Source organism: Cyclopterus lumpus, chromosome 12 (genome assembly GCF_009769545.1).
Source record: "Cyclopterus lumpus isolate fCycLum1 chromosome 12, fCycLum1.pri, whole genome shotgun sequence".
Classification (NCBI taxonomy): domain Eukaryota; kingdom Metazoa; phylum Chordata; class Actinopteri; order Perciformes; family Cyclopteridae; genus Cyclopterus; species Cyclopterus lumpus.
The window spans coordinates 18,306,763-18,549,622 of NC_046977.1; the positions used below are offsets into that span (position 1 = coordinate 18,306,763).

The window sequence follows — 242,860 nt, forward strand, 5'->3', positions numbered from 1 at the left end:
CTACCAGAGCTGTATAAGGTATCACGCCTCAGCATTCCAATTATGGTAATGTCCGTTCATTCAATTCAATTCAATTCAGTTTATTTTATACAGCCCAATATCACAAATTACAAATTTGCCTCAGAGGGCAATCTGTACACATACGACATCCCTGTCCCAGGACCTCACATCGGATCAGGAAAAACTCTTGGCAAAAAAGAGAAGATTGCGACGGCAAAATCACAGACCTCAAGGCTTCAAATTGGCAGTCCATAAATCAATGGGTGACGTCACCATGACTACCGCTTGTCTATGAGTACCCTGCTAGCATTGCTTTTGAACTTCACAGGAAGTTAGGTTTGGGTAACAAACCCCATTCGTTAGTCTGTCAACCACGCTCTAAACCTAACAACTCACGTTGCTACTGAGTGACAAGCCTTGTGACTAGTGAGTCACATGACTAACGGCTGACGGGATGAAATGTTATTGCCTACTTTGGCATGGGACACAAACGCCGATGCCCTGGACGAAAGTCCTGTCTTGGTTTGACCCACTCATGTGTAGACTATCTCCCATGTCAGTTGATCTGACCGTCTAATAATGACACGGGTGGTTTCACATTGGAGTTAGGTGGAAGCGCATCAGTCGCACTTCCGGCTGGTATTTGACAAGCCGGAAGTGCGACTGGGTTTCCGAACCGCATGTTAATGCCAGTTGCAAGAGACCTGAATGTGGATTTGTAAAAGTGCGGTACTTGTAATGTCACAAACGTGCATCTTGGGAAACCTGTAGTTGTTCTCAGCCAGAACGCCCTTGAGGCGCGACAGCTCATCAATGAGCATGCGATACACAACGAAGGCCGAGAACCTGCCGACTTTAGGCTTCGCGGCTACTCAATACGTAGATTGTGGAGATGGAACACATGTTCATCTTTCTACTGACTTGAATGAGCACTCTGTGGAAGCAGTCGTGCGTGTGTGTGTGTGTGTGAGAGGGAAAGAGAAAGAGAAAGGAAGCCTGTAGTGTGGTTGTGTGTTTGTCCATTAACAGCTAATAGCAGCTCCGTTTCCCCATTATCACTAATGGATGGAACTCTCTGGACACACACACACAGTCTGCCGGGACCATTACTTACTCTATCATTCCCATGCTGTCAAAATTAGCCATACAACATAAAAAACTACACACCCGCACACAGCTCTCTAAACGTCTCAGTGGACAGGAAGTGAGGGCGTTAGGGCAAACAAGGAAGTGTTTCCCGCGGCAACCAAAGAGCTTCGTGTCTGGCCCGCTCGTCTCACTTCGCCTGTAAACTGTGTTTGTGTGTGTGTGTGTGTGTGTGTGTGTGTGTGTGTGTGTGTGTGTGTGTGTGTGTGTAATGATGATATGATATGCAGTCGGGGGAATCCAAAGTGCCTGTTGACTGTTTTAATTGTCTTCTCACCTCCCTTCCCTCCGTCACCCATCCATCCATCCTTTCCTTTCTCTGGCTCTATTTTCTTTGCTCTTTGTCTTCTTTCATCTCCTTTCCTTCATCTCTCATTTTTTACTTCCCTTCTTTCCTTCCCCACGCTCGTCTTTCACATCGCTACCTTCTCCATCAAGCCTTTCCTTTCCTTGCTGTTGCTCCCTTTCTATTCATTTTCTCAATTGTTTTAGTTTTATTTGATCTAAGACTGTAATGTCAAGACTACAACAAATAGGAATAAGCAGGGGGATTTTTAATAAACAGTTTTAAACACAGTCCATGTTTGTTCACTAGAGTATGGACTTTTATATAGATAGATATAGAAAAGGGCATAACGATCAAAATGTCTTCAGCCGTTTTATCAAGGTTTCAGTTAAGCTAAACTCATTAACTAATGACTAATCAGCATTGGAAAGGGAAAATTGTGTGAACATTAGTTTGGTAACTCTTGTGACGGAAAATTTGATCTTACCCTCCTCTGTTGAGTATTTTGAAATAAAGAATATCGAAAAACAGAACTTGTCTATGAAATTATTTCTTCTTGCAAGAAGAATTGTCAATTTGTAATTTGGGATTTTGGGCTATAAATGTAACCGTTACACAGAGTCGCAATGAGTCTGCCATGGATGCACTGAAGATTCTATCATTTACACAGACGTATATAACAGTAGGAAGAGGCTCCAAAGGAACATACTGCTTCAGGCTGTGGCAAAAACAACAGGAATACTAGATAAGTGTAGGGAATCGAAGCAGTTGAATCCCACATGCAGTTTGAGATGCAGGAAGCCACAGCAACAAGCGGCTCGCTAAAGCAAACACCCAGCGCTTCTCTGTACTCATCTGACTGGTCTGACTGGGCCTCCACCTCACAACTTCAGACCTGTAAGGGTTGTGTGGGGCATAAAAATCCAAAATAAATATTATTTTGCAGAAGCCTGGGAAATATATTATGAGAACTAGTTGATGGTATTGAAAAACAATAACAATTGTATTCTTGAGACTATTACATATTCAGACAAAATTTTCTACACAGGTGTCGTGTCCCTTTTTGCCGTTTTGGCCTTCAGTTTCATTAAGTGGCATCAAAAAGTATTTTTAAATCTAACTCGCTGAAAACTGCCGATACACAGCAGTGTGTGTGTCAGGTCCTCTGGTCAAATGCAGCTTTTCTCTCTGACACGAGATCATGAATGACATTTATCACACGATTTTGTTGGTACAGGGACCTTTTGTCAGTCCTCGTCTCAAACCTCCATGTGTTTGTCTCACGCGCCTCCTCTAACCCAAACCAGACACACACACACATACACATGCACGCACACACACACACACACACATAGTTCTTCCAGTCCGCTGCTCCTCTCTGTCCAATCAATGCCTTATTAATGAGCCACAGCCCTGCTGGCTACACTGGGAACTGTGTGTGTGTGTAACCAACAATATTTGTATATATTTCATACACGTCCCTGTTTATGCATACGTGTGTGTGTGTGTGTGTGTGTGTGTGTGTGTGTGTGTGTGTGTGTGTGTGATCTGTGCCTCATCTGTGTATTTTTGTGCATGTGTTTGTGCGAGAACCTATGTTTAAGTGTGTGTGTTCCCCCCAGCTAAAAAACAGGCCTGAGGCTAAAGCTCTGTTAGTGTCAAGGTCACACACACACACCCACACACGCACACACACTTTTCCCCCTGTGTCATCTGGACTGGTGTCCTCTAAGCTCCATGTGACCAAGCTTCCAGGCTTGTAAATACACAGCTGTCATAGGTGAACATTTCAAACAGCACATTGATCAAGAAACTTTGCACAAAAACATGAAAGGTGATGCAGCAAAGCAATGTGTGTAATTGATGTGTATAATGCATTTTCCCCCAATAATCTGAACCAAAGTATGCAAAACTTAACAGTTTTTTTTGCTCTAGTACTTTCCTGTGCTCTTGGAGATTTCTCTAAATCAATATTGTAACTCCATTAAGTCCTATTGAGCTCAATATTAGCAAATGTATCAACTCTTAGAATGTTTAAACTACACTCTAAGCTCAACTCTATTAGTTCACTAACAAAGACCACGCCAATAGCGATATGAGTTTACGGATAGTTTATTGCGAGATACAACGAGAGGGTTGGATTAAGAAATCGGAAAGGGGTCAAGGGATAAAGGGATGAGGGGATGTAGGGGAACAGGAATCAGAAGGGTTGAGGGGGTCGTGGAAAGAAGGTTGGAGAGGTACGATCAGAGACTGCTGTCGTCCTGTGGCTAGAGGGAACGGCGGGGTGGAGACTCGTGAGTGTGGGCCGTCTCTTCAGAAGCTCTAGCGGTGCAGAGTCCCCAAAGATAGCTTGCGGGAAAACTCTTTTCTTACCATAGGCCGACATTTTTGAGAGCTAACACCTAACTCACGTCTCCCGTAACATCAGTTCACCAACAAGTTGTAGTGACGCTGCTGCTCGCCCACATTAACCAACGTACTAACGTAACAGCTGTATCCCATGCATGATGTATACTTGTTTACGTTTTATTCCTAATTTTCCATTGACCTCCCACGGGCCGATCGGCAACAGCCAACCCGGGTGCCCTCAATGCCCATATAGTATAGTATGTCGAAAAAAGTCATTGTATCGAAAAGAATATTAATTTAGTATGTAAAAAAAAGTTAAAAGAAAAGTCATGCTCAAGACAAGAGCAGCCTGTGAAAAGCCCAAAAGATAATAAAAGACTAAATCCACCATAGCCACAGCATGTTCACCTGCTGGCGTCTGGAAAGAGATACAATAGTATCAACTGCCAAAGCACCAGACTTCAGAGAAGCTTCTTTTCTCTGTCTGTGAGACTCCATTCTATGTAAGCCCATTTCTGACACTGTGATGCAAAAATGAAGATCCTGTAAGTCATAATTAGAATCTCATAATTTTGTCTCTCGCAGTGTCTCTGTATGTTTTACGCTGGTTAAGCTAGCAGCAACTCACATCTCATAATAATGAGAAAGGTTTTTATAGGCATTTGTGTTGTTTGCTCATATCCGCCAAAGCAACAGAATCAAGTGGATGAGACCATGCTTACCAGAACCAAATGGATACCATCATTGAAGACGACTTTAGACGTGGATTCACAAATCAGGAAATTCGAGTGGTTTTGAAGTACGCTGTTCCATTTATACTTTTTTCAGAATTCCACAGAAATGTTTAATTAGGCAAATTTGTTTTCATTTTTGACATGCGCATGCGCAAGTGTTGCATTTGATTGAGCGCCAATCTAGTTATTAATAAAATACGGAATAAATACATTTTTCAAAACATTGTCAATAAAAGAACATCTCACAGTACTGGCTACATAAAGTTGGCATATACAGTGTCACGGTCTCTTGATTCCTGTTTTATTTTGAAGCCCTTGTCTCTTGTGTCCTCTGTTTTCCTGCACTTCCTGCCCCTGTGATTGTCTGCCCTGTCCCTGATTGTTTCCTCCTGTGTCTAATCACCTGCGCCTTCCCTGTGTCCCCTGATCATCCCTCATTCCCTTCACATGGTCCTCACGACCGTTTCACCTGTTGCCCATTCCCTCATTAGTCCCTCACCACTTAGGTTCCCTCACTTCCACTTGTCCTCTGCCAGATTATCTTGTGTGTTAGTGCCAAACTCTCCAGCGTACCTTTGTCCCATGATCTCCCTGTTCGGACCCCGGTTAGTCTGTCCCGTCGACCCTGGATTTTGCCTGCCCCTTCTCGGATTTGTTTGCCTGTTTGGACTGACCTCCCGGTTTTGACCCTGCCTGAAACAAAATAAAGGTGTTTCGCTTGTCCATCTGCCTGAGTCGTGCTTGTAAGTTCCAGTACCTGTAACCCTTCCAGTACAATCTGGGCAACATGAACTCAGCCGACTCTGCACATCATGAGACGGAACCTCTGACTCCGGCCAACAGGATACCACGCAACGAGGAGCAGCTTACCTTCCTGACCGAAGCAGTGCAGGCGAGCGTCACGATCGCAGCATGGACCCAGCCTACCAAGAGTATATTGAACTTTTTGTTGGGGACCGCCTGGCTTATGTTGGGCCTCGTAGCCTCAGGGGCAAGGTTTGCGCCTCCCTGGCTCCTGACCCGTTCGAGGGAACCTGCCTGGCTTATGGTGGGCCTCGTAGCCTCAGGGGCAAGGTTCGCACCTCCCCAGCCCCGGAGCTGGGGGCCTGAACCTCCGGAATGCGTCGGGTTCCAGCTGCCGCTTCCAGGTGGCGTTAGATGGGCAGGAAAAGAGGAGGGAAGGAAAAGTGTGGGCAGGACAAGGAGGTCATGGTAGAAGACTGTGAGGTTGAAATGGAGGAGGGTGAGGAGAAGCTTCATCCTCTGAAGAGGAAGGCCATGGAAGACGAGGAAAGCTCGCAGGAAAAAAAGGGAGCTTTGGGAAAAGGGATGAGTCTGAGTCCAGTATGGACGAGGACTCTGTGATAGAGAGTGGTTCCTCTGATGAAAGTGACTGTCCAAGAGAATATTGTCTAGCTAGGCTGAAGTGGTTTCTCCAGGACACAAAGAATAAGAAGTGTGTAGTAGAGAAACATTTCTCTGATATGCCGAAACTCATAAAATCTATTCGGTTCCACATGAAGAACAAAACCAAGAAAGGTTTTACACGTCAGGAGATTTACAGACTGAAGAAGATCGGGATGATAATTAATAAAGGGCTGAAGGAGGAGGCTGAAAGCCAAGCACAGGAGGCCGGAGATCTGGAGGAGCGACCCGGAGGAGCGACCCAGCCCGGTGAAGCGACCCTGAGGAGTGACCCAGCCCGGAGGAGCGACCCAGAGGAGTATGATACTGGGAGGCGGTGGCTTCCCTGCTCGGAGGATGAAGACGAGGATGAGACGCTGCAGGAGGAGAAACTTTACCGGAGCTATAACATTGAAACGGGGTCTCAGGACCACCAGCGGACAGAAGCTTTGAGTTTGTTGTTTTAGTTGTATTTGTTGTTTGGTTTTGTTTTGATGTGATTACAATGTTCTGTTTGTTGGTTTTTTTAATGTAACATAAAGGGTTTCTAAAAATCTAAATAAATATCTCTCTCTCTTTCTCTCTGAGCTTCCAGCCTTCTGCCCAGGCTCCGAGCGCATCGATCTGTCCACTCTCACCAATCTTCCGCCTTAACCAGTCAATGCTCCTGCGGGTCACATCCTGCTTGCCGCCGCCCCTCCCGTTCGTCCTTTCGGCTGTAATAGACCAGAGGAATCTGGCCTGGAGGCGATTTACCTCTGTCAGGTGACAACCCTGCCTCTCCTGCTGGAGAAGGGGGTTTGGTATTTGTCATTTTGTTGTTGGTTTTGCTGTCTGTTACTTGCGCTCGCTCTGAGGTGAAATTACAGACGGATGTGAGTGTGTTTCCAGACGTGGTTGGCATAGCAGAATTGACATTTATCATTTAGCAGAGTGAAAATGATTCCTCCACTCGACTGTGTCGAAGGATTTTCAATTTCAGAGGCATAATAAGGCCTGCATCATGGTGCTTCTCCCCGAAAGTGTCAAATAGGGCTTTTCCTTCAGTTTGAATCAATCAAAACGTGCCTGTGTAGAGCAGGTTTAAGTGTGAAAAGCTCTTTAATAGCCCTCATCCAGCTTTATAGGACTTGACTGGTGAGGTTTTTAGTCTTGGAAACATTGAGAGTTCTATGGGAGTTTGACATTTTGGCGATTCAGAGATACCAATACTGTTATCAGATGTGTCCAGTACCGACTCAAATAGACGGATTTGGTACCGGATAACATTATTCTAATAAATAAAAATTTATTTATTTGTTTTACAAAGTTGGGAAAGCAATGTTTAAGTCCAACCTGACGTTGTCTTACACTTAAAGAATGATTCAAGTAACTTCCACACAGGGAGATGTTACAGGTCTCAGATTGACAGAGTCTGATAACAGACTTGTGCCTGAGAAAACAGGAATAAATGAGACAGGCAACTGTTCGGCTTCTCCATTCAGCGTCTTCTCAAGTTATTTTATGAAACAATCATCTCTCCAATGATCGTCCATTTCTACATGACCAAACAATCAATTACATTGCTATGTATAGTCAACACATTTGTTGTAACCTGGGGTTTAAACCCTTCTTCATTGCACCTTGGCAATGCGCCCAGTCACTGTGGCGCACGTGACGAAGACTTTACTGATGATGGCGGCGTTGCATCACTAGTACAGCGAACCGTTAACAAATACTAATAAACATTTACAACACATATACAAATTTCAGTCACATTAATTAACATATGTAGTCTGAATTGACCTACCAGAACATCAAGAATGCATTCAGTTAATTATTAAGAAACAAAGTAAAGTGTATAGGAGCCAGATAAAACACGGGAGGTTGCACAGGGCTAATCTCCGCCTAGCTAGCATTTGACAGTAAATCTTCTAAAACAGCGTAGCTACCAAACAAAACACAACGTAATCTTCTAACAATCTTTACTAAACATTGATACACAATTCACAGGTTATATTTGGGTTTACTTTACAAGTTTACTGACCTGAGAAAACAGGAATGAATGAGACAGGCAACTGTTCGGCTTCTCCATTCAGCGTCTTCTCAAGTTATGAGACGCCGCTGCTCGCGCACATACATGTCGAAACCACAGCGCTGCACTCTCACCTACTGGGCACAGTTGGTAGTACACATCACATAAATGTGTTCATTCAAATCTTCAATAAATAAACAACAATGTGACCATACATTTTGTGTGCGTCACAGTACATATTTTATATATTATGAAGCATATTAAATCAAACACCGCTACCGGATTGGTTCTCGGTATTGACTGATACCCAAAGCCCAGGTATCGATATTGCTATAGGGACTGAAAAAGTCGGGTTGGTGCATCCCTTATTTTGGCAAGTAAATTTAACAACATGAAGATGAAAGAATTTCATTATAATTTAAGGGTTGGATCCACCTTCAGAACCTGATAAAGACAAACTGAAACAAGACATACAACCGAAGCTACCGTATTTTCCATTTATGGATCACAGGTTAAAGACAGCCAGCTGTCAATCATCCAAGGCCTGATTATTGGCAGTGGCTCCCGACATACAGAGCAGTGCCTCGCCACTAAAACCAAATTCATCTCCCATCAGCCGCTCATAAACAATCCATCAATATCCTCAATGAGATCCAGAATGTGTTCACAACATTGTTGCGGAGTCATTTATCGACACGTGCAGGGGTGAAATATTATTTCTCATCGAGCAGTTCTTGGTTTTGGAAACGTGATCAATCGTTTTGCCCTCCGGTGTTCAAATTACGGCAGTTAAGAGTGGAATTGTAATGATTCTTGTTCAAGACGTCCAAACACAGAACAAATTGATCTCGTTCTCCAAACCGAGCTTGAAACCCGTGGGAACACAGAGATATGAAATGTGAAAATAACTAAAAACCTGAAAATAATGAGTATTTATAAAATGCTTGATTGTTTCCTGTGCTTATTTCTCTCCACCCAAGCAGGTCAGAGGTCAGGTTAGTGTGTTTGCTCAGAAGTTCTTCCAATAATATAAAGACACTAACAGGCGCTTCATTCTCCCCCTAAATGTGAATTCAATATCAGCTTCCTGTGACATCATAGTTAGGATATTTATTGTGTTGTACACATACAGGTGCCCAGCCTACAGGGACTTCTTACCTTTAACAAAACCAACAAAGCACTTGGTCTTCAATCTCAAGCTCTACTAACAAAGTCTCTCATAAAATAGGCAGACCCTCAACGCTCTGTTTCCCTGAGTCCCTTGAAATTGTCATGGTCCCCTATTTATCTGTGTCTGCCTGGGCATGGCCTTTTTTTCCCCCTCCTGCTGCCAATCAACCCACACACATGAAATCCATTCCCTCATCAAGCTCCCCACTATATCTGCCTCAGTTCTCCCTCAACTCCTTGCCTGATCGGCCTCTCTGTTGAGTACCTATAAATTCTAGTTGCTAACTTGTGCTTTTCCAGCTACAGCGCCTCTGCTTCCCCGGAATCCCCCTGAAGAACAGCCTAGCCACTAGGGATGGGTGGATGAAGCATTGAAGCATTGAGGCTTTCCTCCTATTTGTACCGAAAATGATTCAAAGCTTCGGGGCTTTTCTTTGAAGAACAAATACATCTGGTGGCAGACTGAAATTAAAGCAGTCGTTTAACAGTGCATCGAAGCACTAGCACAACACCTCAATATTTCAATCTCACATTTCTGCAGTAAAAATCAATTAAAGCTGCGTGTTCATTCACAGATTTGATGTTATATGTAACCGTTATCGATGTTGTTTTTTACATTGCAATACAACTAAATGCTGGTCAATCATACAAATCAATATATGGTTCGTGATGGGATTCGATCCAGCCCTCTCAGAATGGAAAAGTTTAACATGCGTATGTGTTACCCACTAGACTAGAGAGGAACACTTGCAATATGGACCTTTTTTTGTATATTATCAAGGCCTTAAAGGTTTATGCCAACAGATACTAGTGAATGCAGTTTTCCTCCAATACTCGCCATAACTCACAATTCTCTCTATCAATCTCCTCTCTCAAACCCCACATTGTTGATTGACACTCAGTATGGAGCAGAGTTATATTCGCAACGCTTTTGGTGTGAACGCATCATTAGGCACCAAAACGTTCAAACTCTCCAACGTGTCAAATCAATGAAACGCTTCGTGAAGCACCAGTGACGTTCGAAGCTTCGGACATCATCAGTCACGTGACCGCTGTCATTTGATACAAGCTCCGACACTTGGAGTCGACACACGGCGGTTTAGTAGACTGACTCAAGCTTCGGAGCTCTGGTATTGTTTGCCCATCTCTACTAGCCACCCAACCAGCCACCAGCCTGCAGCGGACGCCAGCGCGAGTTCCACACCTCTCTCTGGCCTTCGAAATAAATATTATTTGTGTTTAACTCCAGCTCTGTGTTCTTGCTTTTGGGTCCAACCCTGCACAATCATGACAGAACGATCTGGCCATGTGGACCCAGCAGAACCGGAGCAGGAGCCCACCACCTCTAGGGCGCTTTCCAGCCAAGGAGCCTTACTCGGACAACATCAACAGTATCTCCAGAGCCTATTCGACAACGACCGAAAAATGGAAGACCAAATCGCGGAATTAACAAGGCAAGTGTCGCTGTTAACCTCTCGGTTGCTTCCATCAGCCAGTCCTGCACAGCCCGGCTTCCAGCCCTCTCTGGCTCCGCTCCCTGTGCCCACTCCGGTTAGAGAGTCCTATGTTCCGGACCCTGAACCCTTCTCCAGAGACCTGGGTAGGTGCCGTGGGTTTCTTCTTCAGTGCTCTCTGGTCTTTAGCCAGCGGTCGTTGACCTTCCCTTCCGATGTTTCCAAGGGACGTTATATTTTGGGACTGTTGAGAGGAAGGGCTTTAGCCTGTGCAGAAGCTGTTAATTCCAATCTGGATGCAACTACCCTTTCCTATGAAGACTTTGTTTGCAGGATGAAGGGGTTTTTCGACCACCCGGACCACGTGGGTAATGCGGCTATACACTTGATTAACCTCTGCCAGGACCCCAGAATTGCGGCTTATTACTCTGTGGAGTTCAGAACACTCGCGGCGGATTCCAGATGGAACGATGAGGCATTGCATTTTTGAATGGGCTCAGCGAACAGCTGAAGGATGAACTGGCTTCTCGTGATGAACCTGTTGACTTTGATTCCCTGGTTTCCCTTGCTATCCGGCTCGATAACCGCAAGCGTGAGCGACGCAAGGAGAGGGCCGGCCGCCCCAGTCAGTTTGCAGCTCCCACTTGTCACCACCTCAAGCTAAATGGGGGGTACAACCACCCCCATGCAGGTTCATTATCCCATGCAGGCTCGTCCCTCCACGCCTCCAGCCCTTGCTCCTCCCGGTGAGGAGCCCATGCAGTTGGGTCGGGCTCATCTTTCACCTGCTGAACGGCATAGACGACATACGCTCCTCATTTACTAATCCATCTTCTATAACTACACCTGCAGTAACTTCATCTTCTTCCCCCTCGTTTTCCTCTTTTATCCCCCTGTCTCCCACTCAAGTTCTTAAATTGGTAACCTCTGCCCGCCCAACCACCTGCCCCCTTGACCCCATCCCGTCTCATATTCTCCAGTCTATTGCTCCTGACCTTCTTCCCTTTCTCACCCATCTTATAAACACCTCCCTCTCAACCGGCTGTTTCCCTAACTCTCTGAAGGAGGCGAGAGTCAACCCTCTCCTGAAGAAACCCACTCTCGACCCATCTGAAGTCAACAACTACAGACCTGTCTCTCTCCCCCCCTTCCTTTTCAAAACTCTAGAGCGAGCTATCTTTAACCAAGTCTCCTCCTATCTCCACAGTAACAACCTTCTAGACCCCCACCAGTCTGGATTCAAGGCAGGCCACTCAACAGAGACTACCTTCCTTGCTGTCTCTGAGCAGCTTCACACTGCTAGAGCAGGCTCTCTCTCCTCTGTCCTTATCCTTCTAGACCTTTCCGCTGCCTTTGACACAGTGACCCACCAGATCCTTATGTCCTCCCTCCAGGACCTGGGTATCTCAGGCACCGCGCTCTCACTCTTCTCATCCTACCTCACCGACCACACTTACCGGGTAAACTGGAGAGGATCTGTGTCTGAGCCTTGTCCTCTGACTACTGGGGTCCCTCAGGGCTCAGTCCTTGGTCCTCTTCTCTTCTCTCTGTACACCAACTCTCTCGGCTCTGTCATTCGCTCGCATGGCTTCATCTGCCACAGCTATGCTGACGACACCCAATTGATCCTCTCGTTTCCCCAATCTGAAACACAGGTAGCAGCACGAATCTCTGCCTGTCTGACTGACATCTCTCAGTGGATGTCCGAAAATACGTCTGAAAATTAACCCGGACAAGACTGAACTTCCCTGAATTCCTACATTACCGCAATAACACGCTCCTGTAGGTACATGCTATACCACATCAGAAGAATACGACCTATTCTCACTCAGAAGGCGGCACAGGTTCTGGTCCAGGCCCTCGTCATCTCACGGCTAGACTACTGTAACTCCCTCCTGCCAGGTCTACCTGCTAATGCTATTCGACCTCTACAGCTCATCCAGAATGCAGCTGCTCGACTGGTCTTCAACCTCCCGAAGTTTACCCACACTACTCCGCTCCTCCGCGACCTTCACTGGTTACCGGTGGCTGCCCGCATCCGCTTCAAATCATTGGTACTTGCGTACCATGCTGCGAACAGATCGGGTCCGGTCTACATCCAGGACCTGGTCAAACCGTACACCCCACCTCGTTCACTTCGCTCAGCTTCTGCCAATCGGCTTGTAGCTCCGTCACTGCGAGCTAAACACTCAACAAAGTCACGACTGTTTGCTGTGCTGGCTCCTCATTGGTGGAACAAGCTCCCCATTGACATCAGGACAGCAGAAAGTCTCTACATCTTCCGTCGCAAACTAAAAACACATCTTTTTCGACTATACCTTGAATAGGGAAGGTAGCGCCGTATTAGGACTTTGGTAGCACTTAAATGTTTCTTACTGATAGCACTTTGTAGTTTAACTTTATTGAAGAAATTGTACTTGCTTGATTCTTGTTGTTCTGAGTTTTGGACTCATAGTTTAATGCACTTATTGTAAGTCGCTTTCGATAAAAGCGTCAGCTAAATGACATGTAATGTAATGTAATGTAATGAACGGCAGCGCAGGATGAGGGTGGGAGTGCCTTTACTGTGGCCAGTCCGGTCACTGCCTTGCTCTCTGTCCAGTCTGCCCAAAAGACAGGGCTCGCCAGTATTAGTAGGGGTTCTGGCGAGCCAACCCGGTTCCCCGAGCCAGGCACTCCCACCTAGGTTGCTGATTCAGGCCACTCTTTGTCACAAACAACTCTCCTTGCCCCTCCTTGCCCTGGTCGACTCTGGAGCTGAGGACAGTTTCTTAGACAGAGAAGTGGCCCTCCAGGCTGGTTTTCCCTTAGAACAATTACAGTCCCCCCTCACGGCAACTGCCTTGGATGGCAAGCCTTTTGCTAAAGTTACCCATCGTACAGCCCCTTTGTCCCTAGTCTTGTCTGGTAACCATCGTGAGACCATTCAGCTCAACATAATTTCTTCCCCTAACTCCCCGTTAGTCCTGGGCCATCCCTGGTTAAAGCTGCACAATCCGCACATCGACTGGTCAGCAGGGCGAGTCCTTAGCTGGAGCCCTTTTTGTCTCGCCGCCTGCTTGCAGTCAGCACTGCCCCCTGCTGAGGTCACCACATCACCACCAAGCCCTCAGCCCCCTGACCTGTCCGCCGTCCCAGCTGAGTCACACGACCTTGGGACGGTGTTCAGTAAAGACTTAGCCCTCTCATTGCCTCCTCACCGCCCATATGACTGTGCCATAGACCCTCTCCCAGGTGCACCTCTCCCGTCTAGCCGGCTTTATAACCTGTCCCGTCATGAGAGGGAGGCCATGGATAAATACATCAAGGAGTCGTTGGCAGCCGGCATAGACAGACCATCCTCGTCGCCTGTTGGAGCTGGATTCTTTTTTGTTTCCAAGAAGGACCACTCTCTGCGACTCTGTATTGATTTTCGGGGATTAAACAATATTACCATAAAGAACAAGTACCCCCTACCCATAATAAACTCTGATTTTGAGCCTCTCCAGGGAGCTACGGTTTTCACGAAGCTGGACCTCCGGAACGCCTACCATCTGAACACCCCTTCTCGGACATTTTGAATATCTTGTAATGCCGTTCGGCCTCACTAACGCTCCCGCTGTTTTTCAAGCCTTGGTTAACGACGTGCTGAGGGACTTTCTTCATCGATTTTTCTTTGTTTACCTGGACGACATCCTTATTTTCTCCCAGAACATGTCCGACCATGCCTCTCATGTCTGTCAGGTCCTCCAGAGACTGTTGGAGAACCGTCTCTTCGTCAAAGCAGAGAAGTGCGAGTTCCACGCTGGTTCAGTCGGCTTTCTGGGCTACATCATTGAGAGTGGGCGGGTAAGAGCCGACCCCGAGAAGATCAAGGCTGTGACAGAGTGGCCCCTCCGATCGAAAGCAACTACAGCGCTTCTTAGGCTTCGCAAATTTCAATCGCCGGTTCATCAGAGACTACAGCAGGGTTGCAGCTCCCCTAACCAGACTCACGTCCACCTCCATTCCCTTCGCTTTGACCCCTTAGGCTGAGTCTGCCTTCTCCGACCTAAAGGGCAGATTCACCTCAGCCCCCATCCTGACTCAGCCCAATTCCTCTCGTCAGTTAATTGTGGAAGTGGATGCTTCGGACAGTGGAGTGGGGGCAGTCCTTTCACAACGCTCAACCGCCGACCAGAAACTCCATCCCTGTGCCTTTTTCTCCCATCGCCTCTCCCCAGCCGAACGTAACTACAACGTTGGCAACAGAGAGTTACTCGCAGTCAAGCTTGCGTTGGAGGAGTGGAGGCACTGGCTGGAGGGGGTTGAACAACCTTTTGTTATTTGGCATATATCCAGTCGGCCAAGCGCCTCAACTCTCGTCAAGCCCGCTGGGCATTGTTTTTTGGCCGCTTTAATTTTACCCTCACCTATCGGCCTGGCTCTAGGAATACAAAGCCTGACGCCCTCTCTCACCTTTATGTCTCGGTGGATTCTGCACCCAGTCAAGACTCCATCCTTCCACCTATCCGTGTGGTAGCAGCAGTTACTTGGGAGATCAAATCCATGGTCAGGGAGGCCCAGCAGACACAGCCCGACCCAGGTAACGGTTCCCCAAACTGTTTATTTGTCCCTAACTCTGTCCGGTCTCAGGTTCTCCAGTGGGTGCACACTTCCCGTTTTGCCTGCCATCCAGGGATGAACCGTACCCTGTCCCTCCTGAAACGACATTTCTGGTGGTCATCCATGGAAACAGACACCCGGGCCTATGTTGCTGCGTACATGGTCTGTGCACGAGGGAAGACTCCCCATTGTCCACCGGCTGGGTTGCTACGTCCACTTCCCGTTCCGAGCCGTCCCTGGTCCCACATAGCTCTGGACTTTGTAACTCGTCTACCCCCATCTCAAGGTAACACAGTCATACTCACCATCGTTGACCGTTATTCTAAAGCTGTTCATTTTGTGGCCCTCCCTAAGCTGCCCACTGCCCGTGAGACCACCAACGTGTTAGTGAGCCATGTTTTCCGCCTCCATGGCATTCCACTGAACATAGTCTCTGACTGAGGACCCCAGTTCATCTCACAGGTATGGAAGTTATTCTGCCGTGCTCTTGGCGCAACGGTCAGTCTCTCTTCCGACTTTCACCCGCAAATCAATGGCCAGTCAGGACCTTGAGGCTGCTCTACGGTGTGTAACCGCCACCAATTCCACTACCTGGAGCTCACAACTGGCATGGGTGGAGTATGCCCACAACTCTATGACCAATGCAGCCACAGGTCTTTCACCGTTCGAATCCTCTCTGGGCTATCAGTCACCTCTGTTTCCCTCCCAGAAGTGCGAATTGGCGGTCCCACCAGTGCAAATGCACCTTCGCGGCTGCGGAGGGTCTGGAGAGACACCCGCACCGCCTTGCTCAGCCGACAGCAACCGGCGCTTTGCTAACCGCCGCGGACCCCAGCCCCAGCATACAAACCAGGTCAGAGTGTTTGGCTCTAGGAAACTGTCACCCCGTTTCATTGGTCCTTTTGTCATTGAACGGATAATCAACCCAACTGCCCTCGGACTAAAACTACCTCGCACTATGAGGATCCACCCCATCTTTCATGCCTCGCAATTAAAACCAGTGTCTTCCAGCCCTCTTTGCCCTCCTTCCGATCCCCCGCCTCCCGCCCGGATGGTCGACAACCACCCAGCCTTCTCTGTTCGACGGATTTTGGACGTACCTTGTCGTGGCAGAGGGTACCAGTACCTGGTGGACTGGGAGGGATACGGCCCAGAGGAGCGGTCTTGGCTGCCTCGGTCCTTCATCCTGGATCCCGAGTTCATTAGGGAGTTCCACCGGACTCTGAGTACCTATAAATTCTAGTTGCTAACTTGTGCTTTTCCAGCTACAGCCCCTCTGCTTCCCCAGAATCCCCCTGAAGAAAGGCCTAGCCACCCAACCAGCCACCAGCCTGCAGCGGACGCCAACGCGAGTTCCACACCTCTCTCTGGCCTTTGAAATAAATATTATTTGTGTTTAACTCCAGCTCTGTGTTCTTGCTTTTGGGTCCAACCCTGCACAATCATGACAGAAATCACCTATTTACAGTTAAAAGTCTACTGATATCATATAAATATATACTGCAGAGTCGTTTTCACATGAAAATGACATCAAGTGGAGGCCATGATCAGGATTATGGCTTTTTTCCCCTCCCATATTTGAAAAACGTTAAAAAAAACAAACATTTGGCCAGTATTTTCTTTTTTGTCATTTTTGTTGTTCTAATACTCATTTTAGCCACAAGAGGCAGAAATGTACCACTACCACATTGTCTAATTAGGACGGCAGATTTTTACTGATTAAAATACATTTATATGCAAAAGAAAGACAACATTTTAAATGTAGATATTCAAGCTCACCTGGAAGAAAACATGAATGATTTTAATCTTAGATCTTTTTTTCCACCTGTTCTCACGTTATTCACAGAAGAGAAAAAACACTTAAGTCTTTTTCTTACTCGCCTCTCAGGGCTTCAGTATATTTACTCACTTTGTGTGTCAGAAAAGCGCTGTATATCAATATCTGTTGCTCTGGACAGATCTTTCCCAGGGTGCACCTGGTAGCACTCTGGCTATTTTGTTGGTTTAGGGATTAAACCTGTGATCTGACCGGACAGTTAAACTGCTCGATCGGCCCTTTAAAGCACCACGCTGTTGATTTTGTACATTTTAGACGTGCAAGTCGGCTGAGGAGCAGAGCTGCGCCCTTCTTCCTCCTCCTCTTCCTCTCTCTGCTCTCCCGCTCACCAACCTCAACAACAAACTCTAAGCTTGTCGGGGCTAAACACACATATTGTCTTGTTTTTGATCTCCTTCTCGCTCTGCACTTAACTTCGACTTCCCTTCGTATTTCCCTTAAATGCCGAAGCCGGAGTATTTTGTCCCACGTTTTGGTATGCGTGGATACTTTCTCAGGATTAGTGGGGAACTTAGCAGGTTGAAAGCTCTGATGTTGAAATGTGCTGTCAGCAGGCCCAGAGAGATGTGGGCGGATAAGTGGACGACTTAAAACTGTTTGTAAGGATAAAGATCAGCAACGTTTGAAACCCAAAATCTGAATTCAAATCACAATGTGAAATAAAGTGTTTAATTTTTTCTTTGTTCAAATGAAAAGTCTGTACACTCTTTAACAGTAGTGTCTTCCCTTCTCTCAGTGTATAATGATGAGTGATTGAATCAAAACTCTTTTTCTATTAGAAAGGATCCTAGTATTGTAGCTCCAACACAATGTCATTTCAATTTCTCAGTTTGTTATTATAATCATAAACACATTTCTTGACAAACAACTCATAATAATTAGCTATTAATTCATATATATATAAATTCTAAGTTAGTATGTGAGGAATGAGTGAGTCAGACCACTGGGAAGTATGTGAACTTTTCTTTCATATTCATGACAAAAAGTTATATTATATTGTGTTAACACAATTTCGAGCAGAGATTGTTATCAGAACAATGATGCGTTCAACACCTGGTGGTTTAAGACTGGGTGGTTTTCTCTGCTCTTTTTTCAGACTTGGGTTAGGGTTTCGGTACCCTTGTGTCAGTGAGGGACCTCACAGGGATAGAAACAAACATATGTGTGTCCTACAGGGGACAGATGGGTTCTCCTCCCTCCCGACACCCCTACAAGCACACAGAGGTGAAACTGAGATGAGCAGAGCAGGGGTCAGAGGTCACAACCCCCAGAGGGTCAGAAGACACATGCAGAGGCAGGATGGACTAAATGGACAGCAATCTGTGTGTGTGTGTGTGTGTGTGTGTGTGTGTGTGTGTGTGTGTGTACACAGCATCATGAATTTCAGATAAGCTTTGTCAGAAATCTTTTAAAGTGAGTTTATTTGTAAAGTACAACAAAATATTTTAGGCTTTACTAGACGGCCGAAAATGTGCACAAGAGCTAACCACTTCTTGTGCAGCAGTAACAAAGTGTGAAACATCTGAACAGGAGAAAAGTAAGAGCACGAGCGGCAAAATGAAAGCAGAGCAGCCGATTAACTTTTCTTTGGTTTCCTTAGGATAAATAATGAGGTCACTCCTCAGTCGGCATTAAGATTTTTAAAAAGTGCCTCGGCTTCTCCTCGAAAGGTTCAGGCTTCGCTCGATGGATAAAAGCCTTCACACCGACTGATGAAAGGAATTATAGGGAATCAGAGCGAAAGAACGCAGCCTAAATTAGCTGAATAAGTAATTTTTGATCAATATGTAACATAAGAAAGTTTGTTCTTTGAGGCTCTTATACGTTTCATCATGAGAAAAGAGGAGTTCATCAATGTACAGGAGTTCATCAATGTACGGGGCAAGAACACTGCAAAAAGTGTTGAGGTACAAAAGGGATGGTGTGATCCTTTATTGGTGAAAGTGAATATTATAGTTAAGTTACTAGTTACTTTGCACATTCACATCTTTTACTTGTAATGGAGTATTTTACATCGGGGTATATAGGTACTTTTACTTATGTATCGCTTGTTTATGTCTTTTGAAATCTACAGTTTAGTTGGCAAAACTAAAGTCCCCCCATGTAACACTTATAAGCAGTTATAAACACAACATAAATGGTTTATAACGCACTATAATGTAGTTGTAAGCAGATATTAGTGTTTATTAAAGTATTTGTTAATAACTCGGGCTCTAAGGGAGTGCTCAGTGCGGTGTGTCTAAGGTCAGGACAGACAAGCGGGCTGGAAGTCGCAGAGACAGGTTAGCAGAAAGCGGTGAATGTAACAGCAAATGTCCAGAATGAGCAACAGTGTGTCAGAAAAAAAGGTTATTGCCCTCCGAGAACCAAGCAAAGTGTTCTGAAATAAGTAGGTTATAGGTGATAAAGGTCAGATTGGGAGCATTTTGCCTCTCAACGCCTCTCAACATGGCGACAGCTGAGCCGGCTGCTCGCAGCTAATGGTGCCAACAGCGCTAACAGTGCAAGCAATGGCAAAATGGATGGCAGAGCTAACAGTGTGTATATATATACACCCAGAACACCTCCGTTCATGTCCTGTATGAAACCAAAAGTCACCGTTTGGACATTCGTAGGGGAATAACAAAAAAAACGAACCGTTGTAAGACGAAGTTTTAATAATGCTTTGTTACTACTGTTGGTTGAAGCTAATTAGCTGGACATGCTAACGATTGCAGCTCACAGTAGGTTGGAGCAGTTTGAGAAGCTCTGCTCCAACGACTGTAATTACAATCCGGTTTTGGTCGACCGGTCCGCCAAAACACAGAAACTCACAAGCAATTCACAATACTTCTTCAAGTGTAGTCAGGTGATATTAATGTAGCTGCACCGCTCGTCTCTGATCTCCTCAACTCGTTAAAACACCAAACACACATCGTTCCCACTCCAATTCCCAGAAACCCCTGTGTCTTAACAGCCGTTAGTAACCTTAAGCCGGCCCTAAGCTTTGGCGAGGCTCGACACTGTATTGATAATTGAAAAGTAAAGCGGCAGCGATTCATTTTTGACAGCGTTGCGGTTTTAAGGACGGCGGCCCCTCTTTGAGCTGCGGGCCCCAGAACCACTGCGGTTGATGTGAGAAATCCCGCTGAATCAAAGCTGCGGCTGGGCTCTCGAGGGTTTCTATCCCTCCGTCTCTCCATCCTCCCATCCCTCCTTTCGCTCGGCCGGGTTTTAATGCCTACCTGAGGGACCGAAGGGGGTGGGAGGCGAGGGGGAGGCGAGGTTCTCTGACTCTACGTCGATACTTTCTCTCTCCAGTTGAGCGGAATCACAACCTCTCTGCTCTTAACTAATCGAAGGCTAACCCCCCTCCTCTCTCTGCTCTCCTCCTCAACAACTTTAACAACCAACTCTAAGCTTGTCGGGGCTAAACACACATATTGTCTTGATTTTGATCTCCTTCTCGCTCTGCACTTAACATCGACTTCCCTTCGTATTTCCATTAAACGCAGATGCCGGAGTACTTTGTCCCACGTTTAGGTATGCATGGATACTTTCTCTGGATTAGTGGGGAACTTAGCAGGTTGAAGGCTCTGATGTTGAAATGTGCTGTCAGGAGGCCCAGAGAGATGTGGGTGGATAAGTGGATGACTTAAAACTGTTTGTAGGGATAAAGATCAGCGAGTAGACTGCGGTGAGACGTTTGAAACCTGAAATCTGAATTCAGAACACCAACTTGAGGAATGACAATTCGGGACCAAAGGACTTAACCAGTGTTTCTTTTATGTTTTTTGCAAATGTGAATTTAGGTCTTGTAAATACAAAAAAAAGTTACTTCAGTAATCTGTTTTCCGATTGATTTTCGTTGTCACAAAGCCCTCTAGCTGCTGCAGTATGGACATGTTTTTAACCACATAATTATAGTTAAAAAATGTAAGAAATTACATGTATTGAAATGAAATCTACTAACCAGCCAGGTAAACTGTTGAAACAATAAGTCTGGGTCGTATCAAACAGTTTGACTGTTAAAAAATGAAGCATCAGCCCCCAAAAAAGCTCTCTCCCATCCAGCTGTGAGATTGTATCGATTAGAAACAACCGCAGATCTTTTGATAATCTTTTCATCTTGAGAGAAGGAAAAACAAACACCCAGACACACAGCTGCAGCTTATTCGCAGGAACTTTTTTTCAATAATGGATAAATACACAACACGACTTTTCTGATCTCGACAAAACTTTCACATCCAATGACACACAGCGGTTTGATTCCAAAATTAGTTTGAGAAAAACACCTCTGACGGGTAGAAGAGTCCTGGGAAGAAAAATCAAATAATCCGTTATCTTTTTAAAGTAAAAATCCTTGAAACTTGTACAAACTTAAGTGTAGGAGCAAGTTTAGGAGAAAAAAGTTGATTCATTTGTTGTGGAAGGAAGGAAGATAGACACGGGGTTAGTGGGTTGGTAGAAGAAATAGAGAGAAGAGAAAGGCTAGCTGGCTTGCTCAGTCGATCAATAACATAATCTGAGAGCGCAGAGACTGAACCTCCTGCTGCTTTTTAGACTTTTCCTTTGTTCCACGATGACCCCTTCAAGGAGGTATGCAGACAAACAAACACACTTGTTGCCCTGTGAAAAATACAATACGATAAAAAGGAAGATTCAGAGTAAACAAACACAAACTATACAGACCTTCTGGCGAACAGCTGGCAAAGCTCTCCTCAACCTCCTCTCTGTGGTACCTGCTCCATGTCTCCAGGAACACGTGTCGCCATGATGACACACACACACACACACACACACACACACACACACACACACACACACACACACAAGGTCGAGCTAATCCTGCAGTCTGACTTAATTAAACTGGTTCTCTCCCTCGCAAAACCAGGCCAAACTATTACACTGAAACTCCTCACTTAGATCTGCTGTCAGAAAATAGTCCTTGAACATATTGCGTATATGTCTTCTCTGAAAGTGGCAGATTATGACGTCCGATATTTAGGTTCGCCAAGACCTTTTACACAGATCTTAAAGAGCTTGTAGTACCATATTGCCCCACTAGAGAGCTGCGCTCACTAAATGTGAGGCTACTCGTGGTTCCTAGAGTCTTAAAAATTAGGATGGGAGCCAGAGCCTTCAGTTATCAAGCTTCTCTTTTATGGAACCAGCTTTCACTTCCTGTCCGGGAGGCAGACACAGTCACCACATTTAAGAATAGACTTAAGACGTTCCTCTTTAATAGTGTTTATAGTTGGGGCTGAATCAGGTTTGCCCTGGTCCAGCCCCTAGATATGCTGCTATAAGCTTATAGGCTGCTGGGAGACGTTTTAGGATACACTGAGCACCTATCTCCTCTTCTCTCTACTTATGGATGAATTTACATCTCTCCATCGCACATTACCAACTCTGCTTCCTCCCCGGAGTCTTTGTGACTTCACGTCTCATAGGGTTCATTGAACCTGACTGTGTCTGATGCCTCTTGCCTGGTGGGCCGGCCTCTTGCCATGGCCCTGCTGATACGCCCCGCCCACTCCTTCTGTTTCATGGATTGTGGATGTCTGGATCGTGGTCCATGCCTACTACTCATTATTCATACATTCTGTCACATTCATTAAATGTGTTGTAACTCTGTAACGCTGTTCATCTGTACACATGACATTTATTGCTTCTGTCCATCCGGGGAGAGGGATCCTGCTCTGTTGCTCTCCTGAAGGTTTCTTCCCTTTTTTCCCTGTGAAAGGTTTTTTTCTATTTCTTGGGAGTTTTTCCTGATCCGATGTGAGGTCCTAGATATTGGGCTTAAGAAAATAAACTGAATTGAATTAGTTCTGTGGAAGAGAAAGGTCTTGAGTTGAAGTAAAATGGGAAGCTCCTAAAATCCTTCCGCATAAACAGGCTCACGTGTCAGATCTTCTTCTGGAATAAGAAGTGGACTTCCGTTGTGTCGTCACATATTGGTTTGTGGTATACGGTTTTGAAGCCTCGAGTTCGGCATTTTGGACATGGCCATTTTGTTTTTTTGCCACCAATGAATAGAAGTGACCATTGGACTGCGAGGGGACTGATATAGTATAGGGAGGTTCTGGTGAAAGACTACCTACCCAGTTAAAACACAGAGTATAGAATAGCTGTTATTATATAGCTGTAGATGTTTTAAGAAGTGTTATGAATATTATAATATATAATATAATATTACATTTTACCAAGATGCTGATTGCTTCAATCCCTGTTTTTGATTTATTTACAGTCAACATTTTGTTCAGACATGCAATGTGTTTATATTACAAGACTTTTTAAAATTTGTATGCTTTATTAAAGTGATGGTAGAAGAATAAATTGGATTTGGGGGTGACCGGATTCACACCTCCAAGAGATCAGATCTCAGTTGCTCGTGGCTTGAAGGAACTTATTGACTTCTTCTTTATGGGCCTTTTTAACAGCAGACATTCTAAGGCATCTTAGCAACATGCAACATGTCTACGGCAAAATATCGGCGATATGCCTCGCTTACTGGCTAACCTGGCTGGTGCAAAGCTCATTAAGTTATATGACGTCATTCCAGGCTCTGACTTTCCGAGATAAATGGAACACAGCATAACACAATGTAGCATTTTCACAAAGCATTTAGCATTACCACATAATTGCCACCAGTGGCCGCTGTTCCGCTAAGAGTATCTGTACACGCGCGTGTGTGTGTGTGTGTTCGTCGAACATAATAAGAACCGTCCATCCAACCTACTTCTCACTCGGCAGGAGTTTTGCTGGGGACCAAAGGACGAGGATCAAAGATGGTGCAATTTAGAAACAGGAGTTAATTTTCCATCTTTATTGAACAAAGTCAACGACAACACATTTTAACACAACACGTGTTGTTTATATGTAGATTCAACCTGCTCTGTGGTACATCAAGGGAAGCTCATATACATGCACTACATCACACGCACAAACACACGTTCTAATATCGAGATTGAGTTTACTGTATGAATAATAAATAACATAAATCAAAATGAATGAGGAAAATACTCTCAAAACTGAACCGAAAATTCTGAGCTGAATGTTTAACACTAAGTCCAGCGGACACTTTACTCTTTAGAACACAGACTGGTCATTGCACATTAGACATGTTTTAAACTGAGGTAAATCCTTTGTTATTGAGAATAAACTAATTAGAGAAACAAGAGGGACCAAAAACAATATCGGAATGCTCCTGTCATATTTATATTCAAGTCACAGAACCACAACCACTTGTTAAGGATCAATATAACGAATACATTTGCAGTTTTTGGAGACATTTTCAATAACTGCACCACATGTCTTATTTCTGTTCCATGTTACTGTATTTGTAGAAAAAACAGACCTTTTTTCTGGGTGGATGCCCTGATCTTCCTCACTTGTTACTTCCTCGCTGCCTTCTTTATTTTTCTCACCTTTCCTCCCCAGGGAAGCTGCCAAAAACATATTTTCTCAAACTGTTAAGAGTGGCAGAGAAAAACAAAGATTAAGATCTCAAAGCTGTCTAGACTTCATGTCCAGTGTGTGTATGTGTGTGTGTATGTTTTTAGCACACTGTCTGACGAGCTGCAGGATTATTATTTTTTTTTTATTAAAGAGAAAAAGAACTTGTGAAAAGCTTTGACACGCTCGGGTTTACAGGTGTGTAACGGTGTTAGAAGCTTTCTGACAGCACTAATGAAACTGACAGGAGATAGAGGAAAGACAGGAGGGAGGACAGATATGAGGAGGAGAGGAGAAGGGGTGTAAAATATAGAATTAAAGCTGATAAAGTGTCTGGCAAAAATCATGTACCAAGAGTCGCAGAAATCTAAATTTCAATTTAGTCGGATTCTGACATTAAATGTTAACTCTATAAATATCATGTCTGTATTTGTATATATTTATCTTTCTATAGAAAACTCTGAGTACCAACAGCTTCACACTCCTGACTTGTCACACACCAGGGCTTGGTCAGTAGCCCTAAGCTTCAAACTATGATGCTCTATGTTTTTGCATTCCTTATAAGAAGCGATAGATATGGATAAAGAGTTCCTTGTCTCCTGCTACTAATCAGTAATGTAAGCAACATTTAAGATAACAGATGCAGCTTTCTTTAAAAAAATAAAATAAGAATTATTAAACTGTAAACGTGACCCAATAATAACCTACTGTTACTCCCAATAAAAGACCCGATCTTCAAAGATGTAAATGGAATACTACTATATATATATATATATATACACATATATATATATATACATATATATACACATACATACATATACATATATATATATACATATACATACATATATATGCACATATACATACATATATATATATATATATGCACATATACATACATATACATATATATATACACATATATATATATATATATATACACATATACATACATATACATATATATATATACACATATATATATACACACATATATATACATATATATATACACATATATATATGTATATATATACATATAATATATATATACACATATATTTTCTAAATATATAGTTTTCATATCGACTTAAACAGGAGATTCACTCATTTGAAGAACTTGTCAGTGCCAGGCAGACGGTCAAACACAACAAACAAATACAGCAAACAAGATCTACATTCACTGTACAAGATTACAGACTATATTACGCAGCAGTTCTGATATATATATATACTGTGTGTACACATTGAGAGCAGGATGAATTAAAGAAGGAAAGCTGCAAAAGACGAAGGAAATGCCATCTTGTATATCAGGGAGAAATAAAGCATGGTCATCTGCAAACAAACGCACAATCACCCCAACAAGTACAGGGAGATAAAAGGAAGCAAGAAAGGAGGAAGCTGCTGCTATACGTTTGAACCACCATCATAGTTTTTACAATGTGAGAGGGGCAATCCAAGGACGCCAGAGGGAAGTGAGTGGCATGACCCACAATCATTGGAGAAAAAGAAAGAAAAAGAAAAGGTTTACATAGAAACTTGGACCAACATGTAGACAAAGGGAACCATGGAAACGGGCTGTTAATGAGTAACACAAAGGGAGGTTAAAGACACCAGGTCTTACCTCCTTCACACTTTACATTACAATGTATTTTAGGTGAGCCGATTGCAACCGGATAGGGCTCGACCACACAAGTACAGGTGTAAATACACATTGTGATCCGATTAGCACACAACACAAGTGTAAATGTGTGTTTATCAAACCACAAACAATAACTACGCAAGTTGGAATAGGTCATTGTGTGCGACTGCTCCAAACTAGCGAGGAAGCAGCCATTAGACATGTACTACGAGAAATAAAGCTTGTCAAAATAGAGGCAAACTATTGTTTTTTAATGCAATTAAAATGGTATAAGAGGATGAACAAAGTTGATGTGTTCAAACTCAAGGCAAGTGAAAACAAGGAAAGAATTATTTAAGAAACTGAACCTGGATAAATAATTGACAAAATATATTAGCATGGTACCAAGTACGAAGGAGTACTAAACTCAAAACTTTAACTGATTTCGGACCTGTACAGTGCTATTCTTTTTGTCCTTCTTTTATGTCTGAAGTGAGTAATGCTGCACCTCCAGTATCCAAACGTTTATTTTGATCCTGCTTTTAGAAAGAGCAGTCTGAAGTGAGAATGTGTGTTCGTGAAAATACACTTGGGTGTAAACACATACACACATTTCTGCGTGAAGCTCGGAGAGGATGAAAAGGATTTAAAGGTGTCACAAAAGTAAAAAAGCAAATGCCAAAGATCTCTCACACACACAAGCAAACGTTCAGTCTGAAATGTGGGTACTTGTCTGAAAGAGGTCGGAGTACCAAAGCATTCTAGAGAGCACTGGAGAATTTCTTTTACATATTTCCAACAGTCTACTACAAATAATTAATTCTAGGTTGTTTTAGTGTGCGATTACTAAACAAAGTTTTACATAAAGAACAGAAAATGGAGAGAAGATTGATTAATAGTATATCAAAACAATGTTCCAGTCAGTGTTTCTGCAGAGTGAATATTCCAAACATTTATTAATAAAGTGATTTTATTTAGCACTAAAATAAACAAAGAATCAAGGGGCGGAAAGAAATGGCAGCGAGTTGAAGGCTAATTTTAAATAAAGAGTAAGTTGGGACCCAAAACGCAACAAAAGAGATCAGTGACATCCGGCAAAAACAGCAAATAAATAGGAATGACAAAAAGGTGTTAACTAAAATATACCTAATGTAAACAAGCCTTCCATCACAGCTTTTCAATAAATTACAGAGTGAGTTTCCTAACAAGGATTCAAACCCAGACCTGAGCTTTACGATCATCCCCGCTTTTTTTCCGATTATCAATTGTTGGACTCTGCAGCTAAGGGTACATATTTGAAGCTAAAACTAAAGTGAATCCATGCTACAACATTTCAGACTCTGCCTTGGAGCAAAAAAACCCTATTAACCGACACACCGCCGAGGGCCCAGCTGGAGATACAGATGTGGTTTAGACCATGAAGCGGTGCTCCTTGCCGTCGTGGGCCATTAGGATGACGTTGCGGTTGGAGGTCCAGATGAGGCGGGCGAGCTTTAGGTGGTTCTGGGAGCCCGGGGATGCTGGCTGCACCGGAGGGACCTGGTAGGTCTTAATGCAGCGGAGCTGAGGGGCTGAGTTCAACATCCCGATGCTGCCCAGAAGACTGGTATTCATCTGAAAAGGAAAGGGAACACGCCAAGCTACAGATAACACTTATATACATTACCAAATCAATTAATAAACACTTCTTCTGGTTTAACATTTTGCCTGTAAAAGGTCAAACACACATTTACCGGTCAAAAGTTTCCATACACCGTACACACATCCACAGGAGCAATTTGGGGTTAAGTGTCTTGCCAAAGGACACATCGACAAGCGGAGCTTGGGATTGAGCTGCTGATCCTCTGATTGAAGGACGTCCCTGCTTCCCACTGAGCCACAGTTGCCCCATATCAGCTCTGGATGAATCCAGTAACTCTTCTGACACGTTTTGTTCATAACTGCGAATTATTCTTAATTTGCTACAGATCAGAATGGACTGGTTTCTTCTCCAAAGCAAATGCAGCTCAAGTATATGGTTATTGTCGTATTTAGAGCTATCCACCATACCAAACTGTCAGAAAGAAAGTGTCATCTGAAAACAGGTCGAAATAATTCAAACTGGTTACATCATATGGTGAGATTACCCAGGAGATGGTGGGAAGCATTGAGGCATGAAAACTCACACACTAAAGACCCTCTCTGACAAGTCACTTGCGATGGAGAGGTATTTCTTTTTTACACACCGTCCTCATCTTCTTAACTAACCGATGGGGAAACTAGCGGTGGCGTATTCATTTCCGCTTGCATTCATATCATCTGGGACACTATGAGAAAATTATTCGGCTCATGTTACCAGCTTTTTTAACATGCCTCTAAGGGTTGCTGCCATCTTCTGAAGCTTGCACACCTCTCCCTCTCAACTGCGTGCTGGGGGAGCTCTGGGTAGTTGTGGCAGTTCTGTACCATCATTGCCCAAGTAAGAGAAAGCTTTTTTTAAACACCATGGATTCTAATTAATTTATCAAATCAATTCATCGCCCAGTTCTAATGGTGTGGCTGGACACAACCTGGACAGAGCACGACCACAAGGCCCCAAATTAATTAATTTAGTGATCATTAGTTGGTAGTCATTACATTAATTGATGATGTGACAAAGTGGGTGAGAACACCCACTTTGTCCCTATTTCAATCATTACTCTCATACTCACCAGGTGCTCAGGATAAAAGAAGGAAGCACCCAGCCACTTCCCCCTTATATACCCTGAGTGACGTCGTTAGTGATGTCACTGGACTAAACCAAAAAAGGGGGAGGCTGATTCCATATGACTTATTTTGTGAAGTATTGCCAGGATAATTGTGACTAATTGTCGGGACATGGGCTGTAATCATGTGTTTAAGTGGAGTGTTAGGAATTCAAAGGAACATTTTCACTATAAACACTTGTCTGTTTTCAGAGAGTGGCCAGTGGTCACTGTGGGAATAGTTCAGCCTGCTGCAGAGTGACTCCGGGTAATTGAGGAGTGTATAAAAGCAGTTGCTTTGGGCTGGTAGGGGGAGGCAAGGATCTCTGTGTAGATGTGAGCACAGGATGTTATGGTATTTTCGAAGCTAGTTTGGACCTTGTGTGAAGCAAAGAGTATTCAGTTAAGCCAGGTTCACTGTTTGTTTTGTATATATCTTTTGGGGTGGCACTGTAAATAAATGATCACTTTTAGACACTGGACCATGTTTCCCGAGTCTGCCTCCTACAATTTAAGCCACTTTGGTCTCACTTCGTAACAGATGAACATACTGTAACTGAAATGTTAAGGGCCTTACGGTGTCTCCTGCATTTGGACTAAATATTGAGGTTTTGTGTTTGATACGACTTTTCCCTAAACAAATTTAAACATCATATCATTCCTTCTACCCCGTTGAAAGTGCTGAACCCTCTAAGGAAACATTGAGTTTAACCCGTGGTGTGTGTGTGTGTGAGAGAGAGAGCGAGAGAATGTGTGTAGGAAAAACACAGCACGGAGAAACTCTATCTTTTCCTGAGACGACACCGCCCGTCTCTCGCTCACACACACTCTCTCAGACACAGACACACACAGACACACCGACAGAGCGTCTGCCAGCTCATTACCACAGCAGACGTCTTGCTGGCGCGCTAGCAGCGGTTTATGCTTACAGTAATGCCATTAGTGTGTGTCTGCAGACAGTGTCAGAGGTTGTAAAGACCTTTCATTCAAAAATAACAGTTCTGGGAAGAAGCTGTCTGAAGTGTGGGTGTGTGTGTGTTTATCATGTACGTGTCATTGTTTATTTAGATGTTGTTCATATTTTGTTTGTGCACTGGAACTTTTATTTGCAATTATTTACAGTTTTTTGAATGTATAGCATATGAATAACATGAACAAAATAAATAACTTATCTTCACTTTGTTCAAACTTGATAAACAAAAATGTGGGATTTATCTTAACACCAACATCCCAGAGTTCATGAGGTGAATTTAAAGTTTTACTGATTTTTTGTCCTACTCTGACTTACAGCCATACAGCAATCGCCTACACTGTTACCCATATTTGCATATACACTCTGGACCATATAATCAGTTATGGGTTGTCCCTTTCACTCATGTACCACGCAGCACAAACGTTTGGTTGAGGCCACGGCTGGCACCTACGTGAAAAGGGCACGACATGAACAAAAACACCGCGGTCAGGTCAGCCAGGTCGCAAAACTTGGCCATATACAACCGACACTGTTCCTCGAATTCATCTGACAATTGTCCCTCAATCGATAGAAGTCCCAGAATCTTGCTATCTCTCCAGTAGGACAGTTACATCGGTCTCTTCGCGTAAAAAGGCCCTTCTTCTCACCGTCAAGGTGTTGGTATTCTTCTGGCTTTGTGCCAGTGGTATGATAGAGACGTCATCAACGGCGACTCACTCACCAGAAACACCCTATGAATTCTTCAGACAGTGAGCAGCTCTATAAGATCACGCAGAACATTTTTCGGGGGTGTGTGTCTTCTCGCGGACAAGAGGCTTGTGCAAACATGTATGGCTGAGCTGCAACGCTAGCTAGCTCGGTGATGCTAGGCGAGCTTGCGATAACAAGTATAGATGCACGCTTCGTTCGGCGCAGTGTAGTTGCTCACGGTTTATCTTGAGTAACCGGGTCATGATTTATGGGAAGAGACATTGCCGTTGAGATTTTTCAAATGTATTTCTTCTGGCGCTTTGAGCACCACAAGCAGAGGGACATCTAGTCCCATTATATTAGAGAGAAGACAGACATCTCTACTGCCAATATCTCCAAAACAACTCACACCAAAACCATCTAGAAAGATAAAAAACACTACCGGTAGGAGGAACGATATACGGGTGAACTGCCCCTTTAAGCCCTGTAGACCTAACCATCAGCATGTATCTGTAGTTGTGTGCGGGTGTCATTCACCTGCCAGAAGGAGATGTGGCTGTCAGCATTGGAGTACGTTGCCAGGTATCGGCCATCAGGTGCAAATGACACCGCTGTGATCGGACCCTTATGACCGTGGATGTTCTAGGAAGACGAAGAAAGAAAGTGAGATACACTCATTAAACCAAATGCACTTTTTTACAGCACTTTCACATTCATGTGTCTGTAATACAAATTTGGCTCTCTGCCAAATACAGAGTGGTCAAACAAAACTCCCAAAGTTAATCATGTAATCGCAGGTTCTAAAAGGGATTTGTATGAAAATAAAAAAATCTGACAAATCTGATCTCTACTGTGCCTAATGAAAATGTCATTAGCTGTACTTACTAAAAGCCAAAGAGCTCCACTGTGTAAATGTTCAGTATATAAAGGAGTGCTGAGCTTTGTGTGTGTGTGTGTGTGTGTGTGTTTTGGGGGTGGGTGGGTAGTGTTATCGAGGGATAGGGTATATTTTCAGGAGCTTTAATGATCAGCCTGTCCCCACAGAAACTAAGATTCAAGTCATCACATCCCAGTTAACACAGGTGCACATACCTCAGTCAGGAAAAACATCTACAACCAGATGAACCTTCCTCCAACTCTTTCACTCTCTTTTAAAAAACACCTAAAGAGATCGGCTCCCGTAGACCCAAATCAGTCTGCAGCAGATTCTAAGCCGCAGGAGCAACAAACCTAAAAGCCCTTTTTCACTTTTTTATGGACTGGCACTTGCATGGGCTCAAGATTGTACTCTAGTTTTAACAGTTTATAAAGTGTAATGCAGGTTTAATAGAACAATGAAAAGCAGACTGGAACAAAGAGACACTTCAACCCTCAACCGTATCTCAAAAAACTCCACATCGTTCCTCATCACCCATGCTAGCTAAGGGCGATCCCTCTTGCTGATAAATCCAAATTGCAGCTGTGGCAGCCTCAGATTTGAACCCAATAAATTCTGCTTTGTAAAAAAAGACGAGATGAAACACAAATTTTGGCCCCCGTTTTAATCAATGCGTCTCAGGAAAAACTTGTTTCTCCACCGTGCCGCCCAGATTCTCCCTGACAGTAAGTGTTTGGTTTGGACGAGATAATTCCATCAGATGATGGGGCAGCTTCTGGTCCAACAGATGCTGCCAATCACCTCCAGAACTCAGGGGACGAAATAAAGCGACGCCGCTGCCGTGCGTAACACAATACACTGTCCCACCAGATGCAGTGTGTGTAACGTAATAAACGCCACTCGTCCCCAGGATTCCCGCCCCGCCTCTGTCTGCGACTGGGATTACAAACTCTCACCTCCAGATGAGATTAAGATGCATTGCCTCAGGATTCCAGACCATGAAATAATAACCCGTCCATGGCGATTAAAGCAGAAAAGAAAATAACGCAATGAAATTAAAATCTCATCTTTTTAATTCGTTCTCTACCTCCTGCTTTTAGGGGAAATCCTATTAGATTTCAGAGTGCTGGCTGTGAAAAAAGGTGAATTATTTTTTATTTATTTCCAGCTTTCATCCCTGTCTCATACCTCCATATCTTCTCTCCCTCTCCTACCTAGTCTCAATTCCCTCTTTCCATCCTTCTCTTCGGCGAGGTCCCATCAAAAACGGTCAAAAGGCCAACAAAGTGGACGCAGTTTGTCGCAAAATGTTGATCAGTTAAAATTCAAGAGGCCGTCGAGAATTAAATACAACACCAACATCCAGTTTTTAGGATCCAGGTAACTGAACTTTAGCATCTGGGGTTTAGTGTCCTGCTCAAGGACAATTCTACAAGCTGTCGATCAACTTACCTGTTCTACCACCTGAGCTACAGCTGTGAGGCTGATCTACAGGTGGCACTTCACCTTATTGGCTTGTATTCCACTACTCATGAACCACTAGAAGTGTCCGAGACCCAACATGCCTTCAAGTGCTGGGCCCTATTTCTTGTACTTGGCTTAACTAAGTCAATCAAATGTCCTATTAGCCAGCTTAAATTAACACGATGATTGAAAGCAGACTATCCCGGTTTCTCAAAGGTTGATCCACGCTCAAACTATTGCGTTAATTTGAAACAGACGTCAGTTCACAGGATAATTGCGTGTGCCCGTCCTATTTCAAAAGGGGGAAGCATCACAGAAACCATGATTTTCTAACAGCACAAAGGCAAATAAACTGAAAGGAAGAGCCTCTTTTTTCTCCGCTGAGGAGCAGGAGATGATCATGAACATATATGAGGAAGCCAGACCATAATCATGGCAAAATCTAACACCGCCGCGAGGGCTAGACAAGAAGCATGGCAACATATCAGACAAGTTAAATGAGTAATGCTGTGTTCACACGAATATTCAAAACACCCGAATTTTTGTGGTTTATTCATTCAATTCACTCACGCTGGAGAGGGGGCGTGGCTTATCAGTTATAACTTCTGCCATCCATCATGGAAGAAATAACCACTATTTTTGCTTTATACTTGTTGTGGAATTCCCACAAACGTCAGAACATCTAATGCCCTTGTGTTTGGGTTCATAACATTAATATCATATATATATATTTTTTTATACATAACATCACCCGCCGACTCACACAGCTCGGTAACTTTCAGCGACTACATCTAGATAAATGGATGAAAATGTGCTTTATTCGCATCCATTCGTCTGTGCATTCACTTTCATGAAATCTACTCGCAACGCTTTTGGTGAATGCAGCATATGTGTTGGGAAAATGTATCGGCTAATTTTAAGTGCCTCATTCTTTAAATGTGCCTGCTGGCAGTCGGCTTAATGGCATGCATCATCCAATGAGATCTAAAATAACTATGTCAACTCTTTCAGAACAAGTAGATAATATATATGTGTATATTCATGTATGTGGAGGTGACCATATAGAACTTGTATTGCATTTACACGGACATGGCCAGGGAACGTAATGAACACATCCATGAATCTCTTAAGCGCTAAATACACTTTACGAACAGCACGGCATGCAGCGGCTTTCCCGATGTTCTGCATCGCCGACACTGTAGAACAATGTACCACAATGTACAACAATGTACCACACTGTACAACAATGTACCACAATGTACCACACTGTACAACAATGTACGGCAAGGCTCTGCATACAGTCTGTGAGACAGTCAATGCCCGGCTGCGGTGTTTCGTGTTCAATGTATGGCTCGAGGAGGTCTTTAATAAAGTATTCCTTGTGGGCAGAATCGATTGTGCTTGTATAGGAAGTCATCATCACGTGATAACGGATCATGGCGATCTCGAAGAACTCTCTCCCTATAAAATGTTAATCTTACTAATATCGCTCCTTCATCAATGAGGAAGGGAGCTGCCATTTTCTTCAGGGGGAGTGGCCAGTTTATCCAGCTAGACTGAATTAGCTTGCGCTGGAGCAGGTTCAAATTTATGGATGTGTTGCTATGGTGATTTTGCCAAACTTGCTTCGAGGAACCGAAAACCCTGACTTGTGTAATCTCATCCGGAAAATGATCCCGCCAACTACGTTAGCCAGGTATGAGAAATAGAGCCCAGGTTGTCTTGATTAAATCAGTGAAGATTCAGATTCTTCAGGTGAACAGCTGCTTTGAAGCAGTGAAATTACTGGTCAGAGTCTGTGGCTCTTGTGTTGTGTAGCTGGCTGCTGTCTGGCTCAGTGGGACCGTCAGATAGATAGAACACGGTTACCGCTTGATGCAAGATTTGATTTGAAAAGAAAGGCCTCCATCTTCATAGACTGATATCGCACGCACACAATTCCTTAACACATGCACGTTTTGAGAGCGAATATCTATTAATTAACTAGTTATTTATATCAATTTTCACATTTCGATGTACTGCATTTGACTGTATTTATAACATTGAAGAATATGTCTTCAACGGTTTCTACATCTAAACCGTCTACCTGTCTCTTGGTCCCCATCCCGATGAGGCTGCTTAAAGACATTTTGCCTTTAATGTCAATGTGTCTTTGTTAACAGGCCATGTACCACATTCCTTCTAAGTAGCTGTAATTAAATCTCTCCTGAAGAAGCCCACTCTTGATCCCGAGGTGTTGGCTAACTACAGACCAATCTCTAACCTTCCCTTCCTCTGTAAGATCCTTGAGAAAGTAGTCGCAAATCTGTTGTGTTACTTTCTACATCATAATAGTTTATTTGAGGAGTTTCGGTCAGGTGAAAATTACAAATGACCTCCTAATTGCATCAGATAAAGGACTCATCTCTGTACTTGTTTTGTTAGACCTTAGTGCTGCGTTCAACACCATTGACCATCATATCCTATTACAGAGACTGGATCAGTCGATTGGCATTTAAGTTACCGCACTAAATTGGTTTAAATCCTATTTATCAGATCAATCTCAATTTGTATTTGTTAACGATGAAGCCTCGATGACCACCAACGTTAAACTCAGACAAAAAAATTATTTTACTCGGCCCAGAACACCTCAGAGATCAATCATCTGGTGATGTGGTTTCTGTAGATGGCATTGCCCTGGCATCCAACACCACTGTAAAGAATCTTGGTGTTATCATTGATCGGGACTTGTCCTTTAACTCCCATGTGAAGCAAATCTCAAGGACTGCATTTTTTCATCTAGGTAAAAAAATCTCGTCTCAAAGCGATGCAGAAAAACTGGTTCACGCGTTTGTTACTTCTAGACTAGATTACTGCAATTCCTTATTATCAGGCTGCTCTAATAAGTCTCTTAAGTCCCTCCAGTTAATCCAGAATGCTGCAGGTAGTGTACTCCCAAAACCTAAGAAAAGAGCTCACGTTTTAGGATACACTGAGCTCCTATCTCTTCTTCTCTCTCTCCTTATGGATGAATTTACATCTCTAAATTGCACATTACTAACTCTACTTCTTCCCGAAGTCTTTGTGCCTTCTTGCCTCATAGGGTCTATTGGCCCTACCTCCTTCTTTGTGCCTCATGCCTCAAGGGCCTGGCCTCATTGGTCCAGCCTCTTTCGCGATGCCTTCTGCCTCTGTGGCCCTGCTTCCTGCCATTGACCTGCTGATGCCCCAACCCTCCTCTCTTCCTCCTTCTGTTTCATGGATTGTGGAGGTCTGGATCATGGATCTCTAACGCTGTTCATCTGTACACACATTACATATATTGCTTCTGTCCATCCGGGGAGAGGGATCCTCCTCTGTTGCTCTCCTGAAGGTTTTTTCAATAAGTTTTTCCTGATCCAATGTGAGGTCCTGGAACAGGGATGTCGTATGTGTACAGATTCTGAAGCCCTCAGAGGCAAATTTGTAATTGTAAAGACAAACTCGTGAAAAAAACAAATGAACAGGAAAAAAAACGTGTATGAACAGAGAGAGAAACCGGTTGCAGAGTAGAACTGTTTAATGTGTATCAAATATTGATGCTTTCAGATATATTTTGATCAGTGAGTGTGTGTGTGCGTGCGTATGTGTGTGACGGTGGACTGCCTACCAAATCAATCATCAAAGAGCAGTGAAGCACACTGAAACCATTTACAGCACTCTGTACACCTGATGCCGGAGGGACTGAACTGTGTGTGTGTGTGTGTGTGTGTGTGCGTGTAAGTGTCATACAGAAGGCTCATCCCGTCTTATTTCCATCCCCTGTGACTAACACTGACAGCTCTTAAACCCCGCCTCCTCTTAGAATGAGACTAATTTGAACCAATAGAAGGATGTTTTTACTGAAGGTTGCATCATTCACAGATTTGTGTGTGACATGTTCCATAAGGGAAAGCTCCCAAACTGCACATTGCATATTCGATTACGTTCTATCGATGTGTTTGTTGCATCGAACTGCGTCATGTAGTATGGGTCACATGGGCCAAGGCTGAAGCAGGTGCTGGCCCATGCTTCCCAAGCTTAAAATCCCCTGCGTAGCCGCTAGTCAGCCTCATACTCCCCAAAGGCTATGCCAGGACCCCAATGACACACAGGGGGATCCCGACCAAGCTAATGGTCGAGCCCTGTAACGTATCACACGGTTAACAAAGAGCGCTACCAAAGTAAAGTCGTTTCAATAAGGGAATGCTAACAATGCTAAGAGTGGTTATTGGTGGGTAACTAACCATGCTAATAACTGGCTGCAAATAGTACTAGAGTTGTGGCGAACCAGATATGCTGGCCTCAAAAGGTAAACGCTAACAATGCTAATAAATGGGTATAGATATAGCACTACAGTTGCATTCAGGAACAGGCTGCTTTTAAATAGCTATTTCCAGACTGCGGGGGCTAAAATGCTCGAGAAGCCTGATTCTCCTTTGCAATACTTCCCGACGTGTTTACAACCAGGAAGGCAAACTCAATGACATATTTCATCTGAAGTTCCTATTGATAGCTCCAACAACAGTGCCAATTTCACCGTGGACGCTGTAGATATTCTTGTCCACCATGCTGCTTTTCTTTTGTGGGGCTGCTACTACAAACATGGTGTCCTGCTGTAGCTAATTCTGGCCTTGTTAGACCAGCTAGCAAACCAGAGCCGGCCCCTGGACCCCCTCGAAGCTGGCTGCTTTTTCCCCCACTGGCTGGGTTGCTCCTCATGGAAACCAACAAATGTGTTGGTTTTGAAATTAGGACAGAGCAGCTAAACAAGTGTGTGTAAGCGATGCTAAACAATTGGGTAAAGATAGCACTACAGTTGCAGCTAACTTGATTTGTTAGCTGAAACTATGGTCTAGTTGAAGCCAACAAACAGATTGCTGGCTTCAGTAGGAATCCAACTATAAAGCAAGGAATCTCTGTCTTTATGTATGTACTGCTTATCAGATCTACTTCACACTTGGCAGTTGAATTGCTGGAGACTCGAGGACGTGCAGTATTGCAGTTGGTGTAATTACGACACAAGATACATCTAATGTTAACAAACTTTGAATAAACAAGCGATAGTAGTAGCATCTAGGCTCTGTGGATTTAGTTGAGCCTGTCTTCCAGAAAGTGAGAAAACATCTGATGAAAAAAAAAACAATACTTCAGGTACATTGTTTGAACTGTAATTGTATTATTAAGCACTCATATCGGTACTCAATATTGGCAAGAACTCAAGTTTAAGTATTTGTACTGGTACATGGTCTGGGGAAAAAGTCAGATTGTTTCTTTGTGTTCAATTAGTAGACTCAGTAAAGTCTGTTAAAGAGGCAGAGCAGGCAGCTGGACACACACACACACACACACACACACACACACAGTAATGCAGCTGACAAAGGGCTGTTCACAGAGGCTGATCAAAGCTGTGGCAGATGGTCATGCAGGGACTAGCTAGCTACAGTTGGACGCATACACACACACCTTCACACACACACGATTATGAACAAAAACTCTCCTTCTTATTCTTCTTTGATTACTTCCATCCGCCTTTCTCCCCTCCTCTATCTCCTCTTTTCCTTCATTCAACCCATCTTCAACACCATCTCTGGCTTTTCTCCTTCTTTCTTTGAATCAGTGTTTCACTGGACAATAAATCTGCCTCATTATTAATACAGATTTTGCACTGACTGTTTATGTTACGAAGATTGAAAACTGGTTTATATTGGAATAATTTTCTACCGTCATAGACTGCTGCTGACAGTACAGAATAAATCCCCCAGAAGTCAGGTGGGTTTTAACGCATGAATATCATGAATGCCTGTGCAACTTTTTATGGCCATCTGTAGTTTTTGAGATATTTCAATCTGGACCAAAGCAGTGGACCGACCAGCTGACAATGCCTTACAAAAAGCCATATCACTAGCTTTAGTAAGTTTGCCGGTGTCATAGGACCAGACTGTCATAATGTCTGTTGTTGGAAGAATACCTGGTCGCCACTTATGACAACATTTTATGGGAGCAAAATCTGCAAAAAAAGTTGCTTCCAACAAACTTTGGTTGTGCACACACACATGCGCACATGTTTCCACGATGCCACCCTCTATTAAATGTTAATTATTGCAAATAACATTCAAAGGAAACGCGTCTCCTATCTTTGCACTGTGCACACAAACACAAAACACCCACACACCCACACACACACACACACTAAATGTTGGGTGAACAGAGGCCAGTGCTGTTATCAGATATAAATGAGACCCTCCACCAGACTAGACTGCTCAGGTTACTGCAAATCAATACGGTGCAAATTATCAACACACACACGCTAGCACAGAAATACACACAAACACAAAAGCCAAGTAGCACACACAAACACACACATTGCAATCTCACACACAATCAAACATAAATGTGTGCAAAGACAAAGACGTGATTAGGAGAGTCATTGCTTCCTCATTAATCAATTACTGAGAGAAAAAAAAGGAAGTTGAGGAAACAGAACTCCTCTCGTGGTTCTTCTCATTTCCCTTTCTATACATCCATTGTTACTGCTCTCCTCAGCTCTTCCTCTACTAACCTGTCGTTAAAGGTAATACCTCATGGATGGACAGAAGAATTCAAAGGATGGACAGAAGAATTCAAAGGTAGGCAGGAACAAGTTGGACAGATCAATCACATGATGGACGTTTGATGATTTATGGAAATAAATGGTTAAAAACACATGGGGCTGGATAGAATGATGGAGAAATGGATGGATTAATAAAGTAGTAGATCAGTTCAGTGATTGGTGGATGGATGGATGTGTGGTTGGATGGACGGATAAATAATGAATGAATGAATGTAACGCTGTTCATCTGTAAACATGACATCTATTGCTTCTGTCCATCTGGGGAGAGGGATCCTCCTCCGTTGCGCTCCTGAAGGTTTCTTCACTAAGTTTTTCCTGATCCAATGTGAGGTCCTGGGACAGGGATGTCGTATGTGTACAGATTGTAACTTGTGATCTTGGGCTTTATAAAATAAACTGAATTGAATGAATAATAAGCCAAAATATGGACAGAGATGAATGTATAAAAAGAACAAAGGTAAAAAAGGGCGGATGTATGATGATGGAGGGATGAATAGATAAAACTGGCAAGCAGGCGAAAGCTTCACTTCGGTGTCAATCAGCAACTAATTTGCTTCTTGAGCTTTTCTTCCCTGTTACACTCAAAGAACAGAACTACTGTGAGGAGGGTTGTATAGCTTTTAAAGTACCTGGCATTTTCCAGTACGAACATCATACAGGGCCACTGAACCCTGGCGAGCTCCAACAGCGATGCGGTTACTACGGTCACAGTAAGCAACCATGTAGAACCTGAAACAGTGGTAAACAAACATACATTAACACTTCACCATTTAAGTGGGCATCATCTAGCAGTTTAGCAAAGAAGGCAGGAGGATTTCAAAAGACAAAGAATGAAAAATCAAGCTGTGTTACCATTTGTTCTCATGAAACTAAGCCAGGAGAAACAACTGAACTACAGCACATCTGTTAGCCACTGGTGGATAACAGACTGCACTGGGCTACTCCGACATCATCTTAAAATTTTCATTCACATACAAACCCCTATTGTGCATTCTCACAAGGAAAAGACACAGTTGATTTTGAATTGGTTGCAAAATTCCACAATGCATGGAAAATGTACAAACTTACCCCGCGAAAAATGTTTTGATTGTGGTAGACAAACTAAAGTAAAGACAACTAGTCAACGGAATTGGCCTAATTGAATTTTGCACATCAGTTCCCAGATACTGCCTTGCTTTACCGGTGCAATTCTTACTACTGGCACCCTTTAAGCCAACAGAAGTGCTTGTCGGATGGTGGAACGCGGTTTGGAACCCCCTAAACCCAAACCTTTCTAATGTGGGAATTGAAAAGAGTGCGTCTGACTGTCCTGAGCACCTTAGGGGTTAACCTTTTGGCTGATGTGCCTTTCTGACTGTATTCCAAGCAGACGGCCCAGTGGGGCAGGCCTTCACTTTGGGCTCTGAATTGGGCTATCTTGGAATTTAATTTGATTGAACACTGGCATGTTGAAAATATCAGGTTGGGTTTTCAAGTGATTAGCAATCAGGTGTGCAGCAAAGAGCTGGTCACAAACAAGGAGGCCTTAATTCACACATCCACATGTCCTGATTCCTTAGCACAAGGCTGGCTTGTTGCCAGCCTTTCAACTATCTCGACAAACTAGTGCTGCTGCTAAAGAGTGATCACTTTAGACATTGTTATGTTTAGTTTCTTGAAAATGTCAATTTGGTTTTGTTACAATCATCAGACCTGCACAACGTGACAGCGGGCAGCACCAGGACTATATTCCACATTGATATTCCACCTAATGGGTTTGCCTAGCTATGTGTTCATCGGCCAAGAAGAGTCAGAAAAGAAATATCAATATACAGATTGAGCTGTATCAGCCACATGTCAACCCCCCACCCCCTACTGACCTTGTAAAGGAAACATGTGGGGCTTTGTAAACACATTCATACACAGATACACAAACACTTACTTGCAAATAGCAGGGAAACACTCCTGCAGTCCTTTCTTCTTCACCAGAGACCCTTCAATACAGTACATGATGATATCCATCACCTGAAGAAGAGGAGGTGGAAAAGGAGATGAGTACATGTAGGAGAAGGGAGGGGAAGGAGATGACATTCTACATTAGATTATTATTAGATTATTTTTTTAACTGTTTGTTTTAAATTGTTTGTCTTTCCTGTTAATGTGGAGAATGCACTCTCCATGTGATGTATAATAACATTTACCTCGACCAGTAGATCCACAACATCTCCGGGCATTTTCTCGATCAGAATGTCAATCACTCGCAGTATCTCAGTCTTGGCTCTGGCCAGAGTGGTGGTGTGAACGTTCTGCTGCGACTGAGAGTTCGCCTGAGCTGCGTTGTACCGATGAACCTGGAAAACAAAAAAAGGCATATGGATACATACTGTATCTGTTACTGACTGGAGGAGGACTATATGAAAGACATGAAGATTAGGGAGACACACTGCATTTGAGACTATATAATGACGAATTTAGCTCCTCCATTGGGGATGCATGCTTGAGCCAGGTACAGTATGTTGTTTGAAATTGTTCAAATACTGCCACAAAAAAAAATCGACACCATGATGGCCATTGCAGATAAAAAAGAAAAACTGACGGAGCTGGAGGGAGGGGAGTGTTATTTAGAGAAAAAACAGTGAACTTCTGAGATTAAAGAAAAATATTTTCTGCGACTATAAAGTCAGTAAATGTAGCTGCTATTTTAACGTACATTTGTAAGTTTATATCTCAAAGGCATTTCAATTTATTTATTTAGTATATGAATTTACTGCTTTAATCTCAGAGAGTTCTTTTCCCAGTAAAGTCTTATAAAGTCTCAGAATATTATCAACCTCCCCCGGCTCCGTAATAACATAAATGTACAATATACCACAGTAGAAACCAGAGTTTTTTTTTTTTTCAATTCCTTAGAAATATACAATGTTTTTCCACAAAACTGTTTTAAAAACGCTGTATTAAAAACTGTGGTTAGAGCAGTGGTTCTCAAACTGTGGGGCGCGCCCCCTAGTGGGGCGCCAAGGTATTACAGGTGGGGCACGAGTGGCAGTGCGGAGAACTTCACATATTACAAAAGTACGTGTACATGTTTACGTTACGGCGTTCACAGGTTTCGCTTGTGCATGCGCAATCGTGACTTCCAAGATCCTTTGCGACTCACGTGTAGCTTAGTAGTGTTCTTAGTAGAATTTTAAATAATACTGATACAACTTGATGGCTCACACATATCTGCATTAAGTTTGTTTTGCACCGGTTGCACGTTATTGTTTTGAAAAGATATTTAGTGTAAAACTCTTTATTGCCAAATATTTGAACTTGTTTTATTTAGTTTTTCACAGGTTGCACCGAATTGTTATTATCTTGTAAAGATGTTCAGTGTAAAACATGTTAATTGCTGCCACAATAAGCTATTTGCCAAATTTGCATTGTTCTAACAAAGTGATTGCACTTTTTATTTGTTTTTGTCTGATGGAGCAATCTGGTTTACTTGAAAGTGATTGCAATTTTCTTTATTCTATTATTTGAAAAAGCACATATGGAGGAGTCACAAAAAACATTTTGTTACAATTTTGTTAGGGCGGTGGGGCACGAACATTTTTCTTCCTCCGAAGTGGGGCGCGACAGAAAAAGTTTGAGAACCACTGAGTTAGAGCAACACGTAAACGTCAGCTGAAGACATTTTTGAAGCTGCTGTTCGGTCGTCTGAACAGTTCAGTCTCACCTCTCTTGCAATGGTGGTGATGAAGGCCGGTGGTCGAGCAGTGGCGATGAGAGAGAGGGCATGGCGGGCCGAGCGAGCGGAGTCAGCTGGCGGGTTGAGAGGCAAACCCATGGTAACACTGTGGAATGAAAGAGAGAGGGAGAGAGAGGGGGGGGGGGGGATTCATTAAAAATAATGTATATTAATATATTCCCATTGGTTCATACTAAACTACCAACTGAAAATTTCACTCCTTGCGCAACCTGATTTTGCAAATTTTTTTGAATAATCTTTGGTTTGGGAAGTCACTCCTACTGAAACGGCTAAAGTCCAGGCGTAGTTACGGATCACAGAATAGCTGGTGTTCAAATTAAAGTTCAAGTTTAGAACTCTGATAAATAGTGTATTTGTTTGGGGATTATTTTCAGCAGCGGATTAATACAAATTTGGTGCTCTGGTAAGTTTTTGGGGCAGCAGGACAGTGTTGTAGGATTGAGTTGAGCTTAGTTGCCTCAAAATAAACATTTTCAATCAGAAAATAGTGTGTTCATGTTAAAGAACATCATTACTGTTTTTTATTAGTTTAGGAGCTTTACGGCACAGAGAAAGGAGATAAATCAGGCTCCGGTACACACACAATACTTACTATTATAATAAGTAGAAATATTCACTGTTGGTTTTGGTCCTTTCATGGGATTTGTTGACAGAAAGAAAAAAAGAACTATAGAATATCATGAGCTTATCCTTTCAGGAGAGATTCTATGATGATGTAAAGAGGGGGAGACACATTTAAATGTACAATTGCACGGAGAGAGGAAGAAAATGAGATTAAACGGAGAGCGGCAAAAAGATCGAGCCTTACTAATGTATGGAGTGAAGAGATTAACGGGCAGCTTATAATGTCAGGGCCGAGTCAATGGGAGCCATTCACCAGACGACGGCATAATGGACTCCCACAATGCAACAGGAATTAACAGCTGGCCACACACTCCCCTCTGAGTGTGCGTGTGTGCGTGTGTGCGTGTGTGTGTGTGTGTGTGTGTGTGTGTGTGTGTGTGTGTGTGTATGTATGAGAGAGGGGGGGGGGGGAGGGGGGTTGCGGGTGAGCAAGGCCACCTTGTTAAGAAATGCCTCTGGGGAGAGAGGGAGGGAGTGATGGCCCAATTCATCTCCTCTGATTACGGATCACAGCCACAGCGCCTGTAATTAATACTGGTAATATATTGGCAATATATCAGCGATATTGAAATGTTTAATTTCATTTCGAGGGCCGGCTGTAATTGGGAGCAGTCACGGTATTGATATAGGGCAGCGGGAGGGCCGGCAGCTAATTGTAGATGATAAATGGACCTGTACTTGTATAGCGCTTTTCTAGTCTTCCGACCACTCAAAGTGCTTTAACACTACATGACATCATTCACCCATTCACATCCATTCATACCCTGATGGGAGGGGCTAAGGTTCCACCTGCCCATAAGGACTAACTAACATTCACACACATTTACACACCGTAGGCACAGCTACGGGAGCAATTTTGGGGGTAAATGTCTTGGCCATGGGCTAGCGGAATCGGGGATCGAACCGCAGATCCTCTGATTGAAGGACGACCATGCTCACCACTGAGCCACAGTCATGGTCTAATTGTACCATTGGGGTTAATGGCCGATGCTCAGAACATGTAATGAAATAATCCAGATTATTAGCAAGTCAATATAGAGTCACACACATACGATTGAAAGTATTGATTTTTTTTTTGTGTTAGGGAGGAGTGAATAGCTTCGATCACGTGATGAGAGTCACTGCTGCAGGAAGCCGAGACTGTGTGTGTGTGTGTGTGACTGACCGGCTGTTGACTGACTGATCTGCACAATGAGTTGCAGACGAGTGGGAACTAACTTAGTATGCGAGTATACAGACTTGAGTGTTTTATTTATACGGCATATGTACGTATGATGTGGGTCCACTCAACCGATTAATTTAGGTCAACGGCCACCCCTTCATAGAGTGTTATACAATCAGACTTATTTTAGTAACTGGAGGAGTCGCCCCCTGCTGCTCAGGAGAGAGAATGCAGGTTTTAAGACACTTCCGCATTGTCTTCACTCGGTAGAACCAGAGGTTGACGCCTGGTTTAAAATCTGGATGATGGTATCAATAACTTTTCGAATAGGAATACAAAAGCCAATGAGTAAGCCAAGTTGGTGCAGCCGACAGTGTTGTTAAGCATCGTAAATCATTCTAGCCCTTAAGGCTAACGTTTGACAAACTGAAATCCGACCTCCATTTCTTGCTGAAAATTAGACAACACGTGTTGACCAGGTTTCCCAAACCATGTTCATTGGTGTTGGCTTGTTGCTGCTTCTTGTCGTTGTTTAGGGTAAAACGCCCATTATTAACAACTTAGACTAGTGACATAAAGGTATATTCCTTTATTAATTGGAAGTGCTAATAAACACTAATATTTCATTTTCTTTTTTTGTGATCACATTTTCTTTTTTCTTTTATAGATATGAAAAGGCAACTAAATCATACAAAATTAAACATTAAATCAAATACATAAATATAAAATATGGGTAAACATGCCAATACCTACATACATATTAATATATATATATTGGGTTTTGCCTAAAGCCGAGGACTGGAAGCCTTGATTGGTGAAGCACCATAATATCTTAAGGAGCTTGTAGTACAATATTGCCCCACTAGAGAGCTGTGCTCACTAAATGCGGGGCTACTTGTGGTTCCTAGAGTCCTAAAAAGTAGGATTATTAAGCTCCTCTTTTATGGAACCAGCTTCCACTTTCAGTCCGGGGGGCAGGAACAGTCACCACATTTAAGAGTAGACTTAAGACTTTCCTCTTTAATAGCGCTTATAGTTAGGGCTGAATCAGGTTTGCCCTGGTCCAGCCCCTAGATATGCTGCTATATGCTGCTATAGGCTTATAGTCTGCTGGGGGATGTTTTAGGATACACTGAGCTCCTCTCTCCTCTTCTCTCTCTCTTTATGGATGAATTTACATCTCTCCATTGCACATTACTAACTCTACTTCTCGCCTCATAGGGTCCATTGGACCTGGCTGTGTCTGAAGCTGGTCCTGGGTCCTGGGTCCTTGCCCCTGCTTCCTGCATTCAGCCTCTGGCCTAGACCTGGCCTCCTTCCCAATGGCCCTGCCTCCTGCCTCAAAGGCCTCTTTCACGATGCCTCCTGCCTGGTGGGCTGGCCTCTGTGGCCCTGTCTCCTGCCATGGCCCTGCTGATGCAACCCGCCCCCCGTGAAAGGGTTTTTTCAATTTCTTTGGGGAGTTTTTCCTGATCCGATGTGAGGTCCTGGGACAGGGATGTCGTATGTGTACAGATTGTAAAGCCCTCTGAAATTTGTGATTTTGGGCTGTACAAAATAAACTGAATTTGGGGCGACTGTGGGTCAGTGGTTAGCAGGTCCGTCTTTCAATCAGGGGGTTGGCGGTTCAATCACCCGCCCTAGTCGATGTGTCCTTGAGCAAGACACTTAACCCTGAATTGTTCCCTGTAGCTGTGTCTACAGTGTATGAATGTAACATGATTGTAAGTCGCTTTGGATAAAAGCGTCAGCTAAATGACATGTATTGTATTGTATTATTGAATTGAAATGACCAGGATCTTTAGCACCATGTATTCTAGCTATTGCAAGTTCTCCATGTTCACAACACCAAGATAGCTTGCTAACCACTGGGGTTTCCTGAGAGTATGTGGGGGATTCCAGCGCATTGCTAGCATTTTTTTCCCGGCTGTCAGGCTGGTTAATAAGATGCCATTTTGGATTTGTGATAATTCCAGTGTGGAAAAATCATTTAGAAGCAGCACAGCAGGAGTGCATGGAATTACATAGTTCAAGATCTTTATCAAAAGGAAAGAAACCATTTTACAATAAAGTGTTACATCTTTACAAAACCAAAACATGTGCATGAAAGGTAGATTTGCGTCTTGATTACGCAAACAAACAAAACTTGTTTTGAGAGCAAATTTCTCGTTTGTAAGTAAAAATATATAAACTAAGAATAACGTACGTGTTAGTTTTGCTTATGAAACTAGAATTTTTGGCTGCAAATCAAAAATCTTTCCTCTAAAAAACCCAACTTTGCTCCCCAAAACCCCCCCTTGCTCTCGTAGTGGATACGCTGCTGAATGAGACAGGAGTTTCTATTGGTGGGTCAGGCTTTTCCTCGGTGTATAATAGGTCCGATGTAAAAACCATCTGCTGATGGTTGGGGGTTTTAGAGGTTTCAGTTATAACTTTCCAAATAGAATCTCAGTCCAGCATCATATTCTCTGTCATGTGTTCGAGGTCTTTGGCCCAGTCCTGTTCAATATGTAAGGTTTGTAAGAAGATACAGAAAGAAATGAGTACAGTTTTGATACCAATCCCTTGGTTTGGCCTTGTGTATTCAAAACAGAGTGCAAGTGATGTGATCCCAAAAGATCATTCCATGGTACCCCATATGCTTTAAGTGCTTAGTGGTAGGTACAGAAAAAAGTATGAGCCAGGTATGTCATAGGTAGTACGCATGTCATCAAAAGCCCTCAAACCATTCTCATTCAAGATATCTGCTAGTTTGTGTATCTTTTTGATTGCCCATGACGATGAAGAAACTGGGACCCGCTTATCGACTGACTGTTTTACTCTTAAAAGGTTCAGCGGCTGACAGGTTTCCTCAGTCATTGACTGACTGGAATACTGACCCACGGCTAGTTGACTAACTAAATTAAATAAACTACTGTATTACTGACCAATTCACTGGCTGATTGACAGCAGCTCACAGACATGTAAGTCATTGATATTTATGTGTTCATTACTTAATTGTTTCTGATTGTTAAATGAAACACACCATTGTCTAATAACAACCTGCATTTCAAGCCAAATAAATACACAGATCAAAACACATCGATGCAAATTTTCTTTTCTGGATCATTGTTTTGCAAACATCCCGCTGTGCTCCTGAGTCGGCATCTGCGGTACCTGTCTCCGTAAGACGCGGCGTGCGCAAACTGATCATCCAAAACACTGGTTTACCGCCGGGCGACAAAAGGGCAATCTCTCAAAAGGCAGAACATAAAAACATGTATTTATCCCCGCATGTCAAAGGCACACTCGTTCTCGCAGGCGAACATTATAAATGTGCCTGGTTCTTGTGAATTTGTTGTTGTCATTGTGTTAATTACGTTGATGTGGACTACATGCATTGTCCGTTATTGACGCAGCATCCCATCATGCGCGCATTTATGTATCTGCCCTCTTTTTAGGTGTTGCGCTTCATGTAACATTTTATTTCACTTGTCAAATGTTGCAATGTTATGTGAATATGAGGTGTTTAGACAAAACAAATAATAACCTGTAGCTGTGGCGTCATAATGAGGTTATTAGTTTGTTCAGCTGTAGTAACAGAAGGCCCAGGTAGAAAATGCACAGCGTGACAGTTTTCAGCTGATGTTACTGCAGTACTACTACTACAACTACTCCTACTATAAGTACTAGTAATGCCACAGTGTACAATTAAAATGAGCATTTATTTCTCGATTTTCCATACATTACATGTCATTTAGCTGACGCTTTTATCCAAAGCGACTTACAATAAGTGCATTCAACCATGAGTACAAACTCAGAACAATAAGAATCAAGAAAGCCCAAACTACAAAAATACCATAAGTAAGTGCCATTCAAGTGCCACTGAAGTCCTAATCTGTTTTTATTCAAGGTAGTCGGAAAATATGTGTTTTTAGTTTCCGGCAGAGGATGTAGAGACTTTCTACTGGCCTGATGTCAGTGGGGAGCTCATTCCACCACTGAGGAGCTAGGACAGCAAACAGTCTTGATTTTGTCTAGTGATTAGCTCGCAGTGACGGAGTCACAAGTCGATTGGTACGGGCTGGGGTGTAAGGTTTGACCATATCTTGGATGTAGACGGAATCTGTTCGCAGCACGGTGCGCAAGAACCAATGTTTTGAACCGGATGTGGGCAGCCACTGGTAACCAGTGAAGGGAGCGGAGGAGCGGAGTAGTATGGGTGAATTTAGGGAGGTTGAAGACCAGTCGAGCTGCTGCATTCTGGATGAGCTGCAGAGGTCGGATGGCCTTAGCAGGTAGACCAACCAGGAGGGGGTTACAGTAGTCTACGGTTTAACAGGCGGCCCTGTTAACTGGCGACTTTCGGCCGATGCGTCTGTTGTTGTCGTAGTTACGGCAGCTGTTGAGAATAGCGAGAGAACACATAGCTGTCCTCGCGAATGCCGTGTTGTTTAATTCCTCAATTCAATGTCAAACCTTCTCATATACAGTGTCTGGTCTAAACATACCGTTGTCGAGTCTTTTGAGAGAAAGTCCACTCGAGTTGAAACGTCGCTTGCTGTTTATGTGTTGAAACAGGAAGTTACCAAATTGCTCTTCCTTTGAAATAAAATTGTTACAAATAAAACATAATCAACTTTGGAGCTTGTTTTGTGCAAACCCAAAAATAAAAAAATGTCTGTCGAGCTATTTGTTGTTAAAGATTGTTTGGATGTTAGATTTGTAGAGACGTCTTTGAAATAAAATGGGACTTGTGGAGCTCAAAGTCCACTTCCTTTCGATTCATATTTAGATTTCCTCGTATTTCCTTCATAAACATATATTCAGGTACAGTGCTTATCTGTTTATTTCAGAATGTAAAAATAGATGGGTGTTTTGTGATTGATCAATAACAGCAACTTTTCGAGTTTGTGTGACCGTGGACTCACTTGGTCAGCTGCTTCTCGGCGTCAGCACAGAGCTCCAGCAGCCCCATGAGCACCGCCGACACGTCCATGTACGGCTCCCACACGGTGAAGCCTCGGCCAATCAGATCGATGGCGGTGCGGCGGATGGTGCTGTGGGGAGGCAGCTTGGGACTCGGGGGCTGCAGCAGCAAGAAGGTCAGCGCCTTGCCTGCAAACGGCAGAAGTGGTGGTATCAGAGTGAAGAAGAATAGAGTCGGGGGTGGGGGGTTATCTGAAAGGCAAACCTCCAACAAAGCTACAGCACATTTTATGTGATTTAATCAGTTATCGTTGCATAATGTTGGATCCACGTACCGAGGTCTGGCAAACATTGGTAGAGCAAAGGGAAGAGTGTAGGGAAAACCCAGGTAACAATATAACAGGAACTTTAATTGTGAAAGATTCATGGCAAATTAAACGTGTTAATCCTAGTATTACAGCTGCTTCGGGCTGGTCACATTCAATTCAATTCAATTCAGTTTATTTTGTATAGCCCAATATCACAAATTACAAATTTGCCTCAGAGGGCTTTACAATCTGTACACATACGACATCCCTGTCCCAGGACCTCACATCGGATCAGGAAAAAGTCCCCAAATATAACCTTTCACAGGGAAAAAAGGGAAGAAACCTTCAGGAGAGCAACAGAGGAGGATCCCTCTCCCCGGATGGACAGATGCAATAGATGTCATGTGTACAGAATGAACAGCATTACAAAGTTACATAAACACATTACATGAATATGACAATGTATGAATGGAACTCCAATCCATGAAACAGAAGGAGGTAGAGAGGAGGGGGGGTGGGGCGCATCAGCAGGGCCAACGCGGGAGGCCGCCTCACCAGGCATCAGACACCGCCAGGTCCAATGGACCCTATGAGACGTGAAGTCACAAAGACTCCGGGGAGGAAGCAGAGTTAGTAAGGTTCAATGAAGAGATGTAAATTCATCCATAAGGAGAGAGAGAAGAGGAGATAGGTGCTCAGTGTATCCTAAAACATCCCCCAGCAGCCTATAAGCCTATAGCAGCATATCTAACTATAGCATATCTAACTATAAGCACTATCAAGCAGGAAGGTCTTAAGTCTATTTTTAAATGAGGTGACTGTGTCTGCCTCCCGGACTGAAAGTGGAAGCTGGTTCCATAAAAGAGGAGCTTGATAACTGAAGGCTCTGGCTCCCATCCTACTTTTTAGGACTCTAGGAACCACAAGTAGCCCCGCATTTAGTGAGCGCAGCTCTCTAGTGGGGCAATATGGTACTACAAGCTCCTTAAGATATGATGGTGCATCACCAATCAAGGCTTTGTAGGTGAGGAGAAGAATTTTAAATGTGATTCTTGATTTTACAGGGAGCCAGTGCAGAGCAGCTAATACAGGAGTAATGTGATCTCTTTTCTTAGTTTGTGTGATTACACGAGCTGCAGCATTCTGGATTAATTGGAGGGACTTAAGAGACGTATTAGAGCAGCCTGATAATAAGGAGTTGCAGTAATCTAGTCTGGAAGTAACAAACGCGTGAACCAGCTTTACTGCATCTTTTTGGGACAAGATGTGCCTGATTTTTTTAAATGTTTGGTTGCTGAAAAAAAATGCAGTCCTTGAGATTTGCTTAACGTGGGAGTTAAAGGACAAGTCCCGGTCAAAGATAACGCAGAGATTCTTTACAGTGGTGTTGGATGCCAGGGCAATGCCATCTACAGAAACCACATCACCAGAAGTTGCAAGTCATCCATGTTTTTATGTCTTTAAGACATTCTTGAATTTTAGCGAGCTGGTTGGTCTCTGGTTTGATCGATAGATATAATTGAGTATCATCTGCATAGCAATGAAAGTTTATGGAGTGTTTCCTGATAATGTTGCTCAAAGGAAGCATATATAAGGTAAATAAAATTGGTCCAAGCATAGAACCTTGTGGAACTCCGTGATTAACGTTGGTGGTCATTGAGGCTTCATCGTTCCCAAACACTAACAACCACGCTTAACACTTCGCATTGATTGGTTGTTAGTGTTTGGGCTGAAATAGGACATTCAATCTACACTTGTGTTAAACTCCCTGTAAAGGTCCATATTTAACACCAACAGCAATGTGAATGCACCAGAGTTAGCTATATGGCTAATTTGCAGTCTCATCACTCTGAAGCATTAAAACATTTACCCTGACAGGCCCGCCCACTGCAGCTGAGACATGCAGACAGCAAGCAGGATGGAGGTCGCTTCATAGCTGACATGACATTTGAGCCAGTCTCTGTGGGGACAGGCTGACCATTAAGGCTCCTGAAAATATGCCCTATCCCTCAACACACACGCACGCACGCACGCACGCACGCACGCACGCACGCACGCACGCACGCACGCACTCATTTGCTATGAGTATTTATACCCACCCCTCCCCGAAGACACCCAGACACACACACGCATACGCACACACAGATAAGGCTATGAAAGATATAGCTGGGCAAGACTGCTACATTATATACCAGCAGCGAAAGGTGAATAGCTAACTGCGTTAGCATCCTTGTGCTACATCATTATTGGGGACATAGACTGCAGAAGATTGGACACCCGTGCTATTGTTGTGGCGCTCGGCGAAGAGACAAAGAGTCAAACATGCAGAGCGGGTGTGCGGTCAATGTGCTGTTACTCTGTGATAGGGCGGTGAACTTTGACCCTCAGCTGGCGATCAACGTGACGTGGAAAAACGCCAGCAAGGGTGGGAAACTAAATCAATCATGTTTTTGTTACATTCATCGATATACAAACAGTGGACTATAAATATCAGCAGTCATGTAGGGTTGGATGAACTTTGACCTCCAGCTAGTGATTAGTACAAATAATCAAGACCACCAACAGAAATCAATTCCAGTCAGAGTTATGCTTTTTCTTTAGCCTTTTTCTACTAGGGACGGTGAGAAATACATGTCGGAATGGTCGTGACACAAGGTGGACCTAAAAAGATTAAGCCTGCGATTAAACAGCTCTATGCCAAAATAGTCAATGCAGAGTTCCGTGAGAGTACGCTGTTCAGCGAACAAGAAGCTGGAAGGTGTAACCGTAGCTTTCAGCTGTCAGTTACCGAAGCAGTGGTGGGATTCTACTTCAAACTACAGCAAAAGAGACAAATGCAAAAAAAGGCCTCTGTGTTTTATTTATCGTGACAGCATCACTATTCAAATAATTCTATTTTGGAAAAACAGCCGATTTATAACACTTCATTTACTTTGGGATCAATTAAATTGTATTTTGTAAAATCTAAAAACTTTGCAATTCTTAAACCTGGTAAATAAAATTAAAAAAACAAAGACCGACAAGTTCAAAAGTGCCAAGACGTTGCAATGGTCTTTTAATTTTCAATTTCAATACGAAGAAAACAATAATATATATATATATACACAGAACATCAGCCAGTCAGTTCTGTGTTGTGTTCCTCTGATAGGAAATCAACTCGACAATAGTTTCAAATAAACTGCTAATCATTAAATCAAGGTGACTGTGTGGGAGGGCAGGATGAATCGGCGGAATAATTTTGGGGACATGGGCCAAAAGGTCACCAGTCAGATTCACACCCTTGAAATTGATGATATGCGTGTACGTGCTTTTCCCACAGTCAAGCTGCGCACAAACATCTCTGTTAAAAAGACAGGCCCAGATCCAAATGAACCAAGAGCTATTGACAAAGCATTAGTTGGCCATAATGAGCCTTTCGTTAGAGCAGTAAACACGTCACATAAACATGGACAGGGTGATTAGGGCAGGAGGAGGAGAGAGGAAAGAAGGAAGGAAGCAAGTAGGGTGGAATAAAGGAGAGGGATCTCTCTCTCTCTCTCTTTCTCTCTCTCTCTGTCTCTCTGTCTCTCTGGAGGAAGCTGGTGGTGGTGAGAGCGTGGTAAGACTAAATGTTTGGTGATTTTTCTCAAACTTTTCATAATTTTTCTCTTCTATAGTTCACTGTGTGTTTGAGTAGTTGCATTTTGTCTGTTTGTTGTGTTTTTTTTTGTGTGTTTATTGGGGTTTTTTGTGGAGAGAAAACCGTGTTTCTTGTCCGGGATGGCGTCCCTGTCTTTGAGGTATGGAGTTCGGATTCAGCCCGACCCGGGTGTTCTGGTAGAGGAGGTTCTCCTGGCTGTGGGAGACCGTGTGGGACACGTTAACCTGTCCTACGCCTCCAGGATGAACCGAGGTGTGCTGGTGTTTCTAAAAGAGGAGCGGTTTGTGTCCGCGTTAATAATAAGTGGTGTCACGCTGAACGGCGTTTATCTGCAGGTGTCCCCACTGGCAGTGCCCACCACCCGGGTCACCGTGTCCGGGGTTTCCCCGTTCATCCCCGACCAGGTGTTGGACCGAGAGCTGCAGTGCTTCGGGAAGCTAGCGAGCAGCTTCAGAACTGTCGGGCTGGGTTGTAAGAGTGATAAACTTAAACATGTCCAGTCCTTCAGGAGACAAGTGTTAATGTTCCTTAATAGTCCGTGTCACACACTAGATATCTCCTTCAGGGTGAAACACGGGGACGGGCACTACATGGTGTACGCTACTACAGGTAGCATCAAGTACTTTAAGTGAGGGGGGGGACGGGGCACAAGCGGGACGCTTGTCCTCACAGGCCGGCCGAAGGGCACCCCGAGCCGGGGGACACACCGGCGGAGGAGCGAAGTAGCACCGGGGCTCCGCAGAGTGGCGAGCCGGCCGAGGACCCGCCCACCGTGGCCGAGGAAGGGCTCAGCGGGGAGACTGACCAAAGTCAGGCTGCTGGTCCAGAGGTGAGAGGGGAGGCTTGTGTTGTTGAGGAGGAGATGGAGTATGAGACGGACTCTGACTGTGTCTCTGTCACCGAGTCTCAGGCTTACAGTGGAGATCTGTACAAGCTGGAGGAAATGAATGACTTCCTGGATGAAACGTTTGGCAAATCTGTAACGGTTTTAGAGTTTTTTTCAGATGCAGAAAAGTTTATGAAAAGTGTTTTCCAGAAAGAAGTTGATGACGTTAGATGAGAAGAAGCGTTTCCGTCTTAAAAAAAACGTGACAAGTCTCAGGAAGCTGATGAAGAGGGATAAAGGTTCCAAAAGGATGACAATCTTTAAGTGAGTCTGTTAATCGTTTATGTTACTGTTGGCTGTCTACATCACTGTTCTTTTTCATATTTAAATGCATAAGGTGAGGGTTGGGTCTTTAAACATTAATGGTGGGAGGGACCGAGAGAAGAGAGCGGTCACACAAAACCCAGATAGACTGGGGTTTGTGGTGGAGAGGCCAGTATGTCCTGTCTTATGGGACCAACCTGTCTGCAGGTGTAGCCGTTCTGTTCTCACCTGGGCTGGATGTTAACATCATCTCCTCCACAGAGATAGTGACAGGCAGGGCTCTGGTGGTCATCAGAGCCTCCATACAAAGCATTACACTTGTTTTTTTTAACATCTATGCTCCAAACCAGGGCTCACACAGAACGGACATCTTTTCACCTCACCAACCACCAAGGGTAGCTCTCACTGGCACTTTAATGTTCAGGTGCTTAAGGACAGTGATTTCTGTCAGAAGTTTGAGGCTTTCTGGGAGATCTGGAGGAAAGAAGAGCGATTTTGAGTCCCTGAGGCAGTGGTGGGATGTAGGAAAGGCACACGTACATGTCTTTGTTCAACAGGATACAAGTCACAGTATACAAGTCAAAAGGCTCATTGAGGATCTAGGGAATGAGATCAGGGATTTGGAGCACAGTCTATTCACTCACACCAGGACAGACACTCACAGGCTTCAGCAGAAGAAGCAACAACTAGGTTCTTTTTTACGAGAACGAGCTAAGGGAGCTTTGGTCAGGTCAAGGTTCACCAGTGTTAGGGACATGGATGCTCCAACTTCTAATTTTCTTCAATCTGGAGAAGTCCGTCTCTCGGACCAAACAGATGGTGTCTCTCCGCCTCCCTGATGGTGAGATGACGACTTACCCGGTTGAAATGAGACAACATGCCGTAAGTTTCTACAGTTTCTTCAGGAAGGAGGACAACCACAGAGAGAGTGTTGACGAGCTGCTTCAGGACCTTCCTCAGCTGGGCCCTGAGGACAGAGCTGTCCTGGACGCCAGCATCTCCTTGGAGCAGATGGCTGCTGGGAGAGCTCCTGGACTGGACGGGCTGCCTGCAGACTTCTATAAGCACTTCTGGAAGTGCTGTCAAAGGGGATTTGTCCCTTCTGAAAAACTGGAGACCGGTGGCGTTGTTATGCACAGACTATAAACTTCTTTCCAAGGTGCTCGCTAGCCGGCTTAAGAACTTTCTAGAGAATATAATCCACAGAGACCAGGTCCATCATCGACAACATTTTTCTCATGAGAGACTTTTTGGATCTTTGTAAACTGTATAATATTGATGTTGGTGTTATATCATTAGATCAAGAAAAGGTTGTTTGATCGGGTCGATCATGGTTTTCTTTTTTCCACTTTAAGGGCATTTGGTTTTGGTGAAGGGTTTGTGTCACTGTTAGGTTTGATGTACAAGGAAGCTTCTTGTCTGGTGAAGGTGGGGGGTGCGCTGAGCTGTCCAATTCTGTTCCAGAGAGGCATCAGACAGGGATGTCCTATCTCTGGACAGCTATATTCTATTGCCATTAAACCTCTTCTACACAGGTCGAGATCCCGTCTGTCAGATGAGGGCAAGAGATCATCAATCTTTCCTCTAATAGTTAAAATCTTTTTATTAAAGAAATTCATGAAGTCATTACTACTGAGGTCTATTGGAATACACGGCTCCACAGAGCTGTGACTCTCTGTCAGCCTGGCTACAGTGCTAAAGAGAAACCTGGGGTTGTTCTTATGTTTCTCTATTACTGATGAGTAATAGGCTGCTCTGGCATTACGGAGAGCCTTTTTATATGTTTTAAGACTATCTCGCCAAACTAAGCGTGATTCTTCCAGATTGGTGGAACGCCATATGCTTTCGAGCTTTCGTGAAGTTTGCTTTAGTTTGCGGATCTGAGGGTTATACCAGGGAGCAAACCTCCTTTGCCTCACTGTCTTTTTCTTCAGTGGGGCTATCGAGTCTAGTGTCATTCTCAGTAAGCCTGTAGCACTATCGACAATCTGGGATGGACTAAAGTTAGCACAGAAGTCCTCCATCACATTGAGACGTGGTATTGAATCAAATGCAGAAGGAATCGCTTCTTTAAATGTAGCTACAGCACTGTCAGTTAGACATCTGGTGTAGAAACTTTTGACTAACAGTGTACACTCCGGGAGTATAAACTCAAAACGTATGAGGTAATGGTCTGACAGAAGAGGGTTCTGTGGGAAGACCTCCAAATGCTCAATGTCAATGCTACATGTAAGAACAAGGTTGAGGGTGTGGCCAAAGCAGTGAGTGGGTTTCTGTACTCTGACAGAAACCAATCGAGTCTAATAATGAGATATATACACACACACACATACATATATATAGAAAGTTACGTATGTAACTACGGTTCTATGAATCCTGAATTACCGCCAGAGATTTCGTCCCGGATTCCGTCCCGGTCGTGAAACAGTGGACCAGCTCTTTACCCTCGCAAGATTACTGGAGGGGTCATAGGAGTTTGCCCAACCAGTTTACATGTGCTTTGTAGACCTGGAGAAGGCTTCCCTCGGGGGTTTTTGTGGGGGGTGCTGCGGGAGTATGGGGTGCACGTTGGCACGGGCCATCCGGTCTCTGTACGCCTGCAGTAGGAGCTGTGTTCGTCTCCTCGGTAGTAAGTCAGACACGTTCCCGGTGGGTGTTGGCCTCCGCCAGGGCTGCCCTTTATCACCAGTCCTGTTCGTGACCGTCATGGACAGGATATTTAGGCGCAGCCAGGGGGCGGAGAGGATCCGGTTCAGGAGTCTCGGGATCGCCTCTCTGCTGTTCGCGGATGATGTGGTCCTGTTTGCCTCCTCGGACCGTGACCTCCAGCATTCACTGGGGCGTTTTGCAGCCGAGTGCGAAGCGGCAGGGATGAGAGTTAGCACCTCCAAATCTGAGGCCATGGTGCTCTGCCGGAAACCGGCGGATTGCTCCCTCCAGGTGGGGGCAAACTGCCTACCCCAAGCGAAGGAGCTCAAGTATCTCGGGGTCTTGTTCACGAGTGAGGGTAAGGTGGAGCGGGAGATCGACAGGCGGATCGGTGCGGCTGCAGCAGTAAAACAGGCGCTGTACCGGTCCGTCTTGGTGAAGAGGGAGCTGAGCCGGAAGGCAAAGCTCTCCATTTACTGGTCGGTCTACGTTCCAACCCTCACCTATGGTCACGAACTCTGGGTCGTGACCGAAAGAACGAGATCTCGGATACAAGCGGCCGAAATGAGCTTCCTCCGTAGGGTGGCTGGGCTCAGCCTTAGAGATAGGGTAAGGAGCTCGGACATCAGGGGGGAGCTTGGAGTCGAGTCGCTGCTCCTTCGTGTCGAAAGGAGTCAGCTGAGGTGGTTCGGGCATCTAGTCAGGATGACTCCTGGACGCCTCCCATTAGAGGTTTTCCGGGCACGTCCAACTGGTAGGAGGCCCCGGGGAAGACCGAGGACACGCTGGAGGGATTATATCTCCCGGCTGGCCTTGGAACGCCTCGGGATCCCCCAGAATGAGCTGGAAAGTGTTGCGGGTGAGAGGGAAGCCTGGGTCGGCCTGCTGAACCTGCTGCCACCGCGACCCGACCCCGGATAAGCGGGTGATAATGGATGGATGGATGGATGAATTGAATTGAATTGAATGTATGTATGTATGTATGTATGTATGTATGTATGTATGTATGTATGTATGTATGTATGATATGTATATATATATATATATATATATATATATATATATATATATATATACATACATACATACATACATACATGGAATCCAAAAGCATTAATGTAGCAGCTAACGACTATTAGCTATGTAAAGATTTAGTGGAGGAAAGTCTGAGCAAAGAATAGCGTCACTCTTGCTATATGTGTGTTGTCAGAGTATTTCTGTGCTTTGTTTACGAAGCCGGGACGGCTGTGCGTACATTTTAGTGCATGTATGTGTACGTGAGCGTGACCCCACTGGCTAGCTTATAATTCCATCACGACTGATTTTGCAAACAAAATACCCTGAAAAAAAACAATTTCCAATCGGCTCTCATGAATGTTTTAAAATGTCACCATTCACGGCGTAGGGGCACTCCAGGTATTTTTACATTTACTGGGAGCATTATTGTCCAGAGACGATACACAGATGTACAGTTTGTCTCTTTTATCCTGTCCATGGACATCCCACCTTCCCTCTGTCAACATGTATCCTTCCTTCCTTAAGCTCGATATCCCCCCCCCCCACACTCCATATGAAAACGCCAATCTATACTCTGCTGTATAGACTACTGTACCCTCTCTCTGGGTGGACAGCTCTCATTCATCACACGCACAGCGCTGTATGCCAACAACACGATCCATCTTTCAATTTCATAACAGAGAGAGGAGATGGGGGGAACAACCGAATGGAAAGAGAGAGCTCGCAAAAGAACAGAGTGAAAAGGAAAGGGGGGATAAAATGGACAAAGGGGCAGGAATGAAAGCAGGAGGAGGAGAGGAGGAGGAGAGGGTAGGAGGAGGACGAGGAGAGGAGGAGGACGAGGAGAGGAGGACGAGGAGAGGAAGAGGAGGAGAGGAGAGAAGGAGGAGAGGAAGAGGAGGAGTAGAGATAGGGAAGAAGCAGTTGAGGATACAAAGACAAATGTCAAGGTCTTTAAACAGGTCACTGTCCAGGAGAACATCCTCTATGGAATCTCTTGCCCATCTCTAAAAATGTCACATCCTCTTGACCATCTTATTTTAGTCCTGGACCACTTTGATCAAGCAAGACTTTCTGGCATCTAATGTGTCCCATCCTTCTGTTCCCTCTTCTGATTGACAGTATTGACCGCTGTGAAAATTAAGTTTAAATTTGCTGGGGTTCAACAGAACAGGTAGCAGAGTCTTAAGTTTATGCTGTTTAGCTAAATTGGACTAAATGGCACGAGGATGAGAATACAACAATGTTCTTGCATGATGCCCATTGTTTTATGATTAGAAATAACAATGTATTTGTCCAGAGTTGGGTCTTATGCCATATTTCCACTGCATGATACTGAACCCGACTCTATTTTGGGGTTTTGAATTTGCAAAAGTTATGGGTACATGTTTTAGTACCTACTCTGTCAAGATTCCAGACAAGCTAAATCGATAATGGAAGGTGGATTTAACACCCTGTAGACTACTGATTGGTCAGAGAAAATCATCACCAGCACTGGAATATGCAGTACAAACCCGCCCTTTTTAAATAGGCAAGCGACCGCCAATAGACTTTAATTAATGTAAATCTGCAAAACTTCGCCGTACACTGCAGCGTACAATTGACAATGTGTTGCTTGGAAGCTGATGTCTACCGCGATCAGCTGGGAATCCCACACACCCAGAAAGTACTATCAGTAGTGGAATACCAAATATAGACCTGGTACCAAAAGTCTAGTTGAGCCGACCCAGCCAAAAGGGGTATTTGAAAGGTTTTAATAGGGTGGAGTGAGCTCTACTCAAAGGGATCAATTACATTTGGAGTTGTTCTCAACCGATCTTTTGTGTGTGTGAGCGTGTGTCTGACCGGCTGTTGACTGACTGATGTGCTGTGTCCGTTGAGTCCAAATAGGTGAGCCGACCCATGTCCACAGGGCCGACATCACGCTCCACAGTCTATCAGTGAGAGCACAGGCTCTGTCGCTGGGCGGATGGCCCCAGAGGCATCCAATCAGATATCAGGGGCAGCAGGATGGAAGAGCCGCTCTGCTTAGTGCACGTTTGATGCCCAGCAAGGTCCAACACATCAGGCCCGGCGTGGCCCAGTGAGTGAGTGAGTGAGTGAACCTTCTTTTTTGTGTGTGTCAAGCTCCTTATGATGCCAAGCTTGGTGGGTGAAAATCAATCCTATCTCTCTCCTCACCTAATCCAACACCAAAGTTTCTACTTTGACAGTTATGTAATTCCGAGTTTGGAAAGACTACTGTCCTGGACCAAGACCAAGCATGCCTGGACCAAATTACATTAAAGTCCATCCAACATCTGTTGAACTATTTTACCCCTAAGCCGAAACTGTCAGATGGTGCTGGGGAAAAGGTCAGGTGATCAGAAAAGTCACTAAAATCTCTGGGGAACCAAGAATGACAACCGTCAAACCGACTGAAACAATACAATTTTGCACCTTTTAGAATACAATTACTATTTGTATGGTTTTGCTCGCAGGCAATCACCCCAAGCGTTCTTTGATCTAATGCGCCAAGTGATTGACCCACTACAGCAGCTGCCACAAGCCATACAGTCTGTGGTGTAGTGAGGTCAAGCCCTGGGAGTTGGCCGTTCATTGTGTCAAAATGCCACCAAAACATTGGAAAGTATGGCTACATTACAGGCCTGTGGTTTCTTTAAAAATCAAGTCAGTGGTGTCATTCCATGGACTGACTGCTTCCAATCAGATGGTGGGTATCTAATTAATTAGAAAGGTAAGGGATCAAATGAAGTACTCTATTTTTATCAGAATCACTTTAAGGGGTACTGTTATTGTACTCTTTTAAATGATACCCAACATGCCACGCTGCTAGTGTGGCTAAAAACAAGGGAACGCTTGCTGGCCAAAACCGAAATGTCCAGGCCTTAATTACAGTCTATGGAGAGGAGGCCATGCAAAGGGGGTCAGTGCTAAGAAACCCTAAAGGTGAAAAAGAATGTTTCTGTTTCTGGCAGTGGCAATAATGGAGATACATTATTGCCTCCAATTCTGAACTGCTGCAAAGTCAAGTGACACAGAGACAGCCCGACAACACCAGCAACAATCTAGGAACACACATAAGTGTTGCCCTGGTGCATGCTGGGAATCCTTCCTACATGACCTACCACGGGACGCAAAATACATATGTTGATATGCACGTAAACATGGCAATGAGTGTGTCATCTCTGCACATACATGTGTGTCTGGCCAGTGAGTAGTTGGATGACCCCCCGCTCGTCAGTCCAAAGCCCTCGGGCACCTGTCCGCCGGCTCGAGTCCGTGCCAAACCCTTCGAAGGTTCAATCTCAGCGCCGAACTCAGCCCCAATGACCCCCAGCAGCACGATGGCGGTGGCTTGTTTGCGGCGCTCCTCGTATGAGTTGGAGATCTTCTTGGCATTCGGCGGAAGGTTGGACAGACAGCCTGAGAGAGAGAGAGAGAGAGAGAGGGAGAGAGAGAGAGAGAGACAGACGTTAACACTGGGCTCTTGTGGTGGTTCCAGTGATTTAAAAGTGATCGCTCTGGTCTCAAGACGGGATCTTCCATGCATAGTGTATTATATAGTTTCTTAGTTCACTCCATTTCATTGATTGCTGGGTACAAATTAACGCATTGACCGCGATGAAAATGTTGCTTTTGAAAGGCTTAATGCTAACAAGTATGGATTGAAGCAGAATATTTTGTAAGATGAAACATGATGTGAGTTGATTGCATCTATTGTTTTTCAAGAAAAAAAACCTTTGGAAATAACAAGAAATACAAACAAGTAAAAGCGGTTTAGACACAATAAATAGACATACATTTAAAAAAAAAGAAAAGCATTTGAATATTGATTTGGAACTGTGACTTTCAGATTAAATGATTGTGCATTTCATAGTTAGATAGTTTCAATTAGCATACAAGTTAGGCCCCTACCAATGCACCCCAACATTTGTTTTTTTAAATATGCAGCATATATATAGTAGGGATTGTCTCACAAAAATCAGCTACAGCTACACCCTTACTAAACTTTTATATGAATTTGAGAACCATGCACTTTTATATTTAATTTTAGGGTCAAAGTATAATTTATAAAAATTATTATGAATTTAAAATATATGGAGATTATGTTAGATTAAAAAATAATATCAAACAAATGCATTTTTCATGGAATCACCCACAACTGCATTTGAAGTGACTCGAAACCAAAAGAGTATTATACAATATAATAAAATGCACTACAGTTCCTATATAACATGGATATTTGAGGACCAGCTATATACTGTATTTATACCAACAAAATTCCCAGCATTTTAATTTGCCTCACGTCTCAAATGTGCCTCCTCCAAAGAAATGTCAAAAATAAAAAAGCTCCATCTAATGTGCTTCACATGATAAGAAAACGTTAAGTGCAAACTGCAGGACCTGAAGCACATTTGACCTGTAAAATGCTGATTTCAAGGCACTTTATCGCTTTCTGTGACTTACTAAATTTAGATAGGAACATTGTAGTTCATTATAAAAGGTCTGGAGATACTGTGGCTCTGTTTATTTCCTTCCTCTGACACGTTTGAGAGATGTTATAGCTGAATAGGGTGGGTGGGGGGAGTTCTCATTTCTTTCTTTTTCTTCCTTTTCATGTTTTTTTTTTTTTAAAACAGCAGGCCTGTGAGTCTCCATTGAACCGATAACAACTGAACAGGCACACTTATATTGTCCTGGTATTAACCATTACTTACACACACACCCACACCCACCCACACACGTGCAGGCACACGTCTTTGTCCCGCTGAAAGCCTTTAGTCACAGTCATGTTCACAGACGTCTGGAAGGCTTTTGGACACGTGCAACTGGAATCCCTTTTGGTGTGGGTGTGTGTGTGTGTGGGGGGGGGCGTGTCCATCCATTGTGTTCCCCAAGACGACTCCAAAATAACCTCTTTTGTGTGTGTGCGCGTATTACAGGGTCTACACAGTGGGGAACTGCTACAGCCCTGAGAGGAATACAAGAGTGAGTGAGTGAGTGAGAGTGTGCGTGCGTGCGTGCGTGCGTGCGTGCGTGCGTGCGTGCGTGCGTGCGTGCGTGCGTGCGTGCGTGCGTGCGTGCGTGCGTGCGTGCGTGCGTGCGTGCGTGTGTGTGTGTGTGTGTGTTTGCGTGGGTCTGTGTGTGAGAGAGTAACACAGTGGGAGATGAGAGCTCCTTACACCCCTTGGATCAAAGGCCTAATAAGGACTACATCAAATCTGTGTGCGCGTGTAACAACCACACACACACAATCCCACAGCCTCACCCTCTTTTGTATCTTCTCCCTCGATGTGGATGAGTGAGCACAGCATTGTTATGGATTTGAATTGCAGGGGAACTAGCATGCACACACTCACAAGACACACACACAGACTGTTTGGAGTAAAGGGTTAGCGAGCTGGGTGTGATGAATAGAACGAAGGAGTTGGTCACTGCTGTGTCTACTTCCTGTTGATCATCCCATGTGTTGGACTTGTTAACTTGTCAATGGTGGGGCCTGAGGTGGGACTGATTACTGAAAACTGAAGGATGACGACCACTCAGAATAAAAGGACACGGTTATCTTATTAAATTGTGTCAGCTGGTGAGTTGTTCTTGAAAACAGGTGACACAAAAATTGCATTGTATTGCACCCCAATAAAAAAAATGACATTATGTTCATATTGTTGATGTGGAATTACACAATAACTGTGCATCTTGGACGGATGAGACAGCTATCTGATAGTAGGCATCAATTAGACATTTCCAGATGTCTTTCAGACATTGCATGTGCAGATTTTTAGATGATGCTCACTTTAGTTATACACATATAGAGCAAGAGGTATAAAAATATAGAATAAATAACAAAAAAAGAGACAGAATGAAACAAAAAAGCAAACCATGTATAACTAGGGAGTTATCTTTTCTCTATTGTACATTCAATGATTTATGAAAATAAAATCAGGTCTATGGGATGTATGCAACACATTTTTCCCCAATATGCCACAAACTGTTCCAGTTTGTTGTTGATAGATGCTGTTATCTTCTCCATGTTGTATGTGTCCATTGTAACGTTCATTACATTCACCCTCAAAAATGTTTTGTAGGGCGGTGTACATCCCTCTCTAGTATGTGATAATGGGGCAATCCCAAAAAATTTGATAATGGGTTGCAATTATCCGTATCATCTGCAAGTATCAATAGAAGTCCTGTTTTTGTAGCGAATGTTTTTCTTTAAGAGTTTCAAAACTTAGTTGTGTGCCTCCTTTCATTATGTTGCATATATGCTGTTATTCCTTTAGCTGTCCAATCCCTAAATCTAGTATCCAATGTATTTAGTGTGAAGTCAGAATCATAGGCACACCATTTAAGTGTTACAATATCTCCCTCTAATTTGTGTTCTCTTATAATGGTTTTCCATAGTTCAAGAGTGCCCTTCACCCATGGGTTATCAGTAGTATTTATGTGGCTTTGTAGGTTGTTATCAGCTAGGATTGCCTGTATGGGGATGGGGGTTATTTTCTTTTCAATGTTTTTCTATTGAGCCTTATACGATGGGTTGCACCAGCATCTTCTCCTTCAGCAACACACCCAGACCTTCTGATCGGGGCGGTGGCACAGGTCTACTCATCTCACCCAAATGGAGTTATGCTCTCTACCCGATTCCATTTACCCCACTATCTTTTGAATTGCATGCAGTGATGGTTACTCAGCCGGTTCAACTAACCATTGTTGTTTTCTATCGTCCACCTAGCTCCTTGGGAGACTTCTTGGAAGAACTAGACGTCCTCCTATCAAACTTCCCAGAAAACGGCCCCCCGCTCATCCTTCTGGGTGACTTTAACATCCAGACAGAGAAGTCATCGGACCTGCTACTCTTACTGTCTTCCTTTGCTCTCTCGCTCAGTCCTTCCCCTCCTACTCACAAAGCTGGCAACCACCTTGACTATATTTTCACCAGAAACTGCTCCACATCTAACCTCACTGTAACTCCACTTCATGTCTCTGACCACTTCTTCATCTCGTCCTCTCTCCCACTCTTTGGAACTGAGAACCCTCCCACCACGGACTCTGCACCTGTCCGTCGCAACATCCGCACCCTCTCACCCTCCTCTCTGGCCTCGTCTGTTCTGTCAGCCCTCCCTTCAACCGATTCCTTCTCACTCATGCAGCTTAACTTTGCCGCTGACACTCTCCTCTCTACGCTGTCGTCCTCTCTTGACTCTCTCTGTCCTCTTATGACTCGAAAGGTCCGCAAGTCCTCTCCGGCTCCGTGGCTGTCCGAACCAGTGCAAGAGAGCCACTATGCGAGCATCGGAAAGGAAATGGCGAAAATCCAAACACACCAGCGACCTGCTCGCCTATCAATCTCTTCTCTCCTCCTTCTCTGCGTCCATCTCTGCAGCCAAAAGTCTGTTCTACCAATCCAGAATCAAATCCTCTTTATCTAACCCCAAAAAGCTCTTCTCAATTTTTTCCAACCTCCTTGACCCCCCTGGTCCCTCCCCTCCCTCCACCAAATCACTTTGTTGACTACTTTACAAAAAAGATAGACGACATACACTCCTCATTTACCAATCCATCTTCCATAACTACACCTCCAGTAACTTCATCTTCTTCCCCCTCGTTTTCTTCTTTTATCCCCCTGTCTCCTAATCAAGTTCTTACCTTGGTAACTTCTGCCTGCTCAGAGACTGCCCTCCTTGCTGTCTCTGAGCAGCTTCACACTGCTAGAGCTGCCTCTCTCTCCTCTTCTAGACCTTTTCGCTGCCTTTGACACAGTGAACCACCAGATCCTCATGTCCTCCGTCCAGGACCTGGGTATCTCAGGCACCGCGCTCTCACTCTTCTCATCCTACCTCACCGACAGCTCTTACCAGGTAACCTGGAGAGGATCTGTGTCTGAGCCTTGTCCTCTGACTACTGGGGTCCCTCAGGGCTCAGTCCTTGGTCCTCTTCTCTTCTCTCTGTACACCAACTCTCTCGGCTCTGTCATTCGCTCGCATGGCTTCACCTACCACAGCTATGCTGACGACACCCAACTGATCCTCTCGTTTCCCCAATTTGAAACACAGGTAGCAGCACGAATCTCTGCCTGTCTGACTGTCATCTCTCAGTGGATGTCCGCACACCACCTGAAAATCAACCCGGACAAGACTGAACTTCTCCTTCCAGGAAAAGGCTCTCCCACCCACGACTTGACTATTAACTTCAACAACTCAGTGTTGGCTCCGACTCCGACTGCCATGAACCTCGGTGTGACACTCGACAGTCAACTCTCTCTGACTGCCAACATTACCGCAATAACACGCTCCTGTAGGTACACGCTGTACAACATCAGGAGAATACGACCTCTTCTCACTAAGAAGGTGGCACAGGTTCTGGTCCAGGCTCTGGTCATCTCACGGCTAGACTATTGCAACTCCCTCCTGGCAGGTCTACCTGCTAATGCCATTCGACCTCTACAGCTCATCCAGAATGCAGCTGCTCGACTGGTCTTCAACCTCCCGAAATGTACCCACACTACTCCGCTCCTCTGCGACCTTCACTGGTTACCGGTGGCCGCTCGCATCCGCTTCAAAACATTGGTACTTGCGTACCGTGCTGTGAACAGATCGGGTCCGGTCTACATCCAGGACATGGTCAAACCGTACACCCCAGCTCGTTCACTTCGCTCGGCTTCTGCCAATCGGCTTGTAGCTCCTTCACTTCGAGCTAAACACTCAACAAAATCACGACTGTTTGCTGTGCTGGCTCCTCATTGGTGGAACGAGCTCCCCATTGACATCAGGACAGCAGAAAGTCTCTACATCTTCCGTCGCAAACTAAAAACACATCACTTGAATAGGGAAGAGCCGTAGTAGCACTCTAGTAGCACTTAAATGTCCCTTACCGATAGCACTTTGTGGTTTGGCACTTTAGTAGCACTTAAATGGCACTTACGGATAGTACTCTGTAGTTTGACTTTATTGAAGAAATTGTACTTGCTTGATTCTTGTTGTTCTGAGTTTGGACTCATGGTTTAATGCACTTATTGTAAGTCGCTTTGGATAAAAGCGTCAGCTAAATGACATGTAATGTAATGTAATCTTACAGCTCTCATCTGTGCCGCTAAATAATAATCTCTAAGAGAAGGTAGGCCCCATCCTCCCTTTTCTTTAGGTAGTTGTAAGGTTTTGAGACGGACCCTGGGTCTTTTACCTGTCCAAATATACCTCGATAACATCTAGTCCCATTCATGAAATTGGTTTTGGTTGATATCTGTTGGTAGAGTTTGAAATGGATAAAGTAGTCTGGGCAGTATATTCATGTTAATGGATTCAATGGCATTGGGCTATACAAAATAAAATAAAACTGAATCCTCGCAGTGAAATTTAGGAAAGGAATTAACTTCCATCTTGCTCTGTTTTACTTCATTTTTATTATTAGTGGATCATAGTTATATTCTGCAAGTTTTTAAATATCTTTTGTAATATTGATGCCCAGATATTTGAAGGATGTTGCACATGCAATGGGATATTTATTTTAAATTTCTCTTGGTGTAAGTTATATAAATGCAATTTATGGTGCTGTTGGCTTGCTGTTAAACTGCCCCGTTGATACAGTTGTGTGCGGAGATCGGGAGAGCAAACTGTTTTTTTCCGTGGTGAAAATGTTGCTTTTCAAAGGCTTAATGCCAACACCTATAGTTTGAAGAACAATATTTTGTAAGATAAAGAAATATGAATACAAACAATAAATAGACATTCACAAAAGCTTTTGAATATTGATTTAGAACTGCAATGTCAACGTGTCAACAAGGCTTCCAACTATTGGGTACAAAAGAAAAGGCAGGAAAATAAACAGCTCCAGCCATTTTCAACGCGTACGATCATAAATAAGTTGCACTAAGCAGTCTATCGGAACCCTGATCAGGTCAATTTCTGAATGATCTGGGAGCCTGCAAAGATGCTAGAACTTTTGTCACGCTCGTAATGTGTTACTATATGGATCGCTTGCTTGCTTATCCTGCTACTTGTTATATGAACTGCTGGACGTTTCTGGATAGTTACCAAACAACTTCAGGTGCTTTTCTTTTGGTAGTAATGAACCTGAAGCTGTTGGATATAGAAGAAAATACGACCTCCATCGGCATGAAGCGATGGATCACAATCAGATTTGTTGGGGCCAACGGAGAATTATATATGATGCAAAGTATAACTGAAAGTGTGTTCATATCGCGTCTGTATTTCATTGACGATATGCTTGAAAGTCCAACAAAACATACTGATAAAAGATTATTTGAAATGGGAGCTATGCGTCTTCACAGGCATGCTAAAAACATAGATAATGTGACGAGGCTATGAGCGTCTATTCTGCACCGGGCGTTGCACGTTTGGTGTTTTTTTCTGGTGGCCGAGATTCTAAGAATTTTCAACTTTGGGTGAAATGCTGTACTCGTCAGTGTAACTTCTTTTTAACCAGCCGTCCAAACAAAGTGGAAGAGGGTCGGGACGAATAGCCTGCCACAAAGACGTGATCAAAAGTGTTTTATTATGAGCATGTTGTGGTCTTAGAGTGTATATAATGTTATTGTTTTTTATTGCTTTACTGTAGAAGTTATGTTGGCCTTAGTTCTGGAGCACAAACAAATTAGTTTGAAGACGTGTCCTTGCCTACAAAATCTCACAAACCCACAGCGACGGCAGGTCGGACCTCTCTCCCTACGCGCCTTCAACCTCCCTTTCATCCAGAGCAAGGGCTCAATCAATTACTCTCCATTTTTACTTCCACGGTTAATTTGGTGCAATAGTAACCAGATGCAACCAATGAGTCTCAGAGGAAAAGATGCTGTGCCTCCAAATAGCTTTGGCAGACGCGGCACCTAACTGTATCTTGTGTTCGTTTCTTAGTCCACTTCCAGACCTTAGGAGCCCCCCCCCCCCCATATTTCCATATTATATCGTGGTGTTTTTTTTATAATGAGATTGCTAAGGGCCACCTGTCATTTGGAAAAAGGCCCAATGGCCGGCTCTTATAAATGGATTACAGATGGCATCCATCCCCGGGCCAGACTGGGCCAGTAGATAACAGAATTAGAGATACACTCCCAACCAGAATCACTAAAAAGTTGAGATTTACAGAGAAAAAGTGAAAGTAAAGAGAGGGAGGGAGAGACGGATACTTTGAGTCACATATAAACCTAAACCTTTATACAAGAAGGGAGGGAAGAACAAGGTGCACTCTCAGTAGTCCTTTTCCTTTATTAGCATATTAACAGATGTGGTGTGTGAATGCATATATGCACTGGTGTGTTCACTACCCACAGTCAATAAACAGTAACTTCACAGCTTCTGACTCCTGATTGGATGGGCCCCCATTATTGGTGTTCACTTCTGAAAATGAATAAACGTGTTGTGGTAAAGACAAATTTATATTTAAAAAATGACACAAAAAATCAGTTTCTAAGCTGACAGGAGTAACGGGTTTTGCCTCTGCAGAGCGATATTTGAATTTATATCTTTAACATCTCTGTTGTTGTCAGGTGTTTGACCCCAGAAGGGCAAAGGGTCTAGCACCATCGGACCATATTAGACTGGGCTCCTTTAACAATACCAATTAACTTGAGGCATCAAAATTATGTGTTTTTCAAATCTAGTGTCAAATTCATAATGTCAAGCAAAAATAATACTGTAATAATAATAATTTTCTAAATATTTTGTCCCCGCACTGTTACAGTCTGTTTGATTTTCTCACTAAAATCTCTCTGACTGTCCCGTTGTCATGAATGCTGTCAAAAACCAGATAAAAGAAGAGAGGTGATCAAAACGCTGATGCATTAATCTGTGTTGCCTTCAATTATTACTATGTGCTCACAGCAATAAGATTGATGAGCAGCAGAAAGTGTTTTTCCTGGGTTTAGTTCACCAGGCTATATATGTGGTATGGATACCTGGCAGGACCTGATGGATGGGGCCGGGTTCGACTAGATATTTACAAATGACGTTCATGTTCAGGTCGGGTTCTTTCTATTTGACCTGGTGCTTCTTGTTCTTTTAGCAAATATAGTGTAAAAAATAATGAAGACAATGGATCTACTGTCTTTGTTTGGCTACTTCTTGTTCAGTGATGCTGGGGTTTAGAATTACTGTCAGAACAGTAACAACAATTGCGGGGTTAAACTAAATATAGTTTAAATATAAGTTTATCTGTAAGTTTAGTTGTTGGGTTTTTCTTTTTTTATGTGAAAGAAGCTCTGATTGTGTATCCACCTCTTCTTAGACCAACGTAAAAGGAAATCCTTTATCTAAGTCTAAATATGGGTCACGCTAACCATAGTAACCTCTACAATGCAATCAAAGCCTTTCAAGACAATCTTGTGTCATCTACTTAAAAAAAGTCAAAATGGACACAATTCTAAAACCCAGGTTGAAAATGTCACATCTTTTCTTTCCACAGAAAATAAAGTAACAAAGATGACAACACCTGTCTGCTGAAGTAAACAGCAGAGATAACAACAGAAAGTAAAACTTAAGTGGTTTCTGGTTTCTAGTTTCTAGTCAAATATTTCAAACTGTGTTGGAATGTAGACTCAAACTAAGAAATGTACTTAAAATTCTATGACACACAGGTAATGAGGACTTTTAATGTGACGCAGTGTAAAAAAAACAAAAACCAAGACCGTTTTCAGACTTGCGGAAGGCCTGAACTTAAATCATTTCAGAGAAGTGAGCTTTTCTTGCAGACGTTCATCAGGTAGCTTTGCTACCTGCGGCCTCTTGGCCCTTGTGGACAAACTGATTGACTTTTGAAGCCTATCGATCGGCTTCCTTCACGACCAGCAGATCTATTATAATGACATTGTATCTAAATCCTATTTGTTGGCCAACCTGCTCCCGAACATAACCCAATAAGCTAAAGAGGGACGGACAAGCTCGCCTCAGCTCGGCTAAATCTTCATAAAAACCACCGACGGATCGGGATAAAAAGGCTTTCTGGCTAGAATAACATTATCACTAAAGGAAGGAATCTATAAAAAAAACTGTTTTAAAAAGGCACGATGGAGTAATGCAACAACCTGTGCAGTTCATGCAATCACGGTGAACATATGGATGAAAAAAAACTGAAATATTACTGAGTAGAAGCAGTACAGAACTCTTTTATAAAAAGTTGATATATAGACCCAGGTTAACAACACACATATAATGTAATGTTATGTTAATGTATTTACATTATACTTATATTTTAATGTTTGCAATAGATTTTGTTTTTGACAAAACATAAATCAAGAGTTTGAATGACAGAATAGTGACGTGGTTGTTGGAAACACAAGGAGTGATGGTGTGAGAAAGAGAGGGAAAGGAAGAAATGAAAGAAGCTGATTTCTTTGTTTGAATAACAGTAATCAATAGAGCAACACACACACACACAGACACACAGACACACACACACACACACACGTGCATTAGCATAGTATGAATAACTGAGTATGGCGGGCTGCAATCAAGACTTATTGTAAAGAAGTCTATGAGAAAATAACTTTTAACTTAAATGATTACCTAAAAAAACATTGTAAACGTGAGTTTATTTTCTAAATCGCTATTTTAAGTCCTTTCATAATGAAGGGAGGATTTACTGCAGGGCTGTTGCATAAAGACATTTCCCTGATAATACTACATTGTGAAACACAAATCTGTGTTGAAATCGAGAGCTGGTTACAGTTAGCTGTTAGCAGCAGGTGGGCAGCACAGTTCTGCGTGGCTAATATACAGAGCTAACAGCTAATGTACAGAGGGAGGTTGCATTGAGTTATATTACAATGCGTTCAAGCTCCGTTCAGTAAAAATGTTGTTTTCTAGTAACCCTCCCGAGAAAATCAAACCAACAACCTTCCCAACCCTTCCCCTCTAGATCTGCAGCCCCACCATCTTCCCATGATGCACCTTGACTATGCCTCCATTGGTAATCAATGGGAGACTGGTAAAACCTGATCACCAGGGACTGAGGGAGGGGATCAATAGCAGCAGGATACCGATGTGAGAACGAGAAGGAGGGGATAAAAAAAAGTGAACGACAGGCATTAAAAATGCTGAGAAAAGATCTAGTCAAAAACAAAAAAGGTGAGAACATGAATATTAATAAGAACTCAACAAGCAAGCAGATAAACTGAACGCTGAAGGCAGCCTGAAGCAAAGCCTTTAAATGTCTCTGGATGAAGAAATGGGTCCATGAAACAAAAGAGTTCTGGTGATGTGGGAGGAGAGGAGGGGTGTGTGCGTGCGTGTGTTTGTGTGTGTGTGTGTCCTTACATCAAAATGTCAGGAGACAGAAAATCTGGGGAAATAATTGAAAAACACAATTAAGTTGATAGAGAAAAAAGATTTGGAGTCCCGAAACGGTGGCTGCACTTCCAACCGGCCCGAGTCCATCTGAAGGTTAAGTGTATTTTACTGTCTTAAGACACAGACGGGGGAGCTATCTGTGCTTCACTGGAAACACAGCGCTCCAATTAGATGGTACAGGAGAGAGAGAGGGGGGGAGATACCGCAAACAAACTTGTAAGAAAAGACCGCACAGCATCAAACTGCTAGTTTTTACAAGTCCTTTAACTGCAATTCCCGTTGATTTTATCTCTCTGCTGATGACCCATCAGTTATTGTCGTCATTGTGCAAAACCCCCTGAGACAAACCCTCATATCTAGAACAGAAAAGGCCTACATCATGATCCAATTGACCAAAGCAGCAATACAATGACACCATATTAACATCCAATGCCATGAAACAAGTTTCAAAATGCGACAACGCGGTTTGAAATGAACAGAATAGTGACTAAAGACTTCTGAATTTAACAATTTGGCTATATGTTTGCACATTGAGCCAGTTAGCAGGTAAGTAGCACAACTGACTAGTGCTAGCATGTTCCCAGCTTACTGGCGCGTTAGAGGTTAGCTCGCCAGCTACAGCAGTTTACCAGCTAGACCTACTAGTCACCAAGCTTCTAGAACGACATGCTTTGCTAGGGAGGATGGGGTGGGGGGACTTATTACCACTACGTTTGTGCGCATCCATTTGGCAGCACCTGCCATTGATACAATGCAAACGGCCAGAAACGACCGTTGGCATTATAGTGGGCTATTAATCATGCTTTCTTTTCATTACAATATATCTTGTTAGAATATATCTAAGGGTATTTTGAAAAGGATTCCATATGTTGATGATTACAGTACATGTATCAAAGATCAATACTAAATGAGCAGTATATCATCATTTCCACTGAGCGTCATCATTTTGACTCGTGAGTTTTTCCTCATAATTATTTTACACTTCTGTACAACGAAATCAACCCACATCCAATTACATTAACTCTGCTCCGCTTCACAATTCAGTACTACCGCGTGTGAGCAATAATGAAAGCAAGAGGTCTTATTTTTCTATCATCCGTTTATCAATTATGTGTTTGCTTTGCAGTTTAATTTATGATCTGACAGTTTTTAATATAACCAATGTTTTCGTCACTACGGCTGTCAGATTCGGGCCATTAATGAAGCGGTCTGAAAAATGGCTCTGGATGCAGAGACAGTGCACGACCTCCATCGCACCACTTCTTCATAAAGAAGGAATTGCTTTTATTAAAGCCACCTTAGCTTCGGCGCGCCCACCTCTCGCTCACAGACGAACCAAAGCCGTCTGACAGAATTAGATTTAAACTCCACTAAATAAAAAGCATTACAACTTGAAGAGTGAGAGGGAAGAGAATATGATCTTCCTATCACACAGACAGGTGAGCGGGGGCACTACGGAAGACGATTAGGGACAATGACATCTTGCAGCGCAATTACAATGTTTATAGAAATCCAAGTTATCAGGGGAATGAAAGCGGACAATTATGTCAATTCATCAATGCATTGGTATTGTGTTTTTGTAGTAGCGTTACTAGTGTAAGTGGCAGGTAAAAAAAACAAAAAAACATTTTGGATATCATATTTGGTAGAGCAGAGTGGAACCATTTTTCATTCAAATATTTCCATGAAATATCACTTGAAAAGAAAGGATTGCTGTGAAATAGAGAAGAAATAAGGAAAAATCTGGATGACAGACTCATAGTTTATTGTGTCAGGTCTGAAGTATTGGATTCAATCAAGATGTCGGACAGTTAATTCGACCTTTAAACACAACAAGCTGATCTCTGCGGTGAAAAGGCAGATGATCTGAGAACATTTGAACTCAACATTTTCCCGAACCGAACCACTGCTGACGGTAAAGTGGAGCGAACAGAGAGAAGGCAGAGAATAGGGTGAAGCTGAACGTCATAGACTTCTTCAAGCCGGTGAGGAAGAGACAGAAACATTGATTGAGGTTTGTAGTTTGCTTTGAATAAAAGCAAACTACTACAATTTCAGGTTATTAATTCCCTGCAGCTATCTGAAGGCAGCAGGACACACATATTGAGATGCCATCACCGGCAGTATTTTAGGAAAAGGTTGCTATTTCAGCAGATTTCTTTGTATATTACAGATGATTCAAAACTATAAAGTGGATCATGTTAAAATATTGACATAAATGAAAGTTTAACTAGATCCACTAGATGGAAAACGTATCACTCTGTTGGGAGTTGTTAGGACTACAATAACACTCCGCTCTCCACTTCAGTTCTCCGGTGTTGTTGCATAGTAACGTTTCTCTTACTTCATACACTCCCTTTGGCTGAGAACAGACACTGTCCTGCATAGACCGCACAAACCCAACCATCATATCGGTTGTCAAAATGCATCATCTGGCTTTGTCCATGGCGTCGACAGGGGATTGCGTCACGCAAGACGCACGGTAATGCCAAGTGCAAGCGGGGCCACTGTTTTCAGAACTGGAAGAACACGCAAACATTTACATTATGTGGGTCCGTGTAAATGAGTGGTCCAAATCTCTTATCATCTTGTTTCCATATGAGCCGAGTAGTGTGTGTGTTTTTTTTTGCGTGCTATGTAGTATGCCATGATGTCATAGTCAGCGACGAGATCAGTGTTAACATGTTAACATTCTCCGTCTGTCTGATTGTCTTTAAATTGCCTGTATGTGTTGTGTTGACACTGGTTGTGCTGGTCTGACCTAAATGACTCCATAACTTCCACTGGGACAATACCTGGAAGACAAAAAATTATATTGAGTCGAACCATCATACTGTGAATGGTTTTCTGTGATAGAATTGGGACTGGAAGCTGAGATCAGCCAATCAGCTTGTTTTTAAATCAATTAGCAAAAAACAGTCAGTCAGTTTTGGCCCTTCAGTCACGCAGACAATCAGCATGCCATGATGTCAGTTTGTTATCAAACAACGAATCAGACATTCGGACAGTAACTGGGAAATCCAGTCAGTACACCAGTCATTTCCATCGGTCTCCATGACTCTTTATCTGTGTCTATGCTCTTACACACACACGCACGTACACACACCCCAAGGCTAGCGCTTTATCTTTGTGACACATTCATAAACTTGACACATACATACAATCACACACACTTTGCCCATCCCCCCTTCATGTGCACATTATCACACTGCCCACTCAACCATAAGACAAGTGTGTACCTGTGTGCACCTGTGGTTGTGTGTGTGCATGTGTGAGACAGAGAGACAGAGAGAGAGAGAGAGAGAGAGAGAATGCCATACCAAATCAAACCATACAAAATCAAACACCTTATCAAATCCAACCAGCCATAGCATTCCATACCAAATTAAATAAAATCATACCATACCAAATTAAATCAAGCCATACCATACAAAATAAAATAAAACCCTACCGTACACAATAAAACCATACAAAATAAAATAAAACCATACCACATGAAATTAAACCATATTAAATACAATCAAACCATACCATATGAAATAAAACAATACGAAATAAAACCAAACGAAATATAACCATACAAATTAAAATCAAACCAAATCAAACCATGCAAAATAAAATAAATCATATCAAATCCAACCAGACATAGCATTCCATATAAAAATAAATAAAATCATACCAAATAAAATCATACAAAGTCAAACTAGACCAAATAAAATCAAGCCATACCATACGAAAAAGAAAAAAAGACCCTATCATACAAAATAAAACCATACAAAATAAAACCAATCAATCCAAAATAAAACCATACCATACGAAATCAAACAAGACAAAATAAAATAAAACCAAATCAAACCATGCAAAATAAAATAAAACCATACAAAATAAAATAAAACCAAACGATACAAAATCAAACCATACTAAACCAAATCTTACGATAGCAAATCAAACCAAATCATACCAACACATATCATAGCAAATCAAACAATACCATACTATACCAAACCATATTATACCAAATCAAACTTAATCATACTATACTTAATTATACTATGACAAATCATAGCATACACAATCCAACCATACCGAATCAAATCATACCATCCTATACCAAACCATAGTATACCATACCAAATCACTAACTAATCAACCTAATCACACCATGCTACACTGCATCATAGTGTACACAACATGTTATTCTGCTTTCATACCATCCATCCATCCATCCATCCATCCATCCATTATCACCCGCTTATCCGGGGTCGGGTCGCGGTGGCAGCAGGTTCAGCAGGCCGACCCAGGCCTCCCTCTCACCCGCAACACTTTCCAGCTCATTCTGGGGGATCCCGAGGCGTTCCAAGGCCAGCCGGGAGATATAATCCCTCCAGCGTGTCCTCGGTCTTCCCCGGGGCCTCCTACCAGTTTCATAACATACTGTATTATTCTGTACTACTATCTTAGATATTAGTGTTTCTGTAGAGAGACAACATAAATACATTCCTGTACATTAATAACTTCACTCTGTCTGTTATATAATAATATCCCTGTACACCAGCTAGGTCCATCACTGTGTAAAACAGAAGACACAATCACCAGAAACAATCAAGAGCATTCAGAGTTGCAGCTCGGACCATTTATCTCTCCGTAAATTCAATCTGTTCTGAGGAGAAATGTGATCTGACCCAAACGACCTCCAGGCTCCGACATTAGATTAGCAGGGGAGGCTAGCGTTTCAGCTAACCAAATCACAACCGGGCTAATGACACCGCGAGGTGAGGGTCAGCCCGACCTCTGACCCTTATCTGACTTTCCTTTGTTCCATCCAACAAACAGGATGAGGAATGGATGTCAAATAAACAATACTATTGCAAGTACATATCTCTAGTTTAATTATACGTGTTAGTGGCTAAAAGACATCAGCATATAATGTCTCTGAATTTTGAAGTAGGGCTGCAACGACGAATCGATAAAATCGATAAAAATCGATTATTAAAATAGTTGGCAACGAATTGCATTATCGATTCGTTGTGTCGCGCGATTATTACGCCACCCAATAAGACGCGGAGATGTTTGAGTATAACAAAAAAAAAAGTTGAGTTGAGCGCGGAGCATTACCAGGTGCAGTCTATAGTCCTTAATTTACGGTACCTGTTACCTGTGCATTTTCTGGCACAGTTCTGTTGAATAAAGGGTTGGAAATTAATGCTTTTTTGTTTTTTGATCCGATTCATCGATTAATCGAACAAATAATAGACAGATTAATCGATTATTAAAATAATCGTTAGTTGCAGCCCTATTTTGAAGGAGACACAAATGCCTGCCAGCATAGAGATAATATGTTTGTGTGTGTGGGGGGGGGGGGGGCAATGGGACTGTGTCCGGCATGGACCTTTGACCTCCCTGGTCAACCCCTCCATCAGAGGCAGAGATGAGATACTCTCTCAGTCGTCCTTGTCCTTATTTTCTTGGCCTGAACAATGTCCCAAATGAGATGAGGATAATACAAACAACAATGAGGTATTTAACTGAACGGAGGAAATCTTTACTTTTGAGAAGCTGGAAACAGAGGAGATTTAACATTTTCACTTTGTATGTGAGAGTTTATCAATTATATACTGTTATTTGTCTGTTGATAGACTAACCATCAAATTGTCTCAGCTTCAGTCAGAATACAGCTTTATTTTTGAATGAGAATTGATGTGTTTGAGTGAGAAATTAATCCATTGCCAATTCCAACTGAACACAGAGTTAGTGTTACCAGTTAGTGACGGCCTCACACGGGTGCAGTTCTCCTGTACTAGGAGCATGAATCCGGGAATTATCCACTGCCCAGTATAAACAAGGAAGTATACACTCCCACACCATTCGCTATCATAACCAATGGAAGGACGTCCGGTGTTATAGAGACACTTTACTGTATAAAACAAAAACAAATCGTTGTCCTAATTGGATTTTCCTGGCACATTTCTTACTTTATTATTAGTTTATTATTCTTCCATTCTGTTATTTGTGCACATATTAGTGTTTCTCAGGTTTACACTTCAATTAGTTTTTCGGGATGCTTTAGCAAAATGTCATGCCCATAGAGGTCTGCGTATGTGTGTGGTGTGTGAGAGACACACCGAGAGAAAGAGATGGGGGGGTGGTTTTGAGGAGGAGGGTACTGTGGATCTTAATGACATCCCCTGACACGAGCAGGGACATAATTACCCCCCCCCCCCCCACCTCCCCCTCACACACACACACACACACACACAGGTTTTTCAGCTGTGGCACAGAGCAACAACTGTTGTCACCTGCCCGTCCTGAACTCTCTCTCTGTGTGTGTGCATGTGTGTGTGTGTGTGTATGTGTGTGTGTGTGTGTGTGTGTGTGTGTATGTGTGTGTGTGTGTGTGTGTGTATGTGGGTGTGTGTCGACAGTAGACTGAGGTGATGAGTCTATTGCTGTGGTAACAGCCTTCAGCCAAGTGATTTCGTGGCTCTCTCTTTTTCCTTTGTCTCCTCCTCTTTTGTTTCCTCTCCTCTCCCTCCATGCTTTCCTTTTTTTGGTCCTTTCCTTCTTCTTCTTGGTCCTTTCCTTCTTCTTCTACATTTCCTCCCCTCTACCTTTTTTTCCGTTCTCTCCTTTTTTTTTATCTCTCTTTTCCCTCTTTTTCTCTTCCTCCATTTTACACCCCTCTCCTCTCGTCTTAGCCTCCCCTCTCTTCTCTCAGTAGTGATTTTCCTATACTGTATGCCATATGTATAATATAGAAGACTTGGCATTCAAATGCAGAACCCATAGGCAGAGGGACAAGATTTGAGTATCGGAAATGTTCTGGTTTCTGTTTGTAGTCTGTGTGGAAGACTGTGCTTTGTCTGAATGTGGGTGAACAGTCAAGAGCAAACGAGACGGAACTCATTGACCGAAACACAATCTGGTAACCCAGTGGCTGCCGTCTGATGACGTGTCTCTGTAGCCCCGGACGTCTATCCATTGGTAATGAGCGCCTTTTCTAACTGCTGCAGCCGCAGATTTTGAGTTGCTTACGCTTACTCTCATCACCGCCACTTCACACTCAGCTGCAAATCCCCCCAGTGAATGCTGGAGGTCACGGCCGATGTGGCCAACAGGACCACATCATCTGCGAACAGCAGAGAGGTGATCCCGAGACCCCTGAACCTGACGTTCTCCAACCCCTGACTGCGCCTAGATATCCTGTACGTGAAAGTCACGAACAGGACCGGTGATAAAGAGCAGCCCTTGCAGAGGCCAACACCCACCGGGAACGTGTTTGACTTATTACTGAGAATAAGAGCACAGCTCTTACTACAGGCGTACAGAGACCACATAGCCCATTGCAACGGGTCCGGCACCCCAAACTCCCGCAGCACCCCCCACAAAGAACGCAGAGGGACCCGGTTGAAATCCTTCTCCAAGTCCACAAAGCACATCTAGACTTGTCGGGCAAACTCCCAGGACCCATCCAGTAGTCTTGCGAGGGTAGTACCAGGCTTGGAGGTGCATCAAACGTGAACCTGAACCCATCATCTCTCTCTTCCGGTAAGCGTATTGCCTCACTACCGGTAACTACCTCCTAATTGCATCAGATAAAGGATTTTTCTTTACTTGTTTTGTTAGACCTTAGTGCTGCGTTCGACACCATTGATCTTGACATCCTATTACAGAGACTCGATCAGTCGATTGGCATTTCAGGTACCGCACTAAGTTGATTTAAATCCTATTTATCAGATCGATCTCAATTTGTGTTTGTAAACGATGAAGCCTCGATGAACACCAACGTTAATCACAGAGTTCCATAAGGTTCTGTGCTTGGACCAATTTTATTTACCTTATATATGCTTCCTTTGGGGAATATTATCAGGAAACACTCCATACACTTTCATTGTTATGCAGATGATACTCAATTATATCTATCGATCAAACCAGAGGAGATCAACCAGCTCACTAAAATTCAAGCATGTCTTAAAGACATAAAAACATGGATGACCTGCAACTTCCTAATGTTAAACTCAGACAAAACTGAAGTTATTTTACTCGGCCCTGAACACCTCAGAGATCAATTATCTGGTGATGTGGTTTCTGTAGATGGCATTGCCCTGGCATCCAACACCACCATAAAGAATCTCGGCTTTATCTTTGATCAGGACTTGTCCTTTAACTCCCATGTGAAGCAAATCTCAAGGACTGGTTTGACAAATGGTCGGAGTCTCCTTACCAGCACCCTGGCATTCTAACAATTATGAACCTAATAATTCTAAAAGTATTGACTGACCAATTGTCAAGTATACGGGCAGGTGTCACCTTGCATGGTAGCCCCTGTCAGTGTATTCATTCATCAGTGTATAAATGGGTGTGAATGGGAGAAAAAGTCTTCTCCAGTGTGAAGATGTGAAAAACTGAATATATCTGGGTTTAGAAGACATTTGGAGATGTTGCCTCGCTTTAATTTCTGTACTACAGAAAATAAAGAATAAATGAATAGTTCCATGCAGCCCTGACGCTGTCATAATAACTTCACTTTCATTAGAGTGCAGGAGACTGAAATAAAAAGAAAATCTGGCATTTTCTCTAATATAATATAATATAATATAATATAAATCATTTAACTTTCATTTTTACTGTCTCAACAAATTAAAGACACAAACAGGCAACGTAAAGAGAACGAAGGATAAACGCTGAGGCTTATATCGACGAGATTAAATTGTGCTGGATTACATGCATAATTGCGTGCATAATTGTCCGATACCATGAGAGAAAATTATTGAATGTAAATGTAAATACATCGAATGGATATTGCAGAAAAGGCTGACATCAATACATGAGGTTTTGATTTTCATGAATTACTTTGAGGCCTTCACAACTGCAGCTGTTTGTCCACTAACCAAAACAGAACATCCACAATGTTTTCAAATGGATTCATGAAAAGAGGAGCTCAAAAACTAAAAAGAACAAGGAGCGAAGGAAGGAAGGAAGGAAACAAAAGAAAATAGAACAAAAACTTTTCCCGTCCAAAGCAGAGAAGATTCAGACTCTGCTATGTCTGCTAACGGATTTAATACTGCAGAGACTGAATGGGGAGAAGAAAAAAACACACACATCACTGTCAAAAGGACAGGATGCTGCAGTGCTCCTCAGAATATAAACTTCCTTTAAGACATGTTCATTTTGTTGTTACTCTCACGATCAACTGCTGCTGCAGGAGGACCACTAATCACAAGATCATTATAAAGAAATGTTCCGGCTATTAATACTGTGATCACCAACGGATGAAAAAGTAAACGGGTTGTGTGATCATAGTCACCGGAGAAGATCTACCGGGCATCTGCCCATCAGTGTCTCTCACAATTAAACTTTCAGGGTAATGTGTCAAAAGATAAATGGACTGGAAGAGTGTGCGTTTTCTACCTGTACTGCAGGTGTCAGTCATTTCATGCGTGCGTGCGTGTGTGTGAGAGTGAGAGATATCAGTGTGCTGGGACCTGCATGGTGTCAAAAGCAGTTTGATGTTTGTGTGCACCCGGGTAAAAACCCTAAATTCAGTAGCACAAAATGAAAAATGACCTTTTAATGGGTCCTATAACAAACCAGATGTGGCTCCAGGGGTCACCAGGCAAAAAAAAACAACCTTTCCCCGCAAATGTCCCTGATAATGCGAAAATGTTAACTACAAAATCCATGTTTAAACCGAAAGCATGGGCGCTAGCAATTAGCAGCACGGAACTTTAACATGCTTGATAAAGAATCAAAAAACACGTTACACCTGCTACCCCCCGGCACTAATTAAATTAGCCTTTTTATTCTAGATACCTCGTAATTTATGTCCCTACCTGCGGTGATGTCATCATCCGTGACGTCCATTTCCTCCTCTGAAACCTTTGCTTCTATTGGCTGAGCCTCGGGAGGAGGCGGGGCCGGAGCGGAGGGCTCAGTGGCCGACCCGGCTGAGGGGAGAGAGGGGGAGAGAGAGAAACATTTTAGTTGATTTAGTAGTTAAATATTAGCCTGTATTGTCAAAGGAAAAATAGAGACAAGCAGGGCAGTGTGTGTGTGTGTGTGTATGTGTGTGGGAGAAAACAACGCAATCCGATTTTAGTAGTAGAATAGAAAGTGAAGAGGAGGTGAACAAACATGAAATAGTAAACATAAGGACAAGTCAAAGTTGTGTAAAAAAACATGGTGGTGGAATTTCTTCACCCTTGACACGTGTGATGCCACCTGAAATACTGTAACTGAAATAGTGCTGCGTTCGACACCATTGATCATGACATCCTATTACAGAGATTGGATCAGTCGATTAGCATTTCAGGTACCGCACTAAGTTGGTTTAAATCCTATTTATCAGATCGATCTCAATTTGTATTTGTAAACGGTTAATCCAGAATGCTGCAGCTCGTGTACTCACAAAAACTAAGAAAAGAGATCACATTACTTCTGTATTAGCTGCTCTGCACTGGCTCCCTGTAAAATCAAGAATCACATCTAAAATTCTTCTCCTCACCTACAAATCCTTGATTGGTGATGCACCATCATATCTTAAGGAGCTTGTACTACCATATTGCCCCACTAGAGAGCCACGCTGACTAAATGCGGGGCTACTTGTGGTTCCTAGAGTCCTAAAAAGTAGGATGGGAGCCAGAGCCTTCAGTTATCAAGCTCCTCTTTTATGGAACCAGCTTCCACTTTCAGTCCGGGAGGCAGACACAGTCACCTCATTTAAGAATAGACTTAAGACTTTCCTGTTTGATAGTGCTTATAGTTAGGGCTGAATCAGGTTTGCCCTGGTCGAGCCCCTAGATATACTGCTATAGGCTTATAGGCTGCTGGGGGATGTTTTAGGATACACTGAGCACCTATCTCCTCTTCTCTCTCTCCTTATGGATGAATTTACATCTCTCCATTGCACCTTATTAACTCTCCTTCCTCCCGGAGTCTTTGTGACTTCACGTATCATAGGGTCCATTGGACCTGGCGGTGTCTGATGCCTGGTGAGCCGGCCTCCCGCGTTGGCCCTGCAGATGTGCCCCGCCCCGCCCCCCCTCCTCTCTACCTCCTTCGGTTTCATGGATTGGAGTTCCATTCATACATTGTCATATTCATGTAATGTGTTTATGTAACTTTGTAATGCTGTTCATTCTGTACACATGACATCTATTGCATCTGTCCATCTGGGGAGAGGGATCCTCCTCTGTTGCTCTCCTGAAGGTTTCTTCCCTTTTTGGGTCCGACGGTCCCTCCACCAGGGTTTGACGGTCCCTCCGCCTGGCTCCCTGTCACTCTAGAGAAGGACAAGCTAGTTACCCAGCTAACTAGCCAGTCGTCCGTCTCCAGAACTGCAACCGCTTTCTTACCAGCGGGCTGTGACAACGCTTAATGTGGTGGTTGTCAACATAACAACTAACAATAATCGCCATTTGTACTCGTCAACTCAGTTCAGTTGTGTTTGAGTTGTGAACTCATCCGACCAGGTTTCTGTGTTGATCCTTATTAAAAGGCTAACTGTCCTGGTTAAGAAGCTAATAAAAGGTTTATTGGGCCTTTTTCTTATCTAGAGAATTAATGGAAACACACACACACACACACAGTATATTTAGTGTTTTCATTTAGCCCTTATCTCCCCAATGCCAATTAAGAGTGGCTTTTCATTAGCGGCTGGGTTAATGAATGAAGCGGCTAAAGGTAACAGAGCCTATGCTGGACTAATCTCTGGGAAAACAGCCTAATTAATGAATTACACACACACACACACACACAAACACACAGCAGTGTGCAAGAAAACAACGGCCCAAAAATGCTAATTATAGAAATTACATTATTGAACCGCCCCTCCCCCTCATCTCAAAAGATAACAATAATTCATCACACAGGAGGATACCCTGAGCTCACCAGGAAAAAACACTGTAATTATACACAGTGTAATTACATTGATTAATCCTGGTTAACGTTGTGCATCATGTTCCAATTAACCTGCTCACACACACCACTGACAGCTCAACATAATGACTGTGCAGCTGTATATCACGTGTGCACGCGACACACACACACACACACACACACACACACACACACACACTGGTTGTTGATCCGCCTCAAACATTTAAGTGATACAAACTTAATTGAACTGAATTAAAGCATAACTGATGCTTTGCTGTGATTGGACAAATAGACTGACAACAATGTTTCTACATAAACAGAGCTCCGTCTATCTCAGTTCAGTTAAATTTCAGTTCAAAGACGCTTTGCTGACACGGCCATGGTTCAAAAGAGTCTCCTCAGTGCAGCTGTGCTTTTGCTTCTTCACAAATCCAGCATTGAGCTCATACAACGTTTAGTGAACAGGCTATTGCAGTGGTAGATTTAATTGTGTTGCTGTACTGACAAATAGGTGACCTGACTGAGCAAACCTCTCACCAAAGAATTAGATTTATACAACAGCAAACTCGGGTTGCCTGCATTCGAGTTGGACGAGCTGCACTGTTCACCTTGCTGCTCGAAGGACACGCTGCCTCCTGCATTGGCACTGGAAATAAATCATAAAGGGCAGAATGATCCAATACCATTCCAATGACGAGATGATGTCACTGCAATTACTTCCCCGAGTTATGAACACGTCTCATAATAAAACATTGTGCAGATTTGGCTAATTCTGATCTGCATGTGTTGTTTGTGGTGATTTGACTAGTGTGACACACACACACACACACTAACTTAACTGTCCGAGGAGAGGGAATGGAAAAAAGAGAAACGCAGGATCCGAGGGAGGTGGAGGATGGGTGGATGACAGGTGGGTGATGTTTCGCCCTGCTCCAAGGTCAAGCTTGTCATGTCAGCCATGACACATAGCTCCCAACATGCCTAGTTAACCTCCAGGATCTCGTCCTCCTCTCCCCTGTCTGTTGCTCTCTCTCTCCTCCTCTGCTTAAAATATGTAGTACCTGTCACAGTGGGCTCTAGTCTTCTTTTCTTTTTTTAGCTTTGTTTCCTTTTGCATTTTGACCATTTCTTTCTGTAACTATTGATAAAATTATCGAAAGCACAAAGTTCTTCTTGTTTTTTCTGTAAACTTGAGGCCTTTTACCATTTGTATTATTATTAGTTATATTTAGACTTTAAAGGGGGGGGGGGGGGGGGGATTGAGGAGGGAGGGTGAAATATGTATGAAACAGTAAAAGAAAGAAACAAAACGAAAATGGAGAATGAAAAGCATCCAGGCTCTCTCCTGGGTCCATTTACATTCCCCCCCCCAGAGTTGTAGAGGTGTTGGTTGGCATATCCTTCAAACTTTGGACCGAGGCGAACTGAATTGCTCCTTTAAAGCTGAAACGCTGAGCTAATTGAACACAGCAGCGACGATAAATAAAATGTGTATAGTTCACGTCTCTTCCTCTGAGTGGAGATTAACAACTCCAGCTTGCCCTGTCTTCTTTGTGTTAAAGCCTTTTAAACGTCTCCAAGAGTGCTGAAAGGTCACGGCAACTGCTTAGCCCCCATGCTGCGACGGCAGGACTCTATGGCATTTCCTCTCACTGAAAGCTAATGGATAAATACTGGTGTCTCCTTCAAAACACCAACCACTCTGCTGCTGGAGAGGATGAGCTGAGAGACAGACGGACACACAGAGCGAGGGGGACTTAAGAGGACTACAGAGGGCCTATTTGGTGACAGTGTCAACAGTGTGAAATGGGTCTGATCACTCCATTTATGTTGTACCGCTCGTCCCATGTGAGGGACAACAGAGTGAGTGTGCGAGAGGAAGGTGGTGTACAGCAGGAGGAGGCGACCTGTGGTGTGAGGTAGCTTAACAGATGACACACTAGAATGACTGGGCCAGAGGTCTTTTGGGGAAACATTGGAAATGGCCTCTCCTCCGCATGCCTCCAATTGCTGCCTTCTTCACAGAAGAACAAGATTGGTGTAAGGTTGTAAGGTTATTGATTTCAACTCAGACGTGGCCGTTTTCATAAGGGTGGCCGCCTTCTTGTATATAGTGGCCTAATTAGAATGTCCATTATGTTTCTCAAAAATGCCTATATGGATGGATTACATCCGTTGAAGATTTTAGTTTGCATGTGGTGTCATTATGAAACCCAATGTTGATATGGCACTGATCTACAAGATGGGTCAAGTCTATTTTTCTTTCCTATGGGATGCTTCCTAGATGGGCGTTGTCCCAATTACACAAATTTCATGCTGTCTTTTGTGGCCCTTATGACTTATCTCTAATGATTGAATAAGGCCCTTGAGACTATTTATATGTTTCCTCAGGTGCTGCATCTGAGAACATTGAAGCTGTAAGGAAGGTCAAACAGATGGATGTTTCGGATTCAGCTTATGCAAAACCCAACTTCCAAGGCGAATTCCCGACTTGAAAACAAGCAAAAAAGAGTTTCCATGTTCAGCAGCATTTGCTGTGGACATGGTCATAATGTTGGAGGCACCCGATTTGAGTATTACATAATGGGCAAATATATGTCAGCCTCCTTTTAATACATTAGTGTTTGTTAGCTTGGGTTTGCGCAGATTTTTTTTACGGGAGGGTAACATTTTGGATTTTGAGTTTAAAATGTGTGGAAATTACATTTGTGGTGGTCAACAACAGACAGACCACAGATTTGAAGGACTTCTCCAGAGAATTCGACACATTCCTTGATTTTCCCATTATATTCCAGGACGAGCAGGAGTCATCTTACTCTCTGTTCCAGTCTTGCCGTGCAGCACACAGATAGGATTCAATGACCCTTTAACCTCGCACAATCTCTCAGTCTCCGCCCACTCCATCCTCCCTCCCTCCCTCATCCCTTGAGGTCACAAGCCCATCACTACCCCCCCCCACCCCCTTCCCCCACCTGCGGTACTGCTGTGGTAACACAACACTGACTTGTGCCCGTTTCCATGGCAACTGTTCCCCTGAGAAACACCCAGCATCCTCACCAACCACAAGGCGATTCCCGAACACATACAGCGTTTCAGGAGGAGGCTGTTCCAAGAAAAGAAGGCGGAGATTCACCTTCCTTCCCATCAGAAGGTGTAACTATAGACAGAGAGTGACCAGGAAATCGTGATATGTCTTTAATTAAAGTGAAGAACGTTAAGCTAACTGATTCTACAAACCATTACCACCTTTTACTTGTATAGCGCTTTTCTAGTCTTCCGACCACTCAAAGCGTTTTAACGCTACATGTCATTTACCCATTTATACACTGATGACAGGGATCGAACCACTGACTACTGAGCCACAGGGCTTGAAGAAGGCTTATGACTAGTATTGTCACAATACCAAAATTATGGCTTAGATTCAATACCCTGGTTCAATATCTTCATATCAATACTGAAGACCTCACCATGAGTGTGTGAAAAGAAACTGAGTTGTAAACAAATACTGTTATTTGGTAACATTAACATTAAAAATCAAGGAGATCCAGTGCAACCAAATCCGGATTTCTTTTTCTCAGATATTTAGTAGTGTGAGGTACTTACGGGAGCTGACGGTGTCCACATACTGAGGAAGGTAGGGAGCCCACAGGTCGATGGTGTCCTTACGTCCGGATTGTCCAATCCTCCTTAACTCAGCCAGTAGGAGAGCTTGTGCTGCTTCTCGCACCTAAAACCGCACAGTTATGATTGGAGCTATTCTAATAAATATGTTTCAGTCTTCTACAGAGGGTCTTAGGTTGTTGAGCCATGTTGAAGGTCATGCTGGATTTTTTAAATAAAACAACATGATTCATTTGGTACATGGTAAATAATACGGGAGACAACTAAGATACATAGACAGTTCACATGTTGCAGTTACGTATATTTAGTATGAACATATTGCAACATTGCATGTAAGTAATAATGGCGACAATCCATTTCTATAAAAAAAAATATTTTGATCATTTAGAATAAATAAAAATAATTGTAAGGAAACAGGGTTGGTGCAGGAGGCCTAGCTTGGACATGTGCGTAGTGTGTGTGTGTGTGTTACCTCCAGACAGCGGTCCTGCCATCGTCTCGCCAACATCTCCAGCAGAGGAGGTCTGAACTTGTCCAGGCCAAGGAGGTCAGGGAGCATCACACAGTGCATGGCTGCCAGCTGGCTCCAACCTACACACAGACACATGCACAAAGTAAGAAAAGACTACAGGTAGGGCCAGTGGATAGTTCTCGATTCCAAAGCCTTTCATGTGCTCATATACACGTCTCACTTAATGTCACATAAAAACACTTTTTTCTTTTCGAATTATACGACACAGTTGGGAAATATCTTATTCTTTTTTTTATTAGAGCCTTACTAGTACTGTTTTTCTGATTTTGCTGTGTGTATGAGCAGTTCTCAAGAAAGAACACCAGGGTCCAAGCATTCGGCCCCTTCTGAAAAGGCATGTTATGAATGGCCACTGCACTGGTCTTGTTAATGGACCGAATTGTTAGGAGGAATCACCAGATAATGCAATTATTAAGTGATAGTCAAAAGCTGACTGATCAAACACTATAAATCACACCTTGCACCCTTTATTAAACTTGCACATAAACATCTCAAGTCACACTTGGAAAGACAACACGATAAGGGCATTCCCCATAGTGTTAAACTATTCCTTTAAAATGGAATTTAAATTTTGTATACCCTACAGGCTGAAAAAAATGTTTCCATACGGCAGCAGTAAGTTTCGCGCGCACACACACAAAATTAAAATCACACAAACAGGTAAACACCGAATGGAAATAATGTTGGTCAATTAATATTTGCAGTCTTGGTTAGAGCAAAGCTATTATTTCTGCTAACCATAGCCTGATTATGTATTCCACAGGTAAACAACAGATGTACAGCACTGCAAAGGTGGACTGACATAATCCTCATAACGATACCTTGGCATGATGAACTTGAGTGTGTTTGATTTCATTCAGCATCAAAGTGATCACTACATCATTACAATGTGTGGAGGACTTTACTTGAAACCAGAGGGAAACATTAGAAAACCTTGTAAGTTCACAGGTGTTATACATTACACTTTTTCTCAGTTGCATTTCAGTGAATGAAAAAGAACTAACATTCAAAATGTCTTGGTATCGTTTTAATAGGGCTACAATCCAACTGTATCGGACTGAGTCGAGGTCATGGCATACTGTATATATATTTGACACCAAACACCAGAGAAATGTACACCAGCTTTTACACATCTGTGACAAAAGATGCTCAACATAAACCAATGAACCATAAACCACCTTATTCACATATATTGGTTTAATATATGTTGTCCAAGGAAAATGCATGTGCTGTATGTGAAATGTACCTGAATGGATAGTGAATGGCTTTTAGGCAGGAAAGAAATTTCATCCAAATTTCTTTTCCAGGGGCACCAACTTACCTCCGCCATTGACATACACAAGAAAAACTCAAACTGTTAGGTGTATTACAGACATATGACATTCAGGAATATACCACGTAGAGGTGGACAGATTGATTGTGTCACATGATGCAATAGTTCGTCAACCTCTAGTTGCAACATTTGCATCACTGTCTTGCAGAAACTTAAAATATTAAAACAAAATTAAATTTGAATAATTTTCTAAAATGAGTTCGTAAAATTAGATCTACAAGCCACAGCTGTAAAATTGTTGATATCAATTAGATTTGTACATATATTAGATGTGTTACTGTATGTCACTTTAATGACTTTATTTAACCAATTATGCTATAAATGATTGAAAGCACAAAATGACCAATGTAGCAGATGCCTTTAACTAGAGCTAAAACAACAACTATCACAGCTAACTACTTTTTCTAGGGTGGTTAGCAGAGACTACTACTGCTACAACTACTGTTTGGTGCTACCACTACTGCTGCTATTACTAATACTGATGTTGCTGTGAACAGCAATTACAACTACTTATTTTGCTGTTTATGCACTAAAACTATCCATTTTAGTGCATCCACTTCTACTGGTTCTACTAACTATTACTACTACAGCCTTGAGCATACTTTCCACGGTTCCATTCATACAAAAGTTTAGGGTCTGTGTAAGTCTGACTTTCCACACATGAGAATTTCAACCATCCAAGGCATAGACAAAAAGATATAACTGGTGGTAATGGCGGATCTCCTATCCTGGGCTTCACGCTGACGTCGAGGAAATAAGCTGATGATGACGTTTTTGTCAAAAGGAGCACAGCATACTGTTGAGTTGTAGTGGATTTTATATACACTTGCACATGTAAATAAGAGTCTATGTTTTAAATTAATACATAAAGAAATGTATGATAATTAATTTGGGATGTTATGAGGAATGTATTATAAAGCATAAGAGAGGATCATTGTTTTATTATTGTTAATTAACTGTTAATTCATTGAATCCTGGATTTCCTGTGGCCACGGGACCCGAGTTCTGAACATATCTTTACAATTTCCTTGCATGACGCGAAGACATGGAAATTATGAATTGGCTTTTATACTGTTGCTGCTGGTACAACTTGAACAAGCTGTCAATGATACTGACTACTACTACTGCTAACAAGAAGTATCAAAGCTGCTGCTGCTGCTTTATGATAATACAAATACAAATACAAATACTAATAATAATAATAATAATAATAATAATGTTTTTTGCAAGGCAGTGTTTTGGAAAAAACATGGTATAAAAAACTTGACATCTTCGCTATAGTTTCTGTTTACCCCTACAGCGGTCAAGTTATCCTACTGGAGAGGAATAAGCCTCTGAGTCCATGCTTGCCGTTTTCCCGTACAAAACTAATCTGTTTTGATAGGCACTCGACTTTTGAATAGACACCATAATAATGAAGTAATTGTTCAGGAGGATGGGACAACAGGCCATCATGGTACAAGCCAAACAATGTTTAATAAAAAAAAAAGTGTATGAAAGCTGTTCAATAGAAAACAACTGTATTAACCTCTGAGAGGGACAAATGAGAGACTCAAGCAATAAAGTTAGAATGAACTCTTTGGTTAATTTACAATAATGAATCAAATAAATAATTCAAGAAACATGTTATCATTCAGTCTTCCATTTTAACCTGAAAACATAAAACCTTAAAATATATGCCTCTTCGAAATGTACTCCTGTGTAAGATGTATGTGCAAGTGAAAACAAAGGGATGTATATATGTCAAAACAGGGACATTTCTTGTCATTGGTAACACAGATTTTTATATTTATAGTTTTTTCCCTCAGTGACAATGGAAATAGCAAGCATGCAAACCGTGAGCCTAGAGACACTGAAACATGGGGATACATGGCCACATAGACAGACAGGTAGACTTAGAGACAGAAAACACAGGTCAAAATTACAGAATACTGTCAACTGAAAACCTGCCACACACACAAGGGCATTAGGACTGTGGTCAATGCACTCTCAGTTCCAAACACTAGAAAAGTAACAGTTTGCTGATGACACAGCTCTTTGTCTCACTTACTTTTGCTGCAATATGCTTATGATTTATCAGAAATTATTGAATTGAATTTACAATGCTTCTACAAAATTACAAGGCCATGGAAAACATTGTGAATACACACTTGACAGCAATATGATAGAGATTGACAGTTGTGTTGCTTGTACTACTGTTTTTGTTTAATTATTGGATTATGTAGTAAATAATTTGCCACTATTCTTTGAAAAAATCTTTATTTTAGAAATGTGTAGGGAATAAGCAAATTGGTTAGCTCTTACAAATATCGCAGAACTGGTGTAATTTATCATGACCAAGTCCGACAGATTTCACATCAAAAACACTTGACCAATTCCTATGGCAAATATTTTGCAGCAATTGCATTTGGAGACCAAAAACTATAAATGTCTGACTGGATTGAAAGTGGACTGAACTCAGCCATGGCAGAAAGACAGGTGAAACAGACAGCGCTGTAGCCCAAAATAAGGACAAAGACACTATGAAAAAATGAGAGTGAGAAACCTGAGATAAAAACCTAAACTAACATTCACGGCAGGAAAAATCAAGATTGCTACAAGAAAAGAGGTGACGAGCCAATAAGGAGTACAAACAAGGGGAAACAAGTGTGGAGATGAATAACTGATGTAGTCAAGAGAGGGGAGTTGAAGAATTGTGATGACATGAAGAGAAAGCGAGAGAGTCAAGAGAATAAAGACAAAACTAAAATAAGAATGGAGAGTGGAAAAAAAAATACAAATGTGATGGAGAAAAGGAACAAAAAGGAAGGACAGAAGGAAGTGATGTAGGAAAAAAGATCTAATAAGCAGGAGATCTCCAAAGACAAGTAACTAAAAAGGAGTATGGCTGCGAGACTTTCCCCTACGCGGTACCTATCAGTTCAGTCTGTACCTTCGTTGACTGAGGGGATGTAATGAGAAGCAGGGCTAGGGCTCGGAGAGCCAGGGGGCCTCTGAGAAAGGCCCCCAGGGGCCCCAGCAGTGGTAGCAGTAGTAAATGTGCTGGGTTTGGCTGTGGCAGCTACAGCAGCTTGCAAAGGAAGAGAAGGAGAGAAATAGTCAAGAAGGATAGAACAGGTTAGGAAGTTATAAATATGTTCACTAGCAAAATGGAGAGGAGATTTGCGGTGGGCAGGGAAGAAGAAAAGGTATTTACAACACATATGAACAGCATACAAAAACACAAGTGTAAGGAAAAGAAATAAGGAATCCATTACAAGAAAGGAAGTACTAAGTTAAAAATAAAGAATGCATATAAAATGATCTTTACAAGAATGGCAAGTCTATGCCAAAACAATCTGTGGACCCAAAAAAAAGAACATCGTACCGGATGATCCTGCAAAACCCCAGAATTCATTGAAGATTTTCTAACAAAAAATAAAGTAATACTTTCAATACCTGCATTTGCCAAATAAAAGCATGGTTAAAGAGACCGTTCACCCCAAAATCAAAAATACGTAATTTTTCACTTGTCTGCCTCAACAGCAATGTTGGAAAGGAACAACCTGAAAAGAGACATTGCTGTTGAGTTTTTCAAATGTCTTTTTTTCGGCACTTTTGTGCCTTAAAGTCACATTATATTGGAGATATTCTTCCATAAACAATTGCTCCATAAACTTTGAAAGATTTTGCCTGGGTCTTGGTGCGAGCATGCTGTCTTTGAGTCCCAGTTCAAAGTTTATAATCCTGGAAAAGAAACATCAGGGCACCAGAAACGATTCATAATAATATGTACAATTGTTGAAATTCTAAAGAAATGCATTAACTCTTTATTATCTCTACCAGGCTCAAGCTTATGTGGAGGGATGTGTGTACATGTCGGTCTATCCACGACACACATACTGATTGTGTGCTCAAGGACCTCTCGTGGTTAACGCGATTCACAATTAAAACCTATTCAATTGACTGTTTCATATCATCATTGACTGCTGACACCTGCTTCATTAGAAAAAAAGCATTTCTGGCCACATTTTGGCATTTATGACTAAAAAAATATTTTGAATCGGAGCATCAGCAGATTAATTCAATTCTTACAATATACAAGATTTTGAAATCCCCGTTTTTGTAATCTTCATTGACATCTTGATTGTAAGGGGGAGGGACAAGTGAGTGAGATTCAACTCTTCTTTGTTTTAAGAATTCTCATTACTTATCCTTTTGAAAGAGTGAATATTGAGTGTATCTTCCAGTCTGCAGCTATTTTTACGAGCTTCATTATTGAAGGAGGCTAAACTGGCTTTATCAAAAAGGATGAAAGAAATATTATGTGAATGGTCTACTGCTCTCTGATTTTATTCGATCAAGTTTAGCTTTGGTAAAATTATTTTGTAAGACAATCCTCAGACATATGCAGATCACACTTTAGTATTCATATATAACTAGAGAAATCATGAAGCTGTAACTTCTTGAGGCAAAGTCAGATCATGTTCAGACTAATGCAGATAAATATTTTCCACACTGAAATGCCTGTCAAATATACTTTAGTTTAATTAGGCCTCACAACAACAATAACAAAATGGTGCCAAATGTCACGAATATGGAATCAGCGCAAATATTCACCAAGTTATTCTTATCAAACAATGGTGGTCTATAAAACTTCCGAAAAACGGCTTCCACTTTCTGAAAGCTGAAGGTGACATCTTGCATTTGATTGATTTTGTCTAACTTACAGTCCATAATTCAAAGATATTCAATGTATTTTTACTGAAGACAAAGAAAAACATCTAACTCATTGGCTGAAAAACAAAATAGTGTATTTTCAGTCAATTGACAAAGCTCATTAAGCAATGAATTGCTTCAGCTCAGGTTGAAAGCAACACAGTTGTAAATGGCTGAGTAGGTTGACAATCATTCATGAGCATTTTCAGAATTATCTGTTTTTCTCTGTCCATCCCATGAATATTAAAGGAGAGTTTGGATTGTTTGAAGTGGGTACTTATCCATAGTCAGTGTATTTACAGTAGATGACAGTCGGCACAGCCCTCAATTTGGAGAAACACAGGACCAAAGCAATGTACTGCTGAGGACGGGTGCAGCAGCAACATTATTCTAGATACCCCAAAAAAATACAATCAATATATGTTTGAATGTAAGTTTAAATGTATGTGAAATATTTTCACCGCTTTTACCTTGCTGTCAAACAGCCCTTTCTGACAGGGAAGTGAAATGTATCTCTGCTCATTCTTGCCATACAACACCATAAACAAAAACAGTAGAGACAAGTTTCAGTCAGTTCAGTTTCCCGTTGGAAAATATTCCAAATTATATATTATTTTTTTCTTTCTTAAAATACATTTTACTGCTGCCTCCGTCCACAGCATTGCATTGCCTTGCTCCCATGCTGGTACACTAACTATGGAGAAGTACCAACCCAACTTTAATCATTTGCACTATCCCTTTCAAAGATAATTCCTTTTTTACTGCTACCTTCCCTAATCAAGGTATAGTCGAACAAGATGTGTGTTATTGATAGACAGTGTGTGGTCAAAGGGCCAAAACAGAGAATTTAGTGTGGACATAATTATAAAATAGTAACTGCAAGATGTTTTTAGTTATGTTAAATCATTTGAAGAAACCCTGCTCTCTCTGTTAATCTCAGACTAAATGGCGCAGTATATTAGAGGGGCCTCCTCATTTATTTCCATGTGAAAAGATATGGTGAGCGCTCTCCTGCACAAAGCCTCAACACACAGGCACACACACACACACACACACACACACACACAGGTTGGAGTAGCTAGCTGAGCAGAGGTCACGGCAGAGCGTCCCCCCGTGAATGGTAGTGAATAGGCGTGTGTCGTGAATAAGTCCACACGCTTGTCACACTTGGCCTCCATTAAGGCGTAACAATAGCACTAAAAACACCGCCTCCCTGCGACACTCGAGGGTGCCACCTATGGCATATGCATGTGTTTGTGTGTGCGGTGTCTGCATTCACATCGACTTGATGTAGGTGTGTGTGTATTTGTAGATATTACGCTTGATGTAGTCTGGTAGGTAGCTTGTGTGTGTGTGCGTGTGTGTGTGTGGTAGGCAGATGGTGACGGCTGGTTAAAACATCCCCGACCGCGAACAAGAGCAAGTTTCTCTCTGCAAAGACTCTCTCCCCCCCCCCCCTCCCCATACTAAGTGATATTCTCCTTTCTCTCGATTTCTTCTTCCGTCTTTCATCCATCTATTTTTTTTGTAACAACCAGACTATCTGGATTCTAAAGATGTCCGACCGTGCTCTCGTTCCTGCCATTCATAGTAATATGCTTACAATAATATTTCCAAAAAGTGCTCCACGCTAAAAAGACAAAGAAATTAGTTTCCTAGTGACTTCCAAGACGATTAGTTTTTCTGATCTGCCGATGCTAATGTTTGGTTACTACTTGGTTATGGTTGGAGACCGATTGTGGTCATGGTTAAAACAAACCAACTGTGATTGTTGGAAGGGACCGACCACCCACTCATTCATCCATCCATCCCAAAATAACCTTGGGGAGAAAAAAAACAGAAGAAACCTTCGGAAGAGCAACAGAGTAGGATCCCTCTCCCCGGATGGACAGAAGTGTAATCAATGTCATGTGTACAGACAGACAACAGTTATAATTCCCACAGCTAAGAGCGGTGCCTGTCAGGTTAGCATAAACATTATTATTTTTAGATATTTGAACAAAACACAGCACCGAGTGGATGTGAATCAGCCTCTCACAAAAAAGTTCCATTGAGCCGAGCACAGAAGCCTGTAACCCAATGTGAGTACAGACTGAGGTTAAACTGTATGGCTCCAAGTATCAGTAAATTAACTAATTCAGTGCTCAGTAAGGCTCTCACAGATACAAATAAATAGTGTTGAGAGAGGGGAGATCAGATTCTACGCTGCAGTCAAAAGTCTGTACTGTGGCACTGTAGTCGGGTCAAAAACAGCAGAACATCCTATTAAAGACCTGCTGACTGCGTCAAGCAGCAGCAGCTTCCACCTGTGATTTTTCAGCTTAAAAATAAATACAAATAACTGTGGGTTTTATTGCCGGTGGGCTGCATTATCAAACCCCCGCCTCTCCTCCCTCCGTCCCCCACAGGGCCCCGGGGGGTGTGTGAAGCGAGCTTCCCCCTCCCTTTTTGTAGTTACCTTGTTTGATCTGTGCCTGTAGCGCCGGGTTGGAGGGCTGGGGGGGGGCAGCCAGCGTCCTGCGTGGAGTCTCCGGGGTTCCTCCTGGTCTGGGAGGCCTGGAGGAGGATCACAAAGAGGAGGCATGAAATATTAAAGGAGCAGGGAGGAGAGAGGAGGGCTAACACACACACACACACACACACCCACATACAAAATAAAAAGAAACACACTCGCAAAAACACAAAAAACAAGGAGCTCACACAAACAATGTTTTTATTTCCTGAAACCTACTGCTTGAATCAGAGTGTCTGTCCCTGTGCATGCATGCATGCGTGTGTGCGTGCGTGTGTGCTCGCTCGCTCGCTCTTAGGCTCCAGCCTATTGAATTTGGGGTGGAGGAAACAATCCGGAGTCTGAACTGACTGGAGGCGTCTAACTTTCAGAGACACACAAACACTTCCAATACAACAATCAATGGAGTGATCAATAACAAGTTGTCAGGCAACAAGCACAGCCAGGGAGCTTTACTATATGAAAAATCAACTGTAAGGACTTTTTGAAAAGTGACAAGAGCATGTTACAAAGTGTTAATATGGAGATACATGATTTCAGTTCACTTTATTTTATTTTACATACCCCAAAATCACAAATTACCAATTTGCCTCAGAGGGCTTTACAATCTGTACACATACGACATCCCTGTCCCAGGACCTCACATCGGATCAGGAAAAACTCCCCAAAAAACAGAAAAAACCCTAATTCAAGATTTTTCAGAGATCATTTAGACATTAAAGAAACTGCACGTGGATAAACCTTAAACTTCTGTTGATAACAAACTGTATCAGGCTGAATAGATTCAGTATGTGGCTCGTCAGTGCAGCAGTGTGTAATTGTGTGTAGAAGATTGAAAATCTAAATCCCCCATTTTTGTTGATTCAATTCCAACTGAAGAAAAAAGACTCACTCATTTCGAAATTGTGTTTTAGCGTGCCTCAGGTGTGATTGGACGTTCAGAATCAAAATGGTGAAATGTTATTTTTTTTCCCTCTATAATTCAAACGTAACGCATTAGCAAGGAATAATGGAACATGGACCGGTAGGGTTTGTCAATGAGAAAGTGAAAATCAACCCGGTCAGACGTGTGAAGATTGTGTTTTTATAAGTGTCTGTCTGTCCTACACATTGACGGCTTGTCTTCAATCTAGAAATGTCCTTAGGCACACAGCGTAGCTAATGTAATGCAAACCATGATTTAATGGAGGATGGGAAAGAATGTCGCACAAACTATTCAGATGAACTCTCTCCACACCTGATCAAGAGGAAAACAACTGAACCTCCCCCAAAACAGAGCCAGATCCATGTGGACATACTCTTCGTATTGTAACAATATCAGAGATGGGCGACTAGAAAAGCATATTCTACCACTACTTGTCACCCTCATCTTTCTCTATGCTTATTTCTGTCCTGCTCAGTTTCTCAACATCGGGAGTTCAAGGACTTGTTCTGAGGACGAGCTCACACCCTCGAGCCAGAGTTGGTGGAGGGAGTGCTGTTTTGGTTGTGTTGTGATGTGATGAAATACTAAAAACACTAAGAGTTCAGGAGCACATCTTTTCAAACTCCAGCACAAAGGTAAGAAGCTTTCCTGCTGTCATAAATGTAAGATGAAAAAGCCCAAAACCCAAACACGTTAAAATATTCACAACTGCTAGTTTGGAGTGTCGAACTGGAGACGGCCAGAGAGAAGACCTTGGTTTGAGTTTTATGAAGAAGTCTTCAGCTTCCATCTGTAGCTGCACAATCAGCCGCTCTGCCCTCTTACTGTGATGCTCTTTGTTTCTCAAGTTTCTAACCGGCACTTGCTGTTTATCGGCTCTGTTTGCCTCGGGCCTATCAAGCTTTGATTAAGTTGCAGCACGTAGTTTTCTCATCATTTCTGATGCGAAAGCTGAAAGATCCACCGACAGTGGTGTTTTTATTGTTGGTTTGAAAACAGGACGAAATTATGAAATTATGTGTTGGTGGTACAGCGGCAGGACCTCGACTTCCGTGTTAAATCTTTCATGGAGCAATGAGAGCTCAGATCAACCACATGCATGTGCACACGCGCGCGTGTGTGTTTTGAATTTAGTTTTGATTCTGTTTGTTTTGGGTGTTATTTTAGTTTTTCAGCTAGATTCACTGACGATAGATCAGCGGTGTGTTTTGCCTGCTTAGTGAATATCTATATCTACCAGGGTTCTAGCTGATACAGTTATTCATTGTTTTGTCCCCAGCTATTAGAATCTAACTTTTGAGTTGAATCCCAAACCTTTGCAACAAGTTGGCAAGCAACACACATTGCAAAGCAATTTCACATTATTTAATAAATCTGTCTGCAATTTACAATCGTATTGATCTCTCACACGCGATGTGCGAGTGGACAGCACTCGCACATCGCAACCTCTTCAAAAAAAACAACCGCCCTCTGAGAATAACAAATAATTAGCAATGGATGATGAACAAAGAGCAAAATTAACTCCTGAGATTTCGATATTTACTGTGCTTTAATATGGAACAGATGTTTGTTTGGGCTTTAAGCCACTTGAGCTCCACAACAAAGCTTATTAACAAACTCCCTGGGACATATCATCACTTTTAAAGCTCTTATGGCTGCCATATTAGCAAACAGTTGCAGAGCAACATTGTCATTCTGTTGGAGTCGTGTTTTGGTCTTCACCAACTCTTTCTTAAAAAGACCTCTTCTACTCAGTAAAACTAATCGGTTGAATTAAAAAAAGATAGAAAAGCATGTTCAAATATTGTACATTTCTGCGTGTTTGTTTGTTTGTTACCTGACTGGCGCTTTCTTCATGTGCTCTCCGACGAAGGTAGCGTTGGTCATGCCCATCAGGGTGTTGGCCAGTGAAATTATAGACAGCAGGTGCTGTGTGGTGACTGCCCTCGAAACGCCGTACGTCCCTTTCCCCACGATGTCTGTCAGGGTCAGCTTCAGACCAGTCGCCAGGGACAACTGCCGCAGCAAAGACTCCTGGGAAACAGAGGCGGTCGAATGAACCAGGGAACCCCTGAAAGTACTGTTGTGTGTTTCAAACAGATCAACATAAGTGAGCTGTCCTGTGTTATTTTTAAACAGGGTATTTGATAAGTTTGCCATTTGCAGGTGTTCAGTTGTGTTCATTAACTGATTATCATACGTGCACCATAAATGTGCCACAGAAATGTTAATCTCTCATTGATACTGTTATTACTGCAATGTTTGATGTTGTCCTGTGATCATTCGAAAAAGGAAGTGTAACCAGGTAGATCATTTGAGTACTTAATCATTTTATTTAAGGATTATTTTCTAATTTTTATGTAACAGACTGTTAATTTAAGTTTTAAAGTCATTCTAATCTAAATATATTTCCGGATGTTAAACAAACTGTCAATGACAGCAGTTTTACCCAGAGGTGTTCTCATTGGTGATTTCGGAAACTGCAGACTCCTGATTGGAGAAAGGAAAATAAGTCCCACCCTCCTAGCAGGAAGATGAATTGACGTTACGGAGGAGGAAATATGCGAGTGAGCGGGCACTTATTGTTTTCACTAGTTTCATTAGTTCAGCCGAGAGAAGTAAAACTGTTAGTGACGCATTGTCTGCGTTATAAGACTGCACATGCGACGGGAGAGAGGTGATTCAGAGGAGACCTTTACGTCAGGAGTTCACAACTTTTGGCAGCGTCTTGGCTAGGTTTTTTGAGGGTCCCTGGATACCTTGTGATTCTGGATGTTGGATGTTGAACTCTCCCTGATGAGGGAGATGGCGAGCCACCCCTGAAATTTGAATATCCTGCTGACACTAAGCGGGTTACAGAAGCAGAAGCCAATTCTTTTATTTTATTTTACTTCAATAATGTTGGACTACTGTTTTATTAATTGTATTTTTTAAGAATTTAAAGTTAAACACTTTGTGTTGGAAACAAGGGGCTACATCCAGGTCTGAAAAATGAAGCCAATGTGAAAGTGTCTTAAAAATGTTGTTTTATGGACCATCAGGGGGCAACCTCTGGTTGTAAAGATAAGTCGGATTCTATAGAAGTGTGAAATGTGAAAATGACTCTACTTCTCTCTTGATTTATTCCCTCAGTAAACATTTTAAACATGAGTTTATGGTCTCAATCTCTAGTTTCAAGTCTTCTTCAATACAGCATGATGTTCTTTTAATAAATGACGGCCCATTTAGAGTCAAATAGACCATACATCAGAGTGTGCTTTAGGGCGGGGCTACAAGGTGATTGACAAATTGCTACCACGGCTATGGTCAGCATTCAAAAGAGTTGGAGGTTCATTTTTTTCCACTAACTACATGTAGTTTTATTAGGCCAGTTTTCCACTAGCCAAAATTAACATCACAATTAATATCACAGTTAATATGAATAACATATGTACCTTGATCACTAAGCTAGCTATGTAGCACTAGCATTAGCTGAACAGTACTTGAGCCCCCGTAGACTTGCTCTTCCCCAGATCCACCCATGTATATATGGTCACTTCTGGCTCCAAAATACCCCCCAAAATGGCGACAGACAAAAATGCCAAACACCAGGCTTCAAAACATCAGTCCACAAACCAAAAAGTGACATCACGATGAGTACGTACACGTATTATATGATGGTTGGATCCCATCATTTATGTTATTAGGTACTAGTTTGGAATTAAGAACCTGGTGGCATTTAGTATTTAGGACACATATTATTGATTCAGTTAGTCTACTGACTATCTTTTCACTGAAGCAAACAATGATAGACTGAATAAAATAGTTAGTTGGTCAAAAATAAACAAAGATCACATTGAAAAAAAAATCAATGTCACGTCATGTCAACGTGATCAATCATAAAAATTGGCACTGATTAATTTCTCTCAAACTGTTAATCATTTGTATTTATACTTAGTAATGATTTGTCAGGGGTCAGAGGGCTGTATCAGGTGGCGCCAGACAGACAAGTGAGTACCTTGAAGGTGGGCAGCATGAGGGACATGTGACCTCCTCTGGAGATCAGGCCGAAGGAGATGGGGCAGTGCGGCCTGAGCATGCCCAGTCGTTCCATACAGATGCCGTCCAGCTGTTCGTTGAGGCCCCAGGCGTGCAGGCAGGACATGAAGAGTTTGGCCGTGTCCATCGTCAGGTTGTACTCTAGCAGACTCAGAGACTTGGACTTCTCCTCCCGCCTCCTCATCTCCTCCTCTTCTTCCTCGTCTTCGTCCAACAGGTGCTCCTTAATGGTCTCCTTCATCGTCTCCTTCACCTGGTTTAGACAGGAGACAAGTACATTAAGTATAAGAACAGCCCAAGATGAATACCATCCTGAAAATATTAAGACAAAATACATCATAATACGCTGACTTTGCTTGTTTGGTAGCAACATATTTCACTTTCTTTCCCCTCCTTTGCTTACTGACCTGTTTGAAGATCTTGTTGGCTAGGAAGGACCCCCCCTTGTCAGCCCCAGCCTGGCTCTTCTGCAGTGTCTCTGGAGACACCAGGATGGGGTTTGGTCTCTGGGCTTCCTCCGTCAGCAGCTGAATGATCACCGCCTCGACGTCAAAGAACAGCACGTGCATGTCGGGGTCCTTCAGGTTGGTCTTCATCGCCTGGACCACTAGGGCATTGTGGGAGTATTTCGGCAGGTTGCCCTGGGAGGATGGAAGAGGAAGAGAGAGAAAAAAAACTGATTAGTGGAAATGATCCCTATAAAAAATACAACATTGTTTCCACTTCAGAGAATAATGATTTAAATCAGTCATCCCTGTCATTCAGACACACACAAACGCACAACCCATTAGCCGTAAGTGCCAGCAATACTACAACATTGCTCGATTTTGTTATTGTATGAGCCGAGACACCTGCGTTTGTTGACATGGTAATGACCTGAGACGGCAATCAGACAGTGGTTCGAAGGAGGAGTGATTAAGGGAAATTAAAAGAAGAAACTGTCGTGAGCTTCTTTTTGATGTTACTGCAGTAGTATTTTATATGCTGTGGCTCAATGCATAACATCAGTATATGCAGCAGCGGTGAACTGCAGTCCCGCTGCGGACGACATACTTGACTCAGTCTCCAAAGCATAGAAGCCCTGCCCCCTGCACAGAGCGCTGTTTGCTTGTTTATGCAATGCATCAAACTGGGACACCGCACATCCTCGGGTCCCCAAAAATGCACCTAAGTGGGAAGTAGGCCGGATGAGAGGGATGCTTTTCCTCCAGCACAGAGTTTATTTATTTATTTATGTATTTATTAATTTAACGGTTGATTCTAGCACAAACCTTTGCCACAAAGACTTCCTGGAGAGCACTGTGCGTGCACTGGCAAGGTAAATGGGTAATAATAAAGTTAGTGAAAGCTTGCTGACATTTTAGTTTTGAACATTGCAGTTAACACTCAGGGAACATGTTTGTTTGAATTCTTGGATTTCTTTTGTATCTGGGAAAAGCCAAGATATCTGAGCCTCATTCCCATGTTTCAGTGTGTGCGTGTGTATATTTGAGTGCGTTATTTTGGTGGATGAACACTGCCATCTAAAGGCAATCAGCCACATGTGTTGTTGTCTGAGGTGGAGATACAGAAGCTGGCACTCACTATGTTTTGGTTTCTGACTCAAATACGGACACCATTTTTTTTAAAGTGTCTCTTGAGATCTCCTCGTCTTTGAAAAAGAAACAACTGACATTTAATTTAAATTTATAGTAGGCCTAAAGGTCATTGTCCTGCAGGGCCCTTCTAGAAAACACCACTGGAGTCTCACACACACACACACACACACACAATCTTGAAAGCACGATTTTTTATCACGATCATTCATTGATTTTAAGGACAAAAGCACTGCTTGCGCTTCCTTGCTCTGCATTTCTGCTAACGCACAAATCTTTTTATCAAAATCAGATTGAAAATAAAATAGTTTGGCACCGGTTTGGTTTTCAAAATGAGTAACATACAAGCAGGCAATATTTATCTTTTACTAGGTCGGTACGTTCTTCACAGGTTGCCGCTGTGGCGTGTGCAGTGGTGCATGAAACCTCCACAAAATAAGTGAAGCCAAAACCTCTGGATCGCCCACTTTGTGTGTGGCTAGTAGTTTTTGGCACTTGATTTTGATATGTGGCGGAATTTTCTATGAGCGGAGCATGTGGACTGCGATTAATACTATGGCTCTGCTCGGCAATGAACATGATCACGATGATCACTGTTGCTTGGCCATTTAAATCATGTTATTTATTTTTTATCTTCAAAAAAAAACCTTGAAGCTCTTACGCATGTTTTTATTTCATGTGGGTCAAGACTGTTGCCTCCTTGAGAGTGGTCTGACCCTGGGAACACATCAAGTTTGTGGGACCCAGGCGGTCAGGTAGCAGTGGAGAACATGGGATTGTGAGTAGCTGACGAATGATAGGTAGGTGTAGCTCTAAGTATTGCTCATTGTTTTACTCATTGCTCCATCACTGAGCTCCATTGTTGCTATGAACTATGAAAAACACATCAGTGAGCCACAGTGCTGCACGGGGTGACATATTCCTTTAGTACCATGAACGCACATTGTTATCTGTCCCGCACACGCCGTCCTGCTGCCACAAACACTCACTCGAGCAACCAAATGTGGATTAATCCGCCACTGAAAATAGTCCACAGCGAAGGCTTGTTTTCCTCGTGTTTGAGTAGCGCTTGATTAAAAACTACAGTGACCAGCTGTTTGAGGAAGTCTTTTGCTCAAATTAAACTATAAATTCAGGAGCCTCTAAATAACCAACAGGTTTGGGATGAGAGCCTCAGATGGGAGAAGTTAAACTAACGCTTTCACTTCACTTTGGCCTTTAATGAAGAAGGCTTTGGTGGAGAAATAAGACTTTAGACCAGGGGTGGGCAAACTTTTTGGCTCAGGGGCCACATTGACTTTAAAATTTCGGGTCGGGCCAGTATCAGATGGATGGAGAGCAGGGGCGTTTGTAGGATTCCAAGAAAGGGGTGCTAAGCCTCAAGGGGAGTGTCACTCTTGTTAATGTGTGCGCACATTTTTCTTGGGGCCCCTGATATCCATTGTTTCTGATAGTTCATAGATGATTCAATCAAAAATAGTGTGATTTTGCTCTGTAGTTTTGCTTGCATTCAGTATATGATAACACAAGAGACAGAATTTCAGGGTCATAGTGATATTTTATCCTCATTTGGACACTATCACTGAGATAAAGATGAACTAGTTCAGTGTCAAATATACCATTCAATGGAAAAAAATATTATAATAATCTACATTAATGCAAAGAATAGAGAGATGTCGATAGTTATTTCTTGTATTTCGAATTCGCTTGTTCACACTCGCTCAATGGAGACCGTTTCTAACTTCCCTTTCATTTGCCTCAAGTAAATCTGAATGTAAGCAGGTAGCACTCGTTAACAGCCACATTCTGTAACTACCTGGACTTACAGGTAAACCTGAATGTAAGCAGGTAACACTCGTTAACAACTACTGACAGCCACATTCTGTAACTACCTGGACTTACAGGTAAACCTGAATTTAAGCAGGTAACACTCGTTAACAACTACCGATACCCCCCTAAAATAGGCCTAATGAAGCCCCTGATGGAGAGTGTTTGTGTGAACCAATATGAATTACAAGTAAAAGCCAATAACTAAAAAGTAAAGAAACGGTTTCAGTGGAACAGTGTTGTTGGTCCGGGGCGGTGCAGTCCCGTGGGTTTGATGTGCGTTTGTTATGCCAAGAAAAAATACTCTGGATGCAGCTGTTCATTTTACAACTCTAAAACTTAAAAGAAAGTGACATGCTAAATTCAAATTAACGGAACTCTTCGAAAGTTAATGCTTTACGACGTAATTCCAAAGGAAGCAGCGCTTTCCAGCGGTATGCAGTACATTACGGTAATCTCTTTCCAGCGGTATGCGGTACGTTACGGTGAGCTTGCCTGTGAGGGGAGGGGTGGGGGTGAGCAGCGAGCAGCAGGCTGGACTCGCTGCCTGCAGCAGAAAGCGTGACGGCACTCTTTAACCTGCCGTGTTCTGCTGCAGGAGCGCGCACTCGCAGCCCTGAGGGTACAAAGCGTTACAGCGGTCTTTACTATAATTTATTATTCATAATACTCGGCGGGCCGGATCAAAACGCCCAACGGGCCGGACCCGGCCCGCGGGCCGTAGTTTGCCCACCCTTGCTTTAGACACACTTGTCGTGCCATGAATTCCTGTAGCAGGTTTCACAACAATCCAGTCAGTAGTAACAAAATATCATTTTGATATCAGCACAGACTTTTATAGCTGGAGTGAAAATGTTAAGATACTCAGCCGAGTCCTGATGTTGGAGGGGTGTTTATGTGAAGCTTTTTGTCAATGTTTTTGTCAAAGCACTGGCTTTACCTACTTTTGCTGTTTGCTATTTATTAAAGCCATACTTCTGCTAAATGCTGTTCAGATTTTACACACTAGAAATGATCCAATACAATTTTTAATTTCCGCGATATCTGTTCTGATACCTGAACTTGCGCTTTGGCCGACAAAGAGTACCAATTCGATCCTGTGTGTTAAAACCAACATTTCCTCTCTAAAATCTATTATATTTTGCTGTTAAAAAAAGTCCTTCAAACACCTACAGTATATTTATTTAAATTTCCCACCAAAAGTAAAACAATTTACAAGATTATACTGCAATAAGACTTTATAATAAATCACCTCTGGCCAGATCCTCCTCAGATTGAACAACATCAATAAACCTTGCACCGCTCTGTTATTTAGACTTGATAGTCTGACATTACAGGGTCATTATCTGCCATTACACGCAGTAGGGGAGCTCACACAGCAGGGAGAGTGGATGGTTTTGACCCATAATTTGAGTAGATATGAGCGAGAAATGCCACAGAGGCGGGAGGCAGAAAAGAGAAGGGGGTCGGGGTTGTGTTGCCCTTTTCAGAAAGGTGCTGTGATTATGAGCAGTTATGGCAGGAAAAACCCGGGGAGACAACTACAATAAAAACCGACACACGGAGGGAAAAAAGAAACAACACACAAAGGTTATCTGGTGAAAGGGAAGAGGAGAGAATCGACGAAGCTACACAACAGCAGGAGGATGACGAGGACGAGGAGGATGGAGGAGGAGGAGGCTAAATGGATTCCAAGTCAGACTATAAAAGTCAAACTGCACAAGCGGCTGAACTAAATAAATAATTCATGGCATTTGTTTTCTGAGCTGGGAGGCCCAGATGGGCGGGGCTTACTGCATCAGTGCAAATCAGATTATCCATGTCTGACAAGTGAGCCTCTGATCCTCGGAGGGGGTCGCCGCAGACAATCTGTAGTTTGAATGGCGATTTGTAAGAAGGGTTACATATTGAAAACAAATCGGCGTGGCTTACTGTCCTGGTGCCGGGAAGTCCGGCAACTTTCTTCTCTTTTTTTTTTTACTGCTTTCAAATGCAGCACACTTGGATGAAATGTGACATGTAAAAGCTATTAATCCTAACTCGTACATACAACTAAGAATAGACCTGATGTATCAGCTGGTATTCAAAATGAAGTCTTAATACTGTCTCCAAAAGCCCTGTTTTCAGTAACGTTGTTCCTGTGCTGCTGTACAAACCAGCATGAATATTTGAAATAATTGATTTGAGCCGATCCTTTTACATTAGAGGAAGAATTATCTATTCTTCACTCATCAGTGCATTCACGGACATGCCCCCCAATACCTAAAAGAACTACTCACCCTCCAGACCTCCTCATTCACCCTCCGTTCTGCAACCAAAAACACCCTCCAAGTCCCCAGAACCAAGCTCCGCACTATGGGCGATCGGGCCTTTTCCTTTGCAGCTCCGAGGCTGTGGAACACCCTCCCCGACCATCTGAGGGCCCCACAGACTGCAGAGGCTTTTAAACGTGACCTGAAAACTCACCTTTTTAAGAAAGCTTACTGCTAAAATATCCTTTATAGGCTCTGCTTTTAAATTTATTTTAAATTTATCTTAAAAATGTTCTTGTTTTATTTTCCTGCTCTGTAGCACTTTGAGATTGTTAAAATATAAAGTGCAATACAAATAAAATAGATTATTATTATTAATGCTGGACAATGGACACAATCTTTGATTTGACAAGATTTGGATTTTGTTTGATGAAATATACTGCAGCTAGTTTTAAAATGTTCAAAAGAGATTTGAACAGTTTTTTACCTTTTTGACATTTAAGATAGCTCATCCTTCACTCGGAGACAGCAGTGGTGTCACACACACACAGTCACACACAAACACATACACACGCTGTAGTGTTGACCTTTGGTTCGTGCCCACCAGAGTTTTAATTGGTCTGACTTGAGCCAGCTATCTGACCGAGCTGTCCAGGCTCTGTGTGTGTGTGCTTTAACGGTATTGTCTGGTTTCTGATGAATCAAATAGAAAGAGACATAAGGAGAAAGGAGCCTTCTGTTATGAATCCATTCATGCTGGCTGGACATTCTTAATTGTCGATCTGGAAATTGTCAAAGAATAGTGAAGAACGTCCGTCAGTTTTGTGGATTCAGAATGTCGTCTTCAAAAGGATTGTTTTGTCCAGACACCATTTATAATCACGCAAAAAGCAACAAATCTTTATATTTGAGAACTAGAGAAAATTTCATGACTGATTAGGAAATTTCTTACAAAATGTAACCCTCCCTCCACCCCCTGCTGTGGTGGGACAGTTTCGTACCTTGTCGGCGTTGTCTGCAGCCAGCAGGTTGGTGGCGAGCGTCTGCAGTTTGTGCTGGGCCATGTTCTTCAGCGCCGCGAGGCTGCGGCGGGTCATCGCCTGCTTCAGGTTGACGGCCGAGTGGCTCAGGGCATCCACGGTGGCCGGGGCCAGCTCGTCACAGGCGTTCAAGATCTCTACCGCGGTTATGCCCATCACGCAGCGGTCCAGGGCTCCTGAAAACACAGGATGGAGTCAACAAGCCTGTCCCTCAAAACCGTTGGGGGTAGTTACTGGTCGGATTGTATCTTTGCATCTCATTTCGATTCAATTCAGTTTATTTTGTATAGCCCAATATCACAAATTACAAATTTGCCTCAGAAGGCTTTACAATCTGTACACATACGCATCTCCTGTTCAAACGATTGTTTCCCAGAGATGCTCCTAGTCCCAAGGGGATAAATCCTTTGGTGACCCCCTGAACTTTTTCTCCGGTGCCTCATTTAGGAAATATTTAATTAAGTTAGACATAAGAAATGGCAGCAATATTTTAGAACACAAAACAAAAGCAATAGTGTACACTATTTCAGAATATTTTGGATCATAACCTCATATCCATGCGATGCCACAAGAAAGGAGCTTCGGGCAAAGGGGACGGGGAGTCTGAGTCTAGTATGGAGGACTCACATTCCTGGATTCATTCCAAGGATCCAGGAATGTGGATCCTCTGAGGGCAGTGATTCCCCAAGACGGTACAGTCTTGGCAGAGTAAAGTGGTTTCTCCATGATAAGGACCCGGAAGGGAGTGAGGACAGAGGAACACTTTTCCGATATATTGAAGCTATCTTGCTCTATTCAGCGCCACATGGCCGGTAAAGGCAGGAAGGCTTTACACCTAAGGAGCGCCTCGGACTGAAAAAGGTAGTGCAGAAAATTGAGGAAGAGATAAAAGGAGGGTGGTGTAGGTGAAGCACACAAGGCCGGAGACCCAGTGGAGCGACCCTGAGGAGACTGATGGAGGTAGCCAGTCCTGGACTGGGAGGCGTGTCGGCGGTGGCTTCCCTGCTCCGGAGGACGAGGACGAGATGCTGCAGGAGAGTGAAGGAAGAGCAATGTCCCGACTCTGCAGAGACTTGAAACTGAATGGGGTCTCAGGACTGCAGCCTGGCAGCTGGTCGGCCACGGCGCGGATGAACAAAGCCGTGGTCATTTTTCTGGAGAGCGCGAGTAAGGCTAACACGGTGGTGGAGAACGGGATCCTGGTGTACGTACCCGTTCTTCCTCTGTGCACGCTGGCGGTTAGAGTGACGGTGTCAAACGTCCCGTAGGATGGGAGCCTATTTTTGAAACTTTTTTTTTATTACTGCCACCGATGTTTTCTGAAGAAGTCTGACTAATGAAGATGTCTGTGCAATTCTTAATGTGTTTTCTGATAATATTTGTCATTGACGACTCTCTAACCGGTGGGAGCGGGACTGATACTGGCTTATGGCACATTTCTCTATCATCATCACAAGCCTTGTGTCACTAAACACCACAATGGGCTGATATACCCGTTTTATGGGCTGCTCAGACTAAACTTTTTTTCCCTACAAAATCATGAAAAAAAGACAATTGTGTCCACCCAAAAAGTCAGCCCACCAGGTAAATGCCCGGTGTGTCCGATGGCCGGTCCAGCTAATTGCGGCTTGTTTAACGTCCACCTACAACCAAGGTTGGGTTTTGTCTTCAAACAGACACGGTGGAAGAGGTGGTTCACCCGGCTCTCACCTGTATCCATCTGCCAGACGTAGACTGAGCCATCGGAGCAGCCCACCACCAGGTAGTCGTCCGCCGGCCGCCACTTAATGACCTGGATGGGGAAGAGGTGTCGCGACGCCAGCATGATGCACTTCCTCTCCCTGAGGCTGAGCAGGCCGACGGAGTGGTCGCTGGCCACGGAGCAGACGCAGTGCTGCACCCGGGTCTGCAGAGGAAACACAGCAGGTGACGGTGACTCATTTAGTGCAGAACCAGATAGAAATTAATACCCTCATTGAATCCGAATGCGGGATAATCTTGCATCAATCTCCAACAATGACAATGACATCACCACCCCCCCCCCCCCCCCCTTACCATTTTAACTAATTTTAGCAACACAACATGCTTCTCCCTTTCAGAACATTCATCCCACACAGACGAACAGCAAACAGAGAAAAACGAGGGAGGAAACGAGCCAAAGACAGAGGAACCAACATGCATGCAGCTAAATGTCTTGAGATCTTACGCTGCAGTTCTCGGGCGGGACAATGAGCTGGGTGATCTCTCCCCCGTGGACGCAGAAAATGTGTTTCATCTCTCCGGTGAAAATGTCCCAGACGATGACGGAGAAGTCCACCCCTCCGGACACCAGCGAGCGCTGGTCATAGCGCGGGGAGATCTGGTACGGGTACAGGACGCACGTCACCTTGTTCCTGTGTCCCCGCAGGGTCCGATGGGGCGGCCAGCCTGCGGCAGGACGGATGGACACAGAAGGGAAGGCGTGACATGCGACGGATAGATGACGGGACTGATACACAATGTTGCTCGTGCAAATAAACAAGACATTTAAATGTATTAATCTTTGTTTTTGTGACCTTTATTGTGCTTCTGGTTTATTAGGGTCCTCGTGACTACTTCGTCGTAGAGGAACCTATTGTTTTTCAAGGAATTATTATTATTAGGGTCCTCGTGATGACTTCGTCGTAGAGGAACCTATTGTTTTTCGTGGAATTATTTTTTTTCTTTTCTAGCAATGAAATGGTTTTTGGGACCTTTATCATATCCGAAAAGTTGTTAAATTTGACATGCATATCAGGAGTGGTGAAAAATTTGATATTTTAGAGGTCTCGCATTTGGGTATAAAATACATTCTCTATAGCGCCCCCTTGAGTTGGAATAGCCCACGCTTTTTACACCCAATGACCGATTGACTTGAAATTTGGTACACATGTCTACTTGGGACCTGTTTTACAAAAGTCAATGGTGACCATAAAATGCGCCTACTTACATTTCCCGCCATTTTGAATTTTGTAAAAAATAAATTGTAATACGAAAATTTCTGTGATTCATTATTGGTTCAATGTCATTAAAGGTTATCAAAAGCTTGTTGATAACTCATTGGGTTTCGAAGATATGGGCCAATGAACCTCTAAGGGGTGTGGCCTAATATTTAAAGACACATAACTTCCAAATGACTTGGCCTATCCATACCAAATTGCTAGCCTATGTCCTTATGGCATCCCTAAATCTACCCTAATTTTTTCATAATATTTGAACATTAGGGGGTGCTGCAGTCAATCGCTCAATATCTGCATTTTTAGCCTTTTTTTCAAGTTTTTGGGAGTTGTAAAACAGCGAACTCCTCCTAGAGATTAAACCCGATTCATTCCAAAATCGGGCAGTGTGATCTAGAGACCTTAGCAATGAAAAGATATTAAAAGATTTTAAAAATATAAACTATGTGCGTAGGGTTCTATTTCAAAGAAACGCCATTCGCCATGAAAATTTAAGTTTTAAATCTGCCATACATGATCTAATATGCTCCATATTTCTCATGTCTTGACATACTGACCCTGAAGACATCCATATGATCATTTTTTAATTCTAGTCATAGCGCAACCTAGTGGCACATTTTTAGCCTTTTCTTCACATTTTGGGGAGTTGTAAAATAGCGAACTCCTCCTAGAGATTCAAGCTGATTCATTCCAAAGTCGGGCAGTGTGATCTTGAGACCTTAGTAGTGAAAAATGATCAAAGGATTTAAAAAATATAAAACTATGTGCGTAGGGCGCAACGGCAAAGAACACCATTCGCCATGAAAATGGGAGTTTTTTTTTACTTGGCCATACATTATGTAATCTGCTCCATATTTCTCATATGTCATGACATACTGACCCTGAAGACATCCATATGATAATTTTGCATTCTAGTCATAGCGCCACCTAGTGGCAACATTAAGTTACATGTTTTCTACTGTTATACCCTTCTCACAGATTAATCAGATCTCTCTCAAAATGTGTCAGAATAGACTTAAGACCTTGATAATGCTTCACCGTGATGATTGTATGGATTCGTGGAAGGGCGGCGAGTTGGAGCATCGGCGAAGTTTGATCCTTCGCCGTGACCGTATAGACCAATGTAACATGCTCGAAACTTAACTTAACACACACATTTTAAGTCAAAGACGTAGTTACCTGATATGATTGTAATGCTGCAGAATGGCAATATGGCTCCTACAAATATTAATTTAAGCAGCCCCAGTGCTACGTTTCACCTACATTTATGAAACTTGGTAGGCATATGTAAAACATGTAAACTGAAAAGAAAGTCTCCTGGGACCATGCTCTAAACGGTTACCGGAAGTCAGCCATTTTGAATTTTGTGTGATTTTTCCATTAATTCTTGTGTATTTCTTACCACTATACATTACTGAACTCCTGATGAAGGGAATTTATCAGATCCCCTTCAGATGTATTATGTTAATGCATGTTGTCTCGTGCCATACAGTGGATACAGCAAGTGGTGGACTGTTTGCAGTATAGTATAATTTCCAGCATCACTCCATGCAGGAAAAAAACGCTAACTCATAGGTGCTTACTCCGACGGTCGCAGACATTCTCGACCGCGTGAGCCGGCGTCCAGCCAGTACCCCCGACGACGTGCGAGGAGGAACGAGGACCCGCACATCGCTGCTTGCAGCTTTAATTAATTTTTATCATCTTATTTCTGTTGATCTATTGATCGGCTGATTCTGGTTAATTTCCTCTTTTGTAATGTATAACTTAGACAATTAGTCTGTTTTCATTATTTCAGCTTCTATTTTCCCCTGCTTCCCTCCCTCCCTCACCTCGCCGTAGCATGTGTTCCCCCTGCAACAGCTGGACAATGGCGGTCTGAGTGGCAGGAACCAGGATGATGCTGCCGTCTTCTCTCCCGCACACAAGGCGGCCCTGAGAGGGGATGTAGACGCTGGCTGTCACCTAAAGGGATCAGAGGAACATGTCATTCAACTCTCTTAACTTCAGCAATCTGCAATAAGAAGCCAAATACATTGCAATGTGATACACCTCCAGATGTATTGATCTTTATTGATCTACAACACCTATTCCACCTGTATGACTTTCTAACACTAAACTTAACAAAAACATATTTTTTACAGGATGGTAGTGATTAGGGTTTCAAAATTCCGGGAATATTCAAAGTTGGAAACTTTCCACGGGAATTAATGGGAATATACGGGAATTAACAGGAATAAACTGGGAATTTTGGGGTAATTTAACTGTATGTACCTTATCATAAGCAGACGTGCATGCAAACATTTACAAAACAACTTTTAAAAATGACATTTTTGACATTTTGTGAGTAGAACTTTATTCTTTCATCGAACAACAAAAACATGAACGTTGAATAAAAAAGGTGTATTCCCTATGATCACCCCAACCCAAATTGTTTTTGGGGTGTTTTTCCCTGAATCCTTTCAGGTCTAAATGCTTTCTTCCTGGACCTCATCAACGTCCTCCTCACTGCTGTAAAAAGTTAGTCTACTGTATACAAATAAACTTGGTATTAAAATGAACATGGCTTCAGTTTACCAAGTAATCAATATGCTAGGTAATGACAAACAGTGTTGGGAAAGTTCACTTTCTACATGAACTAGTTCAGTTCATAGTTCACACATTTTAAAATGAACTAGTTCAGTTCATAGTTCATAATACAAAATGTTGAACTATGCTCCAAAAAATGAACTAGTTCAGTTATTTTTTTCAATATGTTGCAAGCTTTAATTGAAATCTCTATCTGTCTGCATTACCGCTCTTGGCCTCTACGCAACTTGGCGCTCTCACACTTCCAAGGCATAGGGCTGAAACGTTCAGATGCAACACTGATGACAAAGACTTAAAAAACAACAGAACGTTTTATGTTTACGTTTATGTTTCTGGCAGACAATGTTCCCAACCAGCTGCATTCAGGGTTCAGCTGAGCTAGGCGTGCATAGTCTTCTTCTCAACTACATTTAAGTTCCCTGTTATATGCTCTTGCAAAAAAACTTAGGCACATTTTTTTTTTTTCAAAATTCCCAAAATTCCCAAGCCAAAATTCACGTGGAAACTTTCCGGAAATTTACCGGAAACTTTCCGCCCCTTTGCAACCCTAGTAGTGATAATATACATTCTTATATATTGTCATAATGTTATGCTTTTGTCAGGTTACTCAAGTTCAGAATAACACATAGAAGGTGAAATTTGTGTCTGGGAATGTCGCGCCTTAGATCACAACACACCCATATGTTATTAACTAGACTAATCAAAAAGTGGCTTGGCCTTGCAGGGCTCAGTCCTGTGAGACGGAATTATACCCCTCCTTGATTGTTCAGCACCAATTAGAAGTCAGGGATGATGCTTACGAACCTGTGACGAAATCTGTGTATGTAAGGGCCGAACTTCCGGTTCTAAGAGAGAGTCGTTCCCTGGCATTGCAATCTCAGCGCTTGTACTTTGCTTGTGATCAGGGAAATAAATCTACCAGCATGAGAGAAGTTGTTGGCTGAATTCTTCCAAAGGCTCTTACCAGGCAGACAATTTTGATCCAACGCTTACAGTAGAGCCTTTATTTAACAAACTTTTAGTGCATTATTCAAAAATATTTTAATTTGGGTGGAGAACTAAAAATGACCAGTGTTACATTGTGTGAGTCCAAACCTTGATGGGTCCTTCTTTTCCAGGCAGAGCGCTGAGCTGGTCAATGATCCCTGCAGACACGGGGGTCAGCTTGTCGAACGCTTCCTGGAGACTGACTGTGGACGACACCTGCAGCTCTGCACCGAGACACAGAGAGGCAAGTTAAATAGGTTTTAATCAATGAAGACACTATACTGTCACTATATAATTCTTTAATTTCACGTGTTATCGTACACAGACATACACACAGTTTGTGAGAGATATAAGGCCGACCATGGGTCAGGCCCCCTGGGCAGGTTTGGGGGGTTCGGAGCCTTGCTCGGGTGGCACCTCTCCAGCTACCGGTTCACACTCCGCTCTACTACTCTACTTGGAACATACGGGGATTTAAACCAACCACAAAGTCCCCCGCAATCTGAGCTACTACCGCCCCAAAAATAGGAGAGAAGCAATTTTCACGCAGAAAATGCCATATTTACAGGTATGCCACTATTATTGAGGCCATCGTCTACGAACTAGTGATGTGAGATAGACAAAGATCTGGGTGGCTTCTCACATCAACAATTTCCTGGGGTGAACCCTGGGTTTAAAAAAAAGAAGATGGCAAATGTATTATTGTACCATTATGCATATTGGGAGCTTGTAACATTTATCTTTTGAAAAACCTGCATTGACAAACACTCTTTGTCTGTAAAGTAATATTTTAATAATTAAATGTATATCCAATATTGGTCTTTCATTTTTCCAACATTAAATTAATATTCTTTAAACCAGGAGCTCTTTAAGAAACAAAATATATATCAATATGATGTTGACTGTGAGTCAACAGCTCCATGACACATTTTGGCCACTAGATGTCCCTCTGTGTGCTGAGAGATTACTTCTCCACCGACACACTTAACAAAAGCTCATCTAAAGAATCTGAAGACCATTTATTAACTATGTGGAGCAAATGGAATTCATTGATAATGAAGAGAAATGTATGTTGTATAAACCATGCAACATAACTTAATTTATTCTATTTTTATGTTGAAATGTATTATATAAAAAAGGTACATATCAGCACCCGTGGTTATTATAATAATAATTACTAAGAGGGATTATTAGTGGTCAAAGTGATTTGGTCTTTTTTCCTCTTGAACAAATACCAGTTTATCTTTACCTGCGGCGGTGTACAGTGGCTGCAGAGGCGAGGTATCCGGGATACCCCACAGGGACAGCCTGCCCGCTGAGTCTCCCTGGATCAACAGCTTGTGGAAGGGCTCCCGTCGGCCAAAGAAGAACCGAGTCACAGGAGGACAGATCAGGAGCTGGAGGACAGGGGGATGAGATACGTCAACATCTCACAACTAACACCTGGAAACCTAGTACTCGTCGGAGCACATTCTTCTTCACAATTGGATTTTCCCCTTATAAGACTATTTGTTTTGGTTTAACATGCCACGTCAGTTTTAGCAGTAGTTTGACAACGTGCAGCTGGTGTAATGTTTGGTTTCACTCTCTGGTTGATAAGACACAGCAAACTGAAGGGAAAACAGAGCAACACAGATGAGATTCAGCAGAATATCTGACTCCTCTACAGGCTGAATAAATAAATACAAATGTGTGTGGTAACTATTGGCTGATTCTAGCATGCTGCTTGGGTTTAACTGGGGCTTTCATTCCGGTTAGGGGCTGACGGGGTCAGGGGTGCGTGTAAATGTTAGCAGCTAACCAAGTGGAGGCACTAAGTCAGTCAAATGATCACGCCCAAACTGATGCGGCACACAGAATGGGTGGGGATGACGCCACAGGTACAAACAGGATGAGGGCCATGTGACTGAAGCTAACCAAAGCAAGCAGCTTTCTTCCCAGGGCGCTCGTATAGACAACCCCTAAACTGAGCCATGTCGGACCGAATGTTTGAACTATTTCCAGCCCTTGAACCCTCAGCGGGTTCGCAGGTTTAAACTCCCCTTTCTTTACAGGCTTATGTGGTACAACACATGTTTTTAATTTGACGAAAAACACCATCAGGAGTCTACAGCCATGCTGAGTCACTCTGAGCTAAATGTTAACATCGGCATGCTAACACACTGATCATTAGCAGGGATAACGTTACCATCTTTTTTCAGCATGCTAACATTTGCCAAATGTATTTTTTGTGTTCGATTAAGAATTTAAATGTTTGACCCAACAACGGCACCACAGGAAATGTTATGTGATCATGAAATCGAGCCAACAGGTGTTGAGATATTTTGGTTGGTACCACAGTGGTGGACCGTCCGACCATTATGAGTATTAGACTAAAAGAGCGACGCACTTGAAGGTTGGCTGGAACAAACCCTATAATGTCCAGTCCCACCTTTTATATAAAAATCAAGTTCGGGAAGTGAAACTAGAATCATCACATCCTGGTTTTAAACCTCCACCAACCAGTCAAGTTGCAGTTTACATCCATATCTGTCCAAAATTCTGCACATGAATTTGTGAGTGGTGGCCAACAATGTGGTTTGTGAGGATCTCAGGGACCTTTGACCACAAAGTTCTACTCAGTTCATCCTTGAATGCAAGCGGATGTTTGTGCCAGATGTAATAAATTCCCTCAAGGCTTTCGACCGACAACTTGTCTGCATGAAGCGGGACAACCTGTTTGCTGTTTTGTTTTTTTCTTCTCAAAGTTCAGGATGGGGGAAGCCCCAATTTACAGGTCCTTAATTCCTGCAGTGGAAAAAGTGAGTTTTGACCAAAACTGGCCACTTAGCTTAAACATTACAACCCGGCAGTTCTGGATAACAAACAGCGGCTGGAGCTGACTGTTATTCTGACAGCGCTGTCCAGGTTATGACACGTCGATATCGTAACGTGAGTGAAAAAGGTTACGGGCAAACGGGAGAATTAGAAAATGGATTGCTAAACGAATCTATTTTGATAGTGGTCATTCTGAATAAGGTCATTTCTACATTGTGATGATAATGAATGCTTGTGGAGGATGGGCTGCCGTCATCACGGCAACTACAACATTTAAAAGTGGTAAGAAAGGCAGGGAATGGCTGAGGTGTCTGGTGTGTACCACAATCTGTTAGTTCTGAACGTTGAAGAGGATCAAATGAAGTGCCAACAAATGTTGTTTTTTAAAAACACACAGTAACTCGTACACACAGACAAAAAAAAAAAGCCACATCTTGAGATATAAGATGCAAATCGATAAATCCAACATCCGTGAGCAGACGGCACTACAGAGGCAGTGAAAGAGAGAGAAAGAGAATATCCACCTATTGTTTTTGTTTGTTTCAACTGGCTCTGTGCTGTAGATGGGTACGGTTTCTAACCAATCATCTTCAACTTAAATGGGTGTCAAACTAAGTGGATGAATTCCAACACTGATGTTGATTTAGGATAAGGAGATTTTTCCACAGCATTTTAGTTTTCATTCACTACTTACTGCCTACCAGTATAGGGGACAGATGTCTTTTGAGCCTCTGGGTTGTTTTTAATGTGAAACATCTGCACAAGAAGTCTTTCAGAGAAGGAAAGAAGGATCTAGAATTTAGCAGAAGCAATTGAAAATAGTATATTTTCGTTTGAGAGAACTAACAGATGCAGACGGGTGAGTATGAAACAACTCTGCTGTTGTTCTGAATCAGTCTGACTGTTCCAGATGTTCCCATATTACGGACACAAACATGGAGCAAGTCTTTAGTTTGTAGAAATCAATAGTGAATATTACAAATCCCGATGACTAAAACATGAACAAATATACTTATCAACCGGCCTTCTCCATTCACCTCAATTGCAAAGATAACTAGGCCCCTGTAATAAACTTTACCATTTGGATAAAGATGTTTATTGTAATCATAAAAAGATACAATGTTTATTGTAATCATAAAAAGATACAACGAAATTAAGTTGGCGACTCAGTCAGTTCAGCAGCAACAAGGTATTTAAAACAAGCAATTCAATAAATATAAGAGAGAGGTTTCTGGGAGTTAACATAAATTATTCTAAACTGTTGTTCATCCAGAAGGACATTTTTGTGACTGGGAAAGTGTTGGTTAAATACAGATACAGTAGTTCAGACACCCACCTATGATTTACAGACAGAGGAAACCAACACAGTCCCATCTGTACCCGATACTGTATTAAATACAGTACAAATGTTCCAACTTTGGTGTCTCTTATGTCTGGTATGCATCATGAGTGTTTCTCCTTTGTGTTTGACGCTCACAGACAAACATGTCATCTAAATGTCTTCCCATCGTGTTGGGCTTGTCGTGAACTTGGGGACTCAGCGGGTCCTTGTTTCTTTGTTAAAAAAGCTGGGGGAGGGGGGGACTATGCAAGCTTCTTCATCAGTATGAAGACAGATGAGTGATTGTGCTTTTGGAGGAGTTTTGTTTTTAGTCAGTTTTTAGTGGGAAGAGAGCATGAAATCAAGTGAACCAGAATGAGTTTAGTCCTTGAGTCAGTGAGGCAGGAAGAAAACCCAAGAGAGGAGCAAACAAAACAGAATTCACTTTCAGTATCATCGAGTCAGCGGCTCACGCTTCTATTCCGACACTTTGAAAACGAGTCCGAAGGTTACGGAGTAAATCCAAAAACATCTCCATGGCCATTTTTGCCCGCTGTTATTAGTCAGTCGGGTCATATAGAAGCAATATGTTCCTTTTGTATCAGGGATTCCCGCAGCATTTTATAAAGGAGGCGGCCCGCCACGCCTCAAATAAAGGGCACCTCATTAACGTCATGACATTATTAGATGTTTTTTATTTAATCTAATATTTGGTTTATTTAGCACCAGTGAACATGAACAATGGTGGTACATCATACAGGAAGGTCATTTTTGACGAGTGAGATGATTTATAAAACCTTCCTTGAGTAGCTACATTGATAAGGTGACTGCACTGTGGATAAAAAAAGATGTCAGCAGTTGGACTCACAGAGGTTTAAAGTTAAGCTTGACCAGCTAATGATAACTGACGATAACGTTCGGATATTCTGTTTTTCTCAATTGCGTTTTAGGTTTGAGGCCCAATGTGGAATATGACAACTTCTGACCATAATCTTATTTTTTTGTCCTTTGTTTAGTTTTTTTTGGTCCGTTGTCGGAATCATTAAAGCCTTTTAAAAGATAATAAAGTGAGCGAAAGGGCCAACCCTTTGTTTTTTATCTTCATACCTTTATCACCAATACAAATATAATCCCTTTTGTCTATATACCTCTTAATAAAATAAACTCTGTATACTTTTTCAACTGCCATTTGTTGTGCTTCTGAGGATTTCTTTTTTCTCTATCATATTTTTCCAAAGCAGGAATGTACTGAATGTGAGCCTCTGAGTGGATGTCTGCTTTGTCGCTGCTGTTCTCACAGTTTGCTCCTCTCGTCTCTGCTCAAGCTTTCTGGCTGAGCTGCGAACACAAGAAACATATCTCGAAAACCAAAATGATTTCAAATCAGTCAGCCTTTTCATCTCTAAAGTCCATTTTGGACCTCCTGCTTATCCCTTACACCCGACTATCTGACACAAACTGGGTCTTTAAAAAAAAAAGGACCATACCACACCACATTTTCTTCCCACAGATTTGACCATTGGTTGAAATTAATTTCTCTGAACATCCATCACAGTAAACATTCACTTAACAAAGTCACTTTTATTTTGTAATGAAAACAATGAGATGATTAATCAATCACTTGACTGGTAGCAAATGTATCGCCAACAATTCTGATAATCGATTAATGATGAAGTCAACTGAAAAGCACGTCTGGTTCCAGCTTCTCCTGTGGGAGGAGGTGTTGCTTTTCTATCTTTGTTAACTTATTATATTTGAGATGGAGCCCTTAAGCTTTAGGAAGGTACACAACTGTCTGACATTTTTTAAACTGAGCAATTCGACCCTTAAGTCATAAAAATGTTATTTAATAGCTACTGAAAATGACTATTTAGAGAATATTTTGTAAATGTTGTAAACTGTAGTAATTGTGCAGAGCGAAAAAGAAAAAAGGTACATTTAAGTATACTCTGAGTTCTGGGCTTCATTTCACAAATACCCCAACACTTTAGGTCATATTCAACTACTGTATATTCAGCAGTAATATAAAAAGTAAAAAATGCGTTGTCAATGGGCCGAAACATGCCAAATCATTGGTATGGTCCTTTGTAAATATAAAAACACTATATTTCCAATTGATGGTGCAAATTGAACTTTGACCATTTTGCATAGCCACATGTAAACATGTTGCTTGGTTTTGTTGAAGACATACACAATGGCATGATTTGGGAAATCACCACTCTTTGATTTGAAAATATGCTAAATGCTAATAGTCTCCATTTTAGCTTTTGCAGCTCAACCGAGAAGGTGAACCTTTATAGAGCCAAATCCAGGCCAATAGTTTTGTTTGAAAAAAAAAAAAAAAGATTTGAACCTGAAAATTCAAGTTTTGGTCTTGAACTTTGAAAAATTCAACAATGTATTCAAAATAAAAATAAGTGTATGCAAAGTTTTGTCGGGTTAAATATATTTTTGATTCAGTTCTGGGTTTTTTTTCTCTATGATAAAATATATATTTTTTAATTTTTCACTAGCAGATTTTATATTTTCAACTTCTTTTTTTCACTTTCAGATAATTTTTTCCCACTTGGACTTTTGGCCAGGATCTGGCGTGGGGGACGTGGTTTCAACTGCAGGGGCGTGGTATCATGAGTGACAGCATAACAGAAGGCAGAGGACCTGCATAACTACGTTGCCTTCAGAAAGCGTAGGTACCGCGAGAATTATGTCTCAATACTTTATATACGCCAGATTCACGGGATTGGCAGTAAACAAAATTGACGCTAGTGACTAACTTATGTTTAACAAGCAGTTTTAAACCATACTTGGTATGAATCGCAGTAGAAGAGCCATAAACTATGCAGGTTGTGCCGTTCACAAACCACACTATGCAAAAGACACAGTTTGAAACTGTGTCTTCTGAACTACCACAAAGCCACAGAGGGAAGAAGATTGTGTCATGAAGATGGATAACTTTTTTTGATAATGCTGTTGAAATCCTAAACGAATGCTCCAGCAAGCCGCTCCATCGTAATGTTTCAATCCTGTGTAGTGATTCACTGAAGGTCCTTATAACAATATGAGAGTTAAGTCATGTTTAATCTCGATGAATGTGTGCTGACACGCTAGAATATCTCTATGATGATAGAGATGAAAGTCCGTAGTCTTTAATATAAAACGTTACATATTGAAACAGCAGTGTTGTATCACACGTTAATCTGTGATCAGTTCCCACAGCTGACAGGCGTCAACTTGACATCAGATAAAGATATATAATACAAATATATGACGACTTCAGCGTTTTGTAAAGGATTTATTGACGTGAGTGTTTTGAATAGACATCGGCACCTAGCACCAAATTGTTGTTCACTCTCGCTAAGTGTCCTCGCTCTGCGTCTCCACCACAGCCTCGTGGTCTGGTAGTGAAGTTTACAACAAACTGATCTATTTATTGTCTTTAAACAGAATGTGACAGAGAGGCTCAGCGGCACATCTCCCTCAAAATAATAAACCAGATATTTCAAAATCAGTTCATCTCACAACAGTACGCTGTGTTCACAGTGGTATTATAGATATTATAGTGTTGTTTTTGAACGGCACAACCTGGCATAGTTTATGGCTCTTATACTGCAATTCATAAAAAAAGATTAAAAGTTGAAAATATAAAATCTGCTACTGAAAAATCAAGAAATATATTTGATTAAAAAAACAGAACTGAATCAAAATTATATTTAAGCCAACAAAACTTTTCATACACTTATTTTTATTTTGAATACATAGTTGAATTTTTAGGTTCAAATCTGGGGCTTACTGGTGCCTCTAGAGGCCGGTGGTGATATAGCACCTCTGGGGTGTAGAGCTCCAAGTCGCACCCGCCGGCAGGGAGGCACATCACCTCCACAACCACTTCTTCCTCCTCACCTCCTTCTCCTTCCTTCTGAGAGGAGTGAGGAGGTCAAAGGAGGAAGGGAGCGAAGCAGCATCAGAAGACAACAAATTAAAACAGGACAGACAAAAATAACACACCGAAAAGGCACAGACAACACATAAATACCTACCAGACAATATATAATAAATATACTTGACATAGTAAAGGTCCAAAATTGAATCACAACTACACAGAGCACCAAGGGTCAAGCTCACGCACATGGGTTAAGCCCTTCACTCTAAGATTTCACACTGCTGATGATTTAGCTCTTCTTAGGAAATAGTAAAGTTGTAAAATGTTACATTTTTGTAGATGTAATTGTTATTGTTGAATTCTCAAAAAAAGAGAGCTTTTATTCAAGTCATAGCCAACTCGATCAAACAAAGACCTGTCCTATTACTGCTCAAGTAGGAAATTTGGTTAAATGTACCTTCCAGAGACGAGTCATTGTCGAGTCTCTTTGAATTATTAGGTAGTGAATGGAAACATAAAAGTACTTCTAATTTTGAAGTTCCCCATGAAACACTTTCACCTTTAAAAAGGTTTTTCCCATGGGCCTGATATACAAAATCAAACTAAATACAGTTGGATTGCACCACATAACTACACGCAGAACTACCTGATCAGTACAATAAGTTGAATTCAGTATTGTTTGCAGTTTTGTTCTATGAACCAAATGATTACAGTCAAACTGGTATAATTAGTCTACTTTTTTTGCATGTAAGATCCAAAATGTAAGCTGCACCCAAAAGGTTTGAGCAATGAGACAGTTTCTTGTTTGCTAAACCTATTCGGCTAACCAGCCTAGTCGACAAGAATTATTTTTGCCATTGTGCGTTCCTGCAAAAACCACGGATATGTTGGCAATTTTGCATTTAGTCAGAGCGACAGTTACTGAAGGTTACGTGGTATAATAACGAGTTTAACAAGCTAGAGATTCCACAACGTGAAGATGGATGGGTCAAACAAACACAAGACATTCACCCAGGTAGGTTTACCCGTTTGGAATAAAAAGTAAACAACGACCTAACACTTGTTACATAAGGTCGATATGCCTGTTATGAATGCAAGTACACAATGTTATTTATTTATGCTAGTTCCGTTCTTACAGGTGGTGCGCTACAGTTGTTGCATTGTTGTTGCATTGTTGTTTTAACACAAACCATAATGGTTTGTCTCACTTTAACCATGTATCTGTGTTACTAAACCAAACTAATCATTATACAGAGTTAACCAGGTAGCAATTTGTGTTTCTGAAAGTTATAACAATGCAAAATTATTCTGCCGACAGGTTTGGAAAAACACAAAAGAGAGGCCAGATCAATATAAAGTAGATCTCATGTCAAATATTATTATCTGCAACTCTTGAATCAAGTACCTCAAACATCTACGTCTAGGGACCATTGGGTTAAAATTGACTGATGTGAAGTCCAAAGTAAACCTAAAACTCCAAAACATCATTAACAAGAAATATCTAAAACAATTATAACTAGACATTACATGTTTTTCTGGTGTACAACAGTAGTGATCCATTATATTAAATTATATTTAATTTACAAAAATTACCAAAGATTAGTTCACATAGTGAATGAAGGAGGACTGACCTGTTTGTCCGAGCGGTCTGCAATGCTGTAGACCAGTGGAGGGATCGAGCCTTCTTTGGTTTTCCCGACGTCGCTGCGGAAATGTTCACTAGCAGGCAGGCAGCTGAGGAAGACATTTGCATAGTAAGTCTATGTTTAGAGCATTTGTGTAGCGGCCCTCTGCTTGCCCCGTGACTTTAACTGAGAACTACTCACAGTCTGCGCTCTTTTCCTGTGGCATTCAGATCATAATTCAGAACTTACCTGGCGGGCAGCTTGTAGATGTAACTGCAGCCATCTTCGGTCCAGATGATGACTTTGTCTGCGGCAATGAACTCTCCTCCGGTCCAGGCCTGGTCGTTGTCACTGGACACCGAGCAGAGTAACGAGTAGTCGCCTGCATCAAACACCTGACAAACAGACATTTTTATTAGTAGTAAAGCTTCGGGACGGGTCAGACTCGGGCCAAAATTTCAGTTCCTTGCGATAATCTAGTCCAGTACTTGGTGCATAGTATTACTTAGTGGTACTGCAAGTTCTTACCCTCCAGTACTTGGAGCAGATTACCAGCAGGCTGCTCTGAGTGAAGGTACAGAAGGAGATACTCTGACAGCCCTGACAGTAGATGGGTTTGGACTCTTCTTCAAACACAGGGTCCATGTCCTGACACACACACACACACACACACACACACACACACATTAAAATCTTCCATAATACTCATCCGACTTTCCGGCAGTACACACAGGTCTGTATTTCTTTAATGAACACACATTTGTATGGTGGTGTACCTGCATCCTGCTGACCTCGGCTGTGATGATCCAGACCTTCAGAATGCCGGTCACTGACACTGCCACCACTGTGTCCTCTACATGGAGACAGAGAGACAAGAGTACCGCCATGTACAAGGCCTATAGGGCTTCACAGTGCATCATACACACCTTTGTCCTGATAGCATATTGACGTAGTGTGGTCATTTAAAAAAGGTACAACATGGAACAATTTACATGTATTCCTCACTGTGTATTGCCAATGTGTGAACGGATCGTAACTAAACTTCAAGTTGAGACCTTCCCTTTCTGGGTGGCAATGGTGTGTAGCTAACTTAGTGAAATACTGTCTTGAGTGGATAACATCAGTTTGGACTCTCTGGCGGGTACATTGACTCGCAGGCTGTTTGCAAATGACTAATAGCCAACGCAATGACACATCCAAAGTCAAATCCATGTGATCTAGCTAAGTTATAGATAGCTGGCCAAAACCATGTTGGCTGACTTGCGAGGAGTGGAATGCCGTCCCATATCCCGCATGAGGAGGAGAATGTACAAGCTGAGAAATGGCTATATAATGCACTGAGGAATTTATGACTAGATTTGTCTATGTTTACCATCCGTGTTGGTGAATTTCCACTTTAGTGATTTTTGTAAACTATGCTGGATAAGAATCACTGACCAGCATATGCAATATCTAAATCTCCCGAAACCCCCTGTAAGACACAGATCCCGTCCAGCTCCACCTGCGCCTCTCACCTTGTGTTCGGTGGGATCGGATGATGCTCATGGAGCTGATCCAGTCTGGAGAGATCTTGGACACCAGCGAGTAGAGCACCTCCAGGCTGGTGGCGTCCACCACAAGGATTTCTGGGTAGTGGCCGTTGCAAAGCAGACGTCCCTCCCTCTCGGTGCCGATGGCGAACTGATAGAACTGGAGCACCGCGGAGAGAAAGAGAAGAGAGAAAACCCCAAAAAGGTGATGAGACTCAAATGACCACAATCTGATCCAAATACCAGTTTTTGTTTTGAGAATTCAGGGCCCGTGAGAGCATGTCTTACCTGTATGCCAATGTGAGCACAGGCCAGCTTGGTAAACTCAATACATCGTCCGTCGTTAACGTCCCATAAACACATCTCTCTGGAAAGATGAAAGTTCGACAAAAATAAGTTAATGGTCTGCGGGCTGGGGTTAAACTTACACACAGGTCAAAATCTAAAACATGTGTATGTAGTAATGCTTTGTGTATATCTGAGCTCAGTACTTGTAACCAGCTCAGTACTTGATCTGGTTAGAGTATTCTGGCTTAAATGCTGATGAGTAGGAGTGTAACAGAGTTCAAAATACACTTTATCATTTCTTATTTTCAATGCATTATATTTTATTTGTTTATTATTTAACGATCCTATTGAATGTGTGTGAATTTTATTTTAATGAGTTATTTTTATTTAGCGTTATTTCTAAAATCTGTTTCCTGCGGAAATTGAGTTTCACCTCTTCTGTTCCTCCTAAGCTTCCGCAGCCCCATCTTTCCCTCACAACAGTTTGATATGCTCAGAGTAAGTTGTGAGGGAAAATGATATTGCATTATATTGTGTAACCGTTTATGTTACGCATGGTAATGGTCGATAATACGATCACGGTGTCCACCTGTTGTTGTGTGTCATTCAGATGGTTAAAATATAAGTTTTGAGGCTTTTTCATTTTGCCTCTTTGGCGCCATTTGTATTTGCTACTTCAGGACGATTTTCCCTGTATATATTCTGTTTTGCTTGTTTAGGAAGCGGATATACAGAGAGAAGACAATCTGGTGTTTTATTGTCTTCTGCAGGTATGTGTTTTTTCTTTGTTGAATGTTATAATTTTCGCTGAGTCACTAACTCACGCAGTTATATATTTTGTCCACTTGGGGTCGCTATTTTCTCTTTGTATGTCATGATTCATGGTTTTGATAAGAATTGTTATTTAGATTTAATATAGTCCTGTCTTCGGGACAACAGTTTGATATTGCTCAGAGAAGCGGATATACAGAGAGAAGACAATCTGGTGTTTTATTGTCTTCTGCAGCGAATACATACTGGAAAAGAAATCATCCGAGTCAACTTCTTCCCTGCCCTATACAAATCCATTACAGGAGCGCAGGTAAAAACGCAGTAGACAAGGTTTATCTGTTGGCTGCACACCTCTGTAGGGTTGGGTACCGAAAACCGGTGCCAATGTGGTACCAGTTCCGATGCGACCGGTGCCTACCGGACCGAAATACTTTATACTACTACTCTGATGACTCCGCCCCGGTAGCAGGTACCGATAGCATATCGTTTATAAAGCTACAGTAGCTAGCTAGCATCAACCTTTTAACGGAGAAAATGCCGAAAGGTAAACGGTCAAAAGTGAGGCTGTATTTCGCAAAATGCAACAGAATAATTGCATGTAAAGGGGGGAACGCGTAAAATGTAATGAAACATCTGGCAACGCATAACATCCACTTGAAAGCAGAGGCATGCACCGTGTTCGACCGTGAGCGTGAGCCTGTGTCGAGCACATCAGCGGGCAGTCTGGGAGCTCCCTGGCACCGGCGATGGGGAGACAGTTCCCCCTGAAAACGTGGAGACCGATGATAACAGCAGCCTTAACTCAGGTTAGTACCGTAACGTTGATTGCAAGTCTTACATTTATAAATGTAGGCCTAATAACAACAAATTATAAATTAGGGATTATAACCATGTTTAAGATAGCTAGCCTACTGTAGCTAGCTAGCTACGAGCAAACGACTACCTGCAAGTCAGTGTAATGTTAATGAAACTAGCGATGGCATGTGCAGTGATGCTTCCGTTGCGTGTACATATTTAACATTATTTATGTTTATATTGTTGGCTCTCCAGCTTCCACAGTAACCCCATTCACCTTGGCAAAGAAAGTTAATTTAACAACAGACTAATAAATATCCTCCAATGTATTTTAGTTATTCAAATTAATGCATTTCTTGTTAAGCATGTTTATCTAAACACAACTTGTCTTTTTTGTGCCAAGAAGTCAGCCCTAGAGAAGCTGTTCGAGGATGAGGACCAAGAGCTTCTTCAGGCAACGACCACTAAAGGCAGTGCCTCTCCATTGCTGAACAGGTCCAGAAAGAGATGGAAATCTACAAAAGTCTGCCTTCAATCCAATCAAGACCAGACCCTGCAGCCTGGTGGTGGATGAAGCGTATGGTCTGCACTTTCAGACACATACCTGTATGTCCAGGCCTCATCGACACCATCTGAGAGGGTTTTCTCCTGTGCAGGACATGCAATTAATCAGGATAGGTGTCGTATTTTGCCAGAGGAAGCCAAATATGCTCATATTTCTGCAAAATAATTGATGAAGTTTGAAGCTGTATACAGAGTGTGTGTGTATTTTGGATTTCTTTATATTTATTTAAGTATACTGTAAACTGTTGTTATTGTTCATAGTTTGAAGTTAAAAAAGTTTGAAGCTGTAGTTTGAAGCCACAGATTTTGTATTATTTATAGTATACTTTTAAACAGTTAATATATCGGTTTAGCACCGGTATCGGAAAAAACCCAAACGATACCCATCCCTAGACCTCTGTGGCCGTTTATTCTACTCTCACAAAAAAGCCCTGGTTACTATACCAGCTCTTAAAGGGACACTGTCACCTATATCGTAAGCCACTCCACTAGTCCTATGAATTATGTGCTCCAAAAAATTAGGCTAATTTGTAATTAAATATACTAGCTAGAAATCACCACATAATGTATAAAGTCTCTTTCACACAATTAGTCTATCCCAAAATGTGCAGGAACATTTTCTGCATTGAGTCATGTGTGAATGGGAGAAGGGATCGATATATTCAAGGAAATCTGTTGGGCTGATTTCCCTCTTCAAGACCGAGTAACGTTTCAGGGAAGACAATGATAAGGCGGGGTTGTGAATGATAGCAGTAACATTGCAACTTAGTATTACAGCTAAGTGTGTTGTGGGCGAATGGACGTTTCTTGCAAACGTGTTGACTATTAAATACATAACAAGAACATTGGCATTAGGACAAAAAGTTTCCTTGCCCCACAATGTTCCTAAGAAACCAGAAGAGCCATCCTTGGCTGCGTACACATACACATGGCCTTGCATCATCATTTTATTTGTTGTGTTTTATGGCGGTGTGTCTATCTGCTAGATTGTCCCTCTACTCCAGCGTTGCTGATGTGTTAAAAGATGCAAAACAGAAACATTCCTGAATGTAGCGTATGTGTGAATAGTGAAAACCACCAGCGGTGCCAAAGTTATCCCAGTAATCTACCAGGAACAATGTGTGAAAGAGGCTCATGCAACTCCTGATAGGTGTGTGTGAGTGATAACAACAACAACAACTAAGTGCACTCACCCGTTCTCTGATGCACTGACAATGTACTGTTTGTCGCTGCACGCACTGGCTTTAGACAGACAGGTGATGGAGGCTGTATGGCCAAACAACATGGCCCTGGGACAAATCTGAGCAGAAAACAAGAGGTTAAGTGAAAGAAGCACAAGGGGGTTCAAATAAGACAATGAAAAGCAGATGAGAAACGCACAGAAAACCACTATGATCCTCATCAGTACCTCCAGCTCAGGTGTCATGTCCCAGAGGCAGATCTGTCCGTCATGGCAGCCGGTGATGATGGTGTTGAAGTCGTCCATCACCAGAAGACTGCTGATGCAGTGGGTGGGTGCTGTACGGCCCCAGAGGACTATGGGTAGAACCAAGTTGTTCCCCGACATGATGCTCGAGTGTCTGCAAGGAGGGCGGGGCATTCAATGTATTGTACACCTTTTTTTAGTATACAGTGTAGAGAAACACTTGAATATAGACGTTGTTAAAGCATGTTCGCATTCTAGTATGCTAATGAGTAGCATGCTGACATCTCGTCATGTGAACGGACGCGACAGGAACTAGCAGTGAACCACGCCACCACTCACACCGTCACTAGGACGACTCAACCCGGCACATGGACGCCTTCACTCCGGTCATGCCATAGCTATAAACCGTCAATTAATCACAAGTCACGGTTCCGGGACGAAGAAACACGCAATAAGAGCAGGGCCCGTTTGACAAACAACAGTAGCGCGCATTAATACACCCCACTACAGCCAAACGTCAACGGTGTGTCCGCCCTGCATTGGAATCATTAACCTTGGCGTTACTCCCAGGTATGCGGGCTGTGAGCAGCGTCAAGCGGGTAACGGTGAACTGGGATGGATTCAGTTCACAGTCAGACGCAGAACAGCCACTGTCACCTGGGAGGAACCCGACAGCAGAAAATGCTGCAGATAGTTTAAAAAAATGAACTGCCACTGGTTGTCAAGTGTGCAGTGATATAGGTTATGTGGTGCTGAGGCTAAACTGTACCTGCAATATCGCTACTTCCGGGTTAGCGACGCAGCTAACGGAACCAAAACACAACGTTTAAAACTGTATATACGTATCACAAAAAGTCCTACTGAGACATGTCCTTCTAAAGGAACGCTTGTCGACGACCGTTTCCCCCCGTGGCAAATAAAAAGTGAAAGTACCCTCGTTTTCGTCTAGTTTTCCGCAGTTTGTTCCACCGACTGACCGATCTGTTCGGTCAGCTAATCACCTGACAAATGAGAGCCGCGTCCGGTCTCATGCTTTCAAAATAAAACCATGCAGTGTTCGTTTTTTGAGCAGAGCGTAAGATACATTATTCACTGTGTGTATAAGTATAGACGGCTGCTCTAGTTATTGTACGGATGGAAGCGATCAATAATAATTAAGCACACCAATCAACAAAATAGTAAATACATTAGTAAAGGTAATGATCCAAAAGATAAATACAAACACGCTTAGGACATAATCATCCTATTTCAGACCCTCATCTTTGCAGCTATTTTTGTATTTCCCCTTTATTTGACTGCTAGACTTGTGAGAACGACAATATTGAAAATTATGACGTAATGATCGAATTATAGTAACCATAATTGTCATGATTCATAAATAATCACAATATAATTAATGAACTCTCCAAAGCTTTGGTTTTATTTTGAAAGGTTACTAAATCTTACTCGATACCTTTATGGCTTCAAAATAAAGGTACGTTTTGAAACTCGATTTTAATGATATACTTAGTTATCTATTTGGTGTGTTTCCTGGTTTTACCTTGCATCTCAAGTCATCCTACATGTCACCGTGTCATTTTGTTGTTTGACAAAATAGGTGTTTCTCTCTCGTCTCATTTTTTTTAAATCATACAGACCGGAAGTCTTATTGTTGTTGTTCCCCACTGCTGCCATGCCGAGCTTGACTGTCGTTTTCTAGCCGCAAGTCTGCACGTGTTCGGCGACACGCGATTAATTTGGACTCGTTCGATTACCACTGTGGGGTCTTTTTCGGAGTTGTCCGTCTGCTTCGACGAGCGCCGCGTGTCGTCTTCGGTACTGAGTACGTGTCATGATGACTGGAAGAGGGGAAACCTTTTTATTCACGCTAGCTAACGGAGGAGCTAGCGTTAGCTGAGAGGGCACAACAGCATGTTCAGACTCGTTCCACAGAGAGATAGAGAAGGACTATTTTAAAACCTAGCGGTACTTCACGAATGACAGATCCAATGGATTACCAGTTTCCACAGCAGCTTTTCCCCTCGTTTTACAACGGTGGACCGCCGGAATTCGTCCTGAAACACTGCGCTGGGAACTGGGGCTGCTATGACCGAGTCATACCTCAGGTGGGCCAGCTTAAGCCAGGCTCCTGTGTGACTATATGTGCATGTGTGAACTGTCTACGTATACGTGTATAAAGGACACTGATTCGGGATCAGTTCCTTGCTGGAAATAAGCACATGTAATATGTGATTATGAGCCGTGTCGTACGACATAATTACCTGTTGTTACTTTCATCCGGAGAAGAACTTAACTAACAGGCCGGTGTTTCGTTTGGCGAATGGATTTTGGGCTCCTATACAAACTGAATGCAGTCCATTGTGCAGTAATGCACATGCAAACTAGAAATGCCTGTCTGGTAATTATTTAAATATTTTTGAAAGAAAGTTTTAAGATAATTAATTGTGTTGTCATGTCAGTTTTATGATCTGCAAACGTGAGAGGAACAGAATGGGTTGAAGCTGATCAACAGGAAATATTACTATGTTATTATACAAATTAATTTTTTAGCTTATAAATACAGACATGGTCTTCTTTTGCAGATGTTACACCGTGGTGACGTTATTCTCTGTTGATGGTAGTCTGTTGGCAAGAATGAATCCTGAGTTTTCTCATTGTGTGGTTTTAGGGCAGCTCGGGTCCCCTCTCCAGCTGGACGTTTGCATCCAGACACCAGGCCACAGGGGAGACGTGGCGTCACACGGAGCCGGTACCAGTTCCCCTCATGTCGCCTAAAAACGGTGAGTCCCTAACAGTCGTTTTTACCGGGGGGCGGCAGCAGTAGTCCCATATTCACCCTTCAGTTCAGATTCGACGGAACTGCGTCTCGCCTGGAATGTGGACGAGAACAGGCGGCAGCAGCAGGGGGCGTTGACAAAAAACTGCGTCAAGTCGGAGGCCGTTTATCAATATCAAGTAGGCTGTTTATCAATACCAAGTAGGCTAAGTACAGACTTGTTTACTTTTGGACTTGGGAGACCGCAAGACAGTCTTTCTGCAATTGGAGCAGCAGCGGACTTGATGACGTCACCACCTCAGCTGTTCTTGCTCATGAGTTTTCTCCCAATTATTCACTGTAAAGTATTTTTACAGTCAAACAAAATATGACAACCCTGCTTTTTTTCGTTTTCCTTTAAAATATAATTCATTGTTTTGAATTGTGTGTAACAGCAAGTTAACATACAGAATATAAATCTGTTTCCAAAAAATTCTGAACAGTTATAGCACAAAAAAAACACAGCTGTAATTTACTGTGACTACAGGGGACTTTTAGTCTGTAAAGCCTCTGAAGAAATAAAGTGGTTACACTAACCCTGCCGCCATCTTTGTAGTCCGCTCCATTTCATACAAATGGATGATGCGTTTCTCAGGACGCTCCTCAGACCGACATCTTCCACTGCAGTAATCAGCCTGCAGTCCGCTGCTCTCCTCTTGGCCGAGGCATGTGTTCATTGTTCCTGCGTTGGTTTATCCACAGTTCTCCCGCAGTAGTCTGACGAAGTTTCGCTCCACTGGTTGTTTCAATGCTGCGTAACGCCTTTAAGACGTACTTCATGCTCGTAGTACTCCGGTGATGAGAGAACTCCAGTTTGAGTGGTTATAAATAACTTTGCTTTTATCAACTACGCCGTCTGGTAGAGATTTTAAATGAAAATGTCCATTTAAAAGTGCATTTCTCCATGTTCTCGGTCAATGTGCGCAGCAGCATTAAGCCCCTCCCAATGCAAACAAATTGTGTATATGTATGTATGTATATGTGTATGTATGTATGTATGTATGTATATATATATATGTATGTATACACAATTTTACACATGTAATTGCAAACAATTGGGTCTAAAGTAAAAAGACACCGCTTTCAATGTTAAAGTTTAATTTATATATATATATATATATATGTATGTGTGTATATATATATATATATATATATATATATATATATATATATGTGTGTATGTATATATATATGTGTATGTATATGTGTTATAAATCTTAACTCTGTCAAACTGATTTAACGTTACCTATGAACAAATGATAAACTCTAGAGTGCTTGTTAGATCCTCCAAAAACAACGAATTATATCTCATGTGTAACCGCTACAGAGCCAGCTGCCTTCAAGGAATACACAGGTAGTCACAAAAAAGTTACTTCCTGTTAGCTTTCTGTTAGCCACGCTCTCGTAAGATTATCGTTGACCATGTGAGGAAGTCGGACACAAATCTAACCAGCATGCATTGCGTGCCGATCGCTGGTGATCGATTCTGGCTCATCTCGAACAAACCTAATATCTGAAGTGTGTTGAACTCAGTCATTTTAAGTAAAGATGGAAAAACTGAATCATAGCTGTCGACAATTCTGGGGCTCCATTAAACCCGTGCGGTAGCACAACATTCTCCTGCAATTTTCTATATTCATAAATTAATCTGTGTGTGTGTGTATTTTTTTTATATTTTATCTAGGTTTTCTTTGGCCTTCGAAGCCCACTAATCCGCTGGACTTCACAGAACATGTGAGCACAAAATTCAGCACATAACAAACCCATGTATGAGAGATGTGCATATCTTGATTTAAACCATAGATGCTTGTGTACATTGCTTCATGCCTCTGGTCTTCAGTGACCCGCCACTTAATGTAGTTTCTGGTACCAGACGGCAACCTCCCGTTCTAAAAGTGAAGGCGACGAGGAAGTGCCTTAAAGCTGCATATTTTCTATTGTCCACCAGGTGGTGACTCCTCCGGTTGCAAATAGAAGTCTGATTGTTTAGAATTCTCTGAGAAAATGACTCTTAATTCATTACCTTTTGTAAACATGAATTTATGGTCTCAATCTCTAGTTTCAAGTCTTCAATACAGCATGATGATCATTTAGTAAAATGAATTAAAATTAAAATCTTCGGTGTTATAATGTGGAAAATAAGCATCTGATGTGACAGAATAGGATATTTTTTGTTAATCTTTGGCCTTTTTTTCTTTTAAGTTTCCTCTTTTTTTGAGGTTTATAAACATGATTTGTATGTAGATGCAGAACTTCTTCTTGGACCACTGCAAGGACGCCTTCGGGTGCATGGCTGAAATTCTTGGCGAGACCTTCGAACAAGCACAGAAGGAAGTGAGACTCGCAAGAATTAAATTACTATAACCGTTTATTCTTTTTATTTATTATTTATTACTGTATTTGTTTGTAAAGACTTGCCATTGGTATATTATTAACATATATATTTAAGTGTGAATATAGATATAGTAAAATGAAACCACTGAAGAAAAGGTTCTGTAGTGTAGACCTGCTCTAAGCAGGAGGCCGTGGTTGTCATCAGAACATTCGTGTGATAGTTTTTCTTCCCTGCAGAGAGTCGGCAGACAGTCGGTGTACGATGTGAGGAGCGACCTCGACATGAAGAAGTTTAAAATGTGAGCAAACCTGACTGAATTGGGGAACATCTCCAGTCGGCGGTTGTTTTTGTTCCTTCATTTGACCGCATTGTCTTTTTTCGCTCTTTCGTCCAGGTCCCCACTGTCGTACTCCTCCAAATCCCTGCATGCGTACAGCGCCCTGCTATCGGACGTGGTGCCCGCCGTGCCTGTCGAGCTGCTGGGCTCCCTGCTGCACGAGGAGCTGACGGAGCAGAGGGACCGCTCTCTGTTCTCCGAGGGGGCCACGGGCGGTGCTCTGGCCTTCATCCCCTTCCCTCGGGGCGGCGGTGACCCCCAGCGCGGCTGCCTCCTCTACCCGGGGAACCAGGGCCTGGACTGCCTCAGTATCCTGCAAAACAGATCTAATGCTGTTTATTGTGGCACCATTTCTTTTTTATTTTATTTTTGTGATGTAAAACAATAATGGGCGGGGTCGACGTGGAGCAAAGCAGCGTTCTTCCTGCTTAGAGTTTCCGCCGCCTTTGGTTCTTAACGCAAGCGCCTCAGACTTCCACAGAGTGGAGATGCAGCACCGCAGGGGGAGCTCTTCCTGTGTGGACGCCGGCAGCAGCGACCCATTCCGCTTCCAGCTGAAGGGCCCCGTCAGACAGATCAGCTGCGCCTCCCTGTTCGATGACTGTACGAATGAGCGAGACCTAGAGGCGGGTCATAGGCCAATGTGGCGAGTGGGTAATTGACCACGTGCGCCCGTCTGTTCTGTGTGTTGCAGGTTGCGTTGCGGTGCGGTCCGATCGGCTGTGTGGCATTTGGAGGATCGGTGAACAAAGCGCGCCTCGTCTGCTGCAAGTTGTCGACACCAGGGAGGTGGCGACCTGCGTCAGCGCCAGGTGAATGGTCGCCGCGGCCTCGAGGGGTTCGGCGATGTAAAGTAAACTTGGGGAAAGGGTGGGGGGAGGAACGGTGTTAACGCAACGTCCTGTCAGTCCTCATGTGCTAGGTGAAGTTCTAGTGGTGACTGAGAGCGGGGCAGCAAACCTGTGGAGCGTCGGCAGAGGGTGAGGAAGGACTTTACTGATTCTTCGCACACATACATTATGTGTACATTATTTTTATGGCCCCCCTCCCCATTTTCTTTCTTCCAAAAAAGGATGCAGAAGGTCCGAGAGGAAGATGTAAACTTGTACTTCAACGCCAAGTCATCATGGCGATGGTGCGAGTTCTCTGCCCACCCGAGGGTGATGACGTATGCAGACAGGACAGGGGTGGAGCTGACGGATGTCCGGGTGAGAGGCAACGGTGGCTGTGTCGATGTTCATCAGTGTGGACAAGTCCGAGTGAACATGGGAGTCACTTTGAGTTGAACATTAAAAGCCAGTTAAACAGTTATATGGCCAAATTAGGAGTAACGCTTTGTTTATACTCGCACCATGGCACCAAGACCCGCAGGTGCCGATCCAGCTACACGCGTGGTTGTTGCATCATTCTCTGACAGCACAAACACAATGTTCTGTAAAGGAATCAAGACAACCAGTGTAGCCCAGAGATGCGTCCACTAATGTTGCACGGTGTATCGATAATAAAAAGGTACCGCGGTACCCGTACGTTAAAAACGATACGATTTTACCTATTGTTTAGTATCGATACTTCATTAAAATAGCGTGCAATTGGAGCGCACTCACCAGGGCTGCCCAGCATTCACACACAGCGAGTGATCGCTGGGGAGACGTGGCGTCAAGTGCAGGAGATGTGGTTAGGTGACACATTATAAGGACGCAAAGGTTGAGTTGATTTCTTTAAAACGCCTCCTGTCCCACCCCTCATCCCCAGGAGAGTCCTGTCTTGAGTCACACTCTGTTTCATATCAGCAACACTCCGGAGTGTCGCAGTGGGGAGAGGCTCATCCTGTCCAGATACCTGGGAGACGTCCACACCTTCCAGCACCTCGTCACCACTCAGGTAACTGTCAAAGAAGGGGGTGAGTTTATTCAAAAAAAAATTAGAACACGCCTGTTTGAATTCAAGTTGGGTAATAAACGAGGGTGTGGACACTTTTTAGTCACAGGTGGGTGATGTCTCAGGTCGCTCACTGCCGGATATCTCCTGCTACGTCACGAGCCACCACTATACAAGATGGCTCTTCCAGAACAATCTGTGGCCCAAACCCACAGGACTTAGTTTTGACATTCTAGTAGCGATACTAAAGTCTCCAAAGAGACTGCTGGATTTGAGGAAAAGTAGTGAACATTCAAGACATAGAATAGTTCCAATTATTGGAATGGTGCTGTACCAGCTTGTTGCCACTAGTGCATGTTTGGAGTTTCACTCTACAGGAGAGAAAGCAAGGTTTCAAAACACAAACTGCATGGTTACTATAGTTAAATGTTTGAAATGTGAGCATTAATAAAGCAGTAATTTCTATCTGAGCAGAGAGCAAAGTCATTCTTCCTCTGTAAATGAAGTTAGAACATGGTCGACTTTTTGTTTGTATCTTTATAGTTTCTCTATCTATCTCTCTCAGTACTCGGCCTACATCATGGACGAGCGGTTCCCCTGCTTGCCCATGCTCAAGTGGGATCACATGATGTTGTCCCCACCCATGTTTTGTCATGCTGTTTGCGGCTCCACCTCCCCTGGCTCTGCAGTGGGCGGGGTTAGGACCACCAAGGTGCTGCTGGGCTCACAAACCTCTCAAGAAATCACACTGCTGCAGTACTCTGGTATGTCGGCGCCACAAGTTGAGCGTTAAATGTGCTGCGTGTTTCGGTGTGCTGGCCCCTTTGTAACGTGTTGGTGTGTGGGTGTGTGCAGGAGGCAGAGCGGAGGCCTCTTCCAGTCGAGGTCCTCTCCAGGCGCTGCTCAGACCCCGAGACAGTCTGAAACACCTCCCTGTTCAGATCCCTCACCGCCTGGACCTCTCCACCAGCAGGTTGTCCTCACCTGCTGCAGGTACAGAAAGATGACGTGTGTGTGTGTAGTCTTAAGTATCAAGCAGGACTTGTTATTTCTAAAGAGTACAATAATGCTTAGATTGTTTAGTTAAAGGAAACGCAACATATCTACTTCCTGTTTACATCCGGCACCGGTAGACCCAGTTTACACAAAATACCCAAAGTTTGATAAGACTTGTCTCAGTTTTCTCTTTTTTTATATCTCTTTTCACCGTGGAGGCAAGGAAGGGAAACAAAACACTGACGGTAACACAAGAGAGTAATATACACATGGTCATTTTGGGGGCAAAGTACTCCTTAAAGATTTGGTTATTAAAGAATTGCGACTTATGTACTGAGCGGAGCCCACTGGTGGACAATCTCCATAGTCAACAAACTGGTCACAAGACTACAGATTATATTTTGTACGGTTGACTATTGAATATTTGGTTGAATATTCATAACTCCTACTTCATATGTATCATAAATGTTAAGGCTAAAGCTTTCTTTTCTTTTCTTTCTTCGTTTGGTCATCAGGTCTGACTTGTATCCAGAAGACAGGAGGAAGAGGTGATGGTGAGGAGTGCATTTGTATACTACAGCTGACCGAGGCGGGGGACATTTTCTACCAGACCCTTGAGCCAGAGCAGCAGGACGCCTCTAAATCTCCAGCAGCAGAGGACGAACCCGCTCTAAAAGAAGCAACAACTTCGGGGGGAGAAACGGCCCGGCGGCTCCGACTGCCACAATCTCAGCCGGTTATATCAGACACGTCGAGCGACGAGGGCGTAATCGGACCGACCCAGGACGCGGCTGTGCCAGTGTTTGTCACTGAAACGCCAGAGAAGGAGTGGCAAGCACTGGACGTGTACTCTGACTCTTCCTCAGAGGGCCCAGAGCCCCGAGGGAGAAGCCATTTTCTGAAGCAGTATGGGCTGCGGGTCGTCGTCAACGGCGAGCCAGATCAAGTGAGCGGATCAAGCCCGGGTTTGAAAAGCGGAGAGAGGGTTGGCGATAACTTCGAGGAACCTGGCGGTGGTGGCGGCTTGGATTGCGCTGCTGGTCCCACTGAGCAGACGGCACCAGTGAAGCTCAGTGTCGGCGCTATTGCCACGTGGAAACGTTGGCTGCAAAAGAGCTGCGGGAAGATGCCGCGTCCATGCTGCCCGCAGCACCTCACAGTTAAAACCGTAGACCTCCTTCTATCAGACAAAGATGCAAGAGATCCGACAGAGGAGGAGCGAGTGCGGAGCCTGAGACGCAACCTGAGAGCGTGCATGTCCAAGCGCTCGCTGCTGGTCCACGGTGCCATCTCCGCCCCCCTGCAGGCTCCAAGCGTAGTAGTGGTGCCGGACGCGGTGGACACAGAAGCCTGGAGGGACGAGGTCAGCCACCGCCTGACCCTCGCCTGGCAGGGTGAGGGGGCGTGGCGAGCGTGGTGGGAGGAGCGGCTCGGCCTGAACAGGGAGGAGAAGGTTAAGGCTCTGAGGAGGAAGAGGAAGAGGGAGAAGGAGGCGAAGAGAGCCACGGGCCAACGTCTGGAGCTGTCCGGTAGCTTCACCTCGTCTATCAGCTACCAGTCGGAGCTGAGCGACTTCTCCGACTCAACGGGCAGGTCCTCCACGGCGGACCGGTGGGCGTCCTCGGACACCGATGGCAATCTGTCCCAGACGGAGGGCTTTTGGGAGAGTGAGAAGCTAAGGGCCACGACACCCACCACACCATCCGCCACTCGCACTCACACCCCAGTTGCCACGCCGACCGGTGCTGAGCTCGAGCGAGGCAACCAGCAGACCCTCAGCAGCGCCCTCGATCTGTCCCAGACCCCTAATCGTGAATCCGCACCGGTCAATCAGAGGAGACCCAAGCGTCCAGCAGAGGACTACATCAGTGCTCTGTTTGCACCACAGGTAAAAGGAAGGTGTTTAGTGTCGACGCAGAACCGGAACAAGAAATATTGTCCCTGTCAAGAGATTGTGATATCTGTTGGTCTGAGCACCAACAACTGAAATTCTAGGGATTTTTATTCCAATTTGTATTTTGCCATGCTCCAAATGTTGCACACTTGGTGTCTTGGTGAAAATAGACATCTGATATCTGTGTCATATTTGCGTATTAAAATTTTTTTCCTCTAGCGCCCCTTAAAAGTGGAGGGACAGGCGACGCCCCTCAGCCAGTATGACCAATTTAGTTGAAAGTTTGACACATGTCCATTCAGTGATAATAATAGAACTTCCCGTCGGCAGTCGGGCTCATCAATGGAGCCCGGGTCCCCCACTGACTGACTCTGTCACCCCCAGGACTACCTCCTCTTCTTCCTCCTTCCTCTCTCCTCCTTCTTCCCCCTCCTCCTCCTCTCTCCTCCTTCTTCTTTCTCCTCAGGCTCCTCCTCCTTCCTCTCTCCTCCTCCTCCACACACGTCACTTTAACATGCACTTTAACTTCAACACACACGTCACATGTAACATACACTTTAACTTAAACACACATGTTACTTGAAACGCACACCTAAACACTTTAACGTTATTTGTTGTCTGAGCACTTTATCTTATACTTAATACACATATTGCACTGTTGCTGTCGCGTTGATTGTTGTTTGTCATGTCTAATGTTGCACCTTCCGCCAAAAAAAATTCCTCGTTTGTGTAAACATTCCTGGCAATAAACGGATTCTGATTCTGATTCTGAAATGGAAATAAATAATGAATTGGGCGTTAAATTTTGTCTTGGCCATTAAAAATCGCCTGAATAGCGCCCCCTACACATTTTTAAAAAAGCAGCCCCAGCACATGTATCAAATTTAGAAGGAAAAAAAGTATCTTGGCACCATGCTCTAAACCAGGGGTGGGCAATTCATTTTCCCAAGGGACCACATGAGAAATTGGGACCATTGTGGAGGGCCGAACCAATAGGCTGAATTTAATTCTGCTCAAATTGTATTACTTAATAAAAAAAACTGTAAATGATATGGTTTTCAGCTGCTACATGTATAAGGCTAGGATTTTTTAACATACCTTTAAACCTTCACAAAAGTACATAAGATAAAGACCAGCATTTGATTACCTTTATACAAAAGCAATAAGTGCTTTTGATGTTTTCCAGTTTAGTTCAGTTTTTCTTAATCGGTGAGAAAAATCCAGTCGGTCTTGGGCTTAAGCAAGTGTAATGAAGTCTGGTTGAATGTCTGAGGTGGATATGTGAAAGACAGCTGACAGCTGATCCCTCCCTGGATCCTTACCTGGATTTGTGAAGCTTGGTTAAAAAGTCCTTGTTGGGTCTGCAGCTTAAAACTAGCAAACCATCAACCTTTCGTTTTTTACCGTGAATGGAAATTTTCCAGGGCTCCTGTCGGTGAGGCTGCGTAAGCACTCACACACATGCGCACACACATTAAAAGTAAATTGCTTCCAAAGTAAAAGCAGTGCTGTTGTACTGCATTAATGGCGTGCACTTATTTATTTTTCATTTTTGACTGACCTTACGCGGGCCGTACTGGAACAGCCAAAGGGTGTGGGCCGGGTGCTCTAAACCGTTCCGGAAGTCGGCCATTCGTATTTTTCTGTGTGATTTCTTCATTATTTTATGCCCATTTCTAAGCGCTATACTTTAACAAACTTGCCATGCTTGATAAAAGTAAGGTCCAGAGGATATTGACAGCCTATTTTCACACATAGACAAAGTGCCACCTACTGGCGAAAGGAAATCAGTTTTACATGACAAATGACATAAAAAGTATATGACATGGTATACACAGCCGATACGGAACCGGTAAAGTATTTGCAACCTGTAATTTCCTACATCGCGCATCCATTCCATTCGGGAAAAGAATGGAAGTCCCGCAAAGGTGCGAGGACCCATTCAACGCTGCTCGTTGTTATGTTTTTGTGGTGGTTCTGGTGAGAGGGTGGGAGAGCTGGATGCATCTCTACAGGTCATTGTGAGTTAAGTCAATATGTGTAACTCCTCCTCTCTCGGCCTGTTACTAGGATGATCCCTCGCAGCCCAACAGTTATTTCTTGGAGGAGGAGGAGAGCACCCCGCACCACCCAGCTCTACCTCCACCCGTGACCCCATCCTCCTTCCAGTGGAGCCTCAGGATGGACCTGCCGCAGAACGCCTCGCTCCGGTCATGTCTCTCCCAGAGCTCACAGGGTCGACAAGCGTCACAGCTCAAGAAAAAGAAGTCTCGAATGGGATTTTGATCGTCACACAGAGAGGGGACATCATTGTTTGGCATACAAACGTGTTCTTAATAACACAAAAACAGGAGGCTGGACTCCAACTAAAAAGAAATGTTTCTCTCTGCTCATCGGCCTCTTCTGTTTGCCTCATGGATGTACAACAGCATTAATCCCTGGGATTGTATGTCCAAAACTGGCCCCAGATGGTGGGGGAAAAGCGGACTGCAAGTCTAAGTGATCTCCAAGGATGTCTGGCCGAAGAACTGCAGACCAGTTTGGTAGGTGTGTGTGTGTGTGTGTGTGTGTGTGTGTGTGTGTGTGTGTGTGTGTGTGTGTGTGTGTGTGTGTGTGTGTGTGTGTGTGTGTGTGTGTGTGTGTGTGTGTGTGTGTGTGTGTGTGTGTGTGTGTGTGTGTGTGTGTGTGTGTGTGTGTGTGTGTGTGTGTGTGTGTGTGTGTGTGTGTGTGTGTGTGTGTGTGTGTGTGTGTGTGTGTGTGTGTGTGTGTGTCACATTGCATGTGACAAACGTTCCTCTGTGGTCGCTGGTTGATGGAATAGAGAAGCTGTAACACGGTTGGTTGGTGTGACATTAAATAACAATGGATGGTTCTAACAAAAGAATGCTGCTCTTATTTAGTGGAAATAGGAGTTATTCATCCCGTTGCTTTTGGTGTGGAAATAGACGACATACAATAGTACTGAAATAACTTGCCGTTTTGTGTGTTAAAAGTGAAATGTTATTTTTTACAGAGTCTGGGTTTCTGCTTTATTCAGAACTCTACCGGTTGTACATTGACTTAAATAAATGAAGAGACCTCGGTGTAGTAATTTTCTTTTTTTTAAGTTTCTGCTACTCTAAAAAGTTGCGACCTTTAATTTTAGAAGTCTTACAGTTTTACTAAAATACTAAATAGCATCAGGGCCACTGTGGAGCCGTTATACTTAGTTTCATTTAATTTATTTTCACATTGGTATATACTGTGTATATATCTCAAATTAGCTTTTTCATTGCTCTTTGCATTGATGGACATAATGTATCCGTCAACCATATACTATGGACACTGAGTCAATTAATTAGGGTCCTCGTGACAACTTCGTCATAGAGGAACCTATTGTATTTCGAGGAAAAATGTTCTTCTCTAGCAATGAACGTGTTTTGGAGGCCTTTATCATATCCCAAATGTTCTTAAATTTGACATGCACCGGTGAAAAATGTGATCATTTGGAGGTCTCGCATTTGGGTACAAATAAATTTCTCGAAAACCACCCCCTTAAGGTAGAACGTCTGCCTTTTTTGCTCACAATGACCGATTGACTTGAAATTTGGTACACATGTCCACTTGGACCTGCTCTACAAAAAAGTTTATGGTGGCCATAAAATGCGCCTAATCAGATTTTACGCCATTTTGAATTTTGTAAAAAAGAAAAACGTTTTTTCAATTGTCTCCTAAACGCTGAGTTCGATTGTTACAAACATTTCTGTGGTTCATTATTGGTTCAATGTTATCAAAAGTGTTTATCTCATTGCGTTCAGAGGATATGGACCAATGAACTTCTAAGTGTGTGGCCTCATATTTAAAGACACATAACTTCCAAATGACTTGGCCTATCCTCACCAAATTGGTAGCATATGTCCACATTGCATCCCCTAGCGAAGTTTGATCCTTCGCCGTGACCAAATAAACCAATGTAACATGCTCGAAACGTAACTTAACTTAGCACACACATTTAAAGTCAAAGACGTAGTTACCTGATATGATTGTAATTCTTCAAAATGGCAATTCAGCTCGATAGCGCCCCCTACAAATATTTATTTAAGCAGCCCCAGCGCTACGTTTCACCTACATTTATGAAACTTGGTAGGCATATGTAAAACATGTAAACTGAAAAGAAAGTCTCTTGGGACCATGCTCTAAACGGTACCGGAAGTCAGTCATTTTGATTTTTGTGTGATTTTTTCCGTTAAATTGTCTTTCTTGCCACTATACATTACTGAACTCCTGATGAAGGGAATTTATAAGATCCCCTTCAAATGGGTTATGTTGATGCATGTTGTCTCGGGCCATACTGTGGATACAGCAAGTGGTGCAGTATAGTATAATTTCCAGCATCGCTCCATACAGGGGAAAAAACGTTTAACTCAGTCGCTTACTGACAGTCACAGAGATTCCCGGCCGCGTGAGCCTGCGTCCAGCCAGTACCCCCGATGTGCAAGGAGGAACGAGTACAACATTTTTCTTACTTAAATCTTTTGATATATATATTTTTTTTTTTCACGAGAAATCTTTCCTGCCTGTGACTCATTTAGTTCTTTCACTTTGTGTGGAAAGAAATGGATGCAAGCATGAGGGAATAAAAAGACAGACACACAATTAAAAAAATAAGATTTAAAAAAGAAAAAAGGATTTTAGACTTTTTCAGTACACGTGACAAAAAGGGAATAAATAACATAATATCTACAAAGAACTATTACAATTTTTTGTGTACATCATTTACAGTTTTACATGGTTTTTGTAGTAGTTTTTTTTTTTTTTTTTTTTACAGCCATCAGCATTCCTCTGTTCCAAACACCAAATGTTTAAGCTACATGATCTACTTAATTAAAACCAGGGTCATACACACAAACACACACTCCTAACAGCCTGGGTGGGGGGGGGCGGCACGGCGTCTGCGAGGCTCGAATGTGAACCATCTCTCCCCCTGCGCTCCCATTGAGCAAGGCACGTAACCCTGACTGAACGCCAGCTCTAAACACTTTGACCCCCCCCTGACACACAAACTCAACACTTCACATGAGGTTTGATTTAAGAAAACTGTGCAAATGGAAATCTGTCCACCAATAAGACTTCTTCTTACTCTTATCAAAAGCATTTCTTCTATGGAATAAATACGTTTTGGCAAATTATCTTGTTGACAACGTGAACTGTGACCATCTGATGGCGACCGCGCAATCCTTAAAATCTTGCCTCCTGGAATGTGACATCTCAACATGCACCGACACATCTACAAACTAAAGATCTACCAGGAAGAGATTGGACTGCTCGGCTGCCAGTTGTTGTGCGGTTCTCTCCCCACTCAGCACCAGAGCTTATTAAACAATAAATTAAAGACTTTGGGTAAAGAAGTTAGAGGGGAGGGAAAAGGGGGTAGGGAGGCGTTAGGCATGAAGGTGTTTTTGGCGGCGGAGGTGAAGAGGGAAGAAGGGGCCTTCGGCGTCGCTGCCAAGAGAACTGCTGAGAGACTCCTCGCCTGAACTCATCACGTCCTCACACAAGTCCTCGCTGTAGAGACACACAGAGGCATCACAAACGGGTCCGCACACACAATAAGTCTTTACTCATGGTGTTAATATGAATATTGAATAGTGCTGATGATATCAACAAATGGATTAGTTGACAAACAGAAAATTGACTATATTGATAATCCTATCGTTTTGAGTGATCCGTTTTTCTTGTTCAAGACATTGATCAATAAAGCAAGTTAAAGTCAATTTAATAAATGTCACACGTTTTAAAAAGTGTAAACCAAATCTGAAGATTGAAGTTGGTCATAATTTCTGATGGTTGAAGGACTTTCACTATGAAAGGTAATGCAGATCAACTACTTTAGAGTTCCTGAGCTTGATAGCATTTGTCCCACCGGGACAGAAGACAGGAAGTGTATACCATGTACTGTCTGAGTGGAGAAACGGTGACGCAGACTGCTGCAATCTGTTATCAACTGTCCTGACTCAGCTGCCTGTTTAAAGTGCTGAAAGTTCAGATGTGGAATTCAATGTTAGAAAAAGGGTTGTTGTTCGACAAAGCTGTTCTGTGGGTTATTGATCAGTTTCTTTCAGGAGTCAGCTGGGGGAAGTCTCCCTGTTTCGCTTTCTCACGTTTGTTTGTTTTTCTACACACACACTCCAAAGGTTCTATGAAGGCGAGGCCCTCTGGTGACATCATGGAAACGTCTGTGGGACACAACCAGAGACATGCACACCCCATCATGCAGTGCTAGGAGATATGAGAGGCCCTGGCAAGCTGAGAGGGCCGGGCTCTCTCCGTTTGGGTGTGTGTGTGCTGTCATCAGAAAAGTGTGTGTTGCCCCAGAGGACTGTTACTACACAAACACGCACTGTGAAAGATGCCTCATTTAACCTGTTGTGACTCAGCAAAGTCCTTGTTTCACTTCCAGCCTTTTCATTTCTGTTTAACTTTTAGACTACGGGATTGACTTCTTGCAATGTTTTTATTGGTGTGTGCGTGACACAAGGTGTGTTGGGTTCCTTTTAAATTGGAATGCCTCTGTTCTTGTCTTCAGGAGTGTTTGATATTTAACATATCAGGCTGACATCTGCGTAAATTAAATTGAATCAATTGCTGTGAGCATTGCCTCTGACCGCGTTGGTATTCGCTTAGGTGTTGTTCCTGGTGGGCCGGCCTCCTGCCTCCGTGGCCCTGCCTCCTGCCATGTTGATGCCCCCCGCCCCCCTCTTCTCCTGTTTCATAGATTGTGGAAATCTGGATCATGGTCCATGCCTACTAATCATTCATAAATTTCTGTCACTCATTGAATGTGTTTACATTATACATGTCATGTGTTCATCTGTACACATGACATCTATTGCTTCTGTCCATCCGGGGAGAGGAATCCTCCTCTGTTGCTCTCCTGGCGGTTTCTGACGGTTTTTTTCTGTTTTTTTGGGGGGAGTTTTTCCTGATTCGATCTGAGGTCCTGGGACAGGGATGTCGTATGTGTACAGATTGTAAAGCCCTCCAAAGGCTAATTTGTGATTTGGGGCTATACAAAATAAACTGAATTGAAACGCATGAAGTTGTAGTAAGTGGAATTTCCACCAGGAAATACCACTTACTACATATGTGTGTGTGTATACATGTATACATATGTGTGTGTGTGTGTGTGTAGGGATGTCGTATGTGTACAGATTGTAAAGCCCTCTGAGGCAAATTTGTGATTTTGGTCTATACAAAATTAACTGAATTGAATTTAAGGCTCTGACAGTGCTGGTATTCACTTAGGTGTGTTTGAGGCTCTGACCTCTCGCTCTCATCCCAGCAGCCCTCTGGGATGGTGGGCAGCTCAGGGACGGTGCGGTAGCTATGCAGGTTCTGGGCAGTCCGCCGCGACACGATCCACTGGAGCTTCCTGTGATTGGGTTTGCTGCATTCAGGGGAGGCATAGTCCGACAGACACGGAGCCACACGCTCACTCCACAGCAGCAGCTCGCCGTCGGTAATCTGAAACCAAGCCACGCAGTTTAGTTTGGGTGCTTGGCCCTCTGCCCTGTTCACTGACGTCGGTGAATTTAAAGTAATCTGATTACATAACGGTATGTTCCTGTAAACGGTGACCTGGTTCAAGGTTCAGAAAAACCAGGTTTGAACGGCGCCTGAACAGCTAAAACCTAATGCGTTGGTGTACGCAACACAATAACTGAAAGTGGGAGGACTGTAAAATATAATGTAAAGTTAGGTAACATGGTAACATGGAAACACCTGGAAATATCTCCATACATTTTTTTTTTTTTTTTAAATCCCACCATGTCTGTGAACCTTTTTAAAAGCCTCATTGCCTAAAAGTCATTGTAGCGACCCCGTTGACTATCAAAAAAAGGTCACTGTGGTTGCTTGATGACTAGTTTAGTAATAAACCGATTCAATATCCAGTTTTCAGCATATAAGGTCATTTATTTCTAATGTTGTACATTTCTTAACACAAACCAAAAGATAAGTTCCCTGTCGAAACCCATTTGTCATAACCACAAAATAAAATGAATACAAATATTTGTTATGAGTTACCACGTGTACATTGTCACCCGTTCTCACACTGTCAAAAACTGTGTGCTCCTGTCAATCTAGCAACACCTGGCCATATTGCTCTTCCTGATTATATTGGCCTCTGTCCTAATGGACAGCGGCACTCCTCCCCCGAGTGGTGGGAGGTCCAACAAAACAAAACAAAGTAATGTTTACCTTTAGGTGTCTCTGGATGTGATAGGCTATCTCCAGCATGTCCTCCGACTGGACGGCCTCCATCTCCTGCCTCAGGAGAGACAAGGCAAGGACGGACGGCTGGATGTACAAACAAAAGGAAAGTGGATGGGAAGTGTTGAAGTTTCAGTGTTGTCAAACTAACAGCGGCAACTTTTTTTTAGCAGTCTAGCTAATTTCTTTGCTAGATTGCTGAGCTACTGTAATACTGTGTGACCTCTGACCCTCTGAATTCCTACCTTTGCTTTAGAGAATGAGATCCGGCAAAGACAGGCTTTGAGTTGAGCTTCCAGCTTCTCCAGGCTAAGACTCTCTTTCCTGTTCAGACAGTCAGGTTAGCGTGTGTATATATATATATATATATATATGTATACATATATATATATATATGTATATATATACATATACATATATATGTATATATACATATGTATACATATATATGTATGTATACATATATATATATACATATGTATACATATATATGTATATATATATATGTATATATATATATATGTGTGTGTGTATATATATATATATATATGTGTGTGTGTATATATATATATGTGTGTATGTATATATATATATATGTGTGTATATATATATATGTGTGTATATATATATATATGTGTATATATATGTATATATATATATGTATATATATATATATATATATATATATATATATGTATATATATATATATATATATATAAAAATGAAACCAAAACTAAAAAGTGTCGGTCTCACCTGTCTGTGGAGTGCGAAAGTGCTATCTGGTGGTACAAGTGCAGAAAGGTTAAGGCGGTGACGGCGTTGGACTTGAAGCCGAGCTTCTCGCCGACAATCTTTTCCATGCGGCAGAGGTCAGAGGTGGTGAAGCGGCACTGTCCAATGCGGATAAGCTCGTCGGCGGGCGACAGGTCGCACTCCTCCTCCGTCACTTTGGCCGCCATGTGGAGGCAGCTGACGCTGACGCAGGACAGGTGCTTTGGTTGGACCTTAGATGGACGGGCACGTGGGAATGAGTCAGTTTGACTAAAAGATTTCAATCAGTGAGCTGGACCTGGTTACGTATGTCGTACTTCATTTGTGGAAACATTTTAGTGCACATATACAAATTAATCTTTGTCATAGAACATGTTAACTCCTACATTTGTTGTTAAAAATAGGACTGCATCTCAGGCTTCTACAAACCGCATAAGCTGCCAAATTGTGTCACTAGGTTCTGGTCAAAGCACCTAGAGGGAGAAGGAAGCTTCTTGTACCTTAATCATGGCCAGGAATCTGTCCAGCAGGTTAACGGCCAGGACAAAGGTCTGCGTGCTGTAACCGAAGAAGCTGGTCAGACTCCATAGGTCCTCTACTTTGGCATTTCTGCCTTTGGCCGAGATCCGACTGTCGCCCTGAAAACAAAAGACGCATTGTTGATTAACCTGCTTTGTCTGCCACACACTCTGGTGCTTACTTACAATTTAGCAGCAAAAAGCAGATCTGGCTTTTGTTTTTTTGGGATTCTACATTTCATAGGCTTAACAAGAGATGAACAAGACGATTAAAAAAAAAAAAATTTAAATAACTTTTCTGAACTTCCTAATGTCAAGAAGAAGACTTACTGACTACTGTGGATCAATGATTCCCCCCCCCCAAAAAAAATATTCTCACCTCTGTTGTGGATTCGATAAGTCTCAGGCCCGTCTCTTTGGGGCGATAATGAGCCTCCTGCTCATAATTCACCCGCAGCTCCTTCATGAGCTTGTAGGCGTCCATGTTTGGGGCTGGCACCGGAGGAAGTGATCCCTTGTTTGTTTTTTAACCACAGTATCTTCACTGCAAAACGGGGAAAGCACACAGGGTCAGCTCCAAAATATGAAGTTATCTGACAAGTCCAAAATACAATCCACACAACAACAAAAAAACTAATCCAGAATTATCTATTTCAAGTGAATCAGAAGAAAAAGCCTGTACCGTCACAATTAACCAGGGAAAAAAATATCCTTGGCAGCTGCTATAATTTAATGATGTATTCATGTTTGGAAAAAATATATATAATTCAGTGATATATCTTTTGTTGTGTTTTCACTATGCTGTATATTGTTGCTACGTGCTCTCAGCACTAGCGAGGGGGGGTCACAGCTCAGAGCCCAGCCCACTTCCCTCAGCTGAGCTCCGGTGTCACATTTCCTCTGGTAGACCCCTTCACGGTCTTCTGACCGAAGGTTCGGTCCGGTACATAACTTAACACACACACACAAACACACACACACAACATTCTCTCAGCCAGAGACCCGTTTTCATCGTTGGTGATCACCGAGGAGGCTAACGTTACCCGCAGCTAGCTACCGTTTTTAAATCCTCTGAAAGGAGCGGGGGAGGGGCTGTGTGTGGTTCATTCCTTGTACCTTACGTCTGTATCAGACTACACTATTCAAAATAATAAAAAACGAGGTTTAAAATGTACTTCAGTGCTCAAAATGTGTGCTTGATTTTTGTTATTAGTATATTATAGTGTTAATATCGTTCAAAAGCTCTGCTGTGGACGGGGAACGGATCCACGGGAAACCAACAACAACAGACCTGCAGGGCGAAAAAATCATATTCGGCTGCAGGAAGGAAAGCATCTGCGAATGTATTTTCTTAATGTAAATTGGTTCATTTAAAAATTACACCGCGAGCGATTCAAGGAAAAGTAAACCCTCGCTGGAGTGTTAAATGACACCATTTATTTACAGTGTAAACGTTCCGTACGAGTTATGTCAAATTGTGCGACGAGGTGGATATATATATTTGCTGAAGTAAACCAGACGCGTTATTAATATTTATTTAACAACGGATTGCTTTTTGTTTGTAATAATATCGCTTTAGCCGTTGTCGGCCGTTCCATTTCATTCGCTCGCTTCCTTCTCTCCTCTTTTTGAGTAAACGTTGGTTATAAAGACACATGTAACGTTAGTTCACGTTGTCTGTGTTGAGTATAATTTCAACAAAGAGTGTTTTTAAAATTGTACCCTACCCGTTATTGCAGGTTAAAGCCACATATCTGTTGTCAGACCTTCTCGTCTTCTTTCTCCTTTCTCTTGTCCTCTCTTTTGTTGACGTTCCCAACGCTCACGCCTACCTACGACGTCACGTAGCATTCACCAATCAAAAGGCTTCAGTTCAATAATAGAAAACGGCTCGGATTTACCGGCATACAATTACAGATAAACGTAATATTTGACGTTTTTACTATATTTATTACATTTTCGTCAAGAGGTTTGCACTTGAGATCGATCGATAATCTTTAATTCATCGATAAACGCCACTGGAATCAAAATAGAGCCTATATGTTACACTAAACGACACCGTTTCCCTAAACCAATCAGCGAGCAGCAGTCTGGTGCGTTCAAATAGTCCGCCGAAAATCGGATACTGTGATTGGCTCATTGGCTGCACAGTCCTGACACATTTGTTCGACTGTTTTTAACAATTGTCTTCAACCAGCTTTATTATAATTCGCAGACGGGTAATGTTGAAAATGTAAACTTTCAAAAAGGATAACTGAAAAATTATGTTTTTTGTTCATTTGATTGCTGTATGTGTGTGTCTGTGTAATCAATATGGATTCCTTAAAGGTGGGTCTGCAAATGCACTTTTAAAGCAGTTATATATATATATATATATATATATATATATATATATATATATATATATATATATATATATACACACACACATACATACATATATGTATATATATATATATATATATATACATACATATATGTATATATATATATATATGTATGTGTATATATATGTATATATATATACATGTATGTGTGTATATATATATATATATATGTATGTGTATATGTATATATGTGTGTGTATATATATACACACACACATGTATATATATATATACACACACACACACATGTATATATATACGTATATATATATATACACACATGTATATATATATACACACACACACGTATATATATATATATATATATATATATATACACATATATATTAGGGCTGCAACAACGAATCGATAAAATCCATTATTAAAATAGTTGGCAACGAATTGCATTATCGATTCGTTGTGTCGCGCGATTATTACGCCACCCAATAAGACGCGGAGATGTATAAGTATAACAAAACAAAAAATTGAGTTGAGCGCGGAGCGGAGCAACAAAAAAAAGCCGGTAGAGCAGAGACCATCGGAGAGACCCGTAACGTTGTGCGAGAACTAACTTATTTCCCCGTTGGTGAACGGCTGTTTTTACGGAGACAAGCCACGCCGCCTTCCCTTCCTGCCCGCCTGCATGCTGCTGCTGCTCCGGCAGCGCTGGAAGCGGAAGTTATCGAGACGGAGTCAGTGAAACTCCGAGCTGTGTGAGCCTAAGGATGATGTTGGCCGTTTCTCAATCCAAAGTACGCTGAGTACAGAATTGTGTTCTTTTGGAGTCTGGACTTGGGAGTTTGGACTCTGGAGTCCAGACTCCAGAGGACGGGAGGACGCAGGACGGTCTTTCTGCAATTGGAACAGCAGCGAACTTGATGACGTCACCACGTCAGCTGTTCTTGCTCATAAGTTTACTCCAATTATTCACTGTAAATTATATATATATATATATATATATATATATATATATATATATATACATATATTAACAGTTATTATAAAATATAGTTATTGTAATTGCAACCCTCAGTTAAACTGATTTAACCTGTGAACTAATAATAAACTCTTTGTGCTCGTTATATCCTCCAAACCCGAATGATACCTCATGTGTAACCGCTACGGAGACACCAGAGCCAGCGGATCATTTGAAAAAGTCCTGCCGACATCAGGCTGTTCTCGGAAGCCACACTGAGCGCTGACCGCCCGGGGCTGCAGGCTCACCGGTCCCGCGAGTCGGAACTCAAATCTCCGAAACCGTCGGCGCATATTTTTTATCGTCTGAATCTCGACAAACCGACCACAGATTTGATGCTTAAACTAATAACTTCTCGCCTGAAAACGTCCTAAAATTACATTCCGTGACTCAACAACAGTATTTAGAATATACATATATATATATATATATATATATATATATATATATATACACATATATGTATGTACATACATGTATGTATGTATATACGTATATGTACGTGTATATGTATATACGTATATACGTGTATATGTAGGTCGGTTTGTCCCCCGTTCGGTCTGGAGGTGGGCGGAGACTGGCTGAGTCCTTCTCCCCCGAGTCCCCTCCTCGGAAGTAGACGCATCAGTCTATTCCGTTCTTTTATTTTTATATATTTTTTATAACAATCCCTTTCCCCTAACACGTACCACCATGGACGCCAGGATGGAGGATTAAACTGGAGAACGGGTAACCGATTTCACCCCCATATTTATCCTCGAACTGAGTGGACCGGATGAAATCCAACTGTGGTTTTCTCCGCTTTGCAGGGGAGGTAAGGCTTTGGGCTCCGTCTACTTGCTGGGTCCTGAGTCGTCCCTAATGTATACTTAGCGCGGTTGTCGCTTTAAACGCGCTCTAACTCCTATCAAATGTCACTGTCCGAGGGCGACGTAACTGACGAACGTTTTCAATGTTTATCTGTTAGTCAAGAACGAATTTGTGCGCGACGTCACGCCAGCTAGCGAGTTGCTAGCGAAACCGCAGAGACGCTAGCCTGTCAAATTAGCTCCGCCCCAGGGTGTAGTCGTGTTCAGTTTGATACTGGAAGGATATGCTCGGTAATGCATCTGCTCCAGGAGACCCGGTGCTTTCCAAAGGAGTGGGAACTCCCGGAGGGAGATTCAAGTTAACTAGTGAGAGATGGGAAGTAGCCCGATTCACACTCGTGTCCCTCTTTAGACGGATACTGATTTTATTGAATTTATAGCCAACACAATCTGGAGTCAAAGCTCTCCAGAGGTTCGTCCGCTGGCTTTAATGTCAGTTCATGCTGTCACAAAGCGTATTCTCGTGGGTAACGGTGACGTTACTCCGGTTGCGTATTCAAAATGTGACCCAGTGTCCTCGGTCACCTCTGCCTGCTCCGTTTTCCCTTTATGGAGTTTTCCTAACCCATGGAGCCAAATACAGGCCAATAGTTTTGTTCGTTTGAATAAAAGATTTGAACCTCAAAGTTTTGTCTTGAACATTTAAAAATGCAACAATGTATTCGAAATAAAAACAAGTGTATGAAAAGTTTCGAATCTTATTTTTTCGGGTTCATTTCTTTTTTTCACTTTCAGATTGTTTTTTTTTCAGGTTCACTTTTGGCCAGGATCTGGCGTGGTTTCAACTACAGGGGCGTGGTATCATGAGTGACAGAATAACAGAAGGCTGAGGACCTGCCTCAACTACGTTGCCTTCTAGAAGCGTAGGTACCGCGATAATTGTCTCAATACTTTATATACGCCAGATTCACGGGATTGGCAGTAAACAAAATTGACGCTAGTGACTAAGTTATGTTTAGCAAGCGGTTTTAGACCATAAACCATATGAATCGCAGTAGCTGTAAACTATGCAGGTTGTGCCGTTCACAAACCACACTATGCAAAAGAAACAGTTTGAAACTGTGTCTTTTGAACTACCACAAAGCCACAGAGGGAAGAAGCTGACTGGAAGTACAAAGCATATAACATTCACATTACAAAATGCTTCACAATAATAAAATGTGAACCTTTTCATCTTGCATCATTTACCGAAATCAAACACGTACAAACAGCACAGGCAACAATCGCTATGGTGAGCTACGTGCATTAAAGTTGATGTGACAAAAGGAAACGCAGTTAATGATGATTATTAGTGATATATTTACTCATGCGATTATTAAATTAATAGTACTCTTTAAATCCTTCAGTTTCTTCTAAACTCAGTGGTAGTACAGGAGAATCATAAAAGGGCCAGACGCCGGACATGATCAGCGGTTCGAAACTTAATGAGAATCGTGCGTCCACTGATTTTGGTCGCCAGTCAATAAGTAATATTTTCGTCATGAAGATGGATAACTTTTCTTGATAATGCTGTTGAAATCCTAAACGAATGCTGCAGCAAGCTCCATCGTAATGTTTCAATCCTGTGTAGTGATTCATTGAAGGTCCTTATAACAATATGAGATTTAACAGTCATGTTTAATCTGGATGAATGTGTGCTGACAGGGTAGAATATATTTATGATGATAGAGATGAAAGTCTGTAGTCTTTAATATAAAACATTACATATTGAAACAGCACAGTGTTCTATTACACATTAATCTGTGCGGATCAGTTCCCACAGCTGTTTGAGTATATTTATGAATGCATAGACAGGTGTCAATTTGACATCAGATTAATAAAGATATATATAATACAAATATATGACGACAACACCGTTTTGTAAAGGATTTATTGACGTGATTGTTTTGAATAGACGGCACCAACTTTCTCGTTCACTCTGGCTAAGTGTCCTCGCTAAGTGTCTTCGCGCTGCGTCTCCACCACAGCCTCACGGTCTGGTAGTGAAGTTTACAACAAACTGATCTGTTTATAGTCTTTAGACAGAATGTGACAGAGAGGCTCAGCAACACATCTTCCTCGCGCAAAAATAATAAACCAGATAATTCTAAACCAGTTCATCTCACACACCGGATGACAAACTCTGTTCACAGTGATGTGCGAAATGTCAGATATTGTAGTGTTGTTTTTGAATGGCACAACCTGGCATAGTTTATGGCTCTTATACTGCGATTCATACCAAGTATGGTCTAAAAACGCTTGCTAAACATAACTTAGTCACTAGGGTCTATTTTGTTTACTGCTAATCCCGTGAATCTGGCGTATATAAAGTATTGAGTCATAATTCTCGCGCTACCTACGTAGTTGAGGCAGGTCCTCAACCTTCTGTTATGCTGTCATTCATGATACCACGCCCCTGTAGTTGAAACCACGGCCCCACGCCAGATCCCTGCCAAAAGTCTGAACCTGGAAAAAAAAAGATTGTGAAAAAAATATTTTAACCCGAACAAATAAGATTAAAAGTTAAAAATATATATATATATATTTATGTTATTTATAATTGTTACCCCTTATTTTGCTCCCTTTGCTTGGTTCAAATATACACTGCCGCTCAAAAGTTTAAGGGTCACCCGCCACAAAAGCTTGATCCACTACAGCCACACTGGATTAATGTACTAAGCCATGCCCCTTAGAGGTTCATTGGTCCATATCTTCTAAACGCAATATGATATCAACAAGCTTTGAAAAACCTTTGATGACATTGATCCAATAATGACCCACATATAAATTAGTATTAATCAGACAGAGTGTGTAAGAGCAGTTCGCAAGAATGGGTTTTTCACCCCCAAAAAAGAACTTAATGCACTGATTTACTTTTTTGTAGAGCAGACAATACTGGACATGCGCGTCAAACCAGCCATAGGGGGCACTAACTGTGGGCAATAACTCTAGGGGGTTCTACAGAGCAATTTCTTTATGCCCAAATTTTAAACCCCTAAAATATAAAAATGTTCACCAGTCCCGTTTCAAATGTAACAATTTCAGGATATGATAAAGCCCCCAACAAGGCAGTTGAATTACAGAATAATAGGACTAATAATAAACATTACAATTTCAATAGGGCCTTTGCTAGCCCAACGTTCTCGGTGCACAAAAAAGCCTGTAAAAAGATCTGTTAATATTAACGGCTATTCTTAAAACATCACAATATAAATTGAAGGTTAAATAGGGTTAGCAATATTGGAATTGGATCAATGAATATCAGATGGACAATCAAATCACAGTGTAAAACTATTCAATCCCACTACTGAGTAGAGGGCCCACAATATTTACAGCCCCAAAGCACTGTTGTGTTTCAAGAATGAGCTTGGGTCATGTATGCCAATTCAAAAACAAAGGGTATAGTTGCAACAGTATTCTCCCCTGGCATGTAACACTCTGGGGACTTTGACTAAACACACGTTTATTTCATGTAATTATTGTTGGTAATTTGGGGCCAAAACTATTATAAATGTAATTAATACATTTAGTGTCTGAATTATACTTGTTTTCAATATTTATACTCTATACCTGCACGATAAGAAGAAGAAGAATACTTCTTTTTTTTCCCTATCTGGCTAGATGGGCACAACTTGTTAGCATAATATGCAACTGTGGCAAGGGGACACAGACCTCACAATACTACTTTGTGTTTTAAGGGTGAGCACGTGATGGAAAGAAGTATGGAGTGTGTGACGATGTGCCCTGTCACCTGTGCAGGTAGCTGTATCCAGTGGGGAGGTAGGCTCAACCAGGGGAGAGAATGAAGTTCTTCGTACCCTGGGGATGCCAGAGGCTGTCTTTTCTTCTGGAAAAGGCCGCCTCTAGGGAAGCCAAGATGTGGAAGGTCTACGTGCCAAAGAAGCCCTCCCCACAGGTGAGGAGTTCCCTCTCGGTGCCTCCATTCATTAACGGATCCATGGATCGACTTACACAATACATTCTCAACATTGACCAAAAAAAAAAGCTGCATCTACAATGTTTGACTCAAGCAGCTCTATCATTTTAACAATTTTAGACTCTATAACTCCTCTCTAACTAGTGCATGTTTCTGTGCATGACACCAAGGGTTCGGTGATCAAAAACAACAGATGTAAAAATGTTTTAGAATACCAGCAAGGACCCTTGTGAGCCTTATTATAAATGTTATTACAACTTATAATTGGTAGAAAATCTGAAACGGGAGCTATGGTTTACTCATCTCGAGACTTGTCCTTGTGTGACCTCAGGAACATTTCGTTTCATCACACCCCTCAGTGGCTCTCCGCCCGGTCCACGGGCCCCACCCTCACGTGGTGGCACGTACCTGTTTGTTTCTTATTTTTTATTCCACCAATCCAAATTAGTATTATTTCATGCTTGTTTCTGCTTTACTTCTCTTTTTCCTTTCGGGAGCTAGCTGCCTTATTGTCCATCTTTATGTTAACGAACATCCTGCAGCAGGCCTCACATTCACTTTAATGAACGCAACAACATAGCCAATAGTCAGTGAAAAAAAGTGTCAGTGTAAACAGTGAGTAAGTGAGTAAGTTGGGGGGGGTGCAAAAGGCTAACATAATCCATTAATAATAATAATAATCCATTTAATTTATATAGTGCTTTTCTAGATACTCAAAGACACATTATACACCGTAGACACAGCTACGGGGAGCAATGCAGGGTTAAGTGTCTTGCTCAAGGACACAGCGACTAGGGCGGGGATTGAACTGCCAACCTCTTGATTGAAAGACGGGCATGCTAACCACTGACCCATAGTCGCCCCACATAGCCAGTAAACATTGTTCCTAGTGAACTGTCTGTCAACTGAGGTTTTCTAGTGAGGTACCTTTGATTGACAGATTGTATTTATTGTACAGTTGTATGGCTCTAGGGATGAATGATTTATTTAGTCTTATCAGTTCTGCATGGCAGCGAGCGCAGTCTCCAGCTGATCAGACTCTTCTGTCGAGTGATGGTACCGTAGAGTGGATGGCTTTCATTGTCCATGATGGTGAGCAGTTATTTTCTATTCATGGAGGACATCCAGGTGAAGGTGGTCAACAGCCTGCTCTCAGTCTTTACCATAGCTTATGGAAGATGGCCACATTTAAAATGAACGCTGCGTCCTTGCCTATCGGAAGCACACAGCGGGTGGTTCCTCCAGATACATGCACGTCGTTCAATAAGGAAGTTGTCCTCATCATGTTGCACCAACTCTGCATTAGTGCTGCAGACATTTCCTGGAACATTTTCTGTGTCTGGCCCATTGCAGCTGTCCCCAGCACTGTTTTAAACCCTTTAGACAACCGCATTGTGTTTTTTTCCCCCTCTGTTCCGTTTCTGGGCGTGACACTGGTGTAGCCACCTGCACTTTTGTGTCCATATTCCCAGCTGATCTCAAGGTGTCGCTAATCAAGTAACATGGAATTAGCTGACTGTTAAGCCAGGTCTGCTGCTGCTGAGTCACTGCAGCAGCTTCACGTCCAGATGGCAGACAGGGTGGCTGAGGAAGGAAACCTCTGTTCTCCGTCAAAGTATTAGCTTTTGTTGTTTTCCAATGTTGGTCAATTCACTGATAAACTAAACAAAATCCAGCGTAATTGCACACTGACCTGATGTGCACATCAAGTATGGCATCAAATTAAGCATTTAGTGCAAGTAGTATGTTGATTTTCTGTACGTGAGAAACGCCTGTATGTTTACTAGATTAGCCAGAATGTCTATTGTATGAGACGGTGACCTTACTGGACATACTACTGGACATACTACTGGACATACTCATCCGCCCCAAAATGCATTGCGTCTCAGCAGACAGTTCTGGCGCCATCCAGCAACAGAGAGCGTTAAATATAAATGGAAAGAATATTGAACAGTGAAGAATTACATTATTTAAATTTGTCTTCAAATAATACGGGCAAATATTACATTGAGTGGAAGAGGTAATGTTGATTTACATTTGTTAAGCAGTTTTCATTCGGCAGCTAACGTTGTGATCCATGCAGTCATGTGATGCAGAGAAGACTTTCTGCTTCAGTGTGAACTAGTGGAGCAACGGATCATAAAAACCCCAGTACGGATCAGTCATGGATTGGATCAGCACAAACCAATAATAAACAGATCCCTAATGACATTTTCTTTGCCACCAATGCTAATTTGTTGATCATTGATGACCCATATTAACAGATACAGATCCCTTTATTGTTTGATTATAGCAGCTGGTCTACAAGGCTACAGACTATTACTTCTTTTGCCACCGTCCAAAAGATAATTTAAAAGTCAGTAAAGCATCAGAAATTCGAAATGTTATCCTTTTACTTTGTTATAGTAGTTTATAGTGTTTCTTTCTTCATGAAAACACACAATGCAAAGGATTATGAAATATAATATTGTATATTCATTGATTAAAACAAATCTTTTGTAGTTCAATGATGTATTATAATGATGTATGTAGTTCAATGATGTATTATTATACACTCTATCTGTACCGCAGAGTAGTATGTGGTATGAAGTGATTGCGTAGTTTCCAGCACGTCACACGTACAGCCTTGTAAGCATGTGTGTAGCTATGTGTTGACAAGGAAGAGGCCAGTAAAAGGCAGTAAGGGATGGCACTCAAGACAGTTATCAGTGCCTTTGGTTGAGTTGGCAGGCGTGAGAGCTCGAGGAGGCCGTCTCTCTCCTCGGGGGCGTAGAAACAACCACATCAGTGTTGCTGGGTAAAGTACTGCTCCGGCAGGTGTGAGACATTCGTCTTGGTGCAATTAATTTTAAGACATAAGCACAGCCCATCAGCTCAGGAGTTATGAAGCTTATCTGGCTTCCAAATATACTGTTAATGAATTCTAACTTCATATATGGTCGGGGAAAAAACACCCAGGATTGTTTGTATCCATTTCAAACAATCATAATTGTCTTGGAAGACAACCAACAACACAAGGGGAGGAGAATGCATGTAATACGATTTGGCCACGTTCAAAAGCCTCCACTGTGGAGGCAGCTAAACCGGTGTGTGGCCAGAAGGTGGTAGAGGCCCATCGTGGCAGCAACCGATCAACCTGCTGACACTGGCCGGTGCCAGCAACTCAGTGCAGATGGCCTCGCCTTCAGGAAAGTTTCAATAATATGGCATTTATGAGACTTAAACATGACTACTGACTGACAAAGATGATGTTTCAGAGGCTATAATGTCTATGTGTTTACAAAAAGCAAAGTATGTCAACCCTTTTGTCTTGGTTCAACATTGGCCTTGCTGCGTCATCCCTTCTGGGCACGACATGCTCAACTCTTGAAGCCCCGCCCCCCTCTGGGGCTGACAAACATTTAGTTTTATTATTCTGTGTCCTCAATAAACACACACACATTTCTTCCTCATTTGATGGATGAATAAGTGCGAAAACATATTTCATTGTCCTCACAAGGAAAGGTGGAGAAGAGATATTGTTGTACAAACACAAATGCCACACTTGTTGCTGTTTGCGGCAGGATACAGACGTCTCCCCCGCCCAGCGGGATGAGGCCGTGCGCTGGCTGACGGAGCTCCACAGCAGACTGCAGCTGTACCCAGAGACCCTTGTGTTGGCTGTCAGCATCCTGGACCGCTTTCTCGCTCCCATCAAGGTAAAGAAATACCATCGGTGCTAGTCAGCCGCTGATGAGCGTTACACCTGGTGTGCTCTCAAGGATTTTCAGATGTTAAGTGACTGCATGCTCTGTTTCAGTGCTGCTGACTTGATTCACTGACCGATGGTTGTTTGTCTTGTCTTCAGGCCCGTCCAAAGTACCTGCGCTGCATTGCCATCACCTGCTTCTTCCTGGCTGCTAAGACCTGTGAGGAGGATGAGGTGATTACACACGAGATATATATATCTACCTCACACGATACACACATATATACATACTCACACGGTATATATATATATATACACGGGCAACACACACAGATCCTTATACGTGTCAGAATTCAATAAGCAATGTGTTTATCGCATCAGGTGTGTGTGTGTAGCATGTGCCCTCTCTAAAAGAGATGGCTGCCGCTAGCAGCTGTGGCTGTTCTCCGTCAGAGATCCTGAGGATGGAGAGGATCATCCTGGACAAACTGAACTGGGATCTGCACACCGCTACGGCGCTGGACTTCCTGCACATTGTATGTTTGTCTCAACCTCACTGGGTCTGACATGATCTGCTCTTTTAATCATCATTAGGGTCCGAGCGACTGACGTAGTATTCCTTTTTAAAATCCACTTAATTTGCATAACGTTAAATTCTTTGCCAGCCACAAAGGTTGTAACGCGGATTATTTCCTCTTCTCCCATAGTTCCATGTGATGTTGTTGACGTGCCGTTCCGGGTTTGCGGACTCCATGTTGGGACTGAACCGCTCTCAGCACCTCACCCTGCTCACACGGAGACTCTACCACTGTCTGGCCGACTACACTCTCATCCAGGTTCACACTCTTGATTTAACACCATAGATAATCCCCCCTGCCTCCTCTGTATTTACACTGGTCAAATTAAAGCACTTTCTGTCTTTCAAGCCCGAACACTGAACAAGTGTGTCCCTTCTGTGCCCCTGTAGCTCAGAGGATCCATGCTGGCATTGGCCCTCATCACCATGGAGCTGGAGATCTGCTGCCCTGACTGGCTGGTTCTTACCATTGACCTGCTGAGGAAGGCACAGGTGCCAAACAGTTCAATATGCCGACTTTATCAGTAAACCTATAAAACAGTTTATTGAACTGACACATATTCAATACTTGTGGAGTTCTTTTGTTTTAGGTGGTAGGACTTCTTCCTCGTCTTCTTGTACACATACATGCTGCTGAGATACATTTGAGGGAAATTAGATAATATACAACAACTGAGTTTGTTGCATATTTGTTTTTATTTAAACTTCCCCGGCTTTTGTCGGTTTTTTTCGGTTTAATTTGACCGGCCAAATTATGCAACCATGTGATCAAGAGTAAGCCAGATATGAGCGATTGTGGTTCAAGTCTTTATTCCTTTATTCCTGTTTTTTAAAATCCCCTCCACCTTTATTCAGCGAACTGATGTTGCTCGATGAGACTTGACAGGAACATTCTATCAGGTGGACGTCATGCTAGCATTGCTCAGCCTCATTTGTAGAGCGGGGGCCCTGGGAATCTCCGAGAGTTCCACTGGGACTGTAATGAGCTGGAGGAGGATACGTCTTTCTTACTCTTTTTCGCCTCCTCTCCCTTTTAGATCGACAGCTCCGAGTTGATTCGGAGTCGAGAGCTGGTGGAACGTAGTCTTTCCACACCGAGGGCTTCCCTGCCTCCAAACACTGTCTACATCTACCAACCTCTCCAGAGCCAGACCACCCTACAGCCTCTGGCCCAGGATCCCGCTCTGCCCTGCTACCAACTGGGTATGTTCTGTTGACAAGTGTCCCGTATACATGTGTGACAAACCTCTTGATAAGTGTCCTTGCATTACCCGCAACTACTTGCATGGTGGGTAATGTAGGCACTGGGTTTGAGAAGGTGTGGACATTTAAAAAAGAGGACACCTCTGGTTCTGCTGAGTCGTTTGTTTGTTCGTTGAACAAATTTGATAACAATATATAATAACAAAAAGTATTTCTGCAACCTTTTTTTCCATTAGGGATCATCGCCTTTACCAATGAGTCTTCCAGGGACCACGCCCTTGTTACCTCCCCCCCTGCCCAGCTGAAGACCGCTGCTGGTGGGGAGGACTGGAGCAAGCAACCCTGGATCTCCATTGTCTCCTGCTCCTCCACCACCACCAACAACCACAAGAACAACAGCAGCATCCCAGTTCTAGTCCCTCCACCCAAACATCTCCGCCATCTTAAGGTCACACTGCGCTGCAAGGCATCCACCAAGCGCAAGGTAACAAACACTCTCTCTCTTTTAAACAAAACAAAACAAAAGATAACAGGATGATTCAACGATTGACAGTTAATTAATTGTTCACAATTTTGATAGTCAATTAAAGTTGGCCTTGGTGATCTTCAAAGACATTCTCTGTTGTATTTGTTAACTCTTTTAATCCCAACTGCAATCAATGAATCAAATCCTCTGACAAGAAAAGAAAGAAAGAAAGCTAATCTGTGGTCGTCGCAGGGCAGTCATTCCAATAATTCCCGTATTCGTTGTTTACGTTCATTATGATAACCTTTTGGGGAAACAGCTTTGAAAGCCTGACTTTTGTTTTTATCCAGCATACTCTAGATTACAGAGTAATTCAATTCAGTTTATTTAGTATAGCCCAATATCACAAATTACAAATTTGCCTCAGAGGGCTTTACAATCTGTACACATACGACATCCCTGACCTTTGATCTCACATCGGATCAGGAAAAACTCCCCAAAAATAACCTTTGACAGGGAAAAAAGGGAACAAACCTTCAGGAGAGCAACAGAGGAGGATCCCTCACCCCGGATGGACAGATGCAATTGATGTCACGTGTACAAAATGAACAGCATTACAAAGTTACATAAACACATTACATGAATATGACAATGTATGAATGGAACTCCAATCCATGAAACAGAAGGAGGTAGAGAGGAGGAGGGGGGGGCGGGGCGATCAGCAGGGTCAACACAGGAGGCCGGCTCACCAGGCATCAGACACCGCCAGGTCCAATTGACCCTATGAGACGTGAAGTCACAAAGACTAAGGTGCAATGGAGAGATGTAAATTCATCCATAAGGAGAGAGAGAAGAGGAGATAGGTGCTCAGTGTATCCTAAAACGTCCCCCAGCAGCCTATAAGCCTATAGCAGCATATCAAGGAGCTTGACCAGGGCAAACCTGATTCTGCCCTAACTATAAGCACTATCAAACAGGAAAGTCTTAAGTCTATTCTTAAATGAGGTGACTGTCTGCCTCCCGGACTGAAAGTGGAAGATGGTTCCATAAAAGAGGAGCTTGATAACTGAAGGCTCTGGCTCGCATCCTACTTTTTAGGACTCTAGGAACCACAAGTAGCCCCACATTTAGTGAGCGCAGCTCTCTAGTGGGGCAATATGGTACTACAAGCTCCTTAAGATATGATGGTGCATCACCAATCAAGGCTTTGTAGGTGAGGAGAAGAATTTTAAATGTGATTCTTGATTTTACAGGGAGCCAGTGCAGAGCCGCTAATACAGGAGTAATGTGATCTCTTTTATTAGTTTTTGTGAGTACACGAGCTGCAGCATTCTGGATTAACTGGAGGGACTTAAGAGACTTATTAGAGCAGCCTGATAATAAGGAGTTGCAGTAATCTAGTCTAGAAGTAACAAACGCGTTAACCAGCTTTTCTGCATCTTTTTAGGACAAGATGTGCCTGATTTTTGAAATGTTACTGTAACAGGTTTCCCTGTTACCCGGTGAGTCGCGGACTTAAACAGAGGCAGCAACACAGCTCAATGTATTTCACAATGTGTTTATTTGCAACAATCACCACACAGGCTCAGTGACGTCTCCTCTCTTTCGCCTCTGTCCCTCCTGCTCTTTATGGGGAAGAGACAGACAGATTAACCCCAGCTGAGGCTGATTAACCCTCAGCCCCAGCTGAGACTGATTAGACATCATTCCGGCACTGTTCCCTGAACCACACCCCCGCTCCACCCACTCATCACCAGATAATTGATCTCTGAGGTGTTCAGGGCCGAGTAAAATAACTTCAGTTTTGTCTGAGTGTAACATCAGGAAGTTGCAGGTCATCCATGTTTTTATGTCTTTAAGTAAGAATAGATTACAGAGTAAGAAAAGACTTCACGTCACCGGTAAATGTTTGCTGGTCGTCTTAGTCGTGACCGGTATCTTTCTCAAACGATGAACTGATTAGTTATGAAATCGGGAGAGGCACCACTAATGTAAGCCCTCAACATGGAGTCATAATACAGGTCTCTCTGTATGTTCAGGTGGAGGAGATGGAGGTGGACGACTTCTACGATTGCATCAAACGCCTCTACAACGAAGACTTCACCACCGGCATCCACGAGGGGGCAACGCCTTCGAAGGGGGCGATGACAACAGGAGGTGGAAGAGAAGGAGTAGGTCTGGGTGTCTGCAGTGTCCTGTTGACCCGACAGGAAGGCAGCTCTTCCCCCTGCCCGCCTCTGCAGCCAGTCAGCGCCTCCTAGAGACCAATCTGGAGCCTGTTTTACCAAAACCACCTTCAAACTGACATTATCTGTCACTTTCAAATAAAACTCCTCAATCAGAGACGGGCAACTCGCTCAGCAAAAGGCAACATTGAATAAGAGAGATTTAAGTCACTGTTCCCATTTGCATTAAAGAAAAAGGAGCAATGTAAAGGCAACTCCTGAGGAAATGTTGCCCATCAGAGTTGCTGCAGAAGAAGGTTGGTCTTTTAAGCTGCTGCTTCTGTTAATACGTACAGTAGAAGCAGCAGCAATGAAGCAGCGGTAACAGATGATTTCAGTGGATGAGGTGGTTTTGGTGTGCAAACAACCCCAGCGTGACCCGGAGTTGCTCAGCTGACCTGAGGTCAGTTCCCATTATCCCCTGCAACAGGAAATGTAAAAAATAAAAAAAACGTGCTGCTACTATGTTATTATTCTATTTGTTGAATACAAATACATTATAACAAAGGGTTAAAAAAACATATATAAATAGAAAACTTACCTAAAATAAAAAAACTAGAATGGCTTTTTCCACCCCACCCTCCACCACTGTGTCTCTCTCTGTCATCATTTGTCATCTTATATTTGTTGTTCACATCTTGAACTTTCACTTCATATATATATATGTTTCCTTCTCTCTCCTCCCCTGTCATTCTGCATGTTTTCATCTCTGTTTATCTATCTAAAGAGTCTAAATCAAATGTGTAGACCATTCTCTGTATTCCGCAGTCTGAAAAAAAACATTTCTTTTGTTTTCTTTTTGTGAAGTGCAATTTGAATGTCCATATCCCTCCTATGAATCCTTCTGTATTTCCCTCCCTCGGCTTGTTGTGATGGCTTGACTGAATGAATGTTTCTCAGGTTGTTTTATTTCCCCACAAACTAAAGTCTCTGGAGTTTCCACTTGAATCCGCTTGCAGCACCACCGAGAGATGTTGATTGTTTCCTAATAACAAACGGTCTCATCTGAAATCTTCAAATGTAAATTTCTAACAAAAACATCAAAGAGTTACGAACTTTGTGGTCCTTGTACGAACAACAGAGCCCTGGTACCTGAACGTGTAGTCTTTGTTTTGAAGCACTAAGAGAGAATTCAAGTTTTCTTCAAATATTCATCTGTAATAAAAACAACCTGGAGTTATTTGAAGCATTTATTATTAAACAGAAATGTGGGTTTTGAGTTGGCGTCTAAGCTTCAGGACAAAGTGGACACTGATGTTTTAAAAAAAAAGTGCTAAAACAACAGGCTTTTTAATTTATTCTGTTTAATATATTTGTATTCCCCTCGATGGACTGGCGACCTGTCCAGGGTGTCCCCTGCCTTCGCCCTATGTCAGCTGGGATAGGCTCCAGCGCCCCCGCGACCCTAATGAGGATAAGCGGTATTGAAAATGGATGGATGGATGGATATTTGTATTCCTGCAAAAAAATATCAGTTTCCTGCTGTGGGAGCTGCTGGTAGCTGCTCTGGGTCCCTGAATGCACCACGGCACCAATAAATGAAGAGATAATAGTATTAAAAAAAAGTGAGCTCTTTGTCTTCATTTGAATCACACAGATACATTCATGTTTTACACCAACACCCACTACAGGAGGGTGATGCTGCAGTAAAGTTGCTCTGGATGTGGAAGTCACGGCTGTTAGCTGTCAGAAGTTACGTTACTCATCTTGTTGTAACCAGCCTTAAGTTCAAACATTAAAAAGGTCTGAATAACCAGAAAAGCATCATCGCATCATTTCAGGTGTCTCCTGATAGCATAATTCCAGGTGTCTCCTGAACGCATCATCTCTCTCCTCCGGTAAGCGTATTGCATCACTTCCGGTTGCCAGTTTAGCAGCCCACATCTACGTCGTAGATAACTGGCAGACTTTCTGGGGGAAACCTGATCTGATGAGAGATGGCATCTCATTTCTGCAAATATGACCAAGTTGATTAACGGACTTAGTCCATGACAACCCGGGGTTCAGATCAGGAAGCAGAAGCAGAGTTGTAGTCTTACACCCTTCTCTTCCATTCGAGCAGTTACCCACCCGTAACTCTATAGAGACTGTGTCTGTCCCATGGCCAGGTCAATTAATTAAATCAAAAGTAACCAGAAGAGGAGTCATACAAAATAACCTCATAAAGGTTAACAACACTATTTCAGCAGTGTAACAAAACAGGATAATTAAATGTGTACTCCTAAATATTAGATCTCAGTCATCTAATGCTGTATTAGTAAATGATTTAATATGAGACAATCACATTGATTTATTGTGTCTTACTGAAACCTGGCTGAGTCATGAAGAACATGTCAGCCTAAATTAATCAACTACTCCAAGTCATATTAATACTCACATTCTTCGACGCACCGGCTGAGGAGGTGGAGTAGCAGCCATCTTTGACTCAAGCCTATTAATAAATCCTAAACCTAAATTAAACTACTACTACTCATTTAAACCCTTATTCTTAGTCTTTCACATCCAACCTGGAAAACATTACAGCCAATTCTATTTGTTATACTGTACGGACCACCAGGTCAGAATTTGTCTAGTTTAGCCCTTAAAACTGATGAGGTTATTATTGTAGGAGATTTTAATATTCACGTGGATGTAGATAATGATTATACATGCTTCCTTTGGGCAATATTATCAGGAAACACTCCATAGACTTTCATTGTTATGCAGATGATACTCAATTATATCTATCGATCAAACCAGAAGAGGCCAACCAGCTCGCTAAAATTCAAGCATGTCTTAAAGACATAAAAACATGGATGACCTGCAACTTCCTGATGACAAAACTGAAGTTATTTTACTCGGCCTTGAACACCTCAGCCATCAATTATCTGGTGATGTGGTTTCTGTAGATGGCATTGCCCTGGCATCCAACACCACTGTAAAGAATCTCGGCGTTATCTTTGATCGGGACAACGTGAAGCAAATCTCAAGGACTGCATTTTTTCATCTATGTAACATTTAAAAAATCAGGCACATCTTGTCTCAAAAAGATGCAGAAAACCTGGTTCACGCGTTTGTTACTTCTAGACTAGATTACTGCAATTCCTTATTATTAGGCTGCTCTAATACGTCTCTTAAGTCCCTCCAGTTGATCCAGAATGCTGCTTGTGTATTTACAAAAACTGAGAAAAGAGATCACATTACTCCTGTATTAGCTGCTCTGCACTGGCTTCCTGTAAAATCAAGAATCACATTTAAAATTAAAGCTGCGAGCAGCAATGAACGGGTCCTCGCTGACCCGCTCGGCCGAGAACGTGGGGCCGCCGGTCGTGCGTTTTACCGTTTGTCGCGTAACCCCGATATTCTTTCGCCAGTAAGCGGCGCGTCGACTGTGAGTGAAAATAAGCTTGTCGATATCCTCAGGCCGCGACTTGTAACAAGCACGATGAGCTTGGGGCAGATTCGAGCAAGTCTAGTTGAGCCAGCAGGTGGCTCTCTGTCTACGACTGAAATTAGACTTGTCGATATCCTCAGGCCGTGACAAGCACAACACGTTTGGGGCAGATTAGAGCAAGTCCAGTTGAGCCACTAGGTGGCACTTTGAGAATGTGAACAAATACATGCACCATGTGTCTCTACGTGAAGTGTAGACCACGTTGTGTAAATTATATGTGAATCTGATGCATTTTAGGCTCATTTGTTTTGGCCAGTAGGGGGCGCTTTGAGAATGTGAACAGATACATGCATCACGTGTCTCTACGTGAAGTCTAGACCCCGTCATGTAAATTAAAGGTAAAAAAAAAGAAGTGATGAACAGATTTGCCCTGGCCTGGATTTGAATACACGACTCCCACACTCAAGGCATGTGTTTCATCTCACTGCGCCACAATATGTGCGTTTTATTGTCTTCTGCAGGAGCAAATAAATGCTGGAAAAGAAATCATCCGAGTAAACTTCTTCCCTGCCCAATACAAATCTGTTACATATAGAAATATATAGATACAGATATAATTATTTATATATTGTGTCTATAAATATATAGTTTATATTTAAAACTGTGTTTATCATAGTCTGTGTTACAAAACTTAATCTGGCAACACGTCAAGTATTTTAAGCACGTTGTTTCAGTTTAAGAAAATGTGTGAGGACAAAAACTCAAAAATACATTTGTTTTTCTTATAAATAAATGTTGTCTTCCATTATAACTGTTCTCTATCTTTGTTTCAACAGCTTATAGTAGTTGTAGTTCAGCTTACTTGAGAATTGTAAGGCAATCGGTTTCCTGATTATTTCCTAGTAATGTGGACACTTAGACTAGTAAAGATAACTATTTCTTATTAGTACTGCTTACTTAATATAACTTGGATCTTTAAGTTATCTGAATTGACTATTTATTGTCAACATAATTAAAGATTTTAAGTTAACTTCACTCACATCTTTAAGTTGTCTGAATTTACATTTTATAGTTAACCTAATTAATAACTTTGAGTTAACTATACTAATGTTTACTGCAATTACATGAGTTGCCTAAACTCAGTTTTTTTCAGTTTTAAGAACTTCAAATTATTGAGCTACTTTACTTAGAAATGTTTAGGCAATCGGTTTCCTGACTTTTTTCAAGTAAAGTCAACTTATTACATTTTACAGTGTAGGTTAGGAAAGAAGTCAGCAACTCTGACTCCTTTCCTGCCTTTTGTTTTTTGTAAAAAAAAAAAAAAAAATTCTGCAGTATAGTATTGTTGCTGGCTTCTAGTTAAAACCGCAGGAGCATCGCTGCTGTCAGACACCTCCTCGTCACTGTCTGACTGCCTCTGCCCCCGAACATTTCCCACCTTAACCAAAGCCTCCCCCATGCTGCTCTGGACACCCTCACCATCATTACCACCACCACCATTACCACCATCACCCTCAGCCACCCCACTCACAATCACATCCACCCCACTCACCCTCACCTCACTCACACTGTGCAGGTCAGGCACAGCAGCAGCAACTCTGCACGGCGACGCCGGAACGGGCCGCTCAGACTCCACGGCCACAGCCACGCCCCCAACCGGAGATGCAAGCACAGCCGCGCTCCCACCAGAACCAATACATTTCATTCATACTTGAGTCATCCTATTATTAGGACAACCATAAAACATCTTACAATCAATATTACAGTTAATAATACAGTGATCATACTTTCTATGCTTTCTTAATACACATTCTTCAGAATATTCCTCATAATATCCCTTATTAATTATCTTATCTTTCTTTATGTATTCATTTAAAACATACTCTCATTTACATATGCAAGTGTATATAAAATACACTACAACTCAACAACCAACATCACCTCTAGGGCAGTAAAACCTTCATCTTGAGGTGAGCAAATTAAACTGTGTTTAGGGTACTGGCATGTGAGGATTGTTGCCTAACACTGTTTGTTTTCTGTAAATTCCGCCCACAGCTGCGCCTCTCTCCGTGAGCACAGCTGTTTCTCCTCTCCTGTAATTGTCTCTTCTGATAAATACTCGTCTCCAGTGTCAGTCCGTCCGTTTGCCAACCTGGCATCTTCGTTCGTGAGTAGCCCGTCAGTCACCTGTACGTTTTTCCTGTTGACTACTTCACTGTGGACTTTGCACTACTGTAGACTCGACCTCTGCGATTTCCCCAAATGTGGGAATCTCGATTGCATAATTTCTGGTAGTGGGGGACTGCGTTCGCGCTCTCCCCTGATCATCATGTTGAATAAATACCAAGTGATTTCTAGGTGGACGTTAACAAGCTGCTATTCAAAACGCCATTTTTTGTTCTATGACAGTGTCAGATTGTGGCCTTTGGTTTATTATGCAGTTTGTCCAGAAAAGTGGAAGTGATGCTGTGCAACAGCAGTGTCTGTTGTACACTCTGAAGCGGTGTGCTGAGTATTGCCAATAGCCCGTGATCCCAATGGCCATGAGAAGTGTGTGTGGTCTTTTGGAGGGGCAGAATCTGATTCTCCTCACTGATATGTTCCCTTCTTTGTGGAAGAAATGTGTTCCGAAGATTCTTTCGTTATCAGCTTGCTTAGATGTCAGGCTTTCGATTGTTCGCAGGGCTGTTTGCTTTCTCAGAAGGAGAAACTGCTTGCCAAGTCTTTTGTCTTTTACTAAAGACTTCCATGGAGCGGAACACCAATGAGTTAGTTTTGGCAGGCTTTTCCATTTGGCTGAGCCTTGTGCATTTGTGAAAAGAAAGAAAGAGAGCAATCTTTACCTAACTAGACTAAGGTGATAGACCTTGGAGGGCTTGGGTGGGTGTGCAAAGCAGCAGCCAAATGTTATGCCTAATTTAAATAACTGCACCATGACAAGTGATAAACGTCCCAGGAGGTTGCCTCAGGAACCAAACTGTTGGGGCTCATCGCTTCTCGGCCTTTTGGCTAAGATCAAGTGTAGTATCTGTTATCAGATACTGTTCTTTATCTGCCTTTTGTTTTAGACAGCGATCTCTTCCGGTTAGCTTTAAAACTCTTGCCTACTTGTGGCATAGTTTGATGCTATTAGGAAGGACATGGATTACAGTGTTAACCTCCATAGGCTGCAACTCTGCTATACAGGACCACATTGGAAAGGATATCATGGTACATGCACTCCTCCGGAACCACCATCTCATCCAGTCAGATAGAGAAAGGTAAGCTCACCCTTTTATTTTTGTTGAGTTATTTTAGCTGCTGCTACCTCTTTGCAACGTGGTGCCTCCATGTCAGCCAACAATGCTGGCATGCGGAGGCACCATAGTGTCCGACTAACATTTAAAGAGGTGGATGGGAAGCTGCTCTGGATTTCCAGACTGGACTTTTCCAGAAATCTGATTCAGAAGGCTCTGAACTTCAAACCAGAAGACCTAAACTTCGAACAAAGGTTTTGATGTCAGCTTTTGGTCAGCCTTTGTTCTGGGGGAGTTCTGGACACGGTATGAAAATGTAAAACCCCAGTTTTCTGTATTCAACGTGGAGAAACTGACTGATAGTACCCTTAAAACGGTCATTGTCAGAATGTTCAATGATACAGTAAATGCAGATGACATCTGGTTGTGGCTAAGTAGGCCAGGCTACCAAGGTGAGAGATGAAGATGGCATTTGGAACTGTGCTTGGAGGGTCCCCATCCAGCAATGGGAGGACCCTCAGGGGTATCAAGGCCTGAAACATTTGCCATCCATGATAGTCCTGGGTAACAGCAGGGGCTACATTCATTATCAGGGCCAACCCAAGCTCTGCCGCAAGTGTGGTGAGCATGGGCACCTGGCAGAAGCATGTGAAAAGACAATATGCAGGAAATGCAGAAAAATCAGGCACACTGTTGAGGAATGCAAACGATAGACAGTGCAACCTGTGTGGAGAAACCACACACCTGTTCAGAAATGGCCCAATGTCTTTCTTAAACCACTATAGGGAGTGGGAGAAATTATGGCCACAAACCTCAATATGGAGTTGATCAAATGAAAATAAAAGTGGCAATTTTATTTAAAAAATCCCCTTATCCAGGTGAAGGGCAGTACTGTGGTGAGAGATGGCCGGGCAATTTTAGCACCCCTGGGAAAGGATTTTAAGCTCCTAAATAATTATGTTTTAATGACAAAAATGACAGGTATGACCTTTTAGAAGACCTGCAGGACCACATGCTAGGTAGGGCACCCTTAGTTGTAGGAGGAGATTTTAACTGTATTCTTAATAGGGATATTAGAAAAGGAGCAGGGGAAGAATATAAAGTTCACAAAACATCAGTTTTACTACAATATATGCAGGGATTTTAAATTGCTGGACTGTTTTAAAACCATGCATCTCAGAGAGGAGGGCTTCACCTGGTCCAGTGGTGATGGTACCAGAGCCTCTCAAATAGACCATATTTTAACACAGCATTGCCCACCAACCGATCCTAGATTGTCACCTGTCTTCTTCTCAGACCATGCTATGTTTTCCTGCACCCTCTCTCTATCCCCTGGTGTGACAGCAGGAAGTCGACTGTGGAAACTCAACTGCTCCCTCCTAGAAAACAAGGACTTAGTTAGTCCGTTTAGGGAGCAGAGTGGCAGACCCTTTATGACCTATACGAGACACATGCACACTGGTGGGAAATGGTTAAAAGGAGGACCCAGACTTTCTTTAGACAGGCAGGGAAGAAGAAAAAGACAGGGAAGACAGATGCATGTTGGGCCTGCAGAAGCGACTACAGAGATATTTTAAAGTAAACCAACAGGGCATGGATTTTAATGAAGAAATTAAAGAAATCAAAGCAGATATGTTGTTAGCAGAAAAGAAAAGCAAGGGTATCATCTTAAGAAGCAAGGAAAGGGATATGTAATAAGGGGAGAAGTGCACTAGGTACTTCAAGAGAATTTTAAACAAAAGGGAAGCCTCTTAAGACTGAAAAAAGAAAATGGACACAACTGCAGGCATAATGTCAACAATAGAAGATTTTTATTCAGACCTCTATAAAAACAAACATGTAGAAAGAGAGGCCATACAAGACATTTTAAAGTTCATTGGGAAAAACATAGAAGACAGTGTGCTTTTTAACACAAGATTGTACCCCACTTGAGTTAAATAGCTGTATGAAAAGTTTTAAAACAGGGAAGTCTTTGGGATATTATTGTATATTTATTGATTGTATCATGAAAAGAAACTGAAATGGTGGAATGTATGTTTCAGGAAAATACTTGAAATAATTATCAAAACTTTTCGAAAGAAAAAATCTGTTCTTATCAGTTTAATGTGACCCAACACCTAATGTTCCGAAGTGAGACCAAACTGGCTTAAATTGTAGGAGGCAGACGGGGGAAACATGGTCCAGTGTCCAAAAGTGATCATTTATTTACAGTGCCACCCCAAAAGATATATACAAAACAAACAGTGAGCCTGGCTTAAATGAATACTCTTTGCTTCACACAAGGTCCAAACTAGCTTCGAAAAACATACCATAATATCCTGTGTTCACATCTACACAGAGATCCTTTCCTCCCACTACCAGCCCAAAGCAACTGCTTTTATACACTCCTCAATTACCCAGAGTCACTCTGCAGCAGGCTGAACTATTCCCACAGTGACCACTGGCCACTCTCTGAAAACAAGTGTTTATAGTGAAAATGTTCCTTTGAATTCCTAACACTCCACTTGACACTCATTAGTCCACCCACACAGCTCCATCCTCTGCCGCCTGTTGGAAGGTGTTGGGTTGTAGTGGATTTTATATGCACTTGCACATGTTAATAAAAAGTTTATGTTTTTAAATTAATACATAAAGAAAGATATGATAATTCATTTGGGATATTATGAGGAATATTCTGGAGGAATGTATTATGAAACATAAGAGAGGATCACTGTTTTATTATTCTGTTTTAATGACAAATGTAATGATTAACTGTATGATGCATGAGAATGAATTAATGTTTTATTGTTTAGACAATAGTTAAAATGGATGCCGATTGAAACCTAATGTGTTGCTTTTATTCTGAAGGCAGGATAGTAGGTTTTATTCTGTAGGGGAACTTCCTGTCCTTGACCGGAAGTGTGAGCTTTGACCTCGCCAGCGTATCAATTGGCTAAACGAACTGCGGCATTCCTTTTAACTGACCAATGGAACTAACCTTTAGGTGTGAATTCATTTGCATGACCATTCTAACGACCGAGCATTTTTTCTGGGGAGACATGGTTCTACTGGTCTGGAGACTCGAGACAGCCCCGGTCTGTTGCTCCTTGGGAGCTCTAGTCTGTCTGTGGAGAGTTCCTCCTTTCTGGCCCCACGATCGTGAACGCTACATGAGTATTATCTTTGCCATTAAATCTTGTTAAACTTTAACTCATTGAATCCTGAATTTCCTGCGGCCACGGGAACCGGAGCTCTGAACACAAATCTTACAACTTGGTGACCGCCGACGTGAGCTTCTGTGGCCTCGTGGCTGAGAAACTGGGCCCGCTAGATCCACGCCTTTCCACACGATGGCCAACTCATTATCGGTAAGCTTGGAACCTGTTTTATCGAATCCTGCATAGCTTAATATAGAAAGTTTAGCGTGTGGATTGATGTGGAGCTGGTTGGATCAGGCTAAACATTTAGCGTGAAAACATGACGTAGAATAAGGACTAAGCTAGGTCTGTGGTGAAGATGATGCTCATTTAGTGTTTTTATGTTTGTTTTGTTTTGTGTTGTATTGTTAAATGTGCTGTATTTCTGTTGTGAGTCGCACAAGCATATTGAACGAGACTGGTTACGCGAAGATAGTGCGGCATTGTTCCTCAAGAGTTAAAGTCCGCGAGAGCGGTCTGCCGTAGTTTATTAAAACCACTGTCATTAAGGGGTTAGTGAGCGTTACGTAGAAGCTATTCGCATAATTTATAGTCCGCTAAGAACATTTTCCCCTTAAACTCTTTAGGCACGCACATTGAATTTAAGTCCAGTAGTCCATAATAAATAAATCATTCCGCGACGCGACTGATTAGCAGCGTGGAGGGTTCAATTCCCCCGGCAAAGACTGGCGCAAGAATTGATATGGATTATTGTTAGAAAATAAGATAAATAAAGTTACCGTGATAAACCAGTTGTTACGCAAGCAGGTCTGTAGAAGTGAAGAGAGCAATAATTAATTTGCTTATTAGAAGTACACAGGAGAAGCCTGTATAAAGTGTTGGACAGAGTCCCACTTATACTGATTGGGCCCCTAGTGATTCATTAGCATAAAATAACAAGTTTTTCCCATTTTTGACAGCTGAAGGCTGTATCATTTGCTTTGTGCTTGGCTGAGTGGATTGTACGTAACCGTTGTATCCATTTGCATAAAGTAACACATTTTGCCCATTTTTGTCTAATCTATACATTGTCCTATTGCAGTGTACAACTTTATTCCATTCCTAACTTGAATATTTTTCCCAATCGCATAACACTTGCACGTTAGACACATAGTGTGAAAATATATTTTTTTTTATTTATTCAAAAAAATTAATTTTTAATTTTTTGGATACGTTTTAATCTGAAATTTTTTTCTTCTACATTTACATTTCCTTATATAAAGCCAGTCGGTACCTGATTTTTGGAAAATGTCGAGCCAACTTCAATCAAGACTCCGGTTGCTTGGATTGAAGATATCCTCTATGCTGCTATGAACCTGATAGTTCAAGCCAAAAGACTGAATAAGAAGCTGAGGAAATATGTTCAGCAATGTCATGCCGAGGGTTTACTTGACGTAACAACCCTGGAGGGGCCCACAGAAGACCATAAGTTACAGCTGATTAAAGTGCTCAAGCTGAGAGACAGTGCAGCAGAAGAGGAGCAGAAAAGGAAAATTGGTTCACATCCCGATCAGCAGCCGTCACCAAAACCAATGAAGCCATTGTGTAGGCAAGACTGCCATGACATGGCATAGCAGTGAATGAAGACAACATACCCGGAGGTACCAGGCCTCACTGGAAGAAGCAACACCCCCGAAAGACCCCAAAGAAGAAACAAACAGGAATAAAGAGCCGTCAACTGAGACAGCCCCTGTACTTCTGCCATCAGCCCCAGTTCCCACCCCTTCCATCTATCCCATAATATGTTAATACCCTCCCCTGTACGCCCACAGCCCACATAAAAGAGAAGCTCCACAGACCATGGCCCCAGTAGAAAGACTATTAGGAGGCAGTGTAGAGTTTGACTCCACAGAAAGCAGAACAGTCGCAGACCTGATGAACAAGGTCGCACAGCTGCAGAGGGCATTAGCTGGCCGAGAAAAGGGCAGAGAAAGGGATGCTAGACAAAGTCAGCAAAGAGAGGAGGAAGACAGGGACCTAATGAGAAGAGAATTATGGTGGAAGAAAGAGAGGGAAAGAAAGGCAGAGGAGGAAGGTGCACTGTCACAAGCAGAGCTGTCAGAACAGGGTAAAGACAACGTCAGTCCATCACATTACCAGTAAGAATGGCTCAAAGGAAGCCCGGGAGAGGCGCCAAGTCATGACCTCCCCAATTCAGAGCATCCCAATAGATACAAATAGGAGATAGGTCCCACCCAGATACCATTTCCTCGCTCATTAACGCCATCCCTAACCGAACAACAGGCGATGGACGCATATGGACTGCGCCCTGGGGGCACCCCACCTCCAGCTCTGAGCCTCCATTCTAATCGCGTGACACCTCAGAAGAAGAGGAGCCAATCAAGGCCCCAGCCCCCTCCACCCCCATCTCACAAGAAGAGGAGCCCTGCTTGACCTTTCCGGTCAATTAACTGTGCCTTGCAGCTGGCGCAGAGAAAGAGACAGCCTCCAAGACAGCAGAGGAGGAGATAGCCTCCAGGGATCACGACAACACCTCCCGAGGAGAGCAAAGGAAGGCATAAGCTACAAGCCTCCACCACGACACACTCAGATGTCAGTGGCAGCAACAAGCCCAGTGTGCTGTGAAGAAGAGGAAAATGCCAGATTCAGGCACCTATCATGACATTGAGCAATGGCACAACTCAATACAAGCCATATAATCCCAGAGATACTCCCGACATGGCCAACCTAGCCAGCAAATGAAGAAGCCATGGTGTACATGTGGAAGGCTGCTGTAATAGCAGGTCTCCCAGCCAAGTTGAGTCGTGAGCAACATACGGTGGGCATAAAGATGCCACCCTTGAAGTGTGGAAGAAACACATCACACACCACATCACTCAGCACCACGAGGATGATGAAGATGAAGAAAAGGCAACCAAAGATAAGCTGTCAATGAGACTCCTGAAGCTACAGATAGCAAAAGAGGACACAGAGGCACGGCCCATAAGCGTGAAAGCAGATGGCTGCTGTTAGCAACCTCGTCGTCCAGATCCAGGAAGCAGTGGGCAAAGCCCTGGACCAATATAAAGAAGAGGAGAAAAGACAGACAAGTCCAGAGGATCCAGAAGAGACAGGTGGCGAGAACCATGTCGTATCTGTGACAGACTTGGGCACAGGGCTGAGGAATGTTACAGTCAATGATATAGAGGCAGAGATGCAGCTAGAGGCAGAGGAAGCCCACAAAGAGGAGGGTTTGGACACATTCCAAACCAAAACCAGATGCCTGCAAAAATAGTGCAGGATGAAGATTATGTGGATTTTCTATGAAGAGGCCCAGATGGCCCGGCGCAGTGAATAATGGTTCCAAATGGGCGAGAACCTGTCATCACCTGTGCCATGAGACTGTGATATGGAGAAAGATTTGATGGTGGATATTGGTGCCTCAGTGTCATGCATTGCCAAATTGCATCATGCAGTACCACCACTCTCCACTCAAACACTGTCAGTAGTGGGATACTCGGGAACACCACAAAAGACAATCAAAGACTAAGCCATGGATTATGACACAACATCCATATGTCATGCCAGAAGATCCCTACCGTTGCACCTACAACTATGCCGCCGCCTAAGAAGACAAGGAGGGCGAAACTGAAGTCATCAGAGCAGAAGCCATAATTGTAGGAAAAGAAGGAGTTGCAGCTGAATGTTTACTGTCTGTAGACCAACGAGACTGGTATGCACTGCGACCTGACTCTGCCCCTCACATCACACTACTGATCAGAGAAGGTCATGAAGCAAGAAATATTGGCCCCATGATGGAGAAAGTCTCAAAAGAAAGGTGGATTCCTATCAAATCCCCATATCTGTCCCACACCCCCGATGGTGACTATTGGAAAATACATCAACACTCGTATTCCAAGGGACAACTCCAACAACAACTTGACAGAAATCATGGAAGGGAACACTCAAATCATCCCTCCACTGATAAAATGTTGGAAGAAGTGCCACCGCAAATATGGTCAAGAAGAAACTATGATGTTGGCCACACCACTCAACATAATGTGGTAATGACTTTGAAACCAGATCAAGACATTGTCTGGCGTTATCAATATCCGCTGCAACAAGAACAAAGAGATGGCATTCGAGAGACAATTCAAGGATTGTATGAAGCAGGCATACTCATCGACACAGAGTCCAACTGGAATACACAGATATTACCAGTCCAAAAATCCGGTAACAGAGGCTGGAGAATGGTTCATGACCTAAGAACCATCAACCAAGCCACAATTGCATAGAACATTCAAGTGCCAAACCCGTAATGCCACAAGGCTACAGAGATAGCCCGGGTTTGTTTAATGCAGCCCTGAAGCAAGACCTCAAAGACTTCATATTACCGGAAGACACAGTACTTGTACAGTACGTGGATGATCTGCTGTTAGCTGCACCAACTGCAGCAATTCGTCTTAGAGTGACGAAAGAAAAAAAGGTAAAACAGGTTGCACAAGACACTTGGCAGTCCTGAAAAGAGCAATTGAGAAAACTGCTCATGTTGTGATGTGTCACAAGCTCAAGGTCAACACAGAACATGGAGTTCTTGCCTAGTTGACCTCAAGTGCATTCTCGATGACAAGATAAGATTTCAAAAGTCTTACAACAGTTACATATCACAGTCTCATACGAGCCAAACGACATGGCCGATGGACTTAATGTGAAGATGGAAATATTGCCGCATACTCAGTCGTGCAGCAACAAGAGAAAAGACATTCAACCATTTCTGCGGAAATCATCGCACAGCCAGCATCTGCATCTGGATGAATTTACATCTCTCCATTGCACTCCCGCGTTGGCCCTGCTGATGCGCCCCGCCACCCCTCCTCTCTACCTCCTTCTGTTTCATGGATTGGAGTTCCATTCATACATTGTCATATTCATGTAATGTGTTTATGTAACTTTGTAAATGCTTTTCATTCTGTACACATGACATCTATTGCTTCTGTCCATCCGGGGAGAGGGATCCTCCTCTGTTGCTCTCCTGAAGGTTTCTTCCCTTTTTTCCCTGTCAAAGGTTATTTTTGGGGAGTTTTTCCTGATTCGATGTGAGGTCCTGGGACAGGGATGTCGTATGTGTACAGATTGTAAAGCCCTCTGAGGCAAATTTGTAATTTATGATATTGGGCTATACAAAATAAACTGAATTGAAAAATTTAATTGCACAGCTAGCAGAAGTAGTGGCATTGACAAAAGCACTCGAATAACCAGTAGGGAAATCGGTCAACAGCTACACCGATTCAGCCTATGCACACGGAGCCGTACATGACGACGGCCCCCAGTGGTTGAGAAGAGGATTCTTGACTACAGCAAACGCACCAGTAAAGCACAAAAGTCAATTGGAGCAATTACTGAGAGCCATCCTGCTATCACGACACGTAGCAGTGATGAAGTGTAAAGGACACCAGACCACAGAGACAAAAGTGGCAAAAGGCAACGAAGCCGCTGACCTCGCAGCAAAGAAGGCAGCAGGCTATGTGAAACAAAGGACAGACATAGCCGCAACGGAACTCCCAAAACTCGGAATAGAAGACATCAAGCTCATGCAGAAAGAAGCAGAGTAGAGCAGAATCAGTGGGCACACAATGGAGCCGTCCAAAAGCAAGGACTCTGGAGAACACATGATGGACGCATAGTGGCACCTGCAAGGATGTGTCAAGGACTCATCAGACAGGCATGACTGATATGGTGAAACTCTACCACCATGAATGTCCCACCTGCAACGACTTCAGTATGAAGAGACCATACAGATGTCCCCAAGGAGAGTTCCCAGTACCAGATGCTCCATTCAAAGAAATATGCATCGACTACACCGATATGGGTGCAGAAAACAGGAAGAGAGGATTCAGATACCTACTCGTGATGATCGACAGATACACCCGATGGGTGGAAGCGATCCCCTGGAAGAAAGAAGACTCAAAGACAGTCTTAAAATGGCCGAAGAAGGAACTCATCCCGAGATATGAAGTTCCAAGGAGAATAGGGTCTGACCACGGCACACACTTTGCAAACAAACACTTACAAGAGGTGGAAAGACACCTAGGAATTACACACGCACACGGAGCAGTCTATCACCCACAATCACAGGGTATAGTCGAGAGAGCTAATCAGACGATTAAGTCAAAGATAGCTAAAATATGTCATGGCACAAAATACCTAGGTGCAAATATTTTTGAGAAGAAATGAGAGATTTCATTTTCTCTTTCAGTAGGTGTTTGAGCAAGAGAGGAGAGACGGACGAATACCAGCTCGCAATCAGATCCTAGCAGGATTTGAAATGGTTAAAAGAACGTAGAGTGGATCAATTACATTTAATATAATCCGCAGAGATAAATAAATTAAGAGATAAATAATTTAAGATAGATGGGATTGGACGGGTAATTAAGACTCCGTTGGACAACAGAAGCGCATTTAATAGTTGATTCCTCCCACGGGTGAGAAGCTGTTCCTCACACAGAGTTCGAGATTGCTAATCTGATCCTTGATAATTTAGTTTGAGATTGCTAGTCCGAACCTGGATAATTTAGTTCCTTAAGAAATATTTTTTGAGATGTGTCTTTGAGAAGATTAAAAGAAAACATAGAAATAGAATGACTACTTCTCAGACATGTTGGAGAATTGGTTCGGGAAATATGAAAAAATTTCCAAATATATTTCAGATAGGGCTGCACGGTGGTGTAGTGGCTAGCACTGTCGCCTCACAGCAAGAGGGCCGCGGGTTCAATTCCCGGTCGGAGCGGTCCTTCTGTGTGGAGTTTGCATGTTCTCCCCGTGGCAGCGTGGGTTCTCTCCGGGCTCTCCGGCTTCCTCCCACAGTCCAAAGACATGCTGCAGGTTAATTGATCTCTAAATTGCCCATAGGTGTGAATGTGAGAGTGAATGGTTGTATGTCCCTACATGTGCCCTCGATGGACTGGCGGCCTGTCCAGGGTGTCCCCTGCCTTCGCCCTATGTCAGCTGGGATAGGCTCCAGCGCCCCCGCGACCCTAATGAGGATAAGCGGTATTGAAAATGGATGGATGGATGGATATTTCAGATATCCAACTTTAGTTAGAGCCGGCGCAGAAAGCTGCTCTGTGTGTTTTAATTCTCTTCCACAGCTACACTCGTCTCTCCATCGTCGACCTTCACCGTGTACCTGGCTGCCTGCTGTGATGGACCTCACCAACAGATGAGCTGCCCACAGAGGAGTATCGTGCACCTTTAACATATTGATTCAAATTATAACAAAACACAGAAGTATGATGATAATAAAATATAGTGTTTGAACCTGCTGTTTTTCCTTTTACCCAAGGAAATCGAGGATTGGAGGAATGCAGAGGTGGAGACAATGGAGGAGATGAGAGTGCAGAGAAAGAAGAAGCACATAGACATATGTGCATCTTCTTCTTCTTCTGAAGACGATCTATCGCACACTTCCTCCCCGTCGTCTACTTCTTCTTCTTCTTCTTCATCTTCTTCTTGTTCTTCATTGTCTACTTCTTGGTCTTCTTCTTCTTCTTCTTCTTCTCCTTCTCCTTCTTCTCCTCCTCCTCCTCCTGAATGTGACGCATCGAGCACTGGGTCGACCAACATTTTGACAACCTGAATTCTGGCGAAACGACGCGCGGTCACGGTGTCTTTGGCAGAGCGTTGGAGAGGACCACCACGACCACCGCGTTCTTGTTCTCGTTCTTCGTCATCTTCATCTTCTTGTTCTTGTTCTTGGTCTTCTTCATCTTCATCGTGTTCTTTTTCTCCTCCTCCTCCTCCTCCTCCTCCTCTTCCTCCTCCCGAAGGCGACGCTGTCGGGTTCACAACCTGACTTCTGGTGAAGCGACGCGCTCTCGTGATGTCTTTGGCAGAGTGACGGGGAGGACTGCTCGACCGCGACCTCGACCTCGACCTCGACCTCGACCTCGACCTCGACCTTCTAATGACGGCGACGCATCGCTCGCCGTGTCGACCAGAATTTTGACAAACTGACTTCTGGTCAAAAGACACTGCATCATGATGACTTTTTAATGATGACTTTTTAAAAAAAATGTTGGCAGAGTGGACCACCTGCGCAATGTTGGCAGAGAGGACCATCTGCGCCTGGCATGGAAAATATCTGGACGCCGGGCACCGAATACGCCGTTAGTAATATGTATTGTCTACGCGAGCGCAGATTCTTTTTTTGTACATCTTTTTAAAATGTTTGTTTTACCCGAAACCAAACCTCGTCGTCGCGGTCATGGTCTTGGTCGTCGTCAAAACGTTTTTTTTTTAAAAATTCAACTATATACAGTGTGCACTCGTGGTACATTTATGCTACGCGTGTGCGGGGAAAGTTTGAGGATCGCGATGAACGTACCCGAAGAGGCTGCGACGACGTCCGCGACCGAGGCTGCGACTGAGGCATGGGCAAACGACGAGCCAGCTGTTCGCCCCGACGCGTCCGACCGCGTGGAACGGACGGAGGCCACGGACGGAGGCCACGGACGGAGGCCACGGACGGAGGCCACGGACGGAGGCCACGGACGGAGGCCACGGACGGAGGCGTAAATGCACCGACCTGTGACGATTCCGCGTTAAAAGTCCAAACTCGACGAGAAAGAAGGCCAAGGCGACGACGAAGGCCAAGGCGACGACGACGTAGGCCGAGGCGACGACGACAACGACGACCGAGGCGACAACGACGACCGAGGCGACAACGACGACCGAGGCGACGACAACGACGACGACGAAGGCTATGACGAAGGCGAGAGAGAGTCAGCCTGTACAGAGGCCGAAAGTTGATTTTCTTAAAGAATACATATTTTCTTGATTTTCTTAAAGAAAGTGTCTCAGAACACAAGACTTACAAGTTTCAAGACATTTCCATGAATACCTGATGGTTTCATGACTTTACTGTCCCAAAGCTGCATCTCCATATTTTTATGGTCTTAAAAGACTTTTCAGCCTGTAACAGAGGCCGAAAGTGGATCTTCTTAAAGAATACATATTTTCTTGATTTTATTCAAGAAAGTGTCTCAGAACACAAGACTTATATTTGTATGACTTTTCATGAATACCTGATGGATTCATGACTGTACTTCCTCAAAGCTGCATCTCCATATTTTTATGGTCTTAAAAGACGTTTCAGCCTTGGAAAAGGCCAAAAATGAATTTTCTTATAGAATACACATTTTCTTGATTTTCTTCAAGAAAGTGTCTCAGAACACAAGACTTACATTTGTATGACGTTTTCATGAATACCTAATGGATTCATGACTGTTGTGTTGCCTTTACGGCATTTTCTAATTCATTTTTGTTTAATTAATGGGGTTTATTTCAAGACAGTTATTGGTAACATGATTTTCCTGTTCATGGCATGTTATGACGTCACTTCCGGTTAATTCACTTCCGGCCGGGACTTCCGGTTTAGTCACTTCCGGTTCCGGTACTTCAGGTTAAATGGTGTCTGGTTTCACTAGCTCGGGTTAACATTTGACAGTGGACCGCCTGCTCCAGAATCTGCTTGCATCCACGGGGAAGCATCGTAGAGGCAATTTCGTGAGTGCTGTAAATGTATAAAGATGCAATGTATATTCATATTTTCTACTGTGAAATGTTATATTTACGTATGTACACTGAATGTTTGTATTGTCTTTGTTTGCAGTTTTCACCAGCATGATTGAAGGAAAAGAGTTACAGTAAATGGGTGAAACTTATTACGACTCCGTCTTCATTGACTGTGGTTTAACTCGGTGTTTAGTCCAGAGTTCCAACACCCTGCACGAGAACACTACAACTGTACTTCCTCAAAGCTGCATCTCCATATTTTTATGGACTTTAAGACGTTTCAGCCTTGGAACAGAACAAAAATGGATTTTATTAAAGAATACAAAGTTCCTTCATTTTATTCAAGAAAGTGTCTCAGAACACAATATTTACAAGTTTCAAGACATTTTCATGAATACCTGATGGATTCATGACTGTACTTCCTCAAAGCTGCATCTCCATATTTTTATGGTCTTAAAAGACGTTTCAGCCTTGGAACAGAACAAAAATGGATTTTCTTAAAGAATACAAAGTTCCTTCATTTTATTCCAGAAAGTGTCTCAGAACACAAGATTACAAGTCTCATGACATTTTCATGAATACCTGGGTATTCTGGGTATAAATGTTTGGTGTTAGCCTAGCCGCCTTCTTTGCTCTTCTCCACAACGCAGCTGGTGTTCAACTACAGACGCAACATGGCATGAGTTCTGTTCATTTTAAATATTGTTTGAGGCAACTGTTTTCAGTTGATTTCGATCTTTGAATTTGATTTGCCTGTGCAATTGCTTTGTTTGGTAAGAAATGTATAGTTTAACGATGTTAAATTATTATTGTTTAAAGCCATTTTAAGGTAGAATTTAATCTACTCCTTTTTGTGTTTAAGGTTATCAACCTATTCCAGTTCCTATTCCTACTGTTTCAACTACCAAATCCATCTTGAAAGGAAAATAAAAACACCGGAACGAAACAGAGTTGTCCCTTTGACTGTTTGGGTTGAACAAGCCATTTTCAAGTTGGGGCTAAGCTGAAATGAACATTAACACCAGGATAATTTGACAGTTGATAACCAGCTCATCTCCAGCGTGGCGGTGAAGACCCTGGGATTAAAGGCCTGAGGAAGGGGAAGCTGTCATCGCAAAGGGAGAATTGACTGGGAAACAATGGCGAAGGAAGCTCTTGGGAAGACTGGGAAACAGCTGAAGCAAGAGCGGACCTTGGCAAGAACTGCCTTCACCAAGCAGGCCAACTACCTGAGCAGAACGTCAGAAAACCTGACCAGGACCGAACTACAAGAGGAGTTCAAGAAGCTCATGTCACTGGCAAGTGGGGAAACAAATGGTGGCTACAGGGCTGAAAGAAAACCTACTTACCTGGACAGGAAGTATGCCTCCACACGAATCACAAGGAGAGGAGGATGCATTGTCTGTGGAGATGAAAAGCATTGGGAGAAGATTTTCTCCCGATGCTTAAAGTTTAAAGAACTGAAGCCCGGCGAGAAGCTGAAGGCTGTAGAAGAGTTGGGAGCATGCAAGAGATGCTTAGTCTGTCACAGAGAAGATGAGGACTGTAAAGACACTTACCTGTGCAAGAACAGAGACTGCAAAAAGGGAACTCGTCAGACCACCACTTCTTTCTTTGCCCAAGAGGAGACTTCAAGATGAAGGAATCTGATGGAGGAAAATCCATCTGGAGAAAGCAACCACTCACAGAGGAGCAAAGAAAGTTGATGTCTGAACTCACCCCAGAAATGGCAGAAAGGTTCAAGAAAGCGTTCACCAACGCCACTGCAAGAACCAGCTGCGTGGAGAAGGAGTGGTGTCGTCAAGGGCTCCCGAGCTACCAGTCATTCTAATGCTGTTAGAGGTAACTGCCAATGCAGGACAGAAGATCGGAACTCTCATTGACTTGGCATCAGACACCAACTACGTCACCCACAGAGCTGCCAGGAGATTAAATCTGCAAAGTGAAAACATCACGCGTGCCATCCATGGAATCGGAGGAATCGCCATGAAGGTCAAGACCAAAAGATACTCACTCAGAGTGAGAGTCAAGACACCCACCGGCACGGAGAGAGCTCATGAGCTTATCTGCTATGGCTTGGATGATATTGCCAAAGTGCACAAAGTAATCAAACCAGAGCAACTCAAGACATTCTTCCCAGAAACCAACCTAGAAGACCTCAAAAGACCAAAGCACATTGAGCTGCTCATCAGTCACCAGGAGGGAAGACTTGCTCCACAAAGAGTGAAAGTGATTGGAGACCTTGTCCTTTGGGAAAGCCCATTAGGAAAGACAGTTGGAGGAGCACATCCGGATCTCTTTGAAGATGTGGATACAACTGTGCATACATCTAAAACACACTTCGCAAGATCCATGAGAACCTCAGCAGTGAAGTATCGAGAAATCACTGATGCACTGGAGTTCAAAGGTGAAACCAAAACCACAGTTGCTGACAAAGAGTTATTGGACTGGTGGAAATGGGACAGCATAGGAGCAGCCTGCGAGCCAAAGTGTGGAGGATGCTGGTGTGGCAACTGTCAACCAGGAGGCAAGGAGATGACTCTGAATGAAGAAAGAGAGCTGGAGATCATAAGGAAAGGCCTAACCTACACCAACGCAGATGAACACAGTGATGGACCTCACTGGGACACAAAGTACCCCTGGATTCAAGATCCAAGGTCCCTTCCCAACAACAGGAGTGGAGTGGAAGCCACTTTCCTGCGAACAGAAAAACAGCTCCAAAAAGCCAGAATGGAGAATGACATACACAGCTCAAGTCCATGAGATGGTGGAAAGAGGAGCAGCAAAGAAACTCACCAAAGACATCACTGCAAGCTGGGAAGGACCAGTGTGGTATGTCAGCCACTCGGTGGCGCCAAATCCGCACTCGCTTACAACACCCGTGCGCCTGGTGTGGAACAGCAGCCAAAAGTTTAAAGGGCTCTGCATGAATGACCTTCTGCTAAAGGGCCTGATGTCCTCAATCCCAAAGTGGGAGGCAGGAGGGCGAGCCAGGAGAAGAAGGAGCAGGAGCAGACAGAATATTCATCCTTCCAAACCAGATGAGGGAAGGAGACAACAAGGCCCTTGGAGTTGGATACCTCGTGGAAGAGGATAATCTTTACCTCAGGACCTCAGTCAACTTCTCAAAGAGAAAAGGAAAAATGAGTCGGCCAAAACCTCCTTGGTGAAGAGGTGAGGGAGAAAACTCCAAACCCACTGACAAGAAGACAACTGCTAAACCAAGTAGCTGGTCTGTATGACCCAATAGGCCTTGTCACACCTGCCAAACAGAAGGGTGCAATTGTTGTCAGGAAGGCATTTCAGGAAGCTGGAGGCAAAGCTCTGACCAAAGGCACATGGGACAAACCTCTGTCCGAAAAGTTGAGGGAGGAAGCCATCCTGCTGTTTGAGGAATACACCCACCTTAGCTGAATCACCTTCCACAGAAGCCTCACACCAGTTGATTGGATTGGAAAGCCTTGGGGAGTAACATTCTCTGATGGAAGAGCTATGGAGCGGTGGTGTACTTCAGATGGGAAACCCGCAAGGAATCCAAGTCAGACTCGCGGAGTCCAAGGCAAAACTCACACCACTGGACCAAAAAGGAGAACCAGTGAAAGCTGAAACCTGTGGCGCAGTCTTTGCAGCACGGCTCAGGAAATACATTGGAAAACACAGCCGAATGGAAATCGAACGATGGCTCCACCTGCTGGACAGTCGGACTGTGCTAGGAGCAATCCAAAGAGACAGCTATGGATATCAAACCTTCTTTGCGAACAGAGTTGGAGAGATTCAAAAATCCACCTCTGTCGAAGACTGGTGGTGGATCCCAGGAGACCTGAACATTGCTGACCTTCTAACAAGAGGTGCAAGACCAGAAGACCTCAAAGAGGATTCTGTGTGGCAGAATGGACCAGGATTTCTGAAGGACCCGGTGGTAGAGTGGCCAACAAAGTCAGCCAAAGAGGTGGCTGCACTTGCCAAAGAGGGCATAGACCGGCTCCAAAGAAAGTCTTTCACAGCAGCACTGACCAGAGCACAGGGGAAAAAACAAAGTGAGGTCCCATCTGCCACCGAGATGCCTCCAAAGTCTCCAATTTTAATTCAGGCGAGGAGCGACGAGGAAGATGCTCAGGAAGGTGGCCCTGATGGACAAGGGCCCAAGATCCAATCCCAGAGAGCACCAGCTGGTTCTGCAATGGGGGGAATCCTCGACATCAGAAAGTTCAGCAATTTGACCAAGCTGGCCAGAGTCATTGCCTGGGTATGGAGAGCTGTGAAGAAGTGGAAAGCATTACTGGCAAGGACCTCAATCTCTTGTAAGCCAAAGTGGGAGGGAATTCCTGCAGCACCAGAGGTAGCGACACGTGCTAAGGAAGCCGTACATACCATTGCAGAGTATGAAGATGCACTCCAGGATCTGTTCCTTGTGGCTCAAGAAGGTGTAACCTTTCCAGAGACCACACTGAACAGACTTGTCGTGTACAAGGAGGAAGACACCAGACTTTTGCTCTGTCGAGGAAGATTCCAAATCTTTAATGAGGACAAAACGGCAGTACCAATTGTACCATATGATGCGTGGGTATCCACTCTCCTCGCTAAAGAAGCCCACAATGCGAACCATGAAGAGATAGCAGGCACACTACTCCGGATGCGAAGCAGAGCCTGGGTGATGAAGGGCCGGAGGCTGGCTCAGAAGATTGTTGACAGCTGTGTGACATGCAGAAAAGCTCGGGCAAGGAAATGCCAGCAGATCATGAGTGACCTACCATTGGAGCGGATAACACCAGCCAAGCCATTTGAGTACACAACGGTGGACTTATTTGGACCTTATGAAGTCAAGGATGAGGTGAGAAAGAAGGTCAAGCTCAAGGTGTGGGGAATTGTCTTCTGCTGCATGGCATCGAGAGCTATGCACACAGATGTTGTCAGTGACCAGTCAACTGAAGGCTTCCTATTGGCACACCAGAGATTCACAGCACTGAGAGGGCATCTGAAGAAACTGTGGTCAGACCCGGGCAAAAACTTTGTAGGAGCCAGACCGGCCCTCAAACAACTCTACCACTTTCTGGGCCAATTGGAAAAATCCGAGCTTGAGAATGAAGCCTCAAAGCATAGAACAGAATGGAGTTGGGAAATTCACCCAGCAGACTCGCCTCACCGGAATGGAGCTGCGGAAGCAGCTATTCGTGCTGTGAAGCGGGCCTTGCGAAACCTGGGCGGAGAAGGAGTTTTCACATGGAGTGAGTTTCAAACATTCTTGTTCATGGCTGCCAATCTTGCCAATGAAAGACCCATCGATGCCAGGGTGCAGAGCCGGGAAGACTGCATAGACTACATCAGCCCAAATTCCCTCCTGCTTGGACGGACTGGACCCAGAGGAGATCTTGGAAGCTTTGACTTTAAAAGCTACCCCTACAAAAGATTGAGCGCTATCCAAATGGAGGTCGACCGATTCTGGAGGAAATGGAGTCAATTAGCTGGGCCCAACCTATTTGTGAGGAGCAAGTGGCACACAATGCAAAGGAATGTGGCAGTTGGAGATGTTGTCTGGCTGGCGGACCAAAATGCCCTGAGGGGTCAATATAGGCTCGCCAGAGTGACCAATGTCAACGTTGACAAGAAGGGCATCGTCAGAGATGTCCACGTCAGATCTTTTCCAAGTTACCCCGTCCCATCTATGAAGTCTGCTCAAAAGCAGAAGACAAAGGGACTCGCAACCAAAATCTCAGTTACCGTCCTTCACAGGGATGTCCGACGTATCATCGTCCTACTTCCAATTGAAGAGCAGAACGGATATAACCAAATGACAACTTAAACCAAACCTGCCCAACACTAAGATGCTGTGGCCTCCTTGGGTTCAAGAACCAGGAGGTCAAGTGGGAGGTGTTGCGTCAAAACAAGTTTGAGCATGCTGAACCAAGGAGCATCTGGGATCTCCAGGCCTGAAGGGGGAAGAACCCAAAAGAACCCAAACAGAGTGGAACCCAGGATGCAATCCATGTTTCTAGAGGGACAAGATTCACCAGCGCACACCTAATGGGTATAAATGTTTGGTGTTAGCCTTCTTTGCTCTTCTCCACAACGCAGCTGGTGTTCAACCACAGACGCAACTGGTATGAGTTCTGTTCATTTTAAATATTGTTTGAGGCAACTGTTTGCTTGCATTTTCAGTTGATTTCGATCTTTGAATTTGATTTGCCTGTGCAATTGCTTTGTTTGGTAAGAAATGTATAGTTTAATGATGTTAAATTATTATTGTTTTAAGCCATTTTAAGGTAGAATTTAACCTACTCCTTTTTGTGTTTAAGGTTTTCAACCTATTCCGGTTCCTATTCCTACTGTTTCAACCACCAAATCCATCTTAAAAGGAAAATGAAAAAACAATGAAACGGAACAGAGTTGTCCCTTTGACTGTTTGGGTTGAACAAGCCATTTTCAAGTTTGGGCTAAGCTGAAATGAACATTAACACCAGGATAACTTGACACATATTTTCTTGATATTCTTCAAGACAGTGTCTCAGAACACAAGACTTACAAGTTTCAAGACAATTTCATGAATACCTGATGGTTTCATGACTTTACTGCCTCAACGCTGCATCTTGATATTTTTATGGTCTTAAAAGACGTTTCAGCCTTTGAATAGGCCAAAAATGAATTTTCCTAAAGAGTACATATTTTCTTGATTTTCTTCAGGAAAGTGTCTCAGAACACAAGATGTTTAAGTCTCATAACATTTTCATGAATACCTGATGGTTTCATGACTTTACTGCCTCAACGCTGCATCTTGATATTTTTATGGTCTTAAAAGACGTTTCAGCCTTGAAACAGGCCAAAAATGAATTTTCCTAAAGAGTACATATTTTCTTCATGTTCTTAAAGAAAGTGTCTCAGAACACAATACTTACAAGTCTCATGACTTTTTGATGAATACCTGATGGATTCATGACTTCACTTCCTCAAAGCTGCATCTCCATATTTGTATGGTCTTAAAAGACTTTTCAGCCTGTACAGAGGCAGAAAGTGGATTTTCTTAAAAAATACATATTTTCTTGATTTTCTTCAAGAAAGTATCTCAGAACACAATATTTCAAGTCTCATGACATGTTGATGAATACCTGTTGGTTTCATGACTTTACTGGCTCAAAGCTGCATCTCTGTTTTGTGTACGGTCTTAAAAGACGTTTCAGCCTTTGAACAGGCCAAAAATGAATTTTCTTAAAGAGTACATATTTTCATGATATTTTTCAAGACAGTGTCTCAGAACACAAGACTTACAAGTTTCAAGACATTTTAATGAATACCTGATGGTTTCATGACTTTACTTCCTCAAAGCTGCATCTTGATATTTTTATGGTCTTAAAAGATGTTTCAGCCTTTATACAGGCCAAAAATGAATTTTCCTAAAGAGTACATATTTTCTTCATGTTCTTCAAAAAAGTGTCTCAGAACACAATCTTTCAAGAAATTTTCATGAATACCTGATGGTTTCATGACTTTACTTCCTCAAAGCTGCATCTCTGTTTTTTATGGTCTTAAAAGACGTTTCAGCCTTGGAACAGGCCAAAAATGAATTTTCTTAAAGAGTACATATTTTCTTGATATTTTTCAAGACAGTGGTGTCTCAGAACACAAGACTTACAAGTTTCAAGACATTTTAATGAATACCTGATGGTTTCATGACTTTACTTCCTCAAAGCTGCATCTTGATATTTTTATGGTCTTAAAAGATGTTTCAGCCTTTAAACAGGCCAAAAATGAATTTTCCTAAAGAGTACATATTTTCTTCATGTTCTTCAAAAAAGTGTCTCAGAACACAATCTTTCAAGACATTTTCATGAATACCTGATGGTTTCATGACTTTACTTCCTCAAAGCTGCATCTCTGTTTTTTATGGTCTTAAAAGACGTTTCAGCCTTGGAACAGGCCAAAAATGAATTTTCTTAAAGAGTACATATTTTCTTGATATTTTTCAAGACAGTGTCTCAGAACACAAGACTTACAAGTTTCAAGACATTTTAATGAATACCTAATGGTTTCATGAATTTACTTCCTCAAAGCTGCATTTTGATATTTTTATGGTCTTAAAAGATGTTTCAGCCTTTGAACAGGCCAAAAATGAATTTTCCTAAAGAGTAGATATTTTCTTCATGTTCTTCAAGAAAGTGTCTCAGAACACAAGATGTTTAAGTCTCATGACATTTTCAGGACTATCTGATGGTTTCATGACTTTACTTTCTCAAAGCTGCATCTCCATATTTGTAAGGTCTTAAAAGACTTTTCAGCCTGTACAGAGGCAGAAAGTGGATTTTCTTAAAGAATACATATTTTCTTGATTTTCTTCAAGAAAGTGTCTCAGAACACAATACTTACAAGTCTCATGACATTTTTAAGAATACCTGATGGATTCATGACTTTACTGGCTCAAAGCTGCATCTATGTTTTTTATGGTCTTAAAAGTCGTTTCAGCCTTTGAACAGGCCAAAAATGAAGTTTATTAAAGAGTACACATTTTCTTGATTTTCTTTAGGAAAGTGTCTCAGAACACAAGATGTTGAAGTCTTAAAGTTTTAATAAATACCTGATGGTTTCATGACTTTACTGCCTCAACGCTGCATCTTGATATTTTTATGCATTTTTATGGTCTTAAAAGTCGTTTCAGCCTTTGAACAGGCAAAAAATGAATTTTCCTAACGAGTACATATTTTCTTCATGTTCTTCAAGAAAGTGTCTCAGAACACAAGACTCACAAGTCTCAATACATTTTCATGACTACCTGATGGTTTCATGACTTTACTTCCTCAAAGCTGCATCTTGATATTTGTAAGGTCTTAAAAGACTTTTCAGCCTGTACAGAGGCAGAAAGTGGATTTTCTTAAAGAATACATATTTTCTTGTTTTTCTTCAAGAAAGTGTCTCAGAACACAATACTTACAAGTCTCATGACATTTTTAAGAATACCTGATGGATTCATGACTTTACTTCCTCAAAGCTGCATCTCCATATTTGTAAGGTCTTAAAAGACGTTTCAGCCTTTGAACAGGCAAAACTGAATTTTCTTAAAGAGTACATATTTTCTTGATATTTTTCAAGAAAGTGTCTCAGAACACAAGACTTACAAGTTTCAAGACATTTTAATGAATACCTGATGGTTTCATGACTTTACTGCCTCAAAGCTGCATCTCCATATTTGTAAGGTCTTAAAAGACTTTTCAGCCTGTACCAGAGGCAGAAAGTGGATTTTCTTAAAGAATACATATTTTCTTGATTTTCTTCAAGAAAGTGTCTCAGAACACAATACTTACAAGTCTCATGACATTTTGATGAATACCTGATGGATTCATGACTTTACTGGCTCAAAGCTGCATCTCTGTTTTTTATGGTCTTAAAGGACGTTTCAGCCTTTGAACAGGCAAAAAATGAATTTTCTTAAAGAGTACATATTTTCTTGATATTCTTCAAGACAGTGTCTCAGAACACAAGACTTTCAAGTCTCAATACATTTTCATGAATACCTGATGGATTCATGACTTTACTGCCGCAAAGCTGCATCTCCATATTTGTAAGGTCTTAAAAGACTTTTCAGCCTGTACAGAGGCAGAAAGTGGATTTTCTTAAAGTAAACATATTTTCTTCATTTTTTTCAAGAAAGTGTCTCAGAACACAATATGTTTAAGTCTCATGACATTTTCATGAATACCTGATGGATTCATGACTTACTGGCTCAAAGCTGCATCTTTATATTTTTATGGTCTTAAAAGATGTTTCAGCCTTGGGACAGGCCAAAAATGAATTTTCCTAAAGAGTACATATTTTCTTCATGTTCATCAAGACAGTGTCTCAGAACACAAGACTTACAAGTCTCATGACTTTTTGATGAATACCTGATGGATTCATGACTTCACTTCCTCAAAGCTGCATCTCCATATTTGTAAGGTCTTAAAAGACTTTTCAGCCTGTACAGAGGCAGAAAGTGGATTTTCTTAAAGAATACATATTTTCTTGATTTTCTTCAAGAAAGTGTCTCAGAACACAATACTTACAAGTTTCAAGACATTTTAATGAATACCTGATGGTTTCATGACTTTACTTCCTCAAAGCTGCATCTAAGGTCTTAAAAGGTCTTAAAAGACGTTTCAGCCTTTGAACAGGCCCAAACTGAATTTTCTTAAAGAGTACATATTTTCTTGATATTTTTCAAGAAAGTGTCTCAGAACACAAGACTTACAAGTTTCAAGACAATTTAATGAATACCTGATGGTTTCATGACTTTACTGCCTCAAAGCTGCATCTCCATATTTGTAAGGTCTTAAAAGACTTTTCAGCCTGTACAGAGGCAGAAAGTGGATTTTCTTAAAGAATACACATTTTCTTGATTTTCTTCAAGACAGTGTCTCAGAACACAAGACTTACAAGTCTCAATACATTTTCATGAATACCTGATGGATTCATGACTTTACTGCCGCAAAGCTGCATCTCCATATTTGTAAGGTCTTAAAAGACTTTTCAGCCTGTACAGAGGCAGAAAGTGGATTTTCTTAAAGAGTACATATTTTCTTGATTTTCTTCAAGAAAGTGTCTCAGAACACAATACTTACAAGTCTCATGACATTTTTAAGAATACCTGATGGATTCATGACTTTACTGGCTCAAAGCTGCATCTACGTTTTTTATGGTCTTAAAAGTCGTTTCAGCCTTTGAACAGGCCAAAAATGAAGTTTATTAAAGAGTACTCATTTTCTTGATTTTCTTTAGGAAAGTGTCTCAGAACACAAGATGTTGGAGTCTCATGACATTTTAATAAATACCTGATGAATTTATGACTTTACTGCCTCAAAGCTGCATCTTGATATTTTTATGGTCTTAAAAGATGTTTCAGCCTTTGAACAGGCCAAAAATGAATTTTCTTAAAGAGTACATATTTTCTTGATATTTTTCAAGAAAGTGTCTCAGAACACAAGACTTACAAGTTTCAAGACATTTTAATGAATACCTGATGGTTTCATGACTTTACTGCCTCAAAGCTGCATCTCCATATTTGTATGGTCTTAAAAGACGTTTCAGCCTTGAAACAGGCCAAAAATGAATTTTCCTAAAGAGTACATATTTTCTTCATGTTCTTCAAGAAAGTGTCTCAGAACACAATACTTACAAGTCTCATGACTTTTTGATGAATACCTGATGGATTCATGACTTCACTTCCTCAAAGCTGCATCTCCATATTTGTAAGGTCTTAAAAGACTTTTCAGCCTGTACAGAGGCAGAAAGTGGATTTTCTTAAAGAATACATATTTTCTTGTTTTTCTTCAAGAAAGTGTCTCAGAACACAATACTTACAAGTCTCATGACATTTTTAAGAATACCTGATGGATTCATGACTTTACTGGCTCAAAGCTGCATCTTTATATTTTTATGGTCTTAAAAGATGTTTCAGCCTTTGAACAGGCCAAAAATGATTTTTCGTAAAGAGTACATATTTTCTTCATGTTCTTCAAGAAAGTGTCTCAGAACACAAGACTCACAAGTCTCAATACATTTTCATGACTACCTGATGGTTTCATGACTTTACTTCCTCAAAGCTGCATCTTGATATTTGTAAGGTCTTAAAAGACTTTTCAGCCTGTACCAGAGGCAGAAAGTGGATTTTCTTAAAGAAAACATATTTTCTTCATGTTCTTCAAGAAAGTGTCTCAGAACACAAGACTTACAAGTCTCAATACATTTTCATGAATACCTGATGGATTCATGACTTTACTGCCGCAAAGCTGCATCTCCATATTTGTAAGGTCTTAAAAGACTTTTCAGCCTGTACAGAGGCAGAAAGTGGATTTTCTTAAAGTAAACATATTTTCTTCATTTTCTTCAAGAAAGTGTCTCAGAACACAAGATGTTTAAGTCTCATGACATTTTCATGAATACCTGATGGTTTCATGACTTTACTTTCTCAAAGCTGCATCTCCATATTTGTAAGGTCTTAAAAGACTTTTCAGCCTGTACAGAGGCAGAAAGTGGATTTTCTTAAAGTAAACATATTTTCTTCATTTTCTTCAAGAAAGTGTCTCAGAACACAATACTTACAAGTCTCATGACATTTTTAAGAATACCTGATGGATTCATGACTTTACTGGCTCAAAGCTGCATCTATGTTTTTTATGGTCTTAAAAGTCGTTTCAGCCTTTAAACAGGCAAAAAATGAATTTTCCTAAAGAGTACATATTTTCTTCATTTTCTTCAAGAAAGTGTCTCAGAACACAATACTTACAAGTCTCATGACATTTTTAAGAATACCTGATGGATTCATGACTTTACTGGCTCAAAGCTGCATCTCTGTTTTTTATGGTCTTAAAAGACGTTTCAGCCTTTGAACAGGCCAAAACTGAATTTTCTTAAAGAGTACATATTTTCTTCATTTTCTTCAAGAAAGTGTCTCAGAACACAATACTTACAAGTCTCATGACATTTTCATGAATACCTGATGGATTCATGACTTTACTGCCGCAAAGCTGCATCTCCATATTTGTAAGGTTTAAAAGACTTTTCAGCCTGTACAGAGGCAGAAAGTGGATTTTCTTAAAGAATACATATTTTCTTGATTTTCTTCAAGAAAGTGTCTCAGAACACAATACTTACAAGTCTCATGACATTTTTAAGAATACCTGATGGATTCATGACTTTACTGGCTCAAAGCTGCATCTATGTTTTTTATGGTCTTAAAAGTCGTTTCAGCCTTTGAACAGGCAAAACATGAATTTTCCTAACGAGTACATATTTTCTTCATGTTCTTCAAGAAAGTGTCTCAGAACACAAGACTCACAAGTCTCAATACATTGTCATGACTACCTGATGGTTTCATGACTTTACTTCCTCAAAGCTGCATCTTGATATTTGTAAGGTCTTAAAAGACTTTTCAGCCTGTACAGAGGCAAAAAATGAATTTTCCTAAAGAGTACATATTTTCTTCATGTTCTTCAAGAAAGTGTCTCAGAACACAAGACTTATTACAAGTCTCAATACATTTTCATGAATACCTGATGGATTCATGACTTTACTGCCGCAAAGCTGCATCTCCATATTTGTAAGGTCTTATAAGACTTTTCAGCCTGTACAGAGGCAGAAAGTGGATTTTCTTAAAGAATACATATTTTTTTGATTTTCTTCAACAACGTGTCTCAGAACACAATACTTACAAGTCTCATGACATTTTTAAGAATACCTGATGGATTCATGACTTTACTGGCTCAAAGCTGCATCTACGTTTTTTATGGTCTTAAAAGTCGTTTCAGCCTTTGAACAGGCCAAAAATGAAGTTTATTAAAGAGTACTCATTTTCTTGATTTTCTTTAGGAAAGTGTCTCAGAACACAAGATGTTGGAGTCTCATGACATTTTAATAAATACCTGATGAATTTATGACTTTACTGCCTCAAAGCTGCATCTTGATATTTTTATGGTCTTAAAAGATGTTTCAGCCTTTGAACAGGCCAAAAATGAATTTTCTTAAAGAGTACATATTTTCTTGATATTTTTCAAGAAAGTGTCTCAGAACACAATACTTACAAGTCTCATGACATTTTTAAGAATACCTGATGGATTCATGACTTTACTTCCTCAAAGCTGCATCTCCATATTTGTAAGGTCTTAAAAGACGTTTCAGCCTTTGAACAGGCAAAACTGAATTTTCTTAAAGAGTACATATTTTCTTGATATTTTTCAAGAAAGTGTCTCAGAACACAAGACTTACAAGTTTCAAGACATTTTAATGAATACCTGATGGTTTCATGACTTTACTGCCTCAAAGCTGCATCTCCATATTTGTAAGGTCTTAAAAGACTTTTCAGCCTGTACCAGAGGCAGAAAGTGGATTTTCTTAAAGAATACATATTTTCTTGATTTTCTTCAAGAAAGTGTCTCAGAACACAATACTTACAAGTCTCATGACATTTTGATGAATACCTGATGGATTCATGACTTTACTGGCTCAAAGCTGCATCTCTGTTTTTTATGGTCTTAAAGGACGTTTCAGCCTTTGAACAGGCAAAAAATGAATTTTCTTAAAGAGTACATATTTTCTTGATATTCTTCAAGACAGTGTCTCAGAACACAAGACTTTCAAGTCTCAATACATTTTCATGAATACCTGATGGGTTCATGACTTTACTGCCGCAAAGCTGCATCTCCATATTTGTAAGGTCTTAAAAGACTTTTCAGCCTGTACAGAGGCAGAAAGTGGATTTTCTTAAAGTAAACATATTTTCTTCATTTTTTTCAAGAAAGTGTCTCAGAACACAATATGTTTAAGTCTCATGACATTTTCATGAATACCTGATGGATTCATGACTTACTGGCTCAAAGCTGCATCTTTATATTTTTATGGTCTTAAAAGATGTTTCAGCCTTGGGACAGGCCAAAAATGAATTTTCCTAAAGAGTACATATTTTCTTCATGTTCATCAAGACAGTGTCTCAGAACACAAGACTTACAAGTCTCATGACTTTTTGATGAATACCTGATGGATTCATGACTTTACTTCCTCAAAGCTGCATCTAAGGTCTTAAAAGGTCTTAAAAGACGTTTCAGCCTTTGAACAGGCCCAAACTGAATTTTCTTAAAGAGTACATATTTTCTTGATATTTTTCAAGAAAGTGTCTCAGAACACAAGACTTACAAGTTTCAAGACAATTTAATGAATACCTGATGGTTTCATGACTTTACTGCCTCAAAGCTGCATCTCCATATTTTTATGGTCTTAAAAGATGTTTCAGCCTTGAAACAGGCCAAAAATGAATTTTCCTAAAGAGTACATATTTTCTTCATGTTCTTCAAGAAAGTGTCTCAGAACACAATACTTACAAGTCTCATGACTTTTTGATGAATACCTGATGGATTCATGACTTCACTTCCTCAAAGCTGCATCTCCATATTTGTATGGTCTTAAAAGATGTTTCAGCCTTGAAACAGGCCAAAAATGAATTTTCCTAAAGAGTACATATTTTCTTCATGTTCTTCAAGAAAGTGTCTCAGAACACAATACTTACAAGTCTCATGACTTTTTGATGAATACCTGATGGATTCATGACTTCACTTCCTCAAAGCTGCATCTCCATATTTGTATGGTCTTAAAAGATGTTTCAGCCTTGAAACAGGCCAAAAATGAATTTTCCTAAAGAGTACATATTTTCTTCATGTTCTTCAAGAAAGTGTCTCAGAACACAATACTTACAAGTTTCAAGACATTTTAATGAATACCTGATGGTTTCATGACTTTACTTCCTCAAAGCTGCATCTAAGGTCTTAAAAGGTCTTAAAAGACGTTTCAGCCTTTGAACAGGCCCAAACTGAATTTTCTTAAAGAGTACATATTTTCTTGATATTTTTCAAGAAAGTGTCTCAGAACACAAGACTTACAAGTTTCAAGACAATTTAATGAATACCTGATGGTTTCATGACTTTACTGCCTCAAAGCTGCATCTCCATATTTTTATGGTCTTAAAAGATGTTTCAGCCTTGAAACAGGCCAAAAATGAATTTTCCTAAAGAGTACATATTTTCTTCATGTTCTTCAAGAAAGTGTCTCAGAACACAATACTTACAAGTCTCATGACTTTTTGATGAATACCTGATGGATTCATGACTTCACTTCCTCAAAGCTGCATCTCCATATTTGTATGGTCTTAAAAGATGTTTCAGCCTTGAAACAGGCCAAAAATGAATTTTCCTAAAGAGTACATATTTTCTTCATGTTCTTCAAGAAAGTGTCTCAGAACACAATACTTACAAGTCTCATGACATTTTGATGAATACCTGATGGATTCATGACTTTACTGGCTCAAAGCTGCATCTCTGTTTTTTATGGTCTTAAAGGACGTTTCAGCCTTTGAACAGGCAAAAAATGAATTTTCTTAAAGAGTACATATTTTCTTGATATTCTTCAAGACAGTGTCTCAGAACACAAGACTTTCAAGTCTCAATACATTTTCATGAATACCTGATGGATTCATGACTTTACTGCCGCAAAGCTGCATCTCCATATTTGTAAGGTCTTAAAAGACTTTTCAGCCTGTACAGAGGCAGAAAGTGGATTTTCTTAAAGTAAACATATTTTCTTCATTTTTTTCAAGAAAGTGTCTCAGAACACAAGATGTTTAAGTCTCATGACATTTTCATGAATACCTGATGGATTCATGACTTACTGGCTCAAAGCTGCATCTTTATATTTTTATGGTCTTAAAAGATGTTTCAGCCTTGGGACAGGCCAAAAAAGAATTTTCCTAAAGAGTACATATTTTCTTCATGTTCATCAAGACAGTGTCTCAGAACACAAGACTTACAAGTTTCAAGACATTTTAATGAATACCTGATGGTTTCATGACTTTACTTCCTCAAAGCTGCATCTAAGGTCTTAAAAGGTCTTAAAAGACGTTTCAGCCTTTGAACAGGCCCAAACTGAATTTTCTTAAAGAGTACATATTTTATTGATATTTTTCAAGAAAGTGTCTCAGAACACAAGACTTACAAGTTTCAAGACAATTTAATGAATACCTGATGGTTTCATGACTTTACTGCCTCAAAGCTGCATCTCCATATTTGTATGGTCTTAAAAGATGTTTCAGCCTTGAAACAGGCCAAAAATGAATTTTCCTAAAGAGTACATATTTTCTTCATGTTCTTCAAGAAAGTGTCTCAGAACACAATACTTACAAGTCTCATGACTTTTTGATGAATACCTGATGAAATCATGACTTCACTTCCTCAAAGCTGCATCTCCATATTTGTAAGGTCTTAAAAGACTTTTCAGCCTGTACAGAGGCAGAAAGTGGATTTTCTTAAAGAATACATATTTTCTTGATTTTCTTCAAGAAAGTGTCTCAGAACACAATACTTACAAGTCTCATGACATTTTTAAGAATACCTGATGGATTCATGACTTTACTGGCTCAAAGCTGCATCTATGTTTTTTATGGTTTAAAAGTCGTTTCAGCCTTTGAACAGGCAAAAAATGAATTTTCCTAAAGAGTACATATTTTCTTCATGTTCTTCAAGAAAGTGTCTCAGAACACAATCTTTCAAAGACATTTTCATGACTACCTGATGGTTTCATGACTTTACTTCCTCAAAGCTGCATCTCCATATTTGTAAGGTCTTAAAAGACTTTTCAGCCTGTACAGAGGCAGAAAGTGGATTTTCTTAAAGTAAACATATTTTCTTCATTTTCTTCAAGAAAGTGTCTCAGAACACAAGATGTTTAAGTCTCATGACATTTTCATGAATACCTGATGGTTTCATGACTTTACTTCCTCAAAGCTGCATCTCCATATTTGTAAGGTCTTAAAAGACTTTTCAGCCTGTACAGAGGCAGAAAGTGGATTTTCCTAAAGAATACATATTTTCTTGATTTTCTTCAAGAAAGTGTCTCAGAACACAATACTTACAAGTCTCATGACATTTTTAAGAATACCTGATGGATTCATGACTTTACTGGCTCAAAGCTGCATCTCTGTTTTTTATGGTCTTAAAAGATGTTTCAGCCTTGGGACAGGCCAAAAAAGAATTTTCCTAAAGAGTACATATTTTCTTCATGTTCATCAAGACAGTGTCTCAGAACACAAGACTTACAAGTTTCAAGACATTTTAATGAATACCTGATGGTTTCATGACTTTACTTCCTCAAAGCTGCATCTAAGGTCTTAAAAGGTCTTAAAAGACGTTTCAGCCTTTGAACAGGCCCAAACTGAATTTTCTTAAAGAGTACATATTTTATTGATATTTTTCAAGAAAGTGTCTCAGAACACAAGACTTACAAGTTTCAAGACAATTTAATGAATACCTGATGGTTTCATGACTTTACTGCCTCAAAGCTGCATCTCCATATTTGTATGGTCTTAAAAGATGTTTCAGCCTTGAAACAGGCCAAAAATGAATTTTCCTAAAGAGTACATATTTTCTTCATGTTCTTCAAGAAAGTGTCTCAGAACACAATACTTACAAGTCTCATGACTTTTTGATGAATACCTGATGGATTCATGACTTCACTTCCTCAAAGCTGCATCTCCATATTTGTAAGGTCTTAAAAGACTTTTCAGCCTGTACAGAGGCAGAAAGTGGATTTTCTTAAAGAATACATATTTTCTTGATTTTCTTCAAGAAAGTGTCTCAGAACACAATACTTACAAGTCTCATGACATTTTTAAGAATACCTGATGGATTCATGACTTTACTGGCTCAAAGCTGCATCTATGTTTTTTATGGTTTAAAAGTCGTTTCAGCCTTTGAACAGGCAAAAAATGAATTTTCCTAAAGAGTACATATTTTCTTCATGTTCTTCAAGAAAGTGTCTCAGAACACAATCTTTCAAAGACATTTTCATGACTACCTGATGGTTTCATGACTTTACTTCCTCAAAGCTGCATCTCCATATTTGTAAGGTCTTAAAAGACTTTTCAGCCTGTACAGAGGCAGAAAGTGGATTTTCTTAAAGTAAACATATTTTCTTCATTTTCTTCAAGAAAGTGTCTCAGAACACAAGATGTTTAAGTCTCATGACATTTTCATGAATACCTGATGGTTTCATGACTTTACTTCCTCAAAGCTGCATCTCCATATTTGTAAGGTCTTAAAAGACTTTTCAGCCTGTACAGAGGCAGAAAGTGGATTTTCCTAAAGAATACATATTTTCTTGATTTTCTTCAAGAAAGTGTCTCAGAACACAATACTTACAAGTCTCATGACATTTTTAAGAATACCTGATGGATTCATGACTTTACTGGCTCAAAGCTGCATCTCTGTTTTTTATGGTCTTAAAAGACGTTTCAGCCTTTGAACAGGCCAAAAATGAAGTTTATTAAAGAGTACACATTTTCTTGATTTTCTTTAGGAAAGTGTCTCAGAACACAAGATGTTGAAGTCTCATGACATTTTAATGAATACCTGATGGATTTATGATTTTACTGCCTCAAAGCTGCATCTTGATATTTTTATGGTCTTAAAAGATGTTTCAGCCTTGGGACAGGCCAAAAATGAATTTTCCTAAAGAGTACATATTTTCTTGATATTCTTCAAGAAAGTGTCTCAGAACACAATCTTTCAAGACATTTTCATGAATACCTGATGGTTTCATGACTTTACTTCCTCATAGCTGCATCTCCATATTTGTAAGGTCTTAAAAAACTTTTCAGCCTGTACAGAGGCAGAAAGTGGATTTTCTTAAAGAATACATATTTTCTTGATTTTCTTCAAGAAAGTTTCTCAGAACACAATACTTACAAGTCTCATGACATTTTGATGAATACCTGATGGATTCATGACTTTACTGGCTCAAAGCTGCATCTCTGTTTTTTATGGTCTTAAAGGACGTTTCAGCCTTTGAACAGGCAAAAAATGAATTTTCTTAAAGAATACATATTTTCTTGATATTCTTCAAGACAGTGTCTCAGAACACAAGACTTACAAGTCTCAATACATTTTCATGAATACCTGATGGATTCATGACTTTACTGCCGCAAAGCTGCATCTCCATATTTGTAAGGTCTTAAAAGACTTTTCAGCCTGTACAGAGGCAGAAAGTGGATTTTCTTAAAGTAAACATATTTTCTTCATTTTTTTCAAGAAAGTGTCTCAGAACACAAGATGTTTAAGTCTCATGACATTTTCATGAATACCTGATGGTTTCATGACTTTACTTCCTCAAAGCTGCATCTCCATATTTGAAAGGTCTTAAAAGACTTTTCAGCCTGTATAGAGGCAGAAAGTGGATTTTCTTAAAGAATACATATTTTCTTGATATTCTTTAGGAAAGTGTCTCAGAACACAAGATGTTGAAGTCTCATGACATTTTAATGAATACCTGATGGATTTATGATTTTACTGCCTCAAAGCTGCATCTCCATATTTGTAAGGTCTTAAAAGACTTTTCAGCCTGTACAGAGGCAGAAAGTGGATTTTCTTAAAGAATACACATTTTCTTGATTTTCTTCAAGACAGTGTCTCAGAACACAAGACTTACAAGTCTCAATACATTTTCATGAATACCTGATGGATTCATGACTTTACTGCCGCAAAGCTGCATCTCCATATTTGTAAGGTCTTAAAAGACTTTTCAGCCTGTACAGAGGCAGAAAGTGGATTTTCTTAAAGTAAACATATTTTCTTCATTTTTTTCAAGAAAGTGTCTCAGAACACAAGATGTTTAAGTCTCATGACATTTTCATGAATACCTGATGGTTTCATGACTTTACTTCCTCAAAGCTGCATCTCCATATTTGTAAGGTCTTAAAAGACTTTTCAGCCTGTACAGAGGCAGAAAGTGGATTTTCTTAAAGAATACATATTTTCTTGATTTTCTTCAAGAAAGTGTCTCAGAACACAATACTTACAAGTCTCATGACATTTTTAAGAATACCTGATGGATTCATGACTTTACTGGCTCAAAGCTGCATCTATGTTTTTTATGGTCTTAAAAGATGTTTCAGCCTTGAGACAGGCCAAAAATGAATTTTCCTAAAGAGTACATATTTTCTTCATGTTCATCAAGACCTGATGGTTTCATGACTTTACTTCCTCAAAGCTGCATCTCCATATTTGTAAGGTCTTAAAAGACTTTTCAGCCTGTACAGAGGCAAAAAATGAATTTTCCTAAAGAGTACATATTTTCTTCATGTTCTTCAAGAAAGTGTCTCAGAACACAAGACTTACAAGTCTCAATACATTTTCATGAATACCTGATGGATTCATGACTTTACTGCCGCAAAGCTGCATCTCCATATTTGTAAGGTCTTATAAGACTTTTCAGCCTGTACAGAGGCAGAAAGTGGATTTTCTTAAAGAATACATATTTTTTTGATTTTCTTCAACAAAGTGTCTCAGAACACAATACTTACAAGTCTCATGACATTTTTAAGAATACCTGATGGATTCATGACTTTACTGGCTCAAAGCTGCATCTACGTTTTTTATGGTCTTAAAAGTCGTTTCAGCCTTTGAACAGGCCAAAAATGAAGTTTATTAAAGAGTACTCATTTTCTTGATTTTCTTTAGGAAAGTGTCTCAGAACACAAGATGTTGGAGTCTCATGACATTTTAATAAATACCTGATGAATTTATGACTTTACTGCCTCAAAGCTGCATCTTGATATTTTTATCGTCTTAAAAGATGTTTCAGCCTTTGAACAGGCCAAAAATGAATTTTCTTAAAGAGTACATATTTTCTTGATATTTTTCAAGAAAGTGTCTCAGAACACAAGACTTACAAGTTTCAAGACATTTTAATGAATACCTGATGGTTTCATGACTTTACTGCCTCAAAGCTGCATCTCCATATTTTTATGGTCTTAAAAGACGTTTCAGCCTTGAAACAGGCCAAAAATGAATTTTCCTAAAGAGTACATATTTTCTTCATGTTCTTCAAGAAAGTGTCTCAGAACACAATACTTACAAGTCTCATGACTTTTTGATGAATACCTGATGGATTCATGACTTCACTTCCTCAAAGCTGCATCTCCATATTTGTAAGGTCTTAAAAGACTTTTCAGCCTGTACAGAGGCAGAAAGTGGATTTTCTTAAAGAATACATATTTTCTTGTTTTTCTTCAAGAAAGTGTCTCAGAACACAATACTTACAAGTCTCATGACATTTTTAAGAATACCTGATGGATTCATGACTTTACTTCCTCAAAGCTGCATCTCCATATTTGTAAGGTCTTAAAAGACGTTTCAGCCTTTGAACAGGCAAAACTGAATTTTCTTAAAGAGTACATATTTTCTTGATATTTTTCAAGAAAGTGTCTCAGAACACAAGACTTACAAGTTTCAAGACATTTTAATGAATACCTGATGGTTTCATGACTTTACTGCCTCAAAGCTGCATCTCCATATTTGTAAGGTCTTAAAAGACTTTTCAGCCTGTACCAGAGGCAGAAAGTGGATTTTCTTAAAGAATACATATTTTCTTGATTTTCTTCAAGAAAGTGTCTCAGAACACAATACTTACAAGTCTCATGACATTTTGATGAATACCTGATGGATTCATGACTTTACTGGCTCAAAGCTGCATCTCTGTTTTTTATGGTCTTAAAGGACGTTTCAGCCTTTGAACAGGCAAAAAATGAATTTTCTTAAAGAGTACATATTTTCTTGATATTCTTCAAGACAGTGTCTCAGAACACAAGACTTTCAAGTCTCAATACATTTTCATGAATACCTGATGGATTCATGACTTTACTGGCTCAAAGCTGCATCTATGTTTTTTATGGTCTTAAAAGATGTTTCAGCCTTGAGACAGGCCAAAAATGAATTTTCCTAAAGAGTACATATTTTCTTCATGTTCATCAAGACCTGATGGTTTCATGACTTTACTTCCTCAAAGCTGCATCTCCATATTTGTAAGGTCTTAAAAGACTTTTCAGCCTGTACAGAGGCAAAAAATGAATTTTCCTAAAGAGTACATATTTTCTTCATGTTCTTCAAGAAAGTGTCTCAGAACACAAGACTTACAAGTCTCAATACATTTTCATGAATACCTGATGGATTCATGACTTTACTGCCGCAAAGCTGCATCTCCATATTTGTAAGGTCTTATAAGACTTTTCAGCCTGTACAGAGGCAGAAAGTGGATTTTCTTAAAGAATACATATTTTTTTGATTTTCTTCAACAAAGTGTCTCAGAACACAATACTTACAAGTCTCATGACATTTTTAAGAATACCTGATGGATTCATGACTTTACTGGCTCAAAGCTGCATCTACGTTTTTTATGGTCTTAAAAGTCGTTTCAGCCTTTGAACAGGCCAAAAATGAAGTTTATTAAAGAGTACTCATTTTCTTGATTTTCTTTAGGAAAGTGTCTCAGAACACAAGATGTTGGAGTCTCATGACATTTTAATAAATACCTGATGAATTTATGACTTTACTGCCTCAAAGCTGCATCTTGATATTTTTATGGTCTTAAAAGATGTTCCAGCCTTTGAACAGGCCAAAAATGAATTTTCTTAAAGAGTACATATTTTCTTGATATTTTTCAAGAAAGTGTCTCAGAACACAAGACTTACAAGTTTCAAGACATTTTAATGAATACCTGATGGTTTCATGACTTTACTGCCTCAAAGCTGCATCTCCATATTTGTATGGTCTTAAAAGACGTTTCAGCCTTGAAACAGGCCAAAAATGAATTTTCCTAAAGAGTACATATTTTCTTCATGTTCTTCAAGAAAGTGTCTCAGAACACAATACTTACAAGTCTCATGACTTTTTGATGAATACCTGATGGATTCATGACTTCACTTTCTCAAAGCTGCATCTCCATATTTGTAAGGTCTTAAAAGACTTTTCAGCCTGTACAGAGGCAGAAAGTGGATTTTCTTAAAGAATACATATTTTCTTGTTTTTCTTCAAGAAAGTGTCTCAGAACACAATACTTACAAGTCTCATGACATTTTTAAGAATACCTGATGGATTCATGACTTTACTTCCTCAAAGCTGCATCTCCATATTTGTAAGGTCTTAAAAGACGTTTCAGCCTTTGAACAGGCAAAACTGAATTTTCTTAAAGAGTACATATTTTCTTGATATTTTTCAAGAAAGTGTCTCAGAACACAAGACTTACAAGTTTCAAGACATTTTAATGAATACCTGATGGTTTCATGACTTTACTGCCTCAAAGCTGCATCTCCATATTTGTAAGGTCTTAAAAGACTTTTCAGCCTGTACCAGAGGCAGAAAGTGGATTTTCTTAAAGAATACATATTTTCTTGATTTTCTTCAAGAAAGTGTCTCAGAACACAATACTTACAAGTCTCATGACATTTTGATGAATACCTGATGGATTCATGACTTTACTGGCTCAAAGCTGCATCTCTGTTTTTTATGGTCTTAAAGGACGTTTCAGCCTTTGAACAGGCAAAAAATGAATTTTCTTAAAGAGTACATATTTTCTTGATATTCTTCAAGACAGTGTCTCAGAACACAAGACTTACAAGTTTCAAGACATTTTAATGAATACCTGATGGTTTCATGACTTTACTGCCGCAAAGCTGCATCTCCATATTTGTAAGGTCTTAAAAGACTTTTCAGCCTGTACAGAGGCAGAAAGTGGATTTTCTTAAAGTAAACATATTTTCTTCATTTTTTTCAAGAAAGTGTCTCAGAACACAATATGTTTAAGTCTCATGACATTTTCATGAATACCTGATGGATTCATGACTTACTGGCTCAAAGCTGCATCTTTATATTTTTATGGTCTTAAAAGATGTTTCAGCCTTGGGACAGGCCAAAAATGAATTTTCCTAAAGAGTACATATTTTCTTCATGTTCATCAAGACAGTGTCTCAGAACACAAGACTTACAAGTTTCAAGACATTTTAATGAATACCTGATGGTTTCATGACTTTACTTCCTCAAAGCTGCATCTAAGGTCTTAAAAGGTCTTAAAAGACGTTTCAGCCTTTGAACAGGCCCAAACTGAATTTTCTTAAAGAGTACATATTTTCTTGATATTTTTCAAGAAAGTGTCTCAGAACACAAGACTTACAAGTTTCAAGACAATTTAATGAATACCTGATGGTTTCATGACTTTACTGCCTCAAAGCTGCATCTCCATATTTGTATGGTCTTAAAAGATGTTTCAGCCTTGAAACAGGCCAAAAATGAATTTTCCTAAAGAGTACATATTTTCTTCATGTTCTTCAAGAAAGTGTCTCAGAACACAATACTTACAAGTCTCATGACTTTTTGATGAATACCTGATGGATTCATGACTTCACTTCCTCAAAGCTGCATCTCCATATTTGTAAGGTCTTAAAAGACTTTTCAGCCTGTACAGAGGCAGAAAGTGGATTTTCTTAAAGAATACATATTTTCTTGATTTTCTTCAAGAAAGTGTCTCAGAACACAATACTTACAAGTCTCATGACATTTTTAAGAATACCTGATGGATTCATGACTTTACTGGCTCAAAGCTGCATCTATGTTTTTTATGGTTTAAAAGTCGTTTCAGCCTTTGAACAGGCAAAAAATGAATTTTCCTAAAGAGTACATATTTTCTTCATGTTCTTCAAGAAAGTGTCTCAGAACACAATCTTTCAAAGACATTTTCATGACTACCTGATGGTTTCATGACTTTACTTCCTCAAAGCTGCATCTCCATATTTGTAAGGTCTTAAAAGACTTTTCAGCCTGTACAGAGGCAGAAAGTGGATTTTCTTAAAGTAAACATATTTTCTTCATTTTCTTCAAGAAAGTGTCTCAGAACACAAGATGTTTAAGTCTCATGACATTTTCATGAATACCTGATGGTTTCATGACTTTACTTCCTCAAAGCTGCATCTCCATATTTGTAAGGTCTTAAAAGACTTTTCAGCCTGTACAGAGGCAGAAAGTGGATTTTCTTAAAGAATACATATTTTCTTGATTTTCTTTAAGAAAGTGTCTCAGAACACAATACTTACAAGTCTCATGACATTTTTAAGAATACCTGATGGATTCATGACTTTACTGGCTCAAAGCTGCATCTCTGTTTTTTATGGTCTTAAAAGACGTTTCAGCCTTTGAACAGGCCAAAAATGAAGTTTATTAAAGAGTACACATTTTCTTGATTTTCTTTAGGAAAGTGTCTCAGAACACAAGATGTTGAAGTCTCATGACATTTTAATGAATACCTGATGGATTTATGATTTTACTGCCTCAAAGCTGCATCTTGATATTTTTATGGTCTTAAAAGATGTTTCAGCCTTGGGACAGGCCAAAAATGAATTTTCCTAAAGAGTTCATATTTTCTTGATATTCTTCAAGAAAGTGTCTCAGAACACAATCTTTCAAGACATTTTCATGAATACCTGATGGTTTCATGACTTTACTTCCTCATAGCTGCATCTCCATATTTGTAAGGTCTTAAAAAACCTTTCAGCCTGTACAGAGGCAGAAAGTGGATTTTCTTAAAGAATACATATTTTCTTGATTTTCTTCAAGAAAGTGTCTCAGAACACAAGACTCACAAGTCTCATGACATTTTGATGAATACCTGATGGATTCATGACTTTACTGGCTCAAAGCTGCATCTCTGTTTTTTATGGTCTTAAAGGACGTTTCAGCCTTTGAACAGGCAAAAAATGAATTTTCTTAAAGAGTACATATTTTCTTGATATTCTTCAAGACAGTGTCTCAGAACACAAGACTTACAAGTCTCAATACATTTTCATGAATACCTGATGGATTCATGACTTTACTGCCGCAAAGCTGCATCTCCATATTTGTAAGGTCTTAAAAGACTTTTCAGCCTGTACAGAGGCAGAAAGTGGATTTTCTTAAAGTAAACATATTTTCTTCATTTTTTTCAAGAAAGTGTCTCAGAACACAAGATGTTTAAGTCTCATGACATTTTCATGAATACCTGATGGTTTCATGACTTTACTTCCTCAAAGCTGCATCTCCATATTTGAAAGGTCTTAAAAGACTTTTCAGCCTGTATAGAGGCAGAAAGTGGATTTTCTTAAAGAATACATATTTTCTTGATTTTCTTCAAGAAAGTGTCTCAGAACACAATACTTACAAGTCTCATGACATTTTTAAGAATACCTGATGGATTCATGACTTTACTGGCTCAAAGCTGCATCTATGTTTTTTATGGTCTTAAAAGATGTTTCAGCCTTGAGACAGGCCAAAAATGAATTTTCCTAAAGAGTACATATTTTCTTCATGTTCATCAAGACCTGATGGTTTCATGACTTTACTTCCTCAAAGCTGCATCTCCATATTTGTAAGGTCTTAAAAGACGTTTCAGCCTTTGAACAGGCCAAAACTGAATTTTCTTAAAGAGTACATATTTTCTTGATATTTTTCAAGAAAGTGTCTCAGAACACAAGACTTACAAGTTTCAAGACATTTTAATGAATACCTGATGGTTTCATGACTTTACTGCCTCAAAGCTGCATCTCCATATTTGTAAGGTCTTAAAAGACTTTTCAGCCTGTACCAGAGGCAGAAAGTGGATTTTCTTAAAGAATACATATTTTCTTGATTTTCTTCAAGAAAGTGTCTCAGAACACAATACTTACAAGTCTCATGACATTTTGATGAATACCTGATGGATTCATGACTTTACTGGCTCAAAGCTGCATCTCTGTTTTTTATGGTCTTAAAGGACGTTTCAGCCTTTGAACAGGCAAAAAATGAATTTTCTTAAAGAGTACATATTTTCTTGATATTCTTCAAGACAGTGTCTCAGAACACAAGACTTACAAGTCTCAATACATTTTCATGAATACCTGATGGATTCATGACTTTACTGCCGCAAAGCTGCATCTCCATATTTGTAAGGTCTTAAAAGACTTTTCAGCCTGTACAGAGGCAGAAAGTGGATTTTCTTAAAGTAAACATATTTTCTTCATTTTTTTCAAGAAAGTGTCTCAGAACACAAGATGTTTAAGTCTCATGACATTTTCATGAATACCTGATGGATTCATGACTTTACTGGCTCAAAGCTGCATCTATGTTTTTTATGGTCTTAAAAGATGTTTCAGCCTTGGGACAGGCCAAAAATGAATTTTCTTAAAGAGTACATATTTTCTTCATGTTCATCAAGACAGTGTCTCAGAACACAAGACTTACAAGTTTCAAGACATTTTAATGAATACCTGATGGTTTCATGACTTTACTTCCTCAAAGCTGCATCTTGATATTTTTATGGTCTTAAAAGATGTTTCAGCCTTTGAACAGGCCAAAAATAAATTTTCCTAAAGAATACATATTTTCTTCAAGAAAGTGTCTCAGAACACAATACTTACAAGTCTCATGACATTTTGATGAATTCCTGATGGATTCATGACTTAACAGGCTCAAAGCTGCATCTTGATATTTTTATGGTCTTAAAAGACGTTTCAGCCTTTGAACAGGCCAAAAATGAATATTCCTAAAGAGTACATATTTTCTTCATGTTCTTCAAGAAAGTGTCTCAGAACACAAGACTTACAAGTCTCAATACATTTTCATGAATACCTGATGGTTTCATGACTTTACTGCCTCAAAGCTGCATCTCCATATTTGTAAGGTCTTAAAAGACTTTTCAGCCTGTACCAGAGGCAGAAAGTGGATTTTCTTAAAGAATACATATTTTCTTGATTTTCTTCAAGAAAGTGTCTCAGAACACAATACTTACAAGTCTCATGACATTTTTAAGAATACCTGATGGATTCATGACTTTACTGGCTCAAAGCTGCATCTATGTTTTTTATGGTCCTTAAAGTCGTTTCAGCCTTTGAACAGGCCAAAAATGAAGTTTATTAAAGAGTACACATTTTCTTGATTTTCTTTAGGAAAGTGTCTCAGAACACAAGATGTTGAAGTCTCATGACATTTCAATGAATACCTGATGGATTTATGATTTTACTGCCTCAAAGCTGCATCTTGATATTTTTATGGTCTTAAAAGATGTTTCAGCCTTGGGACAGGCCAAAAATGAATTTTCCTAAAGAGAACATATTTTCTTCATGTTCTTCAAGAAAGTGTCTCAGAACACAAGACTCACAAGTCTCATGACATTTTTAAGAATACCTGATGGATTCATGACTTTACTGGCTCAAAGCTGCATCTCTGTTTTTTATGGTCTTAAAAGTCGTTTCAGCCTTTGAACAGGCCTAAAATGAAGTTTATTAAAGAGTACACATTTTCTTGATATTCTTCAAGAAAGTGACTCAGAACACAATACTTACAAGTCTCAATACATTTTCATGAATACCTGATGGTTTCATGACTTTACTGCCGCAAAGCTGCATCTCCATATTTGTAAGGTCTTAAAAAACTTTTCAGCCTATACAGAGGCAGAAAGTGGATTTTCTTAAATAATACACATTTTCTTGATATTCTTCAAGAAAGTGTCTCAGAACACAATACTTACAAGTCTCAATACATTTTCATGAATACCTGATGGATTCATGACTTTACTTCCTCAAAGCTGCATCTCCATATTTGTATGGTCTTAAAAGACGTTTCAGCCTTGGGACAGGCCAAAAAAGAATTTTCCTAAAGAGTACATATTTTCTTCATGTTCTTCAAGAAAGTGTCTCAGAACACAAGACTCACAAGTCTCATGACATTTTTAAGAATACCTGATGGATTCATGACTTTACTTCCTCAAAGCTGCATCTCCATATTTGTATGGTCTTAAAAGACGTTTCAGCCTTGGGACAGGCCAAAACTAAATTTTCTTAAAGAGTACATATTTTCTTGATTTTCTTTAAGAAAGTTTCTCAGAACACAATCTTTCAAGACATTTTCATGAATACCTGATGGTTTCATGACTTTACTTCCTCATAGCTGCATCTCCATATTTGTAAGGTCTTAAAAAACTTTTCAGCCTGTACAGAGGCAGAAAGTGGATTTTCTTAAAGAATACATATTTTCTTGATTTTCTTCAAGAAAGTGTCTCAGAACACAAGTCTCATGACATTTTGATGAATTCCTGATGGATTCATGACTTTACAGGCTCAAAGCTGCATCTCTGTTTTTTATGGTCTTAATAGACAGGCCAAAAATGAATTTTCTTAAAGAGTACATATTTTCTTGATATTTTTCAAGACAGTGTCTCAGAACACAAGACTTACAAGTTTCAAGACATTTTAATGAATACCTGATGGTTTCATGACTTTACTTCCTCAAAGCTGCATCTTGATATTTTTATGGTCTTAAAAGACGTTTCAGCCTTTGAACAGGCCAAAAATGAATTTTCTTAAAGAGTACATATTTTCTTGATATTCTTCAAGACAGTGTCTCAGAACACAAGACTTACAGGTTTCAAAACAATGTCATGAATACCTGATGGTTTTATGACTTTACTGCCTCAAAGCTGCATCTTGATATTTTTATGGTCTTAAAAGACGTTTTAGCCTTTGAACAGGCCAAAAATGAATTTTCCTACAGAGTACATATTTTCTTCATGTTCTTCAAGACAGTGTCTCAGAACACAAGACTTACAAATTTCAAAACAATTTCATGAATACCTGATGGTTTCATGACTTTACTTCCTCAAAGCTGCATCTCCATATTTTTATGGTCTTAAAAGACATTTCAGCCTTGGGACAGGCCAAAACTAAATTTTCTTAAAGAGTACATATTTTCTTGATTTTCTTCAAGAAAGTGTCTCAGAACACAATCTTTCAAGACATTTTCATGAATACCTGATGGTTTCAAGACTTTACTGCCTCAAAGCTGCATCTCCATATTTGTAAGGTCTTAAAAGACTTTTCAGGCTGTGAACAATGAATTTTCCTAAAGAGTACATATTTTCTTGATTTTCTTCAAGACAGTGTCTCAGAACACAATACTTACAAGTTTCAAGACAATTTCATGAATATCTGATGGTTTCAAGACTTTACTGCCTCAAAGCTGTTCTTAAAAGACGTTTTAGTACGTCAGTGGGCTTTCCTTCACTGTCTTTTTGTCAGTGGGCTTTCCTTCATTGTCTGTACGTCAGTGGGATTTCCTTCACTGTCTGTAAGTCAGTGGGATTTCCTTTACTGTCTGTACGTCAGTGGGCTTTCCTTCACTGTCTGTATGTCAGTGGGCTTTCCTTCACTGTCTGTAAGTCAGTGGGATTTCCTTCACTGTCTGTTAGTCAGTGGACTTTCCTTCACTGTCTGTACGTCAGTGGGCTTTCCTTCACTGTCGTACGTCAGTGGACTTTCCTTCACTGTCTGTACGTCAGTGGGCTTTCCTTCACTGTCGTACGTCAGTGGGCTTCCCTTCACTGTCTGTACGTCAGTGGTCTTTCCTTCACTGTCGTACGTCAGTGGGCTTTCCTTCACTGTCTGTACGTCAGTGGGATTTCCTTCACTGTCTGTACGTCAGTGGGCTTTCCTTCACTGTCTGTGTGTCAGTGGGCTTTCCTTCACTGTCTGTACGTCAGTGGGATTTCCTTCACTGTCTGTACGTCAGTGGGCTTTCCTTCAATGTCTTTTTGTTAGTGGGATTTCCTTCACTGTCTTTTTGTCAGTGGGCTTTCCTTCACTGTCTGTACGTCAGTGGGATTTCCTTCACTGTCTGTACGTCAGTGGGATTTCCTTCACTGTCTGTACGTCAGTGGGCTTTCCTTCACTGTCTTTTTGTCAGTGGGATTTCCTTCACTGTCTGTACGTCAGTGGGCTTTCCTTCACTGTCTGCACGTCAGTGGGATTTCCTTCACTGTCTGTACGTCAGCGGGCTTTCCTTCACTGTTTTTTTGTCAGTGGGCTTTCCTTCACTGTCTTTTTGTCAGTGGGCTTTCCTTCACTGTCTTTTTGTCAGTGGGCTTTCCTTCACTGTCTGTACGTCAGTGGGCTTTCCTTCACTGTCTGTACGTCAGTGGACTTTCCTTCACTGTCTTTACGTCAGTGGGCTTTCCTTCACTGTCTGTACGTCAGTGGGCTTTCCTTCACTGTCTGTACGTCAGTGGTCTTTCCTTCACTGTCTGTACGTCAGTGGGCATTCCTTCACTGTCTTTTTGTCAGTGCGATTTCCTTTACTGTCTGTAAGTCAGTGGGATTTCCTTCACTGTCTGTAAGTCAGTGGGATTTCCTTCACTGTCTGTACGTCAGTGGGCTTTCCTTCACTGTCTGTACGTCAGTGGACTTTCCTTCACTGTCTGTACGTCAGTGGGCTTTCCTTCACTGTCTGTACGTCAGTGGACTTTCCTTCACTGTCTGTACGTCAGTGGGCTTTCCTTCACTGTCTGTACGTCAGTGGGCTTTCCTTCACTGTCTGTAAGTCAGTGGGATTTCCTTCACTGTCTTTTTGTCAGTGGGATTTCCTTCACTGTCTGTATGTCAGTGGGCTTTCCTTCACTGTCTGTAAGTCAGTGGGATTTCCTTCACTGTCTGTAAGTCAGTGGGATTTCCTTCACTGTCTGTAAGTCAGTGGGATTTCCTTTACTGTCTGTACGTCAGTGGGCTTTCCTTCACTGTCTGTACGTCAGTGGGCTTTCCTTTACTGTCTTTTTGTCAGTGGGCTTTCCTTCACTGTCTGTACGTCAATGGGATTTCCTTCACTGTCTGTACGTCAGTGGGATTTGAAATACACCAAAACTACATTCATTCTTTCAAGAATATAACTAATGTTGGACATCGTACAAAATTCAGTTTAAAAATCAGAGACCGCATAAGATTTACCCCAAAGACAAACTGTGAAATAACATTATTCAACACCTGCCTCATCTCAACCCCCCCACCCTCCCCCTCAATCAAGTGTTAAAATAACAGTGTGGCGTTCAGGTTCTTACTGTCAGGATCCCTGTCTGACCCATTGTGTGTTTACCTCTGTTCTCCCAAGTCTCCTTACCTCATGTGTCTGTCATCCCCTGTTTGTGTTGTTTTTGCCATGTGCTCGTTGTGTGCGTGGGCGTGTACCTCCAGACGCTGCCCGTGACCACACCCCCGAGCGGTGCACAGCTGTGGCCTGTTGGCTCATCACTGGCTCCATATGAACCCTGGTCGTGCAGGCCTGGGTTGTCAGTCTGTTACGTCATCTGCCCCGGTAGTCTCCACTGCCGCTCCATGAGATTCACCACTGGCTCGTTACCTCTCTCTCTCCTTTTCGCAGAGTACCTGCTCCGTTCTGCCTTCCTCCGGTGTTGTGCCTCGGGACTCACACCGTGATTTGCTGTGCCTACCTCCGACGTCGATCCTCTGGACTCACGTCGTGATTGCTCATCTTCTTTTACGGAATCAAGTTCCTTACCCTGATCCTGTCTCCTGTGGTCTGCTCTTGGGTCCTAACCCTGTTCTCCCGTGACACTTACCTTGCTGCTTGTTGGGCAGATACTTTTTACGCAGAGAATTTTACGCCAGACTACATTTAAATAAATGTCAATTTGAAGCTCTCTGTCAGATTGAGTAAAGGTCAAAAACATATCGGTGCTTTTTTTAATGAAAGAATATGTGTTTGTGGTTCTTTCATTCTGCTGCTCATCGTGTTAATATTTGAGACAGAGGGACATACAAGTGACACTTATGAATGTGTAAAATAAAAGTGACACTTATGAATGTGTAAAATAAAAGTGACACACTTATGAATGTGTAAAATAGCCTCCTCAAATATGAAAAATATCACAAGATTGTTGGTATTGGGTAAATTATGAAAATGTTCAAACAATAAGGATTACATATATTGTCATGCGTGCATCGCTTATGATCTGTATCACCTAACGTTAGATGTCATATTTAATAAAAACAAACATGTTTTGTTAGTAGTTCTCAGTGTGTAGCTAGCTAGCGTTAATGCCAGACGGTCGGTTCTATAAAACCGACCAGAAAGCAGCTTTGGTTGAGATAAACATGTTTAAACTGGGTCACGACAGTCAAAAAGTCAGTCCTAGTGGATAATATACACTAATAATTAAAAATATTAGCAATGTTAGCATAACAATCGTGTATTTTGGAGGTTCAGAAAGTCTCTGGTAAAATACATTGAACCCACTGTAGAAAGTGTAAAAACCTCACCTTTTCTTGGAACAAGTAGTCGGTTTGACTGGTGGTCACAAGTTGAGGGTCCACGGAGAAAAATTCGCCGTTTGAAGGTTTTTATCCGAGATGTCGTCGAGTGAAAGGAGAAATAAATACTTTTCTGACTGATCCAGTGGACGTTGGACGATTCTGAGAACAGAAGAACACTTCATAGAACCACATGCACCTTGACACTTTACCATGGCAACCTCGGAATCTTCAGGTTAACTGTCAATCAAACACAACTTTGTAAGGAATACATGCACTGCCTTCTGTGTCCACCGTCTGTACGTCAGTGGTCTTTCCTTCACTGTCTGTACGTCAGTGGTCTTTCCTTCACTGTCTGTACGTCAGTGGTCTTTCCTTCACTGTCTGTACGTCAGTGGTCTTTCCTTCACTGTCGTACGTCAGTGGGCTTTCCTTCACTGTCTGTACGTCAGTGGTCTTTCCTTTACTGTCTGTACGTCAGTGGTCTTTCCTTCACTGTCTGTACGTCAGTGGGCTTTCCTTCACTGTCTGTAAGTCAGTGGTCTTTCCTTCACTGTCTGTACGTCAGTGGGCTTTCCTTCACTGTCGTACGTCAGTGGGATTTCCTTCACTGTCTGTACGTCAGTGGGCTTTCCTTCACTGTCCGTACGTCAGTGGGCTTTCCTTCACTGTCTGTACGTCAGTGGGATTTCCTTCACTGTCTGTACGTCAGTGGGCTTTTCTTCACTGTCGTACGTCAGTGGACTTTCCTTCACTGTCTGTACGTCAGTGGGCTTTCTTTCACTGTCGTACGTCAGTGGACTTTCCTTCACTGTCTGTACGTCAGTGGGCTTTCCTTCACTGTCGTACGTCAGTGGGCTTCCCTTCACTGTCTGTACGTCAGTGGTCTTTCCTTCACTGTCGTACGTCAGTGGGCTTTCCTTCACTGTCTGTACGTCAGTGGGATTTCCTTCACTGTCTGTACGTCATTGGGCTTTCCTTCACTGTCTGTGTGTCAGTGGGCTTTCCTTCACTGTCTGTACGTCAGTGGGCTTTCCTTCACTGTATGTAAGTCAGTGGTCTTTCCTTCACTGTCTGTACGTCAGTGGGCTTTCCTTCACTGTCGTACGTCAGTGGGATTTCCTTCACTGTCTGTACGTCAGTGGGCTTTCCTTCACTGTCTGTACGTCAGTGGGCTTTCCTTCACTGTCTGTACGTCAGTGGGATTTCCTTCACTGTCTGTACGTCAGTGGGCTTTCCTTCACTGTCTGTACGTCAGTGGTCTTTCCTTCACTGTCTGTACGTCAGTGGGCTTTCCTTCACTGTCGTACGTCAGTGGACTTTCCTTCACTGTCTGTACGTCAGTGGGCTTTCCTTCACTGTCGTACGTCAGTGGACTTTCCTTCACTGTCTGTACGTCAGTGGGCTTTCCTTCACTGTCGTACGTCAGTGGGCTTCCCTTCACTGTCTGTACGTCAGTGGTCTTTCCTTCACTGTCGTACGTCAGTGGGCTTTCCTTCACTGTCTGTACGTCAGTGGGATTTCCTTCACTGTCTGTACGTCAGTGGGCTTTCCTTCACTGTCTGTGTGTCAGTGGGCTTTCCTTCACTGTCTGTACGTCAGTGGACTTTCCTTCACTGTCTGTACGTCAGTGGGCTTTCCTTCACTGTCTGTACGTCAGTGGACTTTCCTTCACTGTCTGTACGTCAGTGGGCTTTCCTTCACTGTCTGTACGTCAGTGGGCTTTCCTTCACTGTCTGTACGTCAGTGGTCTTTCCTTCACTGTCTGTACGTCAGTGGGCTTTCCTTCACTGTCTGTAAGTCAGTGGGATTTCCTTCACTGTCTTTTTGTCAGTGGGATTTCCTTCACTGTCTGTATGTCAGTGGGCTTTCCTTCACTGTCCGTACGTCAGTGGGCTTTCCTTCACTGTCTGTACGTCAGTGGGATTTCCTTCACTGTCTGTACGTCAGTGGGCTTTCCTTCACTGTCGTACGTCAGTGGACTTTCCTTCACTGTCTGTACGTCAGTGGGCTTTCTTTCACTGTCGTACGTCAGTGGACTTTCCTTCACTGTCTGTACGTCAGTGGGCTTTCCTTCACTGTCGTACGTCAGTGGGCTTCCCTTCACTGTCTGTACGTCAGTGGTCTTTCCTTCACTGTCGTACGTCAGTGGGCTTTCCTTCACTGTCTGTACGTCAGTGGGATTTCCTTCACTGTCTGTACGTCATTGGGCTTTCCTTCACTGTCTGTGTGTCAGTGGGCTTTCCTTCACTGTCTGTACGTCAGTGGGCTTTCCTTCACTGTATGTAAGTCAGTGGTCTTTCCTTCACTGTCTGTACGTCAGTGGGCTTTCCTTCACTGTCGTACGTCAGTGGGATTTCCTTCACTGTCTGTACGTCAGTGGGCTTTCCTTCACTGTCCGTACGTCAGTGGGCTTTCCTTCACTGTCTGTACGTCAGTGGGATTTCCTTCACTGTCTGTACGTCAGTGGGCTTTCCTTCACTGTCTGTACGTCAGTGGTCTTTCCTTCACTGTCTGTACGTCAGTGGGCTTTCCTTCACTGTCGTACGTCAGTGGACTTTCCTTCACTGTCTGTACGTCAGTGGGCTTTCCTTCACTGTCGTACGTCAGTGGGCTTCCCTTCACTGTCTGTACGTCAGTGGTCTTTCCTTCACTGTCGTACGTCAGTGGGCTTTCCTTCACTGTCTGTACGTCAGTGGGATTTCCTTCACTGTCTGTACGTCAGTGGGCTTTCCTTCACTGTCTGTGTGTCAGTGGGCTTTCCTTCACTGTCTGTACGTCAGTGGACTTTCCTTCACTGTCTGTACGTCAGTGGGCTTTCCTTCACTGTCTGTACGTCAGTGGACTTTCCTTCACTGTCTGTACGTCAGTGGGCTTTCCTTCACTGTCTGTACGTCAGTGGTCTTTCCTTCACTGTCTGTACGTCAGTGGGCTTTCCTTCACTGTCTGTAAGTCAGTGGGATTTCCTTCACTGTCTTTTTGTCAGTGGGATTTCCTTCACTGTCTGTATGTCAGTGGGCTTTCCTTCACTGTCCGTACGTCAGTGGGCTTTCCTTCACTGTCTGTACGTCAGTGGGATTTCCTTCACTGTCTGTACGTCAGTGGGCTTTCCTTCACTGTCGTACGTCAGTGGACTTTCCTTCACTGTCTGTACGTCAGTGGGCTTTCCTTCACTGTCGTACGTCAGTGGACTTTCCTTCACTGTCTGTACGTCAGTGGGCTTTCCTTCACTGTCGTACGTCAGTGGACTTTCCTTCACTGTCTGTACGTCAGTGGGCTTTCCTTCACTGTCGTACGTCAGTGGGCTTCCCTTCACTGTCTGTACGTCAGTGGTCTTTCCTTCACTGTCGTACGTCAGTGGGCTTTCCTTCACTGTCTGTACGTCAGTGGGATTTCCTTCACTGTCTGTACGTCAGTGGGCTTTCCTTAACTGTCTGTACGTCAGTGGGATTTCCTTCACTGTCTGTACGTCAGTGGGCTTTCCTTCAATGTATTTTTGTTAGTGGGATTTCCTTCACTGTCTTTTTGTCAGTGGGCTTTCCTTCACTGTCTGTACGTCAGTGGGCTTTCCTTCACTGTCTGTACGTCAGTGGGATTTCCTTCACTGTCTGTACGTCAGTGGGATTTCCTTCACTGTCTGTACGTCAGTGGGCTTTCCTTCACTGTCTTTTTGTCAGTGGGCTTTCCTTCACTGTCTTTTTGTCAGTGGGATTTCCTTCACTGTCTGTACGTCAGTGGGCTTTCGTTCACTGTCTGTACGTCAGTGGGATTTCCTTCACTGTCTGTACGTCAGTGGGATTTCCTTCACTGTCTGTACGTCAGTGGGCTTTCCTTCACTGTCTTTTTGTCAGTGGGATTTCCTTCACTGTCTGTACGTCAGTGGGATTTCCTTCACTGTTTGTACGTCAGTGGGCTTTCCTTCACTGTCTTTTTGTCAGTGGGATTTCCTTCACTGTCTGTACGTCAGTGGGCTTTCCTTCACTGTCTGCACGTCAGTGGGATTTCCTTCACTGTCTGTACGTCAGTGGGATTTCCTTCACTGTCTGTACGTCAGCGGGCTTTCCTTCACTGTTTTTTTGTCAGTGGGCTTTCCTTCACTGTCTGTACGTCAGTGGGCTTTCCTTCACTGTCTTTTTGTCAGTGGGCTTTCCTTCACTGTCTGTACGTCAGTGGGCTTTCCTTCACTGCCTTTTGTCAGTGGGCTTTCCTTCACTGTCTGTACGTCAGTGGGCTTTCCTTCACTGTCTTTTTGTCAGTGGGCTTTCCTTCACTGTCTTTTTGTCAGTGGGCTTTCCTTCACTGTCTGTACGTCAGTGGGCTTTCCTTCACTGTCTGTACGTCAGTGGACTTTCCTTCACTGTCTGTACGTCAGTGGGCTTTCCTTCACTGTCTGTACGTCAGTGGGCTTTCCTTCCCTGTCTGTACGTCAGTGGTCTTTCCTTCACTGTCTGTACGTCAGTGGGCTTTCCTTTACTGTCTTTTTGTCAGTGGGCTTTCCTTCACTGTCTGTACGTCAATGGGATTTCCTTCACTGTCTGTACGTCAGTGGGATTTGAAATACACCAAAACTACATTCATTCTTTCAAGAATATAACTAATGTTGGACATCGTACAAAATTCAGTTTAAAAATCAGAGACCGCATAAGATTTACCCCAAAGACAAACTGTGAAATAACATTATTCAACACCTGCCTCATCTCAACCCCACCCCCCCCCCCTCAATCAAGTGTTAAAATAACAGTGTGGCGTTCAGGTTCTTACTGTCAGATTCCCTGTCTGACCCATTGTGTGTTTACCTCTGTTCTCCCAAGTCTCCTTACCTCATGTGTCTGTCATCCCCTGTTTGTGTTGTTTTTGCCATGTGCTCGTTGTGTGTGTGGGCGTGTACCTCCAGACGCTGCCCGTGACCACACCCCCGAGCGGTGCACAGCTGTGGCCTGTTGGCTCATCACTGGCTCCATATGAACCCTGGTCGTGCAGGCCTGGGTTGTCAGTCTGTTACGTCATCTGCCCCGGTAGTCTCCACTGCCGCTCCATGAGATTCACCACTGGCTCGTTACCTCTCTCCCTCCTTTTCGCAGAGTACCTGCTCCGTTCTGCCTTCCTCCGGTGTTGTGCCTCGGGACTCACACCGTGATTCCGACGTCGATCCTCTGGACTCACGTCGTGATTGCTCATCTTCTTTTACGGAATCAAGTTCCTTACCCTGATCCTGTCTCCTGTGGTCTGCTCTTGGGTCCTAACCCTGTTCTCCCGTGACACTTACCTTGCTGCTTGTTGGGCAGATACTTTTTACGCAGAGAATTTTACGCCAGACTACATTTAAATAAATGTCAATTTGAAGCTCTCTGTCAGATTGAGTAAAGGTCAAAAACATATCGGTGCTTTTTTTAATGAAAGAATATGTGTTTGTGGTTCTTTCATTCTGCTGCTCATCGTGTTAATATTTGAGACAAAGTGACATACAAGTGACACTTATGAATGTGTAAAATAAAAGTGACACACTTATGAATGTGTAAAATAAAAGTGACACACTTATGAATGTGTAAAATAGCCTCCTCAAATATGAAAAATATCACAAGATTGTTGGTATTGGGTAAATTATGAAAATGTTCAAACAATAAGGATTACATATATTGTCATGTGTGCATCGCTTATGATCTGTATCACCTAACGTTAGATGTCATATTTAATAAAAACAAACATGTTTTGTTAGTAGTTCTCAGTGTGTAGCTAGCTAGCGTTAATGCCAGACGGTCGGTTCTATAAAACCGACCAGAAAGCAGCTTTGGTTGAGATAAACATGTTTAAACTGGGTCACGACAGTCAAAAAGTCAGTCCTAGTGGATAATATACACTAATAATTAAAAATATTAGCAATGTTAGCATAACAATCGTGTATTTTGGAGGTTCAGAAAGTCTCTGGTAAAATACATTGAACCCACTGTAGAAAGTGTAAAAACCTCACCTTTTCTTGGAACAAGTAGTCGGTTTGACTGGTGGTCACAAGTTGAGGGTCCACGGAGAAAAATTCGCCGTTTGAAGGTTTTTATCCGAGATGTCGTCGAGTGAAAGGAGAAATAAATACTTTTCTGACTGATCCAGTGGACGTTGGACGATTCTGAGAACAGAAGAACACTTCATAGAACCACATGCACCTTGACACTTTACCATGGCAACCTCGGAATCTTCAGGTTAACTGTCAATCAAACACAACTTTGTAAGGAATACATGCACTGCCTTCTGTGTCCACCGTCTGTACGTCAGTGGTCTTTCCTTCACTGTCTGTACGTCAGTGGTCTTTCCTTCACTGTCTGTACGTCAGTGGTCTTTCCTTCACTGTCGTACGTCAGTGGGCTTTCCTTCACTGTCTGTACGTCAGTGGTCTTTCCTTTACTGTCTGTACGTCAGTGGTCTTTCCTTCACTGTCTGTACGTCAGTGGGCTTTCCTTCACTGTCTGTACGTCAGTGGTCTTTCCTTCACTGTCGTACGTCAGTGGGCTTTCCTTCACTGTCTGTACGTCAGTGGTCTTTCCTTCACTGTCTGTACGTCAGTGGGCTTTCCTTCACTGTCTGTAAGTCAGTGGTCTTTCCTACACTGTCGTACGTCAGTGGGATTTCCTTCACTGTCTGTACGTCAGTGGGCTTTCCTTCACTGTCCGTACGTCAGTGGGCTTTCCTTCACTGTCTGTACGTCAGTGGGATTTCCTTCACTGTCTGTACGTCAGTGGGCTTTCCTTCACTGTCGTACGTCAGTGGACTTTCCTTCACTGTCTGTACGTCAGTGGGCTTTCCTTCACTGTCGTACGTCAGTGGACTTTCCTTCACTGTCTGTACGTCAGTGGGCTTTCCTTCACTGTCGTACGTCAGTGGGCTTCCCTTCACTGTCTGTACGTCAGTGGTCTTTCCTTCACTGTCGTACGTCAGTGGGCTTTCCTTCACTGTCTGTACGTCAGTGGGATTTCCTTCACTGTCTGTACGTCAGTGGGCTTTCCTTCACTGTCTGTGTATCAGTGGGCTTTCCTTCACTGTCTGTACGTCAGTGGGATTTCCTTCACTGTCTGTACGTCAGTGGGCTTTCCTTCAATGTCTTTTTGTTAGTGGGATTTCCTTTACTGTCTTTTTGTCAGTGGGCTTTCCTTCACTGTCTTTACGTCAGTGGGATTTCCTTCACTGTCTTTACGTCAGTGGGCTTTCCTTCACTGTCTGTACGTCAGTGGGATTTCCTTCACTGTCTGTACGTCAGTGGGCTTTCCTTCACTGTCTTTTTGTCAGTGGGCTTTCCTTCACTGTCTTTTTGTCAGTGGGATTTCCTTCACTGTCTGTACGTCAGCGGGCTTTCCTTCACTGTCTGTACGTCAGTGGGATTTCCTTCACTGTCTGTACGTCAGTGGGCTTTCCTTCACTGTCTTTTTGTCAGTGGGATTTCCTTCACTGTCTGTACGTCAGTGGGCTTTCCTTCACTGTCTGCACGTCAGTGGGATTTCCTTCACTGTCTGTACGTCAGCGGGCTTTCTTCACTGTTTTTTTGTCAGTGGGCTTTCCTTCACTGTCTGTACGTCAGTGGGCTTTCCTTCACTGTCTTTTTGTCAGTGGGCTTTCCTTCACTGTCTGTACGTCATTGGGCTTTCCTTCACTGTCTTTTTGTCAGTGGGCTTTCCTTCACTGTCTGTACGTCAGTGGGCTTTCCTTCACTGTCTGTACGTCAGTGGACTTTCCTTCACTGTCTGTACGTCAGTGGGCTTTCCTTCACTGTCTGTACGTCAGTGGGCTTTCCTTCACTGTCTGTACGTCAGTGGTCTTTCCTTCACTGTCTGTACGTCAGTGGGCATTCCTTCACTGTCTTTTTGTCAGTGGGATTTCCTTTACTGTCTGTAAGTCAGTGGGATTTCCTTCACTGTCTGTAAGTCAGTGGGATTTCCTTCACTGTCTGTACGTCAGTGGGCTTTCCTTCACTGTCTGTACGTCAGTGGACTTTCCTTCACTGTCTGTATGTCAGTGGGCTTTCCTTCACTGTCTGTACGTCAGTGGACTTTCCTTCACTGTCTGTACGTCAGTGGGCTTTCCTTCACTGTCTGTACGTCAGTGGGCTTTCCTTCACTGTCTGTACGTCAGTGGTCTTTCCTTCACTGTCTGTACGTCAGTGGGCATTCCTTCACTGTCTTTTTGTCAGTGGGATTTCCTTCACTGTCTGTAAGTCAGTGGGATTTCCTTCACTGTCTGTAAGTCAGTGGGATTTCCTTTACTGTCTGTACGTCAGTGGGCTTTCCTTCACTGTCTGTAAGTCAGTGGGATTTCCTTCACTGTCTTTTTGTCAGTGGGATTTCCTTCACTGTCTGTATGTCAGTGGGCTTTCCTTCACTGTCTGTAAGTCAGTGGGATTTCCTTCACTGTCTGTAAGTCAGTGGGATTTCCTTCACTGTCTGTAAGTCAGTGGGATTTCCTTTACTGTCTGTACGTCAGTGGGCTTTCCTTCACTGTCTGTACGTCAATGGGATTTCCTTCACTGTCTGTACGTCAGTGGGATTTGAAATACACCAAAACTACATTCATTCTTTCAAGAATATAACTAATGTTGGACATCGTACAAAATTCAGTTTAAAAATCAGAGACCGCATAAGATTTACCCCAAAGACAAACTGTGAAATAACATTATTCAACACCTGCCTCATCTCAACCCCCCCACCCTCCCCCTCAATCAAGTGTTAAAATAACAGTGTGGCGTTCAGGTTCTTACTGTCAGGATCCCTGTCTGACCCATTGTGTGTTTACCTCTGTTCTCCCAAGTCTCCTTACCTCATGTGTCTGTCATCCCCTGTTTGTGTTGTTTTTGCCATGTGCTCGTTGTGTGCGTGGGCGTGTACCTCCAGACGCTGCCCGTGACCACACCCCCGAGCGGTGCACAGCTGTGGCCTGTTGGCTCATCACTGGCTCCATATGAACCCTGGTCGTGCAGGCCTGGGTTGTCAGTCTGTTACGTCATCTGCCCCGGTAGTCTCCACTGCCGCTCCATGAGATTCACCACTGGCTCGTTACCTCTCTCTCTCCTTTTCGCAGAGTACCTGCTCCGTTCTGCCTTCCTCCGGTGTTGTGCCTCGGGACTCACACCGTGATTTGCTGTGCCTACCTCCGACGTCGATCCTCTGGACTCACGTTGTGATTGCTCATCTTCTTTTACGGAATCAAGTTCCTTACCCTGATCCTGTCTCCTGTGGTCTGCTCTTGGGTCCTAACCCTGTTCTCCCGTGACACTTACCTTGCTGCTTGTTGGGCAGATACTTTTTACGCAGAGAATTTTACGCCAGACTACATTTAAATAAATGTCAATTTGAAGCTCTCTGTCAGATTGAGTAAAGGTCAAAAACATATCGGTGCTTTTTTTAATGAAAGAATATGTGTTTGTGGTTCTTTCATTCTGCTGCTCATCGTGTTAATATTTGAGACAGAGGGACATACAAGTGACACTTATGAATGTGTAAAATAAAAGTGACACACTTATGAATGTGTAAAATAGCCTCCTCAAATATGAAAAATATCACAAGATTGTTGGTATTGGGTAAATTATGAAAATGTTCAAACAATAAGGATTACATATATTGTCATGCGTGCATCGCCTATCATCTGTATCACCTAACGTTAGATGTCATATTTAATAAAAACAAACATGTTTTGTTAGTAGTTCTCAGTGTGTAGCTAGCTAGCGTTAATGCCAGACGGTCGGTTCTATAAAACCGACCAGAAAGCAGCTTTGGTTGAGATAAACATGTTTAAACTGGGTCACGACAGTCAAAAAGTCAGTCCTAGTGGATAATATACACTAATAATTAAAAATATTAGCAATGTTAGCATAACAATCGTGTATTTTGGAGGTTCAGAAAGTCTCTGGTAAAATACATTGAACCCACTGTAGAAAGTGTAAAAACCTCACCTTTTCTTGGAACAAGTAGTCGGTTTGACTGGTGGTCACAAGTTGAGGGTCCACGGAGAAAAATTCGCCGTTTGAAGGTTTTTATCCGAGATGTCGTCGAGTGAAAGGAGAAATAAATACTTTTCTGACTGATCCAGTGGACGTTGGACGATTCTGAGAACAGAAGAACACTTCATAGAACCACATGCACCTTGACACTTTACCATGGCAACCTCGGAATCTTCAGGTTAACTGTCAATCAAACACAACTTTGTAAGGAATACATGCACTGCCTTCTGTGTCCACCGTCTGTACGTCAGTGGTCTTTCCTTCACTGTCTGTACGTCAGTGGTCTTTCCTTCACTGTCTGTACGTCAGTGGTCTTTCCTTCACTGTCTGTACGTCAGTGGTCTTTCCTTCACTGTCGTACGTCAGTGGGATTTCCTTCACTGTCTGTACGTCAGTGGTCTTTCCTTTACTGTCTGTACGTCAGTGGTCTTTCCTTCACTGTCTGTACGTCAGTGGGCTTTCCTTCACTGTCTGTACGTCAGTGGGCTTTCCTTCACTGTCTGTGTGTCAGTGGGCTTTCCTTCACTGTCTGTACGTCAGTGGGCTTTCCTTCACTGTCTGTAAGTCAGTGGTCTTTCCTTCACTGTCTGTACGTCAGTGGGCTTTCCTTCACTGTCGTACGTCAGTGGGATTTCCTTCACTGTCTGTACGTCAGTGGGCTTTCCTTCACTGTCCGTACGTCAGTGGGCTTTCCTTCACTGTCTGTACGTCAGTGGGATTTCCTTCACTGTCTGTACGTCAGTGGGCTTTCCTTCACTGTCGTACGTCAGTGGACTTTCCTTCACTGTCTATACGTCAGTGGGCTTTCCTTCACTGTCGTACGTCAGTGGACTTTCCTTCACTGTCTGTACGTCAGTGGGCTTTCCTTCACTGTCGTACGTCAGTGGGCTTCCCTTCACTGTCTGTACGTCAGTGGTCTTTCCTTCACTGTCGTACGTCAGTGGGCTTTCCTTCACTGTCTGTACGTCAGTGGGATTTCCTTCACTGTCTGTACGTCAGTGGGCTTTCCTTCACTGTCTGTGTGTCAGTGGGCTTTCCTTCACTGTCTGTACGTCAGTGGGATTTCCTTCACTGTCTGTACGTCAGTGGGCTTTCCTTCAATGTCTTTTTGTTAGTGGGATTTCCTTCACTGTCTTTTTGTCAGTGGGCTTTCCTTCACTGTCTGTACGTCAGTGGGATTTCCTTCACTGTCTGTACGTCAGTGGGATTTCCTTCACTGTCTGTACGTCAGTGGGCTTTCCTTCACTGTCTTTTTGTCAGTGGGCTTTCCTTCACTGTCTTTTTGTCAGTGGGATTTCCTTCACTGTCTGTACGTCAGTGGGCTTTCCTTCACTGTCTTTTTGTCAGTGGGCTTTCCTTCACTGTCTGTACGTCAGTGGGCTTTCCTTCACTGTCTTTTTGTCAGTGGGCTTTCCTTCACTGTCTGTACGTCAGTGGGCTTTCCTTCACTGTCTGTACGTCAGTGGACTTTCCTTCACTGTCTGTACGTCAGTGGGATTTCCTTCACTGTCTGTACGTCAGTGGGCTTTCCTTCACTGTCTGTGTGTCAGTGGGCTTTCCTTCACTGTCTGTACGTCAGTGGGATTTCCTTCACTGTCTGTACGTCAGTGGGCTTTCCTTCAATGTCTTTTTGTTAGTGGGATTTCCTTCACTGTCTTTTTGTCAGTGGGCTTTCCTTCACTGTCTGTACGTCAGTGGGCTTTCCTTCACTGTCTGTACGTCAGTGGGATTTCCTTCACTGTCTGTACGTCAGTGGGCTTTCCTTCACTGTCTTTTTGTCAGTGGGCTTTCCTTCACTGTCTTTTTGTCAGTGGGATTTCCTTCACTGTCTGTACGTCAGTGGGCTTTCCTTCACTGTCTGTACGTCAGTGGGATTTCCTTCACTGTCTGTACGTCAGTGGGATTTCCTTTACTGTCTGTACGTCAGCGGGCTTTCCTTCACTGTTTTTTTGTCAGTGGGCTTTCCTTCACTGTCTGTACGTCAGTGGGCTTTCCTTCACTGTCTTTTTGTCAGTGGGCTTTCCTTCACTGTCTGTACGTCAGTGGGCTTTCCTTCACTGTCTTTTTGTCAGTGGGCTTTCCTTCACTGTCTGTACGTCAGTGGGCTTTCCTTCACTGTCTGTACGTCAGTGGGCTTTCCTTCACTGTCTGTACGTCAGTGGTCTTTCCTTCACTGTCTGTACGTCAGTGGGCATTCCTTCACTGTCTTTTTGTCAGTGGGCTTTCCTTCACTGTCTGTAAGTCAGTGGGATTTCCTTCACTGTCTGTAAGTCAGTGGGATTTCCTTCACTGTCTGTACGTCAGTGGGCTTTCCTTCACTGTCTGTACGTCAGTGGACTTTCCTTCACTGTCTGTACGTCAGTGGGCTTTCCTTCACTGTCGTACGTCAGTGGACTTTCCTTCACTGTCTTTTTGTCAGTGGGCTTTCCTTCACTGTCTGTACGTCAGTGGGCTTTCCTTCACTGTCTGTACGTCAGTGGTCTTTCCTTCACTGTCTGTACGTCAGTGGGCATTCCTTCACTGTCTTTTTGTCAGTGGGCTTTCCTTCACTGTCTGTAAGTCAGTGGGATTTCCTTTACTGTCTGTACGTCAGTGGGCTTTCCTTCACTGTCTTTTTGTCAGTGGGCTTTCCTTCACTGTCTGTAAGTCAGTGGGATTTCCTTCACTGTCTTTTTGTCAGTGGGATTTCCTTCACTGTCTGTATGTCAGTGGGCTTTCCTTCACTGTCTGTAAGTCAGTGGGATTTCCTTCACTGTCTGTACGTCAGTGGGCTTTCCTTCACTGTCTGTGTGTCAGTGGGCTTTCCTTCACTGTCTGTACGTCAGTGGGCTTTCCTTCACTGTCTGTAAGTCAGTGGTCTTTCCTTCACTGTCTGTACGTCAGTGGGCTTTCCTTCACTGTCGTACGTCAGTGGGATTTCCTTCACTGTCTGTACGTCAGTGGGCTTTCCTTCACTGTCCGTACGTCAGTGGGCTTTTCTTCACTGTCTGTACGTCAGTGGGATTTCCTTCACTGTCTGTACGTCAGTGGGCTTTCCTTCACTGTCGTACGTCAGTGGACTTTCCTTCACTGTCTGTACGTCAGTGGGCTTTCCTTCACTGTCTTTTTGTCAGTGGGATTTCCTTCACTGTCTTTTTGTCAGTGGGCTTTCCTTCACTGTCTGTACGTCAGTGGGCTTTCCTTCACTGTCTTTTTGTCAGTGGGCTTTCCTTCACTGTCTGTACGTCAGTGGGCTTTCCTTCACTGTCTGTACGTCATTGGACTTTCCTTCACTGTCTGTACGTCAGTGGGATTTCCTTCACTGTCTGTACGTCAGTGGGCTTTCCTTCACTGTCTGTGTGTCAGTGGGCTTTCCTTCACTGTCTGTACGTCAGTGGGATTTCCTTCACTGTCTGTACGGCAGTGGGATTTCCTTCACTGTCTGTACGTCAGTGGGCTTTCCTTCACTGTCTTTTTGTCAGTGGGCTTTCCTTCACTGTCTTTTTGTCAGTGGGATTTCCTTCACTGTCTGTACGTCAGTGGGCTTTCCTTCACTGTCTGTACGTCAGTGGGATTTCCTTCACTGTCTGTACGTCAGTGGGATTTCCTTCACTGTCTGTACGTCAGTGGGCTTTCCTTCACTGTCTTTTTGTCAGTGGGATTTCCTTCACTGTCTGTACGTCAGTGGGCTTTCCTTCACTGTCTGCACGTCAGTGGGATTTCCTTCACTGTCTGTACGTCAGTGGGATTTCCTTCACTGTCTGTACGTCAGCGGGCTTTCCTTCACTGTTTTTTTGTCAGTGGGCTTTCCTTCACTGTCTGTACGTCAGTGGGCTTTCCTTCACTGTCTTTTTGTCAGTGGGCTTTCCTTCACTGTCTGTACGTCAGTGGGCTTTCCTTCACTGTCTTTTTGTCAGTGGGCTTTCCTTCACTGTCTGTACGTCAGTGGGCTTTCCTTCACTGTCTGTACGTCAGTGGACTTTCCTTCACTGTCTGTACGTCAGTGGGCTTTCCTTCACTGTCTGTACGTCAGTGGTCTTTCCTTCACTGTCTGTACGTCAGTGGGCATTCCTTCACTGTCTTTTTGTCAGTGGGCTTTCCTTCACTGTCTGTAAGTCAGTGGGATTTCCTTCACTGTCTGTAAGTCAGTGGGATTTCCTTCACTGTCTGTACGTCAGTGGGCTTTCCTTCACTGTCTGTACGTCAGTGGGCTTTCCTTCACTGTCTGTACGTCAGTGGACTTTCCTTCACTGTCTGTACGTCAGTGGGCTTTCCTTCACTGTCTGTACGTCAGTGGGCTTTCCTTCACTGTCTGTACATCAGTGGTCTTTCCTTCACTGTCTGTACGTCAGTGGGCTTTCCTTCACTGTCTGTAAGTCAGTGGGATTTCCTTCACTGTCTTTTTGTCAGTGGGATTTCCTTCACTGTCTGTATGTCAGTGGGCTTTCCTTCACTGTCTGTACGTCAGTGGGATTTCCTTCACTGTCTGTACGTCAGTGGGATTTCCTTCACTGTCTGTACGTCAGTGGGATTTCCTTTACTGTCTGTACGTCAGCGGGCTTTCCTTCACTGTTTTTTTGTCAGTGGGCTTTCCTTCACTGTCTGTACGTCAGTGGGCTTTCCTTCACTGTCTTTTTGTCAGTGGGCTTTCCTTCACTGTCTGTACGTCAGTGGGCTTTCCTTCACTGTCTTTTTGTCAGTGGGCTTTCCTTCACTGTCTGTACGTCAGTGGACTTTCCTTCACTGTCTGTACGTCAGTGGGCTTTCCTTCACTGTCTGTACGTCAGTGGTCTTTCCTTCACTGTCTGTACGTCAGTGGGCATTCCTTCACTGTCTTTTTGTCAGTGGGCTTTCCTTCACTGTCTGTAAGTCAGTGGGATTTCCTTCACTGTCTGTAAGTCAGTGGGATTTCCTTCACTGTCTGTACGTCAGTGGGCTTTCCTTCACTGTCTGTACGTCAGTGGACTTTCCTTCACTGTCTGTACGTCAGTGGGCTTTCCTTCACTGTCGTACGTCAGTGGACTTTCCTTCACTGTCTTTTTGTCAGTGGGCTTTCCTTCACTGTCTGTACGTCAGTGGGCTTTCCTTCACTGTCTGTACGTCAGTGGTCTTTCCTTCACTGTCTGTACGTCAGTGGGCATTCCTTCACTGTCTTTTTGTCAGTGGGATTTCCTTCACTGTCTGTAAGTCAGTGGGATTTCCTTTACTGTCTGTACGTCAGTGGGCTTTCCTTCACTGTCTTTTTGTCAGTGGGCTTTCCTTCACTGTCTGTAAGTCAGTGGGATTTCCTTCACTGTCTTTTTGTCAGTGGGATTTCCTTCACTGTCTGTATGTCAGTGGGCTTTCCTTCACTGTCTGTAAGTCAGTGGGATTTCCTTCACTGTCTGTACGTCAGTGGGCTTTCCTTCACTGTCTGTGTGTCAGTGGGCTTTCCTTCACTGTCTGTACGTCAGTGGGCTTTCCTTCACTGTCTGTAAGTCAGTGGTCTTTCCTTCACTGTCTGTACGTCAGTGGGCTTTCCTTCACTGTCGTACGTCAGTGGGATTTCCTTCACTGTCTGTACGTCAGTGGGCTTTCCTTCACTGTCCGTACGTCAGTGGGCTTTTCTTCACTGTCTGTACGTCAGTGGGATTTCCTTCACTGTCTGTACGTCAGTGGGCTTTCCTTCACTGTCGTACGTCAGTGGACTTTCCTTCACTGTCTGTACGTCAGTGGGCTTTCCTTCACTGTCTTTTTGTTAGTGGGATTTCCTTCACTGTCTTTTTGTCAGTGGGCTTTCCTTCACTGTCTGTACGTCAGTGGGCTTTCCTTCACTGTCTTTTTGTCAGTGGGCTTTCCTTCACTGTCTGTACGTCAGTGGGCTTTCCTTCACTGTCTGTACGTCATTGGACTTTCCTTCACTGTCTGTACGTCAGTGGGATTTCCTTCACTGTCTGTACGTCAGTGGGCTTTCCTTCACTGTCTGTGTGTCAGTGGGCTTTCCTTCACTGTCTGTACGTCAGTGGGATTTCCTTCACTGTCTGTACGGCAGTGGGATTTCCTTCACTGTCTGTACGTCAGTGGGCTTTCCTTCACTGTCTTTTTGTCAGTGGGCTTTCCTTCACTGTCTTTTTGTCAGTGGGATTTCCTTCACTGTCTGTACGTCAGTGGGCTTTCCTTCACTGTCTGTACGTCAGTGGGATTTCCTTCACTGTCTGTACGTCAGTGGGATTTCCTTCACTGTCTGTACGTCAGTGGGCTTTCCTTCACTGTCTTTTTGTCAGTGGGATTTCCTTCACTGTCTGTACGTCAGTGGGCTTTCCTTCACTGTCTGCACGTCAGTGGGATTTCCTTCACTGTCTGTACGTCAGTGGGATTTCCTTCACTGTCTGTACGTCAGCGGGCTTTCCTTCACTGTTTTTTTGTCAGTGGGCTTTCCTTCACTGTCTGTACGTCAGTGGGCTTTCCTTCACTGTCTTTTTGTCAGTGGGCTTTCCTTCACTGTCTGTACGTCAGTGGGCTTTCCTTCACTGTCTTTTTGTCAGTGGGCTTTCCTTCACTGTCTGTACGTCAGTGGGCTTTCCTTCACTGTCTGTACGTCAGTGGACTTTCCTTCACTGTCTGTACGTCAGTGGGCTTTCCTTCACTGTCTGTACGTCAGTGGTCTTTCCTTCACTGTCTGTACGTCAGTGGGCATTCCTTCACTGTCTTTTTGTCAGTGGGCTTTCCTTCACTGTCTGTAAGTCAGTGGGATTTCCTTCACTGTCTGTAAGTCAGTGGGATTTCCTTCACTGTCTGTACGTCAGTGGGCTTTCCTTCACTGTCTGTACGTCAGTGGGCTTTCCTTCACTGTCTGTACGTCAGTGGACTTTCCTTCACTGTCTGTACGTCAGTGGGCTTTCCTTCACTGTCTGTACGTCAGTGGGCTTTCCTTCACTGTCTGTACATCAGTGGTCTTTCCTTCACTGTCTGTACGTCAGTGGGCTTTCCTTCACTGTCTGTAAGTCAGTGGGATTTCCTTCACTGTCTTTTTGTCAGTGGGATTTCCTTCACTGTCTGTATGTCAGTGGGCTTTCCTTCACTGTCTGTAAGTCAGTGGGATTTCCTTTACTGTCTGTACGTCAGTGGGCTTTCCTTCACTGTCTGTACGTCAGTGGGCTTTCCTTTACTGTCTTTTTGTCAGTGGGCTTTCCTTTAACTGTCTGTACGTCAATGGGATTTCCTTCACTGTCTGTACGTCAGTGGGATTTGAAATACACCAAAACTACATTCATTCTTTCAAGAATATAACTAATGTTGGACATCGTACAAAATTCAGTTTAAAAATCAGAGACCGCATAAGATTTACCCCAAAGACAAACTGTGAAATAACATTATTCAACACCTGCCTCATCTCAACCCCCCCACCCTCCCCCTCAATCAAGTGTTAAAATAACAGTGTGGCGTTCAGGTTCTTACTGTCAGGATCCCTGTCTGACCCATTGTGTGTTTACCTCTGTTCTCCCAAGTCTCCTTACCTCATGTGTCTGTCATCCCCTGTTTGTGTTGTTTTTGCCATGTGCTCGTTGTGTGCGTGGGCGTGTACCTCCAGACGCTGCCCGTGACCACACCCCCGAGCGGTGCACAGCTGTGGCCTGTTGGCTCATCACTGGCTCCATATGAACCCTGGTCGTGCAGGCCTGGGTTGTCAGTCTGTTACGTCATCTGCCCCGGTAGTCTCCACTGCCGCTCCATGAGATTCACCACTGGCTCGTTACCTCTCTCTCTCCTTTTCGCAGAGTACCTGCTCCGTTCTGCCTTCCTCCGGTGTTGTGCCTCGGGACTCACACCGTGATTTGCTGTGCCTACCTCCGACGTCGATCCTCTGGACTCACGTCGTGATTGCTCATCTTCTTTTACGGAATCAAGTTCCTTACCCTGATCCTGTCTCCTGTGGTCTGCTCTTGGGTCCTAACCCTGTTCTCCCGTGACACTTACCTTGCTGCTTGTTGGGCAGATACTTTTTACGCAGAGAATTTTACGCCAGACTACATTTAAATAAATGTCAATTTGAAGCTCTCTGTCAGATTGAGTAAAGGTCAAAAACATATCGGTGCTTTTTTTAATGAAAGAATATGTGTTTGTGGTTCTTTCATTCTGCTGCTCATCGTGTTAATATTTGAGACAGAGGGACATACAAGTGACACTTATGAATGTGTAAAATAAAAGTGACACACTTATGAATGTGTAAAATAGCCTCCTCAAATATGAAAAATATCACAAGATTGTTGGTATTGGGTAAATTATGAAAATGTTCAAACAATAAGGATTACATATATTGTCATGCGTGCATCGCTTATCATCTGTATCACCTAACGTTAGATGTCATATTTAATAAAAACAAACATGTTTTGTTAGTAGTTCTCAGTGTGTAGCTAGCTAGCGTTAATGCCAGACGGTCGGTTCTATAAAACCGACCAGAAAGCAGCTTTGGTTGAGATAAACATGTTTAAACTGGGTCACGACAGTCAAAAAGTCAGTCCTAGTGGATAATATACACTAATAATTAAAAATATTAGCAATGTTAGCATAACAATCGTGTATTTTGGAGGTTCAGAAAGTCTCTGGTAAAATACATTGAACCCACTGTAGAAAGTGTAAAAACCTCACCTTTTCTTGGAACAAGTAGTCGGTTTGACTGGTGGTCACAAGTTGAGGGTCCACGGAGAAAAATTCGCCGTTTGAAGGTTTTTATCCGAGATGTCGTCGAGTGAAAGGAGAAATAAATACTTTTCTGACTGATCCAGTGGACGTTGGACGATTCTGAGAACAGAAGAACACTTCATAGAACCACATGCACCTTGACACTTTACCATGGCAACCTCGGAATCTTCAGGTTAACTGTCAATCAAACACAACTTTGTAAGGAATACATGCACTGCCTTCTGTGTCCACCGTCTGTACGTCAGTGGTCTTTCCTTCACTGTCTGTACGTCAGTGGTCTTTCCTTCACTGTCTGTACGTCAGTGGTCTTTCCTTCACTGTCGTACGTCAGTGGGATTTCCTTCACTGTCTGTACGTCAGTGGTCTTTCCTTTACTGTCTGTACGTCAGTGGTCTTTCCTTCACTGTCTGTACGTCAGTGGGCTTTCCTTCACTGTCTGTACGTCAGTGGGCTTTCCTTCACTGTCTGTGTGTCAGTGGGCTTTCCTTCACTGTCTGTACGTCAGTGGGCTTTCCTTCACTGTCTGTAAGTCAGTGGTCTTTCCTTCACTGTCTGTACGTCAGTGGGCTTTCCTTCACTGTCGTACGTCAGTGGGATTTCCTTCACTGTCTGTACGTCAGTGGGCTTTCCTTCACTGTCCGTACGTCAGTGGGCTTTCCTTCACTGTCTGTACGTCAGTGGGATTTCCTTCACTGTCTGTACGTCAGTGGGCTTTCCTTCACTGTCGTACGTCAGTGGACTTTCCTTCACTGTCTGTACGTCAGTGGGCTTTCCTTCACTGTCGTACGTCAGTGGACTTTCCTTCACTGTCTGTACGTCAGTGGGCTTTCCTTCACTGTCGTACGTCAGTGGGCTTCCCTTCACTGTCTGTACGTCAGTGGTCTTTCCTTCACTGTCGTACGTCAGTGGGCTTTCCTTCACTGTCTGTACGTCAGTGGGATTTCCTTCACTGTCTGTACGTCAGTGGGCTTTCCTTCACTGTCTGTGTGTCAGTGGGCTTTCCTTCACTGTCTGTACGTCAGTGGGATTTCCTTCACTGTCTGTACGTCAGTGGGCTTTCCTTCAATGTATTTTTGTTAGTGGGATTTCCTTCACTGTCTTTTTGTCAGTGGGCTTTCCTTCACTGTCTGTACGTCAGTGGGCTTTCCTTCACTGTCTGTACGTCAGTGGGATTTCCTTCACTGTCTGTACGTCAGTGGGCTTTCCTTCACTGTCTTTTTGTCAGTGGGCTTTCCTTCACTGTCTTTTTGTCAGTGGGATTTCCTTCACTGTCTGTACGTCAGTGGGCTTTCCTTCACTGTCTTTTTGTCAGTGGGCTTTCCTTCACTGTCTGTACGTCAGTGGGCTTTCCTTCACTGTCTTTTTGTCAGTGGGCTTTCCTTCACTGTCTGTACGTCAGTGGGCTTTCCTTCACTGTCTGTACGTCAGTGGGCTTTCCTTCACTGTCTGTACGTCAGTGGGATTTCCTTCACTGTCTGTACGTCAGTGGGCTTTCCTTCACTGTCTGTGTGTCAGTGGGCTTTCCTTCACTGTCTGTACGTCAGTGGGATTTCCTTCACTGTCTGTACGTCAGTGGGCTTTCCTTCAATGTCTTTTTGTTAGTGGGATTTCCTTCACTGTCTTTTTGTCAGTGGGCTTTCCTTCACTGTCTGTACGTCAGTGGGATTTCCTTCACTGTCTGTAAGTCAGTGGGATTTCCTTCACTGTCTGTACGTCAGTGGGCTTTCCTTCACTGTCTTTTTGTCAGTGGGCTTTCCTTCACTGTCTTTTTGTCAGTGGGATTTCCTTCACTGTCTGTACGTCAGTGGGCTTTCCTTCACTGTCTGTACGTCAGTGGGATTTCCTTCACTGTCTGTACGTCAGTGGGATTTCCTTTACTGTCTGTACGTCAGCGGGCTTTCCTTCACTGTTTTTTTGTCAGTGGGCTTTCCTTCACTGTCTGTACGTCAGTGGGCTTTCCTTCACTGTCTTTTTGTCAGTGGGCTTTCCTTCACTGTCTGTACGTCAGTGGGCTTTCCTTCACTGTCTTTTTGTCAGTGGGCTTTCCTTCACTGTCTGTACGTCAGTGGACTTTCCTTCACTGTCTGTACGTCAGTGGGCTTTCCTTCACTGTCTGTACGTCAGTGGTCTTTCCTTCACTGTCTGTACGTCAGTGGGCATTCCTTCACTGTCTTTTTGTCAGTGGGCTTTCCTTCACTGTCTGTAAGTCAGTGGGATTTCCTTCACTGTCTGTAAGTCAGTGGGATTTCCTTCACTGTCTGTACGTCAGTGGGCTTTCCTTCACTGTCTGTAAGTCAGTGGGATTTCCTTTACTGTCTGTACGTCAGTGGGATTTCCTTTACTGTCTGTACGTCAGTGGGCTTTCCTTCACTGTCTGTACGTCAGTGGGCTTTCCTTTACTGTCTTTTTGTCAGTGGGCTTTCCTTTAACTGTCTGTACGTCAATGGGATTTCCTTCACTGTCTGTACGTCAGTGGGATTTGAAATACACCAAAACTACATTCATTCTTTCAAGAATATAACTAATGTTGGACATCGTACAAAATTCAGTTTAAAAATCAGAGACCGCATAAGATTTACCCCAAAGACAAACTGTGAAATAACATTATTCAACACCTGCCTCATCTCAACCCCCCCACCCTCCCCCTCAATCAAGTGTTAAAATAACAGTGTGGCGTTCAGGTTCTTACTGTCAGGATCCCTGTCTGACCCATTGTGTGTTTACCTCTGTTCTCCCAAGTCTCCTTACCTCATGTGTCTGTCATCCCCTGTTTGTGTTGTTTTTGCCATGTGCTCGTTGTGTGCGTGGGCGTGTACCTCCAGACGCTGCCCGTGACCACACCCCCGAGCGGTGCACAGCTGTGGCCTGTTGGCTCATCACTGGCTCCATATGAACCCTGGTCGTGCAGGCCTGGGTTGTCAGTCTGTTACGTCATCTGCCCCGGTAGTCTCCACTGCCGCTCCATGAGATTCACCACTGGCTCGTTACCTCTCTCTCTCCTTTTCGCAGAGTACCTGCTCCGTTCTGCCTTCCTCCGGTGTTGTGCCTCGGGACTCACACCGTGATTTGCTGTGCCTACCTCCGACGTCGATCCTCTGGACTCACGTCGTGATTGCTCATCTTCTTTTACTGTATCACCTAACGTTAGATGTCATATTTAATAAAAACAAACATGTTTTGTTAGTAGTTCTCAGTGTGTAGCTAGCTAGCGTTAATGCCAGACGGTCGGTTCTATAAAACCGACCAGAAAGCAGCTTTGGTTGAGATAAACATGTTTAAACTGGGTCACGACAGTCAAAAAGTCAGTCCTAGTGGATAATATACACTAATAATTAAAAATATTAGCAATGTTAGCATAACAATCGTGTATTTTGGAGGTTCAGAAAGTCTCTGGTAAAATACATTGAACCCACTGTAGAAAGTGTAAAAACCTCATCTTTTCTTGGAACAAGTAGTCGGTTTGACTGGTGGTCACAAGTTGAGGGTCCACGGAGAACAACTCGCCGTTTGAAGGTTTTTATCCGAGATGTCGTCGAGTGAAAGGAGAAATAAATACTTTTCTGACTGATCCGGTGGACGTTGGACGATTCTGAGAACCGAAGAACGCTTCATAGAACCACATGCACCTTGACACTTTACCATGGCAACCTCGGAATCTTCAGGTTAACTGTCAATCAAACACAACTTTGTAAGGAATACACGCACTGCCTTCTGTCATGTGACCTGCCCAGGTGTCCACTGTCTGTACGTCAGTGGTCTTTCCTTCACTGTCTGTACTTCAGTGGTCTTTCCTTCACTGTCTGTACGTCAGTGGGCATTCCTTCACCGTCTTTTTGTCAGTGGGATTTCCTTCACTGTCTGTACGTCAGTGGGCTTTCCTTCACTGTCGTACATCAGTGGGCTTTCCTTCACTGTCTGTACGTCAGTGGGCTTTCCTTCACTGTCTGTACGTCAGTGGGCTTTCTTTTACTGTGTTTTTGTCAGTGGGCTTTCCTTCACTGTCTGTACGTTAGTTGATTAATATACACTAATAATTAAAAATATTAGCAATGTTAGCATAACAATCGTGTATTTTGGAGGTTCCGAAAGTCTCTAGTAAAATACATTGAACCCTCTGTAGAAAGTGTAAAAACCTCATCTTTTCTTGGAACAAGTAGTCGGTTTGACTGGTGGTCACAAGTTGAGGGTCCACGGAGAAAAACTTGCCGTTTGAAGGTTTTTATCCGAGACGTCGTCGAGTGAAAGGAGAAATAAATACTTTTCTGACTGATCCAGTGGACGTTGGACGATTCTGAGAACAGAAGAACGCTTCATAGAACCACATGCACCTTGACACTTTACCATGGCAACCTCGGAATCTTCAGGTTAACTGTCAATCAAACACAACTTCGTGAGGAAGACACGCACTGCCTTCTGTCATGTGACCTGCTCAGGTGTCCACCGTCTGTATGTCAGTGGGCTTTCCTTCACTGTCTGTACGTCAGTTATAGACCGTTAAAGATTAGTCTGGAAACTGTATTACAGTTTTGTTAAGACATTGATAAAAACCCAAAAGTATATATTTGACAAATCGAAGGACGTACGTCTCTTTAACAGTGTGTGTGACGGACATTAAGCAGGCGACAAGGAAACAGTGAAATACACCAAAACTACATTCATTCTTTCAAGAATATAACTAATGTTGGACATCGTACAAAATTCAGTTTAAA

At 42.4% G+C, this 242,860-nt stretch overlaps 4 protein-coding genes and 2 pseudogenes across 12 annotated transcripts; 4 read left to right on the forward strand and 2 right to left on the reverse strand.

The window, feature by feature from the left end:
* Window positions 1-26,997: 26,997 nt before the first annotated feature.
* Window positions 26,998-131,997, reverse strand: LOC117740298 (WD repeat-containing protein 7). Of its 4 annotated transcripts, none has more exons than XM_034546612.1 (30): window positions 131,627-131,997; window positions 130,676-130,847; window positions 130,461-130,567; window positions 127,138-127,216; window positions 126,835-127,009; window positions 126,097-126,173; window positions 125,849-125,968; window positions 125,570-125,715; window positions 125,327-125,429; window positions 116,927-117,074; window positions 115,786-115,901; window positions 113,934-114,066; window positions 111,333-111,553; window positions 110,837-111,032; window positions 109,088-109,302; window positions 102,820-103,053; window positions 102,372-102,665; window positions 100,212-100,408; window positions 97,396-97,493; window positions 88,847-88,965; window positions 88,357-88,480; window positions 82,710-82,823; window positions 61,769-61,996; window positions 49,809-49,995; window positions 43,080-43,197; window positions 41,563-41,712; window positions 41,304-41,386; window positions 40,012-40,111; window positions 30,969-31,073; window positions 26,998-27,659 (listed from the first exon to the last, which is right to left on the reverse strand). In XM_034546612.1, exons 2-30 carry the CDS (start codon window positions 130,832-130,834, stop codon window positions 27,456-27,458), a joined length of 4,350 nt encoding a protein of 1,449 aa, XP_034402503.1. In that variant the 5' UTR covers window positions 130,835-130,847; window positions 131,627-131,997; the 3' UTR covers window positions 26,998-27,455. The 4 variants fall into 4 exon arrangements, with proteins under 4 accessions (XP_034402503.1, XP_034402504.1, XP_034402500.1 ...); XM_034546613.1 differs by having other exon boundaries at window positions 126,112-126,173; window positions 131,627-131,720; XM_034546609.1 differs by having other exon boundaries at window positions 126,079-126,173; window positions 131,627-131,720.
* A 376-nt stretch (window positions 131,998-132,373) lies between these two features.
* taf1c (TATA-box binding protein associated factor, RNA polymerase I subunit C) lies at window positions 132,374-147,842 on the forward strand. 3 transcript variants are annotated; one of them, XR_004610605.1, is made up of 16 exons: window positions 132,374-132,798; window positions 133,362-133,473; window positions 135,193-135,242; window positions 135,753-135,842; window positions 136,080-136,141; window positions 136,238-136,488; window positions 136,652-136,783; window positions 136,875-136,992; window positions 137,089-137,160; window positions 137,253-137,388; window positions 137,933-138,061; window positions 138,624-138,822; window positions 138,914-139,051; window positions 139,570-140,942; window positions 143,019-143,491; window positions 147,122-147,842. XR_004610605.1 is itself a non-coding variant. In XM_034546614.1 (15 exons), exons 1-15 carry the CDS (start codon window positions 132,670-132,672, stop codon window positions 143,232-143,234), a joined length of 3,207 nt encoding a protein of 1,068 aa, XP_034402505.1. In that variant the 5' UTR covers window positions 132,374-132,669; the 3' UTR covers window positions 143,235-143,549. The 3 variants fall into 3 exon arrangements, 2 of the variants coding, with proteins under 2 accessions (XP_034402505.1, XP_034402506.1); XM_034546614.1 differs by lacking the exon at window positions 147,122-147,842 and having other exon boundaries at window positions 143,019-143,549; XM_034546615.1 differs by lacking the exons at window positions 135,193-135,242; window positions 147,122-147,842 and having other exon boundaries at window positions 143,019-143,549.
* On the reverse strand, window positions 145,732-152,445 carry ccng2 (cyclin G2). The gene is made up of 8 exons (XM_034546616.1): window positions 152,216-152,445; window positions 150,868-151,032; window positions 150,471-150,608; window positions 149,953-150,203; window positions 149,444-149,522; window positions 149,187-149,285; window positions 148,252-148,451; window positions 145,732-146,492 (listed from the first exon to the last, which is right to left on the reverse strand). The coding sequence occupies exons 2-8, from the start codon at window positions 150,970-150,972 to the stop codon at window positions 146,369-146,371; spliced, it is 996 nt and encodes a 331-aa protein (XP_034402507.1). The 5' UTR covers window positions 150,973-151,032; window positions 152,216-152,445; the 3' UTR covers window positions 145,732-146,368.
* Window positions 152,446-154,409: 1,964 nt separating this feature from the next.
* ccni (cyclin I) lies at window positions 154,410-168,352 on the forward strand. Of its 4 annotated transcripts, none has more exons than XM_034546571.1 (10): window positions 154,410-154,665; window positions 158,459-158,615; window positions 162,200-162,334; window positions 162,484-162,558; window positions 162,720-162,860; window positions 163,032-163,160; window positions 163,292-163,393; window positions 163,939-164,104; window positions 164,341-164,588; window positions 166,610-168,352. In XM_034546571.1, exons 2-10 carry the CDS (start codon window positions 158,502-158,504, stop codon window positions 166,829-166,831), a joined length of 1,332 nt encoding a protein of 443 aa, XP_034402462.1. In that variant the 5' UTR covers window positions 154,410-154,665; window positions 158,459-158,501; the 3' UTR covers window positions 166,832-168,352. The 4 variants fall into 4 exon arrangements, with proteins under 4 accessions (XP_034402462.1, XP_034402463.1, XP_034402465.1 ...); XM_034546572.1 differs by having other exon boundaries at window positions 154,424-154,665; window positions 158,398-158,615; XM_034546574.1 differs by having other exon boundaries at window positions 154,424-154,580; window positions 158,398-158,615.
* Window positions 168,353-172,312: 3,960 nt separating this feature from the next.
* Window positions 172,313-172,491, forward strand: LOC117741006 (annotated as a pseudogene).
* Window positions 172,492-173,157: 666 nt separating this feature from the next.
* Window positions 173,158-173,331, forward strand: LOC117741023 (annotated as a pseudogene).
* The last annotated feature ends 69,529 nt before the right edge of the window (window positions 173,332-242,860 follow it).

Excerpts from the sequence above, each read along its gene's own strand:
- ccng2 (XM_034546616.1), bottom strand. The coding sequence starts at position 150,972 with ATGGACGCCTACAAGCTCATGAAGGAGCTGCGGGTGAATTATGAGCAG. Across the intron at positions 150,204-150,470 it reads GATTCCTGGCCATGATTAAG|GTCCAACCAAAGCACCTGTC; the intron begins GTACAAGAAGCT and ends CGTCCATCTAAG. Across the intron at positions 148,452-149,186 it reads ACATCCAGAGACACCTAAAG|ATTACCGACGGCGAGCTGCT; the intron begins GTAAACATTACT and ends GCTTGGTTTCAG.
- taf1c (XM_034546614.1), top strand. The coding sequence starts at position 132,670 with ATGACAGATCCAATGGATTACCAGTTTCCACAGCAGCTTTTCCCCTCG. Across the intron at positions 136,489-136,651 it reads CCAGGGCCTGGACTGCCTCA|ACTTCCACAGAGTGGAGATG; the intron begins GTATCCTGCAAA and ends CAAGCGCCTCAG. Across the intron at positions 137,389-137,932 it reads TGGAGCTGACGGATGTCCGG|GAGAGTCCTGTCTTGAGTCA; the intron begins GTGAGAGGCAAC and ends CCTCATCCCCAG.
- LOC117740298 (XM_034546609.1), bottom strand. The coding sequence starts at position 130,834 with ATGTCGGGGAACAACTTGGTTCTACCCATAGTCCTCTGGGGCCGTACA. Across the intron at positions 88,481-88,846 it reads GGCAGGACCGCTGTCTGGAG|GTGCGAGAAGCAGCACAAGC; the intron begins GTAACACACACA and ends GTGCGGTTTTAG. Across the intron at positions 82,824-88,356 it reads TGTGGACACCGTCAGCTCCC|CCGGGTCGGCCACTGAGCCC; the intron begins GTAAGTACCTCA and ends CTCTCCCCTCAG.
- ccni (XM_034546571.1), top strand. The coding sequence starts at position 158,502 with ATGAAGTTCTTCGTACCCTGGGGATGCCAGAGGCTGTCTTTTCTTCTG. Across the intron at positions 162,335-162,483 it reads GCTTTCTCGCTCCCATCAAG|GCCCGTCCAAAGTACCTGCG; the intron begins GTAAAGAAATAC and ends TCTTGTCTTCAG. Across the intron at positions 163,394-163,938 it reads ACCTGCTGAGGAAGGCACAG|ATCGACAGCTCCGAGTTGAT; the intron begins GTGCCAAACAGT and ends TCTCCCTTTTAG.